This window comes from Neoarius graeffei, chromosome 1 (genome assembly GCF_027579695.1).
Source record: "Neoarius graeffei isolate fNeoGra1 chromosome 1, fNeoGra1.pri, whole genome shotgun sequence".
NCBI lineage: Eukaryota > Metazoa > Chordata > Actinopteri > Siluriformes > Ariidae > Neoarius > Neoarius graeffei.
Window position 1 is genome coordinate 50186654 of NC_083569.1, and position 250210 is coordinate 50436863.

Sequence of the window (250210 nt, forward strand, 5' to 3'; positions counted from 1 at the left end):
TGTGCTAAATGACTATTCTAGCTGCAAATGTGTGGTTTTTGGTGCAATATCTCCATAGGTGTATAGAGGCCCATTTCCAGCAACTCTCACTCCAGTGTTCTAATGGTACAATGTGTTTGCTCATTGCCTCAGAAGGCTAATGGATGATTAGAAAACCCTTGTACAATCATGTTAGCACAGCTGAAAACAGTTGAGCTCTTTAGAGAAGCTATAAAACTGACCTTCCTTTGAGCAGATTGAGTTTCTGGAGCATCACATTTGTGGGGTCGATTAAATGCTCAAAATGGCCAGAAAAATGTCTCGACTATATTTTCTATTCATTTTACAACTTATGGTGGGAAATAAAAGTGTGACTTTTCATGGAAAACACAAAATTGTCTGGGTGACCCCAAACTTTTGAACGGTAGTGTGTGTACACTCTGAAAGGTACAGAGAGCTGGGCATTATCGTAGAAACAAACCCCCACACGGTGATGCAAGACTCCAAGACGAAGCAGAGTCTCACTGTACATTATCCTGCATATTACACAGCTACTTAATAAAGAAATCAGTAATGACACAATACATTGATTTTATTGATTTAAATATTTTATTGCTTCTGCTAATTATGTGGTCCATGGTGACGGTCTGTTATTGATAAGAACAGTCTGTTATACAGAAACAACAGACCATAGAGTGTCATAATTGATCAATCAGTATCAAGTAACTGAGTATTCAACAAAGCAGTGTGTAAAAAAAAAAAAAAAAGGTTTAAATGTAGTAGTTCTTCACCTTGTCCCTCTGGAGCACAGGTTCTCAACCATGGTCATGGTGAACTCTGTTTTGCACAATCTTTAACAGAGCAGGGAAAACACTAGACTGTACAGCAGAGGGGGAACTCTAGGACCAGGATTCGCTGTATTTCAGGGACCTTTAAAGATTCTGTGCAAAGGTTTCCAGGAGGAAAGCCTTTAAAAAGCAAAGTAGCCTTAAAAATCCTTTGAGGATTCCTCTAATCCAAGAGCACATGCATATTCAACAGTTATTCCACGAGATCGAGTCGTACATGAGCTGATATCGACTATAAAGCCATGTATGATGAGATTGAGTGGAATCACTGTTTTATTCTATCCACATTCAGTGGATTTTGAGAAATGGAGCATTTGTATGTTTTTTGCAAATTCGATAAACTTTATACAAAACGTCCGACAAAATCATTTCCGCTTTGAATGTAAACAAACCAGTGAAATGACAGGAGCAATTTGTGAAAAATGCTATAATAATTCTTGAAAAATAAAAAAAGATACGTTCTTACCGTCAAATACTTTTATTCCATATTTATTGCTTTTTTTTTTGTGCGTGTGTGTGTGCTGTTTTCAAGTACAGTTTTTATTTTGTCCTTGGCTGGTTCACCAACACGTTCCACCATTTTTTCCTCCTTCTTCTTCTTCTTCTTTAGGGTTTTTTTGATGGTTGGCAAACCAACTTAAAGTTGCATTACTGCCATCGACTGGGCTGGAGCGTGAAACAGGAGATGGGGGGGGGCAGGGTGTGTGTGTGTGTAACTATATTCTTTTAGCCATTTCTGTTCCTATTAAATACTTGATAGTGATGTATCTGACTTGATGCGCACTGCCATTTTGTTTTTCCCTACTCACAGTATATGAGCTGATATCCTAGCAGTAGAGTAGCCAATCAGAGCATGCAATTGCGCATATCCAGTGAATGTGGACAGAGTGAATACAGTGGAGGAAATAATTATTTGATCGCTTGCTGATTTTGTAAGTTTGTCCACTGACAAAGAAATGAACATTCTATAATTTTAATGGTAGGTGTATTTTAACTGTGAGAGACAAAACATCAAAAAGAAAATCCAGAAAATAATTTCATATAAAATATATAAACTGATTTGCATTTCTTTGAGTGAAATAAGTATTTGAACCCTCTAGCAAACGAGACTTAGTGTTTGGTGGCAAAACCCTTGTTGGCAAGCACAGCGGTCAGATGTTTCTTGTAGTTGATGACCAGGTTTGCGCACATGTCAGGAGGAATTTTGGTCCACTCCTCTTTGCAGATCATCTCTAGATCATTAAGGTTTTGAGGCTGTCGCTTCGCAACTCGGCGCTTTAGCTCCCTCCATAGGTTTTCTATGGGATTAAGTTCCGGAGACTGGCTAGGCCACTCCATGACCTTAATGTGCTTCTTCATGAGCCACTCCTTTGTTGCCTTGGCTGTATGTTTTGGGTCATTGTCGTGCTAGAAGACCCATCCACGACCCATTTTCAGTGTCCTGGCAGAGGGAAGGAGGTTGTCGCTCAGGATTTTACGGTACATGGCTGCGTCCATTCTTCCGTTGATGCGGTGAAGTAGTCCTGTGCCCTTAGCAGAGAAACACCCCCAAAGCATTATGCTTCCACCTCCATGCTTGACAGTGGGGATGGTGTTCTTCGGGTCATAGTCAGCATTTTTCTTCCTCCAAACACGGTGTGTTGAGTTAATGCCAAAGAGCTCGATTTTGGTCTCATCTGACCACAGCACCTTCTCCCCAATCACTCTCAGAATCATTCAGGTGTTCATTGGCAAACTTCAGACGGGCCTGCACATGTGCCTTCTTGAGCAGGGGGACCTTGCAGGCACTGCAGGATTTTAATCCATTATGGCGTAATGTGTTACCAATGGTTTTCTTGGTGACTGTGGTCCCAGCTGCCTTAAGATCATTAACAAGCTCCTCACATGTAGTTCTAGGCTGATCTCTCACCTTTCTCGTGATCATTGATACCCCACGAGGTGAGATCTTGCGTGGGGCCCCAGACCGAGGTTGATTGATGGTCATTTTGTATTTCTTCCATTTTCGAACTATTGCACCAACAGTTGTCTCCTTCTCATGCAGCTTCTTCCTTATGGTTTTGTAGCCCAGTCCAGCCTTGTGCAGCTCTACAATCTTGTCCCTGACATCCTTAGACAGCTCTTTGGTCTTGCCCATGTTGGAGAGGTTGGAGTCTGATTGATTCTGTGGACAGGTGTCTTTTATACAGGTGTCAATTTAAGACAGCTGTCTTTAATGCAGGTAACGAGTTGATTAGGAGTGTCTAACTGGTCTGTGGGAGCCAGAACTCTTAATGGTTGGGGGGGGGGGGGGGGGGGGATCAAATACTTATTTCACTCAACGAAATGCAAATCAATTTATATATTTTATAAAATGTGATTTTCTGGATTTTGATATTCTATCTCTCACAGTTAAAATAAACCTACCCTTAAAATTATAGACTGTTCATATCTTTGCCAGTGGGCAAACTTACAAAATCAGCAAGGGATCAAATAATTATTTCCTCCACTGTAAATAAATACGAGGGTAAGTCAAAAAGTTCGAAGACAAATTGAAAAAAATCTTTATTTATGAAAATAACAAAGCTATTTCTCTACATACCCTCCATTTAAGTCTAAACACTTCTGCAGGCGATGTTTCCATCGGAGAATTCTTTCTTTGTAGAATTCTGGGGGATGTCTTTCACACCTTTTGAAATTATAACATCTGTCTTAGAACTGGGTGGCACAGTGGTGTAGTGGTTAGCACTGTTGCCTCACAGCAAGAAGGTCCGGGTTCGAGCCCCGTGGCCGGCGAGGGCCTTTCTGTGTGGAGTTTGCATGTTCTCCCCGTGTCCGCGTGGGTTTCCTCCGGGTGCTCCGGTTTCCCCCACAGTCCAAAGACATGCAGGTTAGGTTAACTGGTGACTCTAAATTGACCGTAGGTGTGAATGTGAGTGTGAATGGTTGTCTGTGTCTCTGTGTCAGCCCTGTGATGACCTGGCGACTTGTCCAGGGTGTACCCTGCCTTTCGCCCGTAGTCAGCTGGGATAGGCTCCAGCTTGCCTGCGACCCTGTAGAAGGATAAAGCGGCTACAGATGATGAGATGAGTCTTAGAACTTTTTGACGTACCCTCGTATTGTAAAAGTTTACTATTATACTCTGTTATATGCAGTGAGGTCTGTTGAGACTAGTCTGTTCACACTAGTAAAAATACTCCTACCTTGCATCCTTTTCTAATTTAACAAGTATTTTCAATACAAATTCCATTTCTGACAACAACTTGAGTGAAAAGTAAAACCTTTGAAAGTTTTTCCATGAACCTTACAGTTTCTTCGTATTTGGTTTGTGCCTTTTTTTTTTTACTTTAAAGACAGCGTGATTTTAGATCAACTCCATCGGCATGTCGTCTGAACACATGCTGCAGTAGAAGAGATTAGGCAGGAGGACGATCTGGCCTTTTGTACAAAGCAGTTAACATGCTCAATATCACACATCTGATTACATTTAAATCGGGACATGGAAATAGTGCAGACTCTTGAATATTAAATATTCCAGACACTGAACATTTACTTTCTTTGTTTTACATATTTAAAAATTGTAAAAACCCTCTGTTTATTTCCAATTTTAACTGAAAATAAATAAATCCCAGATTTTCAGTGTGGTACCAGACTTTTTGCACTGTAAAAACTTGCGTTTTTTTTTTTTTTAAATAACATATCCCCCAACCTCTGAACTGCTTCCTTTCACACTTTTCCTATAATGTCCAGGCTTTGAGTTATGCAGGGGGCTTTGACGAAGTGCTCTTGCCTCATTTAGTGGAAAAAGAGATCGTGAAGGAGGATGGATCTCTGGTCAGAAGGTTGGGATCGTGCCTTGGTGTGATTTATGAGCATAAGTTCACATCATGAATGCAGAGTGCAGTGTGAAAGCACATCACAGACCTCTGATAACCCTTACAGACCTTTAATACCTACTCAGCATGCTGGCATATGACATGTCCTTTAAGTACTTTTTTAAAGCTTCACTCAGGAAACATCATGAGCTTCAGGCTTACTAACAGGAAGCCTCGTAGATGTAGCGCTTGTGTGACAGAAGTGAAATGAAAGTCCTGATAATAAACAAATATGTTTGTAGCCTTACACCAGCATGATCAAATCAACCTAATATTGCTTGGCTTTTGTGATGTGCGTATGTAAACGACGTGCCTTATTAAGATGGCGTGTTTTTGTACATTTTCAGAAATAGGCATGAAAAGGAGAGTGGAGGAATGGTGCTGAGATTAAATACTATGATACAAGTATATCGACTTCTTTGTGGTGATCTGTCTGCAGGACCCGCATGCATAAGACGCGCACCCAGAAGAAAACCGTGGTGAGGGACTGCCAGAGCAAACACATCCACCTGGAGCGCCTGGAGGACACTCCAGAGTCCCTACAACCTGACGAGCTGCAGCAGCACCTACACCAACTGCTCCAACGCTACTGCACACCAGAAGTGGAGGAGGAGGAGGAGGAGAGAGAGGAAAAACAGGACACAGACAACTGAGTTTCGATTCCCTTTTCATTTATTTGCGCTGTGGCAAGCCTCCCAAAAACCTTGGCAGAATAGATCAGATTGTGACCCATAGCCTTTTGTCACTTTGTCTCTCCATCACCATGACGGCGACTTCCCTTGTTCCCGACCCATCTTTTTGTGTTTATTTATGCTTTTTTTTCCTCCAAGAAAGAAAAAAAAATTGTGCGCTGGAATGTTTTTTGTTGACGTGACGTTTTCCTCTTTTTTTTTTTTTTTACTTTGTGACCAAAGATAGATTTACCTTATTTTAAATTAACACTTTGGCTAGAAAATAATCCTAAATATGGAAAAAAGCAACTAATCATCATCATCATCATCATGGCTATTACCTTCTTTCACAAACCCTGTTCTTTAAGAGCTGAAATAACAAGATGTGTAAATATTCAAATGGAAATGGAAAAAATACATCCATATGCCGTTAAACGTGTTACGGTTCATTAGCTCAAATTCTGTCCACAGGCTTTGGATAACTGACTTTTTAAATGTGCATTACTGGGGCATGTTTACTGTACACCACGAATGCAGGCTCACATTTGGACAGTATTTAGATCATGTTAAAAAAAAAAAAAAAGTCATTGTGTAGTTCATCATGATACCCAGAATGAGCTTGAGTAATTTGTATGCAGTATAAACGTAAATTCTCACACACACAAAAAGAAAAAAAAAAAGCTAGATGCCAGCTTTTAATGTGCTTTTTGGGAGTTATATTGAATGAAAGCTTCGCACATTGTTCCTCACTCATGCTCGCTTTCTGTTGGTCCTTCACATGTTATAAAAGGCGACAACAGCTTTGCACAGTGGATTCAGTCTGCCCTATTTACTCTGTGTGTGTGTGTGTGTGTGTGTGTTTCTTCACCATGTTAATCTCCAGTCACAACCCTGCTACTCCTTGTCTGCACGTAAGAAAGTCGCAATCATTAAAGGTAACTTTCAGACAATTTTGTTGCTCCTTCCAATTTTTCAACGTTTGCTGATATTTAAAGTATAGTTTGTTATTCATGACTCAGTTCATGATCATAACTCTACAAAAAAAAAAAAAATCCTAATGTGTTTGTAGACTTGAGCTCATGCCCTTCCATACTAGTGGCATAAGAAAAATAATAATATTGAGAATTTCACAGCACTGTGAACAGCATAGCAGATTAAGGAAGACCAAAAAAAAAAAGTTTGTTTTTTTCCTCCTATTTATGGTGTAAAATAAAAATAAAAAACAATCGTCTAAAAATGATTTAATACATCACTGTGGCTTCAACACTAGATTGACTTTCCTGGAATAAATACTCACTAAAGATGGTATAAATAAGAACTGGTCAAGACAAAAAAAAAAAGTGTCATTTTAAAATCAAGTGAAGGTCATGAGATACACTACTGTTCGGAAAAATACTACGGACATAAAACCAAACTGAAACATTTCCCCTAAATGAACTGTTTCGTGTTATTTAAAACTGTTTTGTTGAGTTTTATTGTGTTTCTTAAGCAAGTGCCTCCCATAAGCTTCCACACGGCATGAAGAGATTCTGAGCGCAGCAAATTTTCAATCCAAAAACAGAATAAACGACGACCAAAACGGACTAAATCCCACCACCTCCACCTCAGGTTGTAAATCAAGTGAATTTGCTCAGATAAGACACTACTCTTCAAACTTATAGCTAACTATGATCAATTCTGAGATATCTGTTAATAAAAATCACAAACCCCCCCACACTAAATAGTTTTGAAAACACTGAAATACGATGAAAATCATTTAAAGTCAGCAACTTATGGTTTCATATTCCTAATTCACTTGCCTCACATATCAGGATCGGAGCTACTCTACTCTCAGTGATAAGCAGACGGTTAAGGCAGGACTGTAAAAACTATAAACTACAATCTCTCACCTTCAGGTTGTGCCGAGTCTTTCTCCTTTAATACCCGTTTATGCCTATAAACAACGGTTTTAGTGAACGCAGTGGTAGCAGTTTTATTTTTTTGTGCTTTGTCAAAGTTGATGGTCTCTTTACAGTAACAACGACAACAGATATCGGCTCTGACGGCCACAAAGGCACAACCTCTCAACCACGAAGGCATGAGTAACAAAAAGTAATTCAACAGATACTAATTTTTGTTTACTCGACTTCTTAACTCTCACATTTTGTTCATTGCCCATAGAGAATGTGTACAAGTGTGTGTGCGTGTGTGAAATTTTCAGTGGTCTTTGAGTAGCAAGTTCTCTTTTTATAATGGACATTTAGCATGTGTACTACTGTATAAAGCCATTCTTGAAATTTATTTCAAGCTTCAAAAGAAAATCCTGTGTAATTCATCTGCGAGATCTGGGGGGGGTTTGCAGTCAGACTCGGAGTATCTGATTAATAATTAACACAGCACAGGACATTTACTGTTTGAAAACAACGGCTGGTTGACGAAAAAGCATCTTGTTTCTAGGCTGATGAACATCTATAAAGGCATGTGTTCATGACTAATAAACAAAAACAGCAGCTGCGGTGTGTAAATGATGGATAATAAATGATATCATGTAGATCACATGCTGGTGCCTGGGGCTTTTTCTTTAACACACGACACGCCTTGTAGAAATGTTGACGAAGAAAGAAAGGAAAACCTCTACTTTTATTTACTTAGTTATTCATTTTTATGTACAGAAGCCACACAATTGCTAATAGCTTTCCTTTAAAGCTGTACTGCCTTTCAGATTTTTCAGGTTTAGGTCATAAAAAGAATTTTCCCTGACACACAATTATTTTTGTTTAGTGGACTGAAAGCTACAGGATTCGAATCACAGACTTCCAATTTTATTAGTTTTTTAAAATAGAACAATTAATGAATTAAGGCCACGTGGCCCAAAATTCTCCGCTATTTTTTCCTGCTTCACCATGACCCGATTCAAGATACTATGTCATGCATCACGTGGTGGGCTTTCCCCGTTCACGCAAGGCATTGTGGGATACAAATTCGAAACAGGGGAGAAAAATGGAGGACGTGAGTGTGCGAATGAAACATGAAAGACCAACTACAGTAACGGAAAACGAGAAGAAAAGGCGTTGTTATATACACTACCGTTCAAAAGTTTGGGGTCACCCAGACAATTTTATGTTTTCCATGAAAAGTCACACTTTTATTTCCCATCATAAGTTGTAAAATGAATAGAAAATATAGTCCAGACATTTTTCTGGCCATTTTGAGCATTTAATCGACCCCACAAATGTGACGCTCCAGAAACTCAATCTGCTCAAAGGAAGGTCAGTTTTATAGCTTCTCTAAAGAGCTCAACTGTTTTCAGCTGTGCTAACATGATTGTACAAGGGTTTTCTAATCATCCATTAGCCTTCTGAGGCAATGAGCAAACACATTGTACCATTAGAACACTGGAGTGAGAGTTGCTGGAAATGGGCCTCTATACACCTATGGAGATATTGCACCAAAAACCAGACATTTGCAGCTAGAATAGTCATTTAGCACATTAGCAATGTATAGAGTGCATTTCTGATTAGTTTAAAGTGATCTTCATTGAAAAGAACAGTGCTTTTCTTTCAAAAATAAGGACATTTCAAAGTGACCCCAAACTTTTGAACGGTAGTGTATGAAGGAAAGGAAATGCAGGACCAAACTAATAAATATCGGCGGTCAGCGAGCACCTCGGTGTGATCAGCTGTTCGTTTAGAGACAGAATGATGGAACTGTCAGTGCACGGTCGAGGTAAACCTGCGCGTGCGCACACGGACTTCCTGTGTCTGCTTGACTGCGTGAAGTGAGTGATTTCATGCACATTATTTGCTCGGGAATCCCTTCAAATTAAATAACTTCCCAGCCACAGAATGGCCTGATATTTTGTGAGATGAGAAACATACATCACAATGATTACATTTCAGAGGGAACTAAATTTCACTGATTTTATGAAATCGAAAGGCCGTCTAGCTTTAAACCTGACTGAAGACACTTAAAAAAAAAAAGTAGGAATAGTATATTCATGGTAATATGTTTTCCAAGTATCCACATATACAAACTATTAATCTTAAAATGAATATTTATTAACTGAAAAAAAAAAGAAAAACAAGGACATTTGTACAGTTTATTTATTTCCTTTATTGTGCCCTTTTTAACTGTTTGAGTATTTGTACCTTTGTTTAGTGTACAGGTTTGTGTGATTGGGGATTTTCTTCAAGTTACAGCAATAAAAGCTCAAAGGGAACTGGACTAGAATAAAAAAGTAACAAAAATAAACATTAAAAATTAATTAAGCAAACAGAACGAGATAACAGCTTCTATCCTTTATGTCTCAAACATATAGCTGATAGCATTTCAGCCACCGAATCTAAATTCAGCGCTGATTAATGATGGATTCGTCTCCAATTCAGGCTTTCTCCCTCCTTTAGTTTTCACAAACTGATGTTATGAAGCATTACGTCTTAATCAAGAGGAAACAAACTCAAACTTTATTTAAATCAGATTCTTATCAAATAATATCAGCTGCGCTGCAAGCAAATCTGAAATATTTCCGCTTACACATGTTCACTTTGCATTGATAACAGTAATAGGTTTTGCAAATATAAATCATTTTGAAACCTTGAAACTTAACCGCGCTAAATACTCGTCTCTCATTCACTCTTAATGGACAGTCTGGGATATAAAGCGTAAATTTTACTTCACCCTTAAGCAGGGGACCATCACAAGAGCATATACATGTCACTGAGGGAGGAAAAGCACATAAAAGTAAAATGAGCGGGTAAAAGATGTTCCGTGCACTACATGATAACGGCTAATGCTAATTAATTAAGAAAGAAGTGAAAAATACAGAAAACACGTCTTTTTCTTTTTTTTCCCCTCAGAATACCCCATCAAGTGTTGGTAAACAATATAAAAATGAAAACAGAAGGATAAAACTCACAACAAGTGAATGAAACAAAACAGTTTGCTTTAGTGGTTATTTGTGTTGATTGGTAAAGTACATTTTACGACCGAATTTTTTTTTTCCCCATTTTTCTACTGCGTTCGTAGACGAAGCAAAAAACATCAGAATAAAACAGCAAAATGTCAGCTAATGCGCTTCGTTTGTCACTTTTACACATTACTGATGCTAAACCCATTTAGCGCAACCTAAACCAGAACAAAGGTCGCAGAACTAAGATCACGGTCAACTGTCAATTCTCTAAAAGATAAAGCAGGAATAGCATTTCACACAACTTCACAAAAACATCACCAAAAAGCAAGCTCATTTGTCAGATTCATTATTCTTTTTTTTTTTCTTTTGCTGTATTGCACTTAAAATAGAAAAGCACTGAAACGAGACTGAAGTGGCTGTGATCTGCTGTTAATCATATCCTCACTATCAGAGACTGAGATTGTGCCTAGATTACTAATCACTCCAATATGATCATGTCACACGTGCACCCGGATTTGTCTGCGTGCCGTCGGACTTTGTATCGGATTGTGTACAGATCAAACGTTTCATTTCGTGACGTACCCAAACACCCAAATCTCACACCATAGAAAATGGAAACGTTAAATTTAAAAAAAAAAAGTATACATCAAATGTTTTATGAGGAGCGTGTGCAAGTCACACGCACACACACACACACGTCCTAATACAAACTGATATTAATTCCCCACCTGTGTGTAGAATAAAGTCCAGCAGTGATGAAATGTAAACAAGACTGACAGGGTAGAGAAGTTGTAAAGGTGGGGTTTGAATAATGCAGACACTCGGTGGCCATCTAACATGCAGTCCGTTAGACTGAGCTGCGCTGCTCAGGACGCCTTGTTAACTGGGAAACAGTGAAATATATACGTCAGTCATACTGAGGAAAAAACATGCAAGCAATTTATATATGACCCACACACACCAATCAGCCATAACATGACCACTGAATAACATTGAAGTGAATAACATTGATTATCTCATTACAGTGGCACCTATCAAGCGGTGGGATATATTAGGCAGCAAGAGAACAGTCAGTTCTTGAAGTTGATGTGTTGGAAGCAGGAAAAATGGGCAAGACTAAGGATCTGAGCGACTTTGACAAGGGCCACATTGTGATGGCGAGATGACTGGGTCTGAGTATCTCCAAAATGGCACATCTTGTAGGGTTTTCCCAGTATGCAGTGGTTAGTACCTACCAAAAGTGGTCCAAAGAAGGACAACCAGTGAACCGGTGACAGGGTGATGGGTGTCGAAAGCTCACTGATTTGTATGGGGCGTGAAGACTAACCCATATGGTCCAATCCCACAGAAGAGCTACTGTAGCACAAACTGCTGAAAAAGTTAATGCTGGCTAAAACAGAAAGGTGTCTCACTTCACCTGTCAGTGGTTTTAAAATGTTATGACTGACTCACACACACACACACTTATTATACACACATACAGATTTGCTAATGGAACCACAAAGTGGGACACTTGGATTTGAATTTTGAACTTTCATGTACCGTCGATATATGGAAATGATGCTGCTAGTTGGCAAAGACCATCCCTCAACAAGATACACAATTTTGATATTCTAATAATGCACACAAATAAAATGGCAGGCTTAGCAATAGTGATGTCACCTAAATTTTTGTAAGTTTCATGGTTTCCAACTACAACACAAAAGTGCTTAGAACATCTCATCTCATCTCATTATCTGTAGCTGCTTTATCCTGTTCTACAGGGTCGCAGGCAAGCTGGAGCCTATCCCAGCTGACTACGGGCGAAAGGCGGGGTACACCCTGGACAAGTCGCCAGGTCATCACAGGGCTGACACAGAGACACAGACAACCATTCACACTCACATTCACACCTACGCTCAATTTAGAGTCACCAGTTAACCTAACCTGCATGTCTTTGGACTGTGGGGGAAACCGGAGCACCCGGAGAAAACCCACGCGGACACGGGGAGAACATGCAAACTCCGCACAGAAAGGCCCTCGCCATTCCAGGTCTCATGTCCAAAGTCGAGGATTTAGAGGGGGTTTAAGGACGGACACCAAAACTCACAAAAACACAGAGGTGGACAGTAACGAAGTGCATTTACTTGAGCACTGTACTTAAGTACACTTTTTGAGTATCTGTACTTTACTTGAGTATTTTTAGGGGAAACTTATGACTTTAACTTCACTACATTTGAAAGACAAATATCGTACTTTTCACTCCACTACATTTCTATCAAGGTCCTCGTTACTATGAAGCAGCTTTGAAAGTGGATGTTTTTTTCTTTTGTTTTCTAAAACGTGATTGGTTTTTCCGCAGGTGACACTGAGACAGCCGATCAGTAATCACTAGGGTCACGTCACGTCCATAGACTATAAAATCAAGTTCAGTAAATTTCTCAGCAGCATTATTTGAACACGATCAGTTGATGGCAGAATGGAAGGAGGCGGTTCTTCTGGGGAATGCACGCACTCATGGCTATACCTCGAACCCATGTTTCAGTTTTCTGAAAGGATTAAAGAGTCGTTTCATTTTAAATGTTTGCTTTGTTTACCTAAAACCCTGCATGTCAACTTATACGGTTTCCCCGTATTTTGTATGGGAAAATGCACTTTTTTGGCTAATACGGCATGCACTGATTTTCATACGGGAAAATAATGTTTTGTATCATCTGAGATTTTTTCCGTTACTCTGAGAAAATTTTCTTAGCATCCACCATGTATTTTTTCAAACACACATGCCCAATGAACCATAACTATTTTTGATTTATGGTTTTCTAGTTGCACGTGTTTTTCTCGGTCATTTGTGGTTGAGCAGTCCTCGTGAGACAAGTTTTATCTTTTAAAAATGGCATCTGGAAACGCAATGGCAAAGAGAAAACGTGCTGGAACTGGATATCTGAAGGAATGGGAAACTCTGGATGGAGAATACAAAGGATGGATCCAGGCGTCTTCGAATGGCCCCTGATATTCGCTCTGCATTCCGTGCAGAAAGCACATTAAAGTGGCAGCTTCAGGTTTTTACGACCTGAAATTGCATTTCCAAACCAAGGCACACAAAGACTGCATCGTTAAATGCAGGACCTTCAAGTCTATGGAGCAGAATTTTGGCGCAAGTCCATCGGCTCGGACTGCCCAGACTTCTGTGATGGCTGCAGAAGTTATGTTCTGCCAATTTCTCGTGGAACACAACATCCCCCTGACTGTGGCTGACCATTTTTCGCAGCTAGCGAAAAAAATGTTTCCTGATTCAAAGACTGCACAGGTAAGCATTTGTTGTTGTTTTTTTGTTTTTTAAAAGTTTTTACTGTTTGCAAGTAGGAAAGCTTCCTCCATTATCATGATAATTTCGGGAGGTGATACTGGGAGGCACCGTTTATACAACGGCAACTGTAGTTACCCGGCGATTTCGCTTCCTTAAACATTTTAATTGCTGATAGACACTTTATCCTCCTGAGAACCAACCCATAGACTTGTGTGCTCTGTAGTTGACATTTGTTTTACGTGCACACCCTCTTAGGCTACATCCACACGACAACGGCAATGAGATTTTTTTTTTTAAATATCGCGTCCACATGGGCAACGGATCAGTAAAATATCAGGTACACATGGCAATGCAACGCTTGCTGAAAACGATGCAATACACATGCCACACCTCTACGTGCGCTGTAAGACGGTCCCATCGGAGACACCAGAACAATAGAAGAAGTAGACGCATGCGCATAAACCCCTTCTTCTAGAGCATCCGCCACAAAGTTTTGATTATTAATCAGTAGCGTAAAACGAAAGACGCGGAAAGAGGAATGAATGGGGGTAGATAGAAGCCGGTACGCCAACATTCTGATATCCTCCAGAATTCTTTAATGGTCCAGAATAAATTGAATGCTACACGTTGATGGATTACTTTGTTCTTCTACGCCCTTTTTGAGGAATGTATTGTCGGACTTAAACCAACATCTGAAGAGGTGAGATCGCTCCTTTTTTTTCCCTATTTTTGCTGGCGGGATTGTTTTTGGAAAGCGCACGGGCGGCGCGCGGTTTGGTATTGATTCCGCAGTGTTTGGACTAAAGACTGTCCTAAGGGCTATTCTCTCACTCTCTCTCTCTCTCTCTCTCACTTTGCACCATTACACAATAAATATTCACAGTGAAAATATTTTGTAAGCGCGTTTCATGAACCAAGTTATAGGATTTGTTGACAACTCGCATCGAGTTCGTTACACTTCTACCCGGCGTGAAGCACTGACAGTCACGTGGTTGTGATGTCATCATAAACAAATCCGTTCTACTCATCCAGACAACTTCGCAATGGCGCCGTTGCCAGATTTTTTCACTCTGGAACCCGTTCTCAAAAGATTTCGTTTTGGAGCACCCAAAACGCCAGTGCCATGTGGACGCCAGGCCAAAACGATAAACAATTTTATCAGATTCACTTGAATCCGTTGCCGTGTGGACAGGGCCTTAGTCTTTCAAGCTATTCACTCGAATTCTGGTGTCTTGTAAAGAGTGCATCCTTTTTTCTTTTTTTTTTGGAAAAAATCGAAATTGTAAGTTGTTTTTTTAACCCTACCTAGTAAGCAACTCGCAACAAAAGAGAAATTGAGACACACATTTTTTTCTTGGTTCCCAGGAGGATATGTAGACACAGATGACCAACACCCGTTACTACCATCAGTCATCAGTAAACTGGAAAAGTACTGAATGAAGAGTAATGGTGGCAACGACCATTGATAACCTGTCTCTTAAATGTGTAGTAGTGGATGAACACAATTTAACACCATCTACATGTTTGCCGTGCTCTGATTTTCTTTTGTTGACCAGGAAAATAATCTGTACTTGCCTGTTATGTTCGTAGACTGAACCTTTTATTCATTTGTTGTTCACCCAGGATTTTGCATGCAAACGAACGAAGACGACCATGGTCATCAAAGGAAGTTTAGCCCCTGCTTATACAAATCCTGTTGTCGAAAAAATGCGCCAGCAGCCGTTTAGCCTTATGATGGATGAGAGCAACGACAGAAACAGCACCAAGCGCTTGGTCATTCTGGCACGCATTTTTGAAGATGCCTGTGTAAAAACCAGAATGCTGGATTTACCAGAACTTGCTTCTGGTAAAGCTTCAGCGATATCGGAAGCTGTTGGACAGCTTCATGAGGTAAGAATTTATGTATTCTTTAAACTGTAAAACAGTGTGCCAGTCTGCTGAATCTGTATACCTGTTTAACAATCTTGACTGGAAGTGTGTAGTAATATGTATAATATTATAAATACCTTTGTAACTTTTATAATTACAAAATGAGCACTAATGCATATTTTCAGGGAAAATGACATCCCCTGGGCCAACATGGTTGGGTTTGCAAGTGACAATTGCAACACCATGATTGGCAGGAAAGATTCTGTTTTGACCAGGCTCCAAGCAAAAAGTCCCAAGATTTTTAGGTATGTTTCATGTGTCATAAGTTGATATATATAATAATATGCACCAAAATTGTATCAGAATAGTACTCCAGTACTGTACTTATTCTACTGTTATTTCTGTTTCAGCATTGGCTGCATTTGCCACTTGGCAAATCTTTGCGTGAAGGCCGGTGTGAAGGCGCGGCCATTTAAAGTAGATGACCTTCTGGTGGATGTGTTCTACTTTTTCCACCACAGCTCAAAGCGCATTCAGGACTTCAAAGAATTTCAGCAGTTTACAGAGGTTAGCTAACAGACCTATCGTATCACTGAAACATAAAGAGTCTTTGAGATTCTCTTCTGGTAGTCTTCCAGCTTTTCCTCAACTAATTGTTCTACATTAAATTCTAGGTAGAGGAGCAGCAGATCTTGAAGCACTGTCCTACCCGTTGGCTGTCCCTAGAGAAAGTCTGCAACCACCTGCTGAGCCAACTGCCGGCCTTGCGAAGCTACTTTGCCAGTCATAAAGATGTTGAGAAATCAGGCAAAGTCAAGTCGATAAATGACAGGCTACAGGAACCCCTGACTGAGCTGATACTGTTGTTCCTGCGGTACATTATGCCAGTGCTCAATCAGTTTAACATCCTTTTTCAAGTAGCCCAAGAGCATTAGCTCAAAATTGAGTCCAACCCGGAACAAATTAGTAACAAGCTGAATTTTTCAGAATATGTTCAGAATACCCTTAGGAATAACATACTAAAAGTCCCTGGGAATCCACCTTGTGCTCTCTGAGAAATTCAAGATGGCGTCCAAAATGGCCGCTGATTGGAGATTTTTCAATATCTCAGGGATAAAACATAATATAAATGCAATTAAAATGTTAAATTATATGTTCTCTCATACAAGCAATGCAAATTCACCATTGTCACGCTGTTAAAATTAAAATTAACCAAGATTACAAGGTCATTAATGTGGAAATTACATGGAATTTGATGGTTGACATGACTGACAGATTAGCTTAGTAGGCTACCTACATACATGAACATAATGACATAATGACAACAATTAGACATCAATTTCCTTAATATTTAGTGCATCTTTAAGCTTTGATAAAATATTAAAGGGAAATTAAATTTGAGAACTCTATCTTCTAAAACTACAATGGCAAGCTGTTTCAGTACACTTCTTCAACGTTCCGGCGACTTTCATGACAAAAAGGTCTGCCTCAATAAAAGCTCTTGCTTATAAACAATGAGTAGACTTAAACACTTCTCAGTGCCTCAGTTGTAATGCTTGGACCTTTGTTGTACCATCAATGAAGTAGGGAATTTATTCAAGCTTGTTTAAGGGTGGAAAAAAATTAATCTTTGAGTTTCTAGCGCCAGTCTTTACTACTAGCAATTCCAGTGTGTTTGGACAAAAAATGACTAAACTCAGCATGACCTTTTAAAAATGACTGAACTCAGCATGACCTTTTAACATGTCATTTTTCATTTTACACCACCAATTTACTTTAATTAATATTAATGAAAATAAGTGCTCCAACCCCTAGTAATTGTGTTTGTTGTTTTGTGAACAGAATAGGATGATACGGAGTGAACGAGTAACCAATGGATCCACACTCTATAATCGGTAGTGTACATTAAATAGCACATGCATAGATTTACAATTATAAGTCTGTAATTATTAGTCCTAAACATTAAGAACTGAAGCCATTTCAAAAACATATGAGATATCTTCATGATACCATAACGATTATTTTGTCATAACAGTCATTGTTATTTCTTCTTGGATGTGAATTTATGGGCCACGGCGTTTCAAGATTGATACTTGATTCAAGGATCGGACTGGATGAAACCTACACACATTCATAGTACTGTGCACATTCATAAATGTGAACTGGTGAAGTGCCAAAAATATGACAATCTAACCAGACATGGCAAGCGAACACATTATACACAAATATACTGTTATAATAATGTGTACATTGTTATTATTTAATGTTAATACACAATGTAATTAATACACACATGTTGGAATTTACTCTCCTACCCTACAAAACATATATTCTGACCTTTAAATTCCATTAATATTTTGTTTTGGGCCTGAGATATGGGCAGATCTCCATTTGGCGGCCATTTTGGACACCATCTTGAATTTCTCAGAGAGCACAAGGGGGATTTCCGGGGACTTTTAGTATGTTATTCCTAAAGGTATTCTGAACATATTCTGAAATTTTCAGCTTGTTACTAATTTGTTCCGGGTATAACCCTATTACTCCTGGGCTAAAGGGGAGGATTGCATGGTTGGCAGTCTCCTCCCCGAGATGGACAGGCTTCTACGGAAGTTTGCTGTGAAGTTCTTGGAGCTGAAGCATGTCAAGTCCTGCAGGAACCTTAGGGAATTTGATGTGGGCAACCAGGAGCTGCAGCGGTCCGATGACAAGCTGGCAGTGGGGCCTGCAGTCAGATCTCGCCTGGTGGATCTAGAGGAAGACCTGGACGCAAAAACTGTCCAGGTCTTCTTCTCTTCTGTCAGAGGATTTTATGAGGCTGCTGCCAGGAAGATGATGGATAAATTTCCATTTGACAATGAAGTGTTGGTCAATCTTGCAGTGTTAGATCCATCTAAAAAAGATGACCTGGACTATAGTGGTGTCAATTTACGGTAACTTCCTTTTTTGGCTTTTACCTGGACCTGGAGCAGTTGAAGGAGGAGTGGGAGGACTTTCAGCTTATGCCAGATGATGTTGTGCCATGCAGGGCAAATGATGGCAAAAAAGTATGAATAGCTGTATATTGGGGAAAGGTCTTCGATGTAAAAACTGCTCTGGGTGTTGCCAGGTTTCCAATGCTGAAACAACTTTTTACTGCTTTGTTGCGCCTCCCACATAGCAATGCAGATAGTGAGAGGGCTTTTTCATTGGTTAGGAAAATTCATACTGAGGACAGAAAAAATCTGGCTGCAGACACATGAACTGCATATCTGCAAATTAAAATGAACTGTGATGAGGAGCTACAACTGCTACCCAAGCAGTGATATTATAGCTCGTGCCAAATCTGCAACATCTTTGTACAACACAGAACACTCCAAAAAGGAATACGATTTAAATTCCTGTTATAAATTACTGGGAAGATTTTCAATTTAACTTCATAATTTATTAATATTTTCACTTATCCTTGTTTACATAATATACTTGATGTGGTTCAGTCATCTTTAGTTGACTTAATATTGATTTAATATTAATACATTTTATTTGCAAAATTTACATCAATAATTCTGGTATTACTGATACAATGTATATTAAATAATTAAGTTTATAGTTCAGTCAGTCATTCTCTTTAGTAGATAATTGTTTACTTGACTGGACATATAGTCCTTTTTAATTCAGTTGTTTTCTCTGGGATCTAAAATTGCTTTTTATTCAGTACATGCTTATTTGATCCCTTTAACTTGATGCAGTGTGATGAATATGCCTATTACAATAGGAGTGCATCATGTGGAATAAAACAATTGGTGCTTTGGATATTGGATTTTTTTTCTTGTGTATAAGGGCTCATGGGTGTATGTAAGGGAAAAGTACAGGTTTTGTAAGGGCATGGGGAACTAAAGGTTGACATGTATGTAAAACGAACCACATCACGGCCTACAAAAACTCGCCATCCAACCTGCGGAAGCATATTGAGGTATATAAACGTTTTATTCCAAGAGAAAGCTTGCAACGAAGTTGTCTGTGCTTTTAGAGCGAGCGATAACGTTACAATAGCTGTACAGTCTGATTAGTCAAATGACTTGCTATGGATTTGCCCGCCAAGTTGCCGTCGCCTTGTCCACGGCTAATGTTAACACATCACTAGTTAATTGGACACTTAGTTAGCATGTAAAAATGGAGTTACGGTACGCTAACATGAATAATGTTAACTTATCTGAAGTCCTTTCAGAAATATATGTTTTATCATAATCTTGCCAGGGCGGCACGGTGGTGTAGTGGTTAGCGCTGTCACCTCACAGCAAGAAGGTCCGGGTTCGAGCCCCGTGGCCGGCGAGGGCCTTTCTGTGCGGAGTTTGCATGTTCTCCCCGTGTCCACGTGGGTTTCCTCCGGGTGCTCCGGTTTCCCCCACAGTCCAAAGACATGCAGGTTAGGTTAACTGGTGACTCTAAATTGAGCGTAGGTGTGAATGTGAGTGTGAATGGTTGTCTGTGTCTATGTGTCAGCCCTGTGATGAGCTGGCGACTTGTCCAGGGTGTACCCCGCCTTTCGCCCGTAGTCAGCTGGGATAGGCTCCAGCTTGCCTGCAACCCTGTAGAACAGGATAAAGCGGCTACAGATAATGAGATGAGATGAGCTTTTCATTATTATAATTATTTTATTTGAGAGGCTGATTTGAGGAAGTTTTTAATGTCATAACTGTGACGATGCGATGGAGGACTGAACCGCGTCACATCACTCCGAAAGCTCACACAGCACACTTTTTACACTTGTAGAAACGGCAGTGAAATGTGTGCAGTGTTTTGTAAGAGTGATGAGTCTCAGGGTTTGGTGGAGTTTTTTTCTTTTTTTTAAATTGCGCATTAGAGACATGTTCCAGGTGGTGTGGAGCGATTTTAAAAGCGTGTGCATCAAACACAGCCATTAATCAAACACTTTCATCATTAATTTCAACACTGACCAGCAAGGATTTTGCATAAACAGAGTTCCAAGTATAAAAAAAAATCGATATAAAAACATTCATTTGTTATGTAGATGTAGCTGTTATTTACCCATCGATACGAAGACCAGCAAAGATCTTCACGCAATATGGTGCGTTTCGCTTGACCAATACCAGTGAAAGCATGACATCGTGTAAGCCTGGTCTAGGAACTGCACCGAAGCATTGAAATTATCGCCTCAAATCCCACCACGTCTCCTGGTTATCAGTTTTGTACATTTTTAAGTCGAGGAACTGCTTTCAGCTCTGGACGACAAACAGCGAGTTGCGTCAAATATCACCTTTAATATTTTATCACGGTGGTGTAGTGGTTAGCGCTGTCGCCTCACAGCAAAAAGGTCCTGGGTTCGAGCCCAGTGGCCAGCGAGGGCCTTTCTGTGCGGAGTTTGCATGTTCTCCCCGTGTCTGCGTGGGTTTCCTCCGGGTGCTCCGGTTTCCCCCACAGTCCAAAGACATGCAGGTTAGGTTAACTGGTGACTCTAAATTGACCGTAGGTGTGAATGTGAGTGTGAATGGTTGTCTGTGTCTATGTGTCAGCCCTGTGATGACCTGGCGACTTGTCCAGGGTGTACCCCGCCTTTCGCCCGTAGTCAGCTGGGATAGGCTCCAGCTTGCCTGCGACCCTGTAGGACAGGATAAAGCAGCTAGAGATAATGAGATGAGATGAGATATTTTATCACATTCAAATTACATGTATAAAAATAAAAAAAACGATGAATGCTTTAATGACTTAAGGAACAAAACGAAGACTCAATCTAGATCAACTTCACAGGGAATCCTTTCGAATGCTGATTTTTAGGTCATAGTTGAACGGACGTCAAATGAAAACACACAATTCGCTGTCATTTCTTGTCCTAATATTTCTAGTTAAAGCACGTACAGCAAAATATAAGAGTTATGGTTACTGGCAATACGTTATGAAAACACCAATTAGCAGCAGCAGTAATGTGTTATAGGATGAAGGGAAAATATTTTGATAGCTTGTCAAAATTGGGCTGCTGTGGTTGCCCTGTTTTGGCAGCCATTATTGTTCCATTAGCAAATCCTTACTCATATACAGTACATACACACCCACTGACACACACTCACTTGGTGGGCACGGTTGGCGAGCCCGAGCGGTGGAAGTGAATGTTCTGCCACTTGCTGTCACGGCGATGCCACACCCGAGTCTCCTCTGACTGCATGGTGCGAGGCATGTTGTTAGCGTCGATGTACTGCGTGAGTCTGATGTAAGCTATACAGGCAGCGTCTTCTCCCAGCAGGTGCACATGAGGGTTCAGCAAGATGGTGTGGACGGTACGCCTATTGACTTTGGAGAGAGCTGAAAACAGGATAGATAAATAAATAAATAGAATGCTGAATTATCATCAGACTATGCAGTATAAATGAATGAAAGAATGCTAAACAGGTTAATCTTTCATTATCACAAGCAAGTACTAATAGTAAAACAGTCAAAGATATTTTCATTCACTCTTCTTTAATGACTGGTTTACAGTATCCTGGTCAGAGTTGGAAATTTGACAGAACAGAACTTTTATTCCATTTTCTTCGAAACAACTTTTCCAGGCGAATCTCTCTGGCACTGTGTGACTCTTTGGAAATGTTCCTGTCTGTTTCTTCCATGTCTTAATTATTGTTTTCACCATTTTTGGACAAAGTGACATTTTTTAATCCCTTCTCCAGCTCTGGGAAACCTCCACATTCTTCATGTGCTGGCTGTTTTCCTGATTTCCACTGATGGCTCACAGCAAACTGGGATGGGATTGTGTGTGTAAACTGTCTGATAAACTTGTACACATAACACAGTGGGGTTCAAAAGTCTGAGACCACACTGAAAATTAGGTATTTAAAAAAAAAAAGAAACGGCAAATAAGCAGAAAAAAATCAAACGAAGAAATGAAAGCATGAAACGATTCACTCAATCCACGATTCGATTCAATTCATGATACTGGGTTCACAATTTGATTCCCCCCACACAATATTTTTTGAAAAAAATGAAAATATTTTTATTACCAAAAAGGGTAACATTGATTTTCCTATTTTTTATCAACTTCAATATTCATTTTGTTAAAGAAAAACATTGTCACAATTTCTTAATAACCAGCAATAAACATTTGTAAAGGCTGGAATAAATTATTATTATTATTATTATTATTATATACAAGTAAATATAATAACTACATTATTTTATTAAAAAAGATATTTTCTTAATAAACATGTATTATCTCCATTTTTCTTCACTTTATCTTTCAGCAGTCTGCAAAAAGAAAGCTCCAATTTTGTTAAATCTATTTATACAGTCACTCACACAACAGCTCGTTCCCATTTTAGATCTGTTTGTGTGTTTTAGTGGCATTAGAGCTGTGTTACTTCCGCCTAGCGTAAAGTGACCTGTATTCCCACTATTGTAGTTTATTGCGCCCTCTGCTGTCTAAACATCACAGTTACAGCTTGAAAAAACTAAGATTATGCAGCTTGATAATAATCATGTTTTGTTTTTACCTCGCCCGCGACAGAGTAAGTGGGGTGAGGTATTGTAATCAGTGTGGTTCGTTTATTTGTTTGCGTGTCTGTCTGTTAACAATCTAGCGTCTAGACGGTTGCACTGATTGACCTCAAATTTGCAGGGTAGGTAGGCAATGGTTTGTAGATTACCTGATTAAATTTTGGGGGTAATTGGGTCAAGGTGAAGGTCAAGGTCACCGGAAAGGTCCACCTTTCGATCAAAATAACATTTTCCATTATAACTAAAAAACAGTTGCCGATAGACAGATGTTTATTATTGTGAGCATATAGGAACTCCCATATGGCCTTTCATTTGGCACCATGATCTTTGACCTTGAGTGACCCTGAAAGGTCAAACTCAAGGTCATGGGTTTTCAAAGGGCTATAACTTGAAAATGGTTCATGATAGCCAGATGTTTACCATTATCAACATATAAGTCGTCCCATATGGGCTTTCAGTTGCTGCCATGACCTTTGACCCTGAATGACTTTGAAATGTCAAACTCAAGGTCATGGATTTTCATAGGACTATAACCGAAGGGCTGATGATTGAGAAATATTACCATTATCAACATATAGGTATAAAATAAGTGCTGTTGGGTGAGGTTTGTTTTGCCTGGCAACACTTTTTTTTAAATTTAATCGATTCCAATAGTCAAATTTGTATCGCGATTTATTTTTGGACAATATATTGTTACATAGGGGCGGCACGGTGGTGTAGTGGTTAGCGCTGCCGCCTCACAGCAAGAAGGTCTGGGTTTGAGCCCCGTGGCCGACGAGGGCCTTTCTGTGCGGAGTTTGCATGTTCTCCCCGTGTCCACGTGGGTTTCCTCCGGGTGCTCCGGTTTCCCCCACAGTCCAAAGACATGCAGGTTAGGTTAACTGGTGACTCTAAATTGAGCGTAGGTGTGAAAGTGAGTGTGAATGGTTGTCTGTGTCTCTGTGTCAGCCCTGTGATGACCTGGCGACTTGTCCAGGGTGTACCCCGCCTTTCGCCCGTAGTCAGCTGGGATAGGCTCCAGCTTGCCTGCGACCCTGTAGAACAGGATAAAGCGGCTACAGATAATGAGATGAGATGAGAATATGGAAGTATCTGCATAATTTCTAGGTCACAAATTAACATTAAGTCAATCAGATATTTGCTACGCGAACTCCTTTGTACAAAAGGTCAGATTTTCCTTTTCATGAAAATGATCACTGATAGTTTCATTTATAATTTTTAAATAAATAAATAAATAAATAAATAAAAAGAGCATAATCACTGAATACAAACTCTTGAGCTTGCTAACCAAGACTTACTAACTTTAGCTACGTTGGACATACTGGCACTGTTTAACAAAAGACTAGAACAGGTGCCCTTTTGCACTCCACTGTACTTTGCTTTAACACAAACTATTCAATGATGGCTTACAGTTCTCAAAGTAGAACCTGTGGAAGTCTGTTCCCTCCACCAGGTTCCCCAGAGCCTCAGGTTCAAAAGAAGTCAGTCCAGGGTCACAGATTTTGCTGTCAATCATAAACAGGGAACAGAAACCATTTTACTACATGAATGGACAGCTGTAATCACAATGATCTGATGGAGAGAAAATGTACTCACGTATAAGCTTCAAAATCTCCATTGTTGATGGCCTCGATCAGCTGCTCAGTCACTTTGATAATCTCCTGCTTCCGTGCTGAAGAGAAAACGAGTGACAGGTTGGTGTGAAAATGTCAAAATGGCTTTTGGGTTTAAAAAAAAAAAAGCAACAACAAAAACCCGATAGCAATGCATGAGATGTCGGATTATGTAATTGCATACACACCAAAGTAACTGATGGCTCTACAAAACAAGCACACTGTGTTTAAGCTTTATTCCTGAATATATTTTGTATATACTGTATTAATCTTAACTTATGTTCATCAAAAGGCCATTAATATAAATTAGTTACACCCCTTTGAGCATTAGTATTATAAATAATTATGAATGTGGTTTGCAAAAGTGTATTAGGAAAAGAAAAACCTTCCAAAAACACTTAAAAGGGTAATGAATGGTGAGCAAGACTAAAGTAAAGGAAAATAGAAAAACATAAAATACACTAAGATACTTAAATATTGTTCAGGAGCGCACAACATGATGGCCATACACTGTGATCTCTTAGAAAAAGTGTGTGTGTGTGCTTAACTGTTCATATTTATTCTGCTCGTCATTAAGTCCTCGTGATTATAATGAGAGAGAGAGACGTTACAATAACATTTGGCAGCACCTAAAAATATTTGCTGTGCTTCCAGGCCCATGGAGGCTGTAAACACATACACGGGGCACGAGTGAAATCTAGGCAAATGACCCAAATTTGCAAATTCACAAACAACCAACAGAGGTCCATTGCAGAAACACTCAAATCGAGTGGGTGTGTAGGAAAACGGCTGCATTTCAGCACTACAGGTTGTTACAAAAGTCTCCATAAATATGGGAAAATGAACACTTTTTTAGCAAATCGCTCCCAAAATTTTTTAGACTTATTTCATATAATAAATATTTTTTCCTGAGATAGCTTATAAAGGGGGCCTATTATGAAAAACTTACACTACTGTTCAAAAGTTTGGGGTCACCCAGACAATTTTGTGTTTTCCATGAAAAGTCACACTTTTATTTACCACCATAAGTTGTAAAATGAATAGAAAATATAGTCGAGACATTTTTCTGGCCATTTTGAGCATTTAATCGACCCCACAAATGTGATGCTCCAGAAACTCAATCTGCTCAAAGGAAGGTCAGTTTTATAGCTTCTCTAAAGAGCTCAACTGTTTTCAGCTGTGCTAACATGATTGTACAAGGGTTTTCTAATCCTCCATTAGCCTTCTGAGGCAATGAGCAAACACATTGTACCATTAGAACACTGGAGTGAGAGTTGCTGGAAATGGGCCTCTATACACCTATGGAGATATTGCACCAAAAACCACACATTTGCAGCTAGAATAGTCATTTACCACATTAGCAATGTATAGAGTGCATTTCTGATTAGTTTAAAGTGAGCTTCATTGAAAAGAACAGTGCTTGTCTTTCAAAAATAAGGACATTTCAAAGTGACCCCAAACTTTTGAACGGTAGTGTACCCCCCCAGCCTTTGAGTACATACACCTGGGTATCTGGAATTTCTACCAACCTACAAACTCTAAAATAAGATACGCAGTCAGTTTCTTTTGGGCTCCTATTTCAGAAAACATGAGCTTCAACAAGCCGTTCAGATCTGACTCCCCTTTCTGTGTCACAAGCAGAGCTCATTAGGATGATCCCACCCCCTCATCGGAGTATTTCCAATCATGGCTTCAGAACTGACTTTGAGAATGAACATACATGAGGAAAGTGCTACCTGATTGGCTGGCGGAAGATGGGGGCGGGGTGAGCAGTGGCTCATTATCATTTAAAGGAACAGGCCGTTTTGAACAGGGCTGTTTAGACAGGGTGCGAAGGGGACTGTGGTGCTTGTGATATTTTGACCAAAGCATGTCACAGACATTTCATTAAGACCTCAGTGAACTGTGTCAGCTTATGGAAAAGGGGTACGTCACCTTTAAAAATGCCTTTGACAAAAGAAGGATGTATTGAAAGCATGTGCATGGCGACAGCATTCAAAGAATATCAGATATGTTAACACAAGTCCATCATGAGTGGGAGAGACGACTGTGCTTACAAAGAAAATAGATAAAGAAAACGTTACATTTTGATAAAACATTAATTTCCTCTATGTATAGAGACTTTTAGGAAATCCCGTATGTTAATATTAATGACTAGGTAGGCAAACGCATGCCTAGAAATATTGATGCACAGGAGAACCAACAGACGGCATTCGAACTGAGAAGATTCCAGAAATTTCCTGAAAAGGCCTTTACAAGCATCTTAAACAATGTGCTTCAGTACAAGATAAGCTTAATCCATGTACACATAATAGCACATCAGTAAAGTCCTGGGAATGATTTTAGATTTTCACAAGCAGTACTAATACCATGAAAGTATCAGTAATGTATTTCACGTCTTAATGTGTTTAAAAAAAAAGACAGATAACAAAAATAAATACAAGTTACAAAAAAATTTATTTGTGTACTAAAACCCTTTGAGTCACCAGTAAGCATTTACTCTAAAGCTCTGAATCCCAACACACATCACTGAGCACATTATTGCAACACTGCACAAGTCTGTGAGTGGTGTGATTTGGACGTCCACCACTAGCACGCACTGCTAGAACACATTCACCTGACTAACAGCACATCTCACGTCACTGCGTTTGCTGGTTAGGTTTTGCTTAAAATAAATGAAGATAAGATACTAATAAATGATGGTGTAAAAAACCACAAATCTATAATAACCATTAGTATCAATACACAGGTGATTATAGAAAAAAAATCATATGTGCTGATTGGTCGAGAAATTCTGACTATTTCTCAATAATCACCTCGAGCGACTCGGCAAAATGGTGGCCAATCGCTTTGTTACCGTAAATGAGGAAGAATTACAAATGATGAAAGAAAATGCTGTTCCTAAAAGCACTAAAGATGCTACAAAGTTTGGTCTAAAACTATTCAAAGGGAAGGTGGAACTGTGATTTATTTTATCGATTTCAAAACAAAGTATTTTATGTGAGTCGGCACAGATAAGTGACAAGTCTGTGCCGAGCCATTATTCCATTTGCATGCTGCTTTTGAAATTTAAAAAAAAAAATTTTAATACAATTTTTTTTTCAATAATCACCTGTGTATTTATACTAATACAATTATCCACCTCAGGTTCAGTGAATATCAGTGAATAATAACCTCGACTTTGTCTTGGTTATTATCTAAATAATATTGACTGGCTTTTTTTTCATAGTATATCAGATATATTCCATTCAGCTAGCATGATATTGAACGAGTTGAAGACGAGTTCAATATCATGCTAGCTGAATGGAATATATCTGATATACCATGAAAAAAAATCCAGCCAATATTATTATTATTATTATTATTATTATTATTATTATTATTATATGTACACATACGATGGAACAATTATAGATTTTACAAAAAAAGTTAAGAACAGTAGGGTTACTTGTAATATGTATCTTACACCATTTTCAATTCACTGCAACAGTTTGCTGCGGGCACCACCAGCGAACAAAGCTTTCTTTGTTCTCATTGAATATTTGCATCAGCTCCGACGTGTGATGTCATGTTGCCTTGACAGCCATGAAATATCGTAAACCATATTCAACACTCATTCTCCATTGGGTAGAGTGGCGTAATACACGTAGGATAAGTGATATGATAACAATAATTGCATGCTCTCAGACAAAATGAATGACACCCACTAGAAGGGAATAGAACACATGTTTTTATTCCATCAAAAAAGGGTCCTGTACTAGAGGTCTGCGCGGGACAGAATTTTCAGTCCCGCTCCCGCATTGCGCAGTCCCGCTCCCGCCCGCTCCCGCAAAGAATTATGATTTTCAGTCCCGCTCCCGCCTGCCATTTTGTCCCACTCCCGCCCGCAAATCCCGCATGATGCAGACGTTCGCGTTATTTCTCACGAAAGTTCTTGTCATTGGCTTGGGGAATTAAACATGCTGAGCTTAGCTGAGCTCTCCACTGACCGATCCTTCATTTATTGTAAGTTTATTGTTTAGACTCTGACATTCTGCTGACACATTCCAAGTTGAGTGCTGCATGCGCTCATGATTGACAGCTCTCGCTTTGATTGACAGCTCTCGCTTTGCGCACTCGCACTCCCACTTCCGAGTCTGTGGCGTTATGATTCCAACCGCAATTTCATTCTCCTCTCATATGAAGTGCTGCGCAACCACAACCAGCTCCTCAGATTATACACTGTCTATTTCTCGCTTTAAATTGAACAATCTGTGCGATACACAGTCCTTTTTAATACTAGTTAATACTTTTTAATACTTTTTTAAATACTTTTTAATACTTAGGACTAATACTCTTGACTTTTTAATGGTAAATGTACCTCTTTTTAAAGCAGCACTTGCTTCTGAAGCACTGTGAGCTTCACTAGAGGAGCTCTGCTCTTCTGCCATGATCGTTGATCCCAAACACGGAAGAGCAGAAAGGAATCGGAAACGTACGCGAGATTAGACCACGTCCGCAAATTTAGGCATCTTAAAATGTTTTTATTAATGCCAAATAAAATATCCAGCACAAATTATATACGATAGACATAAATTAATAATTTATAAATTTTATTTTAAACACGTTTTTAGTTAGCGGGACTGCAGCTCATCACCTCTCCCGCCTGCACCCGCATTGTGCACTCCCCCTCCCGCCCGCGCCCGCAATGAGCTTTCAAAATTTGTCCCGCGCCGCACTGCTTTGCGTCGGGTCCCGCGGGAGTGCAGGGCTTTATCCTGTACGTATAATAATCACCGATATTCACCGAGCCTTTGGCGAATAACTGTTAAATAACAAACTCCAAATTTTATGCTTACACTTTTGAAACAGTCCTGAGTGTTTTGCTATAAATTTTAAATTGACCCTAAATCCAAAGAATCTTTACACTTAAAGGTTATTAAATCGGGGGCGTCGTGGCTCAGGTGGATAAGGCGCCATACCATAAATCCGGGGAGCCGGGTTCGATTCCGGCCCAAGGTCATTTCCCGATCCCTCCCCGTCTCTCTCTCCCGCCCATTTCCTGTCTCTGCACTGTCCTATACAATAATAAAGGTGAAAAAAGCCCAAAAAAATCTTTAAAAAGGTTATTAAATCATCAGTATTCCAACTAATCTGCTCACAGCTGTGTGAATTCTTGTGCACTCGTCCCGGTGCCACTTACACTGGGATGGTGAAGTGGTTGAGGTTGTTTGAGAGGGGGCTCAAGGTTAAAGCACTGACCACAACTTGCTATGGAGTTCATACTGAGAAACACCAGAAAAGCAGAGAGGGAGACTCACAAAGAAACAACCGGGAGCAGTTTGAGTATGTAGCTACAGCACTCCTCTGTTCCCGGCCATGTGCCAGGGAGGCACCAGATAGAGGAAGAGCAGGAAGAGGAGGAACGGGAGGAAGAGTGCTTGCACTTGTAGGTTCTAGTAGCATCCAGCAGGTGGTGCACTTGTCAGACAAATCAGGAATGCGAGGGCGACGTATGGGGTTGTGGTCAAAAGGTATGCGGGCAAGTGGATTTATGTGCATACAATTGTACGTGGAATAAAGGTGAAGGGATAAAACAACAGTAAAAGTGTAAGGTGAAGGAAAAAGAAAGTATTTGAATGAGTGGGAATGTATCATTATAAAGTCATTAACATAGTTTGCTTTCAAGGAATTTGCTGAAAACACAAACTCAGAAGGAACAGGAGAAAAATGCAAAAAGAATATGGTCAATTTTGCATACTTTACTTCCTACTATGACCATTTCAAAGCTTTTATCTTTTAAAATGTGTAAGGTCGTAGGGATTTTCCCAACATTTTAGGATCTAGACTGATTTTCCAACTCTTTTCGAATGTTTCCAGTGCTTTTAGTTTAAAAAGGGAAATTTACAGTTTCAACACAGGCTTTCCTGAGTCAAGGCTTATGGTTTGTTTAGTTGGGGACTTCTCCTGGATGAACTGTATGTCCAGCCAGTTAATTTGCAGATGTATTTAGCTTGGTGTTGTATTGGGAATCTGCTGGTCATCTGTGATCATCACTAGAGGATGAAATGACCAGAGAACACAGTGTTAAACCTGTATCAACCTCCCCATATTGTCTTATTACCCCATTTTCTCCAAGTCTGGTCGTTTGGCTCAAAACTGAGGGTGAGCACATGCTTTCGTTCAATTCCATCTATTTGTTGGGGTTTTTTGTTTGTTTTTTCTCCACTCAGGGCAGCCGAACACACTTGGAGAAAAGTGCAATCTGCCCTCTTCCACATACACAAGCTCACTAACAGCCACAATTATTTAGTGTCAAGTTGATTGACAGGGGAAAGAGTAAAGCCATTACTCCCACTCAGCGAGCAGGGCCAATTTTTTTCTCGTACACACACTTGATTATGGATGGGCGTTACATTTTTGAAATATTCTTTTCTGCTGCACCACTTGGGAGCGGTTAGCACTGTCACCTCAAAGCAAGAAGGTTCTGGGTTCGAGCCCAGCAGCTGACAGGGTTGGAGTTTGCATGTTCTCCCCGTGTCGACATGGGTTTGCTCCGGTTTCCCCCACAGTCCAAAGACATGGGCTGAAGTGCCCTTGAGCAAGGCTCCTAACCCCCAACTGTTCCCTGGGTGCTGTAGTATAGCTGCCCACTGCTCTGGGTATGTGTGCACTCATTGCTCACTTGTGTGTGTGTGTGTGTGTGTGTGTACATACATGTGTTCACTGCTTCAAATGGGTTAAATGGAGAGAGGAATTTCACTGTGCTTGAGTGTGCATGTGACAAATAAAGGCTTCTTCTATTTACGAGTCAACTATTTAAGTGCATTACTCGTTAAAGCTAGGGTAGTAGGGAGTTCTGGAGAAACCAGCAAAAGTAAGCTAGATTTTGAAAGAATCCAATTGAAAGATTCCACCCCATCCCTTCTGCCCTCCCTCCAAAGCCACTCCTCTAAAACACATGAACGCGTACTGCCTGACTACTGCTGGAGGATGAGTCCATGAGAGAGTGCGTAGGGGGTGGAGGGGGCGTGGAGGGTGGTTGGGTTTTGTGGAGTGCATAGTGTGTTCTTGACATATCCAACTACCTCATGTCTCATTCACATATAAGAAAACACCTAATATTTTCATCATGAAACTAAACCTTGAATATGGCTATTGCTAATACTGACAGCTGTCAACTAGCTCGCTACCTTTTAGCAATACGTTTGCAATATGTCCGCCAAGCCTTGTGGAAGACTCCAGTCATGCACAATGAGTGCACAAACAGAGTGCACGCAGGTGGACAGGCAGGTAGGCCATCGAATCCTTTCATTTGGACCGAGTGAAATGATTGGGCAGGCTTTAAACAGCCTTACAACTGCTCCAGATGACTTTTTTTGGTCAAAGCATTTGACTTATTCATTGCTGTCAGGTTATGGAAAGAATTTCAAGAAAGATAACAAAACAAACGCTTCTAAAAATGACCTACCCTCATATTAAGCAACTCACCAAACAAAACAGTCCAACACTGAGAATAACGCAGACATCAGATCACATCAGAGCTCAATCCCAAGACTAAACAGTTTCCCAGGGAAAGAGACAGGTAGACAACCTATCAATTCTTTAATGACTTTCAGCTTTCTAAAGCATTTTTGCAAATATGTGCCACAGCATATGTTAATTTCACCAACATCAGCTTTGCCAAAAACAAAAGCAAGAAAAAAAAAAACCAAGTGTTGCCAGGCAAAACAAACCTCGCCTGGTAGCACTTATGATGAATATGAAGGAAGATATCGTGAAAAAACAATTCGGACCTTTTTGGTGACCTTGAGTTTGACCTTGCGTGTGAACATACTTGGCCAATAAACATGGTTCTGATTCCGATTCTTATTCGCATACCGTACTGCTGTCAGCCAATCAGAACACACCGTAATGCTCTCAGCCAATCAGAACACATCTGAATAAATATGAAGGAAGATATCGCAAAAAATGATTTTGAACTTTTTGGTGACCTTGACTGGATGACTCTCAAAATGTTGGAGGTTCTATTTGAGACCAGTGCCCATATATCCTGAACATTTCATGAAGATTGGTCCAGCCGTTTTCCCGTAATATCATCCATCCATCTATTATCTGTAGCCGCTTTATCCTGTTCTACAGGGTCGCGGGCAAGCTGGAGCCTATCCCAGCTGACTACGGGCGAAAGGCGGGGTACACCCTGGACAAGTCGCCATGTCATCACAGGGCTGACACATAGACACAGACAACCATTCACACTCACATTCACACCTACGCTCAATTTAGAGTCACCAGTTAACCTAACCTGCATGTCTTTGGACTGTGGGGGAAACCGGAGCACCCGGAGGAAACCCACGCGGACACGGGGAGAACATGCAAACTCCGCACAGAAAGGCCCTCGCTGGCCACGGGGCTCGAACCCAGAACCTTCTTGCTGTGAGGCGACAGTGCTAACCACTACACCACCGCGCCACCCCCGTAATATCATTAACAAGAAAAAAAAGAAAGAAAAAGACAAACAAACAAACCACACTGAAAACAATACCTTGCCCCCTGGTGGAATCTGTCCCGGGCGAGGTAAAAATATGATTCCAAAAAAATTGGATTTCTTTTTTGCTCTTCTGTGAAAGGGTCAGGCTGTAACCATCAGGAGATGGTAACTGCTTTGTTGGACAGCAGATTGCAGAGACAATTCACTAATGAGCTGACAGAGAGTAAAGCCCGATGAAAATCATTCTCTCTCACACACACATGCTCGCTCCTTGAGGCCGATTTTAATACAGTTTCATAATGACTGCAGGAGCAGTGAAAGAAAAAAACAAAAGTATCAGACAGGGAGTCAGATAAGGACTGAACAGGGAACACTTCCTTGTGAATAAGCACCAGGAAGCCTTGTGTCTTTTTAATAGGCTGCTTCACAGTAAAGGGAGACAGTGATATGCTTTCGGTATGTCTGCAATTCAAGCATGGTCAGGCCATTATGCAATACAACTACGCACACTTAAAAAAAAAAATTTAAAAGAGAGTCGCACAAATAATTCATTCGCTAAAATCTTTCACATTTATAAGGTTAAATGTGTATGAGAAGTTAAGCACTCTACTTAACCCTGACCCATAGGTTCATATAAAACATACCTACTGATCCAGTGAACTGAAAGCTAATGTAATGAAAGCTGTGCCACCAACCAACTGGCTTTGTAGACAGTTAAACACCAGTTTACACACTGAAATCGCCCTGAATAGTAAAATTACTCCAACTTTAAATAGTAACACTCAAATTGTAACCTTTAATCAGTCAGTCGAACTCATTTCTGCATTAAAATTGGCTAAACAGAGTTAGCTGTGATCACAGCCAAAAAGAGATCAGTGGTGAGCTCAGGAATAAACAGACCAAGCTGCTGAATGCGAAGATGGTCGTCACTGATGATTATTAAACGGACTGAACGAAATTAAGAACGGAAAGTCCACTCTGCTGACGAAAGTGTGTAATGTGTGGGATTTGCCATACCTCTCACATCCTCATCTTCTATGGTGGTGTTGGCGCTCTCTGAGGATTCCTGAAGAGGAACATCCATATGAATTTAACATGGATCCACAGTACGTAAATTAACATGTTGGTTCAGTAAGGATCATTTCAAAACATCATGTTGCTCAAATATAGTTTAGTACCCTTGATGCAATTTGTCTCATCATGAGAAAACGTGAAGAGACCTTTTATTATTTATCTGCATCTCCCGCAAACATATGAACAAACCCTTTAAACACCTTCCATAAAAATACACACCCCATGCACAAAAGCTTACGGACATGCAGGAAATGTGCTGAAAAGTCTCAGCGTTACCACTACCACGCAAGTTAGAAACCACGATGTATGGTACAACACGGGCATGCACAGCATTCAAGATACATTAGTGGATAATGATACATTTCATCCTATGTTGAAAAATCTGTTGTTCTGCTCAGCAGCTTCTAATAATGAGGCAGTGCTAATGGATTTAGGACAGAAACAGGTCTTGCCAGCCCTTAAAGTCATTAAACCAGTGAAGTCTTTAAGTGCAATTCACGATGTAGCAAGCTTGATCCTAGCAAACCGGTTTATATACATAATACCTTGTTTCCGTCAGGTGGATTGTGGATAACAGTAGTTTGAGGCTCCTGATCAAGAGGTGCAGAGAGAAAAGGAAGAGAATCAAGAGGATCAGGGAGACAGAATGGGAGATTGCATTCTCGTACATAGAATATGAAAGTGTAAAGGTCACCAAGCATTGCTTTGTTCTGCATTGGACTGGGGGAGGATGTTAATTACTAATAAAAAACTTAAAGCATTATCCAAATTGCATTAGCGGCTATTTAATAGCCAGTTTAGAAAAAAAACACACACACACACACACATACATATACATATATATATATATATATATATATATATATACACATATATGTGATACCAAATTCAAGTACTGTATGCTTGATGGTCTTTAGGAGAAGATACTACAGAAGAAAAATTATGAAGAAAGCAGGAATACGTCATGACTACAATATGCTAAAATGAAGCCAGATGGACACTATGATTCAAAGCAGTTTATTAAAGGAGAACTGAAGTCATTTTTAAACTTGCTTTAGTTCTTAATTAACGCGTTATTCAATTACGTTTTCGGTTTCAGTAACCTTATATCGTGACTCGTATTGGCATCTAATTGCGATTAAATATTATACTTATCGGCCTTTTCGGTTTTTAGCCGTGTTGAATTTAGTTCGTTTGGTCCACGGCAGGCGTCGCTTATCCACGCGATCTTCACGAGACTTGTGCGAGACTTCGAAACGTGAAGTGTCAGCCAGGTGTCAGTGCCGCCATTTTGAAAACTGTTTTCCAAACGAAATATTGCACAAAAATGAGTTTCAATGACGATTACTGCCTACTTTTTTTCAAACTTTCCTGATTGCTATCAAAACAAACAAAACTTCCGGCTTGATTACGTCAGCATTCGAAGGAGGGCGCGCGTGTCTTTTGACAGCGTTGGCAGATGTTGGTCACTGATTTCCGCTTACGTTTTACTTCCGTCCTACGATGTCTCGCACAGGTCTCAACGAATCTCGTTTACGGCCGTCGCTTTGACATATGGACTGATATATTACAGAGCATATTTCAAACACTCATAACTTGCTATAGCAGGGACTATCAAAAATGCATTCCTATGTATATTTAATAAAATGAGATAAATAGAATTTTGATAATAGAAAAAATTTGCCTTCAGTTCTCCTTTAAACCTGATTTAGTGATCAGAAACTAGTGTGTGACAGTGTGCAGTGTGAATGAGTCATAATGTCCAATTAACGACTCAAATGATCTTTGGCGGAGCTGTCAGACAAGTACATTGAGCCATCAGAAATTGTAGAGCGTGAGCATTAAATTAGTAGATTTACGTGATCCAGCACAGGCAGTTCAATCATGTAGTGTAAGCCGTCATCAAATACAATTTCTAATACTGTCCAATGTTTGCTCGGCTTTAAGGCTACAATGTATGTTTGTCAAGGACAAGTTAGCAATCTTAAATAAATACAGATCAGGACCTGAGTGTTATTTACACATCCCATAAAGACAGCTTCTCTAAATATTAGTTATGAGGTCGGAGGAAGTATTCTAATCACAAGCTGTAAAAATCCTGCTTACAGTAAAACTACATGCATCTGGGACACATCAGCAGGGTGAAACGTTGCTGGTTATCTGGAACAAAAACTCAGGCATATTCCCTATCTATGAGACATAAGTACTGTAACACAATGCAGCACTGAGAAAGTCTGTGGCATTTAGTGATCGCAGTTCCAGTAGAGCGAGCTGGAGCATACCTGACTAAATAAAATGTGACACGAACATGTGGTTTTCCAAAGAAACTGGACTGTACAGTGGAAGGTTGGAGCCACACCATGATCATGAAAAACATACAAATAGGTGACTACAAATACGTGAAGATAATATGATACAGTGTCCTGCAAAAGTATTCATCCCCCTTGGTGTTTGTCCTGTTTTGTTGCATTACAAGATGGAATTAAAATGGATTTTTGGCGGGTTAGCACCATTTGATTTGCAGATTTTTTTTTATTGTTACACAAACAAAAATTAAGATGAAAAACAAAACAACAAAAAACCCAGAAATCTGGAGTGTGCATAGGTATTCACCCCCTTTCATATGAAACCCCTAAATAAGAGCTGCTCCAACCAATTCACTTCATCAGTCACATAATTAGTTGATTTAAGATCCACTTGTGTGCAATCAATGTGTCACATGATCTGTTACGTCTGTATAAATCAGCCTGTTCTGGAAGGACCCTGACTCTGCAACACTACTAAGTAAGCAACATGAAAACCAAGGAGCCTCCAAACAGGTCAGAGACAAAGTTGTGGAGAAGTATAGATCAGGGTTGGGTTATAAAAAATATCCCAAACTTTGAATATCCCAGGGAGCGCCATTAAATCCATTATAGCAAAATGGAAAGAATATGGCACCACTACAAACCTGACAAGAGAAGGCCGCCAACCAAAACTCACAGACCGGGCAAGGAGGGCATTAATCAGAGATGCAACAAAGACACCAAAGATAACACTGAAGGAGCTGCAAAGATCCACAGTGGAGATGGGAGTATCTGTCCATAGGACCACTTTAAGCCGTACACTCCACAGAGTGGGGCTTTATGGAAGAGTGGCCAGAAAAAAGACATTGCTTAAGAAAACACATTTGGAGTTTGCCCAACAGCATGTGGCAGACTCCCGAAACACATGGAAGAAGATTCTCTGGTCAAATGAGACTAAAATTGATCTTTTTGGCCATCATGGGAAACGCCATGTGTGGAGCAAACCCAACACCCTGAGAACACCATTCCTACAGTGAAGCATGGTGGTGGCAGCATCATGCTGTGGGGATATTTTTCATCTGCAGGGACAGGAAAGCTGGTCAGGACTGAAGGAAAGATGGATGGCATTAAATACAGGGCAATTCTGGAGGAAAACCTGTTTGAGTCAGCCAGAGGTTTGAGACTGGGACGAAGGTTCACGTTCCAGCAGGAGAATGACCCTAAACATACTGCTAAAGCTACACTGGAGTGGTTTAAAGGGAAACATTTAAATGTCTTGGAATGGCCTAGTCAAAGCCCAGACCTCAATCCAATTGAGAATCTGTGGCATAACTTGAAGATTGCTGTATGCCAACGCAACCCATCTAACTTGAAGGAGTTGGAGCAGTTTTGCCTTGAGGAATGGGCAAAAATCCCAGTGGCTAGATGTGCTAAGCTAATAGAGACATACCCCAAGAGACTTGCAGCTGTAATTGCAGCGAAAGGTGGCTCTACAAAGTATTGATTGGGGGGTGAATACCTATGCATACGCCAGATTTCTGTTTATCCATCTTAATTATTGTGTCACAATAAAACAACAATTTTCACCTTTAACGTTGTAGGCTTGTTGTGTAAATCAAACGGTACTAACCCTCCAAAAATCCATTTTAATTCCAGCTTGTAGACAAAACAGGACAAACACGAGGGGGGAGGGAATGAATACTTTTGCAAAACACTGTACCTGAAAATAAGTGATGAATGGCATTAACATACTCAACTCAATTTCTAGTAGAGATGGAGCTGGTAGCTCGAATGTGTAAAATACAGGTACAAAAAAAATGTGACAGCAAATCAGAAAACACGACACCACAATAGCAAAAAAACACAACAGCAGCAATAACAGCAAAACCAAAAACATCAACTCAAAACGAAAAGGGGAGGTCCTTATTGAACATCGCATGCTCATTGCTGATTGGATACTGAGAGACAGCAGATCTCACTCACTCACTTCTTCCAGCTTGTCCCAGTTGTGTGTGTGTGGTCGCTGCCATGTGGACCCTATTGATCCACATGTCATATTAATTGGAATGTAGTTTTACTCTGGATGCCCTTCTTGCCGCAACCCTCCCATTTCCATGCTTGGGGAAACACCTTTCTCACACACACACACCTAGGGACAATTTAGAGTAACCAGTTAACCTAACTCCATGCAGACACGGGGAGAACATGCAAACTCCATACAGAAAGGTCCCCGTCGGCCACTGGGCTCGAACCCAGAACCTTCTTGCTGTGAGACGACAGCGCTAACCATGACACCACCGTGCTGTCTGAGACACAGTAAAACAAGGAGATGAAAAATGTTTACAATAAGAGAAAAATACAAGCCTAAATGTATCTACTGATGCTTTCATTCATGCTTTTTTTTTTTTAAATCATCATCATCATCTTGCTACTTTAAAGGAACAGTCCACCGTACTTCCATAATGAAATATGCTCTTATCTGAATTGAGACGAGCTGCTCCGTACCTGTCCGAGCTTTGCGCGACCTCCCAGTCAGTCAGACGCAGTCAGACGCGCTGTCACTCCTGTTAGCAATGTAGCTAGGCTCAGTATGGCCAATGGTATTTTTTGGGGCTGTAGTTAGATGCGACCAAACTCTTCCGCGTTTCTCCTGTTTACATAGGTTTATATGACCAGTGATATGAAACAAGTTCAGTTACACAAATTGAAACGTAGCGATTTTCTATGCTATGGAAAGTGCGCACTATAATGACAGGCGTACTAACACCTTCTGCGCGCTTCGGCAGCGCATTGATACGGAGCTCAGATATCAATGCACTGCCGAAGCGCGCAGAAGGTGTTAGTACGCCTGTCATTATAGTGCGCACTTTCCATAGCATAGAAAATCGCTACGTTTCAATTTGTGTAACTGAACTTGTTTCATATCACTGGTCATATAAACCTATGTAAACAGGAAAAACGCGGAAGAGTTTGGTCGCATCTAACTACAGCCCCAAAAAATACCATTGGCCATACTGAGCCTAGCTACATTGCTAACAGGAGTGACAGCGCGTCTGACTGACTGGGAGGTCGCGCAAAGCTCGGAGAGGTACGGAGCAGCTCGTCTCAATTCAGATAAGGGCATATTTCATTATGGAAGTACGGTGGACTGTTCCTTTAAACATGCTGTCAACTTTCTTCAGAAGAAACTAAAACTCTTCACTAGAACAACATACATAGTTTTACATTAAATCATTTTTACCAGGCTAAGTAGATAACAGACTCAAAGAAAAAGTGCAATTTGTTTTCCGTCAGTCATATGCCGTGTCCGATCATCAACGAGCATGTGATGTTCAATAAGGACCTGATCTATCGGTTTCAGTTAATGCTGACATGCATTTCTGATTTTGTTGCGTTTTCTGATCTGCTGTTGTGTTTTAAGGTTTGTTAATGTGTTTTGCACTTATGGCCCACTGTCATTTAATCCACACATAAAGCAGTTTCACCTTCAAGTGTAATAATTTATTTGTCAGGAAACAATGGCACCAAATTTACGGAGTTGAAACAGCATCGTTAATAGACAGCATGAGAGTGGCGTGGAACAGTGTTAGTGAGCATGCTTATAGTCAAGTCTCAAAACTCATTTTGAGCTCTTTATTAAAGATTCTGTTTAAACGGCATATCATTACACTAAAAATTACACTGCGTAATACAAATTTTAACCGTGCCTTCCTGGGTTAATCATTAGTGCTCTTCTGACTGTTGTGCCACTGATTATTACACAAGAAAAGGATGAAATGCTCATGGAAAACATGAGGCATAATGAGATCAGAGACACAGACTGAGTACCAGAGCAGGAGAGGGGACTGGCTCTTTAGCGCTGCTGACTACGTTGCCTTTGTTGTTGATCTAAAAAGGGGAATGGACAGAAACAAGACACGCAAAGCTGTCCAATGAAGAAACAGGAAATGGTGCGAGCCATTCTGTGTATGTGAAATGTGTGGAGCTACTGACCAATAAGCAGCATGTACAGTAGTGGCTTAGAACCTGTACATTTTTCCAGCGTATTATCCCTTTTTTAACGTGATGTAAATTAAGGAGTCACCAAATAGACAGCAACAATTTATCATGTATCACAGTACAGCCAGCTGACGTACAAAAATTTAGTTTGGCAATAGCCCTAAATAAATAAATAAATAAATAAAATTTGAAATTCACACCAGAGATGTTCTTGCAGGCTGTTCAGTAATTTCCTGAAGGAAGCAAACAACCTATGTTGTTACAATAATTTTTTTTTTCCTTGATACAATACAGTCCATTTTCCAGTCTGCTATTTCCTTAGAGGCAGAATGAGGTCAGTCTGAATCATTCCAAGAAAAAGAGCCACACACCAGAAAGGATTATACAAGCTGATCTTATTTAAGTGATTCAGTATTCATTATTTCCATTTTCTTTGCCTAAAAGAACTTTCAGAATATCTTACAAAGACAGGAATTGAACATAAAAAAAAAAGAATAAAAAATTGACCACATTAAAATATCAGAATCCTTTACGCGAGTCTCAGCCCAGGTAATTTCACTTTCTATTAGAATAACGGGCTCTGTGAGACGCAAAACAGAATACAGTAAGTAAAATGAAGGTGATTTTTTTGTTTTTTAATTCAGTCCCGATAAGCACCAGGTGCTGTGCAAGGATTTGATCTCTAGGTTGTCTTGCAAAAGTATTCATCCCCCTTGGTGTTTGTCCTGTTTTGTCGCATTACAAGCTGGAATTCAAATGGATGTTTGGAGGGTTAGCACCATTTGATTTACACAACATGCCTACAACTTTTAAAGGTGAAAATTGTTTTATTGTGACACAAACAATAATTAAGATGAAAAAAACCCAACCCAGAAATCTGGAGTGTGCATAAGTATTCGCCTCGTTTCGTATGAAACCCCTAAATAAGAGCTGCTCCAACCAATTCACTTCATCAGCCACATAATTAGTTGATTTAAGATCCACTTGTGTGCAATCAAAGTATCACATGATCTGTCACATGATGTCTGTATAAATCAGCCTGTTCTGGAAGGACCCTGACTCTGCAACACTACTAAGCAAGCAACATGAAAACCAAGGAGCCTCCAAACAGGTCAGAGACAAAGTTGTGGAGAAGTATAGATCAGGGTTGGGTTATAAAAAATATCCCAAACTTTGAATATCCCAGGGAGCTCCATTAAATCCATTATAGCAAAATGGAACGAATATGGCACCACTACAAACCTGACAAGAGAAGGCCGCCAATCAAAACTCACAGACCGGGCAAGGAGGGCATTAATCAGAGATGCAACAAAGACACCAAAGATAACACTGAAGGAGCTGCAGAGATCCACAGCGGAGATGGGAGTATCTGGCCATAGGACCACTTTAAGCTGTACACTCCACAGAGCGGGGCTTTATGGATGAGTGGCCAGAAAAAAGTCATTGCTTACGAAAACACATTTGGAGTTTGCCAAACAGCATGTGGCAGACTCCCGAAACACATGGAAGAAGATTCTCTGGTCAAATGAGACTAAAATTGATCTTTTTGGCCATCATGGGAAACGCCATGTGTGGAGCAAACCCAACACCCTGAGAACACCATTCCTACAGTGAAGCATGGTGGTGGCAGCATCATGCTGTGGGGATATTTTTCATCTGCAGGGACAGGAAAGCTGGTCAGGACTGAAGGAAAGATGGATGGCACTAAATACAGGGCAATTCTGGAGGAAAACCTGTTTGAGTCAGCCAGAGGTTTGAGACTGGGACGAAGGTTCACGTTCCAGCAGGACAATGACCCTAAACATACTGCTAAAGCTACACTGGAGTGGTTTAAAGGGAAACATTTAAATGTCTTGGAATGGCTTAATCAAAGCCCAGACCTCAATCCAATTGAGAATCTGTGGCATAACTTGAAGATTGTTGTACACCAACGCAACCCATCTAACTTGAAAGAGCTGGAGCAGCTTTGCCTTGAGGAATGGGCAAAAATCCCAGTGGCTAGATGTGCTAAGCTAATAGAGACATACCCCAAGAGACTTGCTGCTGTAATTGCAGCGAAAGCTGGCTCTACAAAGTATTGACTTGGGAGGAAGGGTGTGTGAATACCTATTTCTGTTTATTCATCTTAATTATTGTTTGTGTCACAATTAAAAACAAACAAACAGAAAACAATGTGTACCTTTAAAGTGGTAGGCATGTTGTGTAAATCAAATGGTGCTAACCCTCCAAAAATCCATTTTAATTCCAGCTTGTAATGCGACAAAACAGGACAAAGACAAGGGGGATGAATACTTTTGCAAGACACTGTATTTCAGCCTCTTACAGTTAACCTGATCAACAGGGGGAAAAAAAAAAATCACCGAGGCACAGATGTGTCAAAAGAGACCCATTGCACACTTGTTTTATTGTTCTAAAATACACAGACTTCTTTCAAAAGGAATTTCAAATACAACTCCCTTCTATAGCAGTGAAGCTGAATATACATATGTTTTATTAATCTACTTCTCCATAAACCTTTCCATTGGAGCAAATTATACTACAAATGAGTTTTAAAAGCTATATAAAAGCTAATAGGAAGTATGGGGCCTTACAGGTTCACCTCAAAATTCTCACCACTGCAAACTCTGCAAAGTTAGACTTCCTTTTCTGCATTACAAAGTTGAGAAACAAAAAAACAAACATGCTCATTCAGTAATCAGCAAGTGATTCTTGTTTATATACTGTACTCATCAGATCTTTCCCATCTGTACAAATACACTGAGAATAAACCACAACTTTCCCATCCTTTATTCTATATGAAAAATCGAGAAAACATTCTTCCATCCCTCTGGTATAGCTTGTTTAAAATCCTTTCATTATCCAATCAAATAGACATCGAGTGGAAGGAGGCTTTCTCCTCACTCATTATAAACGACTCTCACTGAATGGCACAGGCCCGGATTTTTCACACAGCAGATGTACAACCTTCTGCTACTCATCACGACCTTGCATGTGGAGTTCGAAGTAAATTTCCCACCATGAACGAAGTTCAAAAGGAGGACAAATGTTAGGGGGTGACAGAGAGGAAGTGTGTGGTTCACGGGACTACATTAACTTTGAGGCTTCACATGCAAAATTGAGATCTGAGTACAGGTCCAACGTGCTGCAGTGCAATGCAAGAAAAGAAAGGAAAGTAGGTCTTGGGAATCAAGCTTGAAAAATGATATAAACTGAAGCCTCGAGGTTCGACACCATGCATTACTTTACATCGTTATAAAAAGTTTAAATGATGGGTAGAAAGAGCACTCAACCTACCTTAACACTATCGGGCTTCTTGTATGGATTCCCTTCTGAGTAAGAGAAAAGAGTCGTATAAGAGTAAGTACAAAAGAAAGAAAGTACATCATTAACATTATATCTGTGGAAATCTGAGTTTCATCCAGTGCCCATGCACACACACACACACAGAGATGAGATCTTCAGTATTTATCTTGACTTAAAAAAAGAAAAACATACTGGAATATAAATGAGTTAAAGGAGAACTGAAGGCAAATTTTTTTCTCATCTCATTATCTCTAGCCGCTTTATCCTGTTCTACAGGGTCGCAGGCAAGCTGGAGCCTATCCCAGCTGACTACGGGCGAAAGGCGGGGTACACCCTAGACAAGTCGCCAGGTCATCACAGGGCTGACACATAGACACAGACAACCATTCACACTCACATTCACACCTACGGTCAATTTAGAGTCACCAGTTAACCTAACCTGCATGTCTTTGGACTGTGGGGGAAACCGGAGCACCCGGAGGAAACCCACGCGGACACAGGGAGAACATGCAAACTCCGCACAGAAAGGCCCTCGCCGGCCATGGGGCTCGAACCCGGACCTTCTTGCTGTGAGGCGACAGCGCTAACCACTACACCACCGTGCCGCCGCAAACTTTTTTTTATTATCAAAATTCTATTTCTCTCATTTTATTAAATATACACAGGAATGCATTTTTGATAGCTATTTTGTCACTGCTATAGCAAGTTATGAGTGTTTGAAATATGCTCTGTAATATATCAGTCCATATGTCAAAGCAATGGCCGTAAACGAGATTCGCTGAGACCTGTGCGAGACATCGTAGGACGGAAGTAAAACGTACAGCGGAAATCAAAATGCCAACATCTGCCAACGCTGTCAAAAGATGCGCGCGCCCTCTTTCGAATGCTGATGTAATCAAGCTGGAAGTTGTTTGTTTTGATAGCAATCAGGAAAGTTTGAAAAAAGTAGGCAGTAATCGTCGTTTAAACTCATTTTTTGCAATATTTCATTTGGAAAACAGTTTTCAAAATGGCGGCACTGATACCTGGCTGACACTTCACGTTTGAAGTCTCGCACAAGTCTCATGAAGATCGCGTGGATAAGCGACGCCTGCCGTGGACCAAACGCACTAAATTCAACATGGCTAAAAACCGAAAAGGCCGATAAGTATAATATTTAATCGCAATTAGTTGCCAATACAAGTCACGATATAAGGTTACTAAAACCGAAAACGTAATTGAATAACACGTTAATTAAGAACTAAAGCAAGTTTAAAAATGACTTCAGTTCTCCTTTAATGTTAAAAGTCTGTCTGTAACAGGCTACAGAGAGCTATGCCAAAGATATCAGAAATACGGCTCCATCAACACACTAACAGCATAGCAAATTATTAAAGCAATAAGTCACTCAGAGGTATGTGTTGCACTGATGTTTTTTTTTCCCCCACAAGTAAGCGCATTCCTAGGCATGGCATATTGTGTCTTTTATAAAACAGCGACAAAAATAACATGATAAAAACCCAGGTTTAAATAAATATTCATTTATTGTTCATATTTGCTGTAAGCAATTCTTCCAGCAGGCAATGTAGTCTTAAGAGTAAGCTTTGGTTGCTAAGCAGCATAATGGATAAAGATTAAGGTCTTCTATAGACAGAACAATGGCTGCAGCATTATGGTTTTATTCGTTTTAAAACCTGGCGCACTGCTCCAGAGGGGAGCAACAGAAAAATCTTCGCCCAATCAATCATCAGGAGATTGAGTTTTTAAATCCGGACGATTCCGCAGTCACCTTTGATCATGGTATCTGGTTGGGAGCAAGTGTACACTCTTTCTCTCTTGTTAATCAAAGCAACACTAATTGATCGTGGATGTCCGTGAGCTTGTGTATGTAGAAGAGGACAGTGGTTTCCTCAGAGTGTGTTACGCTGCCCTGTGATGCAGCATGAGCAGCAGTTTAAAAAGGCATACATCCTGACTTCATGCGTCTCAGGAAGCATGTTTTTGAGACACCCATTGTCATGTAATAAGGGAGAGTTGGCAAGTGGGTGGGTACCGGCAGGACCAAATAAGGGACAAAATGGGGGGTCCCACGATGTGCTAACAGGGGTGTGTACCGTATATTGAGGATTTTAGCTTAGCTAAAATCTGATTAGATTTTTAGAACCAAAACAATGAATAATAGGATTTATTCTATCCACATTCACTGGATATGAGCAATCACGTGCTCTGATTGGCTACTCTACTGCTAGGATATCAGCTCATATACTGTGAGTAGAGAAAACCAAAATGGCAGAGCGTGTTGCTGAACCAACCAAGGACGAAATAAAAACTCTACTCGAAAACAAAACCCCAAAAATTGTTCAAGTATTTAAAAGAAACAGAAAGAGCTGAAAGAATATAGTCCTCCCCATAGACATATAAACATAGACGCCGCATTCTGCGTAGAATCATACGTCATCCTCGCCGCCATATTGGATGTGGCAAAGTGGAGATTCTTCAACCGTCTCTGGTATAGCGTCTAGACAGTAGCCGAGAATAAAGATGCCTCGTTCATGTGCTGCGTTTAACTGTACCAACAGGTTTACCATCCAAACGAGATCACATGGGATTACCTTTCACAGGCGAGACTGGAAAAATACTTTTCAATACTGTTCCTTCAGTCTCCCAGCTCATCTCCACCGGGTAGGTGTAGAGTTATAAGCAGTGAGAATTAGATAATACAGTGCCGCACTATGGTGAACGTTTTTAACCTTTCTGAATGTGAAGGAATCAGTGATGTATTTTGTTTTGGTATGACGTTAGAACCTGGCCGAACTCAGTTTGGCGCTCATTCAGCTCACTTTATTCAACGAGAGTTGGTCTGTGTGGTGACTCAATAAATAAAACAGTACATTTTTATTTTCATTCACTATTTCCATCATTTATCATATTCAGTCTTGTAGGTTGGTTATTGTGGCCTCAGGTTTTGGTAGCTTGCTACGGTGGGCTGACTGATTAGCTTACCTGAGCTATCTATCGCATATCTGTTGCTAGTTTGCAGTGTACAGGGTATTTCGCACACTATTTATAACCATCACATTAAAAGTTATGTGTGTTGTTTTGATGCCTGTTTGTTTCCCAAATATATACGTGTGTGTCTTAATGGGTGAATAAAAGGCATCGAGTTAAATATTATTGTAGAAAGGGGCTTTATGAAGTTCAGTCCATTTACTTGCATTGGTTTACGGGGAAGATTTGCCACATCAAATATGGCGGACACTCTGACGTATCCCAGCAACGGGCCACCAGCTCAATGCAGCGTCTGTTTATATGTCTATGGTCCTCCCCCCATCTCCTGTTCCACACACTCCAGCCCAGTTGATGATGGTAATGCACCTTTAAGTTGGTTTGCCAACCACCAAAAAAAACCCTAAAGAAGAACCCCCCCCCAAAAAAAACAAACAAAAAAAGCAACAAAATATGGAATAAAAGCACTTGATAGGAAGAACATATCTTTTTTTATTTTTCAAGAATTATTATTATTATCTCATCTCATCTCATTATCTGTAGCCGCTTTATCCTGTCCTACAGGGTCACAGGCAAGCTGGAGTCTATCCCAGCTGACTACGGGCGAAAGGTGGGGTACACCCTGGACAAGTCGCCAGGTCATCACAGGGCTGACACATAGACGCAGACAACCATTCATACTCACATTCACACCTACGGTCAATTTAGAGTCACCAGTTAACCTAACCTGCATGTCTTTGGACTGTGGGGGAAACCGGAGCACCCGGAGGAAACCCACGCGGACACGGGGAGAACATGCAAACTCCACACAGAAAGGCCCTCGCCGGCCACGGGGCTCGAACCCAGGACCTTCTTGCTGTGAGGCGACAGCGCTAACCACTACACCACCGTGCCGCCCACATTATTATTATTATTATTATTGCATTTTTCACAAATTGCTACTGTCATTTCCCCGGTTTGTTTACATTCTAAGCGGAAATGATTTTGTCAGACATTTTGTATGAAGATTTTATTTATCGAATTGGCAAAAAAAATAAATAAATAAAAATGTTCTGTTTCTCAAAATCCAGTGAATGTGAATAGAATAAAACAATTATTCCACTCAATCTTGTCATACACGGCTTAGAGCCAACTCAGCGCTATGCTCCTTGTCAGCTATGAGCTCATGTACGACTCGATTTTGTGGAATAAGTGTTAAATATTAGTATGGAAGCGATTCTTCAATATTAAACATCCACTGCTCATTTAAGGAAGACAAAATATAGAAATATCAATCTGAAGCCAATTCACAAAGACAAGCAGACAACACTGCACTGTCCCCACATACTGTATTACATGTGCTTGACAAAAAAATAACTCTCGACGGTGAATCATTGATCTCTGGTTAAGTCACTGATAAATGTTGTCGGCATCATTTTTTTTTTAGTAACTGGCACTTCCGCAACTCATTTTAGTACTGTCTGTTGAGTGCAGATTACTGTTTATCTTGTTGATGTTACCTTACTTCTACACTATATTTTACTGAGCTGAAGCTTTCAGTTCTTCTCAGTTCCTCTTCCATGATGAGCACAGCCTTAATCATTTTAATTTACTTTATAAGTATGTTTAGTGAGCCAAATTGGTACTACTACAATAATACTAACTCCTGCTTGCATAGCTGATTACAACATTACTGTATGTATGTGCCAAGCTAACAGCAATGATTCTTCGCTCGGTGATTAGACACAGTAATGATACACTCTTAAAAAAAAGAGGGTTCCTCATAGAGTCACACCCCTCCCCCCACTAGGGAAGTCTGACCACAACCTGGTTCTTCTACACCCGAAGTGCACCCCCCGGTTCAAAGGCAGCCTGCAACAACTAGCTCCATCAGGAGGTGGTCCCCTGAAATGGAAGATGCCCTCAGAGACTGCTATGACATCACGGACTGGGATGTGTTCCTTAGCCTACACTGTGAGGACATAGAGGGGCTGACACACTGTCTGACAGATTACCTCAACTTCTGTGCAGACGTGGTCTCCCCCGCTAAGACTGTACGGTGTTACCCTAATAACAAGCCATGGGTAACACAGGAAGTCAAAGCTGTCCTCAACAGGAAGAACGCCGCCTTCAGGAGCAGGGATAGGGAGGCGATGAAAGCGGCACAGCAGGAGGTGAAACGCTGTGTGAGGGAAACTAAGGACAGCTACAGGAGAAAGGTGGAGCAGAAGCTGAAGGAGAACAGCATGAAGGAGATCTGGGAAGGTGTGAAAACCATCACAGGCCACAATACAAAGACCAGAGTCGTTGAGGGGACAGTGGAGAGGGCGAACGAGTTGAATGACTTCTTCAATCGGTTCAACCAGCCCACGTCCCCCCACCCTCTCCCTCACTGCATCCATCTCTCCTTCTTCCCTCAACACACCTCCCCCCAGCCATCACAGCAGCCCCCTCCTTTCCCTCATCCCCCACCTCAACACAGACTCCTCCATGCATTACTGCAGATCAGGTCAGAGGTCAACTGAGGAAGCTTCACCCCAGGAAAGCAGCAGGCCTGGACAAGGTGTGTCCCCGACTACTGAAGACCTGCGCTGCTGAACTGGGTGAACCACTCCAATGCATCTTCAACCTCAGCCTGCAGCTGGGGAGAGTGCCAACCCTCTGGAAGACATCATGTATCGTTCCAGTTCCCAAAAAGAATCGGCCCAGCGAGCTGAACAACTTCCAACCGGTGGCACTCACTTCACATCTGATGAAGACGTTGGAGCGGCTCTTCCTCAGCCTCCTCAGACCCCAGGTACAACATGTCCAGGACTGTCTGCAGTTTGCGTACCAGGCAGGTGTTGATGTGGAAGACGCCATCCTCTGACTGCTACACTGAGCCCACTCGCATCTGGGTAAGAGAAATGACACAGTGAGGATCCTCTTCTTGGACTTCTCGAGTGCCTTCAACACCATCCAGCCCCTTTTGCTTCAGGACAAACTGAACAGGATGCGAGTGGACCCCTGCCTGGTCACCTGGATCTCCAGCTACCTCACTGACAGGCCGCAGTACATCAGGCTGAAGGACATCACATCTGACACTGTGATTGGCAGCACCGGAGCACCCCAGGGCACGGTGCTGGCCCCTCTTCTCTTCATCCTGTACACCGCGGACTTCTGCTACAACTCGGAGCTGTGTCACATTCAGAAGTTGCTGATGACACAGCCATCGTTGGGTGTATCAGTGACGACAGAGCGGAGGAGTATAGGAGCCTGGTGAGGGACTTTGCTGTGTGGTGCAACAGGAACCATCTGCAGCTCAACACTTCGAAGACCAAGGAGCTGGTCATTGATTTTGGGAGGTCCAGACCAAGGTCACGACCAGTTCTGATCGAGGGAGTCGAGGTGGAGGCTGTGGATTCCTACAAGTACCTCGGGCTGTGGCTGGACAGCAAGCTGGACTGGACTTGCAACACCAATCACTTATACAGGAAGGGACAGAGCAGGCTATACTTCCTTAAGAGGCTGCGGTCCTTTAACATCTGCAGGAAACTCCTGCGGATGTTCTATCAGTCTGTGGTCGCCAGTGTCCTGTTTTACACTGTGGTGTGCTGGGGGGGCAGCACATCCAAGAAGGACACATCCAGGCTGGACAAACTGATCAGGTGGGCCGGCTCTGTGGTTGGCATGAAGCTGGACTCTCTGGTGACGATGGCAGAGAAGAGGTCTATGGACAAACTATTCAACATCATGGACGACGCCAGTCACCCTCTGCACACTGTCATCAGCAACCAGAGGAGCCTGTTCAGTGACAGAATGCTCCTTCCCAAGTGCAGGACGAACAGACTCAAAAACTCCTTTGTCCCTCATGCCATCAGACTGTACAACTCCTCTCTGGGGGGGAGGAGGGGTAACAGGAGGACAGAGGATAGGAAGGAGCAGTAGCCTAGCCTAACAATAAGCAATACCAGACAATGTGCAATATAAAGTGCAATATCTCTCCTGCAGCCCCCCCCACACACACACTTACCCTAACCCCACTTCTCCCCCTCCCCCATATCTTATTCTTTTATATTTGTATATGTAAATACTTAATTTATTTTAATTTATCTAGAAGTTTTCTTTTCTCTGTTTATCTGTAATGATGCTGCTGGAATCTTAATTTCCCTGAGGGAACCCTCCCAAAGGGATCAATAGTTTTATCTAATCTAATCTAATCTAATCTAATCTAATCTAATCTAATCTAATCTAATCTAATCTAATCTAATCAAGGAGTCTTTAATTGCTTCATATGTCTAGCTTTCTAAATCTAAAAACGGGCTTTTATTATTATTATTTTTACTAACTTAAACTTTTCAAGCTCTAGACCTTTCTCTAAAGAGCAGTTTAAAGCAGACATATACAGGCACTTACATATATTCCTTATTCTAATGCGACGGTTTCACAGAGAATTTTTCAACAGATGCCTTACGGACGGCTCGTCTCTACATCATATCTGAGGAGCCTATTGCATCTACTCTACTTTTGGAAAACTAGTAATATTCGACAAACCCAAGAAGCATTTAAAAACAGAAAAAAAAAGCCCCAAAAAACACCAGGGTCAAGTCTTACTTGAGAAGGTCTTTGTGGCGAGCATGGTGGTCAGGATCGCTCCCTGGAAGAATGAATAGAGAGCAGTGAAGTGTGAGGGACTTTAACTGATTTAGGTCATGACTGCGTGAAACATTAGTCTAGCAGGCAATGATTAAGTCCAAGAAGGTGAAAGTCCGCCTAGATTTTGATGATTAATTTTTTTCTTGGTATTTCGTACAGCTGCACAATGCACTTAACACAACGAACTTAACACAACTTAAAGCTGAATATTAAGGTCGTGGCCCACTCTGCATGTGCGCATGTGTGTGTCACCTTTAGCTTCCTCCTGGCATTGAACTTCTTCAGGCATTCCACAGTCTCCTGTCTGTGCATCATCGAGGCCACTGTAGAGCGTTGCTATAGAAACAGAGGAATTAGTTTAAAACATTTCTATATATAGAGAGAACACTGCTAGATATGTTTATACATAGTGCATGTAGGCAGCTGTAATAATAGATTACTGTATAATCCAGTGGTATATGTACATCAGTAAAGAAAATGCATCAGTACACTTTAAGAGGTATGAAGATGCACAAAGGCTCAGGACAGATAATGTAATTTTAAAATGAATCAGAACAAGGTGTGTGAATAGGAGAGAATTAGGAGCAATAATAAACAGGATTGAAAGGATAAACCATAAGATTAAGTCTAAAGATTGAAATTGAGCTTGTTCATAAAGGACATCGTGTGTGTGTGTGTGTGTGTCAGAGACAGAAATGAAGACAGCGAGGGAAAGGCAATACATACACAGATCCATGGGTGTTTAAGGGCCTCGGCAGCGGTAATGCGTTTGGCAGGGTTGATGGTCAGCATTTTATTAATCAGATCTTTGGCCTCTGGGGTGACCGTGTCCCACTCAGGAGAAGGAAACTACACATCACACACACACTCCATGAATTATGCAGTCTTGATGGACAAGTATTAGAGTATGCAATGTTTTTTTTTTCCTTTGGCCAGGCAGTGTGTGTATATACACATCTAAACATTCAGAGATTACACTGTAGAAAGGGTGAAAAAGATGTAATGGGGACAGAACCCCATTTTGTCCAGCTTGGCTGTTTGACCATGCTGTTTTGGCGGCACGGTGGTGTAGTGGTTAGCACTATCGCCTCACAGCATGAAGGTTCTAGGTTCGAACTTCATGGCTGACGGGGGCCTTTCTGTGTGGAGTTTGAATGTTTGCCCTATGTCAGCGTGGGTTTCCTCCGGGTGCTCCGGTTAACTCCACAGTCCAAAGACATGCAGATTAGGTAAAATATATCCAGCCACTGAGGGTGTACAAGCCAGTGTGTACTTGGTGCCAGTCCCAAGCCCTGATAGATTAGGTGGGTTGCGTCAGGAAGGGTATCCAGTGGATATACAAAGGTGCTTGAAAGTTTGTGAACCCTTTAGAATGTTCTATATTTTTGCATAAATATGACCTAAAACATGATCAGATTTTCACACAAGTCCTAAAAGTAGATAAAGAGAACCCAGTTAAACAAATGAGACAAAAATATTATATTTGGTCATTTATTTTTTGAGGAAAATGATCCAATATTACATATCTGTGAGTGGCAAAAGTATGTGAACCTTTGCTTTCAGCATCTGGTGTGACCCCCTTGTGCAGCAATAACTGCAACTAAACGTTTGCGGTAACTGTTGATCAGTCCTGCACACCGGCTTGGAGGAATTTTAGCCCATTCCTCCGTACAGAACAGCTTCAACTCTGGGATGTTGGTGGGTTTCCTCACATGAACTGCTCGCTTCAGGTCCTTCCACAACATTTCGACTGGATTAAGGTCAGGACTTTGACTTGGCCATTCCAAAACATTAACTTTATTCTTCTTTAACCATTCTTTGGTAGAACGACTTGTGTGCTTAGGGTCGTTGTCTTGCTGCATGACTCACCTTCTCTTGAGATTCAGTTCATGGACAGATGTCCTGACATTTTCCTTTAGAATTTGCTGGTATAATTCAGAATTCATTGTTCCATCAATGATGGCAAGCCGTCCTGGCCCAGATGCAGCAAAACAGGCCCAAATCATGATACTACCACCACCATGTTTCACAGATGGGATAAGGTTCTTATGCTGGAATGCAGTGTTTTCCTTTCTCTAAACATAACACTTCTCATTTAAACCAAAAAGTTCTATTTTGGTCTCATCTGTCCACAAAACATTTTTCCAATAGCCTTCTGGCTTGTCCATGTGATCTTTAGCAAACTGCAGACGAGCAGCAATGTTCTTTTTGGAGAGCAGTGGCTTTCTCCTTGCAACCCTGCCATGCACACCATTGTTGTTCAGTGTTCTCCTGATGGTGGACTCATGAACATTAACATTAGCCAATGTGAGAGAGGCCTTCAGTTGCTTAGAAGTTACCCTGGGGTCCTTTGTGACCTCGCCGACTATTACATGCCTTGCTCTTGGAGTGATTTTGTTGGTCGACCACTCCTGGGGAGGGTAACAATGGTCTTGAATTTCCTCCATTTGTACACAATCTGTCTGACTGTGGATTGGTGGAGTCCAAACTCTTTAGAGATGGTTTTGTAACCTTTTCCAGCCTGATGAGCATCAACAATGCTTTTTCTGAGGTCCTCAGAAATCTCCTTTGTTCGTGCCATGATACACTTCCACAAACATGTGTTGTGAAGATCAGACTTTGATAGATCCCTGTTCTTTAAATAAAACAGGGTGCCCACTCACACCTGATTGTCATCCCACTGATTGAAAACACCTGACTCTAATTTCACCTTCAAATTAATTGCTAATCCTAGAGGTTCACATACTTTTGCCACTCACGGATATGTAATATTGGATCATTTTCCTCAATAAATAAATGACCAAATATAATATTTTTGTCTCATTTGTTTAACTGGGTTCTCTTTATCTACTTTTAGGACTTGTGTGAAAATCTGATGATGTTTTAGGTCATATTTATGCAGAAATATAGAAAATTCTAAAGGGTTCACAAACTTTCAAGCACCACTGTATATATAATAAACTATGCCAAAAGGGGTTGAAAATCAATTGGGGCTTTGCCCTGTATTCTTCCCCTGTCACAAATTATGTGACAAATTAAATAAACTAAACTGCGAATATTGGAATACTGGCTAGAAAACAGTAGCAGGAACCATTGGTACATCTATTTCAGGTCGTATAAAAGCTTTTACCAGCCTCAATCAATCCATCTGTGTGAGACAAACAGACATGTCTGCTCCTAAAGTGAACATAAGATCAGGTCTATATCTGTGTACGCAAGAGTTGATTATTCCCAAGGAGTTTCAGCTGTTGCTTTCTCATGTACATGCAGAGATTCCAGAACATTATCAAGGTGCCAAACTGTAACATCCTAGAGTTACTGTGTATCCCGTGTACAGAGACTGCCCTATTCACTACCATCAGGAGTCTTCAGGAGCAGCAGATATGGAAATAACTGACCTGGAATATAGCAGAAGCTCTGGAAGAACTTCAGCAGCAACCACTAAAAAAAGCAGTTTAGCTGTAATTATGAAAGCAAAACCAACAATTGCTTGATGAAAAGCGGAACCTTGCACAGGAACTGAAAGGTGAAGAGGTTTGTGAGAATAATTTAGCTTTAAATAGAGTTTATACAGCTGCTCTGAGGCAAAGCCAAGCTGGACAAAATAGTGTTCTGCCCCGTCACATCTCTTTAACCCTCTCTGCAATGTAATCTCTCTCAATATTTCGAGATCACAGGTGGCGTGTACATGTCCGTCTGTGTGTGTAAGAACTCACATCATAGGCGCCAGCCTTAATTTGTTGATAAAGTCTGTGTTGATCCTCATCCCAGAATGGAGGATAACCCACCAGCAAGATGTAGAGAATCACACCTGTTGGAAACATGGAGAGCTAAATAAAATATGATGCACAGACACATGCTGACTTGGATTATTTGGAACATCTGTACCATGTAGCATACAGTCCTATACGGACTGTATAAAATAAACACAACACGATGATTCATATACAACTGGGTGGAGGACTGCCAGAAAGATTCCCTTTGTAACTAGTGATATTTGCTAATTTCCTTGCTGAGGAACTACTAACAGCAAGAGGCACTTTTGGACCAGAGGAACTTTTTCATAGTTCTTAGATCTGTTTGAGGAAGTTCTCCCTTTTTTGCATGCCTGCACTGCAGGAACTGAGATTATAGTTCTTAGAATGCTGTTTTAAGGAACTTATTTGGTTCCTACTTCAGGATAGGTACTCTTCCAGCACAAGAGGAACCATGAGTGAAGCAAGTTGTACGCTGATTGGACCAGATGATGGGTCAAACACGTGTGCCAATGCAGGCTGCATTATGTAGCACTAGCAACCGCCAATTTTAAAATTCGCAGGAAAACATTAGCCAACCGTTCTTACAGGGATCCTCCAGCAGATTTACTCTTAAACTTATGTTAAGTAAAAGTATTCGTAGATTTCAATAGTCAAACATTCATTTTCAGAGACCAAATAGTGTTCTAGAAAAGTTCACTTTTATTAAAATACCAGATGGGCCTCCCGTGAAAGTGACGTATGCGATGATGTGGTGTGGTGGAAGCTTGGAGCAACTCGGCTGTTTATATTCTCTGCTTACAACGTCGTTTTGATAGTATTTTTACTGAATTTATCGGTTTTTAAATAAGTAAAGTATGCTTCATTGCGCAGCACATAGTAAATGCCAAAATGATGCTAAAAAGAAGGACGAGCAGATATCTTTTCACCGTTTACCTGGCCAGAATCGTCTGACTATTCACAAGAAATGGATTCATGCCAGCAGCACGGTGGTGTAGTGGTTAGCACTGTCGCCTCACAGCAAGAAGGTCCTGGGTTCGAGCCCAGTGGGTGGCGAGGACCTTTCTGTGTGGAGTTTGCATGTTCTCCCCGTGTCCGCGTGGGTTTCCTCCGGGTGCTCCGGTTTCCCCCACAGTCCAAAGACATGCAGGTTAGGTTAACTGGTGACTCTAAATTGACCGTAGGTGTGAATGTGAGTGTGAATGGTTGTCTGTGTCTGTGTGTCAGTCCTGCGATGACCTGGCGACTTGTCCAGGGTGTACCCCGCCTTTCGCCCGTAGTCAGCTGGGATAGGCTCCAGCTTGCCTGCGACCCTGTAGAACAGGATAAGCGGCTACAGATAATAGACAGATGGATGGATAGAAACACAACACACAAAAGTGGACAAGTTTAAATCACAGCATCAAGTTTTCACAGCAACACAAGAACACTGGTGGACAAGACACACATTTATATGAAGATAAACTACTGAAGTCGCTATAGCAACCATCAGCCAGTTTATGTCACTTCAGTGTTCCTACTGCTGGTGCAAATGCAAATAAGAAAACCTTGAAGGTAGGACTTCAAGGTAGTCCTCGGGGGAGCTTGTCAGTGGGTAGCTCCTCTGAAGGAGTCCCTAGAACTGTTTGGTCTGAAAGCACCTAAAGTCTTCACCTCATGACCATGATCACATGTGAATCATGAGCCTACAAAGGTTCCTGCTATGTCACGCTCATCCTTCCATTCTACTTGCAATTTTTCTTGGATCACCTGGATGGATTCCTTAAGAGCGAGTGGAGGTCATATTTCAAAGGGGTTGTACAAATACAATACTTAAAATTGAGAATCATACAAAGTTTTGCTGTTGAGGATGAAAATCACTGCTATTAAGTTTTGTGGTAGGAATTTCCAGTTTGGCCACAGCGTGACATAATTAAACTCTGGTCCTCAGTGTAGCCAGTGTATGCTGACTGATAACAAAATGTCTACTTGTCTGGCTGTGGAACTTGATGTGGCTTTATGCTGGGTAGGGTAGGCCCAGAAAAATTGCTGCTTTTATCAAGTCAAGTTTATTTGTATAGCGCTTTTAACAATAGACATTGTCGCAAAGCAGCTTTACAGAATCTGAATGACTTAAAACATGAGCTAATTTTATCCCTAATCTATCCCCAATGAGCAAGCCTGTGGTGACGGTGGCAAGGAAAAACTCCCTCAGACGACATGAGGAAGAAACCTCGAGAGGAACCAGACTCAAAAGGGAACCCATCCTCATTTGGGCAACAACAGACAACATGACTATAACATTAACAGTTTTAACATGAAGTCAGTTTTGTTGATGTTATAAACTCTTCATTGATGGAAACTTGAGTGCAAAACTGTTCATGACAACTGCAGTCCTAAAGTTAGCAACTGTAGTCCTCAGCCATAAAAGCATTACTGTAAGTGTCCAGAGCGTCTTCCAAGTGGGACTTTCAACTGTCCATATGGGGCCGTCCTCCACACGAGCGATGTGATGAGACTCCAGCCAGACACAGGGCATCAGGATGGATCAGGCAGGTCCGAGGAGCAGAAGAGGTCAGCTTTTATAATAATAAAACTCGGAAAAGGTGCAAGAAAGAAGCCCTTCCCGCGAACATCTTACAACATGCAGTAATTAAACTCCATCAAGTGTCATTGAAATAATTGGCATTGTGTGTTGTGGTTAGTTGAGACCAAAAATCTAACTTTGTGTTCATGCACACCATTAGCATGTTTGGTGACTACAGATAAGGAAAAAACACCACGCTTGGGATTGCTTTGCATGGTGATACAGGGAATCTTGTAAAGCGTGACTGCAACATGAATTTTGAAACGCACCAACAAACTGGTTGCCTCTGCCATGAAGTTCAGACTTGGCCATAGATAGAGCTTTCAGCAAATCAACAGAACACATCAAATGGTTTGCTGAACGGAAAAGGGCAGTCTACATGCACAGGTCTAAGAACACGAAAGAGTTCCCTCGACAATTGTCTGCAGATTTGGTAGACTTTACATACCCGAGTGCTGCTGTTCTCTCCAGGACAGGAATCACAAAATATTAGTTGTAATAGAATTTGGAAAGAAAAAAACTGCACGACTTAAAACATACTTCAACCAGAGCGCCAGTGACACAGTAGCTCACACGGCTGTACCAATCACAAAACCAGGGATTAACTATTGTGCAGACTGATTTGTTTGGAAGATCTAATCAATCAGAATCAAAATCCATTGAAAGCTCAGGGAGGAGTAGCGACTTTTGTGAATTGTGGACGGACGACGGACCCTGCTGAGTAATAAATTAGCAACTTGTAAATGAAAATTCAACAAACCCAATAGTAGCTTTTGTGAAGACTTGCAATCATCCAAATAAAGCAATCAAAATAAAAACCCACAGAGAACTCTGCTAGGAAAAGCAAATTTCCAGAAAAGTTCAAACAGCTTAATTAGCAATTTCTTAATGACAAGTCAACAAATGAAATAGTAACTTTTGTGAAGAACGATTAGATCTTCAAAAGAAAGCAAATCGGAATAAAAACGCATTAAAACTCGGGAAGGAGCAGCGATTTTCCTGAAAGTTTGTTAATCAGCCTAATTAGCAACTTGCTAATGAGAAATCACAAAACCAAAGAGTAACTTTTGTACAGACTGATTAGATCTTCCAAGCAAAACAAATCCGAATCAAAATCCATTGAAAATTCAGGGAGGAGTAGTAATTTTTGTGAACTGTGGACAGACGGACGACGGACGCTGCATGATAGCAATAGCTCATCGCCTACAGCTGGTGAGCTAAAAGAAGTTTTATTTAAACTGTACACTGTCCTTGTGTGTTTGACGTCATCTTCCACTTATTGCATGTGTTTTCTTTTTTAAATATATCAGTATTTGCTCAGAGGTGGCACGGTGGTGTAGTGGTTAGCGCTGTCGCGTCCCAGCAAGAAGGTCCGGGTTCGAGCCCTGTGGCCAGCGAGGGCCTTTCTGTGCGGAGTTTGCATGTTCTCCCCGTGTCCGCGTGGGTTTCCTCCGGGTGCTTCGGTTTCCCCCACAGTCCAAAGACATGCAGGTTAGGTTAACTGGTGACTCTAAATTGACCGTAGGTGTGAATGTGAATGGTTGTCTGTCAGTGCGTTTACATGCACATCCGAATCGAGCTACTGTCGGTAATCGAGCTAAGGGTCCCAGCAGGGGTGCCAGAGAAATCCAATCCTACATGCACACAAGGAAATCGAGCTATTGTGTGAGGTACATTGTGCACCCGAGCCACAGGTGGCGCTACACGCCTCATCGTGTTGGTACACTTCCGGTTGTCATCATGAAGAAGAGCTATTCAAGAGTATAAACAAAAGTTATCAGTTCCGTGTTCACAAGAAGAATGACAACGCTCGTTCTCCTTGTTCCTCCTGACCTCTTCTGCTGCTCGCTACTACTACTGTTGTCATGCCGACCGAGGCTGTTGTGTTTCCCGCTTGTGGTCTCGTCACTCGTCACTTCCGGAAGGGGCAGTGCTGAAGTAAGTAGCTCGACTACGTAGCTCGATAGGGTTTACATGCACTAAGTAGCTCGGCTACAATCGCATAATCTAGGTCGCGTAGCTCGATTACGAGAAATCCAGTTCGGTTCCATTTCAGCTGAGCTAAGGTGTTTCCATGGCATTTAGAACTTCGATTTCAGTCGAGCTACGGCAGAAATTCGATTTTCTCTATGTGCATGTAAAAACACTGACTGTCTATGTGTCAGCCCTGTGATGACCTGGCGACTTGTCCAGGGTGTACCCCGCCTTTCACCCGTAGTCAGCTGGGATAGGCTCCAGCTTGCCTGCGACCCTGTAGAACAGGATAAAGCGGCTAGAGATAATGAGATGAGTATTTGCTCAAAATTGACATCATTCCAGTAGCTCAGGAGGGCGCCGTCTTAGTCAGGAGTCTTTAATCTTATCCCAAAAGGGTACCTTGCAGCTGCAGGCTTTCATCCTAGCCAAACAGGAGACACACCAAGCAGTCATTTGAAGACTAAGGTCAACTAATTAAATAAATGGAATCAGGCAGGACTCCTGCTTAGTTGGAATGAAAGCCTGCAGTCACACCGGTATTCTGCGAATAAGATTGAGGATACCAGATACAAGTCCCTTTGTAGGTATGCAGGCACCGACCATGAAACAAATGATGTTCTAGCTATAAACCTTTGCTGCGCACCTTTCCTCTACTCTCTCCATTAGTAGAAAGTGATCGTTAAAGGAACAAGAACAGCACGGTCACAAGCGTTCATCTTTAAATTAATGGACATTATGTTAGAAAGAAAATGCTGGCTTGAAAAAGAAAACGTCCTTTGTGAAATTTTAAAATTTCCCTACAGCACTGGCCAAATAAATTTGTTCCATTCCTTTATACAGCTGGTGCAAAAAAAGATAAGGCAAGTACAACAGCTGTCCAAATATCTGTTTGGATTCCGACATATTCTGGAATGAAAACTGCATTTTTTTTATTTTATTTAATGCCTCAAAGATGTCAGTTAAGATGACTATTGGACATGGATAGATATCGTAACACAGATAATGCTTTAACATGTTTACACCATCTAACGTTCAACAGCCGACCGGCAGAAACAAACTCATTTTTAATCCAGATCACTGGCTTGTGGTGGAGGCATTTTCAGCATGCCTCCTATTAGTCATCATTTTCTCACTGTCAAAACAGACCCTTCTGTTGTTCCCTCATCCATACCTTCTCCGTCACACACGAAACTAAATGAAAACGCAATAAGCTACATATAAAAGGCTTAACTGATAGTCAAAGGACCTGTGTCCTTCCAGTGCTTATATAATTAAAGAAAGATAAGGGATATAAAGTCAACTGTCTTTTGGCTAATACAACCTTTGGGTAATATTGTGCATCATTAATTAGTATCATTCAACTTTTGCCTGCCTATAAATGTCTCCCAATAACACAAGATGGAAAGGGCAAGAAAAAACGGACAGCGTATTTATGAGACAGCAAAAACACACCAGATATGAAAGAGACATACCACAAGCCCACATATCAACTGGCTTCCCATAGGGTTCCTTCCTTAACACCTCAGGAGACAAGTAACCAGGAGTGCCAGCAAATCCTTTCAGACAAACAAGGCAAAAAAGAAAAAGTCAGAATTATCACACAATGCATCTTGCTCACTTAACAGTATGAAGCCGAAGAAACAATTAAGTCTTCCAGAGCTTTGCTTATTTCCTTTGTAAAGTTGTATTAATAGATTTAAAATCAAGAAATAAGCACAAATGAGAAGTCTTGTAGACATTTCCCTTTCCAATTCGTTAGGAAAACCTGTATTTCAATTCACCCAATCACTATATTTAGCAGCACCGTGCACAAAAACATGCAGATACATGCCAATGATAAGAGCATCAGTTAATGTTCACATCAAACATTACAACAGGGGAAAATGTGAGCTTAATGACTTTGCCTGTGGTATGTTCGTAGGCTCCAAACAGATTATTTCAGAATTTTCATGCACAACAGTCTGTAGAGTTTACACAGAAGGGTGTTAAAACAACAAACAAACAAACAAACATCCAGTCAACAGTAGTTCTACAGGTGGAAACATCTCATTGAGAGGTCAGAAGAGAATGACCAAAACTGTTCGAGCTAACAGGTAGGCTATGGTAGCCCTTTACAACTGTGGTGAGCAGAAAAGCATCTCAAAACACACAACAAACCTTGACGTGAATGGGCTAGAAAGCAGAAAACCACATTGTGGTCCACTCCTTTCAGCCAAGAACAAGAATCTAAGGCAACAGTAGGGACAGACTCACCGAAACTGGACAGCTGTAGATTGGAAAAATACCAGGCAACATTTTTACATCTTGTCCATCTCAAAATATTCATCTCTATGGACTGTTGTGTTTGAAAATCCCAAGAATGCTCAAACTTTGGGAAATGCCACAGTCAAAGTCTCTGATTTTTATATATATATATATATATATATATATATATATATATATATATATACACACACACACACACACACATACACACACACACGTACGTGCATCTCAAACAATTAGATTATCATGGAAAAAGTTCAGTTTCTTCATAATTCAATTCAAAAAGGTAAACTTTCATATATTCTCTATTCATTACATGTAAAGTGAAATATTTCAAGCCTTTTTTTGTTTTAATTTTGATGATTATGGCTTACGGCTCATGAAAATCAGAAATCCTAAGATCAATCAAAAAAAGGATTTACAGTACAGAAATGTCCAACTTCTGAAAAGCATGTTCATTTATACACTCAATGCTTGTTTGGGGCTCCTTTACCACGAAGTACTGCATCAATGCGGCATGGCATGGAGGCGATCAGCCTGTGGCACTGCTGAGGTGTTATTGATGCCCAGGTTGCTTTGATAGTGGCCTTCAGCTCGTCTGTTTCTCATCTTCCTCTTGACAATACTCCATAGATTCTCCCTGGGGTTCAGGTCAGGCAAGTTGGATGGTCAATCAAGCACAGTAATATCATGGTCAGCAAGCCATTTGGTAGTAGTTTTGGCACTGTGGGCAGGTGCTAAGTCCTGCTGTAAAAGGAAATCGGCATCTCCACAAAGCTCATGAGCAGACGGAAGTATAAAGTGCTCTAAAATCTCCTGGTAAATGGCTCCATTGACTTTAGACTTGATAAAGCACAGTGGACCAACACCAGTAGATGGCATGGCACCCCAAATCATCACAGACTGTGGAAACTTCACACTGGACTTCAAACAAATTGGATTCTGGGCTTCTCCACTCTTCCTCCAGACTCTAGGACCCTGATTTCCAAATGAAATGCAAAATTTACTTTCATCTGAAAAGAGGACTTTGGACCACTGAGGAACAGTCCAGTTCTTTCTCTCCTTAGCCCAGGTGAGACGCTTCTGATGCTGTCTCTGGTTCAGGAGTGGTTTGATATTAGGAATGCGACAGCTGTAGCCCCTTTCCTGAAGATGTCTGTGTGTGGTGGCTCTTGATGCACTGACACCAGCCTCAGTCCGCTCCTTGTGAAGCTCTCCCAAGTTCTTGAATCAACTTTTCTTGACAATCCTCTCAAGGCTGCGGTCATCCCTGTTGCTTGTGCACCTTTTCCAGCCAGCCTTTTCAGTTCAAAATATTGAACTTTATCACGATATTCTAACTGTTTGAGATGCACTGTGTGTGTTATAACAATTATATTAGGGAATTCGGCTTGGAGTAATTTGAATTAAAATGAACACAATGGCTGTGTGCTGAAATAGATACGCACCAAACCATGCTTGCTGGTCTCCTTGCACCTCAATGGCCAAGCCAAAGTCAGCCAGTTTCACTGCAGCTCCCTTGAGTTTGCTGGCTAAAAGCAGGTTCTCTGGCTTTAGGTGCACAAGCAAAGATATCACCTTTAGTTATGAACTAGGACCAGAGGGATTTATATTTAAAGAACCATGGTGTTGAGTTTGTCTTTTACAAGACCTGGATCAAGAATGGTCATAGACTCTTTGAAAATTTTTCTCTATGAAATAATAAGTTTTGCGTATGTTAAAGAACATCATTATAAAGCTCAAAACACTGATTTAAGATGGGAATATAAATTATGGTTACCAATTCTAAATTTTATCCTCCCCATGGTTTTACACGTTTGTGGTCAACAGATTAAATGCTGCTTCTTCAGAGAATCATTTTTGACCCAGGTCATTCTCAGAAGATTTGCCCTCAGGGTTATGCACAGGTGCGAACAATGAAGTTGAAGTATAAAAGAAATGATCAAAGCCCAACCTCAAGTCTTTAAAAAGATCCTTGAGAACATGGTAGGTGCATCAGTGTACCAGTGCAAACAATAATTTGTCATTAGCTGCATTTCGAAAAAATGTTATCTAAATCTGTTAAATGAAAAGTGCTTTAGATTACAAATATGATCCTTGACAAATATAATGTAATGATCCCTCATCTAATATGTGCGTCACCTGGACAGAGAACTTGTGCACGTCCCAACAAGACTACTGGAACTGAATATACATGTACGGACAATACAGGATGTTCTCAAAAGTTCTTGAAAGGTGCAACAGTAATTCACATCATTATATTAGTAACTAGCAGGTTACCTGTCATTGCTTGGGTTTTGCAAAATTCTGGGTTGTCCCCAGACTTCCATGTCAAATTTGGTGAAGCTCCATCGAGAAATGGTGATGTTAACCCAAAGCAAACAAAAATCCAAACATCCACCACCCAGGGGCCCACCGGGGACCTCCCTGGGGCCCAAATATGGAATTTCTGAGTTCTGCCAAATTGTGGCTCTCCCCTGGACTTACGTGCCAAGTTTAGTGAAGATCTGTCGAGAGTTTGTGTTGATAAATGTAACGTGAAAGGCATTGAGGGAGGGGACGGGTGGATGTTGTGCCCCCCAGGGACCTCCCTGGGGCCCGTACATGAATTTTGTTTATATCTTCAAAATTCCGGGTCATTCCCGGACCTACTTGCCAAATTTGGTGAAAATCCGTCTAGAAATGGCGACATTAGCTCAAGACAAACAAACAAACTTTGCTGCTTATTATATAGACTAATGTTTGTGATCATAATTAAAATGCAACAAATTATTACCTTATTCAGATTTAGTGAGTTTTAGTTTTGTTACAGAAACTTGTCAATAAATCAATAAATTAATTATCTAAATTTGACCACTTTCTTCCATATAAAGACTTTTAACACATTTAAAGGTTGTATATGCACAACCAAGAGATTTGTAAAAAATATTACCAACATGTCTATATTTTTAAAAATAATAAACCATTAAAAAAAAATTGAATGTGATGGGTGCTAATGAAAGTGCCATTCAGCTTGTATTTCAGTGATATCTAATGGAGACTGTGCATAACTTATCTAGGCACAATACCAAAAGAAGCTGAACTAATATTCGAATAAAAGAGTCCAGAGGTCAGGTCATTTGAGTGCAGTTAGGTGGGTAGGTAGGTAGGTAGACATTCTCTGTTTTTTCATGCAGAAACACGTGTGCTAATAAGGTGCTAACATGCTACGGGAAGTGCAATCAATGTTAACGCAGCCATTGCTACATTAACATCAACAGTGCAGCCATTGCTTTTGCATACCTTTTAAACCCATATAGATCTCAGTCTAAAACTGGTATGACGTGTACAATACCAATCAGTTCTTATTTTACAATACACCTTGTAAGTCTTTCGTACAAGAGCTTTTATGTAATAGAGTGCATGCGCTCAAATAAAATAAATCAACTTAATCAAACCATGTCTTGCCTATATTCTTTTTTCACATGAGGTGGGTGGTGTAGACATGTCAGGGCAAGCCACGATAAACACTTTCTCAAAGTATTCCCGATGTTTCAAAAAAAAAAAAAAAAAGATCAAATCTCAAAAACGGTCCAATCTCAAACACTGAAAACATAGCATGTATGCAATAATTGAACAAATCTATTTACGTATACAGCAGTGTGCCAAAATATAGACGTATACTCAAATTTGCTTTAGAGCAAAGATGGACAGTGGCTTTTCAACAACCTGGTCTACTGGCATATAAATTCATTCTGAGCGCCTTTATCTTCAGAAGAATCTCCACTTCGACTTCAGAAAAACACCTGAGCTTACAAGCAGTGATTAGATTGTGGAGGGATATGTGGACAGAGAGAGAGAGAGAGAGATCTGGTGTGGGAGTTTGCGGTCTTAAAAGAGAGTAAAATGAAAAAAGCTCAACCAAGCAAAGGTAGATACTTATGATGTTCATACAATTGTGTTATGCTTTCATGCTCACTGAACTAATGTTGACAAATCTGGATAAAATCTGCACCGTGTGTGTGTGTGTGTGTGTGTGTGTGTGTGTGTGTGTGTGTGTGTGCGCGTGTGTGTGTGTGCAAATGTAACAATAACAACACCAGCCAGACGTATTTGCACAAACATAAATAAAATGTTTCGTCTCTAATGACTTCATCCCCACCACCACACCCAACCCTCCGTGTGTTTGCCATGGTAATGCTGTAGCAACGACCAATCATAGGACAGAATCTGGACTCTAAACGCAGGGGAAGGATTGCACTTGTAGCTGCACCTGGCTCATTTGATTAGCAAATTAATGTTCAGGACTCAGAACCTTGGCACTGGTGCGATGGGGGATGGAAGACTTCACAGTTTTGGCTAAGATAACATTATCATGCACTAGGCAATGATGCATCTTGTCATACACTATTGTTCATTTACAGCTGGCTATTTTAAGTCATACAAAAATTTCTGATGCAAGTTTATTGTATTATGTCTCAAGATAGCATCACCAACCACCATTTAATCTAGAAATCGGGACTTTTAGTGAAAAACTAAGGCTCGACTAGAGGGAACACCACTGAAAACAGTCAGTGTGTTTACATGCACATCCAAATCGAGCTACTGTTGGTAATCGAGCTAAGGGTCCCAGCAGGGGTGCCAGAGAAATCCAATCCTACATGCACACAAGGAAATCGAGCTATTGTGTGAGGTACATTGTGCACCCGAGCCACAGGTGGCGCTACACGCCCCATCGTGTTGGTACACTTCCGGTTGTCGTCATGAAGAAGAGCTATTCAAGAGTATAAAAAAAGTGATCAGTTCCGTGTTCACAAGAAGAACGACGACGAGGACAGCAACATCGAGACATATATTATATATATATATATATATATATATATATATATATATATATATATATATATTCATTCAACTCCTTAAGCTGAATGAGCATGAACTCTATCTCCTCATTGCTCCAGAAGTGCACGTTTCTACTACTGTTGTCATGCCGACCAAGGCTGTCGTGTTTCCCGCTTGTGGTCTCGTCACTCGTCACTTCCGGAAGGGGCAGTGCTGAAGTAAGTAGCTCGACTACGTAGCTCGATAGGGTTTACATGCACTAAGTAGCTCGGCTAAAATCGCATAATCTAGGTCGCGTAGCTCGATTACGAGAAATCCAGTTCGGTTCGATTTCAGCCTAGCTAAGGTGTTTCCATGGCATTTAGAACTTCGATTTCAGTCGAGCTACGGCAGAAATTCGATTTTCTCTATGTGCATGTAAACGCACTGAGTGTCAAACACTAGTTGGAAATGGAGTGGATTGAATAAATGTGCAGAATTTTCCGAATGATCTCGGTAGCCGAGTATCTAAAACTATTTTATCTGATCATCACTGAGTGATATTGTGCATGCTCTGGAACCCGAGACATTTGGACAATGAAAATTAACCTGTTAGTGACCTGAAGGAACATCAAGAAACATTAGCTGAAACAATCAAAGAGCTCTACAGAGAAAAAAAAAATCCCTTAATTGATTTATTAGCGCATAGATTAAAAGAGAAAAAGAAAGGAATTTGATGTCTGGGACCCCCTCGTGCATCTACTCACCTTCAGGTCGCGATGGACCACTCCCATCTGGTGGCAGTGGAGAACGGCCTCAAGGATCTGCTGAATGCAATGACTGCATGCAAACACCAGGGGGGTGTGGGTTAGTCATGAGCTCACACACACTCTGCATTCGCATTGAGACCAGAGAAGCTAGAGAGGTCATGGTGTTGACCAAACAGGACTAGATGAAAGTAGGCTCAACATGGCCTCTAGGAGGAGCTTTGATTTATTAAGCTTGATGATGATTTAGCTTTCGAAAAAGAAAGGAAAAAAAACAAACTACAGTGCATGAACATAACTGAGCAGTGGCGCATTTCTGCTGTAGTCAATTCACTTTTAGACAAGAACCTGATTGGAAACTGAGCAATGTCAGAACACTGAGCCTGTATTTGGAGATAACTCGGTTTTCCGGCTATCAATGTTCTTCCTGTCCTGCTTTCCCTGATTTCAAAGCAGAAGTGGTGTTTGCACTTGGGATGGCTGTGGGCTTGACCCTATTAGGATATTGACTTTTGAGTCCAACATTAATTACTTGCCAAAAAGTTGATAAGCTGATTGAAGATCGGATTACAGGTTACTCCATCTTAACGAGTCAAACCTCACAGCCACTGGTTAGAGCATGTCTCTCTGACACTACATGCATGTTGTTTTTGTATTTTCCCCACTTTACAACCCCTGATGCAGACCAGAAGTAGTTAAGGTGGGTGCAGTGAGCTTAAAAGGACACAGCATCCACGATGTCAAGTGGTTGTTAATTGTTCATCTGGAGAGCCAAGCCAGGATTTCATACGTTTCCACCTGTCATACTAACCTTCAAGTCTCGATGGACAATACCACTTAGGTGACAATGATTTACACTCTCTAGAATCTGCTGTATGCAATGACTGAGGGAGGAAAAAGACATGGCAGGAAAGCAAAAGAGGAGAAGTACAGTTCAGCAAGCACAAATCTAACATGGCAGAACGTCCCACAAACAAATGGAAAGACATCAACGCAGGAAAAATCCGTCAGTTTTACATGAAAATCTGGGCATCGTTGCTTACATTTTACTGAATGCAAGGTTGTTTAAGTGGAAATAAAACGTACACGACTGACTTTTCACAATGAGCACAAAACATTTAACAAATATAAATCAGCGTAGAGTACTTTCACTTTTGCAAAAGCACAAGTTAAAAACTCTTATATACACAACTCGATCTACATAACCAGGAAAGAAACGAACGTTAAAGGTCCCATGGCATGAAATTTTCACTTTCTGAGGTTTTTTAACGTTAAAATAAGTTCCTCTGACCTTCTTAAGTCACCCCAGTGGCTAGAAATTTCATAATGTGTAAACCAAACTATGCCCAACATTTGAGAATGGCGCGTCAAAACGGCGCGTTGATAAGCTCTTCCCTTTACTACGTCAGCAAGGGAGATGATCCCCACGCCCCCCCCTCTGGATTCCCACCCACTGTATGGATTGCCCCGCCCAGTTGTAGTGAGGAGACCATAGAGGACACAACAACATGGCGTCACCTAAGCGAGCGAAACATGGAAATTGCGCTGTACATGGATGTGACAACACAGAAAAGAGTCTGTTTTTACTGCCGACGGGAGAGCCCCTGAAGACGCAGTGGCTTAATTTTATTTACTTCAATAATACGCCGTCGAGTCTACCTAAGACGGTGTATGTTTGTCGGAAGCATTTTCCTGAGGAATGTTTCCACAACTTGGGACAGTACAGGGCAGGTTTTGCACATCAACTGTCACTGAAGCCTGGGTCCGTACCAAGCATCCCTGCCGTATCAGCAACAAACAGCGAACAAGTAAGTGTATAACTGTTAAGTCGTTTTGCCGTGTTTTAAAATCGGTGCGTTAGCCTAGCAATGGCTACATGAGCTGTGCAGCTAACCGCTTCCTGCAGTTAGCCAGGTACTCTGCGCTACAAAACTAAAAAGCATGCAGCATGCTCTGTTAAACTGAGTTTAGTCTGGAAATTGACTAACTTATGAGCTTATGTTTGACTATTGCTCCGCAATGCATGTCTTCTGTTGGATAAGCGCTATGTTGCTGTAGTTGCTGCTTCTATCCTCTTTGGTTATGGAGTGCGTGTTCAAGCCTAGGGTATTATACGTTCGTAAACTACCACTCCGAACACTCTCACTCTCTGTTCTCTGTGTCACGTTGAGTTTACGAAAGGAGTCCGAGGGAGAACGGGGTTTTGTCTTAGCAGCGTGGCTACAGGCGCTGATAGCAGCGAGTATGTGTGCGCGCAGCTTGGTCAAGCCCCTCCCCCCATGGCCCGCCCCCACCCTCTACCCTTCCCTGCCTCCTGCTTCTCATTAGCAAAACGACGCACTGGGAAAAGCGCTGAAATGGGGCTTTCTCCCAGGAGGCTATATTTACGTGCCGAGGGTTCATTTCGAGAAAGGCTGCAGATATAACATCCGGAAGCCTCCACGAGCCCGTTTAAAGCATCAACAAACCACCATGCCATGGGACCTTTAAAAGCATTAGGGTATAGCTCGTGACAAGAAAGTATGAAAGGATACAAGTGCACAGCAAGCAAGATACACAACAAAAACACACGTATTAACAAACAAACAGTCATTGCTCACATTCTGTATGCAGCTCAAATTCTTATTTATCTTATTCAAGATGTTAAAAAGTCACTAGAACATTGCATTATTTGTCAACTCAAAATAGTACTGTAATTCCCTAGGTCTGAAAAATGATGCAACTCATGATAAGAGACTTGTGGCATCCCAAATAATATAACTGAATTATTATGCCAGTATTGTGTTTAATATAAGCAGTGGTATAAATAAAACCATTCATTATTACCATCACATGGATACACTAACCTGGCATCAGCTTCACTATAGTACTCTCTGGCCACGATATCTTCAAACAGCTCCCCTCCTGTGACTCTGAAAGGTATTAGAATGAACGTGTGAATTCCATAATAGCTGCCAGTACCATATTGGCACTCATTCATCTTCAGTAGCAAAGTTATCCAGATAATATTTCGCAGTGTATCCAGAGCCCATCCTGGGAATGTTGTGTGTGAGGCAGAAATACACCCTGGATAGGACACAGGTTCATCACAGGGCACCATTCGCACACGTTCACACTCTCAAAGCACAAAATCCGTCTACTAGCATGTTTTTGGGAGGTGGGACACCCACATGGACATGGTGGAGAACAACCGCATCTTCACACAGAAACAAACTGGGGACCCTGGAGCTGTGAGGTGCCAATGCTACCTGCTGTGCCAACATTGGTTTCATCCCTTTCGTTTTGTGATGGTAGGCCAGAGGTGCTTAAAAGATAAAATGAACGTTTCTATCATCTCGCAATATTTCAGAACAATTCCCTCTTGCTTGGTCTTGGTTAACTATGGACCCTTTTCACGTGACGTCACGACAAACGCGGCCGCCATTTTGGACATGTACTACCAGTAGTTTACCACAGCCAGCATTGAGGAACAGCAGCAAAGAAAGTGTTTATTTTCAGCAAGACTTCCATCATGCCACTATATTGTTGTGCACCTGGATGTAGTAACCATCAACAAACAAGGCAAGGGTTATCATTTTATCGGATCCCGGTAGATGCTGACCGATGGAGAAGATGGATAGCGACATACCAACGCTTGTGTAGTGACCACTTTGTTGGAGGTAAGACGAATAAAATTAGCCAGAAAAGGCATTACATTGCTGTTAACATTCCATTCTAGTTTACTGTAATTATGATCTGGCAGCTATTTACACCGGATCCAGTGTAAATAGCTGCCAGAGCCAACGTCCGAGGTTCCGGAGCGCGCTCGCTCGCGGCCGGCCGGAGCCAGCGCGCGCGCGCTCCGGAACCTCGGACGTTGGCTCCGGTAGCTATTTACACTGGATCCGGTGTAAATAGCTGCCAGATCATAATTACAGTAAACTAGTAAATACAGTTTTCTGCATCTCGCTCCTTTTTCTTTTATGTTTGTCGCCTTCCTCGCATTCAAACCGATTTGAGCTGAAGTCCACTACATGTCCAAAATGGCGGTCGCGTTTACGAAGGTCACATGACTGAAAAGGGTCTATAGCTGACGGACCTAAAGTTTAACACGTACATTTCTCCTCACCCTGCAGCCATCTTCACGACATTTTGTGGTAAAAAGCAAATTATAAACCCTGATTCTGTACTTAATTCATCCAAACACTACTGATTGGCAATTGGACCAGATACATTAATTGCAAAATGTATACACTGATTAGTATTTTAATGCATTTTGTTATGCTTTTTTAATAAAAAAATGACACCTTATCCCTACAGACATTATATGAAACTCAATAATAATTCTACTCATTTTGTTGTCCAATACTGGTAACCTAAAGTCAACAAGATGACAAGGTCATCACTATCCTCTGCCACGAGCATCTTATGAAGACCTCAACACTTACACCCTTATAAGCCCATAGCTTTAATATTGACTTATTATATCGTAAGTGTTGGGACACCTTCATAAAAGGCTACCCAGCTTTTTTCAGTAGTATGAGCACGCAAAGTTTCATTGATGTACAGCAGCTTATGTAGTTTCTGAGAAAATTTGTCCAGCTTGAGTCCATTTGTACAAAGTCCAATAACTAAAATCAAGGGCCATAACTCTGAAAATAATAATTTCTCGTAAATGATTTTTGAACTCAACTTAGATCATGAATAGTAATATGAGCACGCAAAGTTTCATTGATGTAGTTTCTGAGAAAACTTGTCCAGATTGAAACGGACAGAAGGACGGAAGGACAGACTCCATTCCTATATCCCCTTGTGCACTTCATGGCAGGGGATAATTATGGGGAAGAGGTGCGGGTTGTGGCGGCTGACTGGAAGAGGTGGAGGAGCTTTATGGAGGCCCTATGTGTCATGAGGCACGAGGGGGAAAGGTAACAGGGAAAGTCAATTATGAAAACAGCCAGATATCGCTAACAAATTACAGGTTCCCCTTTATTGTATACAGTTTATATACAGATTAAACCGTATCAAAACCTCATTTTGTGGTTCAGGGAAAATAAGAGCCCCGAATAATACTCTAGCACAGACCTGGGCATTTTACGGCCCGCGGGCCACATCCGGCCCTTTGGTTCATTCTGACCGGCCCGCGTAAGGTTAATTAGAAATTACAAAATAAACGTATTTTCTAATTTGACCTCATGCATGGACTGAATGTGCATTGCTTTTATTTTGAAGTTGTGTTCAACAAAAACGCAATGCGCACGACATGAACATGACATGAAATCCCACGAAACCTAATCCCGCGATAACTACTTCCGTAATTTGTCCAGACCAACCACAAACTTGTACGTCATCCTTCAAACGGTCCAGCCAATCACATAGTGTGACGTCACCAGCAGGCGCCGGAGCCCGAGCCGATCTGTAGATCTGATCCCTACACCGAATCGACTGATCATCTGTCAGCTGTGCTTCGCATCTCCACCTCAGACATTCAACCTGACTCTGATGCACTCGTTAAAGACCAACAGAGACGAGATTTCTCTCACTGAACAAATAAAAAACTGAAAAACACTAAATGAGGTGATTAGACTACAAATGTGGGCATCATTATTATAATATGATGTATCTTGCTTGATATTTGGAGTAGAAAGACAATATTGTGATGTCTTTATTGTGTTTTGGGGTGAATGTGACTGAAAAAAAAAAGGTACAAACGTTCACATTTTGTTAACCATTGTTTTGGGAAATTTGATTGAATAAATGACATTTTCTTGTAAGGCAACCTCGTTTTTTCCATACTCTTACCAGTCTTAGCAGCTTGTAAAAACAGTGTTATTTATTGCTTTATATAAAGAAATACAATTAATATTACGCAGAATTTAGTTCAGCCTTTTGGTCCGGCCCTCCACAAAATTTTCTGTTTCTCATGTGGCCCCATGGAAAAAATAATTGCCCACCCCTGCTCTAGCGTGATGCCAGGACAAACAGCAGACCTGCGTAGCACACTTGTAAAGAAAGTATGAAAGGATATAAGAGTAAATCACTATTCATACTGTGGTGCATAAATAGTTAGTGTATACAGTGCTCTCCACAATTATTGGCACCCCTTGTAAAGATTAGTAAAAAGGTTTGGGGGAAAAAAAAAAATCCACCTTCCAGCAGGATAATGATCCAAAGCATATGTCCGAATCCAAATCAACACAAAAATAGTCAGTTGACCAAAGAATCAAACTTCTGCCATGGCCATCTCAGTCCCCTGACCCGAACTCTGTTGAAAACCTGTGGGCTGAGCTGAAGAGGAGAGTGCACAAGAGAGGGCCTAGGACCCTGGATGATCTGGAGAGATTGTATGAAAAGGAATGGTCTCACATCGCCTCCTGTGTATCTCCAACTTTATAAAAACGTTATTGGAGAAGACTCAGCGCTGTTTTACTGGTAAACGGAGGTTGTACAAAGTATTAAAAGCAGGGGTGCCAATAATAGTATCATGTGTTTTTGTTGAAAATGATCATTTCTTGATGAGGGATTTGTTTTTCTCTGAATAAATTTATTATAATTAAAGGTTGGATTTGGGCGGCGCGGTGGTGTAGTGGTTAGCGCTGTCGCCTCACAGCAAGAAGGTCCGGGTTCGAGCCCAGTGGCCGGCGAGGGCCTTTCTGTGTGGAGTTTGCATGTTCTCCCCGTGTCCGCGTGGGATTCCTCCGGGTGCTCCGGTTTCCCCCACAGTCCAAAGACATGCAGGTTAGGTTAACTGGTGACTCTAAATTGACCGTAGGTGTGAATGGTTGTCTGTGTCTATGTGTCAGCCCTGTGATGACCTGGCAACTTGTCCAGGGTGTACCCCGCCTTTCACCCATAGTCAGCTGGGATAGGCTCCAGCTTGCCTGCGACCCTGTAGAACAGGATAAATCGGCTACAGATAATGAGATGAGATGAAGGTTGGATTTTTCTCTTTTTTTTTTTTCTTTACAAGTCAAGTCAAAGTCCCTCTCACGCCAGAATCTGGTCTTCTCTATATAGCCAGGGTTACAGTGGGGGGCTAGTCCTCTGGTAACCGCGAGGGTTTGACTTCCCCACTCGCATCTATATTGCACTGTGCCTTGCCAGACGGCAGTAGGTACCGTTTTTATGATGGTCTTTGGTATGACCCGACCATGAGTAGAACTCGCGATCTCCTGGTCGAGAGGCGGACACGCTAACCACTAGGCCAACTTGCGGTCAATCTTTACAAGGGGTGCTAATAATTGTGGAGAGCAATGTAAATAGGGGTGCATGTACAGTATATATTTTGACCTGGGTAGTCTTTTCTATACTGAAAGTTTTGTTTTTTTTCATACAGGAGCTGCATCTCTGTGTGCTTGTGCTTCTTAACAACACAATTATAAATCTAAAAGTTTAATAATGTAATACTTTATGCAAAGTATATTAGTTGCACTATTATATGAGCTATTCAGGCGAGTGAAAACATGCACCACGCTGAATGAGACATGGATAAAAAAAAAAAAAAAAAAAGAGGTTTTATATGCTTAACTGAATGTACTGTATGTACTCAAACTAAGAAACAGAGCTGAAAACAGCCTAACAGGCTAAATCACTTTTTTTTTTTTTAATAAAGTGAATGAAAGGCACAGACAAAGACAGACTGAGTGAAAGAGAAAGATTGGTGGAAACAAACGCTCTTATGGAGGGAATATCAATATACAGATTTAGAAAAGGGCAAAACATTTTGTGGCATTTGGTGGACTGTCGCACTGTAAAGCAAGTCAATTAACTCCTTGTCAGTACGCAAATCCTGGTCAATGCGATCTTTTTCTTTCTCTCTGTGCACAATCAGACATTTGTTTAGCAGTACCAATAAGCATTAGAGAGAAAAAAAAACAGCTTTACATAACGTAGAATGAAAAAAAGGCTGTCGGTATTCTATAGATATACTCAAACTATTAAACCTCAATTCACCAAGTTAACACTTTAGAGCCACATCTGTTCTTACATTTCATGCTTTAAAGGTCCCATGGCATGAAATTTTCACTTTCTGAGGTTTTTTAACGTTAAAATGAGTTCCTCTGACCTTCTTAAGTCACCCCAGTGGCTAGAAATTTCATAATGTGTAAACCAAACTATGCCCAACATTTGAGAATGGCGCGTCAAAATGGCACGTTGATAAACTCTTCCCTTTACTACGTCAGCAAGGGAGATGATCCCCACGCCCCCCCTCTGGATTCCCACCCACTGTATGGATTACCCGCCCAGTTGTAGTGAGGAGACCATAGAGGACACAACAACATGGCGTCACCTAAGCGAGCGAAACATGGAAGTTGCGCTGTACATGGATGTGACAACACAGAAAGGAGTCTGTTTTTACTGCCGATGGGAGAGCCCCTGAAGACGCAGTGGCTTAATTTTATTTACTTCAATAATACGCTGTCGAGTCTACCTAAGACGGTGTATGTTTGTCGGAAGCATTTTCCTGAGGAATGTTTCCACAACTTGGGACAGTACAGGGCAGGTTTTGCACATCAACTGTCACTGAAGCCTGGATCCGTACCAAGCATCCCTGCCGCATCAGCCACAAACACCGAACAAGTAAGTGTATAACTGTTAAGTCGTTTTGCCGTGTTTTAAGATCGGTGCCATGTTAGCCTTGCAATGGCTACATTAGCTGTGCAGCTAACCGCTTCCTGCAGTTAGCCAGGTACTCTGCGCTACAAAACCAAAAAGCATGCAGCATGCTCTGTTAAACTGAGTTTAGTCTGGAAATTGACTGTAACTTATGAGCTTATGTTTTGCCGTGTTTTAAAATCGGTGCCACGTTAGCCTTGCAATGGCTACATTAGCTGTGCAGCTAACCGCTTCCTGCAGTTAGCCAGGTACTCTGCGCTACAAAACCAAAAAGCATGCAGCATGCTCTGTTATAATAGCCAATCAAAACAGTTTTTACAAAGACACCCACATTCTTTTTTTTTAAGTCACTCGTTCATTTTATTTGTTTGTTTGTTCAGTAAACACCCAAACATTTGTTGAATTTATTTTATTTCCTCGCGTCGCACCTTAATGACGTCAGCGCGCGGTATTTTTCCCTTCGCGGTTTGTTCCTTCTCTCGCCATAGTAAGACACCCACATCCGCTTGTTCTGACCCACTGGAGGTAGCGTCACAGTGCGGTTAGCCAATCAGAGGTAACACGTTTACATGTCATGAATATTAATGATAAGACCCGCCCCCACCCTCTACCCTTCCCCGCCTCCTGCTTCTCATTAGCAAAACGACGCACTGGGAAAAGCGCTGAAATGGGGCTTTCTCCCAGGAGGCTACATCTACGTGCCGAGGGTTCATTTCGAGAAAGGCTGCGGATATAACATCCGGAAACCTCCACGAGCCCGTTTAAAGCATCAACAAACCACCATGCCATGGGACCTTTAAAGTACATCATTCCTACTTTTAAAGGTCACCGCATGCATCAGGAAAAGAAAAACACATTAAATGTGCATTAGATATGCATTACAGAGGCTGTATTAATGCAGAAAATACTGTCCAAAGGCAACATCCTAAAGACAAAAGATTTAGAACCTTAGTATCTTGAGTCTGATGATACATTCAAATGAAGACGTGTGTTCAACATGTTCGAGTCGATTTCATGAGCTGAAAACAGGGCAGATACAGCGCGATGGTTTAATGGTTAGTCACAGTGCATGATCAGACACTTAGCTTATCGTTGGCTTTTTCATCGTATCGATTACAATACACTTCTGGGCTTTTTTTTCTTCTTTTTTTCGGCTCAGCGTGTCACCTTTCCTCTCAGCCATGTGATAAACACTGATATAACAGATTTTAGAGAAAAATACTGATACTTTAAAATATCTTTCTAAAATCCTATGGGTAGTACCTCAATGGGCTGCGACAGCTTGCGACAAATTGCGAACGTCATTCGCGAGAGAGTTTCAAAAGTGTCTTGAAACATTCGCGGGGCTTCTCAATTTCCTCGCATGAGTCGCGAAGTGTCGCTCCTTCGTCGCTGAAATTTTGAACATGTTCAAAAAATTTGTGCGACAAAATTTCTCTCAAAATAGCCGCAAATGCGTCGCTGGTGTCGCAAAGCCGTCGCGAACCCCTCTCAAGTCAGTTTCCGCGAGGCTTCCTCTACTTCCCTGCCTGCCGAGGGAAAGCCGGGCTGCGACAGCCTGCAACTAGTTGGAGACACAACAATTGCGGTAAAATATGCGAATATCAATTCAGTGTGATTCCAAGTGAAAATTGTCACTAATTCGCATATTTTATCGCAATTGTTGTGTCTCCAACTAGTCGCAGGCCGTCGCAGCCCAGTGAGATGCTGGCTTATTCAGAATAGACTAGTTTCACATCCCTTACAAAAAAGAAGTTTATTCAAGTGTGCTTCTAGTATACTTCTTTTAAACTAAAAATAGGAGAGTATGCTTTCAGTTTACTTTTTATTTACTTATCAGAGATCTCATCTCATTATCTGTAGCCGCTTTATCCTGTTCTACAGGGTCGCAGGCAAGCTGGAGCCTATCCCAGCTGACTACGGGCGAAAGGCGGGGTACACCCTAGACAAGTCGCCAGGTCATCACAGGGCTGACACATAGACACAGACAACCATTCACACTCACATTCACACCTACGGTCAATTTAGAGTCACCAGTTAACCTAACCTGCATGTCTTTGGACTGTGGGGGAAACCGGAGCACCCGGAGGAAACCCACGTGGACACGGGGAGAACATGCAAACTCCGCACAGAAAGGCCCTCGCCGGCCACGGGGCTCGAACCTGGACCTTCTTGCTGTGAGGCAACAGCGCTAACCACTACACCACCGTGCCACCCGTGGGATAATTAAATTTTATTTATTTATTTTTCTTTAGAACTTGGATGTGGGCGGCACGGTGGTGTACTGGTTAGCGCTGTCGCCTCACAGCAAGAAGGTCCGGGTTCGAGCCCCGTGGCCGGCGAGGGCCTTTCTGTGTGGAGTTTGCATGTTCTCCCCGTGTCCGCGTGGGTTTCCTCCGGGTGCTCCGGTTTCCCCCACAGTCCAAAGACATGCAGGTTAGGTTAACTGGTGACTCTAAATTGACCGTAGGTGTGAATGTGAGTGTGAATGGTTGTCTGTGTCTATGTGTCAGCCCTGTGATGACCTGGCGACTTGTCCAGGGTGTACCCCGCCTTTCTCCCGTAGTCAGCTGGGATAGGCTCCAGCTTGCCTGCGACCCTGTAGAACAGGATAAAGCGGCTACAGATAATGAGATGAGATGAGGAAAGTACTTTGTACATTGATTTGTGAATCTTTACATACAGGCCTGTCTGATCATAAAAGTAAAGATTTTGTTTCTATCTAGTTATTTATTTTTGGTTTCAAAAGGTGTGCACTTTTCTTTTACCTTTTTTGACAAGGAAGGACTTTAGTTCTCAGTTGAAGACGCTATGTTTACATTTTTACAAGCATATGCACAAGTTTTGCTTTACCACTTTTTACAAATAAGGACTTGATCTTGGAGACACCATTATGTTTACATTTTTACATGCAAATGTGCACGTTTTCCTTTCATTTTCTCCAGTAAGGAAGGACTTGATTTCATAGGTCTTTGTTTTTGAAACGTTTGAAAATATATCAAACTTGTTTTCAACATTCTGTCTTGTGATTTTGTAAATGCATCACACTCTTGGGTACATACAGTATGAGTAAACTTTAAGAATACTTTAAGGAGTATATTTCCAGTATATAAATAGTAAGCTACAAGTAATATGCCAAGCAAACTTAAAGTATAACAAGTAAACTAGTGAAATAACCAATGTTTATAACAGTATACTTAAAGTATACAATAATAAACTAAAAATAGGGACTCGAAGTACCGTATATAACCAGTACAATGGCAGTATATCGATAAGTGTACGGTACTTGTGGTATACTTTAAGCATATGAGATGGATATACTGTACCAAGTACATTGATAGTATATAGATGAGTGTACTTGTTGTATACTTTAAAGTGTACTTTTGCAAACTTAAACTGAACTTTAAAGTATGCTTTTATAAATTGAAATGTTCCAATTTAGTCCGAAAAAGTATTAAATTTGTATACTTTCTAGTACACTAAAAGTACATGATCTGTAGTATACTTGCTATACTTATACTGAAGCATACTTAATAAAATGAACTTTAAGTATACTACTTTTTGCTAAGGGAGGTCTGACCTCAACTCTCCCCTCTGGAAGCCCGAGGTTGGGAGAGCAGGGGAATCTATCAAACAGCGTGCCTCTCACTTTGTACAGTGCTAATCCAATTAGTAAAATCAGAGAAGAAACACGCAAAATATAAAAAAGGTATGCAGCTATGTCATCTCCTTATGAGTATAACATTATGCATGGAATAAAAGAGGCTAGAATAACACTTCTGTTTGTCAGCCTACGTTGCTAGCGATGCTATTGCACATAGGCCGACGATATCCTGTTTTCTGTCCAACTAGCTTACATACTATTGGACACAATTTCACACACTTTCATCATCATAAAGTGTGTAGCCTGCAGCAAAATGACTAATGCCTAACCTTTTTGTTTATCTATTTTTATATTTAGATAGTTTTAAATATGTCACAAGTTTGTAATTTGTGCTGTACCAAATTTCAAAACTGCCGAATAACAACTACAGTTAGCACAGAATGGCGCTCTCTTTTTTTGGGGGTGGGTGGGGGTGGGTGGGATGGGAATAGGCACTGAATGGGGGGATTGCTCAGGGTACCATACAAGCTAGAACTACCACTGCCTGTACCTTTGCACATTCATGCAGTTATCCAATCGTCCAAAAATCTGGCAGCAGCACAATGCATAAAATCAGACAACTACAGGTCAAGAATTTCAGTAAAGGTTCATATCAAACATCAGAATGGGGAAAAATGTGACCCTAACTTAAACCATGTGAATTTAACCATGCCATGATTGTTGGTGCCAAATGGGCTGGATTGAGCATTTTAGAAATTGCTGATCTCCTGGGATTTTCACATCCGACAGTCTCTAGTGTTTACACAGAATAATGTGAAAAACAAAGAACACCCAGCGAGTGGCAGTTCTGCAAGTGGAAATGCCTTGTTGATAACAGAAGGTCATGGCCAGACTGGTTTGAGCTGATGGGAATACAACAGCGACTCAAATAACCGCTCTTTACAACTGTGGCAGGCAGAAAAGCATCTCAAAATGCACAATACACCAAACCTTGAGGTAGACGGGCTACAGCAGCAGAAGACCACATCAGGTTACTGTCAGTCAAATACGAGAATCTTAAGCTACAGTGAGCACAGGTTCACCTAACTGGACAGCTGAAGAGTGGAAAAATATTTTACTTGATGTTTTTAAGTGGTTAATTAATACAGTGATGCTATGAAACCATGATATTTTTAGACGAGTGAAAATTTCAAACTGGAACAGTTTGAGTTGAACTTAAAGGTTCTGACTGCCAAGTTGAATTCTGGGCAAAAATGTTCCATTTCTACTGCTACTAAAATTTTGAGAGGTTTCATGTTGATTTGAAGTTGATTTGAGTTGAAATTGAGGAGGAGGAAATGTTTTGCCGAGATAAAATGTGTCCCGCATTTTACGATTCCGGAGATTGCCGAAGCAAATGAGCAACAATATCACGTGACCATCGTGGAGCGTGTTTGATCTACTTTTAACCAAAATAAGTCGGCATGGGCCAACACGGCGGACTCCGCTCTCCTACTAGCTAAAAGCCAGCGGAAAAGAAAATAAAAATATGAAAGGGAATCAGCTAGAAAGCGCGCCAGAAAAGCGACGGAAACCAAAAGGTTGTCCACAAGAATTTTCGTGAAGGGACAGATTGACCTCTGGAATCGACTGAAGGACAAAACAGGTGCGAAATCTGATGAAGAATGTGCAGCGCTTGTCTTAGATTGGTGAGTCTGAGTATGGAGTTATACACCTAATGTTTTGATCTTACAGAGAAAGAAGCGATAACACAAAAGCAGTAACAGAGAAAAAGATACATTTGTGAATGTCAACCACAAATGACATCCCTGTGACTCAAAACTTTCCGAGGTCGATGCAGAGTCACGACGTTTTCCGTGTGTCATCTTGCACTACGTTCACACTGCAGGCTGAAGTGACTCAAATCCGATTTTTTCGCCCATATGTGACCTGTATCCGATCTTTTATTGACAATATGAACGACACAGATCCGATTTTTTCAAATCCGACCCAGGCCGTTTGGATATGTGGTCCTAATTCCGATTCCTATCCGCTCTTTTCATATGCGACTTCAGTCTGAACCGCCAGGTCGCATTCATCCGACTTACACGTCATCAACAAGCCACAAACGTCACTATTCTGCGCTGAAGTAGGCGGCGGGTCTCTCAAAAAAAGTTACAACAACATGGCTTTGATGTTCCTTTGAACGGAGGTTGCAGTCACTACCCCGCAGAACGCCTGAGCCAAAACCCTTGCCCTCTTCCTTCTCAACCTCCTCCTTAACATCAGGCTATTGTGCATGTTCTGGCTCCGTCGCAACAAAAACTGCATCATCGCCAGGTACTCCATGCTGGCTACTGTCATACACAGGAAACTTTAGGTTACTTCTGTAAACACTGGCCATGCTCACTGCGTGTGACGTCGTCGTATCCTGCAATGCGCATGCGGAACACTTTTAGGTCGCTTTTCGTTCATACTGAGGATCACATACAAGTCGCATATATTTGTTAATGTGAACGACCTCACAAAAAAATCGGATTTCACAAAAAAAATCGGAATTGAGCATTAAGCCTTGCAGTGTGAACGTAGTGTTGGTGTGACGCAGTTCCATAATCATGCTAATTAGTTCAAGCGCCTAGTGTTCGACTGTTTCCGTGTTTACCTCAAGAGGTAGGAAAACGGTCCCAAAACAGAGGAAAGCGACCCTCAGCATATCAAAATGATCACTTCTTGTCCGCATGATATTGTTCTCGCGGAGCATAGGAAAATACCACGCGCAATTAAAAAAAAAAAAAGTTAAATTTCAGATGACTTTGCAATCAGTGTCTTTAACTAAAGAAATCTGGAAGTGTTGCACTGGTATCAACCAGTTTCAAGTGAATGGATGTCAAAAAGGGATTTGATTAGCTGCATAGCTATCGCTTGTTACATCCCTGGTGGAGAAACACACACACACACATCCAATTAGTGTGGGTTCATCCAGACTGCTGACTGTGCTCATTAGCAGGCTGCCAGACCCTTAATTCTGGTTAAATTTGGTAAGAGGAGGAGCCGACCCTGAACCGCACGCCAGTGTAGTGTACATGTTCTCCCTTATTGGCCACCAAGATTAGTGCGCACACACACACGCACACACACACAATTACTTACAAATCAAAGACGAGGTAATGGAATCCCTCTTCAGATATGCTGTCATGGAGTCTCACTGTAAGGGGCAGAGGGATCGAAAGAGATGGAAAGAAATGGCTTATTAGATTTAACACAGGATACAGACACCCCTACTTTCCGATTCATTTAGTCTCACGGTGTACGTGCATGAAAGCATGTGCAAGAAAGTCAGATGTCCACAAGAGACGATCTCATCCGTTAGGCCAATTTCATTCCCCACACTATACACAGACCTTCCTATATTCCGTCTACAAAGCCCTGTAAGGCTAAACACACTCATCTTTATTATATGTCGACACAAACCAAATGCATCACTACTTACACACGAGTCTAAACATCATTTGTCTCTTATCAAAACAAATTTAAACCATTAAACAACTATAAAAATAGCATTTATAGAGATTTTTAATACATGGTAAGGTCATAAAAGTATTAAGACCCCTTCAGTTTTTGCACACTTTATTGTGTTATAGATTTATTTATTCAAAACAGATTACATTTACTTCTTTTGGCCATCAATCTACACACAACCCCTAATGACAAAGTGGCCAGGTTTTTTTTTTTTTTTTAAATTTGAAATGTCTCACTTAGATAAGTATATCATCCCTTGATTCAGTACTTTGTGGAGGCACCTTAGGCAGCAATTACAGCTTCGAGCCTTCCTCGACAAGCTTTGCTCATCAGTATTTGAAGAGTTTCTTCTATTTTTCCTGGCAGATCCTCTTACACTCAATCAGACTAGATGGGAAGTGCCTGGCAACTGCTATCTTCAGATCTCGGTCTGTGTTTTAGCTGGACCACTCAAGGGCATTCAGAGACTGGTCCTGAAGTCACAACAGCATTGTCTTAGCTGTGTCCTTTGGTTTGTTGTTACTGTCCTGAAAGGTTAACCATCACCCCAATCTGAGCTCATGTGCACTCTGGAGCAGGTTTTCTTCAAAGGCCTCTCTATATTTGGCTGCATTCAGCGGATACATTCTGAGAAGCACCACCATGAAATGATGCTGCCACCACCATGCTTCACCATGCGAACAAAGTCCTTTATATGCCTTTTAGAGTGAAATGGCTTCCATCTAGCCCCTCTAGATTAAAGTATTGCTGAGATAGTTGTCCTTCCGTCAAGTTCACCCAACTCAGCAGGAAACCTCTAAAGCTCTGTTAGAGTGGCTATAGAGGCTCTGCACAGTCACGTGACCCCCATAGCAACGATAACTACACTACTATGACAGGAGGCATGCTTGTACTCCTTCATTCAGCTGAGTTAGTTGCTCTTGATCGGTATGGGAAGGTTTGGATGTGCAAATCATTTTGAATGAAACAGACATCAGATTTTTTTTAATTTGCCAAAAGTAGTTCATCAACCACCGAGACTTAAAAAAATGCATTTACATTCTGGGATCCTTCAGCGTGTGTAGTGCACGCACTTGGAACCCAGTTGTGATGGAAAACACCTGATGCTGATTTGAGCGCGATCAGCACGCGCATATAAGGACACAGAGGCTTTCTGAAGTATTATCATTATCACGGTCACATTTGTTTCTAGCCATGGTTATGACTCTGCTTTTGGTTTTGTTTGTTTTTGTAAATATGAAGCCTGCTAATAAACATTCTTCCTGCACTTAGATCCGTCTGCCGCCGCATACCTGATAGAATACTTGCAAAGTCTCTGTGAAAACAGTATGTGTGCGCTGATCGTGCTCAAATCAGCATCAGGTGTTTCCCATAACGGCTGGGTCCCAAGTGCGCATGCACAATGCACTCCGAAGGATCCCCAAATATAAATGCACTTTAAGTCCCGGTGAAGGTGAGGCTATGCCAAGCTGCTGTGTTGCTTATGCTCACTTCACTGGATAAGAATGAGCACCTTGCTGCAGTTGCGAAATAATTTTTTTTTTTTTGAATTCTTACCTTTGTGGAAAGTTAGTGAGCATATCACAGGGTTTTTGACCTCTCTGTTCAACACTGAGTCCTGCTGAATGTTTTTCCCCCCATTTTTCCCTTCTACGTTTAGAAATTTCTCTAGTTTTTTCGCCCGTTGATGAATTACTTTTGGTAAATTAATGGTAAATTAATTACTCTGTGGTAAATTAAAAAAAAAAAAATCTAATGTTTCATTCAAAATGATTTGCGCATCCAAAAACGCAGCAAAACCTTCCCATACTGATCAATAACCACTACCTCAGCTGAATGAAGCACTACAAGCATGCTTCCTGTCATGGCGGTGTAGTTACCGTTGCTATGGGGGTCACGTGACTGTGCAAAGCCTCTATTGGGTTCTTGGTCACCTCCCTGATGAAAGCCCTTCGAGCATGGTTAATGACTATGGCCAGATGGTTGGCTCTCAGTAGAGTTCTGGTGGTTCCAAACTTCCTCCATTTCACACTGATGGAGTTGACTGTGCTCATGGGAACATTCAGAGCTTTAGAAATGGTTTTATATCCATGCCCAGATCCATGTCCTAATGTAGTTCCTTGGGCTTTGTGGCTTGGTCTTAGTTCGACATTCATTCTGAACTGTGGGACTTTGTACACACACAGGTGTGTGCTTTTTCAAATCATGTCCGATCAATTGAATTAGCCACAGGAATTCTGTTGAGTTCTAGAGGCACAATCAAAGCAAACAGGATGCACTTGAATTTAGAGCACTGTAGCCATGGGTCTGAATACTAAATGAGGGATTTATTTAAAAAATTTTTTGTTTAATACACTTGCAAAATATTCTAAAAACATGTTCATGTTGTCATTGTGTTACTGTGCGTAGATTAATGGCCAAGAAAAAAAAACAGTGACTTAATTCCTTTTAAATAAAATATATAATACAGTAAAATCTGAAAAATTTAAGTGTTTTGAATAAGCTTTGAATCCAAAATACTGAGGAGTCTTTCCTCTTAACTTCACCCATCGCCTTCCAACGAACCATCCTGCTGAAGATCACAAATTCATTTAAAAGGTTTAAATTAAACGGTGAGAGCTTTCAATCAAAAAACACTTCTTTATGTGGTTTGGCTTTTGACAGGAGTGTACAAAGCAAACCTGAGAAACAGAGAGAGAGACAGGGGCAAAGGAATCCCCTTCGTCTCAATTTCTCAGGCATTTCCTCTCCGAGGTGATTCACCATGTCTCTCTCTTGTTTCCATAGCAACTGTGGAAGACAGGCTTTCCCAGCAAATGTTAGAAGGGGAAAAAAGGGGAGCAGCCCTTATAATTTGGGAGACTCGATGTGAGAAGAGACACTGCTGTAATGTTGTAAAGTAATAATAATTTGAACGGCCACTATAATAGAAAATCATTTGGCTCTTGATTGCAAAGCTTAATGGAGAACTAGTGAGATTCTTTTCCCATAAAAACATCCTGATGTCTAGTCCTGGCCTGATTCAAATTCATTACAGCTGGGCATATGTGGTGTAGAGAGGGGAAAAAGGGAAATATATGTGCATACATAATCTCATAAAAATACGTCAAAGCAAGAGCGAGGCAATAATAAATCACCTCAATGAATCCTTCAATTTTTCCTCTAATAAATATAGAATTACAGACAGCCAAATATTGATCAGCCACAAAACGATATTCCCAGCCATGACTTCTGTCTGGCATGTGCCATTTTACACAAAACGACTGCCTGTACACGGTTACTACTCTGACGCTGAAAACCATATTATACCATTAATCAGTGCCAGCTCTAGCATTCTTTTCTTTTAAGGCAAAAATGTTTTGGAGCCTGGCATAATGTAAAACATGGTATTCTCCAACAGGCTTCATTATGCCGAGCAAGTGTGTGTGAGGGTGGATGCTCAGTACAGCCTTACTCATCGATGCTTTGATGCCACATTTACTCCTCGTCATTAAAATGAAATTTATTGTTTTGCTTTAAAAAAAAAAAAGGAGGTTAAGATCTGTTGATGCAGGTTTTCATTAGTAGGTGCACTGACATTCTTTCTTTTTTTTATGATTCCAGCCAACATGTCCATTTTCAATGGAAAATTAAAAGGGTAAATGCATATTTAATTATTCCGAGCTGGATTTGAAAGCTTGCAGGTAAATTTATTGTGTGTGCAAGACGACACTCACCAATGTTGGGGTGTTTCAGCAAACGACAAATGCGAGCCTCACGTTCCAACTTCTGGTGATCTATGAAAATAGAAACGACACATTAAAATAAGCCATAAAAGTTCTATATCGAATACAATGTAAACATGACAAGGCACATTAACATGACACTACTACCATGCCTACTATCATTCGCAAACGTTGTAATTGCACTCTTGATAAGCAAGTCCCAACACGTCAGCCCCAAACCCAATTAAAAAAAAACAAAAAAAACCTCATGTCTCATCTCAGTTTGCTTCTCAGAATGAGTGCTTTTCTATTAAAAAAAAAAAGGAATCATGGCACATTTTTTAAAGGGTAACCCTGTAACAGGCCGCTAGGAACCAACAACATAACAGTCTTCCAGCTTACAGTCTGGCAGCTCATTTTGAGCAAGTTTGTTCAACTGTCTGCAATACAGCCATTTCTCGTGTGTGAGACAGACAGAAGAGCTAATATTAACCAGGGTTGCCAGGTTTCAGCAAAATTTCCAGCCCAACTACATCTCAAAAACCACAAGAAAAAAAACCCTCAAATTATCCCAAATAATTCAGAACATGAAAAAGTGAGGCACATCACCTTTTTCCTGCCTTTGCATGGAAAATAAGGTCAATATGGTGCACATGCATTTCTGATGTATGAACATCCATCCATTATCTGTAGCTGCTTATCCTGTGCAGGGTCGCAGGCAAGCTGGAGCCTATCCCAGCTGACTATGGGCGAGAGGTGGGGTACATCCTGGACAAGTCGCCAGGTCATCACACAGAGACAAACAACCATTCACACCTACGGTCAATTTAGAGCCACCAGTTAACCTAACCTGCATGTCTTTGGACTGTGGGGGAAACCGGAGCACCCGGAGGAAACCCACGCGGACACGGGGAGAACATGCAAACTCCATGCAGAAAGGCCCCTAACCTTCTTGCTGTGAGGCGACAGTGCTAACCACTACACCACCGTGCCACCATGTATGGACATAATCCCCATTTCCCTCTCCTGATCTTCGCAATATATCTTACAACAGAAACAGTTCCCCTGCTGACAAATCACCATGATATTGATCCTAAAGCAGCGGCTCCAGGCCATGAAGACTACGTTCAGACTGCACCCTGAAACGACCCATATCCGAATTTTTTGCCCATATGCGACCTGTATCCGATTTGTTATTGACAATCTGAACGACACAGATCCGATTTTTTCACATGCGGCCCAGGCCGCTTGGATATGTGGTCCTAATTCCGATGCATATCCGTTATTTTCACATGCGACTGCAGTCTGACCGGACAGGTCGCATTCATGCGCCCTACACGTCATCAACAAGAGACAAACGTCACTATTCTGCGTTGGCTAATCCCGCCTCTTTGGTGGAAAACAACAACATTTGTACAGTTTTCAGAATTTAAATAGACTCTTATAGAATTGATCAAGCTAATGGTGGATTTGGTAGGGACCTGGATGTTGATCTGTTAGCCTGATTAAATAAAACAGTTTCTATAACTGATTTATAACTTAAACCATCCTGTATTACAAGATTATAAGATTGTTCTGGAAATTTCCAGTAATTTGACACCTTCGGTCTCATTAGTCTGCTGCCCACATTAATCAGATTATTGTGTGAGTTCCGCCGCCGCCACAAAAACCACATTGGGAGGTCTCGCCTCATCTCCATGCTTTACTTGCAAACTTGAAGAGTGCGCTTTTTTTTGTTTACGTATTACGTAGATGTGCTTATTACGTGTCAATTTGCGCATGCGGGACACTTTTGGGTCGTTTTCCGTTCATATTGGAGATCGCATACAAGTCTCATATAATTGGTAATGTGAACGGCCTGACAAAAAAATCGGATTTCACAACAAATCGGATATGGGTCGTTTCAGGTTGCAGTCTGAACGTAGTGGAAGATGCCCCCCCCAACCCGACTGGAAAAAAAAAAAACAGAACCTGACCTTCATCCTTCTATAAACCCAGAATCAGTTGCAAGATCTCATTAGGTGGTATGAAGGCCCATGTTGTCTTACTGTACTAAAGAGTAAGAATAGTTTCCTACACTTGACTGCACGATCACTGGACTGCCTTCCAAATGAACTCACTGCTCTACTATTTGGATCTGCTTCTTGTTCCATTTAGTAAATGTTTAATAACTATTTCAGCTGCTTGCTTTGAGCTGGGTCATATACTGACTGGCGGCAATGTGAGGAGAGAGACAGAGAGAGAGAGAGAGAGAGAGAGAGAGAGAGACAGTGGTGAAGAAAATTACTTTCAGCTTCGCAGAGAAAGTGTCCAGCATGGACTCATAGGCTGTAGACACAAGGTTAATGAAAGAAAGAAAAACAGAGGATGCAAACAGGACACAGATTTATTAAGGATATCGGGATGTAAAGGGTGGGGGGGTGGGGGGGTAGCACAATGTCACTATCTGTATGTTATTACTGCAAATATCTGGATGTGTATTCGGGGATAAACTCACAAAGTGATTGCGCCTCAACCTCAGTTGTGTCACTGTGATGTGGGCAGGATTTTTTCTTAATCCCGCATGAGCAGTTAGTATTTTTGTTTTTGTACTTGCCCATGATGTGCTCTAACAAATGTACTTCTACTGCACAATTGAAACAAACTAATTAGGTAGTTCAAGCAACTGAGACACTGAATTCATCTTGTGAGCTTCCTGTCATGCCCACAAGAATGTGAAAAAACCTCCCACTTGTGTGCTTTTGCTGCACTTGTTCTTGTTGTGTCCCACAAGACCCCAGTCCTAATGCAGCCCCCCAAGTCTCAACATGGCTTGCAATTCTTTTTGACAATTTTAAAAAATTATGAAAAAACAAACCAAAAAAAAAGCCAACATGAATAGTGTCCCTCCTATTCATATCAGTATTTGTATCTACAAAATGCATTCTAAAGACTGCATTCCGTTACATCCCTAACACGGAGTATTCGGTCACGATTGTATAATCTCCACCCCATTTTCAAACTGCTGCTTAGGTAAGATTTCTTTATAAATTAGCTCACGCAAAAAGGCCTACAAACTGCTTGTGCCTGAAGGTGTCCCCAAAAACACAAGTTCTTCACTATAGAGTACACAATTTTGGAAGTTTCACCATTTTACAGTCACATTATAGTGTTTCTCACAAGTTTACTGGTGGTGGTGGTGGTTTCAGATAAGTTAACGTTATTCATGTTAGCATAACTCCGTTTTTACATGCTAACTAACAGTGTCCAAGTTAACTAGCTATGTGTAAATGTTAGCCGTGGACAAGGCTACGGCAACTTGGCGGGAAAATCCATAGAAAGTCATTTGACTAACCAGACTGTACAGCTATTGTAACGTTATCGCTCGCTCTAAAAGCACAGACAACTTCACTGCAAGCTTTCTCTTGGAATAAAACGTTTACAGACCTCAATATGCTTCTGCAGGTTGGACGGCGAGTTTTTGTAGGCCATGATATGGTTTGTTTTAAGTAAACAAAGCAAACTTTTAAAACAAAACAAATCTGTAATCCTTTCAGAAAACTGAAACATGGGTTCATGGGTCATGAGTGCGTGCATTCTCCAGAAGAGCCGCCTCCTTCCATTCTGCCATCAGCTGATCGTGTTCAAATAATGCTGCTGAGAAATCATTGAATTGATCTTGTACAGTCTATGGACGTGACTTATTTAGCTTTTGCCATAAGGAGATATATATATATATATATATATATATATATATATATATATATATATATATATATATACACACACACACACACACACATCATGACCCTAGTGATTACTGATCGGCTGTCTCAGTGTCATCTGCGAAAAAAAACCCAATCACATTTTAGAAGAGAAAAAAAAACCCTCACTTTCAAAGCTGCTTCATAGTAACGAGTAATGAGGACCTTGATAGAAATGCAGTGGAGTGAAAAGTACAATATTATATATACACACACACACACACATACACACACACACAACCCCCAATTCCAAAAAAGTTGGGACAAAGTACAAATTGTAAATAAAAACGGAATGCAATAATTTACAAATCTCAAAAACTGATATTGTATTCACAATAGAACATAGACAACATATCAAATGTCGAAAGTGAGACATTTTGAAATTTTATGCCAAATATTGGCTCATTTGAAATTTCATGACAGCAACACATCTCAAAAAAGTTGGGACGGGGCAATAAGAGGCTGGAAAAGTTAAAGGTACAAAAAAGGAACAGCTGGAGGACCAAATTGCAACTCATTAGGTCAATTGGCAATAGGTCATTAACATGACTGGGTATAAAAAGAGCATCTTGGAGTGGCAGCGGCTCTCAGAAGTAAAGATGGGAAGAGGATCACCAATCCCCCTAATTCTGCGCCGACAAATAGTGGAGCAATATCAGAAAGGAGTTTGACAGTGTAAAATTGCAAAGAGTTTGAACATATCATCATCTACAGTGCATAATATCATCAAAAGATTCAGAGAATCTGGAAGAATCTCTGTGGTCAAAGCCGGAAAACCATACTGGGTGCCCGTGATCTTCGGGCCCTTAGACGGCACTGCATCACATACAGGCATGCTTCTGTATTGGAAATCGCAAAATGGGCTCAGGAATATTTCCAGAGAACATTATCTGTGAACACAATTCACCGTGCCATCCGCCGTTGCCAGCTAAAACTCTATAGTTCAAAGAAGAAGCCGTATCTAAACATGATCCAGAAGCACAGACGTCTTCTCTGGGCCAAGGCTCATTTAAAATGGACTGTGGCAAAGTGGAAAACTGTTCTGTGGTCAGACGAATCAAAATTTGAAGTTCTTTATGGAAATCAGGGACGCCGTGTCATTCGGACTAAAGAGGAGAAGGACGACCCAAGTTGTTATCGGCGCTCAGTTCAGAAGCCTGCATCTCTGATGGTACGGGGTTGCATTAGTGCGTGTGGCATGGGCAGCTTACACATCTGGAAAGACACCATCAATGCTGAAAGGTATATCCAGGTTCTAGAGCAACATATGCTCCCATCCAGACGACGTCTCTTTCAGGGAAGACCTTGCATTTTCCAACATGACAATGTCAAATCATATACTGCATCAATTACAGCATCATGGCTGCGTAGAAGAAGGGTCCGGGTACTGAACTGGCCAGCCTGCAGTCCAGATCTTTCACCCATAGAAAACATTTGGCGCATCATAAAACGGAAGATACGACAAAAAAGACCTAAGACAGTTGAGCAACTAGAATCCTACATTAGACAAGAATGGGTTAACATTCCTATCCCTAAACTTGAGCAACTTGTCTCCTCAGTCCCCAGACGTTTACAGACTGTTGTAAAGAGAAAAGGGGATGTCTCACAGTGGGAAACATGGCCTTGTCCCAACTTTTTTGAGATGTGTTGTTGTCATGAAATTTAAAATCACCTAATTTTTCTCTTTAAATGATACATTTTCTCAGTTTAAACATTTGATATGTCATCTATGTTCTATTCTGAATAAAATATGGAATTTTGAAACTTCCACATCATTGCATTCCGTTTTTATTTACAATTTGTACTTTGTCCCAACTTTTTTGGAATCGGGGTTGTAAAGTACAGATACTCAAAAAGTGTACTCAAGTACAGTACTCAAGTAAATGTACTTCATTACTGTCCACCTCTGCATAATAGCCATACTCCACTTTAATGTTTTAGGGAAGTTGGGCACCATTTCCATTCCCATGCCTATGGTCACTCTGACAAGAGAGAGAGAGAAAGGAACACCACAGATAGGAACCTTAAAGCATATACGCAGAGCCATGGCCTCACTTTTGTTTATAAATGCCTTGAGACCTCAAGAATGGCACAGGAATAGTTTTAAGCGTTAACAATAAATCTAATATAGTAATTTTTACGATTAAAGTGATTCATACAGGCAGCGGTCTGAGTGAATGACCTTGACGTCCGTAACGTCACAGCAGGAAGTCTATCGATCTCATTGCCATTTCCGCTATACTAAAACACAGAGCTGACTGCAACTCCGATCCTCCAGTTTGAGCTAATTTATCGACATGCCACGTAGATGTGTTGCTGGCAGGTGCAGCAACACGACAGAAGGGTGTTGCTGGCAGGTGCAGCAACACGACAAAAGGTGGATTTACGTTGCATTCATGGCTCAAGAATGTTCAAAATGCAAAGTTTGGACGCATTTTGCAAGAAGTTCACGGGCACATTGGGCGCCTGTGAAGTGGTCTCTCCTCTGCTCTGCACATTTTACTGAAGACTCGTACGAGACCTCTGATCTGTTGAGGAGTGTTGGCTATAAGCCCGTATTGAAAGAGGGTGCAGTACGAACAATTAAAGAAAACTACAAGAAAAGGAAAGTATTTATTTTATTTTATTTTTTAAAGGAAAGAGAGTTTAGTTGCACCAGTTCTCCCGGGGTGAGCCGAGGGTTGTTGGTAAAACCCGGGACGGAACGGGACGTGACATATCGCTCGGGCAGTGACCTCCCCACGGTTGTTGCTAAAACCGGTTCCGTTCGGTTCCATCCAGGGTTTTAGTAATTGCCTGAGCCGAGCAGTAATGGCGGAGTACTCCGTAATGGAGAGAATGGAGAATGAGTGGTGCAGCCGTCTTATTTCTAAACTGGATATTGCGGCCATCTCGCTCTTACATGGAAGAAGCGAATGAACGGAGAACTGAACAAACAACTGAAAGTCAGATTGTTTCAAAACAAATCGGCCACAAGATCGGCCTTTTAGAAGCGAGAACACAGACGGGTAAGCTCCGACTCACATTTGGATACAAAACCAAAAACAACACGTTGTTTACCTGCATTTAGATTAATACATGTAACTTGTATTGTGTGTTTAAGTTACCGGTATAAGATTATTTAATTTGCTTCAGAATGTGATCGTCTCAGTTCATCTGATTTAATTAGCCTTTTATGTTTTATCAGTGAAAATGCATGCATGTACATGTATGTTGCACAAGTTATGACACCTATCCTGTTTATTAGTTGAGCAAGTCGGTAACGTTATTTCTTACTTTCACCATAAATTTCTATTTATATGACTTTGGTCTATAGCTGTAAAAGGCCTCGGCCTTAAAACCAGTTACCGCTGTGATGTCATGCACTCAGGGCTGGCTGGCTCAGTGGGGCAGCTCGAATGCCAACTTTGCAGTTGAGTTTAACTCTCAAAAATATATATATTTTTTTTTAAATTCCCATTTATGCAACATACAAGAGTCAAGGGTGGAGATACTATCCACTTATTAAAAAATAAAGGCTCTGCGTATCTGCTTTAAACTCTGGAGTCCCATAATCCAGATTATCATCGCAGTGTCGGATTTCAGAGCACTGCATAAAACAACAAAAGGGATTTTGCCTCCACACTTCCTTCACCAATCAAAGTACCTCCCAGAGGCATTACTCTTCCAGTTCACTTCCTCAACAGTAATCCTGACCAATGGAGTCCAGGTGATTCACGACACTATGTTATCTATCCAATCACATCACCTTCAACAGGCATAATCCTGTTTGAACCACTTCAGTGCTGCTGGCCTGAGACATCTGATTTGTCCTCAGGGGGGACAATGGGTAACCTGAGACATAACCGGATTAGATACACAGGTCCATGCTCTGATCTCTCACCCTTCCTGCATGCTACAGCACTCAACAAAAACATTAAGCCCTGGAGGAAGAGACTGTATAAGGACAATAAACAAGTCTGTTGCTGTGTCTACATGTGTTCCCTATTTGAGCACCAATTTGTAATTTCAGTATACTGTATAATTGTATATATCCTTATACAATATGTTCTGTATAAGGAACTATATTATACAGAACATACTACATTACTACATATAAGGACCTATATTATACAGAACATACTATATTACTACCCATAAGGACCTATATTATACAGAACAAATTATATATTACTACCCATAAGGACCTATATTATACAAAACATACTATATTACTACCCATAAGGACGAATATTATACAGAACATACTATATTACGACCCATAAGGACCTATATTATACAGAACATACTATATTATGACCATAAGGACCTATATTATACAGAACATACTATATTACGACCCATAAGGACCTATATTATACAAAACATACTATATTACTATATTACAGCGTCGGCTATTGCATTGTTGCATGCAAATGTTAGCAACAAGCAGAGCAGATACCCTGACGCTGTACACATCATAGCTGGGGATTTTAATCATGCGGACTTAAAAACAGCTCTCCCTAAACTCCATCAGCATGTCAAATGTGCCACTAGGGGTGACAACACTTTGGACAAAGTATATTCAAACATCAAAGGGGGCTACAGGGCTAGTCCCCTACCACATCTGGGCCAGTCAGACCATGTATCACTGTTTCTAATCCCGGCATATGCACCCCTCAAGAAAACCGCTCCCACCACAGCAAAGACTGTTGCCACATGGCCAGAGGATGCTACCATGCAGCTGCAGGACTGCTTTGATAGGACCAACTGGGATATTTTTGAACATCAAGACCTGGACGTGTTCACAGTCAGTGTTCTTTGTTACATCAAGAACTGCATAGACACTGTCACAGTGCACAAACGTATCCGGGTCTACCCAAACCAAAAGCCCTGGATGACCCGGGAGGTCCAGCAGCTGCTGAAGCAGAGGAACATCGCCTTCAGGACTGGCGACAGAGGCCACTACAGTGCAGCTCGAGCCGACCTGAAGAGAGGAATCAAAGTGGCCAAGGCAGACTACAGGAGGAGGATTGAGGACCACCTGGAGAGCAACAACAGTAGGCAGATGTGGCAGGGTATCCAGCACCTGACAAACTACAAGACCAACCCCAGAGCCGCCGAAGGTGATCCTGCACTGGCAGAGGAGCTGAACATTTTCTTCGCCCGCTTTGAGGTCACAGCACCAGAGGCCCAACAACATCATGCGGCCCACAGCAGCACTGTCCTCACTCTGGAGGAACACGAGGTGAGGCGCTCGCTGCAGGCTGTCAACCCAAGGAAGGCGACGGGACCCGATGGCGTCCCGGGACGGGTGCTGAGGGACTGCGCTGACCAGCTGGCTGGGATCTTCACCAGGATCTTCAACCAATCACTGGCACAGTCGACTGTCCCACACTGTCTCAAGTCCTCCATCATAGTTCCGGTGCCCAAGAAGCCCCACATCTCCGGCCTAAATGACTACAGACCAGTGGCACTCACCCCAGTGATAATGAAGTGCTTTGAAAAACTGGTCCGCAGTCACATTACATCAGCCCTGCCCCGCAGCCTTGATCCCCACCAGTTTGCATACAGAGCAAACCGATCCACGGAGGACGCCGTGGCCACAGCGCTCCATGCCGCCCTGTTACACCTGGAGGGGCAGGGGAGCTATGTGCGGATGCTCTTCGTGGATTACAGCTCTGCGTTTAATAACATCCTCCCACACAGACTGGTGACCAAGCTAAGAGACCTGGAGCTTCCTCACACAACCTGTATGTGGATTAACAGCTTCCTCTCTGACCGCAAACAGAGAGTGAGAATTGGCCACCACACATCCCCAGCCCTGAGCCTCAGCACTGGCTCTCCTCAGGGCTGTGTGCTTAGCCCACTGTTCTACTCTCTATACACACATGACTGCTCCCCTGTCCATCAGAGCAATACCATCGTAAAGTTTGCAGACGACACTACAGTGGTGGGGCTCATATCTGGGGGTGACGAGTCCGCCTACAGAGACGAGGTAGAGCAGCTGGTGTCATGGTGCGTGGCCAACAACCTTCTCCTGAATACCTCAAAGACAAAAGAACTCATAGTCGACTACAGAAGGAAAAGAACTGAGATTCCACCTCTAACCATCAACGGGCAATGTGTGGAGAGGGTAGCAGACTTTCGTTTCCTGGGAGTCAACATCGAGGACAGTCTGTCCTGGAGCGTAAACACCTCTGAGCTGCTGAAAAAGACCCAACAGAGACTGTACTTTCTCAGAATACTCAGAAAGAACAACATCACACAAAGACTGCTGGTCTGTTTCTACAGGGCCTCCATTGAAAGCATACTAATATACTGCATATGCATCTGGTATAAAAGCAGCACAGCAGCTCAGAGGAAAGCGCTTCAGGGGGTCATCAACACCGCCCAAAAGATTGTTGGATGCCCTCTCCCCACACTGGAAGAACTTCACCGCTTGCGGTGTTTGAAAAAAGCCCAGAACATTATAAAAGACACCTCACACCCTGGCTATCCCCTGTTTGAACTGATGCCCTCAGGCAAGCGGTACAGAGCAATCAGGGCAAGGACAAATAGATTTAAGAACAGTTTCTATCCCACTGCAGTCACCTGCCTTAATGCTGCTAGAAACTAAGGAACTCTGCTTACATACAGAGAATTTGTTTACATGATGTCTGAACTGTGTGAATGAGGCAACTGGAACTGTGTAGGTATGTGTGAGTGTGTAGTCTGTGTGTCTTGGGCTTAGGCCACTGTTTATTGCTTTTTACCCTATTATTTTACCCTATTTATTGACTCTTTGCACTGACTGGATAGCACTTTCAATTTCGTTGTACTTGTGGCAATGACAATAAAGACATTCATATTCATACTACCCATAAAGACCTATATTATACAGAACATACTATTACGACCCATAAGGACCTATATTATACAAAACATACTATATTACTACCCATAAGGACCTATATTATACAAAATATACTATATTACGACCCATAAGGACCTATATTATACAGAACATACTATATTACGACCCATAAGGACCTATATTATACAGAACATACTATATTACGACCCATAAGGACCTATATTATACAAAACTTACTATATTACCACCCATAAGGACCTATATTATACAGAACATACTATATTATGACCCATAAGGACCTATATTATACAAAATATACTATATTACGACCCATAAGGACATATATTATACAAAACTTACTATATTACCACCCATAAGGACGTATATTATACAGAACATACTATTACGACCCATAAGGACCTATATTATACAAAACATACTATATTACTACCCATAAGGACCTATATTATACAGAACATACTATATTACGACCCATAAGGACCTATATTATACAAAACATACTATATTACTACCCATAAGGACCTATATTATACAGAACATACTATATTATGACCATAAGGACCTATATTATACAGAACATACTATATTACGACCCATAAGGACCTATATTATACAAAACGTACTATATTACTACCCATAAGGACCTATATTATACAGAACATACTACATTATGACCATAAGGACCTATATTATACAGAACATACTATATTACGACCCATAAGGATCTATATTATACAAAACGTACTATATTACTACCCATAAGGACCTATATTATACAGAACATACTATATTATGACTTATAAGGACCTATATTATACAGAACATACTATATTATGACCCATAAGGACCTATATTATACAGAACATACTATATTACGACCCATAAGGACCTATATTATACAAAACATACTATATTACGACCCATAAGGACGTATATTATACAGAACATACTATTACGACCCATAAGGACCTATATTATACAAAACATACTATATTACTACCCATAAGGACCTATATTATACAGAACATACTATATTACGACCCATAAGGACCTATATTATACAAAACATACTATATTACGACCCATAAGGACCTACATTATACAGAACATACTATATTATGACCCATAAGGACCTATATTATACAGAACATACTATATTACGACCCATAAGGACCTGTATTATACAAAACATACTATATTACGACCCATAAGGACCTATATTATACAGAACATACTATATTACTACCCATAAGGACCTACATTATACAAAACATACTATATTACTACCCATAAGGACCTACATTATACAAAACATACTATATTACGACTTATAATGCACTGTAATTCGTATCCACAGGAAAAATACTACAGTGCATAGTTATTTCCTTCAGTCTGTCCTGTCCTTGTCAAGATGAATACCAGTGTCTTATAATTATAATGAATATCAGAAAAAAAAATGTAATAAGTGTAGCCAGTAGGTATGTGTTAGTGGTGTATTTAAAAACAGAAAACCAGTTTTAATACTTCTGTACTGTTGTGATGTCGGCTCACCATATTATTTTTAACACTGGGATTGTTTGTGAGACAGTGATGATACGGTGAGCAAGCACAATTTCAGAAAGGAAAGCTATTTGTTGCAAGTGCATCTGCTTCGAGTACATCCTTCCACACCAATGCTTTGACGCCTTCGAGAATATCAACTTTGGCACCATCATGAGCTAATTATCAAAGTGTTGGTACATCATTATTCTCAGTAGTTGTTACTGACTCCATGAGCATCATTGAGATCTAGATCTTCCACATATTAAAAGCGACCCAGTTCACAAATATCCCAAATGACGGACAGAGAATGCGGGAAATGGAGCGGCTATTTTCAATCATGTCACACAGGCCTCGTCAATGAGCGACACGGTGCCAGAACACCGACAGTACAATGTAAACCGAACAGTAACACCCACACAAACACAGCATAACAATGCTCGGGTAGAAGGAGCTACCTATCAGAATTCTGTATAAACAAAAAAGTGACGCATATAATGATAAAGGGATCCCTACGTTCACTTCTGCACTTCGTTCACTGAAGATATAGGAGGATGTCAGGCCGGAAACAGATGTGTATAGTCATAACTGAGGTCTACAGCTGTGATACCAAGGAATGATGTATGAAATTACATGTGTGTATACATTAGTTTAAATGTTTATAATTTGGAACTGCTAAAATATACAATATATGCGATAACAATTTAGTCATGATAGCATCTTACACTGCCATGATGTCCAGTAATGTTTACTCCAATTATAATTTCCAGACCTGCCAATGATGATGCATTTTGCTCAAAGAGCAGTCTTCTTAATTAAACGGAAGATGAGTGAATCGGCACATTAATTTCAAATGATTTGTACAGGTGTTTTTAACTCTCCAACATTAACAAACACCACCTGGAATCCACAGTTGAAAAAAGTATCACTGTATGTAGGCGTATCAGACGCTTGCTGGCCGTGCTGTGAAAATTGTGCATGCAGACGCTCATCTGAGTTCCCAAATCTGTCATTGCTTATCGCTTGAATATTTTCTATCGTGAATACGATTATTAAAAAGCTTATAATTTCTGCTTTCCAAAGAGATTTATGTCGTTAGGTTCTGTTCAGTACTTTGGGAGTAACGGCAGGCTGAAGTTGGTACAACAGAGTTCACGCTCTGCTCGTGGGACGTCAGGAAACTGCCGGTGCTTTTTTAAGTCACGGGAAAGCGGTCAGGCTCTCTCTCTCCTGATCGGTTTCTGACTGGATTACTCGTGAATATCAATCTGAAAACTTTTATAGGGATGTTCTCTCACTCTCACTGTTTCTGATGACGTATTCAGCAAAATTTTCCGTCGGCTAGTTTTGATCTTATGATTCCCGGGAGACTTTGAAGTGAGTTTTCACAGCTTTACCTACTTATTTTTTCAAATCAAACTGATTCATGTAAATAAATAACTATTTTAGAATATAACTGGAGTGGTTTTGATGAAAAATATTGAGATCTTAGTGGTCGGAATGATATTTTTTAAAAACCGAAAGTCAAAAACTTGAGCATCAATTTCAATTCAGTGAACTGGAATTATTTATTGGATGTGGATCTCTCAGTTTTTTTGAGGTTTGCCTTGAAAGCTGTGAATATGAATCAAAATAATCATTTATATTCTTTCATATAAACACGAGCTAGTAGGGCTTAAGCTGGGCATACACTGTGCGATTTTTTCAATCGCGGTATTCAGCTGCTGCTCACACTGTACGAGTGAATCGCAGAGGTAAACAGCACGCAGCTTACGATTCCTGTTCTCACACTATACAATCCGATGCTCGGATGCGACGCTCAGGATTTCAAACAGGTTTGATTTTCATCCGATTGATCGGGAGGAGGTCGTGAGGTGTTAATCGCTTGTCGTTACCCCATGTATACTACACGATCCGAGACACACGATTGAGTCAAAACTCGGCCCGATCTCCAAAATAGTTGCACGAGTGAAAATCGTGTCAAAATCGGGCCAAAAATCGCACAGTGTATGCCCAGCATTACATAGAAATACAAAGGTCTACAGAGCACAAAGAGGGTATTAGAAATAATCTTTTATTACTTTATTTTATTTTGATAGAGAATGGTAGATGTGAATGACATTCAGTGCTTATTTATGCATATTTTATCATTAACATTGATTTCTCCTTCCTTGTGATGTATAAACGAGAGTTAAGAACAGCTTTATATTGCGCAAATAAAGCCATTTGGTGAAACTTTGAAGAAGAGAGTGTACCGATTTAACGTTTTTACTTAATTAGCATACTCAACACTAATTTGCATAATTTGTTTTTACTAATTTTTTAAACTTTGTATTGAGTATACAAATCATCTATGTGCCTGCCAATTTCCAAGAAAATATCTTGAAAAATATATGGGCCGTAATATATAGTCCAAGCCTATGTAGACTCCATTTTCATCTGAAATGAATAACACAAAACTAACTTCAAGCACAACAATTCATCTTATACTTGTACTCGAGCTTCAGCGCTACAGATTGCATTACATATTGCTACACTTCATATCCCAAAACGCCAGGCTTCTCTGAGATCACGTCCCTTAATTTAATCTGAAGTACTTTTCACAGTTGGTGTTGGAGTTATTGATCTGGAGTAAATTGCCTGTGTGGACATACCTTTAAAAATGACTGATGACTTGTGCAGTACTTAAATTTTATTTGATTAAATTGCTGTGTAAACTACCTGAAAGCCAGGAAAGAGACTGCATATAAAAAGGTTATACAGACAAAGGCGTTTTGGTAACCATCCCATCCATTATCTCTACCGCTTATCTGTCATGGCCGTGGGGGAAGCTGGAGCCAATCCCAGCTGTCTTTGGGTGAGAGGTGGAGTACACCCTGGGCAGGTTGCCAATCTATCACAGAGACGAACAACCATTCACACTCGTATCACACCTATGGGCAATTTAGAATAGTCAGTTGACCGAAACTGCATGGCTTTGGACTGTGGGAGGAAACCAATGCAGATATGTAGAGAACAAGCAAACTCTATGCAGAAAGGCCCCCGTCAGCTGCAGGGTTCAAACCCAGATCTTACTTGTCGTGAGGCAACACTGCTAAACACTCTACCACCCTTTTGGTACCTGTCCCACTAATTAAAAAACAAAACAAAAAAAACACAAACCCCTCTGTACCAGGTCAAAACCTACAAAAAGTATTTGATATCCAGCGCTTAATTTGAGGGGGAGCAAGCCGGAGCGCGGCATTAGACATTAACACTAAATAAATGCAAGTTTATTTAGTGTTAATGTCTGATTTTGATATCTGTCTGGTTGGTGATTTCTCTCATGAAACGACATCCACAAAATATCTGTTTGTATATTACGGAAAAGGAGGGTGCACACTTCCGTTCTAGAGGGCATTTGACCGTGTAGCGTGCGTAGCCTACGTCTATGTTTTTCGCTAGCACAGGGGGAAAATGCAAAAAAAGCAAGAAAGTTTGCTGAAGTTTTTCAAACCATCCGGACCCCAAACGAGCTAAGCTTGCGGTGGACGGCGGTGGCCACAGAGAAGGTAGCAGCTCAGTCAGCGGGAATGTCGAGGATCAGGGAGATCATGGTGAGACAGCTAAGGATGACAGTGAAGCTAGTGCACCAGTCAGAGGGAATGAGGAGCGGGAAGGTCTCGTTACTGATGGCGGTGAAGCAGCAAGTGGGGAAATCTGGACCAAAGAACAGTTTAAAGAAAAACAAAAAAACGTATCCATGATATGTGGACTGAGATATGTGTAAGTAAGATGAGCTTTATTATTCTCTGCTGTGCTGGTTAATATCGATATTTTGCTGAGCCTTGGTGTTTTCGTTGTTAAATTTAACGTGGCCAAGTCATGTTTGCAGTGTGCAAGTCTTTGAATGTTTGTTTTCATGCCGCGGAGATATCTATTTTTCAAGGACTTGGTGCATGTTTGTGTTTGCTATTTTATCCGGGTACATCCCAGTCCTTCACTGGCCTTAGTTATATTGTCTTGCTTTGTTGACTAAATACAGCATTAAACATAGGAATTTGTACTCTGTCCGGATTTGGTGTGACTAGTGTTATTACAATACATGCCCAGAAGCACCCCCCCCCCCCCCCCCCCTTCTTTTTTTTTGCACCGGAGCCACTCATCCTCTGCGCTCCGGGACCTCCCACTTTACAAATTAAGCACTGTTGATATCTACAAGTCATCCCCCACCCCCAAATGTAATAGAACAGAAACTTTGCCTTTGATTTCTGACTTAACTAAATCAATAAAAATGACATGGTGGAAAAATGTTGGCCTTGCTACAGTATATCACCCTAATATAGCACAGGCTTTGGAGGCAATAACTGCAATCCGGTGCTTTCTGTAGCTCTGAGTAAGATTTCTACACTTCCCAAATGCTAGTTTAGCCCACCCTTCTTAAACACCGCTCCAATTTTCTGCACATTTCAGCTCTTTCCACAGATGTTCACTTGGAGTCGGGTTAAGACTCCTAGCGGCCCACTCCAACACAGTCCATGTTTTCTTCTCAACCATTCTTGGTTCCTTTTAAGAGGTATGTTTTGAGTCATTACCCTGTTGGCGGATCCATGGCCTGTGGCTAAGACACAGATTTCTGAGACAGGGCTGTACACTTTGCTCTAAAACACAGAGTTAAGACATTTAACGCCCGAGGCAGCAAAGCAATCCCAAAATATCAGTGAGCCTCCTCAGTGTTTGATGCAGTGATGGTGTTCTTTTCTTTGAACAATCTGAGGAGGTTTTCTTTTCCTTTGCCAAGAATGACTCAAGCTTATCTACATGCGTTTTGCAAATTCCAGTCAGGCTCTTTTGCGTTTCTCTCTTAAGAGACCTAGGAATGTCTTACTTTTATCATGGAACCCATGTTCATTCAGATAACAATGAGGACAGCAACTGAACTGAACTGGAGACCCCCCCAAAGATCCAAAAAGGCATTTTCTTCAACCTTGGGTCAATTTCCCAATGTTGGACACAATCCCATGGGCTTTAAAAGTCTTGGCAACACTGGTCACACAAATAGCAAGCTCTTTGTTGGTGGTTCCTTTAAGTTGACCATGATGGCCATCCTTTCTAACCTCATCCATGTTGTTTTAAGAATGCCTTTCAAATGCATAATAAGCAAGAATTCAGTTCTTTTTACAGTTTTTTTCCTGCCACTGAAAACTAAAGTGTATGAATGACAAAGGGTTTTATAATCCCAACACTCCTCAGAACAAACAGAACATCTCATCTCATCATCTGTAGCCGCTTTATCCTGTTCTACAGGGTCGCAGGCAAGCTGGAGCCTATCCCAGCTGACTACGGGCGAAAGGCAGGGTACACCCTGGACAAGTCGCCAGGTCATCACAGGGCTGACACATAGACACAGACAACCATTCACACTCACATTCACACCTACGGTCAATTTAGAGTCACCAGTTAACCTAACCTGCATGTCTTTGGACTGTGGGGGAAACCGGAGCACCCGGAGGAAACCCACGCGGACACGGGGAGAACATGCAAACTCTGCACAGAAAGGCCCTCGCCGGCCACGGGGCTCGAACCCGGACCTTCTTGCTGTGAGGCAACAGCACTAACCACTACACCACTACAAAATGCAAAGGTAGGTGCTGTAGTTGCTGTGGTGGTGGTGTTTTTTTTAAACTTTATTTCCAGGAAATACTTACCTGTGCAATAGTTATTCACAACCTGGGTAATTTTTAATATCTTTTGTTACTGCTAAAAAAGACAATTTTATTTAAAAATAATAATAATAATTCCGAAATGGCGGCACGGTGGTGTAGTGGTTAGCACTGTTGCCTCACAGTTCGAGCCCAGTGGCTGACTACGGCCTTTCTGTGTGGAGTTTGCATGTTCTCCCCGTGTCCGCATGGGTTTCCTCCGGTTGCTCCGGTTTGCCCCACAGTCCAAAGACATGCAGGTTAGGTTAACTGGTGACTCTAAATTGAGCGTAGGTGTGAATGTGAGTGTGAATGGTTGTCTGTGTCTATGTGTCAGCCCTGTGATGACCTGGCGACTTGTCCAGGGTGTACCCCGCCTTTCGCCCGTAGTCAGCTGGGATAGGCTCCAGCTTGCCTGCGACCCTGTAGAACAGGATAAAGCGGCTACAGATAATGAGATGAGATGAGATGAGACAAAAGAACAGGGTGAGTTCCTTGGGAGGGGGGGATGGTAATATCACTAATTACAATGAAAAAGTCAATCTAAATATTCTTATGATACAATCCAGGTCACAAACATATTCATGTTTCCCCCACTCGCACCATGACTCTTCTATGCTATAAACTTATTATCTCCAACCCAAGCAGAGAGGGGAACCCCCCCAAACACACACACACACACACACACACACACACACACACACACACACACACACACACACAACCCTTCAGTGAAAAAGGGACAGGCAGCCATTTAAAAACGGAAAAACAGAAACTAGGAGTCTCACTCATTAAAAATCATATTAAAAATTATCTAGTTTAAGGTCTATAAATGTGGCCATTCCCATGAAGATTGTTTCTTTAAGCCTTGAGGAAAGAAAGAAAGAAGGAGGGGAACTAAAGTCTTGATGTAGGCCGTCTTAACTACAGGAGCAGCAGAATTAAAGACAGACTACTTTCAGATCACCCATGTTCATGAATATGGGAATGAGTTCAATTATCACTGTACTCTGGCAGGAACTATAAATAGATAAATGTTTCCATGGCAATGTGCCACTCATCATTCTGCAAAATCATTCAGGCATATTGTGTGTGTGTGTGTGTACACACACACACACACACACCCCAACAGCTGTATGACTATTCATGCAGTTCACCCATTTGTAAAGAGAGGAGCAGTCTAAAGTGAGACGTGTTCTGCTTTGGCACAGACAAATGAGACTCTGAATTCAGTTTTAATTACTAAATTACTAGCTATAATTATAAATCCTCTTTATTTATATCACACATTTCATACACAGAAATAGCTCAAAAGAGCTATATAAGATATAAATAAAATTAACCACAGGAATTATATAATTTAAAAAAATATATACACACACAGGGAAATACGCCACTCTTTTTTCAAATGAACTATATCCGGGACATTGAGTAACATATTTTCCAATATCTTCACTCGTGAAGACATCAATGAATTGTTTCGATAAATCTGGGTACTTTTTGTTCGTGAATGTGTCTGTATAATAAAAAGAAAAATATCACACGTTGACTTGAAGATATGAAGTTATAAAGTTTTTCTTCTTGTGTTGAAACCGATGACGTCACTCCCAGCGTTTTCCTGCTGACTTGACGTGCGTTGTCAAAATGGTGAACCAGTTCAAAATTAAAATCCTTCTGATTAACTTGTGTATTTTTTTTGTGGATGTGTCTACATAATACTGTGAAGAACATTACATGGTGGCATGAAGAGATGAAGTTTATCTTCCCGTGTTGAAAAATATATCGTTTACTTCACTCACTCGTGATGCGTGTCCACCACTCGAAGATAAACTTCATATCTTTGCGCAACCGTGTAATATCATATATTTGTGTGTGTGAAGTACTAAACACAGTAGATTCCCCAAATATTCACTGTAGTGGTCCAGTCTAGAAGTGAAATTGATTAGGGTTAATTGGGATTATATGTATTGAATCTACACCGAACACAGAACAGGCTATAATATTGAAGGAGGAGACATCAATATAATTTTTAGGAAAATTATTTGCAAACAAAAAAAATGCACAAGTGTTCATTCCTGTTGCTACGACACCCCTAAATTAGCTCTGGTGCAATCGGTTACCATCAGAAGTCACAATTAGTTGATGTGTGACAGCAATGGCTGTCCTGTGACCAGGGAACAGCTAGGTCACAGAGAGAACAGCCATAACCCAGAGACTCTACTAACCTGGGCTTTATGGAAGAGTGATTGGCCATACAAAATCCCATTTGGAGTTTGCAAAAACCATCTTGGAGACACAGCAAATGCATGGCAGAAACACCACCCTGCTCATCACCCTTAGGCTCCCATCTTCACAGTGAAGCATGGTGGTGGTAGCAGCATCAGGCTGAGCGTTACCCTGGCCTCTTGGTTACTTTTCTGCCTAATTCTATCCTTACCCAGTCACTGGGTTTTGCTGGATGGTCTCTTCTTGAAAAATGTAAAGAGACTGGCACGTTTGTAATAATGGGTTTAATAGGGTTTGCTTGAAAAACACAAAAACTCACTCAATATAGCTCCTTCATATAGATCCTGGAGAAGAAGCTGTCAAAAAGTGAAAAGCTATGTGTCGCATACAAATTTAAGAGGAAGAACGGTGTCTCAGACTGCTCTCAGTCAGTGCGTTTACATGCACATCCAAATCGAGCTACTGTCGGTAATCGAGCTAAGGGTCCCAGCAGGGGTGCCAGAGAAATCCAATCCTACATGCACACAAGGAAATCGAGCTATTGTGTGAGGTACATTGTGCACCCGAGCCACAGGTGGCGCTACACGCCCCATCGTGTTGGTACACTTCCGGTTGTCGTCATGAAGAAGAGCTATTCAAGAGTATAAACAAAGTTATCAGCAGTGTTGCCAGATACTGCTGACGTTTTCCAGCCCAAAACATGTTCAAATCCGCCAAAATGCACTTAAAACCGCCCAATCTGGCAACACTGGCAGTTCCGTGTTCACAAGTTCCGTGCTCAAGCTGTTCGGCTTGCTCTAACAGACTGTATGGCTACAAACTGTCCGGCGCAGACCACTGTTTTGTAAGACAACTTATTTTGCACAATTGTATATTTTTCTAAAGTCCATTTTTTGCTTACAAAAAAATATTTTTTTTTGCTTACAATTTAACTTATGTCTTAATAAACACACAAAAAGTTCAATTGTTTTGTTTTTATTGACATTCTTCAGATGTTGGACATATATATATATATATATATATATATATATATATATATATATATATATATATATATATACATATATATATATATATACACACACACAAATACAGTGACTTGTTTATGTACACAATTCACAGCTATGCAACAGCTGTACAGATGTATTTGGTGATACAGTAAGTGAGCTAAATTTTAACAGTGCAAACAATGCCACAAAAAGAAAAAGATTCATGCCGTTGTCATGCCGACCGAGGCTGTTGTGTTTCCCGCTTGTGGTCTCGTCACTCGTCACTTCCGGAAGGGGCAGTGCTGAAGGAAGTAGCTCGAATACGTAGCTCGATAGGGTTTACATGCACTAAGTAGCTCGGCAGAAATTGCATAATCTAGGTCGCGTAGCTCGATTCCGAGAAATCAAGTTCGGTTCAATTTCAGCCGAATTAAGGTGTATACATGGCATTTTGAACTTCGATTTCAGTCGAGCAACGGCAGAAATTCGATTCTCTCTATGTGCATGTAAACGCACTCAGTGAGGGAGATTCAGATGGATTTGTCTACACTCAGTACACGATGGCTTGACATGTTTGGTCCCACAAGTATTCCTGAGGAGAGCTTCTGAGTCAGCTCTCAAATTGGTGTGAAAACTGTACAACACACACACACACACACACACAAAAAAAAAAACTACGCGTGATTCATCTTTATGGTATGGAGCTTTAAATGTCATTCACCAAGGCAATGAATGGGGGAAAAGAGTTTTATATTTCACATAAAATTCTCTCAAGATAATTCAGGATTGTTCATTTATTCAAAAAGCATTGCAGTAGTATGCATAAGGAGCAATTTTGTTTTGAAGAGAAAAAGGAACGGGTATATTTTTGCAAATAAAACTTGAAAAGAGGAAAGAGAACAATCAAAAAATGGTAAGCAATGAACAAGGAATAAAAAGAGCAATGTGTGTTAGGTGTGTGTGTGTGTGTGTGTGTGTGTGTGTGTGTGTGTGTGTTAGGTGTGTGTGTGTGTGTGTCCATATGTTTCTATTAATAGGATCATGTGACATTAGTGTACTGGCAAATTTCACAGCTGTATTCAGATAACAGAGTGTGACACTACGATGTGATTGAGGTGGCGCTGAAATACGCTCGAGCTTTGTCCTCACAGGTACATTTTGTGTTCCTCATAAAAACATGACAGAAAACACAAATGCTCACAGGAAAGGCGACGTGAAAATATGGACATTGCCATCGTGACATCAGCGGACTAAAGAGGTCGCACTCTTCAAAATAACTATCTGGACAAAACAGGAGCCAACCAACCAACCAACACACACACACACACACACACACACACACACACACACACACACACACACACACACGTCAGGCAGAAAAATCAGCTGGGCCAAAAAAAACAAAACAGAAAAAGGCCCACACAGAGGAGTGTGATATGCAGGTGTAGGCATCTTACTCTCAATGAGCTGAGCTGCAATAATAATGCACTTGGCATCTTTGGACATGTTAAAAGCTAAAAATAACTCCATTCAGAAGTCAAGTGTGGGCAGAGCGGGGGGGATAGGGGAGAGAGAGAGAGAGAGAGACACACACACACACACACACACAAAGAGAGAGATGCAGAGAGACAGAGAGACACACACACAAAGATGCAGAGAGACAGAGACAGAAAGACAGAGACAAAGAGAGCGAGAGACAGAGAGACGCGCACACACACACACACACACACACACACACACACACACACACACACACACAGATGCAGAGAGAGACAGACAGAAACAAAGAGAGAGAGAGACACACAGAGAGAGAGAGAGACACACAGAGACAAACAGAGACAAAGAGAGACAGACACACACAAAGAGAGACGCAGAGAGAGAGAGAGAGGGAGACAAAGAGAGAGACAGAGAGACACACAAAGAGAGACGCAGAGAGAGAGAGAGACAGAGAGAGAGACACACAAAGAGAGATGCAGAGAGAGAGACAAAGAGAGAGACACACACAGAGATGCAGAGAGAGAGACAGAGAGAGACACACAGACGCAGAGAGAGAGAGACACAGAGAGACACACACAGACGCAGAGAGAGAGACAGAGAGAGACACACACAAAGAGAGACGCAGAGAGAGAGAGGGAGACAAAGAGAGACAGAGAGAGAGACAGAGAGACACGCACAGAGATGCAGAGAGAGAGAGACAGAGACAGAGAGAGACAGAGACACACACAAAGAGATGCAGAGAGAGAGAGAGAGAGAGAGAGAGACAGAGAATTTTTTTTTTTGAGAATTCAAAAGATCTTTATTACAATCTTAAAAATACATCAAAATCAATTTTCCACTGTATTCAACATGTAAAAATGGTTTAAAAAATAAATAAATAAAAATATTTTTAAAAAAAAGTCTATTTTTTAAAGAAATGTGCAAACTGCAGCTTATCATTTTCAACAGCACACAACATATTGTTGCAACACCATCTTTCCTCAAATACATCAAGGCTTTTCATAGATTTATAAAAATGAAAATCAATCAAAATACGACATCTTACAAGAGTAGAAAACACCACTAAAATATCAACATTTAAATCCTGTTCAACTTTCCTTTTACGAGTTACATATATCGCCATCTTCGCTTGCCCAAGCAGGAAGTTTAAGAGTTGACATTTAAAACGATATTTTTTTACGTATTTAAACCCAAAAATGAAAGTCTCCAAAGAGAAACTTTCATTTAGCTCAAAAAAAAGTGTAAACAAAATAGCAAAAAGAGGGCTCAGCCGCTGACAATGCATAAAAGCATGGAATACAGTTTCCCTTGAGGAACAAAAAGGGCACCCTTGATCCACACCTGGATCTAAAACAGAGACAAAAGCATTCACAGCTATTGCACCATGTAGAATACGCCACTGTAAATCCCCAGCTTTTTTGGTTAATGGTGACTTGTACAGAGCTCGCCATTGTGGTTTGACATTATAATCAACCTGCAAAACCTCACGCCAGGGTGTATCCACCCTCTTGTCTAGGAACCTTTTATTGAAAGATAAAACACACAGTTTATACAATTGTTTACCTGCTGCAGTAAGAAAAACCAAACTCTCCGTATCTAAATAACAACCTGTACACCCTGCTAAATCTGGGAGCAGAGTAAACCTGGGAAAAAGGTCCTGATAATCAGGACCCCTTTCCCCCCTAAAAAAATCCCGTAGCATTTGCATTTCCTCTCCAGTTAAGAGAGACCGCCATTTCCCTAGTAACCGATCTATTATCCGAATTGACCTCACACCCAAGTGATGGGCTAATGTACAGCTATCAGTCAAATCAGGACCAACAAACTCCACTAAATCCCCAAGGGTTGTAACTCCTGAGCTGATAAGTTTAGATGTAGGTACCAGGGAAATTTCTTGGCTTACATCAAGAACAGAGCCATAAATCAGAGGCTCATTAAGTAGCCAGAATAATGACCCTATTGGTCGTGTGCATTGTGTAGTAAAAAGGGACCAGACTTTAAACAGATTCTTATAAAAAACAGGAAACAAATTAAGATTCATTCTCTTTGGACTGAACCTGAACAAAGTTCTATCCATCCCCAGCCCTTCAAAACGTTGTAAAATACAACAGGCTGCAGCTTTCCAGCTTGAGTTCACTGATCCTGTGAGAAGACGCTGTATAAACTGCAGACGAAAAGCAGCGGTTCGGCTCTGTAGGTGAACGAGTCCATGTCCACCCTCCTCCTTGGGCAGGTATAAAACGCTCTGTGGTACCCAGTGAAGATTGTCCCAGAAAAAATCAACCAGTATTGACTGAATCTTCGCCAGCAGGTTTGATGGAGGGTCCACACAAGCCAGACGATGCCAGAGAGAGGATGCAACCAGGTTGTTAATAATTAGAACACGCCCCCTGTAGGAAGTGATGTTAAGTAAAAATTTCCATTTTTCTAAATGACCTTTAACCTTTTCAACCACCCCTTCAAAATTCTTTTGGATGTACACATCATCACCTAAGAAAACTCCAAGGTATTTAAACCCACCCCTATTCCAGGATAAGCCATCAGGCAGACAAGGTTCACCATTCACCCATCTCCCAACAAGCAAGGCTAAGCTTTTTGACCAGTTCACTTTTGCTGAAGAAACAGCTTTAAACTCATCACAGATTTTCAAAAGGGTGTCAACATCTCTCTGGCCATTAACAAGGACTGCCACATCATCAGCGTAGGCTGACAATTTAAAAACCTCCTCACAGTTTGGGATTTTCACCCCATCAATATCCCTCCTCAACTTTACTAGGAGTGGCTCAATAGCCAGACTGTACAGCATACCTGACAGGGGACATCCTTGACGGACACCTCTGTATACTTTAAAAGGAGCACACAAGTCACCATTAACCTTGAGTATACTTTCAATGTCACAATATAATGCTTTAATCATACAGATAAAATTTGGGCTAAAACCAAAGGCTGACAAAGTATTCCACAAATAACTGTGCTCCACCCTATCAAAAGCTTTTTCTTGGTCAATTGAGACCACACCAAATTCAAGGCTACAAATGTTACTAATGTGAAAAACATCCCTAATGAAGGAAATATTGTTATGAATCAGTCTGCCTGGCACGCAGTAGGTCTGGTCAGGGTGGACTACCTGGTCGAGAAACTCCCCCAGTCTATTTGCTAAAACTTTTGAGAACATTTTGTACTCAGAGCAGAGGACTGACACTGGCCTCCATGATCTTATGTCTGTCAGGTCTCCCTTTTTTGGCAACAAAGTAAGCACTGCTCTACGGCAGCTCAGTGGCAGCTTCCCCCTGGTAATACTGTCTTTCAGAACAGCAAGCACATCTGTGCCTAATTCTGGCCAAAAGGACTTATAAAAGTCTACTGGCAGGCCATCCACACCAGGTGCTTTGCCACTCTCCATGCTCTGGAGGGCTCTCTCCAGCTCCTCTAGGGTCAACACCCCTCCAAGGGCTGCATTTGCCTCTTCGGATACCTTAGGTAGATCGCAAAGGAACGCCTTGTCAGTCGCCTGATCTTGCGTAATCTCACATTTGTAAAGCTCCTTGTAAAAATTGACTGCCCTCCCACGTATTGCCGCAGAATCAGATAAAATATTCCCATCCTCAGACCTCAAAACATGAATGAACTTCCTCTGGCCATTCCTTATTTCCAAGTTAAAAAAGAATTTTGATGGTACATCCATCAACTCCACACTCTGAAAGCGGGACCTGACCAGAGCTCCCTGTGCCCTCAACCCTAGAAAATCAGCCAATGTTTTCTTCTTTGCTTTGAGAATTTCAGTAGACCTCTGATCACCGGATTGCTCTGCCTGATTTTGAAGTACAATAATTTCCTCCTCCAGCTTTCTCATTGAAAGTGTTATGCTCCTTGTGACATTGGCAGTATACTCCTGACACAATTGTTTAATTTGTACCTTGCCACAATCCCACCATTGCTGCAAAGACTTAAAACAGGATTTTGTGGTTCTGAATTCCTTCCAAAAAAAGAGGAAGACTTCTCTAAAATGGCCATCAGTCAATAAATTGGTGTTAAAGTGCCAGTAGGCACTTTTTGGTTTGACAGATTCTAAAAACAAAGAACAGAAGACTAGGCTATGGTCTGAAAAGCCAATTGGAATTATGGAACATTTCTTGAATAAACTAAGCTGGTGTCTGAAACCATAAAATCTATCAAGTCTTGCCAAAGACAACAAGTTGTTATGTGAGTGTACCCAGGTATATTGCTTCTGCCTCCCATGAAAGTTTCTCCAGATATCACTGAGGTCATTGGAGTTCACAATCTCTACAAGTCGTCTACGAGAGGGCATGTGTGGCTCTACATGATTTCTATCAATACTTTGTGCAGTGCAATTAAAATCTCCACCAAGAATAACAATATCATCAGGACAACAATTTCCTAAAACATTTCCTATGGTATTCAAAAACAGCATTCTATCTGTTGCTGTAGTAGGAGCATAAATGCAGATAAACACAAAAAAGTGATTCTCAAACTGGGCTCTGACTTTTAAAAGTCTACCCTTTGCAATTTCATCAATCTGATAGGTAATAGGGATAAAGGACTTTGAAAACAACACTGCAACACCACCACTATTAGATGTACCATGACTAAGAATAGATAGCCCATCAAACTCCTGAGCCCAATCAGCTACATTAGACATATCACTGTGCGTTTCTTGCGCAAAGAAGACATCACATTTATTCTGTCTTATTATTTCAAAAACAGCGGCTCGTTTACTTCTTTCTCTAGCACCATTTACATTTAGAGACGCCACACGAACCTCACCCATCATTAAAAAGAAAAAAAGAGAAAATAAAAATAGACCTATACAATCAGCCATCCCAAGACACATGCTGAAAGGGTGTTTAACACTAAACATCTTTAGCTAGTAGAACATTGAGTTTTGTGAGAATTTTTTTGAGACGATAGCACTCTTGATCAGAGAAGCTTCCCTCTCGCATAAATGTTCGTGTTTTCGTCATAAATTGTTCAATATCAGGAAAATAATCATCAACCCGGACCTTCTTAGCATGCTTTGTATCCCTAAGGAATTTCTTTATATCCTCCATTCTGTAATTGCGAGTGCGGTAGCCACTTAGTCGCAGACTGCAGGATATACTACAATCAGATAGATCGCTCTCACTCTCATTATCGCTCAAATCAATAAGAGACCGTTCGTCTTTTTCACTCTTTTGAATTGGTTTCTTTTTCCTTTTCTTTGACGGTATTTTAAAAAACTTATCACCCTCTTTCAAAACAGAAGTTTCCATATCTTCCTCTGGAGCCTCCTCAGCAATAGTGGCATCATCATTGCTTCCCTGACACTGAGAATCAGTGATTATCTCGCCCAAAGGTGTGGAAAGACCCTCCCCATCAGCAGTTTTATCGTTGAGGTTTTCTACTTGCGCTTCAGACCCATGCGCAACATTTTGTTCCTGGGCTTCGCTCACAGGCCCAGTAGCACCAGCGGTACCCTCCCCCTCAGTAGTTGCACTAACGTTAGTGTTAACATTAATCACGCTCGACGCTCCCTCTGCCACATCACCCCTAGTTTCATTAACATTACAATTTTCTTTGTTTCCAGAATTATTAGCGTCTTCCTTTTTATCAGGACACGCACGTACGAGATGACCCGTTTGTCCACAACCAAAGCATTTCATCACGCTAGTTGTTGCATAAAACACATAATTAAAGTTATCCACAGTCACATTCATTGTCAAATCCAAATCATCTTTGTTATCCTTAAGAACCATGTACACAAAACGCCTGAAGGACACTATATGTTTCAACAAAGGGGATTTGCTCGCAATCGGAATTTTCTTAATTGTCGAGACCAATTTACCATAGCGCGACAGTGTTTGTCCTAGAATTTCATCAGAAATGAAGGGGGGAACATTTGAGAGAATTACTTTCTTGGATGGCTTAGAAAGAGGGACAACAGATGTAAAAACACCATCTATCACCACACCCGTCTCCGTCAGGTGATTGGCAAGCTCAATTGATTTTAGGAACAAAACAATCGCATTATTCATGCGGGAAGCTGATACGATATTCTCATAACCAACAACTTCACCAGCAGCCAAACTACAATCCTCCACACTGGCTGTCGATGCGATTTTAACAGCATGACGCCGAGTAAGTTTATCAAAATCCTCTGCCATGATTCCAGCACAAAGGCTGACGGCAGTCACTTTAGGGGAAGACCCCTGTTTATTACCAGAAAGGGACTAACCCAAGTACGAAGTAGAAGTTCAGCAGAAAGTTACAAGGAGAAAAAAAAAAGAAAGAAGAAAATAAGAAAAAAGTAAGAAATAGAGATTTAAACAGACCACTCATTCGCGGCACAGCGGCCACAGCTCCACACTCACTCACAGCGCTCCGGCTCCGCCCACTCACTCCGCATGCGCACAGAGAGAGAGAGAGAGACAGAGAGAGAGAGACACACAAAGAGATGCAGAGAGAGAGACAGAGAGAGACACACACACACAAAGAGATGCAGAGAGAGAGAGAGAGACAGAGAGAGACACACACAGAGACGCAGAGAGAGAGAGACAGAGAGAGACACACAAAGAGAGAGATGCAGAGAGAGAGAGAGACACACACAAAGAGACGCAGAGAGAGAGACAGAGAGAGACACACACAAAGAGAGAGATGCAGAGAGAGAGACAGAGAGAGACACACACACAGAGATGCAGAGAGAGAGACAGAGAGAGACACACACAGAGACGCAGAGAGAGAGAGACAGAGAGAGACACACAAAGAGAGAGATGCAGAGAGAGAGAGAGAGAGAGACACACACACACAAAGAGAGACACACACAAAGAGAGAGATGCAGAGAGAGAGACAGAGAGAGACACACACACAGAGATGCAGAGAGAGAGACAGAGAGAGAGACACACACACACAGAGATGCAGAGAGAGAGAGAGAGAGAAAACCAAGTGAGAAAGATGCCAATTATTTAGACCTGAAAACAAAAAAATGGGAGTAAAAAGGGAGTGTGCATATATTAAGACACATAGATCCAACATTTATTTCTAAAATTACTAAAGGTCTGAGAGAGTATGAAAAATCTACCGTTTTCCTCCAAGTCTGACCAAGGAGTTGCGTTTTACCAGCTCATACCAAGCATTAAAACATGCTGAGATAACAATATACTCCTGTACGTTCTTAGCTTCTTTAACATTCACACATTAACATTTACAACCATAAGCCAGGACATTTTAGCCAGGATTCAGACACTATTTCTAAACTGAATCTCAAACTTTTCCGACACTTGTGTGTCAGATATTCAGGCTATATTTTCAGTATACTTTCTATGATACATCACATGACTTTGGTATTTGGAGTTTGAGAGAAAGTCAAGTGGCTTCGTTTCTAACAGGAATGCCATGAAATAAGGACAGACTTCCTTATGTCATATTGTACTACGTAAAATTATGTCGATAATTCCCCTGTACTCGTTTATCACAAAGTCGCAACCTAATAACCATCACCTCCTATAAGTAGCCTATATAAAGTCCCTGTTATGTCATGTTTATCCTCTTTTCTATTATTATCTTGTCGAGGAGTTGACCGAGTGAACTCAAACACCCTAAAATATACATCACTCTAAAGTTTGTCAGACTACAGCCATCAATATTCTAAGTGAAGTACAACCCCGATTCCAAAAAAGTTGGGACAAAGTACAAATTGTAATTGTAAAAATTGTAAAAATGGAATGCAATAATTTACAAATTTACAAATCTCAAAAACTGATATTGTATTCACAATAGAGCATAGACAACATATCAAATGTCGAAAGTGAGACATTTTGAAATTTCATGCCAAATATTGGCTCATTTGAAATTTCATGACAGCAACACATCTCAAAAAAGTTGGGACAGGGGCAATAAGAGGCTGGAAAAGTTAAAGGTCCAAAAAAGGAACAGCTGGAGGACCAAATTGCAACTCATTAGGTCAATTGGCAATAGGTCATTAACATGACTGGGTATAAAAAGAGCATCTTGGAGTGGCAGCGGCTCTCAGAAGTAAAGATGGGAAGAGGATCACCAATCCCCCTAATTCTGCGCCGACAAATAGTGGAGCAATATCAGAAAGGAGTTCGACAGTGTAAAATTGCAAAGAGTTTGAACATATCATTATCTACAGTGCATAATATCATCAAAAGATTCAGAGAATCTGGAAGAATCTCTGTGCGTAAGGGTCAAGGCTGGAAAACCATACTGGGTGCCCGTGATCTTCGGGCCCTTAGACACCACTGCATCACATGCAGGCATGCTTCTGTATTGGAAATCACAAAATGGGCTCAGGAATATTTCCAGAGAACATTATCTGTGAACACAATTCACCGTGCCATCCGCCGTTGCCAGCTAAAACTCTATAGTTCAAAGAAGAAGCCGTATCTAAACATGATCCAGAAGCGCAGACGTCTTCTCTGGGCCAAGGCTCATTTAAAATGGACTGTGGCAAAGTGGAAAACTGTTCTGTGGTCAGACGAATCAAAATTTGAAGTTCTTTATGGAAATCAGGGACGCCGTGTCATTCGGACTAAAGAGGAGAAGGTCGACCCAAGTTGTTATCAGCGCTCAGTTCAGAAGCCTGCATCTCTGATGGTATGGGGTTGCATTATTGCGTGTGGCATGGGCAGCTTACACATCTGGAAAGACACCATCAATGCTGAAAGGTATATCCAGGTTCTAGAGCAATATATGCTCCCATCCAGACGACGTCTCTTTCAGGGAAGACCTTGCATTTTCTAACATGACAATGCCAAACCACATACTGCATCAATTACAGCATCATGGCTGTGTAGAAGAAGGGTCCGGGTACTGAACTGGCCAGCCTGCAGTCCAGATCTTTCACCCATAGAAAACATTTGGCGCATCATAAAACGGAAGATACGACAAAAAAGACCTAAGACAGTTGAGCAGCTAGAATCCTACATTAGACAAGAATGGGTTAACATTCCTATCCCTAAACTTGAGCAACTTGTCTCCTCAGTCCCCAGATGTTTACAGACTGTTGTAAAGAGAAAAGGGGATGTCTCACAGTGGGAAACATGGCCTTGTCCCAACTTTTTTGAGATGTGTTGTTGTCATGAAATTTAAAAAATCACCTAATTTTTCTCTTTAAATGATACATTTTCTCAGTTTAAACATTTGATATGTCATCTATGTTCTATTCTGAATAAAATATGGAATTTTGAAACTTCCACATCATTGCATTCTGTTTTTATTTACAATTTGTACTTTGTCCCAACTTTTTTGGAATTGGGGTTGTACACAAATGTTATCAAATACGGTACTTCATGGGCTGGGTCAGACGTCGACAAATCAGCAGCCTGGAACAAGCAGATTTTGTGTCTGGGCTGTTAGTGCTTTATGTATAGTTTCCTGGCAGGAAAGTTGGTTTAACAACCATTAAACGAAAAAGTGTTATGAAGTTATATTTAATACTGTAGTAACAAGCTTCATGGTTGATGCTGTAACTAGAGTGCATTATTCTGAATTCCTGCTGCACTACAGGCCTGCTTGGAAAAAAAACCCTGCAACGCAAAAGTAACTCTCCTGCTTACTACATGCAGTCACCTTAAACATGTCAAGAGAAACCAGAGTTGAATAACATCTTTTAGATGCCATGCAAAGAGAACACACACATCTCAGAGCTGAAACATATGACAATGACTTGGTGACAATAACTTTTTTTTTCGAGGGTACGAACATGACGTGCTACATCAAAAACTTCCAGTAGAGCACAGAGACTCAAAGTCCTTCCTGCACCATTCATGGCGCATTTGGCGGCGCCAATCTCCGTTTCGTAGCCCTCGGCCTCTCGCCTATTACATAGCTAGGGTTACAGTGGGGGGCTGGTCCTCTGGTAACCGCGAGAGTTTGACTCCCCACTCGCATCTGTATTGCAGCGTGCCTTGACAGAAGACACCATTTTTATGATGGTCTTTGGTACGACATGACCGTGAGTAGAACTCGCGATCTCCCGCTCGAGAGGCGGACACGCTAACCACTAGGCCACTTACCGGTAGAGTATAGAGACTATGGCTACATAATTGTGCCCTCCCCAGGAATTCATACACTCGTTTGTTTGGCCTTGTCTGTATTACGCATGTAACGATTCACTCAATTCATGATTCAGTTTTCCTATGGTATTTTGAAAGAAAGAAAGAAAGAAAGAAAGAAAGAAAGAAAGAAAGAAAGAAAGAAAGAAAGAAAGAAAGAAAGGAAAGGAAACTGCATTAGGAAAAAAAGTCAATGCAACATTTATTTTTGTATTCTTTACCAAGTTAAATATTCCTTTCGTTAAAAGAAAACATTTCATTAAAAGAAAACATTTGTTCACTTTTCTTAATAAATCAACAATAAATTATTTACCCACATTTATAAAGGTTGGCGTAAAATATTAAATATTATTAAATATTATTATTAAACAATATTAAAATATTAGCCTATTAACCAAGTTATTCCTTTCATTAAAAATAAAGTTCAAATAACAAATAGGCACTTCCTTCATGAGACTTGTGTGAGACTTCGAAACGTGAAGTGTCAGCCAGGTGTCAGTGCCGCCATTTTGAAAACTGTTTTCCAAACGAAGTATTGCACAAAAACGAGTTTAAATGACGATTACTGCCGACTTTTTTCAAACTTTCCTGATTGCTATCAAAACAAACAAAACTTCCTGCTTGATTACATCAGCATTCGAAAGAGGGCGCGCGCGTCTTTTGACAACGTTGGCAGATGTTGGTCGCTTTGATTTCCGCTGTACGTTTTACTTCCGTCCTACGATGTCTCGCACAGGTCTCAGCGAATCTCGTTTACGGCCATCGCTTTGACATATGGACTGATATATTACAGAGCATATTTCAGACACTCAGAACTTGCTATAGCAGTGACAAAATAGCTGTCAGAAATGCGTTCCGATATTTAATAAAATGAGAGAAATAGAATTTTGATAAAAAATTTGTCTTCAGTTCCCCTTTAATGCATTTGAGATCAAACAGTAAATAGTAAATAATAACAATACAGTAAATAGCCCTATTCCACAACTGTAGTAATCCATATTATGTCAGGAAGCACTCAACTGAGTAAAGAGAAACGACATCCATCACTTTAAGACATGAAGTGTCTCTTAATTAATAAAAATAAAGAAAAAACACTGAATTAGAAGGTGTCCAAACTTTTGACTGGTATTGTATCTACTGGAGCATTCACTTGCCTTGTGGGTTCACTAACGAATAAAGAACCATAAACTGATGGGAGGGTTTATTTATTGTCTAGAAATGTGAGACAGAAATATTAGATGTGCGTCTGTTTATGGAAATAAGGCTGCGTGCCTGGCCAAGTACGACATGGAGAGAGAGAGAGAGAGAGAGAGAGAGAGAGAGAGCATACAAATATACTCAGCATGACGATAAATAGGAACACTGCAAAAATTTGGAAACGGAATTTGAGGAGAAAATGACTTGCTACGAGTGAAATTATCTTGCTGCATGGGGGCAATTCCATGTAAATGTCAACCTCACCATGCAAAAATAAAGCAACATGTAATACATCAAAACCACTCCCAGAGATATCACCTAGGCCTGTATTTTACAGATGTGAATAAGTTGAACCAATTTGTAACCAACCTAATATGTCACTGTCAGTCTTTCTTTCTTATAATGTAAAACCCAAGCTAAAATCAACTTTGATCATGTACAATTCTATATTATTGCCACAAGCCACAGAAATGTATGCTAAAATCCACAAAACAGCAAAACAATAGCCATCCTAAATATTATTTAAGAACTTCGATAGTTTTAGCTGATATTTAGAGAGTTTTTCAAAGGGTTATGGTGGTTAAATTGCTGATTTTCTAAACATATGCCATGTCTATTTCAGACGCGTCACATCCATAACGGAATTTCGTCACATCCATAACGCTGACTTTTCCTTCCGAAACTCTGCATGAAATACAAAATATTTTAAACAAAGATTTTTTAATATTCACCTTGGACCCCTCTATCAAATGGATATCTCCATTTCGACATTAGGTTTACAATTTCACAGAGTTTGATAAAAATGTACAGTCACCCAAGAAAAGTGATACTTTTTCTGTCACATCCATAACGCATCTTTTATTGGCATTTTCTGGCATGCCCTAGATGTACTATGGGAATTGTTCTTGTTCTATCACTTCTCCAGTATGGTACAGCCTTAAAATATGCAACACCTGTTTAAATACTGGGAGACAATAAAACATGCACTGGGTCATTTGTTGCCATTTTGAGTTCAAGTGTCACGTCCATAACGCTGGAATTGCTCATGGACAGATATTTTTTACTTGACAAGACATCTTAGAATAAGTTGGTTACAACCTAGAACTAGGTTTAATAATCTCAGAATCGGTGTCTTGTATTCTTCTAATAGGAAATGCTGGATCGTTTCAACTATTTAAGATATTTGCACTTGTAAGATATCATTTTTTGCAGTGAAGACCTCCTGCTGTTGGCGCTCTCTCTCTCTCTCTCATTCACACACACACCACAGGCAGTTGGTCATTCAGTGGCACTGCAGAAAGAATGAAAGAAAACTGTGAAACACATGATCGATTCACTGCAGTGATGATCAAACCCAAGAAGTGTTGTACAGCATGACGTAGACACACTTATCTATTTCGAGCCCTATACACATTCCTAAGCCCTTGCTTAAAAAGTAAACATTTTAAAACACAGCCCTTGCTGTTTGTACAGGATGATGGATACTTACCATTTCCTGAATGAACACTCTAAATAAAATCTGCTTTCTTGCAAGTTATGAAAGCTCCACAATTTATCCTTCTATCTCCGTTATCCTTATTTCTGTCCGATTTTGTCTCTGAATCTTATGGACTTTTCAAAGTGCAACATCAGTCCATGTCTCTCTGTCCTGTTCCCCCACCACCATGACCACACACGCACCCTTAAACACAGAGGTGGGCAGTAATGAAGTACATTTACTTGAGTACTGTACTTAAGTACACTTTTTGAGTATCTGTACTTCATCTCATCATCTGTAGCCGCTTTATCCTGTTCTACAGGGTCGCAGGCAAGCTGGAGCCTATCCCAGCTGACTACAGGCGAAAGGCGGGGTACACCCTGGACAAGTCGCCAGGTCATCACAGGGCTGACACATAGACACAGACAACCATTCACACTCACATTCACACCTACGGTCAATTTAGAGTCACCAGTTAACCTAACCTGCATGTCTTTGGACTGTGGGGGAAACCGGAGCACCCGGAGGAAACCCACGCGGACACGGGGAGAACATGCAAACTCCACACAGAAAGGCCCTCACCGGCCACGGGGCTCGAACCCGGACCTTCTTGCTGTGAGGTGACAGCGCTAACCACTACACCACCGTGCCGCCCGTATCTGTACTTTACTTGAGTATTTTTTTTTTTTTGGAAACTTCTGACTTTAACTTCACTACATTTGAAAGGCAAATATCGTACTTTTCACTTCACTACATTTCTATCAAGGTCCTCGTTACTCGTTACTATGAAGCGGCTTTGAAAGCGGATGTTTTTTCTTTTCTTTTCTTTTCTAAAACGTGATTGGTTTTTCCGCAGGCAACACTGAGACAGTCTATCAGTAATAGGCTATCTAGGGTCACGTCACATCCATAGACTGTATAAAATCAAGTTCAATTTCTCATCAGCATTATTTGAACATGATCAGTTGATGGCAGAATGGAAGGAGGCGGTTCTTCTGGAGAATGTACGCACCCATGGCCATACCTAGAACCCATGTTTCAGTTTTCTGTACTGATTAACAATTCGTTACATTTTAAATGTTTGCTGAAAACGAACCACGACACGTCCTACAAAAACTTGCCGTCCAGCCTGCGGAAGCATATTGAGGTCTGTAAATGTTTTATTCCAAGAGAAAGCTTGCAGTGAAGTTGTCTGTGCTTTTAGAGCGAGCGATAACGTTGCAATAGCTGTACAGTCTGGTTAGTCAAATGACTTTCTATGGATTTTCCCGCCAAGTTGCCGTAGCCTTGTCCACGGCTAACGTTTACACATAGCTAGTTAACTTGGACGCTGTTAGTTAGCATGTAAACACAGAGTTATGCTAACATGAATAACGTTAACTTATCTGAAGTCCTTTCAGAAATATGTTTTAGCATAATCTTGCCAAATAAACAGAATGTAGAAATCTTTCTTTTCTAGTAGCGTTAGAGACCCAATATGATTTTGAGTTTGAAAAGAGTTTGCTAGCATGTCAGGTGGAGTTTCACTGACTAGCTAGCTTAACGTTAAACCAGCATGATGGCACGGCATGCGTTCATTTTGTGAATTCACATTTCTGTCCTTGGTAACGGCGTTAGGTTTTGTAAGCATTGTGGCAATAATACAACAATGCGTTGACAGAAAATGCACTTTTAATACTTAAGTATTTTTAAAAGCAAGTACTTCAGTACTTTAACTTGAGTAAAAATTTGACTGGACAATTTTCACTTGTATCGGAGTAACATTTGTACTTTGACTTAAGTAATGAAGTTGGGTACTTTGTCCACCTCTGCTTAAATGCTGTCTACTGAGACTCTGAGGTGTTAGAATTCAGCTGACTCCATTTTTCTGTAGAGTCTTTTTTTTTTTTTTTTTTAACTGCTCTAATTTTGGCTACCTCCCCCACATCTGAATATGCAAATCCTCATCTGATAACACAAAGCCTGTGCAAATAAGCTCCGGACTCACACACGGCATTGTTTTTCCCCACCAATAAACAAATTAATTTGAGAAGCCTGATGATGCAGGTTCCACACAAAAACAGGCCGAAAAAGTAAGTCGGAGAAAAAGGGGGGAAAACTACACAATTTCCTTCCAATCATTTTCTTACCCAGGAGCCATATCAGTAGTCAGGACAAATAATTATAAAATGCCTGTTTATAAAATAAAAAAATATACATCACTTGATGTTGGTAATAATTATTCAGATTTATATCATATAGACACTATAGTGTTGTTCGTGATCATTTGTTTGAATGGATAAACAACAGTTCCTCTATTAAGCAGGATATTTCTCTCTCCATGGCTGCACCAGTCTTAGACTCGACTACATGTCACACTACAGTGTACGAGATGATCCCAAATGGCTTAATTATTTACGATGAATATCCTCTAATGATAGACCTGTGGGTAACGATTACTATGTTCTGCCTACATTATCATTCAGCACAATGTGGGCTGTGTAATAAGGAAACAGGAAGCAGTAATCCTTCTGCTATTCTTTCCAGGTTGCATCCTTTTTTGTCTATTGTGGTAGAACGCTGATCAGAAATCAGAGAGACATTCTCTCTGCGGCCCCAATTTAAAAAAAAAAAAAAACGCTCTTATTTCGTCGTTTTATCTTCTTATGTTTCACCATGTGTTAGTCACACTTTGATTTTCATTTCATTTATTCGGACACTGTGAAAACCTGGATTTAGTGTAAGGGCACTAAATTAAATAGGTGCTCCCATCACCCAATCAAGCATCCAGCCAGAGCAGGTCATGATATTTTTTAACCATATTAACATGCCATTGTTGTGTATTATGCCTGATGTCAAGACTCTCATCTCTGCAAGCCTACCACACGGATTTAATACTTGTCATTTTTAGGGCATACCTAACAACCTGTATTTTCTCTCTCTCCCTCCCCAATCTGTCCCTCTGAGTTACATGTTGGTCCTGGGATTGAGATGCTGGCCTCTTCTGCCCCTCGGACCTGCTTGATCCATCCTGGTGCCCTGTGTCTGGTCGGAGTTTTATCGCATCGCTCCTGTGGAGGACGGCGCCATGACGACAGTTGAGGGTTATACCTGGAGGATGCTCTGGACGCTTACAGCAATACTTTTATGGCTGAGGACTACAGTTGTCTTGCTAACTTTAGGACTGCAGTTATCATGAACAGTTTTGCACTCAAGTTTCCATCAATGAAGAGTTACAACATCAACGAAACTGACTTCATGTTAAAACTGTTATAGTCATGCTGTCTGTTGTTGCCCAAATGAGGATGGGTTCCCTTTTGAGTCTGGTTCCTCTCGAGGTTTCTTCCTCATGTCGTCTGAGAGAGTTTTTCCTTGCCACCGTCGCCACAGGCTTGCTCATTGGGGATAGATTAGGGATAAAATTAGCTCATGTTTTAAGTCGTTCAAATTCTGTAAAGCTGCTTTGCGACAATGTTTATTGTTAAAAGCGCTATACAAATAAACTTGACTTAGCCACCAGTGAGTGCCTTTCACTGTTTTGTCTAGAACCCAAAGTCTCAACTCAAGACCAAATAATAATCTTTATACAATGTGATATTTATTTATTTAGGTTTGGGGATGTAAACCCAGCTTTAACTGCATCACAAATATTCATAACGTCTATTTAAGCCTAGTTCAGGTGTTGATAGATGCATTTTCCCCCACCACAGTGTTGACAGACAGCACAGTTAGGACATATGAACTGTCCATATTGTTCTCAACTATCTAAGCAGGATCTGAAAGGTCGATTTATTACCTTCAATTCACATTCTTTAGATAAATTATTGAGGCACTTTCAGCGCTATACAGATCTGAAGGACCACAAAACATCCCCTTCGAGATGTATTCCCCTATTGCTGTGATAAGCTCCACTCTTCTGCGAAGGCTTTCCACTCGAATTTGGAGCGTGACTCTTGGACTGTGGGGATTTGCACTCATTCAGCCATAAGAGCATTAGTAAAGTTAGGCACTGATGTTGGAAGAGGAGGTCTGGGGTGCAACTGGTGTTCCAGTTCATCCCAAATGTGTTCAGTGGGGTTGAGGTCAGAGCTCTGTGCAGGACACTCGAGTTCGTCCACTCCAACCTCAGCAATGGAACATGTTTGGGCCTTTTAGTTCCAGTGAAGGGAACTCTTTATGCTACAGCATACTAAGACAACTGTGTGCTTCCAACATTGTGGCAACAGTTTCTGGAAAAACCACATATCGCTGTCACATGATCAGGTGTCCATATACTTTTGGCCAGAAAGAGCAATTCTGAGTCACGTGGGCTGCTCTTTTCTGCATCACATTAACAGATGCAAGGCAAAATTTCCAGAATCAGAAATACCGTATTGGCTCGAATATAAGACGGTGTTTTTGTTGTAAAAAATAGCTCTTAAAAAGGGGGGGGTCGTCTTAAATTCGCGGACTAGACAAAATGCCGCCAAAAACGAAAGTGAAAGTGAGGACAGTGAGAGTGAGCAAAGTGAGGCTGAGGATCTCTGTGCTGAGTAGCTGTAATTTAGCAAACTACCCTTTCCATTGTTTCAGTTGTTTATTATTGTAAACCTTAATGTATTGTTTAATGCATTGTTTAAAACATTTGCACTGTTCTGCAAATTTATTCCATATACCCGTAGGCTATGGGAAGTTAATGCATTGACATTCTGAAGTTTATGAACTTTCAATCTAAACCTGACAAATTTGTTGAATTAATGCAATTTAAATGTTTTAATTTGGCTTGTCTAGTAGCCTGCAGTTTAGCCTCTTTTTTTACTTCTATGAAAAGTGTTCACGGAAATGAGACTGAAATGACCTCTATTTAAATGTGAAAAACAAAAGCCTCTAATTTTAAACAGAATTTTGAAATAAATACACGTTATATGAATGAACATTTGGTCTTCAAAAAACTTTTTCCCCAAAGATGAACTTGGAAAAGGGGGGGGTCGTCTTACATTCAGGGTCGTCTTATATTCGGGCCAATACGGTACTAAGGAATGTGGAAACGGTGATTAAACTGAGCAAAATACAGAATGGTGAAAGACAAAACCTGTTATATAACTCTAATGCGAGCACAACACGCACAATTCGCATTGAACAAACTCATCAAGCAAAGACGAACACGCTAGTCAGATTCAAATAACAGTTTTGTGTGTGATGAGGGAAAACCACAGCTCATAGCCCAACTGTTTGATTAGTTTTATTATTGAACAACAACTATGTTCTCAATCAACCAAAAAGACTCATAAATATCAAAGCTGAATATGTATGGAAGTTAGAGTGGGGTGTTTTTAGTTTTGGCCATTTTAGGAGAATATGTATGTGTTCAGGTAACTTTCACTGTGCAGAATTATTAGGCAACTTAATAAAAACCAAATATGTAGCCATTTCACTTATTTATTTTCACCAGGTACACTGATATGACAACTCCAGATTTGCACATAAACATATCTGACATTCAAACACAAAACAAAAACAAAATCAGTGACCAATATAGCCACCCTTCTTCATGAGGACGCTCAAAAGCCTTCCATCCATAGATTCTGTCAATTTCTTTATCTGTTCACGACCAACATTGTGTGCAGCAGCAACCACGGCCTCCCAGACGCTGTTCAGAGAGGTGTACTGTTTTCCCTCTTTGTAGACCTCACGTTTTATAATGGACCACAGGTTCTCTATGGGGTTTAGGTCAGGTGAACAAGGGGGCCATGTCATTATTTTTTTCACCTTTCAGACCTTTACTGGCTAGCCATGCAGTGGAGTATTTGGACGCATGAGATGGAGCGTTATCCTGCATGAAAATCATGTTCTTCTTGAAAGATGCTGACTTTTTCCTATACCACTGCTTGAAGAAGGTTTCTTCCAGGAACTGGCAGTAGGTCTGGGAGTTGAGTTTGAGTCCATCCTCAACTCGAAAAGGTCCAACAAGCTCATCTTTGATGATACCAGCCCATAGCAGTACTCCACCTCCATCTTGCTGGCATCTGAGTGGGAGTGGAGCTCTGTGCCCATTACTGATCCAGCCACAGGCCCATCCATCTGGCCCATCAAGAGTCACTCTCATCTCATCAGACCACAGCACCTTAGAAAAATCAGTCTTAAGATATTTCTTGGCCCAGTCTTGACGTTTTATCTTGTGTGCCTTACTCAGTGGTGGTCGTTTTTCAGCCTTCCTTACCTTGGCCATGTCCCTCAGTATTGCACACCTTGTACTCTTTGACACTCCAGGAATGTTGCAACTCTGGAATATGGCAGAACTGGATGCTAATGGCTGCTTGTTAGCTTCACGCTTGATTTTCCGCAGATCATGTGCGGTTATTTTGCGCCTTTTTTTTTCCCCACACGCTTCTTTCGACCCTGTTGACTATTTGCAATGAAACGCTTGATTGTTCGGTGATCACGTTTCAACATCTTCGCAATTTCAAGAGTGCTGCATCCGTCTGCAAGACATCTCACAATTTTAGACTTTTCAAAGTCTGTCAGATCTCTCTTCTGACCCATTTTGCCAGAGGAAAAGAGGTTGCCTAATAATTATGCACACCTGATATAGGGTGTTGATGTCATTAGACCACATGCCCTCTCATTACACAGATGCACAGCACCTCATCTCATCTCATTATCTGTAGCCGCTTTATCCTGTTCTACAGGGTCGCAGGCAAGCTGGAGCCTATCCCAGCTGACTACGGGTGAAAGGCGGGGTACACCCTGGATAAGTCGCCAGGTCATCACAGGGCTGACACATAGACACAGACAACCATTCACACTCACACCTACGGTCAATTTAGAGTCACCAGTTAACCTAACCTGCATGTCTTTGGACTGTGGGGGAAACCGGAGCACACCCACGCGGACAACATGCAAACTCCGCACAGAAAGGCCCTCGCCGGCCACAGGGCTCGAACCCAGGACCTTCTTGCTGTGAGGCGACAGCGCTAACCACTACACCACCGTGCCGCCCTGGTAGTAGGCTTTCAAGCCTAAACAGCTTGGAGTGGGACAACATGCATTAAAAGGATGTTGTGGTCAAAATACTCACTTGCCTAATAATTCTGCACTCAGTGTACAGGATGAAGTCTTTGGTTAGAGAAGTCCAGTCTTCCCAGGGATTCAAGCAGTCAGTCACTCATTTTCCACAGTCCATATTAATGCACATAATTTGCTCATCATACCTCTGAGTTCAACTCTATCAGTCACTATTATCACCCCCCCGCTGGCCGAAAGGCCCGAAGGGGGATTATGTCATGGCGATGTCAGTCTGTCCGTCCCAGGAAGGGTACTCCCCTTCTGAAATCAACTCCTCTCCCGATTTTTGGAGGAAATTCACGAAACTTGACAGGATTCTTTGTTATACAGTATGTCGGTAATGCGCATATTGGAATTTCGTTCAATTCAGTCACATTTTACCAGAGTTATGGCAGAGTTGCCAGCAGGGGATATTTATACTAATTTTTTGGGCCTCCAAACATGGACCTGGGCAGCACTTTGGAGATGAAGTTTGCCAGGTGGACGAGTGAATGCATTTATGACTTGTCCTGTCCACAACGGACAGCTTTCATCTGGAATAAATGTGAGATTCCCCCCCCCCACACACACGGGAAGCAGTAATATTTATTTTACAGTATAAGCAAATAAAGGGACATCATACAATCACATATTTTGGAATGAGCTCACTAGGTGTCCCATATTCAGATAAACAAATCAGCTAAACATGCAGTACCAGTCAAAAGTTTGGACACGCCTTCTAATTCAATATTTTTTCTTTATCTTTAATAATTAAAAGACGCTTCATGTCTTAAAGTAATGACGGATGTAGTTTCTCTTTACTTAGTTGAGCGCTTCTTGATACAATATGGATTACTACAGTTGTGGAATAGGGCTATTTACTGTGTTATTATTTACTATTTACTGTCTGATCTCAAACTCATTACGAAGGCAAGAAATTGCACTAATTAACTTTTGATGAGGTACAACCTGGGCGGCACGGTGGTGTAGTGGTTAGCACTGTCGCCTCACAGCAAGAAGGTCTGGGTTCGAGCCCCGTGGCCGGCGAGGGCCTTTCTGTGTGGAGTTTGCATGTTCTCCCCGTGTCCGCGTGGGTTTCCTCCGGGTGCTCCGGTTTCCCCCACAGTCCAAAGACATGCAGGTTAGGTTAACTGGTGACTCTAAATTGACCGTAGGTGTGAATGTGAATGGTTGTCTGTGTCTATGTGTCAGCCCTGTGATGACCTGGCGACTTGTCCAGGGTGTACCCCGCCTTTCGCCCGTAGTCAGCTGGGATAGGCTCCAGCTTGCCTGCGACCCTGTAGAACAGGATAAAGCGGCTACAGATAATGAGATGAGATGAGGTACAACCTGTTAATTGAAAAGCATTCCAGGTGACTCCCTCATGAAGCTGGGTAAGATAATGCCGATAGTGTACAAAGCGTCACCAAGGTAAACGCCGGCTACTTTGAAGAATCTAAAATATCAAACATTCTGTTGTTTTTAACACTTTTTTCTCATCTCATCTCATTACCTCTAGCCGCTTTATCCTGTTCTACAGGGTCGCAGGCAAGCTGGAGCCTATCCCAGCTGACTACGGGCGAAAGGCGGGGTACACCCTGGACAAGTCGCCAGGTCATCACAGGGCTGACACATAGACACAGACAACCATTCACACCTACGGTCAATTTAGAGCCACCAGTTAACCTAACCTGCATGTCTTTGGACTGTGGGGGAAACCGGAGCACCCGGAGGAAACCCACGCGGAAACGGGGAGAACATGCAAACTCCACACAGAAAGGCCCTCGCCGGCCCCGGGGCTCGAACCCGGACCTTCTTGCTGTGAGGCGACAGCGCTAACCGCTACACCACCGTGCCGCCCCACACTTTTTTTAATCACATAATTCCATACATGTTCCATGTGTTATTTCATAGTTTTGATGTCTTCAGTATTAGTCAAAATATAGAAAAACCTCTGAATGAGCAGGGGTGTCCAAACTTTTCATTGGTACTATAAGCCCAAATAATGCCACAGAAAGCACTGATGAAAGCAGAGTGTGAAACCACACACACACATACACACACACAAATGTTACAACATTTCTGCACAGATTTATTAGGCATTTACAAGAAACATATACGAAAACCACATCCAGACTTATTTCACATCTTAGTTATTTCACTCTTCTCAAATCTAGTCACCCCGAGAGGAGGAAATCTGTAGGAATCGCATGGTTTGATCTGCAGTTAATGAGCCATGACCCAAATAGAAAACAATTCTTTATGCCTTCTGTTTTCAAAACCTACAACAGAATTTGTCCACTAACATGTCACCATCATTTTCCTTTGGCAAGAAAAGCATTACATTTGGGCCTGTCAAAATGAGTGTTTGAATTAACATCTAATATGTTCTCTAAATGAGAATATTATATTGAACAGATTTTTAGAATAGAGAGATAAAATAGGGTTTTGCTCCTTCTGCTCCATGCATCAACCTGGTGTTGCAGTATCTCCAGGAATGGTGCCTTTGTTTATGGGCAGCACGGTGGTGTAGTGGTTAGCGCTGTCGCCTCACAGCAAGAAGGTCTGGGTTCGAGCCCAGTGGCCGGCGAGGGCCTTTCTGTGCGGAGTTTGCATGTTCTCCCCGTGTCCGCGTGGGTTTCCTCCGGGAGCTCCGGTTTCCCCCACAGTCCAAAGACACGTGGTTAGGTTAATATGGGACGGCCTTGGGCTGTAGTGCCCTTGAGCGAGGCACCTAACTCCCAAATGCTCCCCGGGTGCTGTTAGCATGGCTGCCCACTGCTCTGAGTATGTGTGTGTTCACTGCTTCAGATGGGTTAAATGCAGAGAGGAAATTTCACAAGTGTGTGATGAATAAAGTTGTGCTTTCTTTCTTCTTGAATACTATTAAGACTTTTATAATATTTATGGATTTGGGGGGAAAAAACCTATTAAAAATGTTACATATTCCCATATTCTACTGTTAGATGCCTAACAAATTAAAAAAAAAACCCACACACACTGATGAGCAAACTTGTGGTCTTTTATGGCCTGCCAAGCTACTTCCATCAAAAGGTGCAGGCTATTTATTGGTACCTTTGAGTAAATAGAATACAAATCCGCACACTTGAAGTCTGTGCGATGATTTCTTTACTGAGAAAGCAAGCTTTCGGTCGCTAGACCTTCATCAGGCAGAGTGCATAGTCCAACAAACAGCGCTGAGTTAATCCAGCTTAATTAGTCTTAATTAGGAGCACCTGTAGTCAGTGCTGCAGCCACTCTGTGTCAGTAGAGCATCATGGGAAATGTAGTGAAAATAGTCATGAAACATGTACAAAAAAGAACAAGTCCATGCTGTGTACACATCAGGCTCCTGCCATCATAAAACAAAGCATAAACAGTTCAACATTCAATAAACAATTCAGAATTAAATAAATACACTCATGTCAAAATCCACGTTTAGACCTGATGGTTGTAGTGCTTCTAATGTATATATCCAAAAGAGTTCCCGTTGGCATAACTTCTTGGCAACGTCACTTGTTCTATACCTCTAAATCTGAGTGAGGAAACAGGATGTGACTGATCATTAAAGTGACAGGCAGGAGGATAATTAACATCTTTCCTCCTAATAGAACTCTTATGTTCGCTAATTCTTTGTTTCAGAGGGCGGATGGTTTTACCTATGTAATTTTGTCACATGGACATGTTAACACATAGATAATATTCTTTGTGTTACATGTGATGATCCCCCGGTTTTCCCAGTTCTAGGGTGCTTCAAAGTGTTTGTTTTCACTCAGTGCGTTTACATGCACATAGAGAGAATCGAATTTCTGCCGTTGCTCGACTGAAATTGAAGTTCAAAATGCCATGTATACACCTTAATTCGGCTGAAATTGAACTGAACTTGATTTCTCGGAATCGAGCTAAACGACCTAGATTATGCGATTTCTGCCGAGCTACTTAGTGCATGTAAACCCTATCGAGCTACGTAGTCGAGCTACTTACTTCAGCACTGCCCCTTCCGGAAGTGACGAGTGACGAGACCACAAGCGGGAAACACAACAGCCTCGGTCGGCATGACAACGAATCATGACAACGGCATGAATCTTTTCTTTTTGTGGCATTGTTTGCACTGTTAAAATTTAGCTCACTTACTGCATCACCAAATACATCTGTACAGCTGTTGCATAGCTGTGAATTGTGTACATAAACAAGTCACTGTATTTGTGTGTGTATATATTATATTATATTATATATATATATATATATATATATATATATATATATATATATATAAAATGTCCAACATATGAAGAATGTCAATAAAAACAAAACAATTGAACTTTTTTGTGTGTTTATTAAGACATAAGCTAAATTGTAAGCAAAAAATGGACTTTAGAAAAATATACAATTGTGCAAAATAAGTTGTCTTACAAAATAGTGGTCTGCGCAGGACAGTTTGTAGCCATACAGTCTGTTAGAGCAAGCCTAACAGCTTGAGCACGGAACTTGTGAACACGGAACTGCCAGTGTTGCCAGATTGGGCGGTTTTAAGTGCATTTTGGAGGATTTGAACATGTTTTGGGCTGGAAAACGTCAGCAGTATCTGGCAACACTGCGATAACTTTGTTTATACTCTTGAATAGCTCTTCTTCATGACGACAACCGGAAGTGTACCAACACGATGGGGCGTGTAGCGCCACCTGTGGCTCGGGTGCACAATGTACCTCACACAATAGCTCGATTTCCTTGTGTGCATGTAGGATTGGATTTCTCTGGCACCCCTGCTGGGACCCTTAGCTCGATTACCGACAGCAGCTCGATTTGGATGTGCATGTAAACGCACAGAGTGAGTTGTGACAATGAGCACAATTTCCACAGGGATAATTCCCTTCTCTAATGGGAGTTAATAGAGTCTGTTTCGGAGGAGGTAAGATGGTAGCTCTGACCAATTTATTGCGGAGATTTGGTCCTCTTTTGTAGACAAAAAGAGGTGGATCCTGAAAAAGTGCAAACGACTAGATCTGTGGTTATAATATGCCAGTGTTTCATAATTTTTTTTTTTGATAATGTGGGCCTGGGGAGTGTATGTAGTGATACAAGAGACTGAAAAAAAAAAGTGTCTTTCTTTTTTTTTTTTTACACTTTTTTTCAAAAGGTCAGTTCTGGACTTAGAAAGAGCATTGTAATATGCTTCATCAACACACTTAGCAGTATAACCTCATTCTAGAAACCGCTGTTTCATTTCTACTGCCTTCTCTATAAAATCTTTGTTAGAGTGGCAGAGTCTTCTTAATCTATAAAATTGGATTTTAGGGAAGCCATTCTTTAAAGCTCTAGGATGATTCTTTTACCTATTTATTGGTACCTAAAATAGTGAAGACTACAACAGAAGACAGAGCCTTTTCTTACAGAGCCTCAGAGTTATGGAACGGCCTTCCAAGTAGTGTCTGAACACAGTCTCAGTGCTCATATGTTTTCAGTCTAGGCTGAATACATATTTGTCTAGTCAAGCCTTTTGTTAATCGCTTTTTTATTTGGTAAAGGAGTAGATCTGGAGGGTCCTCGGGCATACAGTGCTTTGGTAAACTGGGATGTATGGATGCTGCCGCTCCCCACCAGCACGTGTTTGTTGACGGTGTTGTGGCTGGATGCTTTAAGTCCCGGGGCTCCTTCAGGTCTGTGTTACCTTGTGGCTCATCCATTTAGTTATGCTGTCATAGTTGGTCTTGTCGGAGTCCCTGCTTGCACTCAGCACACCATGCACATTGTTTTTAACCATTAGGTGACAATGGGTATACCCAACAACCTGTTGTTTTTCATCTCTCTCTCTCTGTCCTTCCCTCCCTCTCGTTACACATCAATGCCCATATGGACACTCTAAAGCAGTGATTCTCAACCGGGGGTCCGCAGACCCCTAGTGGTCCATGGTGTAATTGCAAGGGGTCCGTGAAAATAAAATATCTTTAAAAAAATAAAAATTTTGTTCAAATGTGACTGAGACCTTTATCTAGCTAAACTACAGAGTTGTATAATATATAAAATATCTCATCTCATCATCTCTAGCCGCTTTATCCTTCTACAGGGTCACAGGCAAGCTGGAGCCTATTCCAGCTGACTACAGGCGAAAGGCGGGGTACACCCTGGACAAGTTGCCAGGTCATCACAGGGCAATATAAAATATAAGATATATAAAAATATTTGCAGGAAGCTGATGTGGTAAAATTCATTAACTTGCAAGGTTCCGGTTGGCGCTCAAAATTAAGCTAATGTTACAAAACCTCACTACACCACACCCAAGTGACACAAAAACAGAAGTGAGGATGCTTTGCTTTGATAACACACACACACACACACACACACACACACACACACACCATCTGCCTCTACAGATAAAACCAAGACTTAATTACATAATTATCATATTATATTATTGCTTAATTATATATTATATTCATTGAGATTTCATACTTATGTTTGTTTTTGTTCTTGAAGAGTGCATAAAAAATCTGTTTCATTACATTCATATTTCTGAAAGCTACTATATAAAAGTTCTGTTTTGTTACATAATGTTCAGAAGATGCTGCATAAAATTTATGCAGATAGGATATTTATGCCATAAATATCCTGTTTTGTTACATCTGGAAACTATGCTGTTGTGTTGTGAATAGAGTGAATAAATGCCATAATGCAATTTAAAATGCAGTTTCTGCTGTTTCTATCAAATTGCACCCTAGCCTCCAGATCGGGGGGGGGGGTCCTCAGGGTCGATCAAAAATGTGCAGGGGGTCCAGGACCTCAAAAAGGTTGAGAACCACTGCTCTAAAGACACACTTAGAAGACGGCTCTGGATACTTAAACTTTTGCTATGATGGTTTAGGACTACAGTTGCCATGATAACTCTAGAACTGCAGTTGTCATGAACAGTTTTGCCCTCAAGTCTCCATCAATCAACAGTTTATAACTTCAAAATAGACTTCATGCTAAAACTATAATGAATTTCCTGGTTACACAGGTGTACTTTATGACTATACAGGGCACACTTACACTATTGACCTTTAAAGCACTGAATGCTCTCGCACCACAGTACCTGAGTGAACTTCTGCTCCTTTATGACCCACCATGGCTACTTGGATCAAAAGGTGCAGGCTATCTGCTGGTACCTCGTATAGTGAAGGCTACATCAGGGGGCAGAGCCTTTTCTTACAAAGCCCCACAGTTATGGAACAGCCTTCCAAGTAGTGTTCGGGAATCAGACACAGTCTCAGCGTTTAAGTCTAGGCTGAAAACATATCTGTTTAGTCAAGCCTTGTGTTAATGGTGTTTATGAGGTAAAGGTGTAGATCTGGAGGGTCCTCAGACATAGAGTGTTTTGGTAAACTGGGATGTATGGATGCTGTCAGTCCCCACTCGCTTGCTCACTCGAGTTTGTTGACGGTGTAGTGGCTGCTGCTTTATGTCCCGGGGCTCCCTCATGCCTGTGTTACCTTCTGGCTCTCTCCTTTTAGTTATGCTGTCATAGTTAGTTGCCGGAGTCCCTGCTTGTACTCAGCGCAAAATGTATACTGTTCCTACTTATTCAGGTGACATTGGGCATACCTAACAACCTGTGTTTTCTCTCTCTTCCCCCCCAATCTGTCTAAGTTACATGTTGGTCCTGGGATCGAGATGCTGACCTCTTCTGCTCCTCGGACCTGCCTGATCCATCCTGATGCCCTGTGTCTGGTTGGAGTCTCATCGCATCGCTCCTGTGGAGGGCGGCCCCATATGGACAGTTGGGGGTCGTGCCTGGAGGACACTCTGGACTCTTGCAGTGGTGCTTTTGTGGCTGGGGACTGCAGTTGACTTGCTGACTTTGGGACTACGGTTGTTGTGAACGGTTTTGTGCTTGGGTTTCCGTCGGTGGGGGATTTATAGCATCATCGAAGCTGATTATGTTAGGACTGTTAATGTTATAGTCATGCTGTCTGTTGTTGCCCAAATGAGGATGGGTTCCCTTTTGAGTCTGGTTCCTCTCGAGGTTTCTTCCTCATGTCGTCTGAGGGAGTTTTTCCTTGCCACCGTCGCCACAGGCTTGCTCATTGGGGATAGATTAGGGATAAAATTAGCTCGTGTTTTAAGTCGTTCAAATTCTGTAAAGCTGCTTTGCGACAATGTTTATCGTTAAAAGCGCTATACAAATAAACTTGACTTGAAGTGAGTTATTTATAAATCACGCTATCAGATGAGGAAGGGTTCCCTTTTGAGTCTGGTTCCTCTCAAGGTTTCTTCCGCGTGTCATCTGAGGGAGTTTTTTCTTGCCACCGTCGCTTCTTGCTCATTAAGGATAAATTTATTAGTTTATATGTTTAAAATGTTTATTTTTCTGTAAAGCTGCTCTACGGCAAAGTCTATTGTTAAAAACGCTATACAAATAAATTGACTGGACACATCTATGGAAAACTTTACGTTTAAATATTGAACAAAGTACGTAAAAGTGGCATACGTAATTAGGACATTTTCGAACAGGCACGCAGGGTCAAACTGTTTCTGTAATTGAGTCTCAAATATCGTTTTATTAGATATATTGTGTCCTATGGTTAGTTTTTTCTTTTTTATCAGACATCTAGTTTTAGGTTTGTTTACCTGACATGTTTCGACGTACGTAACTGTCGTCTTCCTCAGAGTGTCACCGGATGTTGTTGGTGACGCATCTTTGTCTGATTTGACAGGACGGTCACGTCTTCTGCTGTCCGTCAAATCAGACAGGAAGGTCACGCCTTCGGAAACATCAGCTGATAAGATGCGTCACCAACAACATCCGGTGACACTCTGAGGAAGACGACAGTTACGTACGTCGAAACACGTCAGGTAAACAAACCTAAAACTAGATGTCTGATTAAAAAAAAAAAATCTAACCATATCTAATACAAGACATAATGAACGTAATCGAGAGATATTGTGTCCTATTTAGATTCTGCAACCCCATGTTATACTCTGTAGAGAGTTAGGGGTCAGGGGTTAAGTTAGATTTTACACAGCTGCTCAATATGTTAGATTTTTACATGAATTCTGAGTAATGAGTCGTGTAAGGGTAAATAAATAAGCAAACAAATCTAAAACATTAAAGACTCTGATAAAAGTCGGTCACTGTCGACTTGTAATGTTGACTTTTTACTAGTGCTGTCAAGCGATTAAAATATTTAATCGCGATTAATGTCGCGACTGTCATAGTTAACTCGCGATTAATCGCAATTTAATCGCACATTTTTGTCACATAAAAAAACCATTGTAATTCTCTTATCAGCATAAAAAAGTGAATGGGCATGCTTTGTACCAATGTTTTTTTTTATTGCAAAACATAACACGTCTTGACACAGACACTACAAAGTGAAACCTAAGCCAAGCACCGGCGCGGGGCTAGCAAGAGAACCATGAGTGAAGTGATCTACTGCTTGAGTGTCTACAACTCTAATCAGAGAGATAGGTTACACAGTGACGGTAGCCTTGACATGCTTGATTATAATATAAAGTACACTATTATATTAACTTTAAGTTGTTCGTTGATAAATATTGCATTGAATCTGATCTTTACTGTTTCAGCTCACTTAACACATTTTGTACTTTTACACTTTCTGCCTGTTGATGCGTCGCGCTGTCCAATCAGAGGCGGCCAAATTTGCATATTACAGGAAGGATTTCTGGGATAGCATTGAGTTTACAGTTCAGAGGGATCTGGCTTCTTTAGACGCTGTCTTCTTAAAACTGAATAAATATTTAAAAAGAGCCAAATGAGCCAGTCTTTTGAACGGCTCTTTTCAAAGAACGGATCACAAAGATGCGGATCCCATCAAAGAGCCATAAATCCCATCTCTACTAGCACGCCCTGCCCACGCTGGTTCTTTGGGGGGGCAGAGGACTCTGGCTGTGCGGGGCGTGGCGTGGCATTACAGTCTAGCTGCTATCGGTTTTCTAAGCAAAGTCTCTGTTCCAAGTTCCTGGCAGTTTCAAAAGCTTATGAAAAACCTACATCATGTCACAGAGCGTTAATCTTGCAATAAAAAAAATTATCGCCGTTAAAATTGAGTCAAGTTAACGCGTTAATAACGCGACATTTTTGACAGCACTACTTTTTACGCTATGTATTAGATCACATTTTGTGTTATGCTACTGAATCTTGACAGAGAATCAAGATTTATAATAAAATCTCTTTATTTTTCCATTTCCTAGGCATTCATGTTTAAAGCTTCGTTATGTGAGAATTGGTCGTTTTTGCTCTCAGGCTGCCCCTACATTTGTGGCGTGCAATTCATTTTTACGCTACTGACGGAAGTACAAGTCACACTTTGAGCTCTCCTCATGGACAGCTGTGCATGTGTTTGTTTACAAGCTAATGGGTATGGAACCGGCAGAAGCCAAAGAACCATGTCAACGGTCAGTCAAATACGATGACAAAGTTTTAATTAATCGTGACATTGAAGAGGAACACACACACACACGAAGTTTTAGTTTCGCTGAAATACGATGTTTGCATTTTCAGGCCATATACATTGCTTAGTGTTTGAATGTGGATACAGGTTGCACATAATTTTACATTATTTCAGGTTTGCAAAGTTGTAAGCTTTCAAGGCTTAGATGGCATGAGACTGAGAAAGGCTAACCAGATATTTTGGCATGAGATGAATTTCTTTATTTGCATGCCATTGGTAGGGATGAACACTCTGCTGTCAGACGGTCATTGTTTTCCTGTTAGCCGTGAGACAGATCACTAATATGTCAAAGTAAACATGTATGCTCAGGCTATTTTTTTTACCCCGCTACAAGTCAAAGTTTCCACACAACTCAGAATAGTAGCATGCTAAGCTAATATAACCAGAACCATGCTAACACTGACATTGGTGGTGGTGGGGGGAGGCTAACGGACAAAGGAGAGTCAGTCATCTAAATTAACTTTTAATTAACCTGGACGTGCACCAGAGTTACATAGTGCTATAACTGGCGAACTGGGCATGGATTCAGAATGGAAGACAAGCCATTCTCCCCATTACAAATCACTGTACCATAAATACAGGATATTACACGGTTGCGCAAATATATCTTCGAGTGGTGAATATATTCATGAGTGAGCAAAGCAAATGATTGAAAATATTTTCAACACAAGACGATAAACTTTATTTTTTTTCACGGTCCGGTTTCCATCAAATCCCGCGCTCTGATTGGCTGGCGAGTGGGTCCGTATCCTATGGTACGGACCCCAGTTACGGACCACTGGCGACTCGCTCATTCACAACAACAACAAACATAGTAGCAATTTTTGTCAACATTTATCTTTTTTATAAGATTTATTTATAAGATTCTTATCAAAAATCTTATAAATTTTTGTCAGCATTTCTCAGCATAATAGCATTAATTTTACAGCATGGATAGTGATAACTGTCTTCACAGCGAAAGCGAGTTTTACTACCCTGAGGAAGAAGAAATAAAAGAAAACATTTCAGGAGAAAGCTAAAAACCTCTAACTGTTGCTAATGCTGAGCAAAAACATGACTGAATCCTGAATGACTCAATTTTGTATAAATAGGGGACTACATAGGTGGCAAAATGTAGTTTTTTCCTGCCATGGAAGTGCACTTGTATACCGAGGAGGAAGCCATTTGCATTACAGCCGTGAATGAGGATTCAAAATAGCGGCTCGCCTCGGCTCGGTTTCCCCTTTCGGGCGCTCTCGTTTTCTGTTAGAATTTGGTAAAGAAAAAAATAAATATATTATTTAGCAGCTTAAGGTCGGTCCATATGCTAAAATACCGTGACCTCGGCCTTGAATACTGACCTCGGCCCAGAGGGCCTCACTCAGTACTTTCAAGATCTCGGTCACGGTATTTCGCGATACGGACCGACCTTAAGCTTGTAAATAATACATACATCTTTGTACCACTGTGTAAATGTTCTTTATATTATGTCGACACATCCACACAAAAACACGCAAGTTAATCTCATCTCATCTCATCATCTCTAGCCGCTTTATCCTTCTACAGGGTCGCAGGCAAGCTGGAGCCTATCCCAGCTGACTACGGGCGAAAGGCGGGGTACACCCTGGACAAGTCGCCAGGTCATCACAGGGCTGACACATAGACACAGACAACCATTCACACTCACATTCACACCTACGGTCAATTTAGAGTCACCAGTTAACCTAACCTGCATGTCTTTGGACTGTGGGGGAAACCGGAGCACCCGGAGGAAACCCACGCGGACACGGGGAGAACATGCAAACTCCACACAGAAAGGCCCTCGCCGGCCCCGGGGCTCGAACCCAGGACCTTCTTGCTGTGAGGCGACAGCGCTAACCACTACACCACTGTGCTGCCGGCAAGTTAATCAAATTAATTTAATTTTGAACTGGTTCACCATTTTGACAATGCACATCTAGTCAGTGCGAAAACGACATCACTGGAGTGAAATATTGGGAAATATGTCACTCAGATCCACGATGTATTTCGTATGAAAAATGCGAGTTTTTCAACACGAGAAGATCTTCAAGCCAACGTGATTTTTTAAAATTATACAGACACATTCACAAACAAAAATGATCCAAATTTATCAAAACAATTAATCGATTTCATCATGAATGACAGATTTATGTCACGATTTTGGTTCTCCAGGTCCCGGATGTAGCTCGTATGAAAAACTTGAGTGGTGTATTTCCCAGTAAAACACTCATGTCCATATAATATATATTATTCTGAAGCGGATGTGTTAAGGTAAACTTCCTGCATAATGTTGCTTTAATGCAAACACGAGTAATCAGAGCAAGCATTCAAATGCATGCAGAGAAAACAAAATGTAGTAATAAAAGTAATACACACAGATTTGAGTGTGTTTGCTTGTAAGGAGCTGGGATGATGTCATGGCTCAAAGGGCCATCTGACAGTCACTATAGCAACAGCATAGGATTATTCCACTATGGATTCCAAAAGACCCCTTTTCATCCCCCTACACCTCTCAGTATATAAATATATCCGTGTGTATCGGGGTGTGTGTGTGTGTGTGTGTGTGTGTGTGTGTGTGTGTGTGTGTGTGTGTGTAAGGGGGTGTACCCTGGCATGTGGACAAAGTCCAGCTGTGAGACGAGTGAGTGCTGGATTCCTCACCCACTCCAGTGTTGGGTTATGGGTGTGTATGTGAAAGAAAGAAAACTGTTTTTAAAATGGACAAATGAATGATGGATTTTAGAGAATGGTTATCTGTTTCAAAACATACCGTACTTTTCTGTGGTGTTTGTAGTATGTAGTTAGTCCCTGGGGTCAGTTTTGCCTCCCCCCCCTTCCATGTTAATACGGGTTCTCCTGTTTCCTCCCAGAAACATGTAGTACGTGGACTGGTGACTCTAAATTGGCCCTGTTTTTGAATGTGTGCGTGCATGATGTCCTGATATGAACTGGGACCTGTCAAGGGTGTATTCCTGTCTCATACTCAGTGTTCCCAGGATAGGCTCCAGATCCAACATGACCCTGACCAGGATTCAGATGAAAGGACGCATGGAGTTAGATTATCCATCCATTATCTCTAGCCGCTTTATCCTGTCCTACAGGGTCACAGGCAAGCTGGAGCCTATCCCAGCTGACTACGGGCGAAAGGCGGGGTACACCCTGGACAAGTCGCCAGGTCATCACAGGGCTGACACATATGCCGCTTTTCCACTACCAACGCGGCTGAGTCGGGCTGAGCCGTGCCGTGCTGAGTTGGGCTGAGTGGAGCTGAGCGGGGCTGTTGGAGTTGCATTTCGACTACAACCGCGCTGAACCGTGCTGGCTGGAAGTGGGTGGACACATTGGGTGGAGTTAGCGAAAGTGGGTGGACGTCACGTGATGTCATTAGGCGGCGCAAACAGTGACATCAGTGAGCTTTTAAGCGGTAGTCTCACGACCCGGAGAGTAAACAATAAACATGGAGGACATGGAGTCGTTAGTGTTGCTGGTCTTGGTGCTGTGGCTTGTTGTCACCGACAACGCCAACAGATACTGGCAAGAGCGTATAGATGAGGCGAGGCGCATAAGGCTTCAGAAATTCTTGTAATTCGTAATTCTTCTTCTTCCGGGTTTACGGTGTTTACAGACCCCAGCGTGCTCACGGGGCGTGTGTGGGCATGTGAGGACACTCCTCCTCACCAATCAGTGCACAGGGGAGTGTCTCCTCATGCCCCTAGCCTCACTCGGCTCGCTTCAGCCCCACTCCAAAACCGTGCGAGTTTTGGGGGCTGAGTAGGGCTGAAGCGAGCTGAGTCGTGCTGTTCTGAGGTAGTCGAAACGCGAGCCGTGTCGGGCTGAAGTGAGCTGAAAAGGGGTAGGGGAGAGCGGGGTAAGATGAGCCACTTTTTACATTTTTCATCATAACTACATGTTAAAGCCATTTTTGCTTCCAGTCTACACACCATACCAAATTTCAAAGTGTACTGTTACTATCTGAGCAAAAAATAATTGATAAGCTCTTATGGTTAGAGTGATATTACCTCTTGAAAAAAAAATGTCAAGTGGCTCAACTTACCCCATGCACGGGGTAAGATGAGCCACTGTGTGGGGTAAATTGAGCCAACACAAAACATGTTAGGTTAACAAAGTAAACAACTTTTATTATTAGAAATGCAATCAATGAATCAAGTCAAGTCAATCAAGTGGGGGATAGGGCCGTTGCATAGAGAAGGGGAGATGAAGAGAGAGGTGATAGAACGAGATGGGATAGGGAGGGATAGATAGATGGATAGAGAGAGAGATATGCGTAGATAGATAGAAAGAGGGATGGTTAGCGAGGGAATGAGAGATGTACTATATTATAGAAATTACTAAAACAGTAGAACAGTGCCAAAAAATCTTATTTCTTTCAGTAGGTTAAAACATTGCTAAAACATGCAGCAATCATTCCATCAATCATTCAATGTTCCAAGCGTTCAAATTGCAAGGGAACACCATTTGCCTCTCCCTCCGTGCTGTCCCCCCAACAGTAAAGGGGCGGGGCAATTTTTTCACAATATCCTGTCTTGACAGGACAGCCTCATCTTTCTCTTTGAAGACAAAGGTTGGCTTTCTTGCAGAGCCATGGCATGACCGGCTTCTTTTGACAAATCTTGCCTCTATTTCGAAGACATCCAATTTGATTATCTGGCCAATGAAGAAATGCACTTTCTTCTTCCCCGTGAATTTTGCCACAACATAATCCCCCACATCTAACAACTGGTCTTCCTCATCTGATGTCATGTCATATATATATGTTGTTGTCATATATGACCAGTAAATGTGAAAACTTAAGTGTCATCCATATTGGGTAAGCTCAGCCACCAATGGGGTAAGTTGAGCCAGTGGCTCAACTTGCCCCACATCTAATGGCTCATCTTACCCCGTGGCCACCATTTTGTAGAAAAATGCTAATAAAGGGGATTAGGCTAATCAAAAATTTTTTTATTAGCATTCATATCATAGCTTAGAAAGCCACAAACTTAACCCTAATGTGTCTAAATATTATTCTACTTTTGTCTTCTCTAAATCATCTTCACTGTGGACAAACATGGAATTGACTTAGAAAGCACAAAAACACATTTTTATAAATATCTCCCTCACCTAGTTTGACATGTGGTGCTCCTCTCCACAAGTGTAAGTAAATGGTCCCGCCCCCCTTTGAATGTGGTCACATGGTCACATTTGTTTACTGTTTCTTAGAAACAGGGGGTGGCTCATCTTACCCCCTGGCTCATCTTACCCCACTCTCCCCTAGTGGAAAAGGGCCAATAGACACAGACAACCATTCACACCTACGGTCAATTTAGAGTCACCAGTTAACCTAACCTGCATGTCTTTGGACTGTGGGGGAAACCGGAGCACCCGGAGGAAACCCACGCGGACACGGGGAGAACATGCAAACTCCACACAGAAAGGCCCTCGCCGGCCGCTAGGCTCGAACCCAGAACCTTCTTGCTGTGAGGCGACAGCGCTAACCACTACACCACCGTGCCGCCCTGGGTTATATTATATATTTGACATATACAGTAAAATTCTAAACCTTTAAGTGATTGTGTGATTATGTTAAATTTCAAGTTACCAAAAAAGTTACAATTGGAAAAAAAAAATCACCCGAGTAAGGGCTGAGGAATTCCAACAGCATGACAACCTTTTTCCCCCCCCGCTCTAAAAAAAAAAAAATAGACACCGTAGCTCTGAATCAAGTCATTACAGACTCCGAATCTGCTGAATCTCACTCCTGGTTTAGGGAAAGGGAAAAAAAACAAAACAAAAAACAGTCCATTCAAAAGTCATGTCAGTATTTACACCATAAAACAAATTGTGACTATCGTTTGCACATCACTCGCTCCAACCTTCATGGAGCTCTCACTGTTCTTGCTAGAACCCTACAACTGGAGTGAGCTGGTAGAAATTGTGTTCATTTTGTTGTACTGTCAACTCCATAACAGCTCTTTGTTAACTTGTATGTTTACTTTGAATAGAAGTGTCCCAGGCACTGTGGCTCAAAGTCAAGAATAGAGCACACCACAGGGACATACAGGACCAGTCAAAAGTTTGGACAAGCCTTCTAATTCAGTGTTTTTTCTTTATTTTTATTAATTAAAAGACGCTTCACGTCTTAAAGTAATGATGACTGTCGTTTCTCTTTACTTAGTTGGGCGGTTCTTCATCTAATATGGATTACTACAGTTGTGGAATCGGGCTATTTACCCGATTATTATTCTTATTACTTACGGTTTGATCTCAAACGCATTAAGGCGGCAATAAATCGCACTAATTACCTTTTGACGAGGCACACCCGTTGATTGAAAAACATTTCAGGTAACTACCCGTGTGTCCGAAATCGCTCCCTACTCACTATAGAAGGCACTATATAGTGAGGACGCCATTTTGTAGTGCTGTCCGAAACCTTAGTGAGGATTAGTTACACTGTATATAGTGCAAAGTATCCATCACGAAAAGTAGTGTACAACGATGGTCACTAACCAAAGCAATATATCCCATCATGCATTGCGGTTGCGCTGAACCCTAAAAGTCTCAAATTTGATTTAATAAAAAGCAGCGGCAAAGAAGAAAGTATTCAGCCTCGGTTTCAAAGAACTGAAAGATGCAGGTACTTTGTGTTGATTAATGTAGGAAATGCGCTCGGTGTAATATGGACTCATCACAAAAACACATGCATTTTGAAAACCCACCAGCCGACTGATCTGGCCCGTTTTAATTGTGTGACAGTAATGACGTAAATACTGGTGTCCGAAAGTGTTTTTTTCATTTTACCAATGAGCTCACTATATAGTCCTCCATTTCGTAATTCCCTACATAGGGAGTAGTGAATGAGTGAGCGATTTCAGACACAGGGTACCTCATGAAGCTGGTTAAGATAATGCCAAATCAATAGTGTGCAAAGTGTCATCAAGATAAATGCTGGATACTTTGAAGAATCTAAAATATGAAACATTTTGCTTTTAGAACACTTTTTTTGGTTTACCACATAACTCCATAGCTTTGATATCTTCAGTCTTGTTCTACAACAGTGGCGGCTGGTAATCTTTCAAACAGGGGAGGCTGGTCGGTTACGACATTTCCAGATTTTAAAAGAAAAAAGAAAAAACATCAATTTTGCCCATACTCTTGCCTCTGATCTGGCTGATTGTTGGCAGGGTCACAAACTGTGAAATAACAGGTTCTTTTGGCCCATTAGCCTACTGTCCAATATACATGATGGTGGTGTTGGGGGGGGGGGTATATTTTAACATTTTATATTTTAAAATTGTGGCATGTTGTTTAAAAATTGATCATTATTGAAAGCAGCTCTTTGTCAGGAACCTCAGCAGTAACAGCAGAGTGTTCTGGAATAGGCACAAGCACTGACCTAGACATACATAGAGCTACATACATACATAGAGCCAAACATAGAGCTGGGTGCCACACATTTCATTCAAACACACTTTCCCTATATTTTACTTATTTTGACTGAGAAATGTTTTCTTGACAATTTTGATAACCCTTCACTTTTAATCCAGGTCTGTAGTGTGAAATGTTCTCAGCTGTGTTTTTTGTTTAAAAATGTTTTCCAAATTGTAGCTGTGTTTAATTCATATCCAAAATAATATATATTCCAATATAATATACTCAGCATAAACATTTTAAATAGATTCTATATTTTTGGTCCATCCATGACATATTACTAAAGTAGCCTATTTACTGTTGTTGATGTGGGTCACTTGCTGTTAGCCAATTCACTTTCTCGTACCAGGAGAGCTGAAAGGAACGAGTATTATTCCCTACCTTTTTCACCAAGTCAATTTGAGGCGTTGGTCTACCCTGCTCTTTAATTTTAATTTTTTCCTCGAAAGGAAGACTGGCAAATGGCTTCGCCAAAATTAAATCAGCAATGCTTGGCATCCGTGCGCAGCTTTCTTGCTAGCTGACTAGCCCCCTCAAGTTCAAGTTCAGTCACTCAAATAAACGACATTTCTGGAACTAAGATAGCAAACTTGACAACACTATATTTACACTTTATTTACAATGAAAATATATACAAACTAAAAAAGCTGGTAGAAACCGTATGTAATGAATGAAATCGAAATGTAAGCCGATCTCTTACAATACACCACAGCACTTGCGAATCCGCATGGGACTGAACTGAAATTCACCGCTGCCTGTCTATATTTGAAACCAGCTGTCAATCAAAGAAAATATCCAGCCACTTTCACCAATCACCAGTCTCCTCGCGGAAACTGCCATGTCCCTCCCATGTGAGGCTGGGAGTTCGTAGGCGGGCATTTTCGCAGTATTTGTCCAATAACCATCTTGCATTTTGATATTGAAAGCGCAGAGCTCCCAAATGCCATTGAAGTGCACTGAGGCTGGGCTGCATCGCGCTGTCACGAGGGGGAAAAAACTCACGCGCACATTAGGCGAACTGGGGAAAGTTATAACGGAATGATTTCGCACTGTAGTTGGGTTGAGCACATATATTTCTATGATTCTGGATCTGAAATAGCAATGTTATAAGGTCGGCTATAACGGAAGCCTAGCGCAATTCATCCTACACGATGTTCGTCATTTTTAGAGGAGGCTGAGCCTCCCTCGTTGTCTTAGAGCAATCGCCCGTGTTCTACAATGTCGAAAATGGTCAAAACGTAATAGAAAACCCTATGAATGAATAGTAGGGGTGTCCAAACTTTTGACTGGTACTGAATATTTCTATAAAACATGTGCTGAATTGTGGACAACTGCACCTGGATTCCACACAAGTCTACACCTGCCTTTCCTGGTATGTACACAGGCGTAAGGTAGTACATACAGACTTGTAAGAAAACCTTTACGAGAATTGTGTTTCTGGGCAAGGTTTCACAGTATGAACTTGGAAACAGATTTGTCATCACTCCCTCCATGGAAATGGAAAACAGAGGGCTGTTAAATACACACAATGGAATTCCAGCTCCATGACCAAATTAATAAATACATCACCGAGGCACTGTGATGAAGACCATTACCATTAGTTATGCTTATTAACAGTGCTCCAATGCAAGCTCTGCCTTCCCAATGCTGCGATTTTAATCAAAGGTGCTCGTATTTTATTTCGCTCTTGACCACCAGAGCAACAGAAGTGGTTCCTTCTAAATGTATTCTCAATTCCCACATAGCAAAATTAGGCGAAATGTCAAAATAAACAAACAAACAAACTCACTCCCCTGCAGCTCGCTCACTCCCCTAGCTTTAGTTTGTATGATGGATGACGTTAACCGAGTACTGGATCATCAGATATTATATTATCTGTGCTATTATGGGGCTCTCGTTCTTATCTCGGATATCTTCATATAAACTAAGCTTCAATAAGAGGTGTTTACAGACTTGGCAAACAGACTATAGAGTTTACAGACATCTCCACTAGGGACCAGACTGTGTGTGTTCACAGAGGAGGAAGGCCAGATGTGGAATCAATATGGACAGTATGTCTGTGTACACAAGGAGAACTGTTTTCTAAAGGGGTTTCCGGAGCGCGTGGGGGGTTGGGTAAGTGGGGACGTAAGAGGGTGGGAGTGCATTTGACTGTGGGTCCCTGGAGAGGAAGCTCAAAAGGGCAGAAGTAGTGTGTGTGTGGAGAGAGAGAGAGAGAGAAAGCTGGAGAGATCTGAAGAGCGTATGAAAAAGGAAAGCTGCAGGAGGGGTTAAAGTGGCGGGCTTTATGTTTACACTTGCGTTGGCAGTCTGACTCACAAATACCATACAGTCATGGTGTCAGCCAAGTTGTTCATAATCCAATGCTGAACACAGCAATAGTATTGCATGCTTGGTTCAAACTGGCATATGAGTAAACTTGATGACCAGTAGACTGTGTGGGTGTGCGCGGTGTCTTAGATGTTTGAGGCTGGTTTGCTGGAGTCATCCTGCTGTGTGAGGCTCCACAGTGTGCCTTGTTAAGTGATTTCACAGAACAGTACTTGAGTAAGGATTTCTGACCTCAAAGTCCACGAGAAATCAGACATGGACGCATACAGCGATTGAAAGAGAAGGAGGAGAGAGTAATACAACGCAGTGTTCAGTACCTCAGTGAAGCAAACTAACCACACCCTTTTTGCACTCAGGTTCTATAGGCAGGAACAAGATAACCCTTATCAAAAAGTAGTTCATTTTACTAAGTATACTTAAAGGAACAGTCCACCGTACTTCCATAATGAAATATGCTCTTATCTGAATTGAGACGAGCTGCTCCGTACCTCTCCGAGCTTTGCATGACCTCCCAGTCAGTCAGACGCGCTGTCACTCCTGTTAGCAATGTAGCTAGGCTCAGTATGGCCAACGGTATTTTTTTTGGGGCTGTAGTTAGATGCGACCAAACTCTTCCGCGTTTTTTCTGTTTACATAGGTTTATATGACCAGTGATATGAAACAAGTTCAGTTACACAAATTGAAACGTAGCGATTTTCTATGCTATGGAAAGTCCGCACTATAATGACAGGCATATTAACACCTTCTGCGCTGAGCTCCGTATCAATGCGCTGCCGAAGCGTGCAGAAGGTGTTAGTACGCCTGTCATTATAGTGCGCACTTTCCATAGCATAGAAAATCGCTACGTTTCAATTTGTGTAACTGAACTTGTTTCATATCACTGGTCATGTAAACCTATGTAAACAGGAAAAACGCGGAAGAGTTTGGTCGCATCTAACTACAGCCCCAAAAAATACCATTGGCCATACTGAGCCTAGCTACATTGCTAACAGGAGTGACAGCGCGTCTGACTGACTGGGAGGTCATGCAAAGCTCGGAGAGGTATGGATAAGCTCGTCTCAATTCAGATAAGAGCATATTTCATTATGGAAATATGGTGGACTGTTCCTTTAAGTTAAAGTATATTTCCTTAAGTATACTTTTGTGTACCAAGTATACTGATATCAACGTACTTGCAGTATACTTGGAAGTAAACTAATCTAATACTTCTTGGGACTAAATTGGCCCACTTTTAGTTTATAAAAAAGTCTAAGAGAAGTAAACTGAGTATACAACTAGTATTTTTTATTTTGTACTGCAAGTATACTAAAGGCGGCATGGTGGTGTAGTGGTTAGCGCTGTCGCCTCACAGCAAGAAGGTCTGGGTTCGAGCCCCGTGGCCGGTGAGGGCCTTTCTGTGCGGAGTTTGCATGTTCTCCCCGTGTCTGCGTGGGTTTCCTCCGGGTGCTCCGGTTTCCCCCACAGTCCAAAGACATGCAGGTTAGGTTAACTGGTGACTCTAAATTGACCGTAGGTGTGAATGTGAGTGTGAATGGTTGTCTGTGTCTATGTGTCAGCCCTGTGATGACCTGGCGACTTGTCCAGGGTGTACCCCGCCTCTCGCCCGTAGTCAGCTGGAATAGGCTCCAGCTCGCCTGCTACCCTGTAGAAGGATAAAGCGGCTAGAGATAATGAGATGAGAAGTATACCACAAGCAAACTTCTATACTAATAGTTTACTAGTTCTATAGTTTACAAAAGCATACTTCAGAGTATACTGGAAATATACTGTGAGTTTACTTGTTTTATACTTCTACTCCACTTTTTAGTTTACTGGAAATATACTATTGGTTTACTCGTTACACACTTCTACTCCACTTTTTAGTTTATAAAAGTATACTTTATAGCATATTGGGAATATACTATTAGTTACTGGTTATATACATCTAGTCCACTTTCTAGTTTTGAAGTATACTGCAATTCCCCTTCTAGGTATACTATTAGTTTTCTAGCCCTAACCCTCACCTCATGCACACTACCAGTAGACAACTTAAAGGTCATAGGTAATGGTCGGAAGTGAAATGTAGAATATCAACTTTATTGTCTAGAAGAACGACCCAAAAAGCGAATTCAGTTTTCCTAGTGTCTAATTTGCACCCTAAAATTGAATAAAACAGTTAAAATAAACTGTTTGGCCAATTTCCGAAGGTTTGTTTACATCTCACTTATGCGCACTTTCACCACCAGGGGACCGTCGTCGTGACATCATTTAAGCCAAACAGACCAGGAGCAGCTCTGTGTTTACTTGCGAACCGAGCACACGTGTACGGACTTTGGTTGTGAGAGGTTGTGTAAAATGTCTGAAAGCGATTTTGAAGCAGGAACTCTCCAAATTAAATATCGAGAGGTGAAACCATATATGTATGACCCTATGGCCGTTGCGAAGTAATCGGTGAATGTGGCTCATTGGTTTGACCGTGCGGCCTCGGAATCGGACAGCGACTCGGCCGACTCTGATCGCGGTGACCCCGGACCTCAACAAGACTCGCGCCCAAACGATTTATCCTGGTAGTTATGATAAATTCCTACTTTCATCGTAATACTAAATAAGAGCCCTTTTGAAGAATAATTAAACCGCCCTCCCTAATGGATATGGGTAACGATTACTGGACAGTGCGCCGGTAGGCCACATTAACCTGCCATCCGTGGCATTATACTATTTATAGCCGACTAAGCGAGGAAATATCCCTTTGTCTCATTTCCACAATGATTGTACAGGATCCCTCAGGATTCTTGACTTGTCAATTGCAAGCAAAAGTAAAAATGTTTACCTCCAATCTTCTCCTTTTTGCTTGAGCGTTGCTGGTCCGTTTCTTCTTTGACTGCTTGATTTTGTTTCACGCGCACAATCCACTCTCTCCGCCTATTCTCCTCATCTCATCTCATTATCTCTAGCCGCTCTATCCTGACCTACAGGGTCGCAGGCAAGCTGGAGCCCATCTCAGCTGACTATGGGTGAAAGGCGGGGTACACCCTGGATAAGTCGCCAGGTCATCACAGGGCTGACACATAGACACAGACAACCATTCACACTCACATTCACACCTACGGTCAATTTAGAGTCACCAGTTAACCTAACCTGCATGTCTTTGGACTGTGGGGGAAACCGGAGCACCCGGAGGAAACCCACGCGGACACGGGGAGAACATGCAAACTCCACACAGAAAGGCCCTCGCCGGCCACGGGGCTCGAACCCAGACCTTCTTGCTGTGAGGCGACAGCGCTAACCACTACACCACCGTGCCACCCCGCCTCTTCTCCTCTTCCAGGAAAAAAAGAAAACCCTCCGGCTTCACGCGCACAATCCACTCTCTCCGCCTCGTCTCCTCTTCCGGAAAAAGCCAATCCTCTCGCTCCACTTCTTCACCTTTTTTGGAAAAAGCCAACCCTCTCGCTCCACCTCTTCACCTTTTTCGGAAAAAGCCAATCCTCTTGCTTCGCCTCTTCTCCTCTTCTGGAAAAAGCCAACCCACTCTCTCTGCCTCTTCTCTTCTCTCATAAAAAGGTAAAAACTTCTTCCTGAACCGGTCCCATTATTACAGTTGACTGCACAACAATAAGGCATGGGTTTTCTTTGGAAATTCCTGAACGCACGTCCGCACTCAAGCTGAATGGTAATGTAAATAAACAGAAGTGGATTCAACTCAAGCGGTTTGTTTGGCTTAAATGGCATCACGCGCCGAGTGGTCACGAAAATAGCCGAACAGAAATTTGCCGCAATCCGCACTAACTTATTTTAATTATTACTTATTAACAACTGGGACCAGAAGAAAATTAGAGTGTTTTTTTTTAAATATAAAGTTTCAAATGTGCATAAAATTAAAACCGTTGCCTATGAGCTTTAAGTGTTTTGTACCTTAAGTTACAATGAAGTTACAAAGGTAAGAATTCACAAAACAACAACAGATACTCAGGATTAAGAACATATTCACTTTCTTCAAAAATCTAAATTTACTTTTAAATTTACTTAACCAACTAAATTTATTTGAAAATGTACAAAGAAAAATAATTGTGCAAACAGAATTTAAAAGAAAACGGTCACATGCGCAGCTTTACTTGCGAACAGTTGTGTACTCATGGTGACGTAGTAGAGGAACTGTCAGAGCCAGATCATGGTGACAGGAATGACATTTGGGGGTTTTGTCCAGTGTTTTCCAGTGTTTGTGGCAAGTGCACTTAAAAATAAGGCACAAATATTTTAATACTTTATTACACTTTTGTTAAGTATATCTTGATCAAAAGTTTAATATGATTAGACTTTTCTATATACTTTTCAGTACAAGCCAAGTATACTTATGTATAACTAAGTGTATCTCTGATAAGTAAATAAAAAGTAAACTGAAAGCATACGCTCTTATTTTTCGTTTAAAAGAAGTATACTAGAAGCACACTTGAATAGACAACTTTTTTGTAAGGGAATGCAAGTTAAAGAACAGGAAGAAGTGCAACGGACGGCTAAACATTAGAAACACACAAAGGAAAAACACACAGATTGGAGTAGAAGCCATCTTTGAGGCAGCCAGACCATGGCCAGATGTTCGGGTGTCATTAGTCAGATAGCAGTGCTTGGAGTGCCTGAAGCTCTAAATGAGCGTGCACATTCTTGCACGGTTTCTCACACAAGTAAAAACCAAACGAAAATGGTGACCTGTGAGCATGAGTGACAGACAGGACTACTCTCTGTGTGGTAGAGTTTGAAGCGTGGTACATTTAGAGGAGATTTTGGTAGTCGGGGTGTAACGCAATGAGTATCGGTTTAGTGCTCCAAATTTTTGGACATGTACACAGATTTTAAAGCTGGAATTGTGTAAATAAGTACCGTAAGTAGGTAACGATGTAACTGAGTAAGTACTAGGGCTGTAACGATATGCGTATCGAAATCGAAATCGCGATACGCAGAGCCACGATCCGTATCGCGATACAAGAAGGCAGAATCGCGGTACACCCTTTCAAACTTCTCCTCAGCCCAAAAACAGAGGTGCTTCCAAACTTCAATTTATGAATACTTTACTTTTTATTTAAATTACATTTTAAACTTACTTAAATTACTTTTATTTTTTTTATATCTATTAGTAAGTCGTTTTTTCGCCGACCTGCGACAATCTTCTGCAAGTCACGCAACGTCCACACTCGCCACTGGCAGAGCATTCATTTCTTTTAAGCGGTCGCCATTCTGGTTGCGACGCGGGGAGCGAATCTGTAAACAAGCAGCTCATTGGCTGGCTAGGTGTGCCACAAGCCAATCACAATCACTTGACCGGAAAGGCATGCAGTGTTGCCAGATTGGGCAGGTTTAGGTGCTTTTTGGCTGGTTTTGAACATATTTTGGCGTGGAAAACGTTAGCAATATCTGGCAACACTGAAGGCATGTCTGCTTGGGCGGAAGCCTTCTGCGGCAGTTACATTTTGACATGCAAGCAATGTTTCACCATAAAAATTCCATAATTTCCATCTGTTTTCCGCGATCACAGAAAATCATTGGCCCTATGAGAGTGAGACAGTGAGAGAGCCATCCCCCCCAAAAAAAATCTTAACAGATTTACACGATTTGGAAAAATGACTTTTTCAGAACCGAAAAAAACAGAGCTTCCGGCTCAACAGTTATTTTGAGAAATAAAACAATCTTTGGATATACATTTGTTCATTTTTGCATACATATTACTCATTCTCTGCAGTGGTCTGAATTATTTGTTATTAAATAGTTAATGTAAGTAAGTAAATGTTAATAAGTCAAATTTACTACTTTTAAAAAAAACATTTAAAAAAAAAATCGTGGGCGTATCGAATCGTGGGTCAAAAATCGCGATACGAATCGAATCGTGAGTTGGGTGTATCGTTACAGCCCTAGTAAGTACATAAGTGAATACAGCATGTATGCATGCAAGTGCATAAGTAGGAACCATGAAAGCTTGTAAAGTATACAAGGAAGGGAGCAAGTACAAGAGCATACAAGTTTGTTTGTTCATTCATTCCTTCGTATTTTTAATTAAACTGTACACAGACTGCACACCTATGCCACCACGAACACTGGAAAACACTGGACAAAAACCCCAAATGTCATTCCTGTCACCATGATCTGGCTCTGACAGTTCCTCTACCTTGAGTTCCTCTACTACGTCACCATGAGTACACAACTGTTCGCAAGTAAAGCTGCGCATGTGACCGTTTTCTTTTAAATTCTGTTTGCACAATTATTTTTCTTTGTACATTTTCAAATAAATTTAGTTGGTTATATTTCCCAAACTACACTACCGTTCAAAAGTTTGGGGTCACCCAGACAATTTTGTGTTTTCCATGAAAAGTCACACTTTTATTTACCACCATAAGTTGTAAAATGAATAGAAAATATAGTCGAGACATTTTTCTGGCCATTTTGAGCATTTAATCGACCCCACAAATGTGATGCTCCAGAAACTCAATCTGCTCAAAGGAAGGTCAGTTTTATAGCTTCTCTAAAGAGCTCAACTGTTTTCAGCTGTGCTAACATGATTGTACAAGGGTTTTCTAATCATCCATTAGCCTTCTGAGGCAATGAGCAAACACATTGTACCATTAGAACACTGGAGTGAGAGTTGCTGGAAATGGGCCTCTATACACCATACATAACCTATACGGAATGTCCATATTTTATACGGATTTGATTCAATAAACGTAGTATACGGGCGTACAAATAAAGTTATACGGATTCTTTAAAAAAAACTTCAATATTTATTTAGAGCTATAATCAATTCCCACGATGATAAAAGAGCGCATAACATTTACAAACGTACTGTACACCACAGAAAGCACAGACAGCCAGTAAACAGTCTTATGAAATCGCACATCATCTTGTGGTAGCAAGACTTTGTTCCACTTTTGATCATGCGCACACTGCATTGTGAGAATCCCGCCAACCAGGAAGTAACATTTTGTTTGAAACGCGTATTTCCACCTGAGCGACTTTCACTAGCGACTGAAAAGATTCTGAATGGGCACTCCGGCAAGATCAACACAGACACTTGCTGTGACATGCAGCCTCGTGAGGTATTGGTGCAGAGTGCTAAAAAAGCTGTCATGGAGTACAATTCAGAACATTAGAGTGACACTTTGTGTTTTTGTCAAACATTGGAGCTTTGTATTCATTCTGAAGGTTTATTGTTATTAATATTGAATAAAAGTAACTTGGATATATCATTGTTAATTATCATTCAAATTTTAGGTAAATTATTTTAATTTGCATCTTATAAAGATTTTATAAGGGGAATACGGATTTTGGAGGTTGGTTATACAGGTTTGATTGACCAAAGGTTAACATGTATGATACACCCATGTAGATATTGCACCAAAAACCAGACATTTGCAGCTAGAATAGTCATTTACCACATTAGCAATGTATAGAGTGGATTTCTGATTAGTTTAAAGTGATCTTCGTTGAAAAGAACAGTGCTTTTCTTTCAAAAATAAGGACATTTCAAAGTGACCCCAAACTTTTGAACGGTAGTGTATACACAGTATCCCAGGCTTGTAGTACTTGAGTCTAGGACCTGGACTCAAGTCTGACTCGTGCCCTAATTTTAAGGACTTGTGACTTGACTTGGATTTGAGCATTAACTGCATTCGGACTTGTGAACTGGAGACGAGGACTGATTTTTTTTCTTTATTTTTTGTAACATGCCATAATAATTTGGCCCAAGATATTTATATCTACATTAATTTTATACTAAATTTTGTGCAAGAGAATGCACATTCACCTGTTCATACTTCATGTTCAGGGACAAACTAACGTTAATGGCGCTAAAATGCCTGGAGAGACGCCCCTAGGATTGTCCGCTTTGCTTATACAGACTTCTCATGCAGTGGGAAAAAAATGCACTGCTGTGTGTTCCATATGTAGAAGAACTATCGAGGAGACGACGGGGACGACCTCGAACTTCAGTCGTCATTTGGCAAGACTCCAACCAGAGAAGTCAGTGACATGCTATGTTCATTGCCCTGTTGATAGCGGGGTTTGCTTGCTAACCGATGAACTAGCTCGTGTTAACCTTCTCTCATGTTATTTGCCCTGTTGATAGTGGACGGGGCTTGCTGAACAATGAACAAGCTTTTTATCTGTAGCCTATGAACTAAACTGGGGCAGTCAAGCAGTAATGTTAATCCAACACAGTAGCAGAGACGGTTTCACATAAAGGCAGCAACAGCCTCTGTCAAATGGCGCAGTTGGACTCGTGTTCTCAGACTCGACATTTTCTTTAACGACTTGGATTTGACTCAGGTTTGAACACTGGGGACTTAAGACTGGACTCGGACTCGAGGTTTAGCGACTCGACTACAGCACTGCAGTAGCCTCATTTTTAGTAGCCTATTCCTATTGGCCGTGTCGAATACATCATCTGTTAATACGAAATCGCGTGTTCATATTTTGGTTACATCCTTAGTTGGGTAGATCTAGATACAGATCACTGTTGCTTGGAGTTATTTGTTAATCAGTGTTAATGCATATGGACTGGGGAACGATATCCGACACTGAGATTTGCCTGAAAGTCCCAGATCAAATTGCAGAGTATTTTATGGAGCCCAAGTGGGCTGTGTTTAATGCAAGATGAATGCGCTGAAATCAAAACAAGGCAATTTGATAGTGGCGTTGGGTTGAGATCATGTGTTCAGTAGACCCGTTCAAGGCGGGGTCAGCTGTGGCTGGGAAAGTGGACTTAATAGGAGTCACTAAGCAAACAAACAATGCATTTTATAAATGACTGGATGAAATATAATAGGCTGGCAGACTTTCAGGAAGGTGGTGGGTGACCTCTTGGTCACTGATATCATCACTACAGCCAGGTCAAAAGCCGGAGACACTGATGTTCTCATTGTTTTGCTAGTCCAAAAAAAGCTGGCAAAAAGGTCATCAGGTGTTGATACATATTTGAAGCCGTGCTGAGCTCCAGTGGATTCAGCTGTGTGCCCATGCATTAGGACAGACGTACAGTAAATAATTAATGCATGAAAGGTAATAATGAGTGCAGTTATAGGATAATTAACAAAAGTGTCAGGTGATGCTGCACAACCCAGAGTGATTTATTTTGTATATACACTACCGTTCAAAAGTTTGGGGTCACTTTGAAATGTCCTTATTTTTGAAAGAAAAGCACTGTTCTTTTCAATGAAGATCACTTTAAACTAATCAGAAATGCACTCTATACATTGCTAATGTGCTAAATGACTATTCTAGCTGCAAATGTGTGGTTTTTGGTGCAATATCTCCATAGGTGTATAGAGGCCCATTTCCAGCAACTCTCACTCCAGTGTTCTAATGGTACAATGTGTTTGCTCATTGCCTCAGAAGGCTAATGGATGATTAGAAAACCCTTGTACAATCATGCTAGCACAGCTGAAAACAGTTGAGCTCTTTAGAGAAGCTATAAAACTGACCTTCCTTTGAGCACATTGAGTTTCTGGAGCATCACATTTGTGGGGTCGATTAAATGCTCAAAAAATGTCTTGACTATATTTTCTATTCATTTTACAACTTATGGTGGTAAATAAAAGTGTGACTTTTCATGGAAAACACAAAATTGTCTGGGTGACCCCAAACTTTTGAACGGTAGTGTACCATGGCAGCATTTTGCAAAATTATGCCTTTTTTCTTTGTTGAACAGTGTGTAATATTCTGTCTAGATTTTTCCTGCTAGTTACACTTAGCTTTGTGAAGCATCCCCAAAAGCAGCTCGTCCTTGCTATCACTAGCGTTAAAGCAATTATTTAACAATTATTCACTGACGGCAAAGTGAATATCGGTGAATAGTAACTGAGATGAAGTTGATGTTATTATTCACCGATATTCACTGAGCCTGAGGTGGATAACTGTTTTAGTGTAAATACACGGGTGATTATTTAAAAAAAATTTAAAATATTATTTGAAAAAAATAATTCATTTCAAACTTCAAAAGCAGCATGCAAATGTAATAAAGGCTCGGCACAGACTTGTCACTTATCTATGCCGACTCTCATAAAATACTTTGTTTTGAAATCGATAAAATAAAATCACAGTTCCACCTTCCCTTTGAATAGTTTTAGACCAAACTTCGTAGCATCTTTAGTGCTTTTAGGAACAGCATTTTTCTCAACATTTGTAATTCTTCCTTGCTTACAGTGACAAAGTGATTGGCTGCCATTTTGCTGAGTCGCTTGAGGCGATTATCGAGAAATAGTCTGAATTTCTCGAAAAATCAGCACACACGATTTCTTATAAATCACCTGTATATTTATACTAAAATCTGTTAATCCCTCAAAGAAAACTCTCGGTTTTGGTCTTTCATTCAAAATGTTTCCCTTTCCAGAAACACCTATACATTTATCTGTTACAAAGAACTAGCACTGGAGTCTCCTTCCATTAATTTATATTCACACATACATACACACAGTACCAGTCAAAAGTTTGGAAACGCCCTCTAATTCAGTGGTTTTTCATTATTTTAAAATTTTCTGAATTGTAGATTAATACTAAAGTCATCGACATTATGAAGAAATATATATGGAATTATATATAAAACACACCCACAACACAGACGATTCACGCTCCTACCATCTGGCAGACGCTACAGGAGTGTGAAAGCAAGGACTACTAGACTGACAAACAGTTTTTACCTCCAGGCCATCAGACTTTTGAACCATGAATTATAATCACCATCTACCTCTATATTTGCAATTTTGCACAAGACATTGCACATTATATCTGTCCATATGCATATTGTTTGATTGTTGTCCTACTGCACATTGATTGGTTATTTGTTATTATTTATTTTAATTATGTTTATTTTCATTCTACTTTTATATTTTGCATTGCATGTGCACTTATATATATATATATATATCTTTTCATATTAGTAAGCATAGTTTGGTCGGATAGTTGCAAAATAAGAATTTCATTACCCAGTAATAACTGCTGTGTCTGTTATTGTGTATATGACAAATAAACATCTTGAATTATTTGGTAAACAAAAAAGTGTTAATCAACCCAGAATATGTTTTATATTTTAGATTCTTCAAAGTAGGCACCTTTTGCTTAGATGACAGCTTTGCACATCTTGGCATTTTCTCAGTCAGCTTTACGAGGTAGTCACCTGGAATGGCCTTCAGTTTACAGCTGCGCCTTGTCAGGAGTTAATTTCTTGAATTTCTTGACCTCTTAATGTGTTTGAGACCATCAGTTGTGTTGTGAAGAGGTAGAGTTGGTATACAGTGAATGGCCCTATTTGAGTACTGTTCTAATCCATATTATGCCAAGGACTACTCAACTAAGGAAAGAAAAACGACAGTCCATCGTTACTTTAAGAAATGAAGGTCAGTCAGTCCGAAAAATTTCAAGAACTTTGAAAGTATCCCCAGGTGCAGTCACAAAGACCATCAAACGTCATGATGAAACTGGCTCTCATCAGGACCGCCCCAGGAAAGGAAGACCTAGGGTTACCTCTGTTGCACAGGATAAGTTCATCAGAGTTACCAGCCTCAGAAACCGCAAGTTAACAGCACCCCAGATAAGAGCCCACCTAAATGCTTCAGAGTTCGAGTAGCACACACATCTCAGCATCAACTGTTCAGAGAAGACTGCGTGAATCTGGACTTTATGGTCAAATTGCTGCAAAGAAGCCACTTCTAAGGAAGAACAACAAGAGGAAGAGAATAGCTTGGGCTAAGGAACACAAGGAATGGACATTAGACCAGTGGAAATCTGTCCTTTGGTCTGATGAGTCCAAATTTGAGATTTTTGGTTCCAATCGCCATGTCTTTGTAAGACGCAGAAAAGGTGAGCAGATGGTTCCTACATGTGTGGTTCCCACAGTGAAGTATGGAGGAGGAAGTATGATGGTATGGGGGCGCTTTGCTGGTGACACTGTTGGCGATTTATTCAAAATCGAAGGCACACTTAACCAGCATGGCTACCACAACATTCTGCAGCGACATGCCATCCCATCTGGTTTGCGCTTAGTGGCCCCATCATTTGTCTTTCAACAGGACAATGACCCAAAACACAGCTCTAGGCTATGTAAGGGCTATTTGACCAAGAAAGAGGGTGATGGAGTGCTTCGTCAGATGATGTGGCCTCCACAATCACCTGATCTAAACCCAATTGAGATGGTTTGGGATGAGTTGGACCGCAGAGTGAAGGCAAAGCAGCCAACGAGTGCTCGGCACCTCTGGGAACTCCTTCAAGACTGTTGGAAAACCATTTCGAGTGATTACCTCATGAAGCTGATTGAGAGAATGTCAAGAGTGTGCAAAGCTGTAATCAAAGCAAAAGGTGCCTACATTGAAGAGTCTAAAATCTAAAACATACTTTGGTTTGATTAACATTTTAAAGTTTACTAAAAGATTCCTTACGTGTTGCTGCATAGTCTGGATGACTTCAGTATTAATTTACAATGCAGGAAAAAAAAATTTAAAAATCGAATTTGAAGGTGTTTCCAAACTTTTGACTGGTACACGAGGTCAGAAGTTTACATACAGTGACATGAACGCCATCTTGGATATGAATGTCATGGCAATATTTGGGCTTTCAGTAATTTCTTTGAACTGTTCTTTTTCTGTGGCAGAATGATTGTACAGCGTACATCTTTAAAAAAAAAAACACTAGAATTTGGTGCACAAGTTTTAATTTTCTTTGGGTTTTCTGAAATCAACACAGAGTCAAAATTATACATACAGGGTCAAAAATTTACATACACTTACTTAGATTATTAATTCAGAGGTGCTGAAACTTCCAAAATGTCTCTTATTTTGCCAAGGCCGAGGTCTCTTAACTTCCTGTTAGTGATCATGATTGACTACAGCTGGTAGCTTCTCTGTGCCTTCATAAAAAGGGTTTGTTTACAGCACTCATTGGCTTGACCAACACACAGTAAACTGGGAAAGTCCAAGGAGCTCAGTGCAGATCTGAGAAAGAGGATCGCAGATATACACAACTCTGGAATGTCTCTTGGAGCCATTTCTAAACAACTGCAAATTCCAAGATCAGTTCAAACAATTGTATGCAAGTTATTGTGAGGTGTAGTCACTTTGCCAAGCCACTTTGCTTCAAGAAAACCCAAACTGTCACCCCTCAGCTGAAAGGAAATTGGTTTGGATGGTCAGGAACAACCTGGGAACCACCATGGCACAGCCCTGCCATGAACTGGAAGCTGATGGATCACTGTCTACAGTTCAGATCACCATGGACTAAGAGGCTGCTATCCAAGAAATAACCTGCTGCTCCAATAATAATTATATATAATATTATATTTTATATATATACACACGTTTTAACGAACAATACATTGCATTTAACCTTTTAAAGTTCTATTCAATGGAATGTGTACTAGTTAGTTGGTAAGTTAGTTCCTGTTATCACTTACTTTATAGATGCTATAAACAATCCGTCAGTTACAAGTCTTTCCTTCAGCAAAAGATTTACAGTTAGCACGTGTGGGCACCTGAGAATCCTTCCATAAATATTACAGAAATGGACTGCAACAAAAAGCTTCCCCTTATCAATCATTAAACATTTTTCTATTGATAAATATTAGATTTTTTTAAAAAATCTGTTTAGACTAAAATTATGTCCAATATAAAAGTCCGCCATACAAGTCCCTGTGGGCAAAAAAACCCTGTTACTATAGAAATGACAACATTCTCTATTAGATTGAGTACATTAACGTAACCCTGTCATTTACATTATGGCTAATGTCAGAGCTGCTGTTATAGAAATTAATCATCACCTTGTGGTTGCACTTGCACTGGGTTCTACAGTATTGTGCAAAAGTCTTAGGCACGTGTCAAGAAATGCTGTCGATCAAAAATGGCTTTAAAAGAAATAATGAAATGTTTCAACATAAAAAAAAAAAATACTACAAACAGCATTAAGCCATAATAAATGAACGAAAGTCAATATATGGTGTGAGACGGCCCTTTGCTTTAAAAAAAAAAAAAAGGCGTCTCAGGTACAGTGAGCGCAGTTTTATAAGGAAGTGAGCTGTAGGTTTTATGGAGCATCTTACAGAAGCAGCCACAGTTCTTCTGGACACTTTGACTGTCACACTCGCTTCTTCATTTTGCACCAAAACCCAGCAGCCTTCATTATATTTTCTTTTATAATCTGAAAAGCGCTCTCTTATGTAATATGCTGCTCAGATACAAACTTTTTTTTCCCCTGTAACATTTAATTTTGTGCTGGAAAACGAACGTTTGGACTCTCAAATGTTTTTGTACTGACTCGATAATGTAGAAGTCATAAAATAGAAATCTAACAGTTTGTATGAGGGAGGAAAAAAAAGGGTGCCTAAGATTTTTGCACAGTACTGTATATAAAATTTAATGAGCACCTAGTGACATATCAGAAACAAAAATTGAACACTTTCATAATATAAATAAAGTTGAAGTTTAGTTGAAAGTCTACATTTTGGTCAGTTGCAGAAATTATGGTCAGACAGTGAAATGGACAAAACCGAGGGATTATAATGTAGTTATTACGCGCACGTTGTAACCGCTTTCTCCCTCCCAGCAAAAAAACTCAAACATCACAGAATCGCATTCAAACTAGAGCTGCTTGATGACGGTCACACTTGATATGACCTGCTACTGTGGTGGTTTACACAGTTTGAATCAGCCCTGGTTAGAAGTTTCCCTTTTGCACTGTTACAACCACAATCCTGAGCCATCTTAGACAAACCGTAACCATTTCAGCTTTTAAAAGCATGAAACTTTAGTCAGCCAGCTTCGTAGCAACATTAATGAAACGCGATACGCTTGTATAATGTACCATGTAATACTTCTTAAATCTTTTCTCATCTTCAACCCTAAACCTTCCTTAGCCTAGCTTTATCATCGCTCATTCGTTATCTTTCATACTTGGTCCTCTGCTCCAACGTACCATCCGTCTAAAACCTCCTCCTGCTGTTATGTAGCTGAAGATCAAGTTCTGTATTTAGTAAACAGCATCAGATAAGAAACAGGTTCTCGTTTTTAAAAAGGTAAAAATGTAAGAATGACTAAAGGAGGCGTTTTGTGCAGAATACAGTAGCACATCAATGGCTTGGTTTCTTGATGCAAAGTGCAGATTTCCATTTATGTAAATTTGGTGTCAGATATTTAAATAAATCTTTTGCATACAGGTCTGGGTTCGTATTTTAAAGCAATAGGCCAGATTCTTTAGGCCATGCAGCGTCTTGCCCCGACACACGCTGTATGTGAGGAATAAAAAAAAAGACCCATTACTAAAATGCACAATATTAGGAAGCTTAGAGTACATGAAACCACGACAGAGAAATGACTTATGATCAAACTAATGTGGAAGAAAGACTAATTTGATGTTCCTGCTATGCAAAACAAGGGGGGGGACAAAAATGTAGAAAGTCATGAGATATATTTGCATCAGAAGTCAAGTTCAGCTCGGCCAGTTTTGATCCTCCAACCTAAACCAAATGCAAAATGAGCAGTGGTGGAAAGAGACTGATTTGTGTAAAAATATTTCTACTGTAGTCATAATTCACTCGAGTAAAAAAAAAAAAAAAAAAGTAGCTATCATAAAGTCCATCTGCGGAAAAACTACAAGTAATTACTTTTGAAACAACTTTTAACATATCTACAATTAATAAAAGTTCTATATCTAAGGAATGTATTTTTTTTAAACAATTACATTAACTGACCAAGTGAGCCATACAGAGTGAACAGCTGTAGACAATAGCGTACAGTGGTGCTTGAAAGTTTGTGAGCCCTTTAGAATTTTCTATATTTCTGCATAAATATGACCTAAAACGTCATCAGATTTTCACACAAGTCCTAAAAGTAGATAAAGAGAACCCAGTTAAACAAATGAGACAAAAATATTATACTTGATCATTTATTTATTGAGGAAAATGATCCAATATTACATATCTGTAAGTGGCAAAAGCATGTGAACCTTTGCTTTCAGTATCTGGTGTGACCCCCTTGTGCAGCAATAACTGCAACTAAACGTTTGCGGTAACTGTTGATCAGTCCTGCACACCGGCTTGGAGGAATTTTAGCCCATTCCTCCGTACAGAACAGCTTCAACTCTGGGATGTCGGTGGGTTTCCTCACATGAACTGCTCGCTTCAGGTCCTTCCACAACATTTCCATTGGATTAAGGTCAGGACTTTGACTTGGCCATTCCAAAACATTAACTTTATTCTTCTTTAACCATTCTTTGGTAGAACGACTTGTGTGCTTAGGGTCGTTGTCTTGCTGCATGACCCACCTTCTCTTGAGATTCAGTTCATGGACAGATGTCCTGACATTTTCCTTTAGAATTTGCTGGTATAATTCAGAATTCATTGTTCCATCAATGATGGCAAGCCGTCCTGGCCCAGATGCAGTAAAACAGGCCCAAACCATGATACTACCACCACCATGTTTCACAGATGGGATAAGGTTCTTATGCTGGAATGCAGTATTTTCCTTTCTCCAAACATAACGCTTCTCGTTTAAACCAAAAAGTTCTATTTTGGTCTCATTCGTCCACAAAACATTTTTCCAATAGCCTTCTGGCTTGTCCACGTGATCTTTAGCAAACTGCAGACGAGCAGCAGTGTTCTTTTTGGAGAGCAGTGGCTTTCTCCTTGCAACCCTGCCAGGCACACCATTGTTGTTCAGTGTTCTCCTGATGGTGGACTCATGAACATTAACATTAGCCAATGTGAGAGAGGCCTTCAGTTGCTTAGAAGTTACCCTAGGGTCCTTTGTGACCTCGCCAACTATTACACGCCTTGCTCTTGGAATGATCTTTGTTGGTCGACCACTCCTGGGGAGGGTAACAATGGTCTTGAATTTCCTCCATTTGTACACAATCTGTCTGACTGTGGATTGGTGGAGTCCAAACTCTTTAGAGATGGTTTTGTAACCTTTTCCAGCCTGATGAGCATCAACAACGCTTTTTCTGAGGTCCTCAGAAATCTCCTTTGTTCGTGCCATGATACACTTCCACAAACATGTGTTGTGAAGATCAGACTTTGATAGATCCCTGTTCTTTAAATAAAACAGGGTGCCCACTCACTCCTGATTGTCATCCCATTGATTGAAAACACCTGACTCTAATTTCACCTTCAAATTAACTGCTAAATCCTAGAGGTTCACATACTTTTGCCACTCACAGATATGTAATATTGGATCATTTTCCTCAATAAATAAATGAGCAAGTATAATATTTGTGTCTCATTTGTTTAACTGGGTTCTCTTTATCTACTTTTAGGACTTGTGTGAAAATCTGATGTTTAGGTCATATTTATGCAGAAATATAGAACATTCTAAAGGATTCACAAACTTTCAAGCACCACTGTATAAAGAAAGGTAACATTACTGGCTACTTTCAGCAACTTGCTAGGTTTGTTATCTCGCCAGTGGGCTCATACAAAGTCATAAATGTGTGTGTTTATGTATATTCTTATATATTATCCTGAGAGTTATCTATGGGCTGTAGCAGTAACGGCATATACTTAACAAGAAACAACAGCTAACTGATATTGAAGTGACATTGTAACATCTCAAAAGTGAAGCAACTCCTGATCTAGCGCCCCTGCTGGCTGGATGGCTGCAGTATAATCTGTAGCGCCGCCTATCCCCACAGGTGGCTTGCAACCACGTGATCAAAATGTGCTACGTCATGAGCGTCCACCATGATGGTGGACATACAAAGCAACTAGGATGGCAGCCGCCGAAAGCGCCTGTAAATAATGCTGAATTTTCTCAGTATTACCACAATTTGAAAGATCGAGAGAAGATCCGATACAAAGAGTACATAGATGTGTGCTTTTGACCCATATTATTTTTTTTAAAAGTCAGACTTTTCTGAAGATAAGACGCTTCTACTGACCATCGAGTACGAATACAGGTCATTTCGTCCCATGACCATTTCGTCCAAAGCCTTTTTCATATGCACTATTAATTATTTTAGATTTCAGGTGGTATTTGTTTGTTTGAAAAAAGGAGGCATTCTCAATGGAATTTGAAGCAAAACACATTTTTGTCAAGAAAAATGAGTGCAATAGTATGTGCGCTTCAACACTAAAGAGCATACTAAGGGGGTAACCACGTAGGCCCGTGCCACTTGCTAACCCTGGGATGAGTTAACTCCCTCGTCATTGCAGGCTGCTCGCTCTCATGTCTATGTTTCTGGCTGGATCATGTTAAATCTTTAGGCGCTCTCGCAGCGCTCTTGCGGGGCTTTCATTCGTGAACACCGGAATACCTGAAATATAAAATAATTGATCGTGCGTCTGAAAAAGGCTTTGGACTGAATGTCTTAACTATTGGACGAAATGTCCTGATCCCCTCGTCTCCTCTCCGTACTAAGCCTCAGAGTTTCCTCGCCCTCTTTTTGAATCACGGACGGAATTCTAAAGAATCAGAACGTGCCGCGGTCACGAGTACTGTTGTGACCACAACCATATACAGCACAAAGATATGGCAACGCTAAAAGAATGCTTAAAGCAGTGGAAAAACAAAGAGAGCTGTGCACACGTGAGTATGTTTTGTATGGAATGTCGCTTGACCCCGCATTTGTATCTCCACCAACATGGCCGACATCCGGGTTTCTATTTGCTTTGACGTCACTTGCAAGTCAAGGATGTGTTTCAATGACAGCCCATTTTTCATGGCACTTCTCATTTAAACGGTTTCCATTTACAGTGTAATTCAAACAGTTCATTTTCCTTATGCTGATATCTGCACATTGTTTGTTTTCCCCAAGAAACTACTTTCAAAAACATTATTCTACTATATCGTAAGAAGACATGGATACACTTGGGAATGAAGTGATTGGCAGTCTTGGTTGGACGAGACCAGCTGCAGCACCAGCACCGTGCTCTGCCTGCTCATTATAGACCCCTTCGCAGTAAACGTCATTCATACGTAAGCGGAAATTGCGTGCGCAGCCTGGACCCAAAAAAGACTCAGAAATGCCTAGTTGTTGTGTTGTCGGGTGTCAGAATCGTAGCAGTGATGGGGTTAAAATGTTCAGAATTCCAGCAGGATCTCACCCATTCCAAAAAATAAATAAATAAATAAAAATTAAAAAAATAAAAAAAAATCGCCGACGTCTATGACTACAAGCCATCAAACGTGTAGACTGGGATGAAAGCACCATCAAAAATGCGCGGGTTTGCAGCGCCCACTTCATCACAGGTAAGATCAGGCTATTTATTAAATCTTTCTTTTTTATTCTTTCTAGTCTTCGTTTATTGATGTAGCAAAATACTTTGGTAACGTTTGTCTGATTAGCTGGGTCATAGTTACACAATGTAATGAATATTGTTAGCATGTTAACTTAGCTTTGCATGCAATTTTGTTTGTAGGAGAGGTCTCGCTTGACTCAAGCAGTCCAGATTTTGTGCCATCATTATTTGTGTATGCCGAAAATCACAATTTTAAAGCAAGGATGGAAAGGTAAAATTGTGTGCCCTCACTCTAAATGCCAACTTACGCTGACTGCTCTAACCTAGCTCCCGCCCCGTTCAGTTTCATTTCTGCTCTCTGCCTCTCGCTTTTTACGCAGCTCTGATTTCTCTTAGCTGCACTCTTTACACTATCATTCCTTTCATGCCATTACCTCCTGCAAATTGCTGTTTAGTGTTGGGATTTGCTGTTGTAGCTAAAGCCACATTGCCATCACATCACTGGCATAATTTGATTAAAACAATTTCAGTGTAAAACACGTTCTGTACATGCCCGCACATAACAATCATATGCGTCTAAAGACTTGTAGGCACAAAGTTTTTCGTGGGTGTACACTGAAGTCTTGTCAATAAGGTACGAGTATATATCTGGCCATTGTATACCAGGGAACTTACTAACATCGTCCGTCCACTCTTTAATTAAATGCGGATCCGGTAGGCGATGTCCACTTGTTAGAGTTAACTTATTTATGTAGCATTCTCGATCTTGTAATGACAATTGTTTTGCATAATCTGACAGCTCATAATGCCGGTCTATGGGCAGCGCCGTTGTTTCTGGGTCCAGGCTGCGCGCGCATCCTGGCAACGGTCGGTTTGTTTACAAACATGCGAAGGGGTCTATACGGAGTAGCTGAGTGTCAGGCAACCTGATCTAACTTACCACTGTTTTGTCATCATTTCTTATAACAGCAGAGGATTTTGGCTTCCTTTCTATAGAACGGAAGGATACGGAGCCATGTTTTTTTACAGTCATTGATATAGATCATACTGTATAATATCAAAAGATCTAGCTAGCTAGAACCAAACTATTTTATTAGTTTGAATGTATTTGTTGAGTCTTTGACTCATTGTACATATAACACTTTGAAATGAATTGAACTGACCAGCTAGTCTAGCTCATGCCATTTACTTGATCGCGTAGCTGTACATGTTTCCATTTGATGTCGAGCTATGGGATGCTGATATCTCCACATATATTCACTTATATAATTTGTAGATCATCATCATGTTTCGATTTAAAACTGAAGCTACCTAATAAATTGGTACAGGGATACTCGGGTGGCACGGTGGTGTAGTGGTGAGCACTGTCGCCTCACAGCAAGAAGGTTCTGGGTTCAAGCCCAGCAGCCGACAGGGGCCTTTCTGTGTGGAGTTTGCATGTTCTCCCTGTGGTCCATCTTAATTGTGTGGGCTCATTATTTTCAATTATTCACATGAATTGTTAGTTTATACCATAATCTATCTTCAAAACCGTATTTTAAAAATGGGTTTTCTTTTCTTTTAAGGCTCATCTATTCATACTTGTAACGAGTCAGGCCCATTAAAAAAAGATCCCCAATTATTTTGGCTTATCTATTCTATTAGAATCTAATAATCTACTGTAAAGTTGGGATGTAATATCACTCCCTGTTCCCAATGGGAGCCCAGGAATTAAATAAATGCAATGAAAACAAACTGTTTAATTGTAGGTATTGTATTTAAAACTGTATGGATGTACCAGAAGCCAACGTAAAGCCATGCATGCAGGGCGTTCTCAGTCAAAAGGGGTTAATGATCCAAAAGTGGAGTCTGGTCTGTTAACACAAGAACTTAGGGCGGCACGGTGGTGTAGTGGTTAGCACGGTTGCCTCACAGCAAGAAGGTTCCGGGTTCAAATCAGTGGCTGGTGAGGGCCTTTCTGTGTGGAGTTTGCATGTTCTCCCCGTGTCAGCATGGGTTTCCTCCGGGTGCTCCGGTTTCCCCCACAGTCCAAAGGCATGCAGTTAGGTTAACATGGGGCAGCCTTGGGCTGAAGTGCCCTTGAGCAAGGTACCGGACTGCTCCCTGGGCGCTCTAGTGTGGCTGCCCACTGCTCTGGGTGGGTGTGTGCGTGCGCGCACGCGTTCACTGCTTCAGATGGGTTAAATGCAGAGGATGAATTTCACGGTGCTTGAAGTGTGCATGTGACAAATAAAGGTTTCTTCTTCTTCATGGTTGTGTACAAAAAACAAGCAAGTTATTAAAACCAAGAAGTATACTCAAAAGAAGTGGATATAGAAACTACAATGGGATATACGCTAACACGTGTCCAAAGACATGTGGTTAGGTTAACATGAGGCAGCTATGGCCTGAGGTTGGGCTGAAGTGTTCTTGAGCAAGGCACCCAACCTCCGACTGCTCCCCGGGCACTGTAGCATAGCTGCCCACTGCTCTGTGGTATGTGTGTGCGCTCACTGCTCACTTGCGTGTGTTCACTGCTTCAGATGGGTTAAATTTCACTGCGTGCTCAAGTCTGGTGCTTGAGTGTACGTGTGATAAATAAAGGCTTCTCAGCTTGGCTTGGTCTGTCTCCACTGTCTCAGACATTGTTGCTGCTGACTAAACATTCGGTGCAGACTTTTGTCAGGAAATTGCTTTATTTTCATTTGGTGCTGAAAATGAATGACTTAAAACTTGCACATACTATCTTTGTCCTTTGACTTACATTTCTGTAATAAAATTATCTTTACTCTAGAACAGTGATAACTAAATGTGGAAGATGAACATTGGATTTAAAAAAAAAAAAAAGTAAAATCCAAAATACAAGGATTTATACTTAAAAAGGTTTTTTTCCATCCCGGAAAATGAGCCACTCCTGTCAAAAACACTACGGATGAGAAATGCAACATGAAACCAGGTGCTAGCTTCATCATGAACAAGTGGCCCAGCAGTTTATAACCATTTACACAAGTAATGAACTCCAGCTGCTTTCCACTGTAATCCACAGTCCAGTCACTTTAACCAAGAACCACATCACAGCTGGAACAAAAAAAACAAAAACGAACATTTAAAAACATGGTGGTAGACGAATCATTAATGAAAACAAAAAGGGTATGGACAAAAACATGATGAAAATGATTTTAGAATTCTCAGCTTGAGATTATTTGCAGCTTTGTGTATCATTTTTAGAAGCAAATCTCTGTAACAGGCCATCAAATCTGTTTAAGAACAGGCTGCAAAGCAATAACATTTCAGTGGCATTCAATTCAAAACAGCATTGCTGACACCCCTCTGTACATTAACACTAGTGGACCGTGATATATACAGTATATCCCCCCCCCCCGTACTCGTAGTAGGGTACAATTGCTGGGTAGCATCCGACATCACATCTGCCTCATTAAGCTACGGTCACACTCCAGCTCATGATTCTCTGAATCGATGAAAATGAGGCATTTTGATGGCGATATACCGTACACGTGAGCTAAAAGTTGTGGTCACACAGCATGAACGCTTGACTGTCACGCCTTCATGCGCTTGAGTATGGCGCAGCTCGAACGGCTGTGGATGCTCATGGAGCGCGTAACTTGTGCGCGTGCTTGGGACCCAGTCGTTATGGGAAACACCTGATACTGATTGGAGCACAATCCACACACAGAGATATGGACGCTGTTTTCCCAGAGGCTTTGCGAAGTATTATCATCGCATTTGTTTCTAGCCATGTTTATATGCTGTTAAATACCCTGCTTTCTGATTTTGTAAATATCACGCCTGCCAATAAACACTCTTCCTGCACTTGGATCCATCTACCGCAGTCTATCTTGTAGTGCCCTGATCCCCAGATCTTTAACCCAGCCACATATGAAAAAGTTGTACTCCTCCACGCTCTTCCAGGTTTTCATCTGTGTGTCCGTGTCAAACGATGTCTGCAGCACCAGGTAGTCTGAGATATCCGGGAACTCAACGGATGGATAAATTTTCCAACTCGGAGGAAAAATCCTTTTGTTAACGTATAAAGATCTATCCCATTGAGTAGTTTCTATATCCACTTCTTTTGAGTGTACTTCTTGGTTTTAATAGCTTGCTTGTTTGTTGAACACAAACATGGCAATAAGTTCTTGTGTTAATGGCCCAGACTCCACTTTTGGATCATTAATCCCTTTTGACTGAGAATGCCCTGCATGCATGGTTTTATGTTGGCTTCTGGCACATCCATACAGTTTTAAATACAATACCTACAATTAAACAGTTTGTTTTTATTGCATTTATTTAATTCCTGGGCTCCCATCGGGAACAGGGAGTGATGTTACAGTGGTGCTTGAAAGTTTGTGAAGCCTTTAGAATTTTCTATATTTCTGCATAAATATGACCTAAAACATCATCAGATTTTCACACAAGTCCTAAAAGTAGATAAAGAGAACCCAGTTAAACAAATGAGACAAAAATATTATACTTGATCATTTATTTATTGAGGAAAATGACCCAATATTACACATCTGTGAGTGGCAAAAATATGTGAACCTTTGCTTTCAGTATCTGGTGTGACCCCCTTGTGCAGCAATAACTGCAACTAAACATTTCCAGTAACTGTTGATCAGTCCTGCACACCGGCTTGGAGGAATTTTAGCCCGTTCCTCCGTACAGAACAGCTTCAACTCTGGGATGTTGGTGGGTTTCCTCACATGAACTGCTCGCTTCAGGTCCTTCCACAACATTTCGACTGGATCAAGGTCAGGACTTTGACTTGGCCATTCCAAAACATTAACTTTATTCTTCTTTAACTGTTTTTTTGATGAATGGTTTGTGTGCTTAGGGTCGTTGTCTTGCTGCATGACCCACCTTCTCTTGAGATTCAGTTCATGGACAGATGTCCTGACATTTTCCTTTAGAATTTGCTGGTATGCGGTAATTCAGAATTCATTGTTCCATCAATGATGGCAAGCCGTCCTGGCCCAGATGCAGCAAAACAGGCCCAAACCATGATACTACCATCACCATGTTTCACAGATGGGATAAGGTTCTTATGCTGGAATGCAGTGTTTTCCTTTTTCCAAACATAACACTTCTCATTTAAAACAAAAAGTTCTATTTTGGTCTCATCCGTCCACAAAACATTTTTCCAACAGCCTTCTGGCTTGTCCATTATGATCTTTAGCAAACTGCAGACAAGCAGCAATGTTCTTTTTGGAGAGCAGTGGCTTTCTCCTTGCAACCCTGCCATGCACACCATTGTTGTTCAGTGTTCTCCTGATGGTGGACTCATGAACATTAGCCAATGTGAGAGAGGCCTTCAGTTGCTTAGAAGTTACCCTGGGGTCCTTTGTGACCTCGCTGACTATTACACGCCTTGCTCTTGGCGTGATCTTTGTTGGTCGACCACTCCTGGGGAGGGTAACAATGGTCTTGAATTTCCTCCATTTGTACACAATCTGTCTGACTGTGGATTGGTGGAGTCCAAACTCTTTAGAGATGGTTTTGTAACCTTTTCCAGCCTGATGAGCATCAACAACGCTTTTTCTGAGGTCCTCAGAAATCTCCTTTGTTCGTGCCATGATACACTTCCACAAACATGTGTTGTGAAGATCAGACTTTGATAGATCCCTGTTCTTTAAATAAAACAGGGTGCCCACTCACACCTGATTGTCATCCCATTGATTGAAAACACCTGACTCTAATTTCACCTTCAAATTAACTGCTAATCCTAGAGGTTCACATACTTTTGCCACTCACAGATATGTAATATTGGATCATTTTCCCCAATAAATAAATGACCGAGTATAATATTTTTGTCTTATTTGTTTAACTGGATTCTCTTTATCTACTTTTAGGACTTGTGTGAAAATCTGATGATGTTTTAGGTCATATTTATGCAGAAATATAGAAAATTCTAAAGGGTTCACAAACTTTCAAGCACCACTGTACATCCCATTAATACACTTTACAGTAGATTATTAGATTCTAATAGAATAGATGAGCCAAAATAATTGGGGATGTTTTTAATGGGCCCCGACTCATTACTAGTATGAATCAGTGGGCCTTACAGCAGAAAAGGTTGAGAACCCCTGCGTTAACATAACACATTGGGAACAGAGAGCACAATAAAAATAAGAAAGCCTGAATACCAACAACTTCACCATCAGCCAGCCTAAATCAAACGAAAAGATCTGCTTGTTTCATTGTGATCATGTTGATGTGAATACAGTGCTTTCTCCCCCCCCCACTGTGTAGTGAAACTTGATTAGGATCATCAGCACAGCATTAAATAAAGTGAGAAGGAAAGTGACCCAGCTTATTTTCAGCACTGCTCAGTTCCGTCCGTTTCACAGATATCATCCATAACATGGCTGAATCCACAGCCCACTATAAGAAACAGCATTCCAGAAAATAAGTAAATAAATAAAAAAAAGAACAAATTCAATTTGTCCCAAAATAAACTGTGACTCTTTCAGCGATGATTTCACTGCAGTGAATCACAAAGCAAGATAAAGTGCCAATATATTAAACATAACATCAGGAGACAGCCATCAGCTGTAATCAGTGTACAAGGTATGCGACAACAGATGGCAAGAAAAAAGGGAATGTAATGTAATGTGTCCTTGGCTTTGCATGGGCAGTTTGGTCTTGCAAAAATCAACAGATCTGCCAGACGGGCTAGTTGGAGCATTTCAGAAACTGCTGATCTCCTGGGATTTTGCCCACAACAGCATTTAGACCAAATTGTACGAAAAACAAAAACATCCACTGAACAGTAGTTCTGTGGGTGGAAACGTCTCGTTGATGGAGGTCAGAGGAGAATGGCAAGACTGACTCAAGCTGACAGGAAGACCACAGTAATTCACATAACCACTCTTTACAACTGTGGGGAGCAGAAAAGCATCTCAGAATGCAACGCAAGTGCTGAACCTTGATGTGGATGGGCTACAACAGGAAAAGCCTACATTGGGTTCCAGTCCTGTCATCCAAGTACAGGATTGTTGGCTGTCCATCGCTAGTGATGATGACTGCTTCATTAGGATGCGCAGAAACGCAGATGGGCCACGGGGCCTGCACCAGAGCAACAGAGTAGCCCATAGCGATGGCACGAATGGCCTGGCCGAGCCACCATGGAATGTCTGGCCTCGTGAGCTCTCACATACTATTCTCCTCTCCTAACGAAGCACCTTTGCACAGTAAGGTAAGACAAATGATGTCATGCCCCCATCGTGTTCTCTTTGGACCTCCAGACCTGATGCTAAGTGGTGTACAAAAGTGCCACAGACCTGACAGGTATGGAAGTTGCCCCGCAGTGACAACTGACTTGCCAAGTGATGCCATCCATTGGCCACTTGAGTGGCTCTTCCGCATGCCATCTAGTAGTGCGCCATTAACCCTGTTGGGTTCATCTGCCACATTGCACCGAAAAGCACCCTGCTCCCAGCACCTTATTGGTGATGTACTGTTTAACCAATAGCTGGAACCCAGACAGGTGCTACCGCTCCAGATCAGAGTGGACCTGGGACCAATGGTGATTAAGGGGTAACTCCACTTTCCCCCAATACTCAAGTCCTCCCAGACCTGAGACTCACCACCGGTTGTAGTTTAAAGTCATACCCAGGACTTAAGTACAGGATCACTAAACAAATCACAAATGTTTCCAGGTGGTGTGGAGCGATTTTAAAAGCGTGTGCATCAAACACAGCTTGGATTTTGCATAAACAGAGTTCCAAATATAAGAAAATAATCGATCTAGATATAAAAACATTCGTTTGTTATGTAGATGTAGCTGTTATTTACCCATCGATACTAACGCCAGCAAAGATCTTCACGCAATATGGTGCGTTTCGCTTGACCAATACCAGTGAAAGCATGACATCGTGTAAGCCTGGTCTAGGAACTGCACTGAAGCACTGAAATTATCGCCTCAAATCCCACCACGTCTCCTGGTTATCAGTTTTGTACATCATTTTTAAGTCGAGGAACTGCTTTCAGCTCAGGACGACAAACGGCGAGTTGCGTCAAATATCACCTTTAATATTTTATCACATTTAAATTACATGTATAAAAGTAAAAAAAAAAAAAAAAGATGAATGCTTTAATGACAAACAAAACAAAAACACAATTTAGATCAACTCCACAGGGAATCCTTTTGAATGCTGATTTTTAGGTCGCAGTTGAACGGATGTCAAATGAAAAACACGTAATTTGCTGTCATTTCTTGTCCTAATATTCCTAGTTAAAGCACCTACAGCAAAATAGAGTTATGGTTACTGGCAATACGTTATAAAAAAAACTGATTAGCAGCAGTAACGTGTTATAGGATGAAGAGAAAGTATTTTGATAGCTTATTTGGTTGTCCTGTTTTGACAGCCATTATTGTTCCATTAGCGAATCCTTACTCCTAACCTTTAACAATAAACGTAGTGCAAATCAGAAACAGGAAGCTGCGTCAGGTGTGAACGCTTGGTATGGCTTAGCTTTTATTTACACCGGTAATCACCTATCGAAACACTGCAAATGTATTAAATGACCTAATTATGGGGTTTCCTTGCACGCTGTGTGACAGCCAAACCCGTCAGTTAACAGGTTAAATGATTAAGCACTGCAATGGGGTGCTGATTATAGGTGCACTAGATTCAAATATGATGTACACGATAAGTCAGAATCACATGAGATCACGTTCAGTGCCCTCCTTAAAGAGCACCACCAGCCAGAAAGAAATATTTACATATTTAAATATGTGTGAATGTTTGTATACTTAGAGATGGGTGGTGTAGTGGTTAGCACTGTCACCTCACAGCAAGAAGGTTGCAGGTTCAAACCTCATAGCCAGCGGAGGCCTTTGTGTGGAGTTTGCATGTTCTCCCCATGTCTGTGTGGGTTTCCCCCATAGTCCAAAGACATGCAGGTTAGGTTAAATACCCAGCCATTGGGATTGTACAAGCCAGCGCATACTGAGTGCTGGTCCCAAGCCCGGATAGACTTGACGGCAGAGGTGGACGGTAACGAAGTACACTTTGAGGTTTTTTTTTTTTGGAAACTTATGACTTTAACTTCACTACATTTGAAAGACAAATATCGTACTTTTCACTCCACTACATTTCTATCAAGGTCCTTGTTACTCGTTACTATGAAGCGGCTTTGAAAGTGGATGTTTTTTCTTTTGTTTTCTAAAATGTGATTGGTTTTATCGCAGGTGACACTGAGACAGTCTATCAGTAATCACTTGGGTCACGTCACGTCCATAGACTGTATAAAATCAAGTTCAATGATTTCTCCGCAGTGTTATTTAACACGATCAGTTGATGGCAGAATGGAAGGAGGCGGTTCTTCTGGGGAATGCACACACTCATGGCTATACCTCGAACCCATGTTTCAGTTTTCTGCAAGGATTAAAGATTCGCTTTGTTTTAAATGTTTGCTTTGTTTGCCGAAAATGAACCACATCACAGCCTACAAAAACTCGTCGTCCGACCTGCGGAAGCATATTGAGGTCTGTAAACGTTTTATTCCAAGAGAAAGCTTGCAGTGAAGTTGTCTGTGCTTTTAGAGCGAGCGATAACGTTACAATAGCTGTACAGTCTGGTTAGTCAAATGACTTTCTATGGATTTTCCTGCCAAGTTGCCGTAGCCTTGTCCACGGCTAACGTTAACACATAGCTAGTTAACTTGGACGCTGTTAGTTAGCATGTAAACACAGAGTTACGCTAACATGAATAATGTTAACTTATCTTAAGTCCTTTCAGAAACATGTTTTATCATAATTTTGCCAAATAAACAATGTAGAAATCTTTCTTTTCTAGTAGTGTTAGAGACCCAATATGATTTTGAGTTTGAAAAGAGTTTGCTAGCATGTCGGGTGGAGTTTCACTGACTAGCTAGCTTAACGTTAAACCGCCATGATGGCGCAGCATGCGTTCATTTTGTGAATTCACATTTCTGTCTTTGGTAACGGCGTTAGGTTTTGTAAGCGTTGTGGCAATAATACAACGATGCGTTGACATAAAATGCACTTTTAATACTTAAGTATTTTTAAAAGCAAGTACTTCAGTACTTTAACTTAAGTCAAAATTTGACTGGACAACGTTCACTTGTATCGGAGTAACATTTGACCAGTGGGATCTGTACTTTCACTGAAGTAATGAAGTTGGGTACTTTGTCCACCTGTGCTTGACGGAGGGTTGTGTCAGGAAGGGCACCTGGTGTAAAACTTATGCCAAATTGGATATGCGACAAAATAAAGTTATGAACACGTAGCCGGGGCGACCTCTAACAGGAGCAGCCAAAAGAACTAGTAGTTTGTGTACTTGGGGATTTTGGTGCTAATATGTTCAGTATGACAGTATATTTTTGTTATTCCTGTGAGAAGATGGCAATCATGTCCCACGATGATGTCATAAGGGGCCACTGCAAGCACAGTTACAATGACATTTAATGGGAGAAACAAAAATTCAGCGATATCAACTATAAAGAATAAGTCAGGTCGTGCTGTTAGCTCGTAAAAACAAAAAAAGCAACGGTTTACGTTGTTTGCCGTTTTCTAGAAACACTCAACATCATATCAATGAGAAATCCAATGCAGAAGTAGTGGAGACAGCAAATATTGGACTTAAATGTTCCAGAATGCGATGCAGCGAGACAGGAAGTGATGGCAAACATTTGGCTTGGCTGGTTAGCAATCTTTGTACGAGAGGATAAGTACAGAGTGGGACTGGCATCCAAGTTGAAGCATCGGAACTCATCTGTTTGAGCAGCACGTTCAGATGAAGAGGTGACAGAGCGGGACAGACTAAAGGACTAAAGCACTGCTGCATTGGTGCCCTACACAATTATTGGCACCCATTTTAAAGATTAGTAAAAAGGATTGGGGGGGGGAACAAAACAATCCACCTTTTGGTGAAGTCGCTTCATCTCACACTGGAAAAGGAAAAAAAAAATCCAGCTTTTAATAATAATAAAAAAAATTCAGAGTAAAAACAAACCAATCATCAAGAAAAAAAATTTTCAAAAAAAAAAAAAACAACATGTGCTACTATTATTGCCACCCAATACTTTGTACAACCTCCATTTGCCAGTAAAACAGCACCGAGTCTTCTCCAATAACATTTTACAAGGATGGAGATACAGAGCAGGGCATCTGAGACCATTCCTCTTCACACAATCTCTCCACATCTTCCAGGGTCCTCGGCCCTCTCTTGTGCAGCTCCTCTTCAGCTCAGCCCACAGGTTTTCATTGGGCTTCAGCTCAGGGGACTGAGATGGCCAGGCCAGAAGCTTCATTCTGTGGTCAGCGAACCATTTGTGTGTTGATCTGGACATATTCTTCAGATCACTGTCCTGCTGGAAGATCCAGTGACAACCCAGTTTTAGTTTCCTGGCAGAGGCAGCCAGATTCTGATTTAAAATGCCCTGGTATTTCATGGAGTCCATGATGCCATGCACCCTAACAAGGTTTCCAGAGCCTTTGGAGAAACTAGAGACCTGAGCAGATCTGAGCTCAGCCTTTGTCTGATTGGGAAATAGAAGCTACGGTATATAAATAGAAAAAAAAAAAAGCCCGCTTAGAAATATGTTGACGCCAGGATTCGAACAAACATTGCAAAAGCTACACCTTTCCTGGGCAGCACTCTAGACCGCTCAGCCACAGAGGATTAATTATGCTGCATTCATGTGCTATGGGAATTATGGTAAATACCAAACGCCGACATGGAAAACACACATGAACGCCCCCTCTTGTGGTATTTTCCATTGGGCAACTCGTAGAAAATTTTGATACACGAGTTGCCGAGATGAGATGAACTTTAACCTTTTCAACATGGCGGCGAGCGGTACAAGACACTTGAATGCTAAGCATTGTACGCTACTAAAGTTTTTTTTTTACTAGTACTAGTGGGTAGTTTTTGGTGTCTATGCAATGTTGCGTCATTAACAAGTGTAATATAATACATTAGAAATCCGTTTCCTTTAAAAATGCGTTGTTATGGTTTGTTTTTACCTATCCAGAGCAGACGCTATTGCTAACGATAGCTAACTAACTATTGCTAACTTGAATCTGGTCCACCATCTTTAATTTGTCAACAACAACAAAAGCATGTGAACACAACACACTGGTAAATACCACTTCCCAACTGGAAAATATCATCTTCCCATAGCACATGAACGCAGCATTATATCATGAACTGAGATTATGTAACATGGCACTTACATAGTCAGTACGCAGTGGCACCACACCACGACTGTGGAATTGTTACCTGAGGCTAACCAATTACATTCTTAAACGCGCTCGAAATCCGCTAAATATACACAGACAGACAGACCGGCGCCTCTATAGGCTTCCGCCAAAGTCTGAGCCAAAAACAGCCTCAAAACGTCGCAGAATGGCCACCATATTTTGCAGTTGGGATAGGGTTCTTTCCATTATAGCCAACCTTCTTTTTACGCCAAATCCACCTCGAGTGTTTATTGCTAAAAAGCACCATTTTTGTTACATCAGACCAGAGAACACATTTCCAGTCAAAGTTATAGTGGTGTTTCACAAACTTCTGGCAGACCTTCCAAATAACCTGTTGGCATGGAGGTGGAGTCCGATGGTGGTTTTGGAGACTTGGAAACCCCAAGAGTTTACTTTTTCTTGTAATTCACCAACAGTGATCCTTGGGGATTTTTTGCCTCTCTTACTCTCCTCCTCACTGTATGTGGGGAGAAAATAAACTTGGGTCCTCTTCCAGGCAAGTTTGTAACAGTTCCGGTTAGCGTCCAGTGTTTTATTATTGTCCTGACCGTCAAAATGGACATTTTCAGGCGAGTAGCTTTTTTTTTTTTTTAATAACCATCCCATGACTTATGAAGGTCAACACACTTCTCCTTCATTTGGTTTGTATGTTCTCTTATCTTTCCCATGTTGATGGATGACTAAGTGAATTTGGCCTCTGTCTCACCTCATATTTGTAGCCCGGTTAATCAGGAAGTCATGGATTACAGCATGAAAGTTCCTACACACTCCAATCAACTCACAAATGTACAATTGAAATGGGAAACATGCTTCAGTTACATTATGTGCACTATAATTCCCAGGGGTGCCAATAACAGTGGCATGCGTTTTTGTTGAAAATTATTGTTTCTTAATGAAGAAGAAACCTTTATTCGTCACATGCACACTTCAAGCACAGTAAAATTCATCCTCTGCATTTAACCCATCTGAAGCAGTGAACACACGCACACACTCAGAGCAGTGGGCAGCCACACTAGAGCACCCGGGGAGCAGTCAGGGGTTTGGTACCTTGCTCAAGGGTACCTCAGCCCAAGGCCGCCCCACGTGAACCTAACTGCATGTCTTTGGACTGTGGGGGAAACCGGAGCACCCGGACGAAACCCACGCGGACATGGGGAGAACATGCAAACTCCACACAGAAAGGCCCTCGCCGGCCGCTGGGTTCGAACCCGGAACCTTCTTGCTGTGAGGCGACAGCGCTAACCACTACACCACCGTGCGAGGGATTCGTTGTTCTCTGAATAAATGGATTTCAATTAAAGGTTGGATTTTTCTCATATTTTCAGTGTGAGATGAAGCGACTTCACCAAGAGGTGGATTTTTTTTTCACCATTTTTACTCATCTTTACAAGGGGCACCAATAATTGTCGAGGTCACCGTATAGATGAAGCCAGGACCTTATCCCACTGTTGCCACTATGAGCAGATAGACAAATGGCATTCAGGGTCATGTATGAAACTGCCAATTAAATTGAAAATACATGAAAAAAGATGAGAGACCTTTACATTAAAAATGTCAACATATAATTTCTTGACAGATACATTTTGGAAATCACTGAAGATCACGTTATGGTAGATTGCTATTTTCCCCCCTATTCTGTTTCAGAGAAAATGTACGCCTACTTCTGTGCAACTTGCATAGAAACAGGTTAAAATATATAAAGACAAAGGAAACGGTGACTTATTCCGTTTCCTTATTCAAAAGAAGCACCGAGTCAACAGATCAGACTACACAAATTCAGCCTGATTTTGACAAGGTTTTGCTGTGGACGACAAACTTCCAGCGCCATGCCCAAATATGAATGTCGGGAAGGATGATCAGGTCTTGTCTTCTCTCCTGGGTCTCCGTTGGAGAAAAGGGCCATTAGTCTTTTGATGTTTTCCATCCGCCGGTTCATGTTGTGTGCTTGTCTGGCTACTTCCTTCCATGAATTCCAACCAAGAGGTTTTCTTTCCTTCTCGATGGTACATCTCCATGTTGATCGGACCTTGTAGCATGACAACCAAAGAACAGCAATGTGGCATCTGGCGATGCTCCAAGACACCCCAAAGAAAAGTCTAGGATCTCAGGGGTTTTTTTTGGTTTGGTATTTCTTGCCTAGTTTGACTACTCCTCCAACCCGTTCCTTGACGTTCCTTCTGTAGCCATGATTGACAATTCCTTGACCCTCCTCCCTGACGACACACAAGGACGTAAACAATGTTTGGTCGAGGTTAAACTTGTAGGGTTGCCAGTCTCCCAAATGAGACTCCACAAGAATTTATGATACTATGATTGTTTAATCTGACATGGCATCCATCATCAAAGACAAAAGCATTAGTCTGATCCTAGCATAAATTGATCAAACACCATTATGTAGCCATACTAACAGACTGAAAAGGGCAGCATGGTGGTGTAGTGGTTAGCACTGTCGCCTCACAGCAAGAAGGTTCCGGGTTTGAGCCCAGCGGCTGGCGAGGGCCTTTCTGTGTGGAGTTTGCATGTTCTCCCCATGTCTGCGTGGGTTTCCTCCAGGTGCTCCGGTTTCCTCCACAGTCCAAAGACATGCAGTTAGGTTAATATGGGGCAGCCTTGGGCTGAAGTGCCCTTGAGCAAGGTACCTGACCCCTGACTGCTCCCTGGGCGCTGTAGTGTGGCTGCCCACTGCTCTGGGTGTGTGTTCACCGCTTCAGATGGGTTAAATGCAGAGGATGAATCTCACTGTGCTTGAAGTGTGCATGTGACAAATAAAAGGTTTCTTCTTCTTAAGATGAGGAGAGTATTAAAGCTAGACGGCCTTTCGATTTCGTGAAATTTAGTTCCCTCTGAAACGTGGTTAGTGCAGAAATAAACGTATATTGCAATATTTCAAAAACACCACAGGCCATTCTGTGGCTGGGAAGTTATTTAATTTGATGGGATTCCAGAGCAAATAATGTGCATGAAATCGCTCACTTTGCGCATTCAAGCAGACAGAGAAGTCCGTGTGCGCATGCACAGGTTTACCTTCTTCTTCTTTTGGGTTTTACAGCAGCTGGCATCCAGTGTTGCATTACTGCCATCTACAGGTTTATCTTGACCGTTTCACTGACAGTTCCATCATTCTGTCACTAAACAAACAGCTGATCACACCGAGGTGCTCGCTGACCGCCAATACTTATTAGTTTGGTCCTGCGTTTCCTTTCCTTCACAACATAACATATTTCTCACTTTCCGTTACTGTAGTCGGTCTTTCACGTTTCATTCACACATTACGTCCTCCATTCTTCTCTCTTGTTTCAAATTTGTATCCCACAATGCCTTGCGTGAATGGGGAAAGCCCACCATGTGATGCATGACGTAGTATCTTGTATTGTGTCATGGTGAAGCAGGAAAAAAAAAAACAGCAGAGAATTTAGGGCCACATGGACCCAAGTTCATTAATTGTTCCATCAAAAAAAAAAAAAAAACCTAATAAAATTGGAAGTCTGTGATTTGAATTCAGTAGCTTTCGGTCCACTGAACAAAAATAATTGGGTGTCGGGGAAAATTCTTTTTATGACCTTCACTTGAGAAATCTAAAAGGCAGTACAGCATTAAAAAGAACATCTGAAGGACACAAACATACAAGGAAGAAAGATCACACAGCATGCAAATCTCTTTAAAAGCTTTGTTTCTTATCTACGTACAGTACTTCCTTGTCCAGCAGGCTCTCGCTGCGAGTTTTCCGAGCGCGCTGCTCAGACAGGTGCAATTACTAGCGGAGACATTTGTTTTCCATTCCTCACTCAGATCTCAGCCTTATTCAACACTGTGTAATTGGTGTCGAATGGTCATCACTGTTTCAAGTGTAATTATGCTGCATTCTTCGTGAAAACTACGACAAGTCTAAATGCTCACTTTTTAAGCACCATTTTCCTCTTCGTTCATATGCATTTGAGGGAGGATCACACAAAAAGTGAGAAGTCTGTAGAAAAAAAAAAAAAGGGTGGGGAACTTTTGAAAGTATGGATGATTACATATTCTGTTTGATGTACTTTGGGGAACTAGTAGCAGCCAGTTCGGGTGTGATGATGTCCGCCTTGCAAAACCAGGTGCAAATTAGCACCTCAGAGCGACAGGCAGTATGAAATTTTGACACAAGTTGGCTAATGGAACACAACAGGTGTAAATGATCATTTACAGAAACGCGTCCGTTCATTTGATCACATCTACCCAAAAACTTCAAAACACGTGAACAGGGCTCGAAATTAACTTTTTTTCTTTGTGTCCCCCAGTGGTCCCGAATTCTGTGTTGTATTGTCCCGAATGGAAGCAATAGTGTCCCCATTTTTTTCCTCTCTGAAATAACCAGTGGTTAATATTATCATATGAAGTTACTATTATATTTGTAACTATGTGATTTTGAACCCTTTATATAATTTTTACAATAAGTCACAAGACACAAGCGACACATGTCCTATACATCATCTACTTCAAAATTACAGTTATTGCATTTTCAGTGTATTAAACTTTGGCGATCTCACTGTATGAATAGATACCCGTTTATTTAAAGGGGCCAACTAGCTCATTCAGAAAATGTTTCAACTCACTACATCTGCAGTACACTTTAGTTGAAAATAAGACCCCTTTTATGCTCATTTCATCTACTTATACCTTGAATATCTGTTGGCACTTATAAGGCCAACTTATAATTTTCACCATTACCGTTATCCATTTTTATGAACTTTCCGTTATCCATTACCGTTATCCATTTTTATGAGCTTTCCGTTATCCATTTTATGAACTTTCGCTGCTGAAACGTGGGTGCAAATGTTAGCAACATCAGCATAGTGGCAGGTCCGAGCCTAGCTGTGCTGCTGACTGACTAAACTTTCTGAACTAGAAAGACACCAAGAAAACTCACTTATTCTGTTGAACGGTATCTTCCGTCAATATCATCCACATCATTCCTGTTGTATTTTATAACGTGTCTAACAGTGTTCATTCAGTTCATTCAGTTGCTAGCGTTGCCTGCAGACCAGGCGAGGACACTTTGGATCCTGAAGGTCCCGGAGACGTTATGTCTGGGCTTTCAGTTTCTTCCCCGCGGTCGGTCCGCTTCAACCACTTAAGCATTTTTGTTCTGGCGCGAGTCGGCGCAGCGTGTGCGGTAGCAATTCCATTCCAAGTCCATATAATGCGGACACCGGCCGAAGATTCTAGAACAGAATGCGCTGCTCTGTAGCCTACGGATGCAGGTGCATCGAAAGTGTAGCTACTATGTATTTTTCGCTGTTAACGTTTTAAAATTAAAATTGACAAATTAGGTGAATGTCTACGTATGTGTTACGGCTTTGTAAATAATATTAATGTAGAACTTTTTTTCTAGATCTATTTTTTTCCCATTGTCCCGGGATTGTCCCAGATATGATAATTTTGTGTCCCGATGACATTTTTTATGGTTCCCGGGACGTCGGGACACCGTTAGTTTCGAGCGCTGCACGTGAAACTCCTGCGACAGTTTTTTTCTAAAATGCTACAGACGACAGTCAACCACAACAGAAAGTGAGGGTTCACAGGAGAATTAAGAGTTCATAGCCTCCAAAAAGGGTCTACTAGTACCCTTTCCCTAGAGTGACAAGGAAACACGACACACAGCTCCAGAAAGAGTTCCAACAAAGGGATGACCAAAGAACGTAGCTTCTTAAGAGTGTGTGTGTGTGTACATCCGGCCCCAAGAATGAAAATTAATCTGAAAATGTTTATTGGTAGAAGCAGCCACTTTAATAGGTACACCCATACACTGCTGCTTGATGCAGTTCTCTAATCAGCCAATCCCTTGACAGCAGCACAATGCATAAAATCACGCAAATACAAATCAAGAGCTTCAGTTAATGTTCACTTCAGACATCCGAATGGGAAAATCGTGATCTCAAAGTGTGACTTTCTTTCACTGTGGCATGGGTGTTGGTTTGAGCCAGATGGACTGGTCTGAGTATTTCAGAAACTGCTGATCTCCTGGGGTTTTCACACACAGCAGTCTCTAGAGTTTACACAGAATGGTGCGAAAAACAAAAAACACTGAGTGAGCGACAGTTCTGTGGGTGGAAATAAACGCCTTGTTGATAAGAGAGGTCAGAGGAAAATGGCCAGATTGGTTCAAGCTGCCAGGAAGGATATAGTAACTCATATAATCACTCTTTACAACCGTGGTGAGCAGAAAAGCATCTCAGCATGCAACAGCAGAAGCCCACATTGGGTTCCAGTCCTGCAGCCAAGAACAGGGATCTTAGAATCAAGAACATGTTCCTATTAAAGTGGCCGGTGAGTGTATATTTTATCATCATGACAGGTTTTAGTGTATAACGAAGCCTGCAATGCCTTTTACACTGTCAGATCCTTTAAAAAAAAAAATTCAAAAGGTAGCTGAGAAGCTGATTTTATCAACAACCTGTCAGGATGGATGGATCAGGGAGTGAAGAAGCAGTGTGACGGGGTTTCATGTACACGTGTTCTGTACGAAGGTGACTGACAAACACTGCAATTAATTCGAGTTTAAAACACAGACAATACATGATTGCGTTTTCGAATGGTAGCATGATATGCCGTACAGAAACCCCTTTTTCCATCCCAATCTTAAACTTTAGAATTATACATCTACTTCTCATTAGTACTGAAAGGTCAGGCAGGGAGTTCTAACGAACCTCCATTTTTTTTTAGTAGTTCTGATGTTCTGCTATTGAATTTGTAGGGAATAAAATGGAGCTTGAATAAAATTATCACTTTCCAAAGTGAAAGCTAGGACTGATTATTTTACATACGCTTGCTGTGAACCTATAATTTTAAAAAATAATAATAATTAAAAAAAAAAAAAAAACAATAATACGACTGACGTTATCAGTCAATAATATACATTATTTTCTTCGCGGTCCGGTTTCTATCAAATCCTGCACTCTGATTGGCTGGTGAGCGGGTCTGTATCCTGTGATACAGACCACAGTTACGGACCCTGGTTATGGACCTCTGGCGACTCGCTCGTTCACAACAACAAACATCGTAGCATTTTTTGTCAACATTTCTCTTTTTAAGATTTATTTATAAGATTATCAAAAATCTTATAAATTTTTGCCAGCATTTCTCAGGAGAATAGCATTAATTTTACAGCATGGATAGCGATAACGACGGTGTTCACAGCGAAAGCGAGTTTTACTGCCCTGAGGAAGAAGAAATAAAAGAAAACATTTCAGGAGAAAGCTACAAACCTGTAACTGTTGCTAACGCCGAGCAAAAACATGGCTGAATCCTGAATGACTCCTATTTGTATAAATAGGGGACTACATAGGCAGCAAAATGTAGTTTTTTTCCTGCCATGGAAGTGCACTTGTATACCGAGGAGGAATCCATTTGCATTACAGCCGTGAATGAGGATTCAAAATGGCGGCTCGGCTTGGTTTTCCCTTTCGGGCGCTCTCGTTTTCTGTTAGAATTTGGTAAAGAAAAAAAAATAAATTATTTACCAGCTTAAGGTCGGTCCGTATGGTGAAATACCGTGACCTCGGCCTTGAATACTGACCTCGGCCCAGAGGGCCTTGCTCAGTACTTTCAAGACCTCGGTCACGGTATTTCACGATACAGACCTCCCAGCCGGTAAATAACATACAGTATGTACCAGTCAAAAGTTTGGACACCTTCTAATTCAGTATTTTTTTCTGTATTTTATTAATTAAAAGTCACTTCATGTCTTAAAGTAATGATGGATGTTGTTTCTCTTTACTTAGTTGAGCGCTTCTTGACATAATATGGATTACTACAGTTGTGGAATAGGGCTATTTACTGTATTTATTATTATTATTTACTATTTGATCTCAAACGCATTAAGAAGGCAAAAAATTGCACTAATTAACTTTTGACGAGGCACAACTGTTAATTGAAAAGCATTCCAGATGACTCCCACATGAAGCTGGTTAAGATAATGTCAATAGTGTACAAAGCGTCATCAAGGTAAACGCTGGCTACTTTGACGAATCTAAAATATGAAACAGATTAACAATATTTTGTTTACCACATATGTCCCATTTGTTATTTCATAGTTTTGATGTCTTCAGTGTTCTACAAAGTCAAAAAACAGAAAAATCTATGAATAAGTAGGGGTGTCCAAACTTTTGACTGGTACTGTATTTGCTCACTAACAAAAAATAAGCAGCAACTGCTAACAAACAGATGTCTATGCTTGAAATTTTACAATAATTAACGATTATAATACATACAGGACACTTTTTCGATGGAATAAAAACGTGTTCTATTCCCTTCGAGCGGGTTTCATTCATTTGGTTTGATAGCATGCAATATTGTTAGCATATCGCTTATCCTACGTGTATTACGTCACTCTACCCGATGGAGAATGAGTGTTGAATATGGTTTACGATATTGCATGGTTGTCAAGACAACATGACAATCACACATCAGAGTTGATGCAGATATCCAATGAGAAAGTTTTATGCTGTGCGTGCGCAGAACCATTTCTTTGTTCGCCCGCGGCGCCCGTAGTAACCTTCCGCGTTCTTAACCTTTTGTAAAGTGTATGTAGTATAATAATAATAATAATAATAATAATGGCTGTCTTTTTTTGTAGAATATCAGATATATTCCATTCATGCTAGCTGAATGGAATAGATCTGATAGACCACTTAACGCCAGCCAATATTATTTAAATATGAGCCAATATGAAAACATTGTCGTGCTTTATGTTTATATTCTGCGTGAAAAAGGAACAAATGACCATCTAGGTCCTGACAAGAACCATCTGTCAAACATGCATCAATATTTAATTGAGAAAATGTAAAGCCTCCAGACAGACCTGTTCTGGTCATTAAGCATGGACTCATTCAGTTATAACAGGGTATCATCATCATCATCATCATCATCAAGTGACATTTTGCTTCCATGTGACTTCAATGCTACAATGACACATTTAGACCCGTCTTAAAAGAGAGCGAGAGAGAGAAAAAAAAAAATGTGCTTGTTAGTTTCTGTCCAAGCAGTGTGCAAGATCACAAACGCCTCACCTTTCTACATGAGAAAGTCTGAATAAGACAGGAGTTTATTGTAAAGTGCATCGTCATCTCAGGACCTTTGAAGATTGATACTCTGAAAAGACAAAAAGGTTCTAATTAAGCCAATCTAAACTCTCCTCAGGGCTACTGGCCTACTTGTGTAAATTAGGATGTCAACCGAACACTCGAGGGATCAATCCCCCTTTTCCACTCAAACTTTTGCTTGTGATCCGGGTGGGTGTGTGCTTAAGCGGTGCACCGAGACGCAAAAGCCTCATCTACCTGTTACATGCTGAGTTGCTTTATATTCATCTTTTGAGTTCTTCACCTTCGACTATGAAGCTTACCATTACACAGACACCTGGCCGCATGAGTATGGATCCAGGCTCGCATGTGATCAGCTCGAGGGATCTGCTTTAGTGGACTGTTATAATAATGATCAAAGACTTACTGTTGACTTGTTGACGTATTGTGGCTCCTCCATGGCTGTGGCTCTTCTTCCTCATCGAATACACAGTGCTGATAAATCATTCAGTATTAACTGGGTAAACAACTGGATTATTCCTACTTTGGGCAAGTTTGCTTTCGACGACCAAATTGCCAAGTTATTTTTAAGTGCAAGTGCATTTGAAAGTGTCATGACTAAGAACCCATGCCACTCCCAATTCTCAATCATCCAGGTCCACAGTTTTCTAATGTAGGATTCTAGTTGCTCAACTGTCGTAGGTCTTTTTTGTCATAGCTTCCGTTTTATGATGCGCCAAATGTTTTCTATGGGTGAAAGATCTGGACTGCAGGCTGGCCAGTTCAGTACCCGGACCCTTCTTCTACGCAGCCATGATGCTGTAATTGATGCAGTATGTGGTTTGGCATTGTCGTGTTGGAAAATGCAAGGTCTTCCCTGAAAGAGACGTCGTCTGGATGGGAGCATATGTTGCTGTAGAACCTGGATATACCTTTCAGCATTGATGGTGTCTTTCCAGATGTGTAAGCTGCCCATGCCACACGCACTAATGCAACCCCATACCATCAGAGATGCAGGCTTCTGAACTGAGCGCTGATAACAACTTGGGTTGTCCTTCTCCTCTTTAGTCCGAATGACATGGCGTCCCTGATTTCCATAAAGAACTTCAAATTTTGATTCGTCTGACCACAGAACAGTTTTCCACTTTGCCACAGTCCATTTTAAATGAGCCTTGGCCCAGAGAAGACGTCTGCGCTTCTGGATCATGTTTAGATACGGCTTCTTCTTTGAACTATAGAGTTTTAGCTGGCAACGGCGGATGGCACGGTGAATTGTGTTCACAGATAATGTTCTCTGGAAATATTCCTGAGCCCATTTTGTGATTTCCAATACAGAAGCATGCCTGTATGTGATGCAGTGCCGTCTAAGGGCCCGAAGATCACGGGCACCCAGTATGGTTTTCCAGCCTTGACCCTTACGCACAGAGATTCTTCCAGATTCTCTGAATCTTTTGATGATATTATGCACTGTAGATGATGATATGTTCAAACTCTTTGCAATTTTACACTGTCGAACTCCTTTCTGATATTGCTCCACTATTTGTCGGCACAGAATTAGGGGGATCGGTGATCCTCTTCCCATCTTTACTTCTGAGAGCTGCAGCCACTCCAAGATGCTCTTTTTATACCCAGTCATGTTAATGACCTATTGCCAATTGACCTAATGAGTTGCAGTTTGGTCCTCCAGCTGTTCCTTTTTTGTGCCTTTAACTTTTCCAGCCTCTTATTGCCCCTGTCCCAACTTTTTTGAGATGTGTTGCTGTCATGAAATTTCAAATGAGCCAATATTTGGCATGAAATTTCAAAATGTCTCACTTTCGACATTTGATATGTTGTCTATGTTCTATTGTGAATACAATATCAGTTTTTGAGATTTGTAAATTATTGCATTCCGTTTTTATTTACAATTTGTACTTTGTCCCAACTTTTTTGGAATCGGGGTTGTAGATTCTCTGAGGTGACAACCCCGAAGAAAATGGTACTATGCCAGTCCCCGAAGAGAATCCATAATTACCAGTGCCTCCGAGTGCATGGTATATTTGATTAATATCCCTCATCAAAAAATTCCAAACTGAAAGCGTTAAGATTGAATCTCAGCATAAAATCTCTGGAGGCAGCCATGTTTGTCGTTTACATCAGAGCGACCTTCAACCTTCGCATGTGCAATGTACCATGCTTTTGCCTGCCTTGTTAGGCATAATCATATGTAAATCTACACACACACACACACACACACACACACCAGCTGTGACTCAAGTCAGCCATATAGCTTGAAATTGTGATATCAGTTCATGGTATATCCGGGATATACCATATCCATTTTTTTTTGACGTCCTGAGATACACTACTTAAAGGAGAACTGAAGTCATTTTTAAACTTGCTTTAGTTCTTAATTAACGTGTTATTCAATTACGTTTTCCGTTTCCGTAACCTTATATCGTGACTCATATTGGCAACTAATTGCGATTAAATATTATACTTATCGGCCTTTTCGGTTTTTAGCCATGTTGAATGTAGTTCGTTTGGTCCACGGCAGGCGTCGCTTATCTGCGTGATCTTCACGAGACTTGTGCGAGACTTCGAAACGTGAAGTGTCAGCGCCACCATTTTGAAAACTGTTTTCCCAAACGAAATATCGCACAAAAATGAGTTTAAATGACGATTACTGCCTACTTTTTTTTTTAACTTTCCTGATTGATATCAAAACAAACAAAACTTCCGGCTTGATTACGTCAGCATTCGAAAGAGGACATGTGCGTCTTTTGACAGTGTTGGCAGATGTCGGTCACTTTGATTTGCGCTGTACGTTTTACTTCCGTCCTACGATGTCTCGCACAGGTCTCAGTGAATCTCGTTTACGGCCATTGCTTTGACATATGGACTGATATATTACAGAGCGTATTTCAGACACTCATAACTTGCTATAGCAGCGACAAAATAGCTGTCAGACATGCATTCCTATATTTAATAAAATGAGAAATAGAATTTTGATAATAAAAAAAAATTGCCTTCAGTTCGCTTTTAAATCAATGGTGGAACTACTTTATGTCGCATGAGCCATCCTTGGCCAATCCCTGCAGAGGAAATGTTTTGATGAGGGATGTATAATGTAATATAATATACTGGAGTCACAGTCCAGTGAGAAACCTGGCCCTGTTTAGATGAACACAAAGATGATGATATGGCAAGAATTGATGAAATGCACACACAACTCTTCCTTGACTCTTCTTAGATGTTCTCCATTTTTAGGTTTTGTAGCAGTTAGGCTTGAAAAGCCAAGCTTGCATTAGATGTGTTGTGGAAAATGAGAGCAATGTTGAAACAGCTCCGTTTGCCGTGATTGGAAACTCCTTGGCAGCATTCAACCAAAAAACCTGTCCAAAGTTAGCTCAACATAACTAAGGTTTTTTTTTTCCTTTTTAAACTGGGATCAAGTCTAAGGTCTGTATTTTAATTCTTCAAATATTTATCCATCTTTGTCGGCGTTGTTACTTGTCCTAACGGTCTACTTGCATCTAGTTCTGTTGTCTGAAATGAATAAGGTCATTATTAATCACGGGCAGCACGGTGGTGCAGTGATTAGCCCCCACAGGCATAGAAGAGTATTTAATTAGATGTTGATTTTACCTACCAACAGCACAACCAAAGATTCTCAACATCAATTCTTTGGCGCAACTTAAGATTCATTTTTCAGGACCAATTAAGTGAACTTGGATCATTTCCCACGGCACACCTGACTATTGCTCATGGCACAGTGGTTGAAATACAAGATCATGAAATATGCTCCGTGATCAAAACCTTATGAAGCAACGCTGCTGGTCATGCCATCAGAATTGTTTATACGGACACAATGTGTTCAATATCATGCATTTCACCCTATTGTTAGCTATCCAGCAAAATGAAGAAAAAAAAATAAACTTAGCAAACCAGTGCAAACTCAGAGTAGGATCCAATAGTATCTGGTTGCTTTTAATCTCATGAACAGAGAATGAAGTGTCATTTTTTTGGACAAATGTTTTGACTATATGTTTACCATCTTGGCTTCCAGTTTCTCTTTTGGCTTTATCTCCTTTCCAAATTGTGCTCGCATTTCCCTCAATGATCTGTTTTTTACCAATTTATAATTACCAAAGTTATGTGCATTACTTTGGTCAAAACCTTCATCTTCCTGAAGTCCATCTGCATGGTGTGTGTAATTAATATATATATATACACATGTCCTTCCTACGTCTTGATCTATGCCATGACAAAAATTACTGGATTGGATTTCCCTTAAAGGAGAACTGAAGGGAAATTTATCAACAAAATTCTATTTCTCATTTTATTAAATATAGGAATGCATTTCTGACAGCTATTTTGTCGCTGCTATAGCAAGTTATGAGTGTTGGAAATATGCTCTGTAATATATCAGTCCATATGTCAAAGCGACGGCTATAAACAAGATTCGCTGAGACCTGTGCGAGACATCGTAGGACGGAAGTAAAACGTACAGCGCAAATCAAAGTCACCGACATCTGCCAACGCTGTCAAAAGACGCGCGTGCCCTCTTTCGAATGCTGATGTAATCAAGCCGGAAGTTTTGTTTGTTTTGATAGCAATCAGGAAAGTTTGAAAAAAGTAGGCAGTAATCGTCATTTAAACTCGTTTTTGTGCAATACTTCGTTTGGAAAACAGTTTTCAAAATGGCGGCACTGACACCTGGCTGACACTTCACGTTTCGAAGTCTCGCACAAGTCTCGTGAAGATCGCGTGGATAAGCGACGCCTTCCGTGGACCAAACGAACTAAATTCAACACGGCTAAAAACCGAAAAGGCCGATAAGTATAATATTTAATCACAATTAGTTGCCAATGCGAGTCACGATATAAGGTTACGGAAACCGAAAACGGAATTGAATAACACGTTAATTAAGAAATAAAGCAAGTTTAAAAATGACTTCAGTTCTCCTTTAATAGTTTCGAGAAAACACATCAGTTCAGAGGGTGGAAAATCTCATTTATTGGCAAGTAAAAGCTCCAGTGTGCTGCCCAGTCCCATTTTCTAGCTGCCTGGAAACATAACTGACCATACAGCACCAGTCAAAAGTTTGGACACACCTTCTAATTCAGTGGGTTTTCTTTATTTTTATTACTTTAAAAAAAAAGTCACTTCATGTCTTAAAGAGGCAGCACGGTGGTGTAGTGGTTAGCGCTGTCACCTCACAGCAAGAAGGTCCTGGGTTCGAGCCCCGGGGCCGGCGAGGGCCTTTCTGTGCGGAGTTTGCATGTTCTCCCCGTGTCCGCGTGGGTTTCCTCCGGGTGCTCCGGTTTCCCCCACAGTCCAAAGACATGCAGGTTAGGTTAACTGGTGACTCTAAATTGAGCGTAGGTGTGAATGTGAGTGTGAATGGTTGTCTGTGTCTATGTGTCAGCCCTGTGATGACCTGGCGACTTGTCCAGGGTGTACCCCGCCTTTCGCCCGTAGTCAGTTGGGATAGGCTCCAGCTTGCCTGCGACCCTGTAGAACAGGATAAAGCGGCTACAGATAATGGATCGATTTCATGTCTTAAAGTAATGATGGATGTCGATTCTCTTTACTTAGTTGAGCGGTTCTTGACATAATATGGATTACTACAGTTGTGCATTTTTATTATTTACTATTTACTGTTTGATCTCAAACACATTAGGAATGCAAGAAATTGTACTAATTAACTTTTGACGAGGCACCACTGTTAACTGAAAAGCATTCCAGGTGACTCGCTCATGAAGCTGGGTAAGATAACGCCAATAGTGTGGAAAGAGTCATCAAGGTAAACGCTGGCTACTTTGAAGAATCTAAAATATCAAGCATATTTTGTTTTTTTTTAAAGATTTTTTTTATTGTTTACCACATAATTATGTTCCAGATGTTATTTCATAGTTTTGATGTCTTCAGTATTGTTTTACAGTGTAGAAAATAATAAAAATACAGAAAAACCTCTGAATGAGATGATGTGTCCAAACTTCTGACTGGAACTGTAGACTAACAGTTATTCCACAAAATCGAGTTGTACGTGAGCTGACGGCCGATGAAACACGTAGCACCGAGTCGGCTATAAGCCATGTACGATGAGATTGAGTGGAATAACTGTTTTATTCCAACCACATTCACTGGATTTTGAGAAACAGAGCATTTTTATTTTTTGCAAATTTGATAAATATAAAACTTCATCCAAAATGTGAGACTAAATAATTTGCGCTTAGAATGGAAACAAACTGGCAAAATGACAGTAGCGATTTGTGAAAAATGCTATTATAATAATTCTTGGAAGAAAAAAAGATGTGTTCTTACCATCAAATAATTTTATTCCATATTATGTTGCTTTTTTTCTATTTTGGGGGGTTTTAATTTCATCCTCCGCTGGTTCAGCAACACGCGCCGCCATTTTGTTTTGCTCTACTCACAGTATATGAGCTGATAGCCTAGTAGTAGAGTAGCCAATCAGAGCGCACGATTGCTCATATCCAGTGAATGTGGATAGAATAATAAGTGCTAGCTATCGTCATGTAATTACAGATGGTGAGCCTGTTAGCGAGACGTGTGCGATTTACGAACAATAATAATATTTAACAGAAAAGCACACATTGTTCAACACACTCTCCCAGCATTAAAGGTCTTCAACAGCAAAAAGACTTTGAAATCTGTACATATCAAACTTTAATATTGGCCTGCATGGCTGTCTGACTGAAAATTAAATTAAATTAGGACATTTTCCTACCAAACAATGCACAAAGTACCGAATGCCCAAGGTGGTCTCTGAATCTTTGCATGGTACTGAATCGTCTACACCAAGCATTTCATCGTTTTAAAATGCAGAAACATAGCAGAATCGGTGTAATTAACAATTGCCAGGCATTCCGTGTCTCTTATTAAAGGCCAGTGAGATAATCGGAGAGATAATTTATAGCTCATTACAGAGTAGAGATGTCTCCTGAGGGAAAACACTCGATGCCTCTTTCCAGATGGTTTGTTAAAAGAAAACAGATTTACAAGTCATTTTGATGTTTAGGAGATCATTACGATATTTTCTATTCTCTCCAGTGTATAATTTTTATTTTTTACAAAAACCACAGGGCAGCACGGTGGTGTAGTGGTTAGCGCTGTCGCCTCACAGCAAGAAGGTCCGGGTTCGAGCCCCGTGGCCGGCGAGGGCCTTTCTGTGTGGAGTTTGCATGTTCTCCCCGTGTCCGCGTGGGTTTCCTCCGGGTGCTCCGGTTTCCCCCCACAGTCCAAAGACATGCAGGTTAGGTTAACTGGTGACTCTAAATTGACCGTAGGTGTGAATATGAGTGTGAATGGTTGTCTGTGTCTATGTGTCAGCCCTGTGATGACCTGGTGACTTGTCCAGGGTGTACCCCGCCTCTCGCCCGTAGTCAGCTGAGATAGGCTCCAGCTTGCCTGCGACCCTGTACAGGATAAAGCGGCTACAGATAATGAGATGAGATGAGACAAAAACCACGAATGTTAAACTGCAAATGTTAAGTGTTCAGAAGGGCGACATAAATAGCATGGGATTGAAAAGACCAGTGTCCATGCTTGTATTCAGGCTTTGCTGAATTTGTGAATGAGAGAAATCTCTGGTTATATAATAGATCATCTCTCTCTCCGGGATGAGTGGATCTCTCCACGGACCAGACGTCCACAAATAGAAAGGAAGAAAATAAAGAGAGATAAACGAAGACGGGACTTGTTTCCGTACCGCTTAATGCCTTAAAATGAATCCAAGAAACCATCGTGAATATTTTAGGTGTTGCATTTGAACATTTCATTTCAGATTCTTATTACAAACTGAACCTTTGAATTAAAATAAATAAATAAATAAATAAATAAATACTTCGACTTGGAAGGAAGTGACAAACGTGAACCCAGGAATGTATTTGTCATGCTCTCACTGTTCGGAGGATGCTGAATCTCCCCGCACAGACAGATGTGATCTGCCACAGAGAAATACAGGAGGAGGAAGAACGACTCAAACAAGGCATGAAGGATTCCTTCAGAGAGAATTCGAGCAGAACCCTGTATATCTCCGTCAATGTCTTTCACTTCACTGCACTCTCTAGCCTTAAAAGAGCTATTTTTAGCAAGCACATGCTGTGCTTAGCCATGGGGCACGGTGGTAGGTCTTAAGGTCGCAGAACGCAAACACAATGTTGTACTCGCATTACATTTAAAGGTCCCATGGCATGGTGGTTTGTTGATGCTTTAAACGGGCTCGTGGAGGTTTCCGGATGTTATATCCGCAGCCTTTCTCGAAATGAACCCTCGGCACGTAAATATAGCCTCCTGGGAGAAAGCCCCATTTCAGCGCTTTTCCCAGTGCGTCGTTTTGCTAATGAGAAGCAGGAGGCGGGGAAGGGTAGAGGGTGGGGGCGGGCCATGGGGGGAGGGGGAGGGGCTTGACCAAGCTGCGCGCATACATACTCGCTGCTATCAGCGCCTGTAGCCACGCTGCTAAGACAAAACCCCGTTCTCCCTCGGACTCCTTTCGTAAACTCAACGTGACGCAGAGAACAGAGAGTGAGAGTGTTCGGAGTGGTAGTTTACGAACGTATAATACCCTAGGCTTGAACACGCACTCCATAACCAAAGAGGATAGAAGCAGCAACTACAGCAACATAGCGCTTATCCAACAGAAGACACGCATTGCGGAGCAATAGTCAAACATAAGCTCATAAGTTACAGTCAATTTCCAGACTAAACTCAGTTTAACAGAGCATGCTGCATGCTCTTTAGTTTTGTAGCGCAGAGTACCTGGCTAACTGCAGGAAGCGGTTAGCTGCACAGCTAATGTAGCCATTGCTAGGCTAACGCACCGATTTTAAAACACGGCAAAATGACTTAACAGTTACACACTTACTTGTTCGGTGTTTGTGGCTGATGCGGCAGGGACGCTTGGTACGGACCCAGGCTTCAGTGACAGTTGATGTGCAAAACCTGCCCTGTACTGTCCCAAGTTGTGGAAACATTCCTCAGGAAAATGCTTCCGACAAACATACACCGTCTTAGGTAGACTCGACGGCGTATTATTGGAGTAAATAAAATTAAGCCACTGCGTCTTCAGGGGCTCTCCCGTCGGCAGTAAAAACAGACTCTTTTCTGTGTTGTCACATCCACGTACAGCGCAATTTCCATGTTTCGCTCGCTTAGGTGACGCCATGTTGTTGTGTCCTCTATGGTCTCCTCACTACAACTGGGCGGGGCAATTCATACAGTGGGTGGGAATCCAGAGGGGGGGGCGTGGGGATCATCTCCCTTGCTGACGTAGTAAAGGGAAGAGCTTATCAACGCGCCGTTTTGACACGCCATTCTCAAATGTTGGGCATAGTTTGGTTTACACATTATGAAATTTCTAGCCACTGGGGTGACTTAAGAAGGTCAGAGGAACTCATTTTAACGTTAAAAAACCTCAGAAAGTGAAAATTTCATGCCATGGGACCTTTAAGGTGTACAAATCTTGAGGAAATACAGAAAATCACTTTCTTTTTCTTAGAATTTATATATCACAACTCTCAATATCTCATCTCAGCTCATTATCTCTAGCCGCTTTATCCTGTTCTACAGGGTCGCAGGCAAGCTGGAGCCTATCCCAGCTGACTATGGGCGAAAGGCGGGGTACACCCTGGACAAGTCACCAGGTCATCACAGGGCTGACACATAAACACAGACAACCATTCACACTCACACCTACGGTCAATTTAGAGTCACCAGTTAACCTAACCTGCATGTCTTTGGACTGTGGGGGAAACCGGAGCACCCGGAGGAAACCCACGCGGACACGGGGAGAACATGCAAACTCCGCACAGAAAGGCCCTCGCCGGCCACGGGGCTCGAACCCGGACCTTCTTGCTGTGAGGCGACAGCGCTAACCACTACACCACCGTGCCGCCCCGGACCTATAACGTACAATTCAATTGAAAAACAAAAAAAATCTATTCAGAGGAATTTTTTTTTAAAAGTACAATAAGCTGGTTGCATAAGTGTGCACACCCTTAAACTAATACTTTGTTGAAGCACCTTTTGATTTAATTACACACTGTAAAACATTTCAGCCTTGTTTAGGTATGTCCACTTAATTTCTCTCTTTAACTCAATGAGCTCTGAAAAGTGTTTTAATTTGAACTAATCTGTGCAAGTTTTCAAAGGTTAGACTTGAATTAGTTAGTTGTCTTGACTAATTGAGACTTCTGAGTTGAAACAAAGATAATTTGACGATTGAGTTAACTTGCAATTTCAAGGCAGCAGGTGAACTTGCATTTCCAAGTTAAACCAGTTTAAAATGTTTTACAGTGCAGCATTCAGTCTTTTTGGGTTCACACCTGCCATCAATTAAAATGACTCTGATTAACCCCAGATAAAGTTCAGACATTTACTCAGTTGCATCCTCCAGCAAAAGCCAGGGTTCACAGAGAGCTTACAAAGCATCACAGGGATCTCACCGCTGAAAGGTATCAGTCAGGAGAAGGGGACAAAAACATTTCCACAGCATTAGATATACCATGGAGCACAGTGAAGACCGTCATCAAGAAGTGGAGAAAATATGGGACAACAGTGACATTACCGAGAACTGGACGTCCCTCCAAAATTGATGAAAAGACGAGAGGAGAACTGGTCAGGGAGGCTGCCGAGAGGCCGACAGCAACACTGAAGGAGCTGCAGGAATTTCTGGCAAGTACTGGTTGTGTGCTACATGTGACAACAATCTCCCGTATTCTCCATATGTCGGGACTATGAGGTAGGGTCAAAGAAAAACATCCAGGCCCGACTAAATTTTGCAAAAAAAAAAAAACATCAGCTCTCCCAAAAGCATGTGGGAAAATGCGTTATGGTCTGATGAAACCAAGGCTGAACTTTTTGGTCACAATTCCAAAAGGTATGTTTGGCGCAAAAACAACACTGTGCATCACCAAAAGAACCCCGTCCCCACGGTGAAGCATGGTGGTGGCAGCATCATGTTTTGGGGTTGTTTTTCTTCAGCTGGAACAGGGGCTTTAGTCAAGGTGGAGGGAATTATGAACCGTTCTAAATACCAGTCAGTTTTGGCCCAAAACCTTCAGGCTTTATATGTAAAATGAGAGAGAGATTTAGGCACTGCAATGAGTGTATGAGCAAAATATTTGCAAGGGCACAAAATCAACGTGAATATCTCTCTCTCTCATTATCTGTAGCCGCTTTATCCTGTTCTACAGGGTCGCAGGCAAGCTGGAGCCTATCCCAGCTGACTACGGGCGAAAGGCGAGTACACCCTGGACAAGTCGCCAGGTCATCACAGGGCTGACACATAGACACAGACAACCATTCACACTCACATTCACACCTACCGTCAATTTAGAGTCACCAGTTAACCTAACCTGCATGTCTTTGGACTGTGGGGGAAACCGGAGCACCCGGAGGAAACCCACGCGGACACGGGGAGAACATGCAAACTCCACACAGAAAGGCCCTCGCCGGCCACGGGGCTCGAACCCGGACCTTCTTGCTGTGAGGCGACAGCGCTAACCACTACACCACCGTGCCGCCCCAACGTGAATATAATAAATAATAATAATATTGTAGCAGGGCGGCACGGTGGTGTAGTGGTTAGCGCTGTCGCCTCACAGCAAGAAGGTCCCTGTAGAACAGGATAAAGCGGCTACAGATAATGGATAATAATGGATAGAGTATGGAGCTCTGCTCAGCTAATCGCCGCAAAGTTAGCCAAAGATTTGCTGCGTCTAAGTTTTGTTGACGGGGAAGGATTTAGTGAATTAATGAATTACGTTGCGCCCAAATATGACGTGCCTTCTCACAAGACAATCACCACAAGTATGGCTGCTCTATATGCAAGGAGTGCGAGAGCAATCAATCCCTCGCCTCAGACTGCGACTATTCAGGTACTTGAGCTGTCAATATGAGCAAAGTGCACGTCCCGGTTATTAAATTCGCAATGGAGTGGGGTGTGGTAGCTCGATTTTCCTAACAGATGGTGATTAATAAACAGCTCATCTACATTTTGAATTATTTATGGCTGCAATACCCAACGTACTATTTAGTATAAGGCTTTTATCACATTAGAGTGCCATGAGCACAGTGTATCCTCACAAGTTTATAAAGAAACCAACAACGTTAACAGCTGCTTAAATAATTAGTCGTTATTTTCTGTTCTTCTGCCAAGAGTGACTCAAACTACTTGCGGGGGAAACTCACTCTTCGTAAAGGCGCTCTGTGTGTATTGCATCACAGACAGGTTTTGAGCAAGATAGCATGCGCATACATGACTCACTCGCGTAGAGTTTGTTTAGTAACTGGAAATGCCAATAATTAAACGTTTGTTTAGGACAAATTTGTTCCCACATACATTTGAGTCACTAAAAATAAATAAATAAATAAATAAATAAATATTCACTCTCAGGCTTAGCTTCTTGATGTTGGCTCTCTCCTTTTTCTTCTCAACACTCGTTGAGCTGTGTGTGTGAAGTTGCTGGTTGTCTGCGTGAAAATTTCAGAACCGAAGCCGTTCTTGGATTGATTTCCACTGAGAAACAAAATGAGCAGCTCGACATCTCATGAGGACACCTGCCACTGGTGTAACACAGTACACACCATTCACTCAGTTACTCATTCATGCATGCGTCCAGCTGCGGTTTCCTGTCTAACAAGCTAAGCAAAGTCTAATAAAAAAAAGTTACTTAAGAAAAAGTGTGTGCTTAGAGGACTCGGACATCAGTATTTATGGTTTTGCTTTCGTGATTGAGCCACGTGAGATCAGCTCTATACACCTGACAGATTACTGTTATTCCAAACAAGTCTCTCAGTTTGAATTCTTCTAATACAAGCTTTGAAAGTCTGCCAAAAAAAAAACGTCAACAGTAAGGCACGTTGTGTACAAATTTAATAGTGCGCATGAAATTTTATTATACCAAATTTTGGGGCAGTCATGATCTGAAGGTTAGAGAAGCAGCCTTGGGCCAAAAGCGTTGCTGGTTCGATTCCCGGAACTGGGAGGAAAAATGTCAAGGGAGTTGAGAGAAGGAACAGCACTTTCTCCCTCCCTCTGTATCGTGGCTGAAGTGCCCTTGAGCGAGGCACCTAACCCTCAACTGCTCCCTGGGCGCTGTAGCATAGCTGCCCACTGCTCTGGGTATGCGCGTGTTCACCGCTTCAGATGGGTTAAATGCAGACGAGGAATTTCACTGTGCTCGAGTGTACATGTGACAAATAAAAGGCTGCATTTGTATCCGTCAGTTGCATTCAGACTGACTGACAGACATCACAAATCAACTTGTACAGAAATCCAGATGGATCCATAATGAGCAAGCCAAAGGTGACGGAAGCAAGGAAGATCTCCCGGGGCGACACGAGAAAGAAAACCTTGAGATTCAAAAAGGAACGTCAAATCGTTCCTCTTCTACAACGATCACGTTAAACGATACTAAGTTGGTTGAAAATGTGTTAAATATGAGCATCATAGACTTTGAGTGCGGCAGCAGTTCTTCGGTACAAGTATCCAGATGGGATTATCCTCTAAACTCTAACGCCTAAGACAACTTGCATAAAAGCGTGTGTCGCAAGATGTGTATTTACATATAAACACAGATGTGTACAGAAACAAACAACATTCCATCCAAAAGATCACCAGAGTTCATGAAGAGAGTTCTGTGCAACTGCAAAACTTCAACTTCAGTACTGAAATAAAAGAGAGAGAGAAAGTTTGACTAACATATTGACAAAGCTTCAGTGGTCCAACCCTTTGGACATGAAAAAAAGCCAGAGAATTTAGACAGACACAGCCACTGACCAAAGCAAATTCACATCCGTCTCAAAGTCTCTGCATAGAAAACGCACATAAAATACCACACGGAGATGTAAAGAAAGTTACAAGTATTTGTGTTTCTGCTAAAGTTCCTCCAAAACACGAGTCCTGAACTGATCATACCATTATATAATGAATATAACAACAAGAAGAAGAGCACTCAGTAGAGTGCATACATCTACCAAGCCACATATTTGGATCTGCATCAAAATCTATATCAATTGTTCCTTGGCCCATGGCCCACCTTTCCTCAAAATTATATCAAAATCTGTTCACTACTTTTTGAGTTACATTGGGAACAAAAAAAAAAAAAAAACAGAAGCAAAAACATAACCTCTTCCAACACAGTTGGCAGAGGTAATAATACAGTGCTCGGTTTTCATGCAGTCCCACTAATTTGAGAGGAACACCAACGTGTTGGTAATTTGGTTAGTTGTCAGTTCGTTTTTTTTCACCCAGCTATTTTTGTGGCACAGAAATGAACACACCTGCTTTGGAGGTGGAGCAGTGCAGTATAGTGGCAGCAGGATGGGGGCAGTGCAGTGTGATGGCAGTGGCAGGTTGGGGGGCAGTGCCATGTGGTGGCAGAGGGTTGGGGGGCAGTGCAGCATAGTGGCAGAGGGTTGGGGGGGACAGTGCCGTGTGGTGGCAGAGCAGTGCAGCATGGTGGTGGTGGGTTGGGGGTTAGTGCAGTGTGATGGCGGTGGCAGGTGGGGGGGCAGTGCAGCATGATGGCGGGTTGGGAGGCAGTGCAGTGTGGTGACGGTGGCAGGTTGGGGGGGCAGTGCAGCGTAGTGGCAGAGGGTCGGGGGGGCAGTGCAGCATAGTGGCGGTGGTGGGTTGGGGCAGTGCAGCGTGGTGGCAGAGGGTTGGGGGGACACTGAAGCATGGTGGCAGAGCAGTGCAGCATGGTGGCGGTGGGTTCCGGGGGGGGGGGGGGGGGGGGGGACACACTGCAGCGTGGTGGCAGAGCAGTGCAGCATGGTAGTGCAGCGTGGTGGCAGTGGGTTCGGGGGGGGAAAACAGTGCAGCATGGTGACAGAGCAGTGCAGCATGGTGGCGGTGGGTGGGGCAGTAGTGCAGCATGGTGGCAGTGGCATGCAGTTATACTTCTATTTTTTTTTTAAATCCACACCAGCTGCATTAGACAAGACAAGACATGACTACTAATGATACTCATATGAGATACAGTGAGGCAAAAAAGTATTTAGTCAGCCACCAATTGTGCAAGTTCTCCCACTTAAAAAGATGAGAGAGGCCTGTAATTTTCATCATAGGTACACTTCAACTATGAGAGACAGAATGGGGGGAAAGAATCCAGGAAATCACATTGTAGGATTTTTAATGAATTAATTGGTAAATTCCTCGGTAAAATAAGTATTTGGTCACCTACAAACAAGCAAGATTTCTGGCTCTCACAGACCTGTAACAACTTCTTTAAGAGGCTCCTCTGTCCTCCACTCGTTACCTGTATTAATGGCACCTGTTTGAACTCGTTATCGGTATAAAAGACACCTGTCCACAACCTCAAACAGTCACACTCCAAACTCCACTATGGCCAAGACCAAAGAGCTGTCAAAGGACACCAGAAACAAAATTGTAGACCTGCACCAGGCTGGGAAGACTGAATCTGCAATAGGTAAGCAGCTTGGTGTGAAGAAATCAACTGTGGGAACAATTATTAGAAAATGGAAGACATATCAGACCACTGATAATCTTCCTTGATCTGGGGCTCCACGCAAGATCTCACCCCGTGGGGTCAAAATGATCACAAGAACGGTGAGCAAAAATCCCAGAACCACACGGGGGGACCTAGTGAATGACCTGCAGAGAGCTGGGACCAAAGTAACAAAGGCTACCATCAGTAACACTACGCCGCCAGGGACTCAAATCCTGCAGTGCCAGACGTGTCCCCCTGCTTAAGCCAGTACATGTCCAGGCCCGTCTGAAGTTTGCTAGAGAGCGTTTGGATGATCCAGAAGAGGATTGGGAGAATGTCATATGGTCAGATGAAACCAAAATAGAACTTTTTGGTAAAAACTCAACTACTTGTGTTCGGAGGAGAAAGAATGCCGAGTTGCAGCCAAAGAACACCATACCTACTGTGAAGCATGGGGGTGGAAACATCATGCTTTGGGGCTGTTTTTCTGCAAAGGGACCAGGATGACTGATCCGTGTAAAGGAAAGAATGAATGGGGCCATGTATCGTGAGATTTTGAGTGAAAACCTCCTTCCATCAGCAAGGGCATTGAAGATGAAACATGGCTGGGTCTTTCAGCATGACAATGATCCCAAACACACCGCCCGGGCAATGAAGGAGTGGCTTCGTAAGAAGCATTTCAAGGTCCTGGAGTGGCCTAGCCAGTCTCCAGATCTCAACCCCATAGAAAATCTTTGGAGGGAGTTGAAAGTCCGTGTTGCCCAGCGACAGCCCCAAAACAGCACTGCTCTAGAGGAGATCTGCATGGAGGAATGGGCCAAAATACCAGCAACAGTGTGTGAAAACCTTGTGAAGACTTACAGAAAACGTTTGACTTCTGTCATTGCCAACAAAGGGTATATAACAAAGTATTGAGATGAACTTTTTTGTTATTGACCAAATACTTATTTTCCACCATAATTTGCAAATAAATTCTTTAAAAATCAGACAGACAATGTGATTTTCTGGATTTTTTTTCTCATTCTGTCTCTCATAGTTGAGGTATACCTATGATGAAAATTACAGGCCTCTCATCTTTTTAAGTGGGAGAACTTGCACAATTGGTGACTGACTAAATACTTTTTTGCCCCACTGTACTAATGTGAGATAGGGAGATGGGGTGCGGCTTTCATGGCATCAGTTAACAACCGAGAGTACAAAGCACCTCCGCAACCGTCAGTCAGGCCACGTTCATATGTAGACTGGCTCATCTGCCTTTTTTTTTTTTGGCTAAAAAGCAAACTCTTGGCATATTCTAAAGTAATAACAGTGTTCAGGTGTTTAAACGTGGAGCTCATACACAAAATCCATAAAGGTTTTCATGATAATCTACAAAGATGTCATGACTGTGCAACCTGTAGATTCTGAGAAAAGTGTTTGAACAGTAGTGAGTGGGAGAAGAGGCTGTTTATTCTCTACCCCTCCGTCTATTGTCACCGCATTTTTTTTTTTGAGTTGTCTTGTACTTACAGCCAATCCAATTTCAGCTGTTCCCATCACCTCGGTTTCACTGACAGGTTTGTACATTATTTTTTTATGAAAAAAAAAAAAAAAAGTGCACAGTCGTGCCAGTAGCACATATGCTGTGGATTGATCTGACAACTCTCACGGAGCTACAAAGCTTTGGGACATGCCAGTGCGAGTTCAGTGTTAGAAACATTAGTTCTACCTGTCAAAATGTCACCCGCCTCTCTCCTTTACCTCCACATCTCATTCACCATGGCGACAGTGCAATTCCCTCAATGCGCATTACTAATAACGATCATCTATACATCATTGGCTTTTGCCCATTTTCTTGTTTGTGCCTATAGATCATTAGCCTGATCAAAGCACCTTTGACCACTTAATATCTCAAACGTTGTCCAGTATCTATCATTTTATCAAGCACAAAATTCAATATTAAGAATTATTATACATACGGGACACTTTTTCGATGGAATAAAAATGTGTTCTATTCCCTTCTAGTAGGTTTCATTCATTTGGTTCAATAGCATACAATATCGCTAGCATATCGCTTATCCTACATGCATTACGTCTCTCTACCCAATGAAGAATGAGCGTTGAATATGGTTTACGATGCTGCAGGGTTGTCAAGACAACATGACGTCACACATCGGAGATGTAAAATTTCTGCATGAGCGAGCGACTGAGACAATTTGTCAACAAACATGGCCACTTGGTTAAATTGGAAGATTCTGAGAGAATTTTGAAAGAGAAAGAAACGTTGACCACCAAAAGGAACGTGTATTATCTCATCTCATCATCTCTAGCTGCTTTATCCTGTTCTACAGGGTCGCAGGCAAGCTGGAGCCTATCCCAGCTGACTACGGGCGAGAGGCGGGGTACACCCTGGACAAGTCGCCAGGTCATCACAGGGCTGACACATAGACACAGACAACCATTCACACTCACATTCACACCTACGGTCAATTTAGAGTCACCAGTTAACCTAACCTGCATGTCTTTGGACTGTGGGGGAAACCGGAGCACCCGGAGGAAACCCACGCGGACACGGGGAGAACATGCAAACTCCGCACAGAAAGGCCCTCGCCGGCCACGGGGCTCGAACCCGGACCTTCTTGCTGTGAGGCGACAGCGCTAACCACTACACCACCATGCCGCCCATGTGTATTATTATTATTATTATGGCTGGGGTTTTTTTCCCATGGTATATCAGATATAGTCCATTCAGCTAGCATGATATTGAACTCGTCTTCAACTCATTCAATATCATGCTCGCTGAATGGTATATCTGATATACCACTCAACTCCAGCCAATATTATTTAAATATTCCATTTTCTACCAACTATTTTAGAAATCTCTAAACTGCAGTTAAGGTAAATAGTCAACCCCAAGCTAACGGGTGGCATGGTGGTGTAGTGGTTAGCACTGTCGCCTCCCAGCAAGAAGGTTCTAGGTTCGAGCCCAGTGGCTGACGAAGGCCTTTCTGTGTCGAGCTTGCATGTTCTCCCAGTGTCTGCGTGGGTTTCCCCCATAGCCCAAAGACATGCAGGTTAGGTTAATACGAGGCGGCCTCTGGCTGAGGTACCGAACCCCCAAATGTGTGTTCACTGCTTCAGATGGGTTCAATCCAGAGAGGAATTTCACAAGTGTACGCGTGATGAATAAAGTTGTTGTTCTTCTTCCTAAATTAGCCGCTGAGTGAGGAAGAAATGCAAAAGGCTAAATAATAAAGTAACCTGTACCTCTGCATGGCACACATTTTTCCGAAAAGCTTTCTGTGGAAGAAATGCAAAGAACACAATGCAATGGAAGATGTGTGAATTTCATTCATGGCCACCCTCTCCACATGAAGTACACTGGCTGAGAGCATTTTTTTTTCCAGGTGAGGTCAAGAAATAAAAGCACTTAAGAATGCTGCACAGAGTATAGAACCTTGCTTTTCTTGAAAATGAACTTGCTCCCAGGCAGATACCAGGCAGACGCATCTGGAATTTTGAGACGCGCAACAGACCAGATGAGATTTCAGTCACTGTGCTGAACACTGCAACGTAAAACAAAAAAGTCGTCTTACCAGAGCAAGGCAATCTGAAAATCACGCTAATCACATAACCAAGTCGATAATCATCATCTTCTAGAAAATATCAGGCTTTGTTGTCCTCATTAATGGCCACCATGAGCCCAGGCAGTATAACCACATCCACACAAAAAGCCCTGAGGCTCAAACCAAAGCGAAGAGATTCAATGAAGATTGCTGGAACTAGAATTGGTTTACAAACCCAAGCTCAGGGGCATCAATGTGCCTTTTGAGGACCAGCGAACACACGAGGGACGGAAAGTGATTAATCTTCTTAAGTTATACCAAAGAACCAAAAGTAGCCTAGGTTAGAGAGTCGGTTTACCCTCAAGGCTAATAAAAATGATTGAAGCTGCTCTCAATTCCAGTCACCATTCTCTGGCGATGACCCAAATTGGGCTCCCTGAAGACAAAAAGAACGTCTATGGATTTCAAAGTGCGTCATAACTATTAAAGTGTCTTAAGACACAAGCACATAACGAGGAGACTTTATACAGAATTTCATTCACTGCTTGTATTGAGAACATCAGGTTCCCCATCACTGGATAAGACGAATAAATACGGCATCTTAATAGGTGAGAGATAAACTGGGACTAGGCTTAATCTTCTTCGAAACATATGTATCAGGCTTTCGTCTAAATGCTGGACGATGTTTAAATGCTGGGAGACAATAAAACATGCACTGGGTCATTTGTTGCCATTTTGAGTTCAAGTGTCACATCCATAACGCTGGAATTGCTCATAAACTAGATTTTTTTCTAGCGTGAGAAATTGGAGGTATGGCGTGTGAAGACAATCAAATGCGTGTGTCTCACGCTCATTGCGTGAGAGTTGGCAGCCCAGTCTATCTATACATAGAGGATATTACACGGTTGCACAAGAGATATGAAGTTTATCTTCAAGTGGTGAACATATTCATGAGTGAGCAAAGCAAACGAGTGAAAATATTTTCAACATGAGAAGATAAACTTTTTTTTCGTGGTCAGGTTTCCATCAAATCCTGCACTCTGATTGGCTGGCGAGCGGGTCCGTATCCTACGATACGGACCCCAGTTACGCATCCTACGATACGGACCCCAGTTACATACCCCGGTTATGGACCTCTGGCCATTCGCTCGTTCACAACAACAGAGTAGCATTTTTTGTCAACATTTATCTTTTTTTTTTTATAAGATTTATATAAGATTATCAAAAAGCTTATAAATTTTTGCCAGCATTTCTCAGGAGAATAGCATTAATTTTACAGCATGGATAGCGAAAACGACGGTGTTCACAGCGAAAGCGAGTTTTACTACCCTGAGGAAGACAAAATAAAAGAAAGCATTTCAGGAGAAAGCTAAAACCTGTAATTTGCTAACAGCTTGATCTCATTAGTTAATGAGGCCCATTTTGGACCATGTTATCCTAATACATATTACGTTAGGTAAAAACTTTAAACCAGTACAATCTCTTATTCAAAGTTTCACCAAATGGCTTTATTTATGCAGTAATATATAGATTTAGGCACTGCCTGAAAGCGGAGCTCCCATCTGTTTCTGGGTTGCAGAATTTTCTTATATCCTCCCCAGTCTCTTTTGTTTTATTTCTTTACTGGCTAGCACTGGCCACTAGGCGGTGTGTATGACTGGTGGTACACGTACACGGATAAACCACGAAAAATCGACTCGATGGGTTTACCATTTTTTCTTAGGTATGGTGCTCCGCTGGAGCGCCGCTATAAAAGGTCATAATACTGTATAACTTTGGTTGAGCAAAAACACCGAGCAAAAACATGGCTGAATCCTGAAATGACTCAATTTTGTATAAATAGGGGACTACATAGGCGGCAAAATGTTCTTTTCCTGCCATGGAAGTGCACTTGTATACCGAGGAGGAAGCCATTTGCATTACAGCCGTGAATGAGGATTCAAAATGGCGGCTCGGCTCGGTTTCCCCTTTCGGGCGCTCTCGTTTTCTGTTAGAATTTGGTAAAGAAAAAAAAATATATTATTTACCAGCTTAAGGCCGGTCCGTATTGTGAAATACCGTGACCTCGGCCTTGAATACTGACCTCGGCCCAGAGGGCCTCGCTCAGTACTTTCAAGACCTCGGTCACGGTATTTCACAATACGGACCTCCCAGCTGGTAAATAACATATCTTCCTGTGTAATGGTCTTTATATTATATGGACACATCCACAAAAAAATATGCAAGTTAATTCAAAAGAATTTTAACTTTGAACCGGTTCATCATTTTGACAAGGCGCATCTAGTCAGCGGGAAGACACTGGGAGTGACATCATCGGAGTGAAACATCAGGAAATATGCCACTCAGATCTGCGATGTATTTTGTATGAAAAATTTGAGTTTTTCAACACAAGATAAACTTCATATCTTCAAGCCAACGTGTGATTTTCTTTTTATTATATAGACACATTCACAAACAAAAAGTACCCAAATTTATCAAAACAATTCATTGATTTCCTCATGAGTGACTTGTAGAGATTTAGGTCACGGCTTTGGTTCTCTCTGTCCCGGATGTAGCTCCAAGTCGCGTATTTCCCAGTAAAACACTCGTGTCCATATACAAGTGTGTGTTAATTTCATTTGTTTCATACTAATGGCATTAACTAAAGAAATATTAAATATAAATGTAAAAAATAAAGAATGAAAGCCAACATATAGCACCAGTCAAAAGTTTGGACGCACCTAATTCAATGTTTGTTCTTTCTTTTTATTCATTAATAGACACTTCACGTCTTAAAGTAATGATGGATGTCGTTTCTCTTTACTTAGTTGAGCACTTCTTGACATAATATGGATTACTACAGTAGGGATATTCACTGTATTTTTTATTATTTACCGTTTGATCTCAAAAACATTAAGAATGCAAGAAATTGTACTAATTAACTTTTGATGAGGCATAACTCTTAATTGAAAAGCATTCCAGGTGACGACCTCATGAAGCTGGGTAAGATAATGCTAATAGTGTGGAAAGCGTCATCAAGGTAAACGCTGGCTACCTTGAAGAACCTAAAATGTGAAATATTTTGTTTTGAACACTTTTTGTTTATCACATAATTCCATCTATCTTCCAGATGTTATTTCATAGTTTTGATGCCTTCAGTAATGTTCTACAGTCTAGCAAATAATCAAAATACAGAAAAACCTGAATGAGTAGGGGTGTCATAACTTTTGACTGGTACTGTAAATACAGTTATGAGAAGCAGAGTGCTGGCAAATTCCTAACATGCGCAAAATCCCCATTTTTCATCTACCTGCAAAGAGAATTTTTAAATTTCTCTACTTCTGCAGGCCTCGTTTTCAGTGAGCCAGGTCAAAAAGGCAAAAATTCAGAGACCGTGCTGTTCTTCAGAGAAACCTGGCTGTGTGAAGGAACGCTCCGCCATAGACCCCGCGATGAAATACAGCCCAATTGTTGCATATAAAACTTCAAAATACACAAAGTGTCAGTTTCATGGGACAAATGAACACACAAAGGAATGACTTCTCTAAATCAGACGGGAGGTCAAGTCATGAAGGAAAACTGGGCTCTGGGAAGCAGCAGCAGCTGTGGTTTGCCCTCGTGTCTGGAACAGTGTGAGCTCAGGCTTCAGCTCCAAGATGGAAGTGGATTTTACTGCATTTACAATTTGTGCTTGTTAAATGAACATCTACAATCAAACTCTGAGGTCTCCAAAAGCATACACTTCAGTTCGTTCATGTGCACAGCACAGTTAAGGTTAATTTACTGTTACGCCATTCATTCTCACACACCGCCTCTGAAAATAAGCTTGAGCTTCAGCTCAGTGCCGATGGAGCCCAGTAGAGACGGGATCTGCTCTCATTCTGATTCTGTTCTTATTCCGAGCACAGCGCTGAAAAATAAAGGGAATCCCTCCTCCGAGCTGACCTTGAATATATGACAGAGAACAAGATTCATCTCCCTCTCAATCATTCTCCATCTCCCTCACTCCATTCATATCTCTCTCTCTCTCTCTCTCTCCCCCTCCCTCATTTCTCCCCATCTCTCCCTCTACCTCTCCCCCTCATTTCTCCCCATCTCCCTCTCTATCCACCTCCCTCATTTCTCCCCATCTCTCCCTCTACCTCTCCCCCTCTCTCCCTCATTTCTCCCCATCTCCCTCTCTATCCACCTCCCTCATTTCTCCCCATCTCTCCCTCCACCTCTCCCCCATTTCTCCCCATCTCCCTCTCTATCCACCTGCCTCATTTCTCCCCATCTCTCTCCCCATCTCTCTCCCCTCATCTGCTTCTCACCATTCATCTCCCTCCCTCCCCCCATTTCTCCCCATCTCCCTCTATCCACCTGCCTCATTTCTCCCCATCTCTCTCTCCCCATCTCTCCCCACATCTGCTTCTCACCATTCATCTCCCTCCCTCTCTCTCTCATTTCTCCCCATCTCAATCTCTATCCACCTCCCTCATTTCTCCCCATCTCTCCCTCCATCTCCCGCTCTATCCACCTCCCTCATTTCTCCCCATCTCTCTCTCCATCTCTCCCCCTCCATCTCTCTCTCCCCCCCTCATTTCTCCCCATCTCCCTCTCTATCCATCTCCTGCTCTATCCACCTCCCTCATTTCTCCCCATCTCTCCCCTCATCTGCCTCTCACCATTCATCTCCCTCTCTATCCACCTCCCTCATTTCTCCCTCTCTCCATCTCTCCCCTCTCTCTCATGTCTCCCCATCTCCCTCTCTATCTACAGTGGTGCTTGAAAGTTTGTGAACCCTTTAGAATTTTCTATATTTCTGCATAAATATGACCTAAAACATCACCAGATTTTCACACAAGTCCTAAAAGTAGATAAAGAGAACCCAGTTAAACAAATGAGACAAAAATATTATACTTGGTCATTTATTTATTGAGGAAAATGATCCAAAATTGCATATCTGTGAGTGGCAAAAGTATGTGAACCTCTAGGATTAGCAGTTAATTTGAAGGTGAAATTAGAGTCAGGTGTTTTCAATCAATGGGATGACAATCAGGTGTGAGTGGGCACCCTGTTTTATTTAAAGAACAGGGATCTATCAAAGTCTGATCTTCACAACACATGTTTGTGGAAGTGTATCATGACATGAACAAAGGAGATTTCTGAGGACCTCAGAAAAAGCGCTGTTGATGCTCATCAGGCTGGAAAAGGTTACAAAAACATCTCTAAAGAGTTTGGACTCCACCAATCCACAGTCAGACAGATTGTGTACAAATGGAGGAAATTCAAGACCATTGTTACCCTCCCCAGGAGTGGTCGACCAACAAAGATCACTCCAAGAGCAAGGCGTGTAATAGTCAGCGAGGTCACAAAGGACCCTGGGGTAACTTCTAAGCAACTGAAGGCCTCTCTCACATTGGCTAATGTTAATGTTCATGAGTCCACCATCAGGAGAACACTGAACAAGATGGTGTGCATGGCAGGGTTGCAAGGAGAAAGCCACTGCTCTCCAAAAAGAACATTGCTGCTCATCTGCAGTTTGCTAAAGATCATGTGGACAAGCCAGAAGGCTATTGGAAAAATGTTTTGTGGACGGATGAGACCAAAATAAAACTTTTTGGTTTAAATGAGAAGCGTTATGTTTGGAGAAAGGAAAACACTGCATTCCAGCATAAGAACCTTATCCCATCTGTGAAACATGGTGGTGGTAGTATCATGGTTTGGGCCTGTTTTGCTGCATCTGGGCCAGGACGGCTTGCCATCATTGATGGAACAATGAATTCTGAATTATACCAGTGAATTCTAAAGGAAAATGTCAGGACATCTGTCCATGGACTGAATCTCAAGAGAAGGTGGGTCATGCAGCAAGACAACGACCCTAAGCACACAAGTCATTCTACCAAAGAATGGTTAAAGAAGAATAAAGTTAATGTTTTGGAATGGCCAAGTCAAAGTCCTGACCTTAATCCAATCGAAATATTGTGGAAGGACCTGAAGCAAGCAGTTCATGTGAGGAAACCCACCAACATCCCAGAGTTGAAGCTGTTCTGTACGGAGGAACGGGCTAAAATTCCTCCAAGCCGGTGTGCAGGACTGATCAACAGTTACCGCAAACGTTTAGTTGCAGTTATTGCTGCACAAGGGGGTCACACCAGATACTGAAAGCAAAGGTTCACATACTTTTGCCACTCACAGTTATGTAATATTGGATCATTTTCCTCAATAAATAAATGACCAAGTATAATATTTTTGTCTTATTTGTTTAACTGGATTCTCTTTATCTACTTTTAGGACTTGTGTGAAAATCTGATGATGTTTTTGGTCATATTTATGCAGAAATATAGAAAATTCTAAAGGGTTCACAAACTTTCAAGCACCACTGTACCTCCTTCATTTCTCCACATCTCTCTCTAGCCCTCCCTCCATCTCTCCTTCACCTCTCTCCAGCCCTCCCTCCACTTTTCCCTCACCATTCATCTCCCTCTCTCCCCATCTACCTCCATCTCCCTCTCATCTCTCCAGTCTCTCCCTGACACCATTCATCTCTCTCCAGCTCTCTCTCTCTCAAATCTGCTCACCATCATCTCTCTCTCATCTCTCTTCCTCATTCCTCCCTCTCTCTCTCCCCATCACCCCCTCTCACAATCATTCTCCATCTCCCTTGCACCATTCATATCTCTCTCCATCTGCCTGCCTGCCTGCCTGCCTCTTTCTCTTCCTCTTTCTCCCCCCAACTCCACCCTCTCTCACCATTCCTTCCCCCTTCCATCTCCTTCTCTCTCTCTCTCACACACACACACACACACACACACCTCTCTGCCTGACATACGCCACTCACTCTCACTCTTCTCATGCAAAAAATAAAAATAAAAATCAACCAGATGAGCCACCTTCACATTACACACAGGATCTCCATTTCTCATCAGTTTATTAAGGATTCACTAGGAATCAACAGACACCTCACAGTTGTCCCACACTCACATACTCACACTCTGGCAGTAAACAGCTGCCAGTGAAAGCCATGACACAAATGAACAGACACAGAATTTCGGTGCCCAGCCTCATCATGATACTGGCAGACAGTCAGCGTGTGCTGGAGAGGTGAGGAAGCTGGCCAGACAGATCACAGTGTGGGTGTTGGGTCAAGGCTTGGTGAGCAAAACAGAGCCATTTTAAAACATATTTCAGTGGGATCTCTGGATGATGTCTGAGGAGTGGTTTATGTTCCTGCAGCATTTCTTGCTTATAATAACATTATCACTGATCAGGATAGATTCATGGAACTAGGAGAATATTACAGGAAAAACCCATACGCACATTCTCGGGTTTGTTTTCTGGTATTAAATACCACTGATCAGATTGTTCAGGTGTACAATAAAGAAAGGATGTAGAGCATACCCGTGACCAGGCGCTCCAGCTATATAGTAAAAACGCACCATGGTCAAGATCGAATTACGTATATCCTGAAAAGATGTTAATGAAAGCAAAACCCCTGAAGGGATCCGTGCTCTACTGTAGTGCTAAACAAACCTTTCAACAGTCACTTATCACTTAGTTCAGCTCTTTAATAGCGAATGAACAATATTTACACTGGCCTTGGCACATACTTCATTCTGTCACTTTTTGGATAAATCTGTGCTTCATGAATCTCCAAAAGCTTCATTTGAAGATTTCTGTTCTCTAAACAACGAAAGCTTGAGAAGCAATCAGACTTCAGAGCTCACCTCTGGCAGAGAGCTTCTTGGTGTTGATAATTTTGGCAGCGTACTCCTGTCCAGTGGAGATTTTCATACATCGTCTCACCACTGAGAAGGCTCCCCTGTAAGGCAAAAGGGAGGTGAAACATTTATAATGACTCAATGGTGTTATCAAGGAACAGCTGACCGAGAATGGAGAAAGCTTAAACGGGGTTTGGGAAATTAAACTGAAATTCAAGGATGCGCATGAAATGTTTTTCTCTTGCAAATATGCATGAAATATTCTTCATGCATATTTGCAAGAGAAAAACATACCAACGGACATCGAAAAGCTGGAAGAGAGACACGTCGGAGATGTAAAACTTCCACGCTAGTGAGTGACTGACAGTTTGTAAACAAAAATGGCCGTGAGGTTTGCTTCATTAAAAGCCGAAAAATTAAAGAGAAAGACATGCTGAAGACCGGAAAGGCTACAAAAACTTCATTATATATTCTTCACGCATATTTACAAGAGAAAAAAAAACATATCAACGGATATCAAAAAGCTGGAAAAGAGAGCAATGGCAGAAATATGGTCAAAGTTCTACTTGGATGTGAGGAAAAACAACAGAGACTTTTACAAGAGGACTTCACTCATGGACTTCACTCAGCAAAGCCCTTTTGGTTTGAACAACTGCAGTGTAACAATTAACTACTACCAAAAGTAACTTTGAACTTGAACTGTCAACCTGTATATAGCTTGTACAACCCTGATTCCAAAAAAGTTGGGACAAAGTACAAATTGTAAATAAAAACGGAATGCAATAATTTACAAATCTCAAAAACTGATATTGTATTCACAATAGAACATAGACAACATATCAAATGTCGAAAGTGAGACATTTTGAAATTTCATGCCAAATATTGGCTCATTTGAAATTTCATGACAGCAACACATCTCAAAAAAGTTGGGACAGGGGCAATAAGAGGCTGGAAAAGTTAAAGGTACAAAAAAGGAACAGCTGGAGGACCAAATTGCAACTCATTAGGTCAATTGGCAATAGGTCGTTAACATGACTGGGTATAAAAAGAGCATCTTGGAGTGGCAGCGGCTCTCAGAAGTAAAAATGGGAAGAGGATCACCAATCCCCCTAATTCTGCACCGATAAATAGTGGAGCAATATCAGAAAGGAGTTCGACAGTGTAAAATTGCAAAGAGTTTGAACATATCATCATCTACAGTGCATATTATCATCAAAAGATTCAGAGAATCCGGAAGAATCTCTGTGCGTAAGGGTCAAGGCCGGAAAACCATACTGGGTGCCCATGATCTTCGGGCCCTTAGACGCCACTGCATCACATACAGGCATGCTTCTGTATTGGAAATCACAAAATGGGCTCAGGAATATTTCCAGAGAACATTATCTGTGAACACAATTCACCGTGCCATCCGCCGTTGCCAGCTAAAACTCTATAGTTCAAAGAAGAAGCTGTATCTAAACATGATCCAGAAGCGCAGACGTCTTCTCTGGGCCAAGGCTCATTTAAAATGGACTGTGGCAAAGTGGAAAACTGTTCTGTGGTCAGACGAATCAAAATTTGAAGTTCTTTATGGAAATCAGGGACGCCGTGTCATTCAGACTAAAGAAGAGAAGGACGACCTGAGTTATCATCAGCGCTCAGTTCAGAAGCCTGCATCTCTGATGGTATGGGGTTGCATTATTGCGTGTGGCATGGGCAGCTTACACATCTGGAAAGACACCATCAATGCTGAAAGGTATATCCAGGTTCTAGAGCAACATATGCTCCCATCCAGACGACGTCTCTTTCAGGGAAGACCTTGCATTTTCTAACATGACAATGCCAAACCACATACTGCATCAATTACAGCATCATGGCTGCGTAGAAGAAGGGTCTGGGTACTGAACTGGCCAGCCTGCAGTCCAGATCTTTCACCCATAGAAAACATTTGGTGCATCATAAAACGGAAGCTACGACAAAAAAGACCTAAGACAGTTGAGCAACTAGAATCCTACATTAGACAAGAATGGGTTAACATTCCTATCCCTAAACTTGAGCAACTTGTCTCCTCAGTCCCCAGACGTTTACAGACTGTTGTAAAGAGAAAAGGGGATGTCTCACAGTGGTAAACATGGCCTTGTCCCAACTTTTTTGAGATGTGTTGTTGTCATGAAATTTAAAATCACCTAATTTTTCTCTTTAAATGATACATTTTCTCAGTTTAAACATTTGATATGTCATCTATGTTCTATTCTGAATAAAATATGGAATTTTGAAACTTCCACATCATTGCATTCCGTTTTTATTTACAATTTGTACTTTGTCCCAACTTTTTTGGAATCGGGGTTGTATACAAGTCGGGTTGTTGTTCAGGCTTTTTGGACTTGTACCATTTTTATTGTTAGAACTTCGACTTTGTACATTGGATTGACAGAACACTGAATTACTGTCGATCAGAATCAGCATTCAGTATTGGCAAGTTAACCCCGTTCTTAACTCTTTGTAAAATCTATAACTGTTCCATCAAATGTGTATGTATGTATGTATAATAATAATAATAATAGCTGGTTTTCTTCATGGTATATCAGATATATTCCATTCAGCTAGCATGATATTGAACTCGTCTTTGAATCGTTTAGTATCATGCTTGCTGAATGGAATATATCTGATATACCATTCAACACTAGCCAACATTATTTAAATAATAATGAGACGAAGTCGAGGTTATTATTCACCGAACCTGAGGCGGATGATTTGTTTTAGTATGAATACACAAGTGATTTTTTTTTAAATAATCACATTAAAAAAAATCATTTATTTCAAAACTTTAAAAGCAGCATGCAAATGAAATAACGGCGCGGCACAGACTTGTGTCACTTATCTATGCCGACTCGCATAAAATACTTTGTTTTGAAATCGATAAAATAAATCACAATTCCACCTTCCCTTTGAATAGTTTTAGACCAAACTTTGTAGCATCTTTAGCGCTTTTAGGAACAGCATTTTCCTAAAAGTGATCAGATCTAATGTTAATATTGCGAATCGATATTCATTCACCTTCGGTAAGCTCTTTATCCTGGTCAGGGTCAAGGTGTGTGTATCCAGAGTCTATCCCAGGAAGACTGAGCATGAGGTGGGAACACACCCTGGATGGGTCACCAGCACGTACATACACGTGCACGCACGCACACACAAAGGGGCAATTTCGAGTTGCCGATGTACCTACTAGCTTGTTTTTAGGAGGTGGGAAGAAACCAGAAAACCCAGAGGAATCCCTCAAGGTGCCCCCATACTGCCTGCCTAAAAACACTTAATTTAAAAATTGTACAAGGATACAGAAAGTATGTGTATTCTTCTCAAAGGTTAGCCAGTCAGGTCTGGAGAGGTAACCAACATACTGTACCTAACATTTCTGTGAGGCTAATGAAATTTTAACTATTGGCCATAATATTTCCACAGATATCTTGTTGTTCATCGTTTAGAATTGTGTGAAAGATGAACAGTCGTGTAAAAGTACTTATTACTAGTGCGGCGGCTACAATTATCCACACCTTTTCAGATTTACCAATAAAAACCAATTTTATAAAAGGTTGGTTTCAGTTCCAACAGTTATTATTGGTTAATTAATCAACCGGAAGACCCGCCTCGCCCTTTGATCTTGTCGTCTGATGACACAGCTCGCTACCTGAGATGGAATTATTTTTAGCACGATCAGCAATTTGAGGAAAACCCGGACGTTATCATCGCAGGTAAGCATGGTGGAAAGATCATGGACATGTTTTTACTTCTCAAATTCACCGATATTTCATGATCTCCTTGTCGAAACTTCGTTTGTTTCTTACTCTTTCGTTTGACAGTCGCCATTTTGTATCTAAACATGCGTTTGAGAATCACGTGAGGTGTCGATAATAGTGATCACTTTCACCAGTGTCCACCATTATCGACATTCTGTAGAATTAAGGGACATTTACAACTGTTATGGATCGATCTTTGTGTAACATTGTTGAAGTAGATGAAGTACTTTAAGAAAAAATAAAAGTGCTGTGATTTATTCATCTCATCTCATTATCTGTAGCCGCTTTATCCTGTTCTACAGGGTCACAGGCAAGCTGGAGCCTATCCCAGCTGACTACGGGCGAAAGGCGGGGTACACCCTGGACAAGTCGCCAGGTCATCACAGGGCTGACACATAGACATAGACACAGACAACCATTCACACTCACATTCACACCTACGGTCAATTTAGAGTCACCAGTTAACCTAACCTGCATGTCTTTGGACTGTGGGGGAAACCGGAGCACCCGGAGGAAACCCACGCAGACACGGGGAGAACATGCAAACTCTGCACAGAAAGGCCCTCGCCGGCCACGGGGCTCGAACCCGGACCTTCTTGCTGTGAGGCGACAGCGCTAACCACTACACCACCGTGCCGCCCCCCTGTGATTTATTATGATTTTTTTTTCTGATTCATATCAGAATGGAATGTTTATAGAGTATTTGGAATCCTCGTGCAGTAAATAGAATTAGACCGGAATTAAAATCCTAGCATATTAAAAAAAAAAAAATAATACATGCTTGAAATATTCAGATTTTTCTATTCCTTTACAGTTTGTTGTAAATATCTACCACATATTACAATATCAGCAGACATTTTGTATTTTGGTTCGAGGAATGACATGCGACCTCTGACCTGGATTTCCATGCGGTTACAATGTCAGTTGCCTGTTGACGTTTATTGGTAAACTACAAAACCAGAAATTAATACAAACAACAACGAATGACTAGCAAAATGTGATCTACAAAAATACTTAGAAAGTGGAACAAAAAGATTTTCTGACAGGTTAATCATCACTTCATTTGTTTATAAACATTACAATTACTTCCTCATTGACGTAAGCACCGACATCGATATTTATATAAAAAGATATTTTGTACTAAATATATGTAAACAAATTTTAAATAAAAACTGTTTTGTTAACATAATACCACATACCGATTATTTTTAAATAAATCATACGGGTGTCGATAATTGTAGACAAAAATGTCACGTGATCTAATAGGCAAAGTATTCAGGAATCAACTCAATTTTTCTCAGTGGAAGTTTGAGTAACTATCCATCCATTATCTCTAGCTGCTTTATCCTGTTCAACAGGGTCGCAGGCAGGGGACACCCTGGACAAGTCGCCAGATCATCACAGGGCTGATACATAGAGACAAACAAGCATTCACATCTACGGTCAATTTATAGCCACCAATTAGTCTAACCTGGACTATGGGGGAAACCGGAGCACACCCACGGGCAGAACGTGCAAACTCCACACAGAAAGGCCCTCGCCGGCCGCTGGGCTCGAACCCAGGACCTTCTTGCTGTGAGGCAACAGCACTAACCACTACACCACCGTGCCGCCCGGTTTGATTAACTATTCATGCACAATTTAAGTCTTGAAAGTCTTTAAACTTTTGCAATAGCCAAAAGATCGTTAAGGTGTCGAGAATTGTAGCCGTAGCTCTAGTATATATTGTTCTTTTTGTTACGCCTGTAAACTACAGCATTCATTAATACCTGAGGTTTCCTTTCCTATAACTTCATGGAGTGCTGGCCAATGAGAATGCAGCACAGCAGCGCTTGCTTGCCTCTGATTGGTCAACAGCTCTGACCCACTGTAGCCTGTGTGTGCACGAGCCCTTGGTTTGATGTTTTATTCAGCAAATGGCTGTTTGGGCTTTGATCCAATATACATTAAGACAGACAGACAATGCAGGTGTTTCTAGTGTCAGAGTTCATATTTAAATGGGGATAAGTACAAACCCCTACAGTAATTAAATATAAAGGCAAGGCAAGTTTATTTATATAGCACATTTCATACACAATGGCAGTTCAATGTGCTTTACAGAAGTAAAAACAAAAACAGTAAACAACAGAGAAATAAAATGACATAAAATAATTTTATTTTTATTCTAAAACAATTAATTAAAAGAATTAAAAGAAAATAATAAGAATTAAACAATAGTAGAAATAAAATAATAAAATGCCAAAAAGAAAAAGGAGAAAAAGAAAAAGAAACCAGCAGAATAAAATAGAATAAAGTTAAAGTAAATTTAAAACATGCACAGAAAGTAAAGATTATAAAAAATGTAAAAATATTAATTATTTAACAGAAAGCATCTGAAAACAGCTTGGTCTTTAACCTAGATTTGAAGCTGCCAACAGCAGGAGCATTTTTAATGTCCTCTGGGAGTTGGTTCCATAGCTGTACTGCATAGTAGCTAAAAGCTGCTTCACCACACTTTGTTTTAACAACTGGTTTTACCAGTAAATTTTGCTGTTGCGATCTGATAGATCTGATTGGGTTCGGCCACTGCAACATATCAGAGAGGTAATTGGGCCCTGTACCATTTAGAGATTTGTACACCAGCAGCAACACTTTAAAGTCAATTCTGTAGCTTACTGGAAGCCAGTGAAGGGACCTTAGAATTGGAGTAATGTGCTCTGTTCTGTTTGTTCGTGTGAGAACCCTCGCCGCTGCATTTTGAACCAGCTGAAGTCGTTTGATGGTCTTTTTTGGCAGGCCTGTGAAAAGGCCATTGCAGTAATCAACCCTACTAGAGATGAAGGCATGTATTAGTTTTTCCAGATCATTTTTTGACATAAGTCCTCTTAGTTTGGAAATGTTTTTTAGGTGATAAAATGCCGTTTTAGTGATTGCTTTCATGTGACTGTCAAAGTTTAGCTCGCTGTCAATGAAAACACCAAGATTTTTAAAAAATTCTCATTTTGCACCTAACATAAAAAAGTATGTTAGGTGCAAAAGTGCATAATAAAAATGGTTAATAACAAGTATAGTCTATAAAAATGCACATTTCAGAACAGGCGTCAAAAAGTCAACTATGCAAAGCATTAAAACTCATCATCTCATCTCATTATCTCTAGCCGCTTTATCCTGTTCTACAGGGTCGCAGGCAAGCTGGAGCCTATCCCAGCTGACTACGGGCGAAAGGCGGGGTACACCCTGGACAAGTCGCCAGGTCATCACAGGGCTGACACATAGACACAGACAACCATTCACACCTACATTCAATTTAGAGTCGCCAGTTAACCTAACCTGCATAACTTTGGACTGTAGGGGAAACCGGAGCACCCGGAGGAAACCCACGCGGACACGGGGAGAACATGCAAACTCCGCACAGAAAGGCCCTCACCGGCCGCTGGGCTCGAACCCAGGACCTTCTTGCTGTGAGGCGACAGCGCTAACCACTACACCACCGTGCCGCCCAGTTTGATTAACTATTCATGCACAATTTACGTCTTGAAAGTCTTTAAACTTTTGCATAAAACTTTTGCATTTAGCTCTAGTATATATTGTTCTTTTTGTTGCGCCTCTAAACTACAGCATTCATTAATACCTGAGGTTTCCTTTCCTATAACTTCATGGAGTGCTGGCCAATGAGAATGCGGCACAGCAGCGCTTGCTTGCCTCTGATTGGTCAACAGCTCTGACCCACTGTAGCCTACGTACGTGTGCACAAGCCCTTGGTTTGATGTTTTATTCAGCAAACGGCTGTTTGGGCTTTGATCCAATATACATTAAGACAGACAGACAGACAGACAGTGCAGGTGTTTCTAGTGTCGGAGTTCATATATTTAAATGGGGAGAAGTACAAACCCCTACAGTAATTAAATATAAAAAAGTATGTTAGGTGCAAAAGTGCATAATAAAAATGGTTAGTAACAAGTATAGTCTATAAAAACGCACATTTCAGAACAGGCGTCAAAAAGTCAACTATGCAAAGCATTAAAACTATCCAGCAAAAACATCAAATAAAATAAAATTGTTTTCCATGTTGTTTAAATGGATGTGCATTGGGAACTTACTTGCCCAGCTCTTCATACAGCTGATATTCGTCGGTGAACCTGGTACAGGTGGTCGCAGCCATGCTGAGTGAGAGGACAAATCTGAGCAGCAATCAAGCCGACTGACTGTGTGAGTTTCCCCAGCTGCGCTTCACAAAGCGAAAGTAAACGCCCCCTGCACTGGGAGGGAAGGGAAAAGTCCGGTGCGCGAGCTGCAGGTGTGCTTTGCTTTGCTTTGCGCGCGAGCTGCAGATGTGCTGTGGCTGTGTTCTGCAGCTGGCTCGCGCTCAAGTGAAGTTGAGAGAGTCGACTCCGCACCTCTGTTCTGCGGCTGCTCGGACGCCAATGATCCGCTCTCGCCTCTTCCTGCTTCGGTATAGAGAGCCTGAACATCCGCTTATACAACACCTCCGCCTTGCGGCGCATACAAGAAGTACTCATGAAATCCTTCAACCTTCGCCATTCTCAGCCACTGATCTGCTTGTTAGAGACAGAGCATCTTTTTAACATAGTTACTGGGAGGTCTCCCAGTGGCCAGATTTGGTCTCCTAGTCAATGCCAAACCAGCTTCACTGGGAGACCAAATTTTAAACCAGTAGCTTGTAGCTACGGCTACAATTATCGACACCTTAACGATCTTTTGGCTATTGCAAAAGTTTAAAGACTTTCAGGATGTAAATTGTGCATGAATAGTTAATCAGGGCGGCACGGTGGTGTAGTGGTTAGCGCTGTCGCCTCACAGCAAGAAGGTCCGGGTTCGAGCCCCGTGGCCGGCGAGGGCCTTTCTGTGCGGAGTTTGCATGTTCTCCCCGTGTCCGCGTGGGTTTCCTCCGGGTGCTCCGGTTTCCCCCACAGTCCAAAGACATGCAGGTTAGGTTCTATGTGTCAGCCCTGTGATGACCTGGCGACTTGTCCAGGGTGTACCCCGCCTCTCGCCCGTAGTCAGCTGGGATAGGCTCCAGCTTGCCTGCGACCCTGTAGAAGGATAAAGTGGCTAGAGATAATGAGATGAATAATTAATCAAACCAGGCGGCACGGTGGTGTAGTGGTTAGCACTCTGGGTTCGAGCCCAGCGGCCGGCGAGGGCTTTCCTGTATGGAGTTTGTACGTTCTTCCCGTGTCTGTGTGGGTTTCCCCCACAGTCAAGGTGGCTCTAAATTGACCGTAGATGTGAATGCTTGTTTGTCTCTATGTATCAGCCCTGTGATGATCTGGCGACTTGTCCAGGGTGTCCCCCGCCTGCGACCCTGTTGAACAGGATAAAGCAGCTAGAGATAATGGATGGATAGTTACTCAAACTTCCACTGAGAAAAACTGAGTTGATTCCTGAATACTTTGCCTATCAGATCATGTGACATCTTTGTCCACAATTATCGACACCCGTATGATTTATTTAAAAATAATCGGTATGTGGTATTATGTTAACAAAACAGTTTTTATTTAAAACTTGTTTTACATATTTATATTTAGTACAAACTATCTTTGGGTGGCACGGTAGTGTAGTGGTTAGCACTATCGCCTCACAGTAAGAAGGTCCTCGGTTCGAGCCTAGCGGCCGGCGAGGGAGAAAATATCTTTTATACACTACTGTTCAAAAGTTTGGGGTCACCCAGACAATTTTGTGTTTTCCATGAAAAGTCACACTTTTATTTCCCACCATAAGTTGTAAAATGAATAGAAAATATAGTCAAGACATTTTTCTGGCCATTTTGAGCATTTAATCGACCCCACAAATGTGATGCTCCAGAAACTCAATCTGCTCAAAGGAAGGTCAGTTTTATAGCTTCTCTAAAGAGCTCAACTGTTTTCAGCTGTGCTAACATGATTGTACAAGGGTTTTCTAATCATCCATTAGCCTTCTGAGGCAATGAGCAAACACATTGTACCATTAGAACACTGGAGTGAGAGTTGCTGGAAATGGGCCTCTATACACCTGTGGAGATATTGCACCAAAAACCACACATTTGCAGCTAGAATAGTCATTTACCACATTAGCAATGTATAGAGTGGATTTCTGATTAGTTTAAAGTGATCTTCATTGAAAAGAACAGTCTTTTCTTTCAAAAATAAGGACATTTCAAAGTGACCCCAAACTTTCGAACGGTAGTGTACGTATGTCTTATCATTTGGTTCAATCAGTTGCAATTAATTAACCAAGTACCATGTAAGTATACATTTAACAAGGAAAATGAAGATCTATAAGATATACACACAAGATCATGTTGGTTAAGAAAAACAAAACTAAAATTTGGTTACTGAGATGGCTGATGTCAGAAGCCGATGTTATTACTGTGTAACTTTGAGTGTCTTTGACATAACATTTGTACTGTAGTGTGTTTGTCTGTGTGGTGATTGGTGAACAATTTTGCATCACAGAATATGCCGCAGCGGTGCAGCCGCATGGACTCTGGGGCCTGTGATTGTATTGCCCAGACCAGTTGGTATCCTAGTGGAAAATCCTTAAAAAATGCTCTGGAGACAACATGTGCACAAAGCAAACTCCATGGTTTCCCAAGGTTGCAGTGAAAGAACGAGTGTCCGAAACAGAGCCCTGACCTCAATCCCACTCAATGAACACCTTTTGCTCACCTCACAGCAAGAAGAAGGTTCTGGGTTCGAGCCCAATGACCAACCGGGGCCTTTCTATGTGGAGTTTGTATGTTCTCCCCGTGGGTTTCCTCCAGGTGCTCCGGTTTCCCCGACAGCCCAAAGACATGCAGGTTAGGTTGACCTGGTGACTTGTCCAGGGTGTACCCCGCCTCTCACCCATAGTCAGCTGCGACCCTGCAGAACAGGATAAGCGGCTACAGATAATGGATGGATGGATGGATCCGATGGGCGGCACGGTGGTGTAGTGGTTAGCACTGTCACCTCACAGCAAGAAGGTGGTTCTGGGTTCGAGCACAGTGACCAACCGGGGCCTTTCTGTGTGGAGTTTGCATGTTCTCCCCATGTCCGCGTGGGTTTCCTCTGGGTGCTCCGGTTTCCCCCACAGTCCAAAGACATGCAGGTTGGGTTAACTGGTGACTCTAAATTGACCGTAGGTGTGAATGTGAGTGTGAATGGTTGTCTGTCTCTATGTGTCAGCCCTGTGATGACCTGGCGACTTTTCCAGGGTGTACCCCGCCTTTCACCCGTAGTCAGCTGGGATAGGCTCCAGCTAGCTTGCCTGCGACCCTGTAGAACAGGATAAGCGGCTACAGATAATGGATGGATGGATGGATGGATGGATGGATGGATGGAACGCTGGTGGGCGGCACAGTGGTGTAGTGGTTAGCACTGTCGCCTCACAGCAAGAAGGTTCTGGGTTAGAGCCCAGTGGCCAACAGGGGCTTTTCTGTGTGGAGTTTGCATGTTCTCCCCGTGTCCGCATGGGTTTCCTCCGGGTGCTCCGGTTTCCCCCACAGTCCAAAGACATGCAGGTTAGATGAATTGGTGGCTCTAAATTGACCGTAGGTGTGAATGTGAGTGTGAATGGTTGTTTGTCTCTATGTATCAGCCCTGCGATGACCCGGCGACTTGTCCAGGGTGTTCCCCACCTCTCACCCATAGTCAGCTGGGACAGGCTCCAGCTTGCCCGTGACCCTGCACAGGATCAGTGGTTACAGATAATGGATGGATGGAACACTGGCTGCACCTCAGGCCTCCTCACCCAACATCAGTACCTGACCTCAGTAATGTTCTTGTGGCTGAATGAACAAATCCCCACAGACACACTAGCTAATGTAATCCTTCAAGTGGTCCATACAATAGATATTTCAAATTTAAGGTAAATAATTGGTACACCGGGTAACGTTGCTGTCTCGCAGCTCCTGGGTTCGATCCTGGTGACTGTCTGTGTGGAGTTCCTATGCATGTTCTGTACACGTTTCTCTGGGTTTCCTCTGGATTCTCCCGTTTCGTCGCAAAGGTGGATTGGCTAGAACTGAATGCATGTAGGGTGGTGCAGTGGTTAGCACCGTTGTCTCACAGTAAGAAGGTTCTCGGTTTGAATCTGCCAGTCACACCCATATGTGATTCTTCCCCAAACTGTTGTCATAAAGTTGGAAGCACACAATTGTATAAGATGTCTTTGTATGCTGTAGCATTAATGTTCCAGTATGACAATGTTCTTGTGCGCAAAGCAAACTCCATAGTTTATCAAGGTTGCAACGGAAGAACGAGTGTCCTACACAGAGCCCTGACCTCAACCCCATTCACTGAATACCTTTTGGATAAACTGGAACACTGGCTGCACCTCAGGCCTCCTCACCCAACATCAGTGCCTGATCTCACTAATGCTCTTGTGGCTGAATGAACAAATCCCCACAGCCACACTCCAAAATCTAGTGGAAAATCCCCCCCCCAATCTGTCCCTCTGAGTTACATGTTGATCCTGGGATTGAGATGCTGGCCTCTTCTGCCCCTCGGACCTGCTTGATCCATCCTGTGTCTGGTCGGAGTTTTATCGCCCCACTCCTGTGAAGGACGGTCCCATGAGGACAGTTGAGGGTTATACCTGTTAAAACTGTTAATGTTATAGTCATGCTGTCTGTTGTTGCCCAAATGAGGATGGGTTCCCTTTTGAGTCTGGTTCCTCTCGAGGTTTCTTCCTCATGTCGTCTGAGGGAGTTTTTCCTTGCCACCGTCGCCACAGGCTTGCTCATTGGAGATAGATTAGGGATAAAATTAGCTCATGTTTTAAGTCGTTCAAATTCTGTAAAGCTGCTTTGCGACAATGTTTATTGTTAAAAGCGCTATACAAATAAACTTGATTTGATTTGATTTGAAGTAGAGTGGAAGTTATTATCACAGAAAAGAGAGACTAAATCTTGAATGAGATTTTCAGAAAGCGCATAGGCCAGGGGTGTTCAAATTGATCCATAAAGGGCCATGTGGCTGCAGGTTTTCATTCCAGCCATGCAGCAGCACCCTGATTTGGCTTATTCAATCAACTGACACACCCACCCTTTAATCAAGGGTGGGTGTGGCTGCAAGTATTTGACTGTGTGAAGACAGTTCAGTTGATTGAATGAGCCAAGTCAGGTGTGCTGCTGCATGGCTGGAATGAAAACCTGCAGCCACAAGGCCCTTTATGGATCAATTTGAACACCCCTGGCATAGGCTATGATGGTCAGGGGTCCACAAATTTTTGGCTATTTAATGCATTTCTCAAGCAAGCTACATAATTCTTTATTAGTGTTTCTGATTTTCTTAAAAGACTAACAATTATAATGCGTAATGGACCATATACTCACCGGCCACTTTATTAGGAACACCCATCCACTTGCTGCTTGATGCTGTTCTCTAATCAGCCAATCGCTTGACAGCAGCACAACGCATAAAATCACACAGGTACAAATCAAGAGTTTCAGTTAATGTTCACTTCAAACATCCGAATGGGAAAAATTGTGATCTCAAAGTGGGACTTTCTTTCACTGTGGCATGGGTGTTGGTTTGAGCCAGATGGACTGGTCTGAGTATTTCAGAAACTGCTGATCTCCTGGGGTTTTCACACACAGCAGTCTCTAGAGTTTACACAGAATGGTGCGAAAAACAAAAAACACTGAGTGAGCGACAGTTCTGTGGGTGGAAACAAACGCCTTGTTGATAAGAGAGGTCAGAGGAAAATGGCCAGATTGGTTCGAGCTGCCAGGAAGGATATAGTAACTCATATAATCACTCTTTACAACCGTGGTGAGCAGAAAAGCATCTCAGCATGCAACAGCAGAAGAACACATTGGGTTCCACTCCTGCAGCCAAGAACAGGGATCTTAGAATCAAGAACAAGTTCCTATTAAAGTGGCTGGTGAGTGTATACTGACTGAATAAATATAATGTGTTAGTTGTTAGAAGCAACAATTAATATTGAGCGTTCAAAGTTTGTTAGCGTTTACCTATTTGAAAATGGGGTATGAACAGCAGATTCAGAAAGATTTCATCTTCATGTAATGTTTCATTTTACTATTTATTTTTTCAGTTAAATAGCTATACAGAGACCTGCAGCTGGTTGAGCCAGTTCAACTAAAACTCTTTCAAATCCTAGTTATTTTCGCACTACATTTGAGTTTATGAACTACTAAAAATGAATTGGTGCACCAATTATCAGCTTCAAAATAGTCTTTTAGTTATAACTTATTTTTACCCCCAGTAATCAGGTCAATGAGGGTCTCATAGGGGACCCGTGTTTTTAAATTCTGGTTTGCTTATTTTATCAGAAAAAGAGACTGAAGAAATGAATTGGATAAGGAAGAAAATGGACTTTAGTCATTTAGAGCAGTGAGGTCCATGAAGCATATAGTCAGGGGGTCTGTGAAATTCTTTGTATTTTGTTATATTGCTGAAAATCCCAACTCACCTTTATCAAAGTTATTATATTTCTCATTGCATTCTTTATATTGTTAGCCTTTTTTGACTGGTCAATTGAATTCAATGCATTTAATTCAAGCCTCAATAACTCAAAAACAACAAACAGCCAAACTATTATTGTACATGTTTAAATATTGAAGATGATAATAGAATTGGGGCGGCGCGGTGGTGTAGTGGTTAGCGCTGTCGCCTGACAGCAAGAAGGTCCGGGTTCGAGCCCCGTGGCCGGCGAGGGCCTTTCTGTGTGGAGTTTGCATGTTCTCCCCGTGTCCACGTGGGTTTCCTCCGGGTGCTCCGGTTTCCCCCACAGTCCAAAGACATGCAGGTTAGGTTAACTGGTGACTCTAAATTGACCGTAGGTGTGAATGTGAGTATGAATGGTTGTCTGTGTCTATGTGTCAGCCCTGTGATGACCTGGCGACTTGTCCAGGGTGTACCCCGCCTCTCGCCCGTAGTCAGCTGGGATAGGCTCCAGCTTGCCTGCGACCCTGTAGAACAGGATAAAGCGGCTAGAGATAATGAGATGAGATAATAGAATTGTTTGATTATGTTTATGAATTAAATTTGTATTGCGCAATGGTTAGCACTGTCACCTCACAGCAAGAAGGTTCTGGGTTCAAGCCTGCTGGTCGACTGGGGCCTTCCTGTGTGGAGTTTGCATGTTCTCCTCAGGCCTGGATGGGTTTCCTCTGGGTGCTCTGGTTTCCTCCCACAGTCTAAAGACATGCAGATTTGGTCAACTGGCTACTCTAAGGTGGGGTTTACATTAGACCGTATCAGCGGATCATCAGATTAACGTTTTTAAAACGATTAGTGTGCACCCAGCAACACCAATACACGATTCGCGTGCACACAGCAACGCCAATACACGGACACGCTCGGCTCCGCAGGCATCCTGCGCTCCAAATCACTCCGCCCTGAACAGCAAGTGCCCTCTGGAGGGTGCGCACTCCGGCCCTGCGCAGCTCACAGAGCGCGCGAGTGGAGCGCACGAGCAGTGATTTGGGACTGAGCCGCTGTGTGTGTGATCTCAGTGCATGTCGGGCATGCGCGTCACTTACCACTTGCAAGTGGAAGGATGGCAAGCCTAAAGACAATCATAACTACACAATGGGCAGTATTTGCATCAGTATTTGCAGTATTTTCATACTTTTATACTCTTTAATGAAAGGTGATACAAGGCGGGAGTCCGCACCGTTTTTCAGCAGTCGCGTCACATGACCAACGCCAGCGAATCAGGAAGGTGGATGTCACAGTGACGTTGTCCAATGACGACGCCAGCTAGAGCTCAGCACAGCGTATCCGTGTATTCTCAATGTTTACACAGCACCGGAGCTGACACGATCTGGATTGAATACGTGAACCCTGGCGGATTCCCGTTTCCCGGCGTTTCCAGGCGTTTTAATGTAAACGGACAGTGCATCCGCGAAGAAAACGAGACAGATACGGTCTAATGTAAACTTAGCCTAAACTGCCCATAGGTGTGAATGTGAGGGTGAACGGCTGCCTGTCTGTCTGTGTTAGCTCTGCAATAGACTGGTCCAGGATGTACCCCGCCTCTCACCTGAAATCAGCTGACAATGGCACCAGCTCATCTCTGACCTGCAATGGATAAGGGTTATAGAAAACAAATGAATGAGTTAAAGGGGTCTTGGTTGCAAAATGCTTCAGAACCACTGGTTTGGAGCATAAGATTTAAAATAACCTTTTGAAAAGAATAAGACTTTAGGCACGGTGGTGTAGTGGTTAGTACTTTCGCCTCACAGCAAGAAGGTCCTGGGTTCAAGCCCAGTGGCTGATGGGGGTTCTTTCTGTGTGGAGTTTGCATGTTCTCTGCGTGGGTTTCCTCCGGGTGCTCCGGTTTCCCCCACAGTCCAAAGGCATGCAGGTTAGGCTAATTGGTGGCTCTAAATTGACCGTGAGTGTGAATGGTTGTTTGTCTCTATGTGTCAGCCCTGCGATGACCTGGCGACTTGTCCAGGGTGTACCCCGCCTCTCGCCCGTAGTCTGCTGGGATAGGCTCCAGCTGGGATAGGCTCCAGCTTGCCCGTGACCCTGCACAGGATAAGTGGTTACGGATAATGGATGGATGGAACACTGGCTGCACCTCAGGCGTCCTCACCCAACAGCAGTGCCTGACCTCAGTAATGCTCTTGTGGCTGAATGAACATGGCTTTGGAAGTATTGCTAAAATCAAACAAACAAAACACGAATGGTAATGACTGAATAAATGTATGAAATAACAGTGTTTGGAAGGTCAGTAGCAAAAGGTTGTGTTCCTTCCTCAAGCACCACCCACGTTAATGTGTTTAAAAAGCCTCCATTCCTACTCTCCCCCTTTTATCTACTGGAGTTTCAGCTGAAGGAAACACAGGCAGCCAAGAATAACTGTAGATGTCAGACTGAAGCCTAAGCTTGTACAAGAGCCTAACTTATCTACAAAGTACTTTTTGTGCTGTTTTAGTGCCGTAATTCGTACATAATGTTTGGCTTTTTTTTTTTTTTTGCCAGTCTTGCTTAAACATGATCAGCTAAAGAGCATAAAAGTAAAAAGCTTATAAAACTATATATAAAGGCATGTGGTTCGGTTAACATGGGGCAGCCTTGGACTGAAATGCCCTTGAGCGAGGCACTGAACCCCCAACTGTTCCCCGGGCGCTGTAGCATAGCTGCCCACTGCTCTGGGTATGTGTGTGTGCTCATTGCTCACTTGTGTGTGTTCACTGCTTCAGATGGGTTAAATGCAGAGGACGGATTTCACTGTGCTTGAACGTACATGTAATACATAAAGGCTTCTTCTTCTTCTATATCTTATGTATATTTAACTGTCAATTCTGGCATAAATATACACTGCAAAAAAAAAAAATCTTAGGAAGTTTGTCTATTTTCAAGTCAAAACATCTAGCCACCCTTATTATAAGACATAATTGCCCAACAAGCAAAACCTCATGTAGCTAGAAAGGCTAGTTTTTAGACAGTCCATCTTGAAAATCTTGTATAGACAAAATGTCTTGAAAAAGTCTTATTTGGAGCACCTTTGAAAATAAAACAAGGTTTTTTTAAAACAAGTACATTTTGGACATTTGTCAAATGCGGTTCATCTTCTCATCTCATCATCTCTAGCCGCTTTTATCCTGTTCTACAGGGTCGCAGGCAAGCTGGAGTCTATCCCAGCTGACTACGGGCAAAAGGCGGGGTACACCCTGGACAAGTCGCCAGGTCATCACAGGGCTGACACATAGACACAGACAACCATTCACACTCACATTCACACCTACGCTCAATTTAGAGTCACCAGTTAACCTAACCTGCATGTCTTTGGACTGTGGGGGAAACCGGAGCACCCGGAGGAAACCCACGCGGACACGGGGAGAACATGCAAACTCCACACAGAAAGGCCCTCGCCGGCCACGGGGCTCAAACCCGGACCTTCTTGCTGTGAGGCGACAGCGCTAACCACTACACCACCGTGCCGCCCCGCGGGTCATCTTGTTTCAAGAAAAAAAAAAAGTACCGTATGCTTGTTTTGGGAATAAATGAACTTTACTTAAATCTTTGAATGTAGTGCCCCCAAAAAGCATTATCATGGCTCAGATGGATAAGGTGCCATACCATAAATCCGGGGACCTGGGTTCGATTCCGACCTCAGGTCGTTTTCCAATCTCTCTCCTGCTCATTTCCTGTCTCTACACTGTCCTATCCAATAAAGGTGTTAAAGGCCCCCAAAAATTACTTGAATAGCTAAATGTAAGAAGTACAATCTTGTTATAAGAATTATTTTGAGTTAATCAGATCTCGCATAATAAGTTCCCCAATCTTATTTTGGAATTATTTCATCTAAAAACAGGTTAGATTTTTCATCTTACTTTAAGAAATCTTACCAAGTCAAATTTGACTAGTTCCATTGGCAGATTTTTTTCACTTGATTCAAGCAAATATGCTTTGTTTTAATCTTTTATTTCTTATTTTTGAAAGGACATTTTTTGCAGTGTATGCGCTTAGAACTTAAATTATATGTATCAATATTTAATTTCACATTTTATGTACATGACATGGTACATGATATCAGCATAAACCAGTTATTTTTGAATGATCACCATGAGCAATCTAATCAACTGTGCTTTGTTAGTTCCAGTTCACATACATCGGCTGATAAAAGACCATAAAAATCCCTGAAATTGGACCTTCCATAACAATGCCGTCATCCCACAAGACCTTGTGTTTCCTGTATAGGGGATTATAAGTAACAACCTTTTGGCTTGATTAAGTGTGTAAAAACCACAAAAATCAACAGCTGGGCAGATCTTCTATTGGACTGGATTATGGTTTCAGGAAAATTTTCCCACAAAAAAGGAGGTAGGACTAAGTATGATTAAACCTGAGAACTTAAAGCCCACACACTTGATCTTAGGAGTGCATATACAATGTTTGTACATTTCAATTTAATACGGTTGTTTAAAAAGACTGTATTGTGTTAATATTCACCTGGATTATGCTAATGTCTCTGATAATCCCTTTGTCAGGTTGAATAATATCCTGGGTTACACATTTTATTGGAAAAGAGATTGGAGAAATAGAAGTGGATAAAGATGTGGATTTTATGAAAGATCTTACTTTAATAATAACAGTAATAAAATGACAAAAACGTAGCTTAATAGGCTCATTTTTGAAAGTATTAGAGAAAAAGAAATGCGTGCATGAAGACAGTGTGTTTATGGTGGGAAGTGGTTCAGTGGCCCACCCATGCTGCTAATATATTTGAAACGCTGCCACTTCTACTCCCCTCTCTCTTTTCCATAAGTATCTCTTCTTTTCTCTTCATTCATCTTCTATGCTTCCCATTTAAGCCAGTGAATGCTTTAGTACTATGCTTTTAGTTTTAATACTAAATGAAATGAATGGGCGGCACTGTGGTGTAGTGGTTAGCGCTGTCGCCTCACAGCAAGAAGGTCCGGGTTCGAGCCCCGTGGCCGGCGAGGGCCTTTCTGTGTGGAGTTTGCATGTTCTCCCCGTGTCCGTGTGGGTTTCCTCCGGGTGCTCCGGTTTCCCCCACAGTCCAAAGACATGCAGGTTAGGTTAACTGGTGACTCTAAATTGACCGTAGGTGTGAATATGAGTGTGAATGGTTATCTGTGTCTATGTGTCAGCCCTGTGATGACCTGGCGACGTGTCCAGGGTGTACCCCGCCTCTCGCCCGTAGTCAGCTGGGATAGGCTCCAGCTTGCCTGCGACCCTGTAGAACAGGATAAAGTGGCTAGAGATAATGAGATGAGATGAATGGTCAAGACAGATGACACCATTACATATGTTAACTAGCTAGCCTACCTGTTGATGTAGTTAGTATAACTAGCATTAACCAAAGTCTTTGCTAAAACTCCATCCATCCATCATCTGTAGTCACTCATCCTGTTCTACAGGGTCGCAGGCAAGCTTGAGCCTATCCCAGCTGACTATGGGCGAAAGGCGGGGTACACCCTGGACAAGTCGCCAGATCATCGCAGGGCTGACACATAGACACACAACCATTCACACCTACGGTCAATTTAGAGTCACCAGTTAACCTAACCTGCATGTCTTTGGACTGTGGGGGAAACCGGAGCACCCAGAGGAAACCCACGTGGACACAGGGTGCAAAACTCCACACAGAAAGGCCCTCACCAGCCGCTGGGCTTGAACCCAGGACCTTCTTGCTGTGAGGCAACAGTGCTAACCACTACACCACTAGCCCCTTTGCTAAAACTCTTTCACTGCAAAACATATCAGTAATTCCTGCAATAATTTGGCCGAGTTATAAAATAAAAATTTCCTGAATCTGATCTCCATTTTTCACCTTTTCTGGAGGTGTAAGCAAGCAGGCTCAGCTTCATTCTCTTTCTCCTTCTCGCTCTCCTAAAACATTTTAAGTAGAAGACAGGACGCCTGCTGTAAGGTAATCTAAGACTTTCTAAGCGTCTGAGATTGATGCACAGGTTTAGTGAACTGGAGTAAAACAAAGTTTTAATCCATGGAACAAAATAGGAGCGAATGAGTAAGGGGACGACAGATACAGCATGAGAAAATAGAGTGGGAAGAAGTGAATTGAGGCCACCTGCCAAAAAAAGTTCTAGTTACGCATGGGGGAAATTGCTCACTGCAGGATATTCCCATGTCTGTGCTTTTGGAACTGAAACAAGGGTGATACAGCAAATTGTATCCTTCATAAATCCTGTTTTACTCAGTGTGAATAGGGAGGGTTTCTCTCCTGTGTCACATCTACAGACGTACATAGGTATTTATACATGCCTACACATCTTCCATATCTTCTCTTGGGAGCCGATAAACATCAGATTGAATTGGTTTGCCCTGACATAAACTTGGCCGTGGGAGCTGTAATCTTAATAACATGGTGTTATTCTATTAAATTATCACCCACCGGCTGTACATGAACATGTGGCTTTCTCATATCAGCTGAATAACACGCTTCTTCAAAGATCGAACCTCCTTATCACCTCCAGGGCCTTTTCTGTGCACAAGGTCCAATGAAAAACTATGAAATTGCCAATTGCCCTGAAAAAAGAAAAAAAAAGACATGTATTCACACATACCCTACATACTATATGTGTAGCAGTCTGTAAAAAACATCTTTAATTCATTCATTACTGTAGCTGAATGCATGAAAAGGGCCACAAATGATGAAAAATCAGGTTTCGACCAATAGTCGGTTTTTGTCCTATAATATACTTTGACATCTCTGTTTAAGAACAGCTAAACTATTTTACCAAAATGACACTGAAATATGTTTAGTTAGGCATTATCTAGGCTGGCTTGTAACCCTGACTTGCCTGTATGCCAACAAAAATTCCATCAGGTGAGGAGCCAGAACAACAATGGAGTCAGTTTCCCTGGAGATGTCTAAATCGTTTCAGGCTAAGAGTCCGGTTCTTACGCAATAAATGTCAAGCTGTCAGTATTTTGTACAGCTATGTGCTTCTGGTTGAGTTATGTACGGTATGTGCAAATAAGAGTCCAATTTCAGTTCTAGATGCTATAATAGAAATGATTATACAGTACATACAGGACACTTTTTTAATGGAATAAAAACGTGTTCTATTCCCTTCTAGCGGGTTTCATTCATTTGGTTTGATAGCATGCAATATTGTTAACATATCGCTGATCCTACGTGTATTACGTCACTCTACCCAATGGAGAATGAGTGTTGAATATGGTTTATGATATTGCACGTTGTCAAGACAACATGACGTCACACATCAGAGCTGATGTAAATACCCAATAAGAAACTTTTCTGCTGCGCATGCACAGAACCATTTCTTTGTTCACCGGGAAAGAGAAAGACTAGGGTAAACCAGTGCTAGGATTAGCTATGCTATAATTAAGCACTAAATAAATAAACAAACTGAAAACTGAAACTAAAGATGGTGTTGAACACCTGAAAGGCTACCAAACCTTCAGTAGATATTCTTCACGCATATTTACAAGCAGTGGCGAACTGTTACTATTAGAGCTGGGACTTCAGCTCAGCCAAAGCTTAGCCAGACACCAAAAAAGCAACAGGGCAAAGGATTTTGCAAGGGATTAGCGTCAGGCTGCCCGGTCGCTCCGTTGTGTGTAGTTGTTGATATTGATTTTAAAAGTAACACTTAAGTCAGAGTGAAAAATACTGTAGCGAGCGAGCGAGCATGGGAGAAGAGTCTGGAGACAGAAATCTTATTTTCTTGGTCATTAGCCTGTGCTACTTGCTCTCGATAGCACTGGCTTGACTGCTTTATTAGCATTCGCTAACACTACTGATGAATGCTACACGGGCTGGAAGGTGACTTCACTGCTGCGCTAACGGCACCGTCTCGCGGTTAAGCTCACGTTGGTCTTCGAGAAGGCTGAGGGCGATACATTTTTGGTCCCTCTCACTATAAATCAAGATCTGATTGGTTAATTCATCTGTTACTTCCTACATAAACATACACTGGCATGGCCTTCTGTCCCGGCAATGAAGTCCTAACCAATGAGTGAGCCGGCTCTAAACTCTTCTCAGGATAGAGACAACAAACAAACAAAAAAATCTCATTGCATAACTCGATTTTAATGTTTTCAGACAGTAACCCTTTCATTTCTGAAGCAAATTTGATAGAAAATGAGGCAAAATTAGAAAAGAATAATTGTAATGAAATTATGAAAGAATGAAATCAATGAACAAATGAAAGAAATAAAATATAACATTTGAAATGCTGATCTGTTTGGGCCTTCTCTGAAGGTCTAGAAGGCTGTGATGGTTCCCCTCTGATTATAAGAGAAAAACATACCAACGGACATCGAAAAACTGGAAAAAGAGAGAGTGTGCATGTATCATTTTTATAATTTTGTATGTAAATATGTATAATTTTTTTCGTGGTATCTCAGATATATTACGTTCAGCTAGCATGATATTGAACGAGTCGAAGACGAGTATTAGGGTGCATCAGTTGCCCCCTAAAAATGAAAAGTTCCTCCGATCATGATGCATTTTTGTTTTTATGTTCCTTTTGGTAAGAAAACACACTGGGTGAAGTATTTTGACAAAATTCAAAAAGTTTAATGGTGGCACCAGGAGCTCAAAGTTATGGAAAAAGCTGCTATTTTATGACTTTTATGACAAAATTTCGATCACTTTTCATGAAACATTATGGCACCTTATAGAGTATACCAAATATCTTAGATACACATTTTTAGTACATATTCTAAATATATTATCAAGCACAGTCTGAGTTTTAGCTGTTCATTGAATCATTGATCAACTACTTTTAAACAAATCATTAGTTTTCTTTTTTCAGACATGTAAAAGTTTTTTCCTTTACCTGACATGTTTCGACGGTGTAACTTCCGTCTTCATCAGAGGGTCACAATGCTCAGATCATACAACAAGAGAACAGATACCACTGTTGGATTAAGGAGTCAATAGAAATCAGAAAGCGTAGCCCAAGAACAATAAACAGGGATGAGGGGGCATACATGCTCTCCCACACCTGGAGCGCCGTCCTGAGGGGGCAGCACTGACAGCGGGAGGCGTGACCGACCTGTCAATGTTGACCGGGAGGGCACACCTCCGTAACATCAGCTGATTATAAAAGCACGTCACACACCAACATCCGGGTGACCCTCTGATGAAGACGGCAGTTACACCGTCGAAACATGTCAGGTAAAGGAAAAAACTTTTACATGTCTGAAAAAAAACCCCTAATGATTTGATTTAATAAGAAGACATAATGAACGCAACACATCTACTTTTAAACAATACAAATGTATTATGAATCACATTAATGCTTCTCGATCCCTTGCAAAAGGTTCTTAACATGATCTCTGGGTCACAGGAAATCAATAAATGGAGTCCAACATTGTGATTCAAACCTTACGCGAAAACATAAAATAAGCTTTTTTTTGGCAAAAAATGAACCTCATGGTGCCACCATTAGACTTTTGAATATGGTCAAAAAATTTTACAGGGGGCGGCACGGTGGTGTAGTGGTTAGCGCTGTCGCCTCACAGCAAGAAGGTCCGGGTTCGAGCCCCGTGGCCGGCGAGGGCCTTTCTGTGCGGAGTTTGCATGTTCTCCCCGTGTCCGCGTGGGTTTCCTCCGGGTGCTCCGGTTTCCCCCACAGTCCAAAGACATGCAGGTTAGGTTAACTGGTGACTCTAAATTGAGCGTAGGTAGTGGTTAGCGCTGTCGCCTCACAGCAAGAAGGTCCGGGTTCGAGCCCCGTGGCCGGCGAGGGCCTTTCTGTGCGGAGTTTGCATGTTCTCCCCGTGTCCGCGTGGGTTTCCTCCGGGTGCTCCGGTTTCCCCCACAGTCCAAAGACATGCAGGTTAGGTTAACTGGTGACTCTAAATTGACCGTAGGTGTGAATGTGAGTGTGAATGGTTGTCTGTGTCTATGTGTCAGCCCTGTGATGACCTGGCGACTTGTCCAGGGTGTACCCCGCCTTTCGCCCGTAGTCAGCTGGGATAGGCTCCAGCTTGCCTGCGACCCTGTAGAACAGGATAAAGCGGCTACAGATAATGAGATGAGATGAGATGAAATTGTACAGGATGTCTTTATTGGTGAAAAGGAACACCCAAACAAAAATGCATCAGATTTTATGAAAGTGAGGGCAACTGATGCACCCTAATGAGTATATATCTGAGAATATATCTGATATACAACTCAACTCCAGCCAATATTATTTGAATGTCAAATGTTCACCAGTTTTCTCAGGCCACCAAACATGCACTGGGAATGTGAGAAGATCAAAGACTGAAGAAAGCTCAGTGGCTCAGTTCCATGTGTGGTCAATAGTGTATCAGTCTGGAAGTCTTTTCATGCGATAAGTGGTCGGTGCTTTAGTACATACCAGTGTTGCTTCACATGAGGTTTGTGTTTCGGAGACAGCTGTGGTGAATTAGAGCGAAATCTTCCGAAGGGAGACTGGCAAGATTACGTAGGCATGGTTGCATTAAGCGTGTTTGACTAGACTGTTGATGAAGACATTTGCTCTGATTACTACAGCAAATATTTTTAGGGATCATTTTCAAATCAGGCAAATCAGGGCTTGACATCATAACGTATCCTCACAACAAAGTTACAAGTTGTTGCCAAGTCCCTTATAAGTAGTATCGCCAACCTCTGCCTCAAGGCCATTCCTTTCCGGTGCGTTTTCCCTTCTCCATATCATGGCGGAGCATAAGAAGTGAAACATTCTATAAAAGCTCAGTAATAATTAGACATGGAGATTGGGCGAGACATTGGACGTCATTTAGTTGTTCAAGAAACCACTCAGATTGTTTAGTCTTGTGCATCGTACCCTGTAAGGGAGGCAATGGTGTTTGCGGCAAAAGAGCCTGTGAAATGGGCTTATGTTTCATAGTCATTATAAAAGAGTACAGAGCAAGCAAACCTAATAAGTCTGAACTCCTTGTATAACACTTGGCAGCACGCATTGTGGGTCAAAGGCAGCTGCTGATTTTCTTCAACTGTAATCCCATCATGATGTAGGAAAGAGGGGGAATTTTATATTACATCACCAAGATACTTCTCATGCCTTGGATACAAGAGATTATGAAGCTCTTGACAGATGCTGACCCAATACTGTTGTAACTGCTGAAGTCAAGGAACTTAAGTTTATTTCTGTCAGCAAGCCTCAATTTGTGATATATTTTGTCTTTAGAAATGAATATAATCAGTTAATTGGGTTGAATGTGGCTTATAAATTAGATAGCTGTCACATATCATTTAGCTTTGTGTGTGTGCGTGTGTGTTTTCTCACTAAATTAAAACAAGCCCTGTGATAGATTGGTAACCTGCCCAAGGTGCACCCCGCCTTTCATCCGAAATCAGCTGGGATTGGTTCCAGCTTCCCCAGCGACCCTGACGGATAAGCGGTATAGATAAATGGGTATACAGCAATTAGCCATAACATTAAAACCACTGGCAGGTGACGTGAATAGCATTGATTACCGGTATCTCATTACAATGGCACCTGTTAAGGAGCAGCAAGAGAACAGTCAGTTCTTGAAGTTGATGTGTTGGAAGCAGGAAAAATGGATGACACAGGATAGCATAAGCTCATCCTGCCTGGCCTGTGGCAAGCGTAAGGATCTGAGCGACTTTGACAAGGGTCAAATTGTGATGGCGAGATGACTGGGTATGAGCATCTCCAAAATGGCACATTCTGTGGGGTGTTCCTGGTATGCAGTGGTTAGTACCTACCAAAAGTGGTCCAAAGAAGGACAACCAGTGAACCAGTGACAGGGTGATGGGTGTCGAAGGTTCATTGATTCGCATGGGGTGTGAAGGCTAACCTATATGGTCCAATCCCACAGAAGAGCTACTGTAGCACAAACTACTGACAAAGTTAAAGGAGAACTGAAGGCAAATTTTTTATTATCAAAATTCTATTTATCTCATTTTATAAAATGTAGGAATGCATGTCTGACAGCTATTTTGTCGCTGCTATAGCAAGTTATGAGTGTTGGAAATATGCTCTGTAATGCATCAGTCCATATGTCAAAGCGACGGCTGTAAACGAGATTCGCTGAGATCTGTGCGAGACATCGTAGGACAGAAGTAAAACGTACAGCGCAAATCAAAGTGACCAACATCTGCCAACGCTGTCAAAAGAGGCGCGCGTCCTCTTTCGAATGCTGATGTAATCAAGCAGGAAGTTTTGTTTGTTTTGATAGCAATCAGTAAAGTTTGAAAAAAGTAGGCAGTAATCGTCATTTAAACTCGTTTTTGTGCAATATTTCGTTTGGAAAACAGTTTTCAAAATGGCAGCGCTGACACCTAGCTGACACTTCACGTTTCGAAGTCTTGCACAAGTCTCGTGAAGATCGCGCGGATAAGCGACGCCTGCCGTGGACCAAACGAACTAAATTCAACATGGCTAAAAACCGAAAAGGCCGATAAGTATAATATTTAATCGCAATTAGTTGCCAATACGAGTCACGATATAAGGTTACTGGAACCGAAAACGTAATTGAATAACACGTTAATTAAGAAAAAAAGCAAGTTTAAAAATGACTTCAGTTCCCCTTTAATGCTGACACCTTTCTGCCCATTTTTCCTGCTTCCAACACATCAACTTCAAGAACTGACTGTTCTCTTGCTGCCTAATATATCCCACCGCTTAATAGGTGCCACTGTAATGAGATAATCAACATAATTCACTTCACCAGTCAGTGGTCATAATGTTCTGGTTGATCGGTGTATGGATGGATAAATGTGAAACAAAACTCTGAGGAACAACGTTTAACATCATGTTACTCTGATGACTTTCTCTTCAAGGGCTAATCTAATGATCATTCCTCGTTTCAGTAACAATGGCCAATTTAAATTACAAACTGAGAATTTGATGAGGAATTTCCATCCATCCATTATCCTTCCTTATCCTGTGCAGGGTCGAGGGCAAGCTGGAGCCTATCCGATCTGACTATGGGCGAGAGGTGGCATACACCATGGACAAGTCGCCAGATTATCGCAGGGCTACGACTACATCAAAAATATATAATAATAATAAAATCGGGCGGCACGGTGGTGTAGTGGTTAGCGCTGTCGCCTCACAGCAAGAAGGTCCGGGTTCGAGCCCCGTGGCCGGCGAGGGCCTTTCTGTGCGGAGTTTGCATGTTCTCCCCGTGTCCGCGTGGGTTTCCTCCGGGTGCTCCGGTTTCCCCCACAGTCCAAAGACATGCAGGTTAGGTTAACTGGTGACTCTAAATTGACCGTAGGTGTGAATGTGAGTGTGAATGGTTGTCTGTGTCTATGTGTCAGCCCTGTGATGACCTGGCGACTTGTCCAGGGTGTACCCCACCTTTCGCCCATAGTCAGCTGGGATAGGCTCCAGCTTGCCTGCGACCCTGTAGGACAGGATAAAGCGGCTACAGATAATGAGATGAGATATATTAACGTTTCCATTTTATTATTAAGCACACAGGCCTCTCACTATAGAATATTTCTCATTTTGAACACATGGGGAATAAGTAATGCTGTTGAATACCTACCAGAAACACATACGCTAGTTACTCTAAGTTTATGGTCTACCATGATTTACCCCATAGGAGATGGCCAGGTTTTGATTCGCTGTGAGGCAAAAGTGCTTCATGAATTTTCCCATGGAAAAGTCTTCCCCGCTTTTTGGCTGCAAGTTTGTATTTGGAAGTAATGCTGGATGTATTCGTTCAGTGTTAATGCTTTATATTTAAAAGTGTTTCATCAAAGACCCTTTGAAGCATGGGTGTTCGATGGAGCAATATTTTTTTTTTTATTTGGGAATGGGTGGTGGAAAGATATTAGGAGAAGTCTTATGAAAGTAATGACGGGTTCTTGAACCAATTCTTTTGAGAAGTTTATTACTTCTACAAAGTCATTTGGTTTGTTTTTCATGACTTTACTGTATCTGAAACGTCATGAAATGAAATGGTTTGTGAAGGATAGTTCTAAAGCAACAACATAAAAATGGTTTCTAGTTCGGTTTGTAAAACTTTGGCATGGTTTTCCCTAATAATCAGGATCACAATTCTTCTGCGGATGAGTGAGCTTGTTAACAGATCTAGTTCTACCACAAGAACATTACGTCATTTCACATATATTCGGCAACCAACACCCACATTTGTCATTAATATTTTCCCTCTGAAATGTATCTGGCATTTTTTAATGGACGATTAATGTATTGACCTTTAGTGCATGACGGTGAACTGTCATCCAGAAATCTCAGAAGCTTTATGGATCTTTTGCACCTGAATGGGAGGTCCTGTGGAAGAGCTCACCATGAGTAATGCCTGTCTGCAGACTTTACGTGCATATTTTAGAGGCAGGAGGAATACATGATACTCCAACATGTGTCAGAAGTGGAACAGTATGAAAAATTCACAGCAGCAGTAATCATTGTGTAAAACAATATTGGAATATGAGGCTAGGCCACCATATTTTATAAGAGGACAGCAATAAATAACATGATGTGATGTTAGTTCAAGTATTTATCTAATTTGCTAAGGGAAGCTTAAAAAAACCTTTTTTTTTTTAAAGCTGACTACTTTTTCCACACAGAAACACTACACCTCTGTCCTACTACTGTACACAGCTGCCAACCTGGGAGGATGAAGGCGAACTCACACAATGTTACAGGGCAGCTGAACACAAGTGGAGGACAAATCCCTGTGCTTATCTGTATACATGAGCACAGAGGTGGCAAGTAACAAAGTACAAATATTTCCTTACTGTACTTAAGTTGTCGGCGGCGGCTCTGTCCATCGCTAGCGATGATGACTGCTTCATTAGGATGCACAGAAACGCAGCACCAGACTTATTCTCTTTTCCTAATGAAGCCCCTTGCACAGTAAGGTAAGACAAATGATGTCGTGCCCCTATCAAGTTGTCTCTCTGGACCTCTAGACCTGATGCCAAGTGGTGCACAAAAGTGCTACAAACCTGACGGGTATGGAAGTTGCCCCGCAGTGACAACTGACTTGCTGAGTGATGCCATCCATTGGCCATTTGAGTGGCTTTTCCGCATGCCATCAGGCGGTGCGCCATTGACCCTGTTGGCTTCATCTGCCACACCGCACCGAATAGCTGGAACCCAGGTAGGTGCTACCCCTCTGGGTCAAAGCAGACGTGGGAGCAATGGTGATTAAGGGGTAACTCCACTTTCCCCAATACTCAAGTCCTCCCGGACCTGAGACGCACCACTCGTTGCAGTTTAAAGTCATACCCAGGACTATGTACTTAAGTAGAGCTTTTAGGTATCTGTACTTTACTTAAGTATTTATCTCATCTCATTATCTCTAGCCGCTTTATCCTGTCCTACAGGGTCGCAGGCAAGCTGGAGCCTATCCCAGCTGACTACGGGCGAGAGGCAGGGTACACCCTGGACAAGTCGCCAGGTCATCACAGGGCTGACACATAGACACAGACAACCATTCACACTCACATTCACACCTACGGTCAATTTAGAGTCACCAGTCAACCTAACCTGCATGTCTTTGGGCTGTGGGGGAAACCGGAGCACCCGGAGGAAACCCGGAGGACACGGGGAGAACATGCAAACTCCGCACAGAAAGGCCCTCGCCGGCAACGGGGCAAGAACCCGGACCTTCTTGCTGTGAGGCGACAGCGCTAACCACTACACCACCATGCCACCCTTAAGTATTTATTTTCTGACAAATTTTTACTTCCACCCACTACCTTTTAACACAAAATATCTGTACTTTCTACTCTCTTTACATTTTCGAATCAGGCTTGTTACTTCAGTTTTAGTGCATTTGAGGGGAATTATCCATCTTTTTCTAGTTTGCCTCATTGCACGCCTTCCCAACATCAAGACCGATTTCATCGTAAATGGATGGGGAAATAACACACAGAAAAGATGACACTGGTTACACCCACCCACTCTCTGAAACAAAACATGAGCTGCATTTCATCATCATCTTCTGCTCCCTTGTCCAGCACTGCTGCCAGGTCGGGGTCCATGTGGAACCTATTGATCCACGTCATATTAATTGGAGCATCGTATTTGGAGCCCCAAAACATGAGCTACATTTAAACTGGGCAAACAGGTTTCCTTTGAACATTTTTGTGTAAACGTTCCAAATTGTTTGATTTAAATACCTAATGCTTTAACTGTAGGTGATGTGTGTGTGCTTCAAACTCTTCAAATAAGTCATTCGCAAGCAGGTAAGAAGTAGCTAGTAAGGTAAGGATAGCTGCCGTTCTATACAGCTGGATTGTCAGTTAGCATGCTGTACATAGGTAATCAATATCGACTGTACAACATGCAAGTGGATTGATTATTTGTCACAGAGTATTTGGCAATTTAAATATTTGCAGTGGAGCACCTGATATATGGTATCATTTAATAATTAATTTAAGAAAGTGTGGGTTTGCCTCCTTCCACATGCACACACACCGACCTTATATGTTCTATTCTATTCTATAGTATTCTATTATGTGAGATTCAGTTACACAGAAATAGCCGGTATAAATGTCCTTCAAAGGGTTACATTTTACTTTTATACAGTACTTTGAGTACATTTCAGAGCCTGTACTTTTGTATTTTTACTTGTTTAAAGAAGCTGAATCAGTACTTCTACTTTTAGTAGTCTTTTTTACACAAATATCTGTCCTTCCACTTAAGTAAAGAATGTGTGTACTTTTTCGACCTCTACATAACCAGAGACGTGCCAATAGTTATAGTTTACCTATAGCATTTACATTTTGGATACGAGGCCACCTTAAACTACGCTTTTCTACTTTTTCGGATAAAGCAGCCGTCAGACCAATCACAAGTAATGTTCACTAAAGCTGATAAGACAATGAGCTGATGTGAAAATGAGGAGTTTTGGTGGCGACACATGGGGATGTGTACTTCATACAGGCGAGCTAAAAATTGTGGTCACACAGCAGGTGAACACTTGGCCCTTTTTTTAAGGAGACCTGACATTTTTCCTAGGAGGCACGCTTGGGTGTTTTGTGTGTATCGGCATCTGGCAAGAGAATGAATGATCGCCAATGCCTTGCTCAATAGGTTTCAACAATACATGACATCAGTGCCAACCAATCAGCGACAATCACAAATGCATCGTCTAACCCAGGGGTGGGCAATTATTTTTTCCATGGGGCCACATGAGAAACAGAAAATTTAGTGGAGGGCCGGACCAAAAGGCTGAACTAAATTCTGCGTAATATTAATTGTATTTCTTTATATAAAGCAATAAATAACACTGTTTTTACAAGCTGCTAAGACTGGTAAGAGTATGGAAAAAACGAGGTTGCCTTACAAAAAATGTCATTTATTCAATCAAATTTCCCAAAACAATGGTTAACAAAATGTGAACGTTTGTACCATTTTTTTTCAGTCACATTCACCCCAAAACACAATAAAGACATCACAATATTGTCTTTCTACTCCAAATGTCAAGCAAGATACATCATATTATAATAATGATGCCCACATTTGTAGTCTAATCACCTCATTTGGTGTTTTCCAGTTTTTTATTTGTTCAGTGAGAGAAATCTCGTCTCTGTTGGTCTTTAACGAGTGCATCAGAGTCAGGTTGAATGTCTGAGGCGGAGATGCGAAGCACAGCTGACAGATGATCATCAGTCGATTCGGTGTAGGTATCAGATCTACAGATCGGCTCGGGCTCCGGCACCTGCTGGTGACGTCACACTGTGAGATTGGCTGGACCATTTGAAGGATGACGTGCAAGTTTGTGGTTGGTCTGGACAAATTACGGAAGTAGTTATCGCGGGATTAGGTTTCGTGGGATTTCATGTCATGTTCATGTCACGCGCATTGCGTTTTTGTTGAACACAACTTCAAAATAAAAGCAATGCACATTCAGTCCATGCATGAGGTCAAATTAGAAAATACGTTTATTTTGTAATTTCTCATTAACCTTACGCGGGCCGGTCAGAATGAACCAAAAGGCTGGATGCGGGCCGTAAAATGCCCAGGCCTGGTCTAACCATTGCCAAACATTTGCTAAATATTCATGAACCCTTCGCCCAACCAATTACGAACCTTGAAGAAGGATGTAAATGCACTTTTCAAGTCTTGGTGGACGTTAGGCTATGCCTCGTCGCTGTATTGCTGAGGCCTCCTGAGCATCGGGGATATGACTTCGACACAAATCCATCTCGAAAGGCTCGACAAAGGTTCCCCGAACTTTGAGAAGTATTCCCAAACCCACCCATCCATCCCAGCTGACTACGGGCGAGAGGCAGGGTACACCCTGGACAAGTCACCAGGTCATCACAAGGCTGACACATAGACACAGACAACCATTCACACTCACATTCACACCTACGCTCAATTTAGAGTCACCAGTTAACCTAACCTGCATGTCTTTGGACTGTGGGGGAAACCGGAGCACCCGGAGGAAACCCACGCAGACAACATGCAAACTCCGCACAGAAAGGCCCTCGTCAGCCACGGGGCTCGAACCTGGACCTTCTTGCTGTGAGGCGACAGTGCTAACCACTACACCACCGCCTTATTCCCAAACAAAAACATTGTCACCAAATTTCAATTGAAATTTTTCATCACTCACGAGGCAGAAACACACCAAAAAAACAACTCACGAAGCTCAGCGAACATTCGCCATGTATCACACGGTTGGTGTCGATGCTACCAATTTTTCATCGCCAAGTATTCGCAAACCCATCGCGAGCTGTAGTGTGACCAGGGCCTAAAGGATGAGAAAGCCATGCTTTGCAATGACTTGAGGTGGACTTTGATCTGTAAATTCTCTTTTTGCTCTCTGCCCGTGTTCTTCTGTGGACTTTCTTCTTGTAACCTCTGCAAGAGCTGACAGATGTACAAAAACTACAGAGGGATAAAAACAGCAATAGTACCTGAAAGTAAAGTAATACACACACTTCCCATGTTCTCTGTAAGTAAGCTCAGTGCCAGTGTCTCTGCTGAAAAAATTCAGATGCTTAGTATGACGCATAACGGTGACCTTCTGGATAATATAACCAGGCAACGATTCTGTTTTACGAATCAAGTTATAGGACTACAGTGTGCTCGCGGCTCTTTGTAAAGTGGTAGTAAAATATCTCATAATCTTAAGTGCATACTATTATTGATGGCTCTAACACTTAATAAATTTTGGGTGTGTTCCCTGTGTAATGGGGATCCATTTATCTGAAAGGAAACACATGTTGATGGAATACAGACTGCCAGAAACCTAAAAATAACACTGTTGTTTGGAATAATTATCAGTTATTAGCAGCTGTGAAGTTGCAATCAAATTACCACAAAGGACCCTCTGTTCTGTTCCAAAGTGACAAAAAAAAAAAAAAAGTTAGGTTTACAAAATAGTGCAATTTCTCGCGTAAGCCGACACAAGACTGTTCATTCAACTCTGATAAATGTTCGTCATGCTTTGCATGATTAAATGTATGCACGGTAAACTTTGACATCCGTTAATATAAGCACACAAGGGTCCAGCAGATGGTACATGTCTAAACAGGATGAAGAGGGACGGAAAGCAAGATGGACGAAAGATATGAAGAGTTCACTTTTTTTTTTTTGTTTTATTGTTTTACATTCAACTTTAACTGGTACTGGATCACACAGTACTGGAGAATTCTAAGTGTGTGAAACATTGGTTGTATTCGAACATAAGGTTACTGTTCTACATGGTTT

The 250210-nt window shown here is 41.5% G+C and overlaps 2 protein-coding genes and 1 pseudogene across 18 annotated transcripts in view; 2 read left to right on the forward strand and 1 right to left on the reverse strand.

Annotated features, from left to right (window-relative positions):
- The window catches only part of ank2b (ankyrin 2b, neuronal), a 359605-nt gene extending 353306 nt beyond the window's left edge, over positions 1–6299 (forward strand). For 11 of the 13 annotated variants that reach the window (XM_060933349.1, XM_060933287.1, XM_060933279.1 and 8 more), the window contains 2 exons: positions 4554–4645; positions 5118–6299. In XM_060933349.1, coding sequence (XP_060789332.1) covers positions 4554–4645; positions 5118–5331 — 306 coding nt within the window. In that variant the 3' untranslated portion in view covers positions 5332–6299. Of the gene's footprint in view, positions 1–4553; positions 4663–5117 lie in introns of all 13 variants that reach the window. The other 2 variants (XM_060933261.1, XM_060933270.1) reach the window with 2 other exon arrangements.
- Positions 6300–9417: 3118 nt separating this feature from the next.
- Positions 9418–224569, reverse strand: camk2d1 (calcium/calmodulin-dependent protein kinase (CaM kinase) II delta 1). Of its 5 annotated transcripts, XM_060933403.1 has the most exons (20): positions 224232–224568; positions 216386–216480; positions 86758–86817; positions 82673–82727; positions 70191–70256; positions 67345–67417; positions 63226–63328; positions 60985–61068; positions 54931–55025; positions 51941–52063; positions 51467–51550; positions 51173–51215; positions 43607–43641; positions 40142–40201; positions 34571–34618; positions 33972–34020; positions 24468–24543; positions 24282–24376; positions 21455–21686; positions 9418–11120 (listed from the first exon to the last, which is right to left on the reverse strand). In XM_060933403.1, the coding sequence occupies exons 1-20, from the start codon at positions 224291–224293 to the stop codon at positions 11117–11119; spliced, it is 1542 nt and encodes a 513-aa protein (XP_060789386.1). In that variant the 5' UTR covers positions 224294–224568; the 3' UTR covers positions 9418–11116. The 5 variants fall into 5 exon arrangements, with proteins under 5 accessions (XP_060789386.1, XP_060789404.1, XP_060789394.1 ...); XM_060933421.1 differs by lacking the exon at positions 40142–40201; XM_060933411.1 differs by lacking the exon at positions 34571–34618.
- On the forward strand, positions 131365–131536 carry LOC132898968 (U2 spliceosomal RNA; annotated as a pseudogene).
- Positions 224570–250210: the final 25641 nt, after the last annotated feature.

Excerpts from the sequence above, each read along its gene's own strand:
- camk2d1 (XM_060933403.1), bottom strand. The coding sequence starts at position 224,293 with ATGGCTGCGACCACCTGTACCAGGTTCACCGACGAATATCAGCTGTAT. Across the intron at positions 52,064-54,930 it reads TTAAGGCTGGCGCCTATGAT|TTTCCTTCTCCTGAGTGGGA; the intron begins GTGAGTTCTTAC and ends TGTGATGTGTAG. Across the intron at positions 24,544-33,971 it reads AGAAGATGAGGATGTGAGAG|CACGGAAGCAGGAGATTATC; the intron begins GTATGGCAAATC and ends TTTTCTCTTCAG.